Source organism: Lactuca virosa, chromosome 4 (assembly GCF_052849685.1).
Source record: "Lactuca virosa cultivar CGN04683 chromosome 4, Lactuca_virosa_CGN04683_v6, whole genome shotgun sequence".
In the NCBI taxonomy this organism is placed as follows: Eukaryota; Viridiplantae; Streptophyta; class Magnoliopsida; order Asterales; family Asteraceae; genus Lactuca; species Lactuca virosa.
Genome location: NC_136429.1, coordinates 318850057 through 319138414, shown reverse-complemented (window position 1 = coordinate 319138414; position 288358 = coordinate 318850057). Strand labels below are relative to the sequence as shown.

The 288358-nt window shown below is 36.8% G+C and overlaps 1 protein-coding gene across 1 annotated transcript; it reads right to left on the bottom strand.

Annotated features, from left to right (window-relative positions):
• Positions 1-205125: 205125 nt before the first annotated feature.
• Positions 205126-205890, bottom strand: LOC145106079 (uncharacterized). Its single transcript, XM_079043125.1, has one exon. The coding sequence runs from the start codon at positions 205888-205890 to the stop codon at positions 205126-205128; it is 765 nt and encodes a 254-aa protein (XP_078899251.1).
• Between the last annotated feature and the right edge of the window lie 82468 nt (positions 205891-288358).

Sequence of the window (288358 nt, the reverse complement as noted above, 5' to 3'; positions counted from 1 at the left end):
TGTATGTCTAAGAAGTGGAATCGGGAATTGCTGAAATGGTTAAATCAATTAAGGTGAGTCATACTTCGTTCCAAAATCAAGTCTTGGAGTGATACTCCAAGATTTTTCCTTGAGTGACATATCTTAAGTAGGTTTATAACACATTTGTAAATGGTAGTTGTGATGTCTTGGATAAGACAAAGACCAACTAGGACCAATTGTATGAAGTTTTGAATTAGGTATCTAAGACCATAACTATAATTGGTATGTACTTGACCTGAGAGTAGCATGGTCCATTCAGGTTGCATATCATCAGGACAATTTGATAGGATGGATACTTGAGTAAGAGGTTACTTATGATTTATTAATATATTATAATTTCTAATATATTAATATGAAATCATATTATTTAATTAGTATTGATCAAGAATTAATTTGGAATTAATTTTGTGATCAAAAGAGACTAATTAAATATATAGGGATTAATTTGGTAAATCAATGGTTCTTATAGTGTGGGCCAATGGTTATTTTGGATGGGCTAAACCAATATGGTAGTCCATGGATAGTCCATAGAGGTTTAACTCATGGAACCTAAGTAATATGTGTTGGATTAATGTCTAAGTCCATAACTATAATTGGTAAGACTTGACCCGACCCGGCATGGTCCATTTGGGTTGCATGGCATCATGCATTTGGATAGACTATAATGAGAGAAATAACACTTAAGGTTGGTTAATATATTATAAGTTCTAATATATTAATAAGGTTATTTAATTAGTATTGATCAAGAATTAATTTGGAATTAATTAAGTGATCAAAAGGAGACTAATTAAATATATGGGTTGATTGTGTAAATCATTCATTCTTATATATGTGGGCTTGTGATCCAAGATTTCTTATGTTGGACTAAGTCCATGGGGTGACCCATGGATACTCCATGGAGGTTAAAATCCATGGAGCATAAGGAATGGGTAAAGTTATGAGTTACATGGTGTAACCCTAATAGCCACCATATAAAAGAATCCCATGGCTCAAGAAATCGTGCACTAATGTGTGAGTGTGAGGGCTAGACGATTTCAAGGAGTGTTCAAGTTTCTCTCAAGTTATTCCAAGTGTATTTGGTGTTGTGTGAACCATTTGAGGTGTCACACTTCGGGCACTAGGCACTCAAGCTTCATGAAGACATTCTACATCAAAGAGGTATGTATTCTATCTTGTTATATTTATTATTTTGTATGCTAGATTAGGATAATACCTTGGATGTTCATAATTGTATGTATAATAGAGAAAACATAGATCCAAGGTATTTAGGGTTGCATGTACACTTAGGAGTGTTAGAATGCGCAAAACCCAACAATATGAAAGGTCATGGGCATTAGGGTTTGCATGAATGTAACCCTAGACATTGCCACACTATAATAGGAACCCATTAGTCACCAAAATCGGCCCCATGCATTCCAAGAAGAGTGGTAGCTATTTTTGTGTGCAAGTAGCCTCTCTCTCTCTCAAGTTCTCCTTTGTCCTAGGTGTGTTGTGAAACGTTTGAGATGAAACATTTGGGGCACTAAGTTCTTAAAGGCCAAAACTACAAGCTACAAGAAAGAGGTAACTCTATAACTCAATTCTATGTTATTTATATCAATTGTATGTTAGTTGTAGGCTTCAAGCTTTGGAAACAATATTGGATGTATAATTAGAGAAAACATAGATCCAAAACTTTTAGGGTTGTTTGTACACCATAGGATGTTGTAGTATACTAAAACCCAACAGTGGTATCAGAGCCTAGGGTAGTTTTATGTTATATTGTTGCATTGTGTTATTTTCAAAGCTGGAAAATATGCCAATTTCGTTTCTGCATGCCCACCACGACGTGACAATATTTACCACGAGGTGGTGATGCATGTACGTGCATAATTTCGAGTTTTTTGGCCAAATTGGATTCGGATCATTTCCCCAAACTGTTTTTTGAACCATGAAATCTATTTTTTGATATGGTAGTGATCATGCTTGTCCAATTAAAAGATCATTGTCATAATTTCAAGATTTGTATTAGTTTATATGATTAGGCTAATTTCTTGAAGATTGTTGATATAAATTATCTTGTTCTTATGAATTATCTTGTTCAATTAAAATTAGGCTAATTTCTTAAAGATTGTTGATATGGTAGTGATCATGCTTGTCCAATTAAAAGATCATTGTAATAATTTCAAGATTTGTATTAGTTTATATGATTAGGCTAATTTCTTGAAGATTGTTGATATGAATTATCTTGTTGTTATGAGTTAGTTAGATCATGTATGAATTATTTGATTATTTTGTTAATTAAAATAATGATCTAAATGCCCTTTATGAACTCCATAACTTGTCCTCAATTTATGGAAAATGAAAAGTTTTTCTTTTAAATGTTTTTAAAGTCTTCCATAACTTGTCCTCAAGTTATGGAACTTGAAAAGTTTTTCATAAAAACCATATTAAACTCATAAGTTATGGAAACCAAAAGTTTTGACAAGTTTCAAAACTTGCCTCAAGTTTTGGAATTTGCAAAGTTTCACTTATGAATACTTTAATTCCAAATTAAACCCTAAAGTTTTAAAAGTTAAATTTCAACCCCTTATACTATCATATTATGATAAGTTTAATATATATATATATATATATATATATATATATATATATATATATATATATATATATATATATATATATATATATATATATATATATATATATAAGATAAGTCAGTCTTACCGTTAGTAGGCCTCATTCACGAAGCCGGTTTATAAGGGGGTATAAGGTTACTGCCTATAAAATGGTAGTTTAATGGGTGTCCATTCTCACCCACCGATTCCTTGACTGGTGGAGGGTCGTTAGCCGAACGAGTAGGATAGGACATTAGTTCTCATTATAAGTATAATGATAATTATAAAGTAACTAAACTTTTATTAAATTCCCAATCTTAGTTACTTTAGGAAAAATGTGAATATGGTGCTATCCGATGAAATTGCACTTTGCACCTTGTTAAGTCGTTAGTGGAGCTTGTGTGGTTAACCGACACACTAATCTGGGACTGACAGTGTCACAACTAGCCTTTTTGGCTAGGAAATTTCGTCCTCAAATAAGCAAGTACTATTGTGAGACTTGTGCTAACACTTTTAAGTGTACAATATGAGTTCCTAAGGAGCCATATAGTGTTAGAATGCAAATCTCTCCAAGTATAATGAACCTCTCCCAAATCTCTCCAAGAATAGTGAATCTCTCCCAAATCTCTCCAAGTATGTGAAATCACTCCCAAATCTCTCTAAGTATGTGAAATCTCTCCAAGAATAGTGAATCTCTCTCAAATCTCTCTAAGTATGCGAAATCTCTCCAAGAATAGTGAATCTCTCCCAAATCTCTCTAAGTATGCGAAATCTCTCCAAGAATAGTGAATCTCTCCCAAATCTCTCCAAGTATGCTAAATCTCTCCAAGAATAATGAATCTCTCTCAAATCTCTCCAAGTATACGAAATCTCTCCAAGTATAGTGAACATCTCTCAAATCTCTCCAAGCATGTGAAATCTCTCCCAAATCTCTCCACGTATCTCAAATCTCTCTCAAATCTCCCTAAGTACCTTCCTCAGTCGAAAACAGCTCAAAACCGGAAGAGGAAACCCCAAAAGGACCCTCTTGGTCCGGACTCGTCTTGGTCCTGAACCTCTTGGTCCGGACTCCTCTTGGTCCTGAACCCTCCTAGTCCGGACTCCTCTTGGTCCGAAACCCTCTTAGTCCGGATACCTTCTAAGAAACCAAGAAGCTTCTTGCTTCGGAACCTTCTTTGCCTCGGAAGCCTCTCATCCGGACCATCTCGCAATATCCTCTCATCCGGATAAGTTCGCAGCTCCGGAAGCCCTTACCTCACTTCGGTTTGGAAGCATCTGGTCTGTCCGGACCGCTGACCCGCTCCGACTTCGGAATCCGAGAATGCACTCCAGAAGGTACTGTTTGCTCCGGAACTTCTTGCCAACCATTTCGGACCCTCGCAGCTCCAATCCTCCCCTCCAGAATTTGAGCTATAGCTTAGGAAATTACCCTAGAGCTCCGGAATTCACTATTTATCCCCGAATTTTGGACTATTCCGGACCTTTTCATTATTTTAGGACATTTTGACGCCGGAAATCACACCAAACTCGTATTTTTCCTATCCTAAACCCCTTAGACCCCTATTTTATGCTAAAATTAATTATTTTAAGCATATTCTTCATAAAAATAAATGGTTGGGATTTAGGAAAACCTTATCCTAAATGAAGAAAAGGACAAAGGGATTGACTTTGTGATTTGATGAAATTCCTCATTTCCCATGCAAATCACAGTATCCCATGCTTTACCCATCAAATATCTATGCATGGACCACCAGATCCCCATACACCAAAGATTCCTCGCTTTCCTTATACTCCAAAGCAACGACAGTGAAGGAGTTTAGACTCCACTTTCTCTCTCACTTTTCCCATATTTTCTCAAAACTCATCTTCAAGGCAAGAACAATGATCTTGCTGGAAGGGAAAATATTCTCAATTTCTCCCTGGAGTTGAAAGGTAAATTCCTCCACCCACCTAATATTTTATTATATTTCAAGATGAATCCATATTATGTTATTCATAATAATATGTGATAATCATCCTTAGGAAAGCATCCCTCCCAGGGAAGTTCCTCATCTCAGCAAGAGTTTAAGCTTGAGATCTTCACTCCATAACTCCAAACAACTCCTCAACCAACTCAAGGTGAGCTTCATACCCCACCTTTTTCAATTTTTTAATGTTTTTGGGGGAGAGTACAAGTCAAATCTTGCCTAAATACTTGCATACTTGCATGTATAGGTATGTTTGTATGTGTGTGGTAATATTATTAAATTATTATTTTAGTAATATCCTCATGAACGTAAGATTTCACAACTTCATAAGAAACAGATGATACTTTGTGTACAAAAGAGCCTCCCAACTATTGGATGTGTCCAACTTAAGCCCTTTATCTATGCTTTCATGTCTAGAAATAAAATTTATAAAAAGGAACCTTGATAAGTTGACACTTATTCTAGTGATTTTCAAAAATGGAAACTTTGTGACTATTTTGCAAACTGTCAGGGGGTATTTTATAAATATTCAATATAAAAGTTTGCGTCAAGAAAATACACAAATAGAGCCTTTATGACAGATATATTTGCATGTCATAAACTGCTGTCGTAAAACCTCCAACAACATAAGTAATGTTCTATATGTCATAAAACAGAAAATGCGTGTCATAACCGGCAGTTATAAATTTATACAAATTATAACTTGACAATTTTTCTCTTGACTAAAATGACTTATTTTTCAATAAACGAAAAGGAACAAACACGAGCACCTAGTTAACGAGCACAATCAACGATATGGAACGAGAACGATATTTTTATTCAACAAGTACGAATTTCATTATTTATCTAACAAATAATGGATCACTAACGATTGCTCAAAAGGTTGTTAATATTCTAGTCAGACAAATTGTAACATCCCAAGTTCGGAAGCAAGAAATTGGAGGGTGTTAAGTGTAAATTAAGGAAGCTACTCGACGAGTAGGTGTGCTACTCGTCGAGTCGGAGCGGGATTGATCGCGGGTTAAGTGGCCAACTCGCCGAGTCGGAAGACGTACTCGACGAGTTGGTGCTGGAATGAGAAAACCCTAATCCCGAGGGTTGCACCCTATTTAAAGGACTTTATGTCCTTCTCCCAGCCTCCTATTCCCCCAGAGAGTTCCAGGAAACCCTAGATTCGAGTGAGTCTCCATTAATAGAGAGAATAGAGCCTTGAAGGAGAAAATCTTGGAAAGGGGCTTGAAGATCAAGAGACTTGCTGCAAAGGAGTGGTGTAGATCCGTGATCTACTTCAGTTGGAGCATATATTCGACGTATTAATCTGTTGCTTGGGCTCTTTTGTATCTAGATCTATTATCATTTGAGATTTGGGGCATTTTTGGTATGATTGTGAGCTATTTCGAGTTAGAGGCTTAGATATGAGGTTGCTACTTCAGATCTAGACTTGTGATGGTCCATAATGTCATAAAGCTCCTGTCTAAGAGTTATTGGTGAAGCCCCTTTGTCATAAACCCTAGCCCTAGAGTGTTTTGGGCTTATATCTCCTTGGTTTCACGTAAAGTTTGCAACTTTATGTGAGGGTTAGGCTGTAGAAGAGTGGATATATGGATTGGAGCCCCTGCATGGCTCGAAAAGCCTCTGTATGGATTGAGAACTAGAGAGACTCGGCGAGTCACATGGGTGTACTCGACGAGTTGTATGAAGATTGCCTTGGACTCGACGAGGTGGAAGAACAACTCGGCGAGTCTGGTCGCAGAACCCAACCTCTTTTGGTTTAAAGCTTTGGATTAGTGAGTCGGTTGGCGACTCAGTGAGTTGGACAGGTTGGAATTCCGAGATCGATGAACTCGACGAGTCTTGGGGCGACTTGGCGAGTTGAGTCGTGTTATGGGAGTTTTCTGAGTATAAGAACTCGACGAGTCGACGGGTTGACTCGACGAGTAGAGTCAACCAGGAAGGTTGACTTTGACTGAGGACTTTGACTTTGACCAAGAGTTGACCAGTTTGACTTCCAAGGGTATTTTGGTAATTTTGGTATTGGTTCTTTGGTAGTGTTCTATGGTGGAGTTCATGTCGGTGGTCGGAGCAGCTTGGTCTTATCTCTTCATTCGGCAATTGCAGGTGAGTCATCCTCACTATATCGACAGGGTCTACGGCACCAAGGCCGGCCCTTTATCGGATGGAAATCCGGGCATTGTTTGTTATGTTATTGCTTTGCTAGATCTGTATCCTGGTATTTAGGATGGTGTTATGTTAGTGACCTGGTTAATGTTGGTACCCGGTATATAGGGTAATGTTATGCTAGTGACCGGTTAGGTCAGAATCCTGGTTAGGATGTTGATATGCTATGTGATCTGTTAGACTGTTTGTCTGGTTAAGGATTTGTTATGCGATTAATTGTTTATGTGCACATGGTTGTTTGACGGGGGTTAGGTTGAGGCGGGTCCTGCTTTGTGCTGTAGACCAACATACCCAGGGCGGACCGGATATTCTGAAGGCCCAACGAGCGGTCCGGATAGGCTGAAGGCCCCAAGAGGGCGGACCAGACGTGCCGAGGCTCAGAGAGTGGACCAGGCCGACTGAAGGCCCGGTGTGGGCGGACCAGTCATACTGTAGACTCAGAGAGTGGACCAGGTGGATTGAAGGCCCGGTGCGGGCGGACCAATCACACTATAGACTCGATGTACATGGCTAGATTCGGAGGGTGGACCAGGTGGACTGAAGGCCCGGTGCGGGCGGACCAGTCACACAATAGACCCGTTGTGCATGGCTGTTTTGTATTATGATATGATTTGATATGTGTATGGTTATGTGGTTGGTATTTTGGGGGTAACTCACTAAGCTTTCGGGCTTACAATTTCAGTGTATTGTTTCACGTACTTCAGGAGATGGTGGCAAGGCGAAGGCGTGATCGTACCGCTCCTCATGTTTTATGATTTATGTGATATGGTTCTGGGGGATGCTCTGATGTTTAAACAATTTTGAAAACGAGACGTATCAACTTAATGGTTTTTGAATGAATTAAAATGTTTTAATTTATCTCAATTTTTATGGGTGTTACACAAATCTCAAAAGTACCTAAATATAAAAATATTAGTGTACGTTTAAGTCCTGTAAGGAGTTATAGCCAGAGTCTCCTGGAGGGAGAGCGGGAATTTGTGTATAGATCTATACGGGGTTGACACCCCGCACCTTCGCTATTCGCTACAGCTAGACAGGTCAGTCTAGGGTGACAAATGTCTTTTCCAAACCGAGGGCGCCTCAGAAATGCCAAAACAGGCACTTCGTCAGATTAGTATGGTTATAACGACTCACTAGAATATGTTATGTCATCTACAAATTTATGTAAGGAAAAACCTCATAAATAAACCTTTGGCACGTTGTGTTGACCATCCTATACATGATAAGTGATGGTCCGCATGTGTTGCATTGATTTTCCTTTTTCATCGCGTAGAATGTCCACAATTGCCATGTTGATTCTTTCTCCTAACAAGTATAGAGTCGTAATACTGCTATTTTTACAAATTAAAAAGCGTAGGACTCTATGGAAAACGTTTGTAAACGATAAATTAACCCACACATATACATAGTTGGAACTAGAACTTACAAATATTTTATAGCAGAAAATATAGGATTTTCTGCAGAAAACGATTTTCTACGATTTCGATAACGATAAACTAGAACGCACACTCAATTTTACTCGATAAGAGGAACAAGATTTTCAACCATATTCTCTTTTTGAAAATAAGGGATTTTTCTGGAAACGGTTGACTATTACTATTCGAAAGAACTATTCTCGTACACAGCTCGCTTTTACAAATCACACTACTTTTCAAAATCACTCCTTATAAGGATGAATAAAAGTAATGGCATGCACACACATTTTCAAGGCAAGACTTCAAATGATTTCATAGAAAATATCGGATTTTCTGAAAGTACGATAAGAACGATTCTAAACAAGTGTAAACGATTTTGTACAAAAATGCTTATGAACTCACCAACTTTTTAGTTGACGCTTTTCAAAACGACTTGTATTCTCAGGGATCTAGTAAGCAGGTAACAAGGGACGCGGATGCAAGACTTTTAGCTGTAGCTTGGATTTTTTCTGCTTATGTCTCTTTTGTGTAATTCGAAGAACAAATACAATATGTAAACAATGTAAGTTTGTTATCTCAATGTATGATGCTTGGATTGCTCTGTTTCATTTATATTCAATTGTTATGATACTGCACAATGAAGTTACCCGCCACCGGACGTTTCCGCCGTCTGGTCCGGGGGTGTGACAGATTGGTATCAGAGCATTGTTTATAGTGAACTGGTATATCTAGCCATACAAGATATACAAGTATAAATACAATGGGACTAAAACAAAATCTGCCTGAAAGTATACTTTAAAAAGACAAGTATCCTATAAAAGTATACGTAACTACTAACACAGTATCATAACGAGAAGAAAACAAAAGTAACTAAAAGGTTGAACACTACAGTCAAACCTAGGCAGTTATGTAATCATATCTGGGATAAATATAGCCTGCTCAACTATATTTATTTGAGATATGACCAACATGTGCTTGGGAGTGATGGTGGTGTTGCAACAAACCTAAAACCTAACAACTATGCGCGCAAAAGAAGACTAGAATTTGAACATCAAGTTTAAAATACTATAGGAGTATTTTAGGATACAATAAACCCCTCCCACACCTAAACCTTCCCCGTATATCTCGTACCTCGATTCTCACACAAACGACTTAATTGGAATTCCTCACCAAGACTTCTACTACCCTATCACGGCGAATTGCGGATGGGGTAAGGAGAGACCGAAAGAAGTCCAAGAGGAAAATCTAGAGGTGGACCCTAAGGGATACCCAGAGATGAATTGTGAAAGGGAGAATTCCGACTAAGAAACCAGCAAGGATGAAAGCACCAAGGAAACCCTTGACGAGCTTTACACGATTGGGAGCAGACCAGAGACCCTTTCACCTTTCTCTTCCCAGATACATAACCACCCAATATAAGTGCCCCTGGGATGAACATACCTAGAAACAAAACGACACCCACGCAAAAAACAAGTTGAGCAATTGACTCCTATCCGGTTTAGGGCGCGTCTCCACAAAAGACAATCTATAATCGACGTCCATCGAACTCTGATAGCCAACACCCTCACGAATCAAGCATCACCTCTGTCTAGACCACAAGTAACCCGAATTGACTCCCGGTTTCCAACTCTCTGTCATGAAGTAATGGAGACCATAAGCAAAGCCCAGTGTGCAACGGTGTAAATCCGATCCCCCACAAGTAATAAGAACGCAATTCCAAATGCCTTACGAAACCCACCAGTAGGACCAGAAAACTATGCAGACCAGGTACACTCTTTAAAAGAGGAAATGGTCATTTGGAGACCACAACTCATAGCAATCAAGGCTAGGACAGCCTTAGCAGCATAAGGAACACAAAAAGGGTACCCCTAATATAAGTGAAATGGCCAAGCACTTTGTGCGCCAAAAGAGGATCACCACACTACTCGCCTTAGGTTCATAATGCCCTTAATCACAACTAGTAGTAGTAAATCAAGAGGAGTACATCCTCTAAGAATCCATACAATCGAATCCGTTAACTATAGTGCTAGCTACGTGCTATTTTGACGGACTTTACATCAAACAATACATGTTTCCACTCTCTACCATAACTGCATCATGGGGATATAGGTTGACCCGATTAAGAACAGTAAGTTAAGATTACACGAGTAAACTCACTTGAAACTAACTACGAGTACTCACAAGCTCACTTTTCGTGTGCAACATAGTTATGTCTTCTCATGAAGGTAACCAGTACCCCGACCATGCACCGGTCCTACGAATAGACCCTGCCACTCTCCAAGCCACTGTAACAGCGGCTGTGGCAGCCGTCATGGCATGCTTCAATGCTAACAACACGAACGAAAACGGAAGCAGTATCGATAAATTTAATCGTAACAACAACTAGGGAAACCAACGAAAAACAACTCACCCATGCACTAAAAAACCTAAACCTAAGAACAAGAAACGAAAGTTTGGGAACGAAAAAGGAGGTAGTTCGACTCAGAGTTTTACAAAAAGGCAACAAGCGGGACCAGTCCCTACCCCTACTAACCGTACTCCTCCCACATCAAGACAATCATACCTTGGGAGCAACCCACCCTGCAACAAGTGCAAATGCCATCATTGGGGAGCCTGTCAGACATTTCGTTGTAAAAGGTGCAACAAGATGGGACACACCTCCCACTACTGTAAGGCCCTGGCCCCATGTGTTACTCCGACCCTCAACCCATAAGTAAGTCTAGTTTGTCACAAGTGCGGTGCAACAGGACATTTCAAGAGAAATTGTCCAACGGAGATGACTGATGAGGGAGTTGACAACTAGACAGGAAGAGACGACAAGAAATCCTACCAAGATTCTTGGTACGTTTCGAACGATAAACTCTATGTAACGAATGTTCACAGAAAGGTCTTGCAAATTGAAAACATAATAAAAAACTATTTCCCCATTCGAGTAAATCCATAAATCACGGAGAAGCTAGAGAATCCTTATGAATGGACCATGATGGTTCCATATGAATGTTAGTATCATATATAGTTGGGATTCCATAAACTAAGAACGTGCGATCTCGCATCATTTTCCTGTCCCTGGTCTGAATGATAATTAGAACAGAGCCCCACAGTCAATTACCTTTTGAGATCCTAAGTATGTGCGGTTAGTTCACAACCATCTATAGTGGAAAAACCTGTCAGAAGTCAGATTACGAATTCCCTTGGCTTATAACAGCGCCTTTGTGTCACTAAAACACCTAACAAACAGAAACGATATAGACCTAATGGTAACAACGAAAACGAAACTAGCAACGATAAGAACACAAACACTAGAACTCCTAACAAGCAGAAACGAGATAGACCCAATGGTAGTAACGAAAACGAAACTAGCAACGATAAGAACACAAACACTAGAACACCTAACAAGCAGAAACGAGATAGACCCAATGGTAACAACGAAAACGAAACTAGCAACGATAAGAACACAAACACTAGAACACCTAACAAGCAGAAACGAGATAGACCCAATGGTAGCAACGAAAACGAAACTAGCAATGATAAGAACATGAACATAGAACACCATGTCATTACTAGCAACCAATACTCCTCAAATCGATGGAACAACAAGAAGTCCAATGCCATCAATTGGCACGAACAGGCTTGATCCTTACCCTATAAACCCCGAGCACTATAAATAGACTTTCGCCCTACTCCACCGGGTAACGAAACTCTTTCAGCCGGTAACGGCAAATCCCTAGCAACTAGACACCTAAGTCCTGGTGTAAGAATTGCCACACGCTTTTCCTTAGCCCCGATAAAGATTTAAAAATCAAGGAGCAAAAGGCATTAAGGGAATCCGAAAGGCTTCCAACCTTCCTCCAAAGGTTCCCAAAACCTCTTGGAAGCCTCAACCAAATGCTAAGCGGAAATAGAATCACCTCGACTCCTGGAAACACCTCAATGACCAAACACCCGACACCACTTAGCACGGTCACAAGAACAAATGGTGTCTGATCATAAGATCGGCATATTATGTAAAGGAAACACCAGAACCAGTCCCTAACCACAGGAAGCACCTGTCTAACTCATAAGGGGACAAAGACGAAATTGCCATAGGCAGCACCGGCTACGATTAAGCCAAACAAAATCCATCCTCGAGGATCGATACTCCCTACCCCGAATCGGAGACATGATCAACCAACAGCAAGGAACTGACAAAGGCCGACCTACCATTAGCTTGGAAAAACCCTAGGGAGAAAGCTCCCAAGGTAATCTAAGGCTCATAAGGTCAACTATATCACGAAAACTCAGCCTTGGTGACCATAGTACCAACTCCTAAGGCCCAGAAAACCCTACTTCTAGGACACCAGGATCCCGATCTCTAAGAAACCATCCAAAGGTCCTCGCCAAGAAAGGGTCTGATAACTCATAGTCTCCGATTAATCAAGGGACCCAGTGTCGGGCATTTCAATGTGTTTAGCACTCACAAGGGTTAGACCACCGAAACTCTAGAAATCCCGCCTGACGAGGTCAAGGTAAACAAGAACCCACATCCTGAAGAGAAGCATGTAATATGGACATTGACAGAGTTTGAGATACCCACTTGCTTCTAATCGAGTATTCATATAGCAACAACTACCACTCGAACATAGGAGTTGCACCCCTCGAGGCCCTGTGTGGCCAGAGGTGCAAATCATCCTCTAATAGGCTGAGATGGAAGATATCCAGCCGGCAAGCTGACAAACATCCAATAGCACACCCATTAGACCCGAGATTATTCGATAAACCACGGAAAGGATAGTCCAAACCCGAACACGACCCAAAACATCGTAACACCGACAAAGGAACTATGCAGATAACACCTTAAAACCTTAAAATCCCAAGTAGGAGATCGGGGTATTAATTTAAGAACTTCCCTCGGGGAAGAGTGACTCCAGTCAAAAAGGAAAAGTAAACTAAATTCCCGATGCACCAGACCCTTCGAGATCCTCGCACGGATCGGCCCGGTAGCCTACAAACTCCAATTACCCTCCGAGTTTAGTAGTGCACACCCTGTAATCCATGTATCGAACCTAGAAAGTGTCTATCGGATAACCCTCCCAGTCCCACTAGATAAGACTAAGGTGAACTAGAACCTCCTAATCATTGATCAGCCTATGAAGACAATGAACGGGAAAGTTAAGGACACAAAACAAAGCCGCATCCCTATTGTGAATGTTCGAGAGAACGCTAGGCGTGAACCGGTATTCACTTGGGAACGTAAGGACCAAATAACTCAAAAGTACCTTCACCTATTTTCGCATTCATAACCCTGCCCTTCGAAATAATTTCAGGACGAAATTCCCTCTAACGGGGGGATGATGTCACAACTAGCCTTTTTGGCTAGGAAATTCTGTCCTCAAATAAGCAAGTACTATTGTGAGACTTGTGCTAACACTTCTAAGTGTACAATATGAGTTCCTAAGGAGCCATATAGTGTTAGAATGCAAATCTCTCCAAGTATAGTGAACCTCTCCCAAATCTCTCCAAGAATAGTGAATCTCTCCCAAATCTCTCCAAGTATGTGAAATCACTCCCAAATCTCTCTAAGTTGCGAAATCTCTCCAAGAATAGTGAATCTCTCCCAAATCTTTCTAAGTATGCGAAATCTCTCCAAGAATAGTGAATCTCTCCCAAATCTCTCTAAGTATGCGAAATCTCTCCAAGAATAGTGAATCTCTCCCAAATCTCTCCAAGTATGCTAAATCTCTCCAAGAATAATGAATCTCTCCCAAATCTTTCCAAGTATGCGGAATCTCTCCAAGTATAGTGAATCTCTCTCACATCTCTCCAAGCATGTGAAATCTCTCCCAAATCTCTCCACGTATCTCAAATCTCTCTCAAATCTCCCTAAGTACCTTCCTCAATCGAAAACAGCTCAAAACCGGAAGAGGAAAGCCCAAAAGGACCCTCTTGGTCCGGACTCCTCTTGGTCCTGAACCTCTTGGTCCGGACTCCTCTTGGTCCTGAACCTCTTAGTCCGGATACCTTCTAAGAAACCAATAAGCTTTCTGCTTCGGAACCTTCTTTGCCTCGGAAGCCTCTCATCCGGACCATCTCGCAATATCCTCTCATCCAGATAAGTTCGCAGCTCCGGAAGCCCTTACCTCGCTTCGGTTCGGAAGCATCTGGTTTGTCCGGACAGCTGACCCGCTCCGACTTCGGAATCCGAGAATGCACTCCGGAAGGAACTGTTTGCTCCGGAACTTCTTGCCAACCATTTCAGACCCTCGCAGCTTCAATCCTCCCCTCTGGAATTTGAGCTACAGCTTCGGAAATTACCCTAGAGCTCCAGAATTCACTATTTAGCCCCAGATTTTGGACTATTCCGGACCTTTTCATTATTTTAGGACATTTTGACGCCGAAAATCACACCAAACTCGTATTTTTGCTATCCTAAACCCCTTAGACCCCTATTTTATGCTAAAATTAATTATTTTAAGCATATTCTTCATAAAAATAAATGGTTGGGATTTAGGAAAACCATATCCTAAATCAAGAAAAGGACAAAGGGATTGACTTTGTGATTTGATGAAATTCCTCATTTCCCATGCAAATCACAGTATCCCATGCTTTACCCACCAAATATCCATGCATGGACCACCAGATCCCCATACACCAAAGATTCCTCCCTTTCCTTATACTCCAAAGCAACAACAGTGAAGGAGTTTAGACTCCACTTTCTCTCTCACTTTTCCCATTTTCTCTCAAAACTCATCTTCAAGGCAAGAACAATGATCTTGCTGGAAGGGAAAATATTCTCAATTTCTCCCTGGAGTTGAAAGGTAAATTCCTCCACCCACCTAATATTTTATTATATTTCAAGATTAATCCATATTATTTTATTCATAATAATATGTGATGATCATCCTTAGGAAAGCATCCCTCCCAGGGAAGTTCCTCATCTCAGCAAGAGTTTAAGCTTGAGATCTTCACTCCATAACTTCAAACAACTCCTCAACCAACTCAAGGTGAGCTTCATACCCCATCTTTTTCAATATTTTAATGTTTTTGGGGGAGAGTACAACTCAAATCTTGCCTAAATACTTGCATACTTGCATGTATACGTATGTTTGTATGTGTGTGGTAATATTATTAAATTATTATTTTAGTAATATCCTCATGAACGTAAGATTTCACAACTTCATAAGAAACAGAAGATACTTTGTGTACAAAAGAGCCTACCAACGATTGGATGTGTCCAACTTAAGCCCTTTATCTGTGATTTCATGTCTAGAAATAAAACTTATAAAAAGGAACCTTGATAAGTTGACACTTATTCTAGTGATTTTCGAAATTGGGAACTTTGTGACTATTTTGCAAACTGTCAGGGGGTATTTTATAAATATTCAATATAAATGTTTGCGTCAAGAAAATACACAAATAGAGCCTTTATGACAGATTTATTTGCATGTCATAAACTGCTGTCGTAAAACCTCCAACATCATAAGTAATGTTCTATATGTCATAAAACAGAAAATGCGTGTCATAACCGGCAGTTATAAATTTATACAAATTATAACTTGACACTTTTTCTCTTGACTAAAATGACTTATTTTTCAATAAACGAAAAGGAACGAACACAAGCACCTAGTTAACGAGCACAATCAACGATATGGAACGAGAACGATATTTTTATTCAACAAGCATGAATTTCATTATTTATCTAACAAATAATGGATCACTAACGATTGCTCAAAAGGTTGTTAATATTCTAGTCAGACAAATCTCAAAAGTACCTAAATATAAAAATATTAGTGTACGTCTAAGTCCTGTAAGGAGTTATAGCCAGAGTCTCCTAGAGGGAGAGCGGGAATTTGTGTATAGATCTATACGGGGTTGACACCCCGCACCTTCGCTGTTCGCTACAGCTAGACAGGCCAGTCTAGGGTGACAAATGTCTTTTCCAAACCGAGGGCGCCTGAGAAACGCCAAAACAGGCACTTCGTCAGATTAGTATGGTTATAACGACTAACTAGAATATGTTATGTCATCTAGAAATTTATGTAAGGAAAAACCTCATAAATAAACCTTTGGCACTTACGAATATTTTACAGCAGAAAATATAGGATTTTCTGCAGAAAACGATTTTCTACGATTTCAATAACGATAAACTAGAACGCACACTCAATTTTACTCGATTAGAGGAACAAGATTTTCAACCATATTCTCTTTTTGAAAATAAGGGATTTTTCTGGAAACGGTTGACTATTACTATTCAAAAGAACTATTCTCGTACACAGCTCGCTTTTACAAATCACACTACTTTTCAAAATCACTCCTTATAAGGATGAATAAAAGTAATGGCATGCACACACATTTTCAAGGCAAGACTTCAAATGATTTCATAGAAAATATCGGATTTTCTGAAAGTACGATAAGAACGATTCTAAACAAGTGTAAACGATTTTGTACAAAAATGCTTATGAACTCACCAACTTTTTAGTTGACGCTTTTCAAAACGACTTGTATTCTCAAGGATCTAGTAAGCAGGTAACAAGGGACGGGGATGCAAGACTTTTAGCTGTAGCTTGGATTTTTTCTGCTTATGTCTCTTTTGTGTAATTCGAAGAACAAATACAATATGTAAACAATGTAAGTTTGTTATCTCAATGTATGATGTTTGGATTGCTCTGTTTCATTTATATTCATTTGTTATGATACTGCACATTGAAGTCACCCGCCTCCGGACGTTTCCGCCGTCTGGTCCGGGGGTGTGACAGACAGTGCGTGGCAAATGGTAGCTTGATGTTAATCATAGATCAATAGAGCGTGTATGTTTAATCGGCACATTGATTAGGTGATCTGTAAGATTAAGTGTACCAAGCTAATTTGCATGGTTATTCACACCTTGTTTGTGATCCTTGGCATCCCAGTCACAAACTTGAAGGGCACAATCGAGATTTAAACATGCCATTGAAAAGTTCAATGAATCTTAAAGAATCTAGGAATTTCGTTTTTCACACCTAATGTTAATTTTCGTTTTTCATGGTGGAAAATGGTAAATCGTCATTTACCTACGTTCAAATATTTTGCAATTGGATTACAACATCCTCTTCCGAATTGTAAAATATTGTGTTGGATCCTATCCTTAATATTTCATTTGGGTGTTATATTAAGGACTGAAATCAACTAACTTGAATTTCTCCCTTGTAGATGTCTAGTTCAAACAACTATGGTCTTCCCAAATCTTTTGGAATAAGCTTTCCTCTTGAAGATGATGTTCCACGGTTGGATCGTGGAAGTAGAAATCATACTTCACTTCCTTCACCTCCTCCAATAATTATCCCTAACCCACAAGTTCAAAGACTTGAAGAGTTCACGGTCACTCAAGCCCTATTGGCTAGCAAACACCAAGATGGAAGGTCTGTGTGTGCACTTGTCTTGGAGATGAAGTCACACACTGACAGGTTGGGAATGTTGGGTGTCGTTGTTTCAAGGAAGTTGGTTGTTGACTTGGTTCTTCAATCACTTCCTAAGTTATATAGCAGGTTCTTTATGGACTACTATATGGGAGATCACGACATGACCCTTATTAATCTAACATATTTTCTTGTTGTTGCTGAATCAGGAATGATTTGGCGCACCGATAATGCAAATTTGATTGGAAGATCTATTTCTCAAACTTCCATGGACATTGAAAATGGTAACATTAGAAGTCCAGAAAATATTTCTCTTCCCAATGGAAAGGGATTGGCCATAGTCAACCTGGTTGACCAAATAGTAAAGAGAAAGGCTAAGTCTAAAATTGTCTCATGTGCCAATGCCAAATAAACCATTTGTTTCTACTGCCATTTGAAGGGACATTGGAAGTGAAGCTGCCCTGACTACCTGAAAGATCTGAGAGAAGGTAGACTCAAAAAGTTTGGCTCTACTTCAGGTAAGTCCACTATCTAACTCTATTAAGTTCCTATTTGGAGATTCTTAATACATGATGTAATGTAATTACATTTTGATGTTTTGTAGGATCGAAGAAAAGAAAGGAAGCTTAAAGGAAGAGGAAGTTGAATCTGGTCGCGGATTGGATTTTTGAACTGCTACTTAGGAGTTATGATAGATTGCTTAGAAATATGTAATAACATAGTTTTCATTTGTAATTGCATTGTAAGGAAAAGTTTTTCCGCAAATTTATAAATAAAAGAAAATTTTTTATTTTATTTTATTTTAAGTTTCCTTGCAATGGCATTTGTGAAAATTGATGTTTGTTAGCAATATGGATATTATTCTTTTGTTTGTGGTCGTGTCAAAATTTGCCAAATAAGGAAAGATTCTCATCACCCAAGTTTCAGTTGGATAGAAATTTGGAATCATGCAACTTGCAATGGGTGATGAATGAGAACCTTCATCTTTGGGAAATTAAGACTAATTCCTTGTTCACATGTATAGGCGATTCAAGTGAAGGACTAGGAGATTGGGTACACTTGGTTGTGCGCTGGTCAGGTCCACCACAAAGATCGATAAGACTATTCGTCATGATTTACTAAAGTTTAGTAAATATGGTTATGCTTACAAGATTAAGTATAATTCTGAATCATTGAAAAAGTTTCAATGTATGGCAGAACGAATGAGAATAATCAAATTAGGCAGAAAGATAAAAGTTTCTCCAATCTGAAAAGATGGGAGAGTACTTTAGTATCATGTTTTATGATCATCTTAATGATTATGGAAAACCATATCACAATTGATCCTCTAAGGACATCTTATTGCATTTGTATGGCTAAGAAGAGGAATTGTGAATTGTGGAAATGGTTAAATCAAGAAGATGAGTCATACTTCGTTCCAAAACAAGTCTTAGAGTCATAATCCAAGATTGTGCCTTGAGTGACATGGTCTTAAGAAGGTTTATAACACTCATCAAATGTAGAGTAAAATGTTTTTGCTCTTGTACATTTGAAATTGGTAAGTTGTGATGTCTTGGTAAGGACAAAGACGAACTAAGACCAATTGTGTGAAGTTTTTATCTTGATAAGAATCTGTACTGACTCTTGAATATTTGTTTGTCAAGGAATGGTTCATGACAAGAGAATCTTATATTTCAAGAGGCCAGTGGGAGTTTTAAAGATCTTGACAAGTTTCAAGAACTAATCAAGAATAAACCTATTGTTAATCACTAGCACACGACTTGAGGTTGTAACCTATCGTGCTGATATATTCTTATTTCTATGCTCATTCCAGTTAAAAGTTGACTATGCATATGAGTTCTATGAGTTCTCAATTGTTTGCATAAAGCAAAGCACCTGGATCAATGAAAGTTTCATTGATCAGTATGGGTAAGCTGCTTAACAACTTGGAAGACATGGTTGGCCCTTGTGCTACCAAGCGGCAATAAATTAAGATTAAACAAGTTCAGTCCATATGAGTTTGGATTTGTCACTAACCTTGTCTTATGATTATGGTTTGACAAATTCACATGGATAGGAATACATACACCATAAAATCTAAGTGTCATAAGGTTTCTCTCCAATTCATGAAAATGATTGTGAGGAAACGCTTTCACTAAGTAGATTTTAATAGTTAGCAATTGTGGTATTTCATTCTCAAATTCGATTATGATTACGGAATCCCTCTTCATAGTTCGAATTGTGAGAAATGGCAAAAGGTCTAAACATTTGGGACTTATTGTTATAAGTTCTAAAAATTGTTTAGAGACACATGTGATGTATCTAAGGAAAGGTGTATGAGTTTGAGAAGCCTAGATAAAGTCTTATCGAAGCATCTTGTATCAGAAATCAGAACTTTGGAAAGGTAGTCAATAAGTATTGATTTCTAGAAGTCCAGATGATTTTTGAATACATGTCAAAGCTAGTGGGAGCATAAGTGTTATGCTAGTAAGATAATAATTATTATGCTAGTGGGAGGATAATTATTATGGAAAGTGTTGCAAGTTAGCAATGTTAATTATAGAAAACAAAAAGTTTCAAATCGCAAAGTTGCAGGGTTTGAAAAGTTGTTTTGCTATAATTAAGGGAGAGGAAATTATATACTTCATTTCAAAATCTAAAAGCATAGATTGAGTTTTTTAATCAATTTTAGTCAAATATATATGAATGTTATGTTGGAATGGTTCAACATAAGGAAATTCTATATATGGAAATGTTAATTGCGTTCTCAAAATTTTATTATGATTACGGCATCCCTCTTCATAATTTGAATTATGAGAACATGACAAATAGAAATATTGTAGCACAAGGCTGGTCAAGTATCATGTCTTTATGAATCGTGTCCATTATGCTTCGGGTATAGGATCGATTACATGTGCTATAATATTTATCCGTTCTAAATTTCCCAAATGCCTAGGGAATTAAGAGGTAAAAAGGGCTATAACCGGATATGACTAAAGTGGTTAACAACTGTTAAGGACAATCTAAGGTTCGCTAAGGATTGGTCGCTTGTAGTTGGAAGTATAAAAATGGATGGACCATCTTGACATATTCTGAAAAGAGGCAACTCTTGTACAGAAGTGATAGTCAAAATGGGAATATGGAAATGTTTCCATAAGTGGAAGCTATTCTTTAAATCTATGTAAGATTAGAAAACTTAATGCAAGAAGGATGTTCAAAGGAATATACTTTGAATTTTAGACTTCGTTTCCATGGAATTGCTCTCCATGGGAATACTTTGTAATGTATGTTGCCAAGTCTCTGTGACTTTTGTGCATAGTCATTACAAGAGGATCTTTGCATATAAGTTTAGAATCTAACAAATTATAGTAAATGGCAAGAATTTGATATTCTTACATTTACGGTAAGTATTTGGAATTGTGAAATGAGCATCATTGAAATGTTGTCAATTGATCTATTTCACAAATTAAGGATCATAGATAAACATAGTGTGCATACTTGGAGCATGGGACAACTATTTTTTTAATTCAAGTATTAAGTTGATTATACGAAACATTATACAATGAATAATGAGTAATCAATATGGCACTCAAAAGTTTTGGGGCAATATAGGATTAGTATTATTCTTGTATTTCACTTTGCATGTTTTGACTTCCTGAATAACTAGGTTATTCAAACTATCCACAGTCGATCATACTTTGGAAGTAGGTATTGCATCAAGAATGTCATGAATGGGTCTGTAGTTTGTCTAGGTGTTTTAGACATAACACAATTTTGCTGTAGTGTTCATGAGTACTTCTGGAATAAGATTCAGGTACTGGATTCAACCCACGCTCATCTAAATCACTTCATGGATTTTATCACGAGTGATTGTGAGACGATAATATCTTATATTCTTGAAACCAAGACATGTGAGTTGTAGTTTACAAGTTGGTTGCACATTGACGTATGTAAATGCACCAGTAACTTGGTGTTATAAAACATATTGTTGTGTGTGATTTGATGAGTAAGTACAAGCAAGCATATGAGTCGAATTTTATCCGTTCCTTTTACCCTTAGAGGGATAAAAGCGATATCTGTGGGCGACTCGATGATTTAGTGATGACAACCCTAAGCGCTTGGCCAAGCCTGGACTGATTTAATTTGTTCAATTAGTCGGTCGTCATAATGTTGGGTTTTAGTATAATACAACATCCTATGGTGCACATACAACCCTAAATACCTTGGATCTATGTTTTCACTAATTATACATGCAAAGGTGTTTCCAAGGTATTAAGCCTATAATTAGCATACAAAGATGTAAACTACACAAGCTACTAGTTAGTGTAACATACGTTTTCATATGGCTGGAAGTCTTGATGCATTTGGCCTTAAGAGCTTAGCCCTAATAGTGTGGAAGCCTCAAATGAAGTCAAAACACACCACGGACAAAGGTAGGACTTGAGAGAGAATCTCCATGCACTCTAAAACCTTCATGAACTCCAAGAACATGCACACACACTAGCGTTCACGGTTTTAGGTCATCATATATGTATTTATATGTGTTGAATTCTAAGAGTCATGGGTATAACTCAAACCCATACCCATGGGTTTTATGATCCATGGTTCATATGGCCCAACTCTTTATGTATCCATACATAAACTTGGTCCAACATGGATCATGAGCCCAACACATATAAATATAACTAATTACCATAATTAGTCCCCATAGATTTAATTAGTATCTTTTGATCACTAAATTAATTCCACATTAATTCTTGATCAACACTAATTAAAACATATGATTTCATATTAATATATTAGAACTTAAAATATATTAATACATCATATATAACCTCTTCTCTCAAAAGTCCATCCTAACAAATTGTCCTGATGATATGCAACCCAAATGGACCATGCTACTCTCGGGTCGAATACATACCGATAATAGTTATGGGCTTATACATCTAATCCAACAGTCTCCCACTTGGATAAGTCTAAAACTATAATTGCGTATGACTCCAAGATCCCGACTAGCAATCGTAGCTCTTAAAAGCTGATATCGAACTCTGACCAAGTCAATGACATGTCCATTAGATAAGGGATCATATATTCCTCCATTCTAGATATCATATGGACTGAGACATGGATTATAATCATTCTCTATGTCGATTTGTTGTTTCCCGATTTCCGATTTATGACGACTGACTAATTGAACAAATCAAATCAATCCAGGCCCGACCGGGCACTTACGTTTGTCATCACTAAATCATCGAGGGGCCCATAGATATCGCTTTTAGCCCTCCAAGGGTAAAAGGAATGGATAAACTTCGACTCATATGCTTGTACTAACTACTTGTTGAATAATACACAAAGGCACGTTTTATAACATCAAGTTACTGATGCGTCTTCGTACAATCAATGTACAACCAACTCATAGTCAACAACTCAAATCTCTAGGTTTGAAGAATATAAGATATTATCGTCTCATGATCACTCGTGATAAAATCCATGAAGTGAGTCAAATGAGCGTGGGTTTAATCCAATACTCAAAACTTATGAGCACTCATGAATGTTGTAGCAACTCTTTGCTATGTCCAACACCTTAGACATCTACAACCAACTTCATGACAGTCTTGATTCATACCTACTTCCAACATATGACCGACTGTGGAGAATTTGAATAACTTAGTCATTCGGAAAGAATAACCTAGCTATTCTGGAAGTCAAAACATGCAAAGTGAAACACAAGAATAATACTAATCACTCTATGGTCCCAAGCACCTTTGAGAGTAAATAAAACATCTTTTATTTAAACACCATATTGATTACTCATTATTCATTGTATAATGTTTCAAATAATCAACTTTATACTTGAATCAAAACAATAGTCATGCCATGCTCCAAGCATTCACACTATGTTTGTCTATGATCCTTGCTGTGTCAAATAGACCAATTGAACATGATTCCAATGATACTCATTTCACAATCCCAAATCCTTATTGTAAATGTAAGAATTCCAAATTCCTGCCACTTACCGAAATCTGTTAGATTCTAAACTTATATGCATTGATCCTCTTGTAATGACTATGCACAAAGTCACAAAGACTTGCCAACAGACGTTACAAAGTATTCCAATGGAGAGCAATTCCATGGAAACGAAGTCTCAAATTCAAAGTACATTGCTTTGAACATCCTTCTTGCATTAAGTTTTCTAATATTCCACAGATTTAATGGATAACTTCCACCTATGGAAACATTTGCATATTCCCATTTTGACCATCACTTCTGAACAAGAGTTGCCTCTTTTCAGAATATGTCAATATGATCATTTCCAAAAATTTAATACTATACTTCCAATTGTCCATGAGTAACCAATCTTTGGAAAACCTTAGATTGTCCTCGACAATTGCTTAATCATTTTAGTCATATCAAAATCTAGATCTTTTTCCCTCTTAATGCCTTAGGCATTCGGAAAATTTAGAAATGATAAATATTATAGCACATGTAATCGATCATATATCCGAAGCATATGGGACACGATTCATGATATCTCACACGTGATCATAGACCAGTCTTTTGCTACAATATTTTTGATTTGCCATGTTTTTCAAAATTTGACTATGAAGAGGGATGCCGTAATCATAATCGAATTTTGAGAATGCAATATATATAGAATTTCCTTATGTTGAACCATTCCAACATAAAATTCATATATATATATATATATATATATATATATATATATATATATATATATATATATATCCTTGACTAAAGATCATCAAAATCTCAATCTAAGCTTTTAGAATTGAAATGAAGTACAATTTCCTCTCCCTTAATTATAGCAAAACAACTTTTCCCAATTGAAACTTTTGTTTTCTATATATAACACTTAACATAATAATCATGCTCCCACTTACATGATAATTATTAGCATAACACTTATGCTCCCACTAGCTTTGACATGTATCCACAAATCAGCTGGACTTCTAGAAATCAATACTTTATTGACTTTCTTACCAAAGTTCATATTTTTAATACAAGATGCTGTGACATCCCCTAATTTCTCGGCCAGAAAAGACCGATTTAATTTATGCTTTTAAAATAAAATCAAAGTAATCATTTTAAAAGATGTTGTGGAATTTGTCCCCAAAACAAAACATGATAAAAATTTATCAAAACCTTTCTTTAAGAAATATATATTTTCATTTTATATCAAAACCTCGGGATGTCATGTTCCGATACAGATCAAAAGCATAAACAAGACATTATAAGCCTTACAACATTTATTTACAACTACTGGCCTATAAGCCAAAAATCTCTCATCATCATCCGACTATGCTCGGGGTCCACTACTTGTAATATAAAAAGCTGAGTGGTTCAGGCTTGGGAGCCTGGTGAGCATATAGGGTTTTCAACCCACAATAATAATACACTCATTAAATTCTTCAATCAACAATAACCCTGATTACCCATTCCCGTTGTCCTCACTTTACGTCCCTAAACACCTATCACAAGGGACCTAGTCTAAGGATTATCATCGGGATGGACACTACTGCTAAGGGGACTCCTCAGCCATACATGTCCTAATGGCAACCAGGAGGGGGATGGAGTACACCAATGAACATATAGTTCACCAACACCTACAAGTTGTGAACCTGCTAGTGTTCCACTGGACTGTCTAGAAAGGTACGTGGTCGTCATCTATACTCCGCTAGATGAGTACAACAACAACAACAACAACATCGAGGCCTCTCATCAATCTAACACACATCGACTATTTCGTCTACCCATGTTTTACCCAACATATTTGTAGATAAAAATACATATACAGTTTAAAACTTGTATAAAACATCTATTCAACAGTCACCCCATATAAACAATTAATATAATTTCACATAGCAAGTATTTTATAGAAAATATTTCATATCTATGTTTAAGATGAAAGTGATGACACACTCACATGATTTAACGATAATTGGGCAGCACTTCGTTTCCTAAAACAATCGTTTCTGATAAAACTGGGAGTTTTAATGAGAAACCGGGCTCTGCGAGGGTCGGGCTTCGAAACCGAAAAGATAAATTTTTCAGGGTCTTCGGGCACTTTGGAACAAGTTTTGGGTGTTAGGTATGATACCGGGGCTTTGGGGGAAGTTGAAATGAAAGAAATATTTAATTTAAGGTGAAAAAGGGCAATTTTCTAAAATATACCCGGGAGGTCTCGCACCCTTCTATTTATAGGGGCGAGCTTCGGATCCGAGGGCTGAGAAGTAAACACGCGGCAGCAGATGTGAGGGGGCAGGTGGCACGCATGCGAGGCTCGGACACCTGGTGCGACACGCGTCGGACGGAGGCAAGGCGCGGGCACGCGTCAGATTTTGGTTGGACCGCGCATCGGATGACTAAGCTGCTTTGGACAAGAGGCAGGTTCCGGACAAGGGTGACGTGGCCGAACACCAGCCATGCGAAATTCCTCGGTTTTAACATTTTTTTCTCGATTTTTGTGTCAGAAATTCTAAAATCCATAACTTTCGCATACGAGCTCCGTTTTTGACGTTCTTTATATACACGCGTATGTAAAATTATGCTCTACAACTTTCATTTAGACTCCGTCGGCTAATTTTAACTTAAATTTTTATATTATTATTTTTAACAGACCGGGACAGGTAAATCCGTTAAAAATTCATAACTTCTTCATCCGACGTCCGTTTTCGTCTGTCTTTTTACCGTTGTACTACTATTGACGAGACCTTCGATTCTCATTTAGGTTGTGTCGGCTAAAAATCACTCGATCTAAAATTCGAGTTTTTAGCTGTCTATTGCAAAGCTGAAACTTAGAAAAATCATAACTTCCTCATACGAAGTCAGATTTGGGCGTTCTTTTTATGCATACTCTCGGTTTAACGAACACTACAAATTTCATTTAGATCACCAAGGCTAAAAAGTAGTGTATCAAAAACTCACTTTTGACGTCATTCGGCGCCGTGCCGGATTTGTCGCGGAACTACGACAGGTCATAACTTCTTCGTTATAACTCGGATTTCGGTATTCTTTATATATCCGGAATCCTTGTCGCGACCACTACAACTTCCTTCATAGATATTGGGTTTATCTAATATTTATTTTCGACGCTTATTTTTATTCTTAATTAATTAAATCCTAATAATTAAGCATAAAACACATAATTCACATAATTCCTTTTCATTTCTTCAAAATGAGTTACAAATGTTGACCTAGACTATTACATCATCATTAATGCCTATCCTGGAAACATGGCGTTACAATTCTCTCCCGCTTAGGATGATTCCGTCCCCGGAATCACACATCAGCTAACAAATGCGGATAGTGACTCATCATATCAGTTTCCGTTTCCCAGGTGAGATTTGGCCCATTCGTATGTTTCCATCGCACAAGCACAAAATCGACCATCTTGCGTCGCAACTTCTTAGTCTTACGGTGAATGATTGCCTCTGGTTCTTCAATTAACCTCTTGTTTTCATCCAACCTTAATTCAGAAATTGGAATTATGTCGGGTACATCTCCCGTGAACTCCTCAAATAACACACATGGAAGGTGTTATGAATATCCTCTAGTTCTTGAAGAACTTTAAACGGTCCAATAAACCTTAGACTCAATTTTCCCCTCTTACCAAATATTATAAGTCCCTTCCACGGCGAGACTTTAAGTAAAACCGAATCTCCAACTTCGAATGTTATCGGTTGTCTTTTCTTGTCAGCATATCTTTCCCTAATCAATTTCAACTTTTCAGCAGTCTGATGGACTATTTCAGGTCCCATAAACTGCTTTTCCCCAACTTCCATCCAACATGACGGCGTTTGACACTTTTCTGCATACAAAGCTTGGTAAGGTGCAATCTTGATGCTTGAGTGGAAACTATTATTATAGGAAAACTCTACCAGAGGTAATTGTTCATCCCAGTTACCTTGGAATTCCAGGGTACATGCTCTTAGCATATCCTCCAACGTTTGAATCGTTCGTTCGCTCTGACCATCGGTTTGCGGATGGTAAGCTGTAGTTAAACATAATTTCGTACCCAATTCCTCTTGTAGACTTCTCCAAAACCTCGACGTGAAACGACTATCGCGATCTGACACAATCGTGAGGGGAACACCATGTGTTTTCACTATCTCTTTCATGTAAACCTTTGCAAGCTTTTCCATAGACCACTTCTCATTGGATGCTATGAAATGTGCACTTTTTGTGAATCGATCAACGACCACCCAAATCATGTCGTGACCGTTCTTTGTTCTGGGCAGTTTAGTCACAAAATCCATGGTGATGTCTTCTCATTTACCCATGGGTATAGGTAAAGGTTCTAAACTCCCATACGGTTTATGATGTTGTGCCTTAAACCTAGCACATGTCACACACTCGACCACATACTTAGCAACATCGAGCTTCATCGTCGGCCACCAGTAGTAGGGTTTTAGATCCCTATACATTTTTGTGTTGCCGGGATTAATCGAGTACATGGTCTTGTGAGCTTCTTCCATCAGAAGATCTCTTACTCCTCCCGTATTAGGTACCCAAATCCTATCTTGGAATACCTTCAGTCCTTGACTGTTTGTATCAAACACTAACATTTTTCCCAAACGTTCTTCCTTTCGGTCATTTTTCTCTAAAGCTTCCTCTTGAGCTTTCTTTATACTTTCCACAACTGTCGAGACAACTTCAATTCTCAACGCTCTTGGCCTTTTCTTTTCAAGGTTTACCTTCCGACTGAGAGCATCGGCAACAACATTTTCTTTACCAGGGTGGTAAAGTATCTCACAGTCGTAGTCCTTGAGTAACTCTAGCCAGCGTCGTTGCCTCATGTTCAATTCCTTCTGATTAAAGAGATATTGTAGACTCTTATGATCAGTGAAAAGTTTGCATTTAGTGCCATAAAGATAGTGCCTCCATATATTTAAGGTGAATACTACCACTGCCAACTCCAGATCATGAGTGGGGTAGTTCTTTTCATGCTCTTTCAATTGCCTCGATGCGTATACTATCACTTTATCCCTTTGGGTCATAACACAACCTAACCCAACTCCAGATGCATCGCTATAAACTACAAAGTCATCAACTCCTTCAGGCAAAGAAAGAATCGGTGCTTCACATAATTTCTTCTTTAACTTCTCAAAAGCTTCCTTATGCTTCTCATTCCAAGTATAAGTAGCTCCTTTGTGGGTCAAAGCTGTTAATGGAGTAGCGATCGAAGAAAAGCCTTGGATAAACCTTCGGTAATATCCAACTAATCCTAAAAAGCTTCGGATCTCCGTAGGACTTTTCGGTTGTTCCCACTTCATCACGGCTTCAATCTTTGCTGGGCCAACCATTATCCCTTCTTGCTTAACCACATGACCCAAAAATTGGACTTCTTGAATCCAAAATTCATATTTGGAGAACTTTGCATACAACTTCTCCTTTTTCAGAACTTCTAGCACTTCACGCAGATGCTTGTCATGCTCGTGCTTGCTTTTTGAATAAATCAAAATATCATCTCTGAACACTATCACAGATTTATCAAGGTATGGTTTACAAACCCTATTCATCAAATCCATGAAAGCCGCTAGAGCATTGGTTAGTCCAAACGACATAACCAAGAACTCATAGTGTCCATATCTTGTTGTGAACGTAGTCTTCTCAATATCCTGCTCTCTTAACTTTAGCTGATGATATCATGACCTAAGATCGATCTTCGAGAAATAGCTCGAACATTGCAACTGATCGAACATGTCATCAATGCTTGGCAACGGGTACTTGTTCTTTATTGTTGCCTTATTCAACTCTCTGTAATCGATGCACATTCTCATGCTCCCGTCTTTCTTCTTTACGAATAACACCGGAGCTCCCCAGGGTGATGAACTAGGTCGATTAAAACCTCTGTCCAATAATTCCTGAAGTTGTGTCATAAGCTCTTTCATCTCTGTTGGTGCTAATCGATACGGTGCTTTTGGTATTGGCGTCGTTCCTGGTAACAAGTCAATACGAAATTCTACTTGTAGATCAGGGGTTAATCTAGGAAGATCTTCGGGAAAGACATCCGGATAGTCACACACCACCGAAATGTTCTACACTTCCTTCTTTTCCTTCTTAGCATCGATCACGAATGCTAGATATGATGTACATCCTTTGGCCAAACACCTTCTGGCTTTCATTAGGGAAATGATTCCAGAGTTTACTTTGCGTTTGTCTCCATACACCATAAACGACTCTTTCCCTGGCGGTTTTAGTTTTACTATCTTCTTCCTGCACAATATTTCGGCATCATTGGTGCTAAGCCAATCCATTCCTAGAACGATGTCGAAACCATTTAACTCGATAGGTAATAATTCCTCATGGAACTTATTCCCATTTAAGTCAATGAATATGTTTTTCATATGATGGCTAACAGGTATAAACTTGCCACTAGCAACCTCGACTATTAAAGCATTAACTAGTGTATCAACTGGCAAAGCTAGTTTTCTACCAAATTCATGCGAAATAAAGGAGTAATTGGCTCCAGAATCAAATAAAATTTGGGCAGGCAATTCGTTTACGAGAAAGGTACCTGAAGCGACATCAACTTCTTCTTTTGCAGCTTCAAGTGTCATCTGAAAGGCTCTCGCCTTCGGCTTTGGTGGAAGATTGGGCTTTGCTGCACCCTTCTTCTTCGGGCAATCCTTCAAAATGTGCCCCTCTTCATTGCACCCAAAACAAACTTTCTTAACAAAGGTGCATTCATTGGAATAATGCCCAGGCTTTCCACATTTGTAACAAGTGACTTCCTCGCTACATTTCCCAGCATGTTTCTTCTTACACTTGTCACACCACTTGGCTTCGGCTCCTCCTCCGAATTTTCTCGAACCAGTCTTCGAGAATTTGTTCTTTTTATTGGAACTTGAAGTTCCTTCAAACTTTCTCTTTTCGCCAACTTTAACCTTGCTGGCGGCTCTCCCCTTAATCATATCTTCAACAGACTTGGCAGCCCAGATAGCTGCCTCCAAAGTAAGTGTCTGACGTACTGGCACTGCATACTCCCATGGAAGTCCCTTTGCGTACCTGTCAATTTTCGTCAGCTCATCTGGGACAATACGCAAAGCAAACTCCATTTTGTCTGTGAAGTTATTTGTGTATTCATCAACGGTCATACTTCCCTTTTTCAACGTTAGAAATTGGTTTTCTAGCTCAAACACATTTTGGGCCGAGAAGTACTTGCGCTTGAATTGCACCAAGAACTCTGCACAAGTCAGTTGCAGTTGCTCATTGGGGCTTAGGGTTTTCCCCAGAGTGTTCCACCAACGAACAGAGCTACCTCTGAACTGACGCACTTCAAATGTGGTTTGTAACTTGCCTTGGCAACCACATGTCATGAAAGCCAATTCCATTTCTGAGATCCAATCCAATACTCCGGTGGGATCTTCTTTTCCAGTGAAAGTTGATGGCTTGCAAGTCATAAAGACTTTATACTTGCATCCATTTCTCTCTACTCTATCCTCGTGGTTATTTCTCCCAACCACAAGCAGATCAGTTTGACCAACAGATCTACTGTTGTTTCCTTCTTCAGATTGATCGTCATTTAATTCAGGTTGTTCAACAGGAATTGAGGGTTCACTCCTATTGTTCAGCAATATTTGCCATATTTCCTCCCTTTGTTCAGCCATCATTGTCTGAATCATGGCTTGTACTCCAGCCATTGTGATGGGTTCTGGTGCAACTTCTACAATTGGCACCTGTTCCATCACTTGGGGTTGAGGTTGTTGGTTTCTGTTTGCATTTCCAGCTCCACTTCGAGTTCTTGCCATTTTGATCTATATGCCAAATAAGGCGAATTTAGATCTTTATTCATGATAGATATTTAAATTCTCCTTATCACTCCGAAACGTTTACATGTTAGTTCTAATATCGTAATCGTACGCTTAGAATCCTACACACATAACGTTTCTAGATCCGGTCGGCAACATACCATAGATCCGAACAAATAATGGCATATATGGAAAACATATAGCATTTAACACATAAAAACATTTTAGGCATCTTTCCTAAAATATACTAGTGCTCGTGTCTAAAATATACTAGACACTCATCTCACGATCATCACTTAGCATTCTAAGTTTAAGTCTAGAAATCCTACAAATTCTTAGTTCGCTTAAACTAATGCTCTGATACCAACTGTGACATCCCCTAATTTCTCGGCCAGAAAAGACCGATTTAATTTATGCTTTTAAAATAAAATCAGAGTAATCCTTTTAAAAGATGTTGCAGAATTTGTCCCCAAAACAAAACATGATAAAAATTTATCAAAACCTTTCTTTAAGAAATATATATTTTCATTTTATATCAAATCATCGGGATGTCATGTTCCGATACAGATCAAAAGCATAAACAAGACATTATAAGCCTTACAACAGTTATTTACAACTACTGGCCTATAATCCAAAAATCTCTCATCATCATCCACTCGGGGTCCACTACCTGTAATATAAAAAGCTGAGTGGGTCAGGCTTGGGATCCTGGTGAGCATATAGGGTTTTCAACTCACAATAATAATAAACTTATTAAATTCTTCAATCAACAATAACCCTGATTACCCATTCCCGTTATCCTCACTTTACGTCCCTAAACACCTATCACAAGGGACCTAGCCTAAGGATTATCATCGGATGGACACTACTGCTAAGGGGACTCCTCAGCCATACATGTCCTAAAGGCAACCATGAGGGGGATGGAGTACACCAATGAATATATAGTTCACCAACACCTACAAGTTGTGAACCTGCTAGTGTTCCACTGGACTGTCTAGAAAGGTCAGTGGTCGTCATCTATACTCCGCTAGATGACTACAACAACAACAACAAGAACATCGAGGCCTTTCATCATTTTAACACACACATCGATTATTTCGTCTACCCATGTTTTACCCAACATATTTGTAAATAAAAATACATATACAGTTTAAAACTTGTATAAAACATCTATTCAACAGTCACCTCAAATAAACAATTAATATAATTTCACATAGCACGTATTTTATAGAAAATACTTCATATCTATGTGTAAGATGAAAGTGACTACAAACTCACATGATTTAACGATAATTGGGCAGCACTTCGTTTCCTAAAACAATCGTTTCTGATAAAACTGGGAGTTTTAATGAGAAACCGGGCTCTACGAGGGTCGGGCTTCAAAACCAAAAAGATAAATTTTTCCGGGTCTTCGGGCACTTTGGAACGTGTTTTGGGTGTTTGGTATGATACCGGGGCTTTAGGGGAAGTTGAAATGAAAGAAATATTTAATTTAGGGTGAAAAAGGGCAATTTTCTAAAATATATCCGGGAGGTCTCGCACCCTTCTATTTATAGGGGCGAGCTTCGGATCTGAGGGATGAGAAGCGAACACGCGGCAACAGATGCGAGGGGGCAGGTGGCGCGCATGCGATGCTCGGACACCTGGTGCGACACGCGTCGGACGGAGGCGAGGCGGCTTCGGAAGTGAGGAGTCACCGGGCACGCATCAGATTTCGGTTGGACCGCGCATCGGATGACTAAGCTGCTTTGGACACGAGGCAGGTTCCGGACGAGGGTGACGTGGCCGAACACCAGCCATGCGAAATTCCTCGGTTTTAGCATTTTTTTTCTCGATTTTTGTGTCCGAACTTCTAAAATCCATAACTTTCGCATACAGGCTCCGTTTTTGACGTTCTTTATATGCACGCGTAGGTAAAATTATGCTCTACAACTTTCGTTTAGACCTCGTCGGCTAATTTTAAACTTAATTTTTATATTATTATTTTTAACAGACCGGGACAGGTAAATCCGTTAAAAATTCATAACTTCTTCATCCAACGTCCGTTTTCGTCTGTCTTTTTACCGTTGTACTACTATTGACGAGACCTTCGATTCTCGTTTAGGTTGTGTCGGCTAAAAATCACTCGATCTAAAATTCGAGTTTTTAGCTGTCTAGTGCTAAGCTGAAACTTAGAAAAATAATAACTTCCTCATATAAAGTCAGATTTGGGCGTTCTTTTTATGCATACTCACGGTTTAACGAACACTACGACTTTCATTTAGATCACCAAGGCTAAAAAGTAGTTTATTAAAAACTTACTTTTTACGTCATTCGGCGCCGTGTCGGTTTTGTCGCGGAACTTCGACAGGTCATAACTTCTTCGTTATAACTCGGATTTTGGTATTCTTTATATATTCGAAATCCTTGTCGCGACCACTACAACTTCCTTCATGGATATTGGGTTTATCTAATATTTATTTTCGACGCTTATTTTTATTCTTAATTAATTAAATCCTAATAATTAAGCATAAAACACATAATTCACATAATTCATTTTCATTTCTTCAAAATGAGTTACAAAGGTTTAATTAGACTATTACATCATCTTAAGATTTTGTCACTTAAATTACAATCTTGGAGTATTACTCTATGACTCAATTTTGGAACGAAGTATGATTCATCTTTTGATTTAACCATTTCAACACTTCACGATTCCTCTTCTTAGTCAAACAAATGCACTAAGATGTCCTTAGAGAATCAATGGTGATATGATTTCACAATCAATAAGATGATCATAAAACATGATACTAAAGTACTCTCCCATCATTTCAGATTTGAGAAACTTTTATCTTTCTGCCTAATTTGATCTTCTTTTCGTTCTGCCATACATTGAAACTTTTCCAATGTTTCAGAATTATACTTAAACTTGTAAGCATAACCATATTTATTAAACTTTTGTAAATCATGACGAATAGTCTTATCGTTCTCTGTGGTGGACCTGACCAGAGCACACTCAAGTGTTCCCGATCCCCTAATCCTTAACTTGACTCACATATACATGTGCTCAAGGAATTAGTCTTAATTTTCCAAAGATGAAAATTCTCATTCATCATACAATACAAGTTGCATGATTCCAAGTTTCTATCCAACTGAAACTTGGGTGATGAGAATCCTTCCTTATTTGGTAAATTATGACACTACCACAAACGAAAGAATCAAATACATTTTTCTAATATTGCTATCAGTGGAATCATATAAACAACAATTTTTTTTCACAAATGCCATTGTAAGGATATTTAAAATAAATAAAACTAAAACTTTTTTCTTTTATTTTAAAACAAGCGGAAAAACTTATCCTTACAATGCAAATGCATATGAAAAACATGTTATTTTGTTATAAGTAATCTATCACAACTCTTAAGCAACAACTCAAAATTCTGATCACCGAACCATGCGATCGAAATCCATCTTCGCGATCAGAATCAGCATATTCTTCCTTTAAGCTTCCTCTTTTCTTTGATTCTTAAAACATCAACATGTGTCTTAATCACATCATGTAATAAGAATCTCAGAATAGTAACTTAATAGAGTTACATAGCGGACTTTACCGAAGTAAAGTCAAACCTTTTTTGACTTTACCAACCTGTTGAGTTTAATTGTGTTGCGTCATGGGCTTTATGTTTTGTATCCGGATTGGGCCTGTCCATCCGTGATTATCTAGTAGGGTTATACTATAAATATGCATGCATGTATGCATTAGATGGAGTTGATTATTACGCTCATAGTTTTGTAACCCTAAAATACCTCTACAGTCGAAGTTCTTAATCAAGCTCTTCTGAGGTGTTGAAGTCTTAATCATACGACACATTCAAAGCCATTCTCGTGTTCATAATTACGTTCTTAATTGTTTGTCTGCATAGAATCTAACGATCCTAATTGAACTTTGTTCTAACAATTGGTATCAGAGCAGGAGACTGTGTGATCAATACACATTTCTTCTGTGTTCAGAATTATTTAGGGTTTCCGCTTTTATCATATAAATAGAAGCCGTCTTCTTCGTATCGACGACGACTCTATTTCAGATAAAACCCTAATCCCAAGTTTACAGGTTTGATTCTAGCAACTCACCATGTCTCACGAAGATTCGAAAACAAATCCCATCAACATCTCAAACAGCATTGGATCAACAACCAGGATACCCATACTCTACACTCAAGACTATGAAATATGGGCGCATCACTTTGAAGACTACGTGGTTGGATCTGAAGATAATGGCTATCTTATCTGGGAAGCTATCACACTTCGGCCGTTTGTTCATTCAGGAACGAACATGACAGTTAAGTCCCAAAAGGAATATAACAAGCTGGTGGCGGATGTAGAGAAGATGCCACAGGATGAGAAAGACAAGTTGCTGTGTAACGTGAAGGCCATGAGAATGATCAGATTCGCCTTGCAATCTGACACTTTTCGATTGGTTGGATCATGCACGACGGCCAAAGAAATCTGGGATAGGTTGAAAGAACTTTATTCAACTGATGAAGATCTGGAACACTCCATTCAAACCTTGCTGCTGTCAGAATTTGGAGTTTTCGAACAGAAACGAGAAGAAAAACTCATACAAACTTTCGATCGGTTCAATCATCTCCTAAGTAAGATGATCAAGCATGGAATAGAAAGAAAGTTGATCGAGCAGAAGGTGACCTTCATGAACGGTCTGAGACCAGAATGAATGGCTGGGGTTTCAACCGTGAAAGCACATGAACAATTTAAATCTTACTCGCTAGCGAAACTTGTGGGAATACTTAAGTCCCATGAGAGTGTAGTAACCAAAGAAGCGAAGGTAGTTTCAGGTGTGGGATCGTTAGCGCTTGTCTCAAAAGGAAAAAGCATTGCAGAAGAAGAAGAAGAGTCTGATATGTCTAAGTGTGATCTTACAAGCGAAGAGTATGCTATGATGGTCACCAATCCAAAGAAGTTTGCACGAAGAAAATTTCCTATCAACAAGAACCGAAACTGGCAGGGAAGTTAAAGTTCTGAGAAGATGAAGGATGAAGCAAAAGTCTCTTCTCAAAAGGATGAAGACAAGAAGGAGAGCAAGCTTGCGGGAGACTCTGGGTTCGACTACAATTACTGTCACGGCAAGAACCACTTTGCCAAAGATTTCATGCTAAGGAAAATGGCTGAGAAAAGAGATGGTGAAGATGATGAGGCGTACTATATGCACAAGTTGGAAGAGATCAAGAAAAAGAAGGCTACTAATAGTTCTATGAAAGCCTTAATTGTGCAGGAAAATGCAGATAAAGATGAGTTCGGTGGCGTTGAAGTTTGTTCAACTGACTCTGAACATGAAGAGGTGAGAAAGCCCACTCATGGAAAGGCTTATGCGGCAAAGGAAGTAGGTTCGGCTGGAAGGTGTTTAATTGTCACAGCTGGTTCATCAACCGAAAGTGCAAGTGAGGAACCGAACCTGACTGAGGACAAGTGTTTTGCGGCCAAGCCTGTGAGTGAAAAGATCAACGACTGCGATCGGTTGATCAAAAAGGTACAATTCATCCTTGAATCACTTAAAGTTCGAATAACAAATTACGAAGAAGAATTAAATGAATTAAAATTTAAATTTTCTAACTTAAGTGGTAGTCTCATGCAAACTCGCTTAGCGAATTCTAACCTAACTGACCAACTCAGCAGGGTGTCTTCAAAAAGTGAGGAGAGAAGGATGTGGATTGAGCTGAAGGAGGCGGAGTTAATTAGGGCTAGGGATGAAAGTATTTATTTGAAAAGAGACAATTTAAAGTTTTTAAAACAAAGGAATGTTTTTTGTTTAATTGCTAAGCGTTTATACTTTAATATTGCTCAATTGCATTTAAGTTGTGAGATAGGAAAGAAGATTCATAAGAAGATGTTACCCTTCCTTGAATTTAAGGAGGATGAGGTCATAGCAGAATGTTAATCAGTAGTATCATCGGAAGAGACATCCATGTCTTACCAAAATAGGACTGGACAAGATAGAAACCTTCATTGATTCTAAGGAACACAAATGTATGCTCAAAAATATTTTAGATGAAAATGATAGGTTAAAAATTAGGTCTGAAACTATTCAATCCTTTGACTCATCAAATGCCAAATTAACTTCAGAAAATAAAATGAACTTAGATAATACGTCTGAATTTGACGAGGAAAGTGAGATGAGCGAAATCTCAGTGGAAGACGTCGTTGATTGCTCTGAGTTTATGAAGAGCGAAACCGAAAATGAGAAACCACTCATTTCTGAAAATTCGGTTGAATTCGCTCGCTTGTCGAAAGAAAAGCCACAGAAACTCAAGGAAAAAGCTATGGTCTATCAAAAGGTTCAAACTGTGCCGAATCAGGTATATGCAGTTACAGGGGTCACTGCTAAACAAACGGCAGAATTAAAGATCTTGGTCGACAAAGACAATGCTGAAGGATGTGACGATTATTTCTGGTCTGCCCCAATTGACAACGCAGACGAAACCGTAGCCTTATCCGAGCAAACTTCATGGAGGGTTAAAGGAAGATTTTTTGCTGAACCCATCAACAAACCCTCAAGTTTCGACAAACCAAGCACAAGTGGAACTAAAGAAATCCCTGAAGAACCAATGACAGAACCAACTGTTCTAACAAATACAACCGAAAGTAAAAAGGAGAAGCCAAAGGCTAGCTTCAATATCCACAAATCACAGAAGGAGTTAGCTGAACAGAAACGCTTAAGAAATCAAAGATACGCAAGGAATCTGAATGAGCGAAAACGTCACTGGGAATCCCAAAATCCCAACTACGTACCTCCTAAGAAAGAATCAACGGATAAAGGAAAGGAAAAACTGAAAGGAAAAGAAAATTTCAGCCCAAATTCCTACTATTCCAAATGTAAGAACCGAACATCTACTTTCGGTTCCCAAACTAGCGTACCAAACCGAAAGTCAAGTTTCGGTCCCCACATTGGCTCTCAGAACCGAAAGTCAAGTTTCGGTCCCAAGTCTAGTTTCGGTCCTTCTAACTCCCATAGCAAAACAAATTCAATGAAGGACATCAAAGGAAAGGGAAAGCTCGAATCAAAATCTAAGTACCATAATAAGAAAAAGTCAGCTAATCCTAGGATTCAAAAGAAAAGTCCCAAACCATCTAACAACACACCAACTAATGCACCAAAAATTAAACAAGATAAAACTAAAATCAAGGTGTATACCATTAAAAGAAAAGATCAAACCACTCTAGTAAAAAGAACATATTTAGTTGATATTTCTTCTATACTTCCTTTTTCTGTGAAAGACTCACCAGGACCCAAGAAACTTTGGGTTCCTAAATCTACTTGAATTTGCAGGTAATCAGTGACGACCAGTTCGATGATGAATGGTATATAGACAGTGGCTGCTCGCGTCACATGACAGGAAGGAAGGAAGAGCTGAGGAAGTTTCGATCACTAAAAGATGGTGGGTGTGTAAAGTATGGAAACAACTCCTATGGAACAATCAAGGGATATGGTATGATTACCAATGGAGATTTCTCGATTCGAAAAGTGGCGTATGTGAAAGGATTGCAGCATAACCTCATCAGCGTGTCACAATTAGTTGTGGGAACAGGTCTAAAAGTATCATTTGATGATGAGGGCTCTGAAATAATAGAAAAGCAATTGAAAAAGGTTCTGCTAAAGTCTGAACGCAAAGGAGAAATGTATCCTTTAACTCTCAACCCAATACGAGGAAAACCAGCAATATGTCTGCTGTCAAAGGCGAACACTGATGAAAGCTGGTTGTGGCATCGACGTCTATCGCACCTGAACTTCAAAGACATTAATAAGTTGGTGCTTGGTGATCACGTTCGAGGGCTCCCTCTTCTCAAGTTTGACAAGGAACATCTGTGTGCAGCATGTGAGATGGGCAAACAAAGTAGAAAGAGCCACCCTACACGAATTAATACAAAGATTGTTGAAGCTCTTGAACTATTACACGTTGACTTATGTGGACCTTCGGCTATCGAGATCATCGGTGGTAGTAAGTACATTCTTGTTATTGTAGATGATTTTTCTCGCTTCACCTGGGTTTTCTTTCTTAAGCAGAAATCAGATGCAACTCCCAAGTTGAAGGCATTTATCAAGCAAGTGGAGGTGCAGCTGAGAAAGACGGTGAGGAATATCCGAAGTGACAACGGTCTGGAATTCAAGAATAACGATTTTCAGGACTTTCTGGCTGAGAAGGGGATAACTCACAATTTTTCGGCCCCTTCTACACCACAACAGAATGGGATTGTTGAAAGACGAAACCGTTCTTTATGAGAGGCAGCTAGAACCATGCTCAGTTTCGCTTCTCTTCCGTTATACTTCTAGGCTGATGCAGTTGCAACCGCGTGCTACACTCAGAACCGATCCTTGCTCAACAAAAGATTCTCAATCACTCCATATGAAATTATGAAAAATAGAAAGCCCAACGTCAAATTTTTCCACATATTCGGTTCAAGGTGCTTTATTTTCAATTCTAAAGAAAACCGAAATAAGTTTGACGTCAAAGCCGACGAGGGAATCTTTCTGGGTTATTCGCTAACATCAAAAGCCTACAGAATGTTGAACAAACGCTCCAAACGACTTGAAGAAACATATTATTTAACCTTTGACAATAATTACATGAAGAAAGTTCAAAGGAGCGAAAGTGACTTAGGGGAAATTTTTCCTGCATCAGGACAAGTCTTGGTTCCCATATCCCACTTGTTCGAAGAGTACATTCGGTTATTCGATGAACCAGAGAAAGCAGTACACTCAGAAGTGAAAGCGGCTGACAACAAAATAGATAGTCACAAGAAGATCATAGATGACGCTGCTAAAGAAATAGAAATTGAACCTCCTAAACAGACAAGTGGTCAACCCTCCACTGCCTCTCCAAACAGAGGCTCATTGTTCAAGGGAGAAAGTTCATCAGCACCAAAGACAACCGAAGTATCTTTCGTGGGGGAGAATCCAATACTGTCCCCAACTCATAAAGGTCCAGGCGAGGGGGAAAATACTGCTCCAAACCCACCCAATAGTAGTCCAATCGAGGGGGAGAAATCCAACTCCCACAGAGGATGCAAACTCTGATGCGGCCACAGGTTACACTTCGCCAGTCGAGGGGGAGAAAGAGAATGCAACTGACGAAGGCGATGGTGATCAATCAGAATTTGAAGAGGAAGTAAATGCTGAATTGGATCCAGCATATGACCCAAATTATCCTCCGTTAGTCAAATGGACCAAGGACCATCCCAAAGCTCAAATTATTGGTGAATCATCTGAGAAAGTTCTCACTCGTTCACAGTTGAAAGCGAAACAAACTGCATTATTCTCTAAAGTTGAATTCTATATGTTTAATTCGTTTATCTCCAAGGTCGAGCCGAAAACAGTAAATGTTGCACTTGATCATTCTGATTGGGTTCAAGCAATGCAAGATGAGCTCCATGAGTTTGAACGCAACCGATTTTGGAGGCTGATTCCCACACCAAAGGATGCTTCAGTGGTCGGCTTAAAATGGGTCTTCAGAAATAAGTTAGATAAAGAGGGGAATGTCATTCACAACAAGGCTCGGTTGGTGGTGAAAGGATATTGCCAAGAGGAAGGGATAGATTATGAGGAAACCTTCGCTCCAATAGCTAGGTTGGAATCAGTTAGAATCTTCCTGGCATATGCTGCTCATAAAAACTTCGAAGTTTTCCAAATGGATGTCAAATGCGCTTTCTTGAATGGAGAACTAGAAGAAACAGTGTATGTTGAACAACCTCCCGGGTTTGTGAACGAGAAATTCCCTGATCATTGCTATGTCCTGGATAAAGCTGTCTATGGTTTAAAGCAAGCACCGAGGGCCTGGTATGAAACTTTAACTCGCTTTCTGAAAATGTCGAAATTTAAGCAAGGTTCGGTTGACCCAAATTTCTTCCGAAAGAAAGAAGGCGAACATCTAATGATAGTTCAAATTTATGTCGATGACATCATCTTCGGCTCCACGAATCCTAGCCTAACGGTTGAATTCAGGAAGTTGATGGAGACTAAATTTGAAATGAGCGCAATGGGTCCGATTAATTTTTTCCTTGGTTTGAATATTAGACAGGGACCAGAAGGTATTTTTATCAACCAGGAGGCGTACACAAAGACCCTGCTAACAAAATTTGTCATGACAGGAGACTCAAAAGTGAAGGTTCCTATGGCGTTTGGCACTAAGATAACACCTTCTCTGGAAAAACCTGCTGTTGACATAACACTATATCGACAAATGATAGGGTCTCTAATGTATCTAACAACTAGTAGACCGGACATTATGTTTTCTGTTTGTTATTGTGCCAGGTTTCAAGCTAATCCAAGAGAACCTCACATGGTGGCTGTGAAAAATATTTTCCGTTACCTGAAGCAAACCTCATCTCTCGGTCTCTGGTATCCTGCTAGATCTGGATTCTTTATTCAAGCATTTTCTGATGCTGATCTTGGAGGATGTGGTCTGGACCGAAAGAGCACTACAGGCGGATGCCAATTTCTTGACGGAAAACTTGTTAGCTGGCAGTCCAAGAAGCAAACCTGTGTATCACTCTCAACAGCCGAAGCTGAGTATATAGCTGCAGCATCCTGTACTTCTCAAGTTATATGGATTCAAAGTCAACTAAGAGATTATGGGCTGAGTATGAAGAAGATTCCTCTCTACTGTGACTCAGAAAGTGCAATAAGGATTTGTCACAATCCTGTGGAACACTCTAAGACTAAACATATTGCACTTAGATATCATTTTATCAAGGACCACGTAGAAGATGGGAACGTGGAAGTACATTTCGTTCGGTCCTCTGATCAACTGGCTGACATATTCACTAAAGCCTTTCCTGAAGCGAGTTTCAATAAAATTTTACAAGGCCTGGGAATGATGGAAGCAGAGTCGATACCGAATCCTCAAATCTCTTACTAAAAATTAGACAAGCGAAATGGAGCGAACGCTCGGTCTATTTCGGCTCCATAATTTTCGGGAACCGAAATGAACCGACCGCTTGGTCTATTTCGGCTTTGGAATTTGAAAGAACCGAAATGAACCGACCGCTCGGTCTATTTCGGCTCTATAATTTTCGGGAACCGAAATGAACCGACCGCTCGGTCTATTTCGGCTATGGAATTTTAAGGAACCGAAATGAACCGATCGCTCGGTCTATTTCGCTTCATTCTTTTAAGATAAGGTTTCGGTTGTACACTTTAGAAAACTTCAAAAATCCAAAAATATTTTCTTTTTCTGTTTTTATTATTTTTCAGAAAACTTCAAAAATTCAAAAATATTTTCTTTTTCTGTTTTTATTATTTTTCAGAAAACTTCAAAAATCCAAAAATATTTTCTTTTTCTGTTTTTATTATTTTTCAGAAAATTTCAAAACTTCAAAAATATTTTTTTTGTGTGGTGTGTTTGTTTGTTTGTTCCTTTCATTAGGTCACAAGTGTATCAGTGCAACAGAATTTGGAGCTAATACAAGTATAATCATTTCCATAAGAACTAGTTAAGGGTCCCTAGAAGCATGCTGTTGCATGTTGACCAAAGCCTCTACGACTTAGAGCAAGGCCTTAATGATTCGATCTCTACCTATCGTTTCTTCTCAATCAGGCTGTTCAGATCAACTCAGTCTAGAGCTACCTTACTCTTCTCATATGAGTTAAGAGTTTTTCTGCTTAATCACGTCTTTATAGCAGAAGGTACTTTCGGTTCCTTAACCACCCTCCTTACTTTCTCCATCAACTTTCGGTTCATCATTGTAACCCTTGAGACTCTCAGTCTTTACCACTGAGGTTTATGGTTGCACAAAATCTGTGTTTGTGATCTTAGATACGTCTACTACGTACTGAATGAAACCCACAATCCAACACCAACAACGAATTGACGGTGAATTGTAATATTCAAGATCTTACTCGTTACCTAATGAAATCTCATTTTTTTTAGTGATATTTTATGAATTTGTCTATCACCAAGGCTTTTCTTCCCATAGAGATCCAGTTTATTTTTGTTTTTGAGATTTCTATATCTTCATTATCCACTTTAAAATACATCCTACCTACTTGTTCAATAGACCACATCGGTCTCACAAGTACTTCTTCCAATGGTCGGTCTTATGTTAAGAATCGACGTTCGGTTGAAGATAAGCCACCTTAAGCCAATGACTTAAAAAGAAGCATTTCAATGTTTCTCTACAAACATTTGATCGTTATTTCACGGGAATCCACTCAAGCACTTCAAGTCTCTCTTGACTCTGAAGGAAGCGATTTTTTCCCGGAATCACCTGCTTTCTGTCTTATAATAGACATCACTCACATCTAATACACATTTGCTTTATTACTTTATCTTTTGTCACTCTATTGCACGGAAATTTTAATTTTCCAACATTCTGGTTGCTGTTAGTTCGATTTTTGTTTATCTTTTGGCAAAACAGGGGTAATCCTATTTCTTGGAGCGCAACTGAATTTCAAACGTCGATTGAGGATAAGAATTTAGGCGCGTGAATTTGAACGGTCTCTATACACACGCGTGCTGACGTATACCTAGGTGTAACCAACCTGTCATATCGCGCTTTTTCAGGCGACGTTTTGGTGATCGCGTCATTATCATGATGATTTTTCTCTCCTAGCAACAGTATATAAAGGGTTTCTACTTTTATTTGTCCTTTACCAACAACAAATTCTCTCAAAATTACAAGGCAAGTTTCAAACTGTTCATCTTCTTTCTTCGATCAAGCCAACACCGAAACCAGGAGATGTGAATAAGATGAAGATGGGGCAAATAGATTCAACACATCTTACTGTGATGTTTACAAAAGGCGAAGCTCACAGATTTTTATTCGCTCTTGTTGATAAACATTTATTTTCCACTGACTGCTTGGAGCACATCATCAACATTATTCATCGGTGCAAGCAGAACTCAGAAGCAGCCAAAAAGAACTTCACGGACATGCTTCGGTGGTACATAACGTTCCGTCATCATTTGCTGGCTATCATTCCGAAGGTGTTCAAAACAATAAAGAAGTCTTCTGCAGCTCAACCGAAGTGAGCTTTCGGTTCCATTGACGCAAAGGGGGAGATTGTTGAGTTTAATTGTGTTGCGTCATGGGCTTTATGTTTTGTATCCGGATTGGGCCTGTCCATCCGTGATTATCTAGTAGGGTTATACTATAAATATGTATGCATGTATGCATTAGATGGAGTTGATTATTACGTTCATAGTTTTGTAACCCTAAAATACCTCTACAGTCGAAGTTCTTAATCGAGCTCTTCTGAGGTGTTGAAGGTTTAATCATACGACACATTCAAAGCCATTCTCGTGTTCATAATTACATTCTTAATTGTTTGTCTGCATAGAATCTAACGATCCTAATTGAACTTTGTTCTAACACAACTTTATGATCTTTCAGGTAAACAGGGCAGCTTCGCAACCAATGCCCCTTCCTTTGGCAACAGAAACATATTGACTCTTTGGGAATGGTACACGTGACTATCTCAGACTTAGCCTTTCTCTTTACCATTTGGTCAACCGAGTTGACTATGGCCGATCCCTTTCCATTGGGAAGAGAAAGCTTTTCTGGATTTCCAATTTTACCATTGTCAATGTCCATGAAAGTTTGGGAAGTCGATATTCCAATCAAATTTGCTTTACCGGTGCTCCAAATCATTGCTGCTTCAGTAGCATCAAGTAAATAGGTAAGATCATTAAGGGTCATGTCATGGTCCGTCACATAGTAGTCCTAAAGGAACTCACTATGTGACTTAGAAAGTGACTGAAGAACCCAGTCAACAACCAACTTCCTCAAGACCTTGACACCCAACTCTCTCGGCTTGTCAATAAGTGACTTCTTCTTCAAGATGTGAGCATTCATAGACTTTGTTTGCCAATAGGGATTGAGTGACCTTGAACTATTCAAGAAGTTGTGGGTTATGGAGAATAATTGGAGGAGATGGAGAAAGCTTGTTCCAAGAGATTTGTGAAGATCATAGTTGTCTGAACTAGACATCAACAACGGGAGATATTCAAGTTAGTTGATTTAGGTCCTTAATATAACACCCAATATGAAATATTAAGGCTAGGACCCAACACAATATTTTATAACTTGAAAGAGGGATGCCATAATCCAAGCTATAAAATATTTGAAGGTAGGCGAATGACGATTCACCAATTTCCACCATGAAAAACGAAATTGGTATTAGGTTTTAATTGGTTTGAAACTCCTAGATCTTTTAAGATTCATTGAGCTCTTCAATGGCATGTTTAAATCTCGATTGTGCCATTCAAGTTTTGTGACTGGGATGCCGAGGATCACAAAACAAGGTGTGAATAACCATACAAATTAACTTGGTACCGTTAATTTTATCACCTAATCGATGTGCCGGTTAACCACACGCGCTCCACCGATCTATGATAAAACATTAAGTTACCCTTCGCCACTCTTACTAGTCCATGTTAGTGTGCCGGTCAACCACACATGCTCCACTAACGACTTGGTAAGGTACAAAGTGTAATTTTCATGGGTTAGCACCAAATTCACATTTTCCTAAAGTAACTAAGATTGAATTTATAAAACATTTAGTTACTTTATAATAATCATTATACTTTTAATAAGAATTAAAGTCATTGTCCTACCCGTTCGACTAACGACCCTCCACCAGTCAAGGAAGCGGTGGGTGAGAGTTGTCACACCCCGCTAAAGCGGAAACACGAGGCGTGGCAGTATAAAGGGTTTCATAGCAAAAGTTAAAAGACAACACCAACCATAGTATTAAAAATCATTACAATTTTACAATGGGTTTGAACAACTTTTAAAAGAAATTACAATGTAAATTGAAATACAACACATGCGAATGCTCCTAAAAGTGAAGTGTCCCTAAGTGCCACTTACTCGATGATTCCTGAAAAAGCATGTAAAACGAGCGTCAACTATAAAAATAGTTGATGAGTACTCACAGATAAACAAAATAATATTGGTTCCATGAATTGAAATCAAAGTTTTGATAAAAGTTTCCAATAATAAAAGTATATTGTTAAAATGAGTAAATAAGTTTGTAAAAACAAAGTTCTTTGTCATCATGATAGATAAAGTATGTTGCCCAAATAAGATGCAACATTCATATTCTCATGGAAGATAAAGTTCGTTACTCAAACGAGTAAACAAGTTTCGTTGCTAAAATGAGCAATCAATTTCATTGCTACAAGGAGCAAACAATTTCATTGCTAAAACATGTATATAAGTTTTCAGTAATAAAAGTTTGTTGTTGTAATGAGAAACAAAGTTCATTGCTATAATTAATAACAAGTTTATTGCTATAACGAGAAACGAGTTTGTATGTGTATGAGCAAACAATGAGTCTCAACCAAACCTATGACTGAAGCCCTATCAAGATCGATGCTTATCGTTCCATAGATGAATATGGTATCATGCACTCCAGCAATAGGGCGAGTGAGGAGTTGTCAATTCCTAATAGCGCTATCCATAATGACCATTGGCTCAAAGAGTTAATGGTTAGAGATAAGGGAAGGGCCTTAGTACGATAAGTTCTCATGTTCCGTGTTGCATAGACATACATAGAGAGACATAGCAATAAAATAGCAATCATGTTTGATACAAATCAATTTAAATACAACATTCAAATAATAGTTTTTCGGGACATGCTTTTCCACCCCAAAACATAAAAACTGAAAATAGGGGAGTGCGTGAATACTCACAATATGCATTGAGATGATGCAAATGGTGCCTTTACTACGCTCCACTCGTACCACTATTGATTCCTACAATAATGGTATTCGCTAGTGAGTCTCTAATCGAAATCTAACACTAGTATACTTACTACTACAATAGAATTATGCCAATAGTGTGTCAAAATTTAATATTGACAAGTTACAAACATTTTTCTGTGAAAAATTAATTTCAATGAATCAATTGTTATATAACAATTTAAGTGGAAATTTCCCATTATTGAAATGCTAATATTTAACATTTTAAGAGGTGTTCCAATGATTAAATATTCAAAAACTAAATTAATTTAGTTCTAAAATTTCCCAAAGTTTTCATTTTAGTTTTAATTGAAGTCAAAGACCTCAAGATAAATTTTCTTGAATTTTTGATTTGTCTGACTATTTTTCACGATTTTAGTTTCTTGAATAACCATAAAATCATGAAATATACTAAACAGTTAATAAAAATTACCAAACTTCAGATTTTGGTTCTAAATGTACTAAAAGACTTCTAGATAATGTTTCATGGATTATGAATATGTATAACCATTTTTCATATATTTAATTCTCTAAATAGATACAAATTCATGAAAAATAGAAATCAGTTTCCAAAATTACCCAAACTTTTTGTATTACTGTTATTAAACATTATTAAGCTGGGAAAAATATAAAAATTGATTTCTAAACTGTTTAACCAAATTTTATGATTTTTGAGCATTTATTCTAATAAAAACTGAAATAAATAGGAAACAGTTTCCAAAATTGCCCAAAAATTTTGTAACACTTTTATTATACATGTAGAAGCTGTGAAAAATATAAAAGATATTTTTCAGTTAGTGTTGCTGTTTTTCCTTGTTTAATCCTCTTAAATAATCATTAATTGAATAATAATTATTAAACAGTTAAATTAAATTACCAAAAATTTTGTACACTTTATTTGCAGAGTAGATAATCTGGGAAAAATACAAAATGTGATTTTTATATACTGAAATTCGATTTTGTGTATTTAAGTGTATTTAATCTTAGAAAATAGGAGAAAAATAGTATACAGAAGAGAAAAATCACCAAAACTTTTATGTAGCATCCTAATGTACTACAAGGTGTTCTGGTAAATGTTTATGAATTTTGGATAAACAGAACTATTTTTCCTGTTTTTAGTCCATAATATACACAAAAATCGGGGAAAAATAGGAATACATTATGAAAAATTCTGAAAATATTTTTCAAAGTCTTCCACAGAGAGTATAAGTTGCGAAAATTATTATATACCCTTTTCAAATTATCTAAAGCGGTTTTATGATTTATTGGGGCTAAACAAAAAGAAAATTCAAAACCATATTAAACAGTAACAAAAATCGATGAAACTTAATGAGGGATCATTATTTAGAATAGGGGTCGTCCACGAATTTAACTAAGATTTATAGACCCCAGAAAGTATTTTATATGATTTATTGCCCTATTTTCTTGCATTAATTATAATAATTCTAGAAAAATGAATTATTTTCTGGAAATTTACAGCTCATCTTATTTTGTTGATGGGAATCTAGGAAAAATCGGATTTGGTCAGAAAAGGAGTTTTAGATATTTATTTGGAAATAAATTCTTCATGAACATATTTGAAAGCTTTTAACAACATACTTTGATGGTCTAGCATCTAAGCTTGAAGATCATCACATGCATGTTTGTTTGAAGACCATTCATGAGTTTGAAATGTTCAAAAATCGTTTTTGAAAGAAAACTTAGAGTGCATGTGGTGATTTTCCACCAAAACTTGTAGAAAAGTGCATCTTCATGATCTTGACTTAGGTTTAGGTCCTTGAATTTCACCATTTACAACATGCATGTTGTTTTTGGGTGAAATCCTACCACCATCATCATCAAAACTGAAGTGAATGAACATGCACATATATTTTCTAAGAGAAATGTGTAGAAGAAGAAGGAAATGCAAGAAAAACCTTGAAAACATGGAGGAAAATGAAAGGAAATCGTGTTCTACCTTAATGAACACCACTAGATGATGAAGATTTTGAGTTTGAGGTGTGTTCTTGCACTTATTCTATGGAAAATTTCGTGGGTATAGAGAAATGAAGAGAGAAATGGAGTGGTGGTGATGAAGAGTGTGAGAGAGAATGAGGGGTAGAGTGAGAGAGAAGATGGAGTGGTAGAGTGAATAAGTGAGTGAATTGATTGAGTTTTGGGGAAGAGTGGTCTTGGGAGGGATGAGGCCGACCTTGGAGTGGAGAGATGAGATTTTATCTTGTTTTGCTTATTTATTTTATATTAATTCCTAAATTTTTATAAATTTTCTTTCAATTTATATAAAATATGCATTTTATATAAAATTTGTTCATAACTCTTGGATGTTTAACTTATAAATGTAATGTCAATATTAATGAATCAAATTAATTTCCTTGATTATATTTCAACATTTTAAATATATTAATTTGATATTATAGTGTTTATAAAAAAAATTTAGAAGATTTTAATATAAAACTTCATAAATTTGAGTTTTTATGAGTTTTAGGGTTTTGGAGTTTAATAAACTTTGAATATAAAAATAAATTTAATCTTTGAGATTTCAAATTGTCTTATGGTATTATAACTCTTTTATAGTTACAAATAATGTTTGTAATTTATTTTTATCGGTTTATTGGCATTCTATGTAGTGATTCCGAGATTCAAGCGAAATTGAGGAATCAAGTATACTAGTCCTACTCTTCAACTTTGACTTAAGTTTCGATGAGACTTTGAACTAACTTCTACTTCTAGGTCAAGTGCATGATGTGTGTATATGATTCATGAAATGTAGTTCGAGTCAAAGAGTGACCCAAATATGGATAGTCACTACAGCTCAGTAGATGTAGAATTCACATATCAATGTGAAATCTAAGTACACTATCCATTGATTCTAATTGTTTCCAAGTTTCTAGTAGGTTATAACTTAGCTTCTAATTACTAAGTCTAATATGTGTTGTGCCTATATGTGAAACTAAGTCTAGTCAAATCTAGAACCGACTCGAATTTTGACGGTTGTCACAGTCTCCCCCGGTTGAAAGAATTTCGTCCCGAAATTCAATTCGTGACGAATTCTATTAGAACTCAACCGGATGCAATTGTATCGTTCGGGAGGTGGTGACTTGAAGTGTTCTTTGATTATTTTGGGTTTATTTCCTCAAAGGAAGAGCCCAATTCTTTAGCTATAGTCAAGTTAGTGTTTCCTTAATTCGAGTTCTTTCGTCTAGATTATGGAAAATTTGGGTCATGGAATCATGATCCAACCATAGCGACCTATTCGAAAAAGATCATCTAGTTAGATATTATCTGAATTAAGAGAGGGTAGAAGTTTTGCTGAAGCACCAACTGCACTGAGCGTAAATCCGCATTGATGCTTAAGTCGCATTCTAAATCGGCACTAAGTGTAAATTTATCGTCTGATAAAGAAAAGATTAGGAACAATTTGTTCACTTCCGGGTTGGCTACTAAATATGGAAAATATATATTTTGAAATAAGAAGGGGTAGCACGAATGAAAGAGAAGCGATTGAGGGTAAGTTCCTAAAAATACATACTAAGGGTAGGCAACAAAGTTTTGGTACATCTCAAATGTAAAGGATAATTAAGTGTCGTCGACAAAATAAATTACGAAATGATTGAGCATCTCCGAGGCTATAATTACCACTACGGTTACTCTTACAATAATAAAACTTTATTCGAAGAATAAATATATTTAGAGAGTCATTGGTGCAAATGGAGGCGAAGAAAATTTATGATAAATTAAATCACATTGTGTATATAGCATTGTAAGTGTATAGAAGTGATTAAAAATCTCACTGTTATCAAAATGTATGTTTAGAAATGATAATTAGTCTCACTATTATCAAAATGTGTAATAATTCCAAGATAATGAAGATACATGTGTGGCGATCAAATAAAGTAGTAAAATGATATAAAGATTAATTAAGGTTAAAGGTTTAAGTCGTAATTAAAGGAATTTGTATAGAAATATTTGTATTAAACTTTTGAGAAATTGTCCAATTGTCTAAGTCAGGACAAATTCAAGTTTACGAGGAGTCAGAATACTTATGAAAACAAGTTTGAGAGTTTAGGAACTCACTGAAAATTGCAAAGTAGAATACTATTTTAAGAAAGGTGTAAAAATGTTAATCTTTGAAAATAGTGCATTCATAGTTTAGTGTTTCTACAAAAACAATCATTTAGAGAATAGATAATCGTAAAATTCAAAAATTTTGATGTATTTAAAGAAAAGAAGAAACATAAGGAAATATATCCTTCACATATATTTTCCGGATATAGAAAAATTATAAGCATAAGAGTATTCATCTTGTGTATTACTTATAACGAAAAATAAAATGAAACTTGCATTTTAAATCAAGTTTCCAAATTTAGAACAAAAGAGCAAATGTAAATAAGGATTACTTGTTTATTGTAGATTTCAAAATAAAAAAAAAGATGTATATGATAAAAGGTGTAATTGAATATATCAGAGCTGACTAAATCAAAAGTATGCCTTACGACTATATACGTATTAATCGCTCAAAACGAAAGGGTAGACTTCTAGTCTTTATGTATACGAACATGATACCACGAGAAGCAAAATGGACAGAAATAAAGTTAGACAATGTATTATGTTAATATTATGGCGTGCGAGATCTAAAATCGGAAGGAGAGCGAGAAATCAAGTTCGGAGGAAAGAAAAAGGAAGGTAGCGGCGACAATGATTGTTATTGTTAAAATTTTAAGAACAATACATATAGGTAGATTTAAAACCAGGTTGAGATATATTTCAAACTTCAATATTTGATGTATGTTGATGGTTACATAGACATGTGGGAGTTTTAAAGTGTTTGCTAAGGATTGCTAAAAATTCATAAGTTACCTATTAAGTTAAACTCCATTTGTGGGAAAAAAAAGAAGTCCTACAAATGACAATTGAAAATCTGACAATTTTGACTTTTTAGACTGAAGTCCAACAATGATTAAAATGGATAAGGTAAAGACTCAATATATTTAGAAGAATAATTATTCATTGTTGAGAGTGTATCACTGAAAATTTAAAAGTGAACACTAAGTTTTCAAATGCTATAAATTTTAAAAACTTTATAGATTATAAAACCATATTGAAGCAAAGTACACAAATAAGGTATGTTTTGAAATACAAGCATTAGAGATTTCTTATAAACATGTTTGAAGTAGAAATTTGCATAAATATCATGTTGGGTTTCAAGAAAACACATTAGAGTAAATTACAATGTCTAAATGAGAAAGCGGTTAAATGTGTCAAAGCAAAAGTGGTTTGGAAAATCCGAGGATGCTTTTACATATAATAGGACTTCAATGTTATATGTTTAAGTTTTATAGCATTGAGTTTAAACACTTTTATAAAAGAAAATGTTTCTAAGTTTTTCGAAAACGTGTCAAAATGGTAAGCAAGGTTTAAAATGGTTTATATGCCCTTAAAAACACATCTATCCATTGAAATGGATTTGAAATAAAATTGAAATAGCAAGGTTAAAACCAATATTGGTTAAGTTGAGTTTTGAAGAAAAGCGTTAAGTTAAAGCAAGTTGTCAAAAGAGTTTTAGCGAGAATATGGCTTAAATTGTTAGGAAATGTCTACTAAGTTGAATGAAGTGGATATAAAATATTTTATCGATGGTAAATAAAACCGATGAAGCGAAATAATTTTTCGATGGAAGATTAAGAAGTAAGGAATAAGTATGTTAGTGTAGCTGATCGTACCTAAATACTAAGGCGAGTCTAAGGCGAGTGCCGGTGTCTTTTCCCCAAAATAAAGGACAAGAAAAATTGTTTGAAAAACATTTTATGGTGTCAATGCAGTTGACGACCTTTTATAGAGGTCAAAGGGATATCCTATGTTAAGTTTTAACCTCAAGGTGGAAACAACCTAGAGCTAAATTGTAGCGTAGAAATAAGATCTCACATATAGGTTAAACCTCCGTGTCTCCTTGTGAGTCAAATCCGGAATGCCCGCCAATGGTATCCAAGTGATTACTTAGTGGCGAATCATCTACCTCCTTACGCGATGCTCCAATTATCATTCGTGTCGGTATCGAAACGCTTTTTTCTAGTTGTAACTCTAGTACGAAGACGATGAAGAGGTATTGAGGAATAATTTGTATAAGTTTCGACTTATGATTATTACTAGTGTATATCTAGCTACTAACCTTACATCTAAAGTCAATAGCTACCAAGGAATACTCATTCTCAGTACTAAGTGCATTGCTCCTAGAGTGGCTAGTGATATAACTTAAGTGGTTAACCTAGCACTTGATAAGGGACAAGAATATTTCTAAATAAAGGCAGTGTTATAAAATTGCACTTAGTTTCTAAGTGTATCTAGATGAATGCCTATAATATGCAATGCCCGTACGCACACCGAAAAATTTTGTTTTTCAATAGTTTAAGTTGAAAATTGTTTTGAACATAATTCTACTATAACCGTTTCCAGCCTCACATTAACTTTCCTTAATTAAGCATAGTTGGCCAGGCTATACTTAATTAAAGTCCAATAATGCGTACTCGAATTAGTTATACCAGTAGTATGTTCTATATTTTAAAAACGTTTAGAAATTTTTTGGCTATAGTTGTGGTTTTCCAAAGGAAATCTGGTATTCTCTATAACCTTCGGCTCTGATACCATTTCCTGTCACACCCCGCTAAAGCGGAAACACGAGGCGTGGCAGTATAAAGGGTTTCATAGCAAAAGTTAAAAGACAACACCAACCATAGTATTAAAAATCATTACAATTTTACAATGGGTTCGAACAACTTTTAAAAGAAATTACAATGTAAATTGAAATACAACACATGCGAATGCTCCTAAAAGTGAAGTGTCCCTAAGTGCCACTTACTCGATGATTCCTGAAAAAGCATGTAAAACGAGCGTCAACTATAAAAATAGTTGGTGAGTACTCACAGATAAACAAAATAATATTGGTTCCATGAATTGAAATCAAAGTGTTGATAAAAGTTTCCAATAATAAAAGTATATTGTTAAAATAAGTAAATAAGTTTGTAAAAACAAAGTTCTTTGTCATCATGATAGATAAAGTATGTTGCCCAAATAAGATGCAACATTCATATTCTCATGGAAGATAAAGTTCGTTACTCAAACGAGTAAACAAGTTTCATTGCCAAAATGAGCAATCAATTTCATTGCTACAAGGAGCAAACAATTTCATTGCTAAAACATGTATATAAGTTTTCAGTAATAAAAGTTCGTTGTTGTAATGAGAAACAAAGTTCATTGCTATAATTAATAACAAGTTTATTGCTATAACGAGAAACGAGTTTGTATGTGTATGAGCAAACAATGAGTCTCAACCAAACCTATGACTGAAGCCCTATCAAGATCTATGCTTATCGTTCCATAGATGAATATGGTATCATGCACTCCAGCAATAGGGCGAGTGAGGAGTTGTCAATTCCTAATAGCGCTATCCATAATGACCATTGGCTCAAAGAGTTAATGGTTAGAGATAAGGGAAGGGCCTTAGTACGATAAGTTCTCATGTTCCGTGTTGCATAGACATACATAGAGAGACATAGCAATAAAATAGCAATCATGTTTGATACAAATCAATTTAAATACAACATTCAAATAATAGTTTTTCGGGACATGCTTTTCCACCCCAAAACATAAAAACTGAAAATAGGGGAGTGCGTGAATACTCACAATATGCATTGAGATGATGCAAATGGTGCCTTTACTACGCTCCACTCGTACCACTATTGATTCCTACAATAATGGTATTCGCTAGTGAGTCTCTAATCGAAATCTAACACTAGTATACTTACTACTACAATAGAATTATGCCAATAGTGTGTCAAAATTTAATATTGACAAGTTACAAACATTTTTCTGTGAAAAATTAATTTCAATGAATCAATTGTTACATAACAATTTAAGTGGAAATTTCCCATTATTGAAATGCTAATATTTAACATTTTAAGAGGTGTTCCAATGATTAAATATTCAAAAACTAAATTAATTTAGTTCTAAAATTTCCCAAAGTTTTCATTTTAGTTTTAATTGAAGTCAAAGACCTCAAGATAAATTTTCTTGAATTTTTGATTTGTCTGACTATTTTTCACGATTTTAGTTTCTTGAATAACCATAAAATCATGAAATATACTAAACAGTTAATAAAAATTACCAAACTTCAGATTTTGGTTCTAAATGTACTAAAAGACTTCTAGATAATGTTTCATGGATTATGAATATGTATAACCATTTTTCATATATTTAATTATCTAAATAGATACAAATTCATGAAAAATAGAAATCAGTTTCCAAAATTACCCAAACTTTTTGTATTACTGTTATTAAACATTATTAAGCTGGGAAAAATATAAAAATTGATTTCTAAACTGTTTAACCAAATTTTATGATTTTTGAGCATTTATTCTAATAAAAACTGAAATAAATAGGAAACAGTTTCCAAAATTGCCCAAAAATTTTGTAACACTTTTATTATACATGTAGAAGCTGTGAAAAATATAAAAGATATTTTTCAGTTAGTGTTGCTGTTTTTCCTTGTTTAATCCTCTTAAATAATCATTAATTGAATAATAATTATTAAACAGTTAAAGTAAATTACCAAAAATTTTGTACACTTCATTTGCAGAGTAGATAATCTGGGAAAAATACCAAATCTGATTTTTATATACTGAAATCCGATTTTGTGTATTTAAGTGTATTTAATCTTAGAAAATAGGAGAAAAATAGTATACAGAAGAGAAAAATCACCACAAATTTTATGTAGCATCCTAATGTACTACAAGGTGTTCTGGTAAATGTTTATGAATTTTGGATAAGCAGAACTATTTTTCCTGTTTTTAGTCCATAATATACACAAAAATCGGGGAAAAATAGGAATACATTATGAAAAATTCTGAAAATATTTTTCAAAGTCTTCCACAGAGAGTATAAGCTGCGAAAATTATTATATACCCTTTTCAAATTATCTAAAGCGGTTTTATGATTTATTGGGGCTAAACAAAAAGAAAATTCAAAACCATATTAAACAGTAACAAATATCGATGAAACTTAATGAGGGATCATTATTTAGCATAGGGGTCGTCCATGAATTTAACTAGGATTTATAGACCCCAGAAAGTATTTTATATGATTTATTGCCCTATTTTCTTGCATTAATTATAATAATTCTAGAAAAATGAATTTTTTTCTGGAAATTTACAGCTCATCTTATTTTGTTGATGGGAATCTAGGAAAAATCGGATTTGGTCAGAAAAGGAGTTTTAGGTATTTATTTGGAAATAAATCCTTCATGAACATATTTGAAAGCTTTTGACAACATACTTTGATGGTCTAGCATCTAAGCTTGAAGATCATCACATGCATGTTTGTTTGAAGACCATTCATGAGTTTGAAATGTTCAAAAATCGTTTTTGAAAGAAAACTTAGAGTGCATGTGGTGATTTTCCACCAAAACTTGTAGAAAAGTGCATCTTCATGATCTTGACTTAGGTTTAGGTCCTTGAATTTCACCATTTACAACATGCATGTTGTTTTTGGGTGAAATCCTACCACCATCATCATCAAAACTGAAGTGAATGAACATGCACACATATTTTCTAAGAGAAATGTGTAGAAGAAGAAGGAAATGCAAGAAAAACCTTGAAAACATGGAGGAAAATGAAAGGAAATCGTGTTCTACCTTAATGAACACCACTAGATGATGAAGATTTTGAGTTTGAGGTGTGTTCTTGCACTTATTCTCTGGAAAATTTCGTGGGTATAGAGAAATGAAGAGAAAAATGGAGTGGTGGTGATGAAGAGTGTGAGAGAGAATGAGGGGTAGAATGAGAGAGAAGATGGAGTGGTAGAGTGAATAAGTGAGTGAATTGATTGAGTTTTGGGGAAGAGTGGTCTTGGGAGGGATGAGGCCGACCTTGGAGTGGAGAGATGAGATTTTATCTTGTTTTGCTTATTTATTTTATATTAATTCCTAAATTTTTATAAATTTTCTTTCAATTTATATAAAATATGCATTTTATATAAAATTTGTTCATAACTCTTGGATGTTTAACTTATAAATGTAATGTCAATATTAATGAATTAAATTAATTTCCTTGATTATATTTCAACATTTTAAATATATTAATTTGATATTATAGTGTTTATAAAAAAAATTTATAAGATTTTAATATAAAACTTCATAAATTTGAGTTTTTATGACTTTTAGGGTTTTGGAGTTTAATAAACTTTGAATATAAAAATAAATTGAATCTTTGAGATTTCAAATTGTCTTATGGTATTATAACTCTTTTATAGTTATAAATAATGTTTGTAATTTATTTTTATCGGTTTATTGGCATTCTATGTAGTGATTCCGAGATTCAAGCGAAATTGAGGAATCAAGTATACTAGTCCTACTCTTCAACTTTGACTTAAGTTTCTATGAGACTTTGAACTAACTTCTACTTCTAGGTCAAGTGCATGATGTGTGTATATGATTCATGAAATGTTGTTCGAGTCAAAGAGTGACCCAAATATGGATAATCACTACAGCTCAGTAGATGTAGAATTCACATATCAATGTGAAATCTAAGTACACTATCCATTGATTCTAATTGTTTCCAAGTTTCTAGTAGGTTATAACTAGAGATGCACACAAAAACCGGTTTCACTATTCAAAACCGGATCCAATCCGAAACCGGATTGGGTCAAAACCGGTTTTGACCAAACCGGATCGGATCGGATTTAAAACCGGATTTTCAATCGGATCCTAATCCTATATTCCAAATCGGATTTGATACCGGATCGTAAACCGGATTCGCTAAAAACCGGATCCAAATCCGCCCCAAAATCCAATTAAAACCCACTAAAATCAGTTTAAACCGGTTTCAAATCAGATTAGAATCGGATTCGGATTTTGGTTGGAACCGGATCGGATTTTGACCGGATTCGGATCGGATTTTGACCGGATCGGATTTTTGATGATGTAAGCGAAACCGGATCGGATTCGGATCCGGATCGGATCGGATCGGATTCAGGTTTTGTACACCTCTAGTTATAACTTAGCTTCTAATTACTAAGTCTAATATGTGTTGTGCCTATACGTGAAACTAAGTCTAGTCAAATCTAGAACCGACTCGAATTTTGACGGTTGTCACAAGAGTGGACACCCATTAAACTGCCATTTTATAGGCAGTAACCTTATACCCCGCTTATAGACCGGCTTCGTGAATGAGGCCTACTAACGGTATGAGGACTTTGTTCTTATACATTGTTGGGTATGTTTTGTTGCGTCATGGGCTTAGTATTGTATATCCGGACTAGGCCTGTCCATCCATGATTATTATAGGGTTTAGCTATAAATAGTGCATGCATGTATGCCTTAGATACTAACGTGATTATAGTTATTATTGCTTTGTAACCCTAAACACCTCAACAGTCGAAGTTCTTAATCGAGCTCTTCTGAGGTGTTAAAGTTCAATCATTCGACTTCAGTTAAACCATTCCTGTGTTCATCATTACGTCTTTAATTGTTTTTCTGCTTAGAATCTATCGATCCTACTAGAACTTTGTTCTAACAATTGGTATCAGAGCAGGAGACTGTGTGATCAATATACATTCCTTCTATATTGAGAATTCTTTAGGGTTTCCGCTTTTATCGAATATAAAGAAGCCGTATTCTTCCTGTCGACGGTAACTCTTGTGTTTGATAAAACCCTAATCTCAAGTTTACAGGTCAGATTCTAGCGGTTCTAAGGAAAGGCTCACTATGTCTCACGAAGATTCTCAAACTAATCCCATCAACATCTCTAACAGCATTGGATCCACTACAAGGGTACCCATTCTTTACACTCAAGACAATGAAGTATGGGCACATCACTTTGAAGATTACATGGTTGGATCTGAAGATAATGGTTATCTCATCTGGGAAGCAATCACACTTGGGCCATTTGTTCACTCTGGAACGAACACGACAATGAAGACTCAAAAGGAATATAATAAGCTCATGGCGGACGTTGATAAGATGCCACAGGATGAAAAGGACATGTTGCTATGTAATGTGAAGGCCATGAGAATGATCAGATTCGCCCTGCAATTTGACACTTTTCGGTTAGTTGGTTCATGCACGACGGCTAAAGAAATATGGGATAGGTTGAAGGAACTTTATTCAACCGATGAAGATCTAGAACACTCTATTCAAACCTTGCTACTCTCTGAATTTGGAGTTTTCGAACAGAAACCTGAAGAGAAACTGATACAAACCTTCGATTGCTTCAATCATCTCCTTAACAAGATGATCAAGCATGGTATAGAAAGAAAATTGATCGAGCAAAAGGTAACCTTCATGAATGGTTTGAGACCAGAATGGATGGCAGTGGTTTCAACAGTGAAAGCTCACGAACAATTCAAATCTTACTCACTAGCGAAACTTGTGGGCATACTTAAATCCTATGAGAGTGTGGTAACCAAGGAGGCGAAGGTAGTTTCGGGTGTGGGATCATTAGCCCTTGTCTCAAAAGGCAAAAGTGTTGCAGAAGAAGAGGAGGAGTCAGATATGTCTTAATGTGACCTTACAAGCGAAGAGTATGCAATGATGGTCACCAATCCAAAAAGGTTTGCACGAAAGAAGTTCCCTGTCAATAAGAACCAAAACTGGCAGGGAAGTTACAACTCTATGAAGGTGAAAGATGAAGCGAAGAATACTTCTCAAAAGGATGACGAAAAGAAGGAGAGCAAGCTTGCAGGAGACTATGGTTTCGACTGCAATTACTGTCATGACAAGAACCACTTTGCCAAAGATTGAATGATGAGGAAGATGACTGAGAAAAGAGATGATGAAGATGATGAGGCGTATTACATGCGAAAGTTGGAAGAGATCAAGAAAAAGAAGGCAACTAACAGTTCAATGAATGCCTTGATTGTGCAGGAAAATGCAGATGAAGATGAGTTCGGTGGCGTTGAAGTCTGGTCAACCGATTCTGAGGATGAAGAAGTGAGAAAGCCCACACATGGAAGAGCTTATGTGGCGAAGGATACAGGTTCGGCTGGAAAATGTTTGATGGTTAGAGCTGGTAGACCAACTGAAAGTGCGAGTAAGGAGCCGAACCTAACTGAGGAAAAGTGCTTTGCAGCCAAACACGTGAGTGAGAAGATCAACGACTGTGATCGGCTCATCAAAAAGGTACAATCCATCCTTGAATCACTTAAAGTTCCAGTAACAAATTATGAAGAAGAATTAAATGAATTAAAATTTAAATTTTCTAACTTAAGTGGTAGTCTCATGCAAAATTGCTTAGCGAACTCTAACCTAACTGACCAACTCAGCAGGGTGTCTTCAAAGAGTGAGGAGAGAAGGATGTGGATTGAGCTGAAGGAGACGGAGTTAAATAGAGCTAGGGATGAAATTATTTATTTGCAACGAGACAATTTAAAGTTTTTGAAACAAAGGAATGTTTTTTGTTTAATTGCTAAACGCTTATATACAAATATTGCTCAGTTACACTTAAGTTGTGAAATAGGGAAAAAGATTCATAAGATGATCTTACCCTTCCTTGAATTTAAGGAGGATGAGGTCATAGATGAATGTGAATCAATAATGTCCTCAGAAGATACATCCATCGCTTATAAAATCGGTCTGGACAAGATAGAGACCTTCATTGACTCTAAGGAACATAAGTGTATGCTCAAAAATCTTTTAGATGAAAATGATAGGTTAAAAATTAAGTCCGAGACCATTCAGTCATTTGACTCGTCTAACGCCAAATTAATTTCAGAACATAAAATGAATATAGAAAATACGTCTGAATTTGATGAGGAAAGTGAGATGAGCGAAATCTCGGTAGAAGACGTGGTTGATTGTTCTGAGTTTATGAAAAGCGAGACCGAGAATGAGAAACCCCTCATACCTGAAAACTCGGTTGAATACGTTCGCCTGTCAAAGGACAAGACATAGAAACTCAAAGAGAAAGCAATGGTTTACCAAAAGGTTCAAACTATGCCAAATCAGGTATATGCTGTTACAGGGGTCACTGCAAAACAAACAGCAGAATTGAAAATCTTGGTCGACAAAGACAATGCTGAAGGGTGCGATGATTATTTCTGGTCAGCCCCTATGATAACGCAGACGAAACCATCGGCTTATCGGAGCAAACCTCATGGAGGGTAAAAGGAAGATACGTTGCAGAACCCATCAACAAAACCTCAAGTTTTGACAAACCAAGCACAAGTGGAACAAAAGAGATAGCTGAAGAACCAAAGAAAACACTGAATGTTCCTTCCAAGACTGCCGAAACTCAAAAGGAGAAGCCAAAATCAAGCTTCAATATTAACAAATCTCAGAAGGACTTAGCTGAACAGAAACGCCAAAGAAATCAAAGATACATGAAAAATCTGAATGAGCGAAAACGTTATTGGCAATCTTAAAACCCCAACTACGCTCCTTCCAAGAAAGAGTCCATTGCCAAAGAAAAGGAAAAGCTAAAAGGGAAAGAAAATTTTAGTCCAAACTCTTACTATTCCAAAGCTCAGAACCGAACGTCTAGTTTCGGTTCCAACACCAGCTCTTAGAACCGAACGTCAAGTTTCGGTCACAACGCCAAGGCTAACAACCGAAAGTCAAGTTTCGGTCCGTCTTACTCCCAAAGAAAATCAAATTCAGTGAAGGACATAAAAGGAAAGGGAAAGCTTGATTCAGATTCTGATATCAATAATAAGAAAAAGTCTGCTGACCTCAGGATTAAAAAGAATATCCCAAAACCATCTAACAACACACCATCTAATACACCACAATTTAAACAAGATAAAAACAAAATCAAGGTGTATACCATCAAAAGAAAAGATCAAACAACTCTAATAAAAAGAACTTATTTGGTTGATATTTCTACTACGATTCCTTTTTCTGTAAAAGACTCACCAGGGCCCAAGAAACATTGGGTTCCTAAATCTGCTTGAATTTGCAGGTTATAAGTGACGAGCAGTTCGATGACGAATGGTACATAGAAAGTGGCTGCTCGCGTCACATGACAGGAAGGAGGGAAGAGCTAAGGGAGTTTCGGTCCCTTAAGGATGGTGGATGTGTGAAGTATGGAAATAACTCTTATGACACAATCAAAGGATATGGAATGATAACCAACGGAGACTTCTCAATTCGAAAAGTAGCTTATGTTGAAGGGTTGCAGCATAACCTCATCAGTGTATCACAATTGGTTGTGGGAACTGGTTTGAAGGTTTCATTCGATGATGAGGGATCAGAAATAATTGAGAAGCAATCTAAAAGGGTGCTGTTGAAGTCTGAACGCAAGGGAGAGATGTATCCTTTAAATCTCAACCCAATTCGAGGAAAACCAGCAATATGCCTGCTGTCAAAGGCGAACACTGATGAAAGCTGGTTGTGGCATCGACGCCTATCACACCTGAACTTCAAAGACATTAATAAGTTGGTGCTTGGTGATCACGTTCGAGGCCTTCTTCTTGTCAAGTTTGATAAGGAACACCTATGTGCAGCGTGTGAGATGGGAAAACAAAGCAGAAAGAGCCATCTTACACGTATCAATACAAGGATTGTTGAAGCTCTTGAACTTCTGCATATTGAATTATGTGGACCTTCGGCTATCCAAAGCTTCGGTGGTAAAATCAGACGCAACTCCCAAGTTGAAGACGTTCATCAAGCAAGTGGAAGTGCAGCTGCGAATGTTGGTGAGGAATATCAGAAGTGACAGTGGGCTTGAATTCAAGAATAAAGATTTTGAGGACTTTCTGGCTGAAAAGGGGATATCTCACAACTTCTCGGCTCCCTATACACCACAACAGAATGGGATTGTTGAAAGACGAAACCGTTCTTTATGTGAGGCAGCCCGAACCATGCTAAGCTTCGCTTCTCTTCCGCTATACTTCTGGTCTGATGCAGTTGCAACCGCGTGCTATACTCAGAACCGTTCCTTACTCAACAAACGATTCTCTATCACTCCGTATGAGATTCTGAACAATCGAAAGCCCTACGTTAAATTTTTCCACGTGTTCGGTTCGAGATGCTTCATTTTTAATTCCAAAGAGAACCGAAACAAGTTTGACGTCAAAGCCGATGAGGGAATTTTTCTTGGTTATTCACTCACTTAAAAGGCCTATAGAGTTTTGAACAAACGGTCTAAACGAATTGAAGAAACATACTATGTAACCTTTGATGACAACTACATGAAGAAAGTTCAAAGAAGCGAAAGTGCCTTGGGGGAAATATTTCCTAAGTCAGGACAAGTCTCGGTTCCAATTTCCAACCTGTTTGAAGAGTACATAAGGCTATTTGATGAACCAAAAAAGGCTGCACACTCAGAGACGAAAGCAGCAGACAACAAAATCGACAATCTGAAAAAGATCATTCATGAAGCTGCAAAAGAAATGGAAAATGAATCTCCTAAACCGACTGAAGGTCAACCCTCAATTGATTCTCCAAACAACAGCTCACCGTTCAAGGGGGAGGGTTCATCTGCACCAAAGACAACCGATATGTCTTTCGAGGGGGAGAATCCAACTCCATCCGCAACCCATAAAAGTCCAGATGAGGGGGAGCATCCAACTCCGATCCCACCCAATAATAGTCCAATCGAGGGGGAGAATCCAGCTATAACAGAAGAAGAAAATTCTGAACCTAACAAGGGATACGCTTCGCCATTTGAGGGGGAGAAAGAGAATACAAATGACGAAGGTGATCGATCAGAACTTGAAGAAGAAGTAAATGCAGAGTTGGATCCAGCCTATGACCCAAATTACCCTCCTCTAATGAAATGGACTAAGGATCATCCCAAAGCGCAAATAATCGGTGAATCATATGAACGGGTTCTAACACGTTCTCAATTGAAAGCGAAACAAATTGCATTATTCTCTAATGTTGAATTATGTATGTTTAATTCGTTTGTATCCAAAGTCGAACCGAAGACAGTTAATGCTGCACTTGATCACGCTGATTGGGTACAAGCCATGCAAGATGAACTCCATGAGTTTGAACCTAATCGAGTTTGGAGGTTGATTCCCACTCCAAAGGATGCCTTAGTGGTCGGCTTAAAATGGGTCTTCAGGAATAAGTTGGATAAAGGGGGGAACGTTATACGCAATAAGGCTCGGTTAGTGGTAAAGGGATATTTCCAAGAAGAAGGGATAGATTATGAGGAGACCTTTGCTCCTGTAGCAAGGTTGGAATCAGTCAGATTCTTTCTGGCATATGCTGCTCATAAAAACTTCGAAGTTTTCCAAATGGATATGAAATGTACTTTCTTGAATGGAGAACTAGAACGAACGGTGTATGTTGAGCAACCACCTGGGTTCGTGAATGAGAAATACCCTGATCACTGCTATGTGTTAGATAAAGCTGTATATGGTCTGAAGCAAGCACCGAGGGCCTGGTATGAAACTTTAACTCGCTTTCCTAAAATGTCTAAATTCAAGCAAGGTTCGGTTGACCCAACCTTCTTCCTCAAGAAACAAGGCGAACATCTAATGATAGTTCAGATTTATGTCGATGACATCATCTTCGGCTCCACGAATCCTAGCTTAACGGCTGAATTCAGGAAGTTGATGGAGACTAAATTTGAAATGAGCGCAACGGGTCCGATTAACTTTTTCCTTGGTTTGAATATAAGACAGGGACCAGAAGGTATTTTTATCAACCAGGAGGCCTACACGAAGAACTTGCTGGGAAAGTTCAGTATGACGGGAGATTCAAAAGTGAAGGTTCCTATGGCGTTTGGCACAAAGTTAACACCGTCTTTGGAAATACCTGATGTTGACGTAAGACTCTATCGTCAAATGATAGGGTCTCTTATGTATCTAACGGCTAGTAGACCAGACATTATGTTTTCTGTTTGTTATTGTGCCAGGTTTCAAGCTAATCCAAGAGAACCTCACATGGTGGCAGTGAAAAATATTTTTCGTTATCTGAAGCGAACCTCCTCTCTCGGTCTTTGGTACCCGGCTAGATCTGGATTTTTTGTTCAAGCCTTTTCTGACTCCGATCTTGGAGGATGTGGTCTGGACCGAAACAGCACAACTGGTGGATGCCAATTCCTTGACGATAAACTTGTTAACTGGCAGTCCAAGAAGCAAACATGTGTATCTCTTTCAACAGCCGAAGCTGAGTATATAGCTGCAACATCCTGTACCTCTCAAGTGATATGGATACAAAGCCAACTGAGGGACTACAGACTAAGCATGAAGAAAATCCCTCTCTATTGTGACTCAAAAAGTGAAATAAGAATATGCCACAATCCAGTGCAACACTCAAAGACAAAGCATATTGCACTGAGATACCATTTCATCAAGGACCATGTAGAAGATGGGAACGTGGAAGTACATTTCGTTCGGTCCTCTGATCAACTGGCTGACATATTCACTAAAGCCTTACCAGAAGCAAGCCTCAATAAAATTTTACAAGGTTTGGGAATGATGGAAGCAGAGTCGGTACCGAACCCTCAAATCTCTCTCTAAAAATTAGACAAGCGAAATAGAGCGAACGCTCGGTCTATTTCGGTTCCGGAATTTTCGGGAACCGAAATGAACCGAACGCTCGGTCTATTTCGGCTCCATAATTTTTGGGAACCGAAATGAACCGAAAGCTCGGTCTATTTCGGCTCCGGAATTTTAAGGAACCGAAATGAACCGAACGCTCGACTTATTTCGCTTCATTCTTTTAAGGTTTGGTTTCGGCTGTAAATTTTGTTTATTTTTTTAAGTCTATTTCTTACTCTATTTTATCTTTCATTTTTTAATTATTAATTTTTTTTAAGAGTGTTTTGTGCTAACTTTGGTTTATTTTTCTTTTTGTATTGTTTTTCAGAAAACTTCAAAAATTAAAAAATATTTTTTTCTTTAATTTTTTATTATTTTACAGAAAATTTCAATACTCCAAAAATATTTTTCTAAAAGTTTTTTTTTGTTTAGTTTCGTTTGTTTTGTTTGTGTGGTTTGTTTGTTTGCTTGTTCTTTTTCATTAGGTCCCACGTATTTCAGTGCAACATAATTTGGAGCTAAGGCAGGTATGATTCTTTTCATATGAACTAGTTAAGTGTCCCTAGAAGCATGCTGCTGCATGTCGACCGAAGCCTCTAAGACTATGAGCTAGGCCTTAATGATTCGATCTATACCTATCGTTTCTTCCCAATCAGGCTGTTAAAATCCACTCAAGTCAAGAGCTACCTTACTCTTCTCAAATAAGTTAAGAGTTTTCTGCTTTGTCACGTTTATATAACAGAGGTACTTTCGGTTCCTTAACCACCATCCTTACATTCTCCATCAACTTTCGGTTCACCACTGTAACCCTTGAGACTCTCAGCTTTTACCACTGAGGTTTATGGTTGCATAAGATATGTGTTTATGATCTTAGATACGTAAACCACGTGCTGAGTGAAACCTACAATCCCACACCAACAATGAATTGACGGTGAATCTTTATATTCAAGATCTTACTTGTTACCTGACAAAATCTCATTTTATTTTTGAGTGGTCTTTTATGAAATTGTCTAACACCAAGGCATTTCTTCCCAAAAAGATCCAGTTTGGTTTTGTTTTTGAGATTTATATAACATCTTCAGTCACAGCAAATTATATCCAACCTACTTGTTCAACAGACCACATCGGTCTCACAAGTACTTCATCCAACGTTCGGTCTTATGTTATGAATCGACGTTCGGTTGAAGATAAGCCACCCTTAGCCTATTATTTAAAAGAAGCCTTTCGGTGTTTCTTTACAAGCACTCGATCGTATTGTTTCGGGAAACCACGCAAGCACTTCAAGTCTCTCTTGACTTTGAAGGAAGAGATTCTTGCCCGAAATCATCTGCTTTATGTCTTCTAACAGACATCACTCACATCCTATACACATTTCGCTTTATTTCTTTATTTTTGGCACACTCTTGCACGAAAATACTTTGTGATTTTCCAAAATTCTGGTTGTTTCTTATGGCCTGTGTGAAGTTTCTTTTAGGCACGACAATGGCTGTTATCATATCTGAAGCGAATATGAATTTGAAAAGACGATATGTGGATAAGATTTTGGGCGCGTGAATTTGAACGGTTCCTAAACCCACGCTTGATGACGTTTATCTGGGGAAACCAAGCTGTCACATCGCGCTTTTTCAGGCGACGTTTCAGTGATCGTATCATCATCACAAAGATTCTTTCTCTCTCATGGCAACGGTATATAAAGGGTTTCTCACACATATTGTACCTTCTTACCTTCTTCAAACTCTCTCAATACACAAGGCGATCTGCAACTGTTCATATTCTTCCTTATCTCAACAATGGCGGATTCCTCATCTGTTCAAGATCAAACTGCATCGTCTTCATTGCTCGTGATCAAACCCAATCAGAACATGATCATTCAACTGAACCCGTTTATGTATGATTCGTACATGCTCCACGTTGTTGAATGCCTCAAATACTCTCTTCTGGTTATCGCACTCACACAGGTGGAATCAGTACCGATGTCTCTATTATCGCAAGTCTATTCTACTGCAACCTATGACAAGAACAAGGAGAGGATCTACTTGCAAATCTTCTCGCACAAGGCATCAATTTCAAAAGGGCGATTCTATTCCCTGTTAAAGCTTTCCGTCGATGCCTCTGTTATCTCTCCCGATTTCGTAACCACAACTCAACTATTTACAATGCTCTATGAGATGGGATACACTGATGTTCTTACCACCGTGACGAAGGTTAAGAAATCATGTTTGCCGCTACAATGGATTGCTTACTCTTCTCAACAAAAGTTTAGCAGAGAGGGTTGCTGGCTCAGATGGTACCGGTAAGGGTTTTCTGACCATTCTCTATGATCTCTACAATGAGATTAATCTCGACTATGGGTCGATTATTTGGTCACAAGTGGTGCAAAGTCTCAACACTTCAACAAGACACTCTGAAATTTCTTGTGGTCGCTTCTGGACCATCATTATGAGAAGGGCTATTGATTCTTTGCAAATTCTAGTAATGAAGGATGCCCTGGTCTCGTCTGTGGCTACCTTTCATACGAAGAAGATCATCTTCTCTGATGACACAAAGTTCTCCCACAATGGTTCCATACCTGAGACGATGTACAGGTGTGTGTCAGCCGAAAGTAAGGTGATGGCTGAATACCGAAAGCTTCCTCCCAAAGGACCGATAGTACTGACTCCTGAACAACAAGCTTCTTTGGATGCTGTGGAGAAGCCAGCCAACCGAGGAAAAAGGGCAACTACCAAGAAAGTGACAACCGAAGGTCCTTCGTCTAAAGCTGCCAAGTCTAAAAAGCGAAAGGATGATAAAGGTGATTCTTCGGCTCCAAAGTAGATTAAGAAGATGGAGAAGAAATCAAAGACTCCTTCTCCTCCCAGTTCAGACAATGATGAGGAGGATGAGGAAGAGGAAATTCAGCATCATTAATCACCGAGAGGTAACACACCTCCTCGTTCTCTAACTCCCACCGAACCTCTTAATGACACGGTTCCAACACCTCCTCCATCTCCACCGAAAACCACTGTTCAAGTTTCGGTTGCTCCAATTCCACCACCTACCACATCTCAAACAACAACTTTTGTACCACCACCTCCACCAGTTAGTACCATACCAATTTCTACAACTCCTTTACCACCTCCTATCATTTCCCAAGCAACTACCACCACTACAACCGAACCGACAGTTAACGTCAACGTATCTGATACGGGGACGAATACTGAAACCGAACCTCCTATTACATCCAAACCTCTTTCACCTTCAACCGATTTTGGTGCCACTCTCGGTGGTGATAATGTTGAATTTGACTCGACTTATTACAGTCCCTATCGGCTTCCAATAGACGACGATGAAGAGGCTCCTGTCTCACGACAACAGTTGCAGAGTATTGATGAAAAGCTTGACCAATTGCTTGCCTCTAACAAGTCATACAACGATGTTGTGCTCAAAGCTTTTCTGGACACCGCTTTTGAGCAATATATTGGGGCTATTGACAAATCGACGAAGGTCGTTGAGGATTCCACTTCTTCTTGCCAGAAGGCCACTGCTGAAGTTGCAGAACTTGTTCATAGCTCTCAGATTTTTCTTGAATCACTCAAAGGACATGCTGATTCAAATGCAGCCAAAGTGAACTCTTCAATTGATTCCTTATCTAAGTCACTAAAAGAGGAGCAAGCTAAATTTGAGTCTGTCCGTTCTTCCATTCAAGCTGAGAACACTTCTCTACTTAGCTCAGTGACTTCTCATCTTCAAACAATCCAAGCTGATTTAGCTAAGGAGAGTGCATTAAAGGAAGATCTTACACGTCAAGCCTCTACTATTGAAGTTCAGAAAGTGCAATTAGCTCAAGCTGAAAAGGAGATTTCCTTGTTAAAGACAAAGCGAGCTGTTTTTCGGAGCTGTGCTGGGGATGTCAAGAATACGCTTACCAATCTTCTTAGTGCTCATGATCCAATACTTACTCTGACCATCAGGGATCATTTGACTTCCAAACTTCTTCCTGCCCTTGCTCTCTTACATGAAATGACGGGTGTTTCGGAGAGCTTCGTACCTCCAAAACAAGGGGGAGAAGGTGCTCAACCGAAGGTCACTATCAAAACCGAACCGAAGGGTAATGAAGCTTCGGGTTCTGGTAATCAAGATAAGAAAAAGGGATTGGATGATGATAGTGATGAAGAAGAAGAAACAATTGTTGAGGTCCTGAAGCGAAAGAAAAGGGATAAAGAATTGGATGAAACCCTTCGGGTTGCGAAGGAAGCTGAAGAAAGGGAGCGAAAGAACAAGGAAGAGCTAGATGCTATAAATTGTAAAAAGGCCTTGTTTCCTCTCTGGACAATAGAAACGCTCATCAAAGAGGCAATAGAGTTTCCAAGCGTATACTGGATGGAACCTGTCGCTTCTTTTGATTGTGAAAATCCAAGGGACTCACAGTTCGATATGCCTATGACACGAAAGGCATTTACATTTGATTGCTTTGATTCGACTGTTCAAGTTCCCTTCCCTCATCCTAAAGTTGATCGCGAACTTATCGACTTTTATCTGAAGTTCGGTCAGCCTCAGTACCTGACATGGAGTGCACAGAATATTATTACTGTCAAGGTGCTGAAACCTTCGCCTGCTGGGAAGTTTATCAATGTTAGTTTCAAAATAACCCGAGGTTCAGCAAACTCGGTTTCAGTTATATCCCTGGCAGATCTTCCAAACTTGAATCCTCATGATTGGATCTGGTTGTTTAACATACTGCTCACCAATCCGAAAGAATATGAGCCGATCCTGGATCATCTAAAGAGGATGTTGGCCTCCTATAACCATGAAGTAGCTGCAATAGATCAGGAGATAGCTAAAGTTATGAATAAGAAACCCACTGTAAAGCCAACAACAAAACCTGGAGATGTAAATAAAATGAAGATGGGCCAAATTGATTCTACACATCTCACAGTGATGTTCACAAGAGGCGAAGCCAATAAATTTCTTTTCGCTCTTGTTGACAAACATCTGTTCTCAACGGACTGCTTAAAGCACATACTTAGTATCATCCATCGGTGCAAGAAGAACTCTGAGGCAGACAAGAAGAACTGCAAGACTATCAAGAAGTCTTCTATAGCTCAACCGAACTGAGCTTTCGGCTCCATTAACGCAAAGGGGGAGATTGTTGGGTATGTTTTGTTGCGTCATGGGCTTAGTATTGTATATCCAGACTAGGCCTGTCCATCCGTGATTATTATAGGGTTTAGCTATAAATAGTGCATGCATGTATGCCTTAGATACTAACGTGATTATAGTTATTATTGCTTTGTAACCCTAAACACCTTTACAGTCGAAGTTCTTAATCGAGCTCTTCTGAGGTGTTAAAGTTCAATCATTCGACTTTAGTTAAACCATTCCTGTGTTCATCATTACGTCTTTAATTGTTTTTCTGCTTAGAATCTATCGATTCTACTAGAACTTTGTTCTAACATACATACATACATATATATATACATATTAACCATTAAAATTATAATAGTATAAGCGTTGAATTTTAAACTTTAAAATTCTAAGGGTCTAACTTGGAATTAATGTATACATGGTGGTAACTTTACAAATTCCAAAACTTGAGGACAAGTTTTGAACAATTCAAAAACTTTTCAATTCCATAACATATGAGTTTAATGAAGGACTTAATAAACTTTTAATGAAGAGACTCTTGAACATCCATAACTTGAGGACAAGTTATGGAGTTCATAAAACAATTTATGACAAAAGAACTCTTCCAATGTGTAACCTATGGCTTTTAATGAAAACTTAACACAAAACTTTTGGTTTTCCATAACTTGAGGACAAGTTATGGAATCCAATAAAAACACATTAAGATCATCAATTCAACTAACAAACATGTCAAGAAAACTATGATCTAGATTAAACTCATATGAACAAGATAATTCAAATCAACCAACTTTCATGTAATTAGCCTAACCATTAAACTAATACAAAACATGAATTTTATGAAAATTATCTTTTGAATTGGATTAGAATGATCATTACCACATCAAAAACAGGTTTATAAGTTCAAAAACAGCTTAGGGTGATGATTCTAGTCAAATTCCAGCCTTAAAAGTCGAAAATATGATGTCTGGGGCTCCAACTCGTCGAGTGCATGAACCAACTCGATGAGTTGGATGATTTTGTTCATGGACTCGGCGAGTCCATTAGTGGACTCGGCGAGTCCATCAGTGGACTCGGCGAGTCCAGGGCCCAGAAAGCCAGAATTTTTCATTTTTAAGCTATTTCAGCAAGTATAACATGAAAACAACCAATGTCTCTGATACCACTATTGGGTTTTCGTATAATACAACATCCTATGGTGCACATACAACCCTAAATACCTTCGATCTATGTTTTCACTAATTATACATGCCAAGGTTTTTCCAAGGTATTAAGCTTATAAGTAGCATACAAAGATGTAAACTACACAAAATACTAGTTAGTGTAACATACCATTTCATATGGCTGGAAGTCTTGATGCATTTGGCCTTAAGAGCTTAGCCCCAATAGTGTGGAAGCCTCAAATGAAGTCACAACACACCAAGGATAAAGGTAGGACTTGAGAGAGAATCTCCATGCACTCTAAAACCTTCATGAACTCCAAGCACATGCACACACACTAGCGTTCGCGGTTTTAGGTCATCATATATGTATTTATATGTGTTGAATTCTAAGAGTCATAGGTATAACCCAAACCCATACCCATGGGTTTTATGATCCATGGTTCATATGGCCCAACTCTTTATGTATCCATACATAAACTTGGTGCAACATGGATCATGAGCCCAACACATATAAATATAACTAATTACCATAATTAGTCCCCATAGATTTAATTAGTATCTTTTAATCACTAAATTGATTCCAAATTAATTATTGATCAACACTAATTAAAACATATGATTTCATATTAATATATTAGAACTTATAATATACTAATAAATCATATATAACCTCTTCTCTCAAAAGTCAATCCTAACAAATTGTCCTGATGATATGCAACCCAAATGGACCATGCTACTCTCGGGACGAATACATACCGATAATAGTTATGGGCTTAGACATCTAATCCAACACATAAATAGGAAATCGGGAAATTATAATCCATGTCTCATGTCCATATGATATATAGAATGGAGGAATATATGATCCCTTATCTAATGGACGCGTCATTGACTAGGTTAGAGTTCGACAACGGCTTTTAAGAGCTACGATTGTTAGTCGGGATTTTAGAGTCGTACTTGCAATAATAGTTATTAGACTTATCCAAGTGGGAGACTGTTGGATTATGTTGTTGGATTTTGAGCATTCTAACACTCCTATGGTGTACATGCAACCCTATAAACCTTGGATCTATGTTTTCTCTATTATACATGCAAATATTCAATATTCCAAGGTTTTATCCTAACTAGCATAATATGAAGCAACTATACTTCAAAAGCCTAATTAGATGACATACCTTTTAATGTAGCTTGAAGTCTTCAACTTTAAGAGCTTAGCCCTAATAGTGTGGAATCCTCAAGTGGAATCACAAATCACCAAAACACCTTGGAAAACTTGAGAGAATGGTAAGCACACTAGAAATTGGCCTACTCTTGTTTAGACACACACTAGTGTCATTTCATGTGCCCGGGACCTCTTTATATAGTATGGAGGATTAGGGTATCATCCATGTAAACCCTAATACCTATGACCTTTCATTTCCATACGATCCATGGGTTAAAAACTCCATGGACTATCCATGCAAGACTAGCCCAACCTAAATGAACTTGGCCCATACTATATATAAGAGTCCATATTTAATTAGTTTCTTTTGACCACTAAATTAATTATAAATTAATTCTTGATCAATACTAATTAAATAATATGATTCCATATTAATATATTAGAACTTATAATATATTAATATAAATCATAAACATACTATAACATCGAGTTACTGATGGGTAAAAGGAATGGACAAACTTCGACTCATATGCTTGTTCTACTACTTGTTGAATCATACACAAAGGCAGATTCTATAACATCGAGTTACCGATGCATTTTGGTACAATCAATGTATAACCAACTCATAGGCAACAACTCATATCTCTAGGTTTGAAGAATATAAGATATTATCGTCTCATGATCACTCGAGATCAAATCCATGAAGTGAGTCAAATGAGCATGGGTTTAATCCAATACTCAGAACTTATGAGCACTCATTAATGTTGCAACAACTCTTGCTATGTCCACTACCTTGGACATCTATAGATAAACTTCATGACAGTCTTGATTCATATCTACTTGCAACATATGACCGACTGTGGATGGTTTGAATAACTTAGTCATTCAGGAAGAACGACCTTGTTATTGTGGAAGTCAAAACATGCAAAGTAAAACACAAGAATAATCGAATCCAATATGGTCTCAGAACTTATGAATATAAATAGAGCACCTTTTATTTATCACAATATTGATTACACATTATTCATTGCATACTGTTTTAAACGATCAACTTTATACTTGCATTGAAACAATAGTTGTCCCATGCTCCGAGCATGTACACTATGTTTTCTAAAGACTAGTCATACCATACACCAAGTATACACAATATGTTTTTCCAAACATTAGTTATGCCATACACCAAGTATGCACACTAAGTTTGTCTATGATCTTAACTTTGTGAAATAGATCGATTGAACATAATCCCAAATCCTTACCGTAAATGCAAGAATTCCAAATTTCTGCCATTTACCTAAATCTGTTAGATTCTAAACTTATATGCACTAATACTCTGTAATGATTATGCACAAAGTCACAAAGACTTTTCAACAAACATTACAGAGTATTCCAATTGAGATCAAATCCATGGAAACGAAGTCTCAGATTCAAAGTACATTGCTTTGAACATCCTTCTTGCATTAAGTTTTCTAATCTTACACAGATTGAATAAATTCTACCTATGGAGACAACACCATATTCCCATTTTGACTATCACTTCTGAACAAGAGCTGCCTCTTTTCAGAATATGTCAATATGGTCCTTCCAAAATTAACACTACACTTCTAACTGTGCCTGAGCAACCAATCTTTGGCCAACCTTAGATTGTCCTCGACAATTGCTTAATCATTTTAGTCATATCCAATTCTAGACTTTTCCCCTGTTAATGCCATGAGCATTTGGAAAATTTAGAAAGGATGAATATTATAGCACATGCAATCGATCCTATATTCGAATTATATGGGACACGATTCATGATGTCTCACATAAAGACATGATATTAGACCAGTCTTTCTGCTATAATACTTCTATTTCTATTTGCCAAGTTCTCATAATTCAGATTATGAAAAGGGATGCTGTAATCATAATCGAATTTTAGAACGCAAATAATGGACCCATATATAGAATTTCCTTATGTTGAGCCATTCCAACATAAAATTCACATATATATATATATATATATATATATATATATATATATATATCCTTGACTAAAGATGATTAAGACCTCAATCTAAACTTTTAGAATTGAAATGATGTATAATTTCCTCTCCCTTAATTATAGCAAAACAACTTTTCCCAATTGAAACCTTTGTTTTCTGTTATGAATATTGCTAACTTGCAACACTTATCATAATTATCATGCTCCCACTAACATGATGATTATTAGAATAACACTTATGCTCCCACTAGCTTTGACATGTACTCAGAAATCAGTTGGACTTCTAGAAATCAATACTTTATTGACTTTCTTACCAAAGTTCAATTTTCTGATACGAGGTGCTTTGATAAAACTTTATCAAGATCATCCACCTTTCCCTAGATAGCATACATGTGTGTCTAAACAATTTCAGCACTATGAAAAGGGATGCCGTAATCATAGTCTCAATTGTTTAGACCTTTTCCATTCCTCACAAGTCCATGTTAGTGTGCCGGTTAACCACACATGCTCCACTAACGACTTTGAGAATGCAAATACCACACTTGCTATCTACCTAAAATCTACTTAGTGAAAGCGTTTTCTCACCATCATTTTCATGAATCGGAGAGAAACCTTATGACACTTAGATTTTATGGTGTATGTGTTCCTATCCATGTGAATTGTCAAAACCATAATCACAAGACAAGGTTAGTGACAAATCCAAACTCATATGGATTGAACTTGTGCAGTCTTAACTTCTTGCCACCTGGCAGCACAAGGGCCTGCCATTGCTTCCAAGTTGTTATGAAACCAATTGAGAACTCTCGAAACTCATATGCAAAGCCAACTTTAACTGGAATGGGCACAGGAATAGGAAAAAATGTCAACACGATAGGTTATAAACCTCAAGTCGTGAGCTAGTGAAAAACTATAGGTTTTATTCTTGATTAGATCTTAAAATCGTTTCAGTATCTTTTAGACTCCCAGTGTCCTCTTGACGTATAAGACTCTCTTGCCAAGACCTATTTTTTGACAAACAAATATTCAAGAGATAGTGCGGATTCTTATCAAGACAAACACTTCACACAATTGGCCTAAGTTGGTCTCTGTTTTATCCAAAACATCACAACTTACCAATTTCAAATGTATAAGAGTAGGACACATTTTACTCTTACATTTGACAAGTGTTAACAAACCTTCTTTAAGATATGTCACTCATGTTACAATCTTGGAGTATGACTCTAAGAATAGTTTTGGAACGAAGTATGACTCATCTTCTTGATTTAACCATTTCAACAATTCATGACTCCTCTTCTTAGCCATAACAATGCACTAAGATGTCCTTAGAGGAACAATTGTGATATGGTTTCTTAATCATTGAGATGATCACAAAACATGATACTAAAGTACTCTCCCATCTTTTCAGATTTGAGAAACTTTTTTCTTTTCTGCCTAATTTGATTCTTCCTATTACATCGAAACTTTTGCAATGTTTCAGAATTATACTTTTACTTGTAACTATAACCATATTTACTAAACTTTAGTAAATCATGACGAATAGTCTTATCGATCTTTTATGGTGGACTTGACCAGTGCACAAGAATGTGTACTCGATCCATTAGTCCTTCACTTGATTCACATATACATGTGAACGAGGAATTAGTCTTAATTTTCCAAAGCTGAAAGTTCTCATTCATCATACTATACAACTTGCATGATTCCAAGTTTCAGTCCAATTGAAAACTTGGGTGATGAGAATCTTTCCTTATTTGGTAAATTTAGACAGTACCACAAATGAAAGAATCAATTTCATATTTCCATTATTGCTAGAAACATATAAACATCAATTTTCCATAAATGCCATTGCAAGGAGATAAAATGAAATAAAACAAAAAAATTTATTTATTTATAAGATGCGGAAAAATCTTTTTCCTTACAATGCAGCTTTAAATGGAAACTATGCTATTACATATTTCCTAGCAATCTATCATAACTCTCTAAGTAGTAGCTCAAGAATCTGATCTTCGAACCATGCGATTGAAATCCATCTTCGCGATCAGATTCAACATACTCTTTCTTTAAGTTCCCTTCCCTTTGCTTGATCCTGCCATACATCAAAATGTATTAAGAATCTTCAAATAGGAACTTAATTGAGTTAGATAGCGGACTTACCAGAAGCAGAGCCAAACTTTTTGACTAGACCTTCTCTCAGATCTTTCAGGTAGTTAAGGAAGCTTCGCAACCAATGCCCCTTCCTTTGGCAACAGAAACATATGGACCCTTTGGGAATGACACATAGGACTATCTCAGACTTCTCCTTTCTCTTTACCATTTGGTCAACCGAGTTGACTATGGCCGATGCCTTTCCGTTGGAAAGAAAAAGCTTTTCTAGATATCTAATGTTACCAATTGTCAATGTCCATGGTAGTTTGGGAAGTTGATCTACTAATCAAATTTTCTTTACCAGAGCTCCAAATCATTGATGATTTGGTAGCACCAAGAAAATAGATAAGATCATTAGGGTCATGTCATAGTCTATTACATAGTAGTCCCAAAGGAACTCACCGTGTGACTTAGAAAGTGATTGAACAACCAACTTTCTCAAGACTTTGACACCCAACTCTCCCAACTTGTCAATATGTGAGCATACATACACCTTGCTTGCCAATAGGGCTTGAGTGACTTTGAACAATTCAAGAACTTGTGGGTTAGGGAGAATAACTGGAGGAGGTGGAGGAAGAGGAGTATGATTTCGATTATCCAACCACGGAACATCATCTTCATTAGGAAAGCTTGTTCCAAGAGATTTGGGAAGATCATAATTTTCTGAACCAGACACCTTTTTGGAGATATTAAAGATAGTTGAATTAAAGTCCTTAATATAACACCCAATATGAAATATTAAGGCTAGGACCCAACACAATATTTTAAAACTTAGAAGAGGGATGCCGTAATCCAAGCTATAGAATATTTGAAGGTAGGCGAATGACGATTCACCAATTTTCACCATGAAAAACGAAATAATTTATTAGGTTTTAATTGGATTTGAAACTCCTAGATCTTTTGAGATTCATTGAACTTTTCAATGGCATGTTTCAATCTTGATTGTGCCCTCTCAAATTTTGTGACTGGGATGCCGAGGATCACAAAACAAGGTGTGAATAACCATGCAAATATACTTGGTACCCTTAATATTTACCACTCAATCGATGTGCCGGTTAACCACACGCACTCCACCGATACTATGATAAACATTAAGTTACCCTTTTCCTACCTTGTTAAATCCAAGTTAGTGTGTCGGTTAACCACACACGCTCCACTAACTACTTAAGAGAAGTGCAAAGTGTAATTTCATGGGTTAGCACCAAATTCACATTTTCCTAAGTAACTAAGATTGGAAATTTATAAAAGATTTAGTTACTTAGTATTTATCATTAATACTTTTAATGAAGGGAGAATTATAGTCCTTGTCCTACCCATTCGGCTAACGACCCTCCAGCAGTCAAGGAAGCGGTTGGTGAGAGTGGACACCCATTAAACTGCCATTATATAGGCAGTAACCTTATACCCCCCTTATAGATCGGCTTCGTGAATGAGGCCTACTAACGGTAAAATGACTTGATCTTATACATATATATATATATATATATATATATATATATATATATATATTATTAACTTATAATACTATAAAGTATAAAGGTTGAATTTTAACTTTTAAAATTCTAGGGGTTTGGAATTAAAGTGTGTGTGAAACTTTACAAATTCCAAAACTTGAGGGCAAGTTTTGAACTATTCAAAAACTTTTGGATTTTCATAAATTATGAGTTTAATTAAGGTTTTAAAAACTTTAATGAAGAGACTCTTGAACATCCATAACTTGAGGATAAGTTATGGAGTTCATAAGACAAAAAGACTCTTAAATTGTGTAACCTATGAATTTTAATGGATCTATAAAAGAAATGACTTTTGGTAATTCATAACATGAGGACAAATTATGGACTTCATTAAAATACATTTAGATCAAGAATTAACTAACAAACAATTTTGCAAATAATTTCTATGATCTACCAAAACTCATAAGTGTATGAACAATCATATCAACAATTTCAAGAATTACATAAACACAGATAAAACTTGAAATTTTGATAATTATCATTTATTTGGATGAGAGAATAGTAAGCACACTAGAAATTGGCCCACTCTTGTTTAGACACACACTAGTTCCATTTCATGAGCCAAGGACCTCTTTATATAGAATTGAGGATTAGGGTTTCATCCATGTAAACCCTAATACCCATTACCTTTCGTTTCCATAGGATCCATGGGTTAAAAACTCCATGGACTATCTATGCAGGCCTAGCCCAACCTAAATGAACTTGGCCCATACTATATACAAGAGTCCATATTTAATTAGTTCCTTTTGATCACTAAATTAATTATAAATTAATTCTTGATCAATACTAATTAAACAATACGATTCCATATTAATATATTAGAACTTATAATATATTAATATAAATCATAAACATACTATTCTCAAAAGACTATCCATATAAATTGTTCGGGTGAAGTGCAACCCAAATGGACCATGCTACTCTCGGGTCGAGTACATACCAATAATAGTTATGGGCTTAGAAATCTAATCCAACATAGATGTCTATGCCTATAACTATAATTGGTATGTACTTGACCCGAGAGTAGCATGGTCCATTCGGATTGCATATCATCAGGACAATTTGATAGGATGATACTTGAGTAAGAGGTTACTTATGATTTATTAATATATTATAAGTTCTAATATATTAATATGAAATCATATTATTTAATTAGTATTGATCAAGAATTAATTTGGAATTAATTTTGTGATCAAAAGAGACGAATTAAATATTTAAGGATGGATTTGGTAAATCAATGATTCTTATAGTGTGGGCCAATGGTTACTTTGGATGGGCTAAACCAATATGGTAGTCCATGGATAGTCCATGGAGGTTTAACCCATGGAGCCTAAGTAATATGAAAGGTCATGGGCATTAGGGTTTGCATGAATGTAACCCTAGACCTTGCCACACTATAATAGGAACCCATTAGTCACCAAAATCGGCCCCATGCATTCCAAGAAGAGTGGTAGCTGTTTTTGTGTGCAAGTAGCCTCTCTCTCAAGTTCCCCTTTTTCCTAGGTGTGTTGTGAACCGTTTGAGCTACAACATTTGGGGAACAAAGTTCTTAAAGGCCAAAACTACAAGCTACAACAAAGAGGTAACTCTATAACTCAAATCTATGTTGTTTATATCAATTGTATGTTAGTTGTAGGCTTCAAGATTTGGAAACAATATTGCATGTATAATTAGAGAAAACATACATCCAAAGCTTTTAGGGTTGTATGTGCACCATAGGATGTTGTAGTATACTAAAACCCAACAGTGGTATCAGAGCCTAGGGCACTTTTCTGTTAAATTGTTTCATTGTGTTATTTTTAAAGCTGGAAAATCTGCCAATTACGTTTCTGCATGCCCACCACGACGTGGCAATATTTCCCACGACGTGGTGATGCATCTGTGTGCAGAATTTCGATTTTTTTCGCCAAATTGGATTAGGATCATTACCCCAACCTGTTTTTTGAACCATGAAATCTGTTTTTTGATATGGTAGTGATCATGGTTGTCCAATTAAAAGATAATTGTCATAATTTCAAGGTTTGTATTAGTTTATATGATTAGGCTAATTTCTTGAATATTTTTTTATATGAATTATCTTGTTCTGATGAGTTTAATTAGATCATGTATGAATTATTTGATTATTGTGTTAATTAAAATAATGATCCAAATGCCCTTTATGAACTCCATAACTTGTCCTCAAGTTATGGAAAATGAAAAGTTTTTCTTTTAAATGTTTTTAAAGTCTTCCATAACTTCTCCTCAAGTTATGGAACTTGAAACGTTTTTCATAAAAACTATATTAAACTCATAAGTTATGGAAACCAAAAGTTTTAACAAGTTTCAAAATTTGCCCTCATGTTTTGGAATTTGTAAAGTTTCACTTATGAAATCTTTAATTCCAAATTAAATCCTAGAGATTTAAAAGTTAAAATTCAAACCCTTATACTATTATATTATTATAAGTTTAATAATTATATATATATATATATATATATATATATATGTATAAGATAAGTCAGTCTTACCATTAGTAGGCCTCATTCATGAATCCGGTCTATAAGGGGGTATAAGGTTACTGCCTATAAAATGGCGGTTTAATGGGTGTCCACTCTCATCCACCGCTTCCTTGACTGGTGGAGGGTCGTTAGCCGAACGGGTAGGATAGGACATTAATTATCATTATAAGTATAATGATAATTATAAAGTAACTAAACTTTTATTAAATTCCCAATCTTAGTTACTTTAGGAAAAATGTGAATATGGTGTTATCCCATGAAATTGCACTTTCCACCTTGTTAAGTCATTAGTGGAGCGTGTGTGGTTAACCGGCACACTAATCTGGGACTGACAGTGCGTGGCAAAGGGTAGCTTGATGTTAATCATAGATCAATGGAGCGTGTGTGGTTAACCGACACATTGATTAGGTGATCTGTAACATTAAGTGTACCAAGCTAATTTGCATGGTTATTCACACCTTGTTTGTGATCCTCGGCATCCCAGTCACAAACTTGAAGGGCACAATCGAGATTTAAACATGCCATTGAATAGTTCAAAGAATCTTGGAATTTCAATCCATGTAAAACCTAATGTTCATTTTCGTTTTTCATGGTGGAAATTGGTAAATCGTCATTTACCTACCTTCAAATATTTTGCAATTGGATTACGGCATCCCTCTTCCGAATTATAGAATATTGTGTTGGATCCTAGCCTTAATATTTCATTTGGGTGTTATATTAAGGACTTAAATCAACTAACTTGAATTTCTCCCTTGTAGATGTCTAGTTCAGACAACTATGATCTTCCCAAATCTTTTGGAATAAGCTTTCCTCTTGAAGATGATGTTCCACGGTTGGATCGTGGAAGTGGAAATCATACTTCACTTCCTCCACCACCTCCAATAATTCTCCCTAACCCACAAGTTCAAAGAATTGAAAAGTTCAAGGTCACTCAAGCCCTATTGGCTAGCAAACACCAAGATGGAAGGTATGTGTGTGCATTTTTCTTGGAGATGAAGCCACACACTAACATGCTGTAAATGTTGGGTGTCGTTGTTTCAAGGAAGTTGGCTGTTTCAAGGAAGTGGGAGCATAAAAGTTATGCTAGTAACAAAATAATTGTTATGCTGGTAGGAACATGATTATTATGTGAAGTGTTACAAGTTAGCAATACTAGTTATAGGAAACAAATGTTACAAATTTACAAAGTTGCAAAAGTTAAAAAGTTGTTTCACTATAGTAAAGGAGAGGATACCTATACTTTATTTCGAATCTAAAAGTTTAGATTGAACTATTAATCAAACTTAGTCATTGATATATATGAATAGCATGTTGAAATATTTCAACATTGGAAATTCTATATATGGAAATATTATAGCAAAAGACTAGTCAAGTATCATGTCTTTATGTAAGACATTATGAATCGTGTCCCATATGCTTCGGATATAGGATCGATTGCATATGCTATAATATTCACGTGTTCTAATTTTCCAAATGCCTAGGACAGTAAGATGGAAAAAGGACTAGAACCGGATATGACTAAAGTTATTAAACAACTGTAAAGGACGATCTAAGGTTCACTAAGGATCGATCGCTTGTAGTTGGAAGTATAGTAATTGATGGACCATATTGACATTGTTATGAATAGACAAGATTCTATTTATAATGAGTTGTCATATGGCATATATGGAAACGTTTCCATAATGGGAGATGAATATTTAGAATCTATTTATGCAAGAAGGATGTTCAAAGGAATGTACTTTGAAATAGAGACTTCACTTCCTTGGAATTGCTTTGTTATCAATCTCCAAAGGAATACTTTGTAATATTGTTAGCAAAGTCTCTTTGACTTTTGTGCCTCGACATTACAAAAGGATCATTGCATGATAGTGGCAAGAATTAGGTGTTCTTACACTAAGGATTTGGAATTGTGAAATGAGCATCATTGAAGTGTTTTCAACTGATCTATTTCACAAAGTAAGGACCATAGGTAAACAGAGTGTGCATGCTTGGAGCATAGGATAACTATTGTTTTAATTCAAGTACTAAGTTGATTAATCGAAACATTATACAATGAATAATGTGTAATCAATATGGTGATTAAATAAAAGGTGTTTTATTTATATTCAAAAGTTTTGAGACCATATTGGATTCGATTATTCTAGTGTTTCACTTCACATGTTTTGACTTCCCGAATAATAAGATTATTCAAGCCATCCACAGTCGATCATACTTTGGAGGTAGGTATTGAGGCAAGACTGTCATGAATCCATATGTAGATTGTCTAAGTGTTAGACATAGCACAAGTTTGCTACAGTATTCATGAGTACTCCTGTAATAAGATTTGAGTATTGGATTAAACCCATGCTAATATGAGTCACTTCAAGGATTTTATCACGAGTGATTAGTGAGACGATAATAACTTATATTCTTGAAACAGAGACATATAGTTGCAGTTTACAAGTCGGTTGCACATTGATAATATGTAAACGCACCAGTAAGTTGGTGTTATAAAACATATTATTGTGTGTGATTTGATGAGTAAATAGAGCAAGCATATGAGTCGAAGTTTATCCATTCCTTTTACCCTTATAGGGATAAAAGCGATATCAGTGGGGCCCTCGATGATTTAGTGATGACAACCCTAAGCGCTTGGCCAAGCCTGGACTGATTTGATTTGTTCAATTATTCAGTCGTCATAAATCGGAAATCGGGAAACAAAAAATGGACATAGAGAATGATTATAATCCATGTCTCAGTCCATACGATATCTAGAATGGAGGAATATATGATCCCTTATCTAAATGGCGCGTCAGAGTTCGACAACGGCTTTTAAGAGCTACGATCGCTAGTCGGTTTTTAAGTCGTACTTTCAGTTATAATTATTAGACTTATCCAAGTGGGAGACTGTTGGATTAGGTGTCTAATCTTGTAACTTTAATTGGTATGTACTTGAGCCGAGAATAGCATGGTCTATTTTGAGTTGCATTCACCAGAACAATCTGATAGGATGGATATTTGAGAAAGAGGTTATTTGTGATTTATTAATATATTATAAGTATAATATATTAATTGTGAAATCATATTATTTAATTAGTATTGATCAACAAATTAATCTGGAATTAATTTAGTGATCAAAAGAGACTAATTAAATTAAGGGGGACTGATTATGTAAATCAGTGATACATATGGTTTGGGCTATTGACCCATGATGGGCTAAGTTTATGTAAGAGTCCATGAAGAGTTAGTCCATATGGATTATGGATCATAAGCCTAAGTGTAAGAGTTAGGGTTACATATGACTCTTGGATTCTACACTATATATATATATATATATATATATATATATATATATATATATATATGTGTGTGTGTGTGTGTGACCCCTTGGCCTAAAACTATGTACACTAGTGATCTTAGAGATACTATAGCCGATTTTGAGTGCCTCATAACCTCTCTCTCAAGTTCTCCAATTGTTGGTGGTGTTTTGTGAACCATTTGAGGCATCACACTTGAGGTGCTAAGTTCTTAAAGGCCAAATACAACAAGCTATAACAAGAGGTAATCTTCTAACTAGATTTTTATGATTAAAATGCCAAATTGTATGCTAGTTGTAGGCTTCATGCTTTGGATAATTTTGTTGCATATATAACTAGAGAAAACTTAGATCCAAAGCATTAGGGTTGTATGTGCACCATAGGGATGTTAGAGTATATAAAACCCATCACTTCCATCATGAAACTTCCCACACCTGCTACACTCGAAACTCCTCCCCTTAACTGATCCTGAACCGGGGTCGACGGAATTGACTCGCTTGGCTGCCGGCTGATACTGTCCTGAAGCTGTTCCCTCCTCCTTCTACTGAATATCCAACTTAATCTCCCTCATCCTGGCACTTGACTACATCACGATCAAGGTCTGGTACTGCTGAGTAGATATAAACTCTCAAATCTCTATCTTGAGCATACTCAAGTATCGCTACATCTGTGCCTGCTCTGAAGCGGCATACTATGGGAAGAAAAGAGCTCTCTCCGTAAACATCTTGGTGATGTCTGTCACCAACTCAGTCATCTGCTTGAGCGATAGGTACTCCTATTCCAAGTGTTCCCGCTCCACAAGAGGAACATACTCCGCTCGGAAGATATCTAGAAATGGCTCCCAAGTCACTACGGATCGCTCGACCTGCAAAGAGCTCTGGGTCACAAACTCCCACCAATCCTTCACACCCTAACGAAGAAGATTCAATGCAAATTTCACCTTCTTGCCCTCGGTTAATGAATGCATGAAGAAACATCCCTCTACGTCATAAATCAATCTCGAAGCGATGATTGGGTCCCTATCGCTTCTAAACTCCTGAGGCTTTGTATAATTGAACTCTCGGTACTGCATGACGGCGGCATAGCGTCGGTTAAACTCCTCAATCAATGTGGTCTTCATTGACCCAAACAACTTCGGAGTCGCCTCCCTGTATGCCTCGGCCACTCCGGTAGCAATGATCCTGCATATCTCCTCCTCACCCACGTCTGCTCTCCTAATGCCACTAGTGACTGGTCCTGAACCTTCAACAGCCTCCATACTGAAAATACACCACGGAAAGATCTGACATCAAAACATAGTGCTCAACACACCAGGCTACCCTACTATTAGTTCCTTAGGAACCTCAAGATTCCTCTGAAATCTCATATGGATCATGTGCTTTCTGTAGTACGGGCCCATACTACCTTCCACACCTATCCGTAGTTGATTCAGAGTTCATCCCAAGATTCTAAGTCACTGTACTAGACCACTCCTATGTGTGCTAACACCTAATCCTCCTACAATATACAACTAACTTCCTAGGCACTCCTTTTAGGACCATCCTCGCCCCCCGCACTACTAGTTGCTTTTGTGCATGCTTGTTGTACGCAATATGGGGCCAGATAGACTGTCGAATAATCGACTCTTCCCTAAGTCCACAACCAAACAAGGAACGAAGTAAGGCCAAGTCTATCATTCTAAGGCTATATAATCCTGACCATATGCAACTAATCAACATACACATAGCAATCACAAAATAAAGTAACATATAGCAAGCAATTCCCTATATCATAAGGCATTACTAAAGCAGACACTTTTATCCAACAGTTCCTAAAAGAACCTTAACTTATCCAATAGCATGTTTTTCTAACAGTTCACATATTAGAAAAAAATCAAAAGCTCAGCACATATAACAAGTATGGATATTGTGGGGGTCACTTTCCTGTTAGGGCTCTAACTGACTGTACACACTACATCTTCCTATAAAACCAAAGTTAAGTCAAGGTTCACGTTCCCAATCCCAAGCCAACAATCAAAAAAGAACATGACAAAAGACCGAGCCCATGTCCCAAACCGAACCCTTTTATTACAAATTCTTTTTCAAAAACGTTTTGTGAAAATTCTCAGATCCCAGTTTAAGTCAGGATTCACACAAGTGTTCCTCCAATTCGCTCAAACCAAGGCTCTGATACCAACTTGTAACGTCCCATTTTCAGAACCAAACATTTTCATTCTATTAAAGTAAAACATCCCAAGTATAAATCCATTTTTAAGAAACCGTTTATTCCAAAATAAATTTATTGAAAATCAGAATAATATTAAAGAGCAGAATCTTTATTGCTGCTGATGAGTGTTTACAATCACACCTTCTCCTTCCCATGATAACTGAAGATACATGGAACAATAAAAAACTGGGTAAGAACAAATCTTAGTGATTTTCACCCAAAATACCCCATACGATAAACATACAAGAATGCATAGTGGCCCACAATAATCAGATTGGAATGCCCAGGCCCCATCAGTCATTGGAGTGGAATGCCAACATGCAACCAGTCCAATCATTCATCAGATGCCTCAACCCCAACCAATGGCCCTAAGCCTCCGTGCCTACGGCTTACATCCGACCTGCACCGGGTATCTTGGCCTACAACACAAAGCAGGACCGGCTCAACCCACTACCACCATATGTCAAAATATAAACAATCAAATATCAAGTAGGAACATAATACAAGAGAACATGAATCATAAAATCCACTACCGCCTACTAGTCCTCTCATAGTACATTGTCCTGCTACCATCTATCCTCCATGAAGTGTGTAACCATAAGTAACCAGAGGTGAGATAGCCACCCGAACAGATGATCCTACTCCAGAGCCACAACCAAACAAGGAACATGCAAGAAAGCCTAGAACAAGAGTTCTCATGGTATCCTACATGACTACATACATCCCCTAGGTCACTCCACTAGATGATTACTAGCAAGTACAGGTAGACATAAAAAAATCTACAGATCACTAGCACATAACAACATCCTATATACCAGGATACAAATCTAACAAATCACTACAGCATAACAACATCATATATACTAGGATACAGATCTAACAGATCACTATAACACAAAAACATCCTATATACCAGGATACAAATCTAACAGATCACTACAACACAATAACATAATAAATACCAACAATCCAAGGAATGTATAACTGTATATACTAATAGGTGAGATAAACACCCGAACAGGTGATCCTACTCTAAAGCTACAACCAAACAAGGAACTGGCAAGAAATCCTAGATCAAGAGTCCTCAGGATATCCTACATGACTATATACAGTCCCTATGGCATCCGTCCACTAACAGATAACCAAAATTAGTGGGCTGACATTGGTGCCTTTGACCCACGGGTACAATGAAGCAAAACTCACCTTAATTAAAGGACCCGAAAACACTGCGAAGCACTCCCTTTCTGCACGACTTGCTCCTGTGAGCCCTTTAACACCAAAACATGGAGGAATCTTTGACCAAAAGTCAAAGTGGTCAAAAATTCAATAATCAATGAAGGTCAAAAGTCAACAACGATGTGACCATCTATGGCTCATGTCATGAGCTACTACATGGAAAAATAGTTCACGTCGTGAGATCAGTCTGAATTCCATATTGATCTATAAACTTCTTAATCAATTAAGCAAAAAATATATCTTTTCCAAGAGGCTTCCTAACACCCCAAAGATCATAAAAATCGATGCTTTAAGTTATTATATGCCTAATACAAGACTTAAGCTCAAACTAGGGCATTCATGATGAAAAATGAGATTAAGTCTCAAGCATGAACTCAAACTGATGGGTTTTGAGCATTCTAACACTCCTATGGTATACATGCAACCCTATAAACCTTGGATCTATGTTTTCTCTATTATACATGCAAATAATTGATATTCCAAGGTTTTATCCTAACTAGCATAATATAAAGCAACTATACTACAAGAATCTAGTAGAATGACATACCTTTAGATGTAGTAGCTTGATTCCATGGATCTTAAGAGCCTAGTGCCTCAAGTGTGACACCTCAAATGGTTCACACAACACCAAGAACCCTTGGAATAACTAGAGAATAAGGATACTTGCACCAAATCAATTTTGCCCTCTTGTGTATACATTCTAGTGCCCATTTCATGAACTAGGAACCTCTTTATATAGTGTGGAGGATTAGGGTTACATTCATGTAAACCCTAATACCCATGACCTTTCATTTCCATAGGATCCATGGGTTAAACACTCCATGGACTATCCACAAAAGCTTAGCCCAACCTAAATGAATTGGCCCACCACATATATAAGAGTCCATATTTAATTTGTCCTTTTGATCACTAGATTAATTCTAACTTAATTCTTGATTAATATTAATTAAATAATATGATTTCATATTAATATATTAGAACTTATAATATATTAATATAAATCACTAGCATCCTTTTTTCTCATTTTGTCTATCCAATTGTTCCGAGGCCATGCAACCCAAATGGACCATGCCAAGTCGGGTCGAATACATACCAATAATAGTTATGGGCTTAGACATCTAATCCAACAGTCTCCCACTTGGATAAGTCTAAATCTATTATTGCGTATGACTCCAAAACCCGACTAGCAATCGTAGCTCTTAAAAGCCGCTGTCGAACTCTGAACAGATCAATGACGCGTCTATTAGATAAGGGATCATATGTTCCTTCATTCTAGATATCATATGGACTGAGACATGGATTAATGTCATTCTCTCTATCCATTTGTTGTTTCCCGATTTCCGATTTATGATGACTGACTAATTGAACAAATCAAATTAGTCCAGGCTTGGCCAAGAACTTCGGGGTGTCATCACTAAATCATCGAGGGGCCCACATATATCGCTTTTATCCCTTCAAGGGTAAAAGGAATGGATAAACTTCGACTCATATGCTTGTTCTACTACTTGTTAAATCACACATAAAGGCACGTTTTATAACATCGAGTTATCAATGCGTTTTCATACAATCAATGTATAACTAACTCATAGGCAACAACTCATATCTCTAGGTTTGAAGAATATAAGATATTATCGTCTCATGATCACTCGTGATAAAATCCATGAAGTGAGTCAAATGAGCGTGGGTTTATTCCAATACTGAGAACTTATGAGCACTTATGAATGTTGTAGCAACTCTTGCTATGTCTAATACCTTGGACATCTACAAACCAGCTTCATGACAGTATTGCCTTAATAACTACTTCCAACGTATTATCGACTGTGGATGGTTTGAATAACTTAGTCATTCTCGAAGAACGACCTAGTTATTCTGGAAGTCAAAACATGCAAAGTGAAACACAAGAATAATCGAATCGAATATGGTCTCAGAACTTATGAATATAAATAGAACAACTTTTATTTATCACCATATTGATTACACATTATTTATTGCATACTGTTTCAAATTATCAACTTTATACTTGAATTAAAACAATAGTTTTCCCATGCTCCAAGCATGTACACTATGTTTTCTAAACACTAGTCATGCCATACACCAAGTATGCACACTATGTTTTTCCAAACATTAGTTATGCCATACACCAATTATGCACACTAAGTTTGTCTATGATCTTTACTTTGTGGAATAGATCGATTGAACATAATTCCAATGATTATCATTTCACAATCCCAAATCCTTACCGCAAATGCAAGAATTTCAAATTCCTGCCATTTACCGAAATCTTGTTAGATTTTAAAGTTATATGCACTGATCCTCTTGTAATGATTATGCACAAAGTCACAAATACTTGTCAACAGTCATTACAGAGTATTCCAATGGAGATCATTCCATGGAAACGAAGTCTCAAATTCAAAGTACATTGCTTTAAACATCCTTCTTGCATTAAGTTTCCAAATCTTACACATATTTAATGAATAACTTCCACCTATGGGAATATTTCCATATTCCTATTTTGACTATCACTTCTGAACAAGAGTTGCCTCTTTTCAGAATATGTCAATATGGTCCTTCCAAAATTAACACTATACTTCCAACTGTCCCTGAGCAACCAATCTTTGGTGAACCTTAGATTGTTCTTGACAATTGCTTAATCAAATTAGTCATATCCAGTTCTAGTACTTTTTCCTTCTTAATGCCATAGGCATTTAGAATAATTTAGAACAGATAAATATTATAGCACATGCAATCGATCCTATATCCGAAGCATATAGGACACGATTCATGATGTCTCACATAAAGACATGATACTAGACCAGTCTTTTGCTATAATATTTCTATTTCTATTTGCCATGTTCACATAATTCAGAATATGAAAAGGTGTGTCGTAATCATAATCGAATTTTAGAACGCAAATAATGTTCCCATATATAGAATTTCCTTATGTTGAACCAATCCAACATAACATTCATATATATATTCTTGACTAAATTTGATTAAAATCTCACGATCTAAGCATTTAGATTTGAAATGATGTATAATTTAATCTCCCTTAATTATAGCAAAACAACTTTTCCCAATTGAAACTTTTGTTTTCTATAATTAACATTGCTAATTTTCAACACTTATCATAATGATTGTTATTAGCATAACACTTATGATCCCGCTAGCTTTGACATGTACTCAGAAATCAGGTGGACTTCTAGACATCAATACTTTATTGACTTTCTTTACCAAAGTTCAAATTTCTGATACGAGATACTTTGATAAAACTTTATCAAAGTCATACACCTTTCCTTAGATAGCACACATGTGTGTCTAAACAATTTCAGAACTATGAAAAGGGATGCCGTAATCATAGTCTCAATTGTTTAGACCTTTTCCCTTTCTCACAAGTCCATGTTAGTGTGCCGGTTAACCACACACACTCCTCTAACGACTTTGGGAATGCAAATATCACAATTGCTATCTACGTAAAATCTACTTAGTGAAAGCGTTTCCTCACCATCATTTTCATGAATCGGAGAGAAACCTTATGACACTTTGATTTTATGGTGTATGTGTTCCTATCCATGTGAATTTGTCAAAACAATAATCACAAGACAAGTTTAGTGATAAATCCAAACTCATATGAACTGAACTTGTGTAGCCTTAACTTCTTGCCACCTGGCAACACAAGGGCCTGTCATTGCTTCCAAGTTGTTATGCAACCAATTGAGAACTCTCAGAACTCATATGCAAATCCAACTTTAACTAGAATGGGCACAAAAATAGGAATATGTCAACACGATAGGTTATAAACATCAAGTTGTGTGCTAGTGATAAACTACAGGTTTTTATTCTTGATTAGATCTTAAAGTTTTTTCAAGATCTTTAAAGCTCCCACTGTCCTCTTGACATATAAGACTCTCTTTCCAAATATTCAAGAGATAGTGCGGATTCTTTATCAAGATAAACACTTCACACAATTGGCCTTAGTTGGTCTTTGTTTTATCCAAAACATCACAACTTACCAATTTTAAATGAACAAGAGTAGAACACATTTTACTCTTACATTTGACAAGTGTTAATAAACCTTCTTTAAGATGTGTCACTCAAGTTACAATCTTGGAGTATGACTCTAAGACTTGTTTTGGAACGAAGTATGACTCATCTTCTTGATTTAACCACTTCAACAATTCATGACTCCTCTTCTTAAACATCAAGTCGTGTGCTAGTGATAAACTACATGTTTTTATTCTTGATTAGATCTTAAAGTTTTTTCAAGATCTTTAAGGCTCCCACTGTCCTCTTGACATATAAGACTCTCTTTCCAAATATTCAAGAGATAGTGCGGATTCTTTATCAAGATAAACACTTCACACAATTGGCCTTAGCTGGTCTTTGTTTTATCCAAAACATCACAACTTACCAATTTTAAATGTACAAGAGTAGAACACATTTTACTCTTACATTTGACAAGTGTTAATAAACCTTCTTTAGGATGTGTCACTCAAGTTACAATCTTGGAGTATGACTCTAAGACTTGTTTTGGAACGAAGTATGAATCATCTTCTTGATTTAACCACTTCAACAATTCATGACTCCTCTTCTTAGCCATAAGAATGCATTAAGATGTCCCTAGAGGATGAATTGTGATATGGTCTCACAATCATTAAGATGATCATAAAACATGGTACTAAAGTACTCTCCCAACTTTTCAGATTTGAGAAACTTTTATCTTTCTGCCAAATTTGATTCTTCTCATTCGTTCTGCCATACATTGAAACTTTTCCAATGTTTCAGAATTATACTTAAACTTGTAAGTGTAACCATATTTACTAAACTTTAGTAAATCAAGACGAATAGTCTTATCGATCTTTTGTGGTGGACTTGACCAGTGCACAAGAATGGGTACTCGATCCCTTAGTCCTTCACTTGACTCACATATACATGTGAACAAGGAATTAGTCTTATTTTTTTAAATGTGAAGATTTTCATTCATCATACAAAACAACTTGCATGATTCCAAGTTTCGGTCCAATTGAAACTTGGATGATGAGAATCTTTCCTTATTTGGTAAATTTAGACACTACCACTAATGAAAGAATTAAATTCATATTTCCATTATTTCTAGAAACTTACAAACATCAATTTTCCATAAATGCCATTGCAAGGAGATATAACATAAAGTAAAACAAAATTTTATTTATTTATAAATGCGGAATTTTTTTTCCTTACAATGAAACTTTAAATGAAAACTATGCTATTACATATTTTCTAGCAATCTATCATAAATACTAAGTAGTAGCTCAAGAATCCGATCTTCGAACCCTGAGATTGAAATCCATCTTCGCGATCAAATTCAGCATACTCTTCCTTTAAGTTTCCTTCCCTTTGCTTAATCCTGCCAAACATCAAAATGTAACCGAGTCACATTTTGTATTAAGAATCATCAATAAGGAACTTAACAGAGTTAGATAGTGGACTTACCTGAAGCAGAGTCAAACTTTTTGACTTGACCTTCTCTCAGATCTTTCAGGTAGTTAGGGCAGCTTCGCAACCAATGCCCCTTCTTTTGGCAATAGAACCATATGGACTCTTTGGTAATGGGACTATCTTAGATTTAGCCTTTCTCTTTACCATTTGGTCAACCGAGTTGACTATGGCCGATCCCTTTCCATTGGGTAGAGAAAGCTTTTCTGGATATTCAATGTTACCATTGTCAATGTCCATGGAAGTTTGGGAAGTTGATATTCTAATCAAGTTTGCTTTACCAGTGCTCCAAATCATTGCTGATTCAGCAGCACCAAGCAAATAGATAAGATCATTAAGGGTCATGTCATAGTTTGTTACATAGTAGTCCCAAAGGAAACTCACTATGTGACTTAGAAAGTGATTGAAGACCCTAGTCAACAACCAACTTCCTCAAGACTTTGACACCCAACTCTCCCGGCTTGGCAATATGTGACTTCATCTCCAAGATGTGAGCACAGATAGACCTTGCTTGCCAATAGGGCTTGAGTGACCTTGAAATATTCAAGAACTTCTGGGTTAGGGAGAATAATTGGAGGAGGTGGAGGAAGAGAAGTATGATTTCCATGTGAATTTGGGAAGATCATAGTTGTCTAAAACAGACATCTACAATGGGAGAAATTCAAGTTAGTTGACTTAAAGTCCTTAATATAACACCCAATATGAAATATTAAGGCTAGGACCCAACACAATATTTTATAACATGGAAGAGGGATGTCGTAATCCAAGCTATAAAATATTTGAAGGTAGGCGAATGACGATTCACCAATTTCCACCATGAAAAACGAAATAATTTATTAGGTTTTAATTTGATTTGAAACTCCTAGATCTTTTGAGATTCATTGAACTTTTCAATGCATGTATCAATCTCGATTGTGCCCTCTCAAGTTTTGTGACTGGGACGCCGAGGATCACAAAACAAGGTGTGAATAACCATGCAAATATACTTGGTACCCTTAATATTTATCACTTAATCGATGTGCCGGTTAACCACACGCGCTGCACCGATCCAATGATAAACATGAAGTTACCCTTTGCCTACCTTGTTTAATCCAAGTTAGTGTGTCGGTTACCCACACACGCTCCACTAGCGACTTAAGCAAAGTGCAAAGTGTAATTTCATGGGTTAGCACCAAATTCACATTTTCCTAAGTAATTAAGATTGGGAATTCATAAGTGTTTAGTTACTTAGTATTTATCATTAATACTTTTAATGAAGGGAGAATTATAGTCCTATCAAACCTATTCGGCTAACGACCCTCCACCAGTCAAGGAGGCGTTGGGTGAGAGTGGACACCCATTAAACTGTCATTTTATAGGCACTAACCTTATACCCCCCTTATAGACCGGCTTCGTGTTAGAGGCCTGCTAACGGTAAGACTGACTTTGTTCTTATATATATATATATATATATATATATATATATATATATATATATATATATATATATATATATATTATGAGCTTATAATACTATAAAGTATAAGGGTTGAATTTTAACTTTTAAAATTCTAAAGGTTTAACTTGGAATTAAAGTATTCATTAGGGAAAACTTTACAAATTCCAAAACTTGAGGGCAAGTTTTGAACTATTCAAAAACTTTTGGATTTTCATAACTTATGAGTTTAATTAAGGTTTTAAAACCATTAATGATGAGACTGTTGAACATCCATAACTTGAGGACATGTTATGGAGTTCTTAAAACAAAAAGACTCTTCTGTTTTGTAACCTATGCATTTTAATGAATCTTTAAAAGAAATGACTTTTGGTAATCCATAACTTGAGGAAAAATTATGGACTCCATTAAAATACATTTAGATCAAGAATTAACTAACAACCAATTTGCAAATAATTCCTATGATCTACCAAAACTCATAAGTGTATGAACAATCATATCAACAATTTCAAGAAATACATAAACACACATAAAACTTGAAATTTTGATAACAACCTTGAAATTGGTTTCCCACAATCATTACCACATCAAAAACAGGTTTTATAGGTCCAAAACAGTTTAAGGTAATGATTTTAGACCAATTCCAGCTTTAAAACACGAAGATATGCTGTCAGGGGGTCTAACTCGTCGAGTGCATGAACCAACTCGTCGAGTTGGATGAATTTAGGCATGGACCCGTCGAGTCCCTTAATGGACTCGGCGAGTCAGCTAACCAGACAACATATAGACTTTGATTTTCAGTAATTTGCATCAGGTATACAAGAAAACAAGCCTAGGCTCTGATACCACTGATGGGTTTTGAGTATTTTAACACTCCTATGGTGTACATGCAACCCTACAAACCTTGGATCTATGTTTTCTCTAGTATACATGCAAATAATTGATATTCCAAGGTTTCATCCTAACTAGCATAATATAAAGCAACTATACTACATGAATCTAGTAGAATGACATACCTTTTGATGTAGTAGCTTGATTTCATGGAGCTTAAGAGCCTAGTGCCTCAAGTGTGACACCTCAAGTGGTTCACACAACACCAAGAACCCTTGGAATAACTAGAGAATAAGGATACTTGCACCAAATCGGTTTTGCCCTATTGTGTATACACACTAGTGCCCATTTCATGAATTAGGAACTTGTTTATATAGTGTGGAGGATTAGGGTTACATTCATGTAAACCATAATACCCATGACCGTTCATTTCCATAGGATCCATGGGTTAAACACTCCATGGACTGTCCATGAAAGATTAGCCCAACCTAAATGAACTTGGCCCACCACATATATAAGAGTCCATATTTAATTAGTTCCTTTTGATCACTAGATTAATTCTAAATTAATTCTTGATCAATACTAATAAAATAATATGATTTCATATTAATATATTAGAACTTATAATATATTGATATAAATCACTAGTATCCTTTTTTCTCATTTTGTCTATCTAATTGTTCCGATGCCATGCAACCCAAATGGACCATGCCAAGTCGGGTCGAATACATACCAATAATAGTTATGGACTTAGACATCTAATCCAATACAAACATCATCCAAATTCAGATCCATGACATATATTGACCATGGGACGCTAAGGACCCATAAATTTTCTAAATTTATGGATTCCTAACACTCTAACTCTTGTAGCCGTGGATAAACATGCAAAAAACCTTAGATCTAGCAACAAGGAGACAAAAAGTTTGAACCTTGTTTACTCACAATGGTCCAGAGGTGTTGCTAAAGGTTGCAAATGGAACTTTCAAGCTCAATCTATGCGTCATTGGTGATGTATTCTTCTTTATACCACCAAAACTCCACTAAAAGCTCAAGAATCACAAGGAGAGGCTAGGTTTAGGGTTTTTTTGTGCTTAGGGAGGAATGGGGCTATTTTGCAACCCTAAAATGAAGTTTATGGGGTTTAAATATGAAGGAAACCCTAAATGATCGGGCTTAAGCTGCAATGCATCTCACATCATGAGCTCCTATTGCTCACGTCGTGAGCTCAATCTAAGTCATCATCTTCATTTAATTACTCCTCACGTTGTGACCCCTCTATGGTCACGTCGTGAGCCTTGGTTTTATCCAAAAACCATGCCTTTGAGTGTTTTAAAGCTTAGTACTTCAAGAGATAACTGGAGAGAGGATACTCTAGGGTTTATTGTGCATCAATAAATTCTCAAAACTCCAAGAGTTTGGAGTTTACAGCCCAAACATGGTGTTTACGGCCGTAAACTCTAAGGAGTATAAATATGACACTTAGTCATTTTACTCACTTTTTTTACCATTTCAAGACTAGAACTCGAAATCCTCTCAAGTATCATCCGATTTTCCTTCTTGATCTTCAACTTTATCTTCAAGCAATCTTCATTTCTCCAAGAACACCAAGAACACACACTAGTGTTCTTGGGCCGTGAACTCCCTTTCAAGCTCCTTTGTTGATCCTTGTGTGTGCTCAAGTCTTCACTCGGTACTTAGCATCCTATAACATCCGTTCATCCAAACCACTCACTATAGGTGAGTTCATACCCCTTAATCAACCTTTTAAATGATTTTAAATGCTTTTATGGTGGGGATACATGTTGAACTATTACAGTTATTATACCAATCACATGTGATTAATAACTACCAAACAAGTGGATTTCTTACTTTTCAAACTGTGTTATCAAACAAACTACTTCAAACTGTTTTACAAACTATTTTACATGTCAAATACTTTCATTAAACCCTTTTAAACTTATATTATGTTAAATGTGTATCTATATAGATATAGTTATATAAGTAGGGTTGAAAGTACTTAGGACTGATAGCTCGCCTTTCTTCCTGTTCCTTGTTTGGTTGTGGACTTAGGGTATCGGTTATTTGTCCGAAGGTCGTTTGAATCCTAATTATATATTATGTATATGTATATAGATATAAAAGTTACTTCTTTCATTTCAATACCTTTGGGTAGCAAAGGTATACAAACATGTTCATACATACAAACAACATTGCTAGTAAACTATAATAAGTATAGTTTAGGAAGTTACTAATACTATTACTAGAACAATGAAACATACAATGAGTCAGTTCATACATGAGTCAACACGTACTATTATGAGAAACAGAGAGAACATACATACATACTAGACAGAGAGAGAACATACAATACATCTAGTATATACTATACATTACAATACAACTAGTACATACTATACATTATACAAGAGAACATACTATTATGAGAAACAGAGAGAACATACATACATACTAGACAGAGAGAGAACATACAATACACCTAGTACACACAATACATATACAAGAACACTACTACAGTTATGTGAGCCACGTAACGGGGCATGGCATCACCTGTCATGGCTCGTTTTGTATCCAAAATCTCCTTAAGTGGAGAGAGTTGAGTTTGTGTATAGATCCATACTGGATTGACTATCCTACACCTTGCTGCTCGGTACAGTGGGACTTGCAAGTCTACAGGTGCCAAGCGTCATTTCTTCCAAAGTCTTACATCGTCGTGTTTCTAGTCGGTAGTATGGTACAGGCCGATCACGTGGTACTTTAAATAACAATTGGTTTAAGGTAGTTAGTACAGCAGTAGTTACTTAATACAACACTACAGTACTATTTTATTTCCCCATTGCATTCACTTTGTGATCTTCACACAATGAACAGTAATGTAAAAACTATTTTTTTGGTTAATGATACTCAGATTTGGGAAAATACATACTCTTACAAGAGACACACATACAAACACTTGATGCCTTGGTAGAAGGCTACTTTTAGTAGAAAAATAGGGTTTTCTAGGAGATTCAACCATTTTGCAAACATTCACAAACTTTTTCAAACTTACACATCGCATACTTACAAACACTTTCTTACAAACAATGACACTAAAATACTTATGATCTCACCAGCTTTAAAGCCGATCAACTCTTTCAAAATAACTTGTATTCTCAGGTCACCAGTAGACAGGTACCGATGCCAGGTTTTGAGAAGATGGAGCTCGTTCAAGACTCATCTTTTATTTTGACTTATATTTTTGGTGTCTATTAAACTTGTCAGAACACACTTGTATTAAATTATATTATTATTGCAATGGATGATGTTGTTTTATGCATTGTTGTGATACTGTACATGACGTCCTCCACCCCCGAACGATTCCGCCGTTCCGGTTTTGGGGTGTGACAGATTGGTATCCGAGCTTTGTTTATAGTGAATCGAGTATATCAACCCATAAAAGATATACAATATATAAACACAGTGGGATTAAAATACTCTAATAAAGTGTTATACTTTTAAATAATAAAATATTTAACCAAGTATACCTACCTGCATTCATACTAAAATCAGTGTCACTAGGACAAAACAAAAGTATTACGATTGTTGGGCAGCACAAGTAGACTTAGAGACATATAGTCGAATCTGGGAAGATATAGCCTGATCAACTATATTATCCGAGGAGTGACTAGCATGTGCCTAAGTGTGGTTGTGAGGTTGCCACAAGTCTAAAAACTTACCAACACTACTACAATGAAAACATTAGAACAGAACATAAACCTAAAATACTATAGGAGTATTTTGTGTTACTATAAATTACTTATGTGCTTATTTCTTATACCCCTTTTCTCGCGTAGATATCATGGCTGGATTCCATATCCCCGGAGACCCATACTACCCCAACAACGGCAATGTAGGATGGCTTGGAGAAGAGCCAGAAGATGATCACCCAATCCGTTTGGATGATCACCAAGCTGAAGGCTTTTCTGATGGTTCTGACTCAGTGCCGGAAGTCAACAACCTACCCCCAGTAGCTCAAAACCCAAACCCTCGCCCAACATTTCAAGGACCCACACCTCCGTGAGCCACAAACTTGAACAGATAGAGTCAGGAACAGGGTCAACCCATTCCCTACAATGGGGACAGAAGCTTTTACAACCTCACCGAGGGAGGTTCAGCTGATCGTCTCCTGCCCATCATGGTCCGTAGGATTTCTCGGAACACCGAGCAAGGTCGAGCAACTATCGACCGAGTGTTGGAGATTGACGCCAACTCTGGCGTTAACACGGTCCGCATTCGCCAACTCGAGGTAGCTATGGAAAGGGCTAGGATAACCAGTGGGACTCTGCAACAACAGCTAACTGCATCCCAAGCTGAAGTTAGGGAACTTCGGGCTAGGCAGTCAATGTATGAAAGGCGTATGCGAGACATATAACGCCTTCTGTCAGAGTCAAGAACTCACTCTAGTAGTTCTCGTCGCAGATAGAGTCTCCTCGACTTCTCTTTTGGATATAACCTAGTTTATGTAAAAACTCTAGTCTAATTTCCTATCTTTGTTAAAACTTGGACCTGTTAGGTCATGATTAGGTCGTAGTTCTGTCAAAATTTTCCTATCTTGGTTGATGTAAGACCTACTTCTAGGTCATTTTTCCCGAACTTGTTACATCTGTAATACCAGTATTATTGACAGATATCTAATCTCACGGAAATTATTATCCAAATGCTATCATCTTTTAGTACCAGATCTACATTCAATCGTGCTATTCAATTGTGTTGTTGGACTATGGAGAGTTAGTCCATGAGTCATTCTCATCAAATTCTCCCTATTAAATTCTTATCAATATCTTCATCTTTGTAAACTTATAGTTAAAAGATGCCTCCACGCCGATCAACGAGGCGCGATCCTCCGATAACTGCAACACAATCTGCTCCTCAAATCGATATGGCAGCTCTGAATGCTGCTGTAGCTGTGGCTGTGGCTACAACCATGGCTCAATATCATTCCACCAATGCTAGTGGTACGGAAACGCCTGTTCATTCGACCCATGGTGAAGCTCATGTTCTCTTGAGAGAGTGCTCCTATAAGGACTTCACCAACTGCAAGCCATTGTCCTTTAAAGGGACTGGCGGAGTCATTGTCCTCTCGCAATGGTTCTAAAAGACGGAGTCGATCTTCGAGATCTGCTCATGCCCGGAAGGATGCAAAGTCAAATTTGCTGCTTGCACCTTCGAGGCAAAAGCCCTGACATGGTGGAATAGCCATGTCAAGTCACTATCTCTAATAGTGGCAAATGCTATGGGCTGGGAAGCTCTGAAAGAGCTAATGATTGAAGAGTACTGCCCGAGGGGCGAAATCCAGAAACTGGAGCAGGAACTGTGGAGCCTAACCATGAAAGGCACCAACATAGTCTCCTACACCGCCAGGTTCTGCGAGCTGGTGGCCCTCTGTCCCAACATGGTTCATACAGACGGAAAGAAGATAGAGAGATACATATGGGGGCTGGTGCCTCCATTTCAGAGGAATGTGTTAGCTTCAAACCCCACTACATTCGATAGTGCCAAGCGGTTGGCACAACGGCTGATTGACCATGAGGTTCGTACCCCGGCCGCAACAACCCTGGCCATCTCAGAACCCGCCAAAACCGCTGTTTCCAAGCAGAAGTTCTGGGATGAACAAAAGAAGAAGAAGGCTGCCAAAAAGCAGCAGGTCGTGGCAGTTCATGCTGCGATAGCACCTGCCGCTGCTACTCCGGTAAAGCAGTATGCTGGAAGTTCGCCAAAGTGAAACAGATGCAACTTCCACCACACAGGAGCCTGCCGGGAAATGCAGTGCTCTAACTGCAACAGGAAGGGGCACACTGCCCGTTTCTGCAAAGCTATGGCAAGGCCAGTCAACCAAGTCCCCGGCGCTGTAGTGAGCCAAGCTTGCTACAATTATGGTGAAGTGGGTCACTACTAAAGGAACTGCCCAAAGGCAGGGATCACCGGTGGAGTAGGAAGAGTTATGGCTATAGGCTATGAGGAAGCGGTTGCCAACCCCATAGTGGTCACTGGTACGTTTCTCCTCGATAACTCTTATGCATGCATACTGTTTGATAGTGGAGCGGAGAGGAGTTTCGTGAACCAAAAATTTGCTCATTTACTTAAGCAAAAATCACGAGCACTTAAAGAACCGTTCACTGTAGAAATGGCTAATGGAAAGACGGAGAGCACTAGCAGTATATTCATAGGATGTACCCTAACACTAGATAGCCATTCATTTTCGATCGACCTCATGCCGGTCTCAATTAAAAGTTTCGACGTCATTATCGGCATGGATTGGTTGAGTCTTCATCGTGCCGACATCATGTGTTCTGAAAAGGCGGTTCGCCTTAATCTGCCGTCTGACGAAACTCTAGTAGTTTATGGCGACAAACCCGACACTAACCTTCGTATCATCTCGAGCATTCAAGCCCAGAAATTCTTGCGAAAGGAATGTCGCGCATTCCTTGCTCATGCGGTCGATGTGAGCCAAGAAAAGAAATCTATTAAGAACATTCCAGTAGTACGTGACTTTCCCGATATCTTTCCGGAAGAACTCCCAGGATTACCTCTGCAACGTCAAGTCGAGTTCAGAATCGACTTAGTTCCAGGGGCTACCCCCGTAGCCAAATCGCGTTATCGTTTAGCACCTGCAGAGATGCAAGAACTGTCCGGTCAACTTAACGAACTGCTCAGCAAGGGCTTTATAAGACCAAGCTTCTCACCCTGGGGAGCTCCAGTCTTGTTCGTCAAGAAGAAAGATGGATCGTTTTGTATGTGCATCGACTACAGGGAACTCAACAAACTAACCATCAAAAATCGTTATCCTCTACCTCGCATAGACGATTTATTTGATCAACTTCAACGGGCGAACTTCTTTTCAAAAATCGACTTAAGATCCGGATATCACCAGCTACGAGTGCTAGAGGAGGATGTCCCGAAGACAGCCTTCCGAACTCGTTATGGGCACTACGAATTCGTAGTGATGCCGTTCGGATTAACAAACGCACCCTTAGTATTCATGGATTTAATGAATAGGGTGTGTCGTCCTTTCTTGGATCAGTTCGTCATCGTCTTCATCGATGACATACTTATCTACTCTCATAGTAAGGAAGAGCATAGTGAACATCTGCGACTAGTCTTAGAAACGCTGCGTTCGGAGAAGCTCTATGCGAAGTTCTCGAAATGCGAATTTTGGATCCGAAGAGTCGAATTCTTAGGGCACGTGGTTAACGAAGAGGGAATACACGTGGACCCTTCCAAAATCAAAGCCATTGGGAGCTGGTCAGCACCGAAGACGCCTACGGAAATTCGTCAATTTCTAGGCCTCGCTGGCTACAATCGCAGGTTCATTCAGAACTTCTCCCGAATTGCAAAACCTCTTACAACACTGACCCAGAAGAGCGTGGCCTTTGACTAGGAAGAGAAGCAGGAGAGAGCGTTCCAAACGCTCAAGCGAGCCTTGTGCACCGCACCAATACTATCCCTCCCCGAAGGGATAGAAGACTTCGTTGTCTATTGCGATGCTTCCAATCAAGGGCCCGGCTGTGTTCTGATGCAACGAGGTAAGGTCATCGCCTATGCCTCGAGACAGCTGAAGACACACGAGGTCAACTACACTACACACGATCTTAAGCTAGGAGCAGTTGTGTTTGCTCTGAAGATCTGGAGACACTACCTGTATGGTACAAAAAGCACTATCTTTACAGACCACAAAAGCCTACAACACATATTCGACCAGAAGGAGCTCAACATGAGACAACGACGGTGGGTCGAGCTACTCAGTGACTACGAATGTGAAATTCGTTATCATCCGGGTAAAGCCAACGTAGTAGCTGACGCCCTAAGTTGGAAAGAATACTCTGGTCGTAGAGTCAAATCATTGACTATGACTATCCATTCACACTTGTCCACACAAATTAAGGAAACTCAGCTCGACGCTTTGAAACCTGAAAATGTGGCGAGTGAATCCCTGAAAGGGATGGATAAAAACTTGGAAGTCAAGGGTGGCAGAGCTTTTTATCTCATGGATCGGATCTGGACACCGAAACACGGTGGTTTTAGAGACTTGGTCATGGCCGAGGCGCACAACACTCGTTATTCCGTCCACCCGGGTTCAGATAAGATGTATCTGGATCTTAAAAAGCTATACGGGTGGCCTAATATGAAAGCAGAGATCGCTACCTTCGTGATTAAATGCCTTACTTGTGCAAAGGACAAGGTCGAATACCAGAAACCCTCAGGTCTACTACAGCAGCCAGAGATACCGGAATGGAAGTGGGAGCGGATCACTATGGACCTCATAACCAAGTTGCCCAAGACAACGGGTGGACTTGATACCATATGGGTCATTGTCGATAGATTGACCAAGTCCACACACTTCCTGCCTATCAAAGAAACAGACAAGATGGAGAAGCTTACAAGAGCCTACATTCGGGAGATTGTACGACTGCACGGTGTTCCCATATCCATTATCTCGGACAGAGATAGTAGATTCACTTCAAGGTTCTAGCATTCGCTATAAAGTTCCCTAGGAACTAGGCTGGACATGAGTACAGCCTACCATCCACAGACCGACGGACAAAGTGAGAGGACGATACAAACCTTGGAAGATATGTTGCGAGCCTGTATGATCGACTTTGGGAAAGCATGGAATACTCATTTACCCCTTATCGAATTTTCCTACAACAACAGTTATCACACGAGCATAAAGGCTGCTCCATTCGAGGCCTTCTATGGCCGAAAGTGCAGATCACCTATGTGATGGGCTGAGGTGGGTGATACCCAGTTAGCTAAAGGACGAGTTCCTGAAAGCACTCTCACGGGTCCGGAGATCATTCGGGAAACGACATAGAAGATCGTTCAGATTCGTGAACGATTGAAAGCCTCTAGAGACCGACAGAAAAGCTACGCAGATAAACGAAGGAAACCGTTGGAATTCTAGGTGGGAGACCGTGTTCTATTGAAGGTCTCACCCTGGAAGGGCTTAATACGCTTTGGAAAGCGTGGAAAGCTAAATCCAAGATACATAGGGCCTTTCGAGATTCTCGCTAGAATCGGACCTGTAGCTTACAAACTTAACTTACCCCGCGAACTCAGTAACGTACATTCCACTTTCCACGTCTCGAACTTGAAAAAGTGTCTATCCGACGAGACTCTTGTAATCCCACTCGACGAGATCGAGATCAACGAGAGCTTCAACTTCGTGGAAGAACCTGTGGAGATCATAGACCGGGAGGTCAAGCAAACGAAACAAAGCCGTATCCCGATAATGAAGGTTCGCTGGAACACCAAGCGAGGACCTGAATTCACTTGGGAGCGAGAGGATCAGATGAAACTGAAATATCCTCGTCTTTTTACTTAGTTATTTGTAACTACTTATTTGCTTAAACTCTAATTTCGCGACAAAATTCCTTCTAACGGGGGGCTGATGTGACAACCCGAAATTTCTATCTTGTACAACCATTCACTTCAATAAAAGTCAGAATTGTTTCTGCTAACTGTTAAGCTTTTTGAAGTCAGTTTGAGTGTTTTAAAGCTTAGTACTTCAAGAGATAACTGGAGAGAGGATACTCTAGGGTCTATTGTGCATCAAAAAAGTCTCAAAACTCCAAGAGTTTGGAGTTTACAGCCCAAACATGGTGTTTACGGCCGTAAACTCTAAGAAGTATAAATATGACACTTAGTCATTTTACTCACTTTTTTTTACCATTTCAAGACTAGAACTCGAAATTCTCTCAAGTATCATCAGATTTTCCTTCTTGATCTTCAACTTTATCTTCAAGCAATCTTCATTTCACCAAGAACACCAAGAACACACACTAGTGTTCTTGGGCCGTGAACTCCCTTTCAAGCTCCTTTGTTGATCCTTGTGTGTGCTCAAGTCTTCACTTGGCACCTAGCATCCTATAACATCCGTTCATCCAAACCACTCACTACAGGTGAGTTCATACCCCTTAATCAACCTTTTAAATGATTTTAAATGCTTTTATGGGGGGATACAAGTTGAACTATTATAGTTATTATATCAATCACATGTGATTAATAACTACCAAACAAGTGAATTTCTTACTTTTCAAACTGTGTTATCAAACAAACTACTTCAAACTGTTTTACAAACTCTTTTACATGTCAAATACTTTCATTAAACTCTTTTAAACTTATATTCTGTTAAATGTGTATCTATATAGATATAGTTATATAAGTAGGGTTGAAAGGACTTAGGACTGATAGCTCGCCTTGCTTCCTGTTCCTTGTTTGGTTGTGGACTTAGGGTATCAGTTATTTGTCTGAAGGTCGTTTGAATCCTAATTATATATTATGTATATGTATATAGATATAAAAGTTACTTCTTTCATTTCAATACCTTTGGGTAGCAAAGGTATACAAACATGTTCATACATACAAACAACATTGCTAGTAAACTATAATAAGTATAGTTTACGAAGTTACTAATACTATTACTAGAACAATGAAACATACAATGAGTCAGTTCATACATGAGTCAACACATACTATTATGAGAAACAGAGAGAACATACATACATACTAGACAGAGAGAGAACATACAATACAGCTAGTACATATTATACATTACAATACAACTAGTACATACTATACATTATACAAGAGAACATACTATTATGAGAAACAGAGAGAACATCCATACATACTAGACAGAGAGAGAACATACAATACAGCTAGTACACACAATACATATACAAGAACACTACTACAGTTATGTGAGCCACGTAACGGGGCATGACATCACCTGTCATGGCTCGTTTTGTATCCAGAATCTCCTTAAGTGGAGAGCGTTGAGTTTGTGTATAGATCTATACTGGATTGACTATCCTACACCTTGCTGCTCGCTACAGTGGGACTTGCAAGTCTACGGGTGCCAAACGTCATTTCTTCCGACGTCTTACATCGTCGTGTTTCTAGCGGTAGTATGGTACAGGTCGATCACATGGTACTTTAAATAACAATTGGTTTAAGGTAGTTAGTACAGCAGTAGTTACTTAATACAACACTACAGTACTATTTTATTTCCCCATTTCATTCACTTTGTGATCTTCACACAATGAACAGTAATGTAAAAACTATATTTTTGGTTAATGATAGTCAGATTTGGGAAAATACATACTCTTACAAGAGACACACATACAAACACTTGATGCCTTGGTAGAAGGCTACTTTTAGTAGAAAAACATAGGGTTTTCTAGGAGATTCAACCATTTTGCAAACATTCACAAACTTTTTCAAACTTACACATCGCATACTTACAAACACTTTCTTACAAACAATGACACTAAAATACTTATGATCTCACCAGCTTTAAAGCCGATCAACTCTTTCAAAATAACTTGTATTCTCAGGTCACCAGTAGACAGGTACCGATGCCAGGTTTTGAGAAGATGGAGCTCGTTCAAGACTCATCTTTTATTTTGACTTATATTTTTGGTGTCTATTAAACTTGTCAGAACACACTTGTATTAAATTATATTATTAATGCAATGGATGATGTTGTTGCTTGTTTACTACTATGCATTGTTGTGATAGTGTACATGACGTCCTCCACCCCCGAACGATTCCGGCATTCCGATTTTGGGGTGTGACAAAAATGTTTTCAATCATTATTCATCAGAGTGTCCCAATAACCATATCATAAGGATGAGGAGCGGTACGATCACACCTTCTCCTTGCCATGATCTCCTGAGGTACCTGAAATAATAAACTGAAAACTGTAAGCCCGAGGGCTTAGTGAGCTACCCCCAAAATACCACTACCACACCGATAATACCATATCAGTAACAGACAATCAACAACATGCATACTGGGCCATCGGCCTGACTGGACCGCCCTGCAGGGCCTATAGTCTGTCTGAATCTGTCCCGAGCCTTCGGCATAACTGGACCGCCACGTGGGCCTACAGTCTCCCCGGACCGCTCATAGGGTTTGTTGGCCTTCAGCACAAAGCAGGACCGCCTCAACCCAAGCAACAAGCAAATAACCATGTGCGCATAACTAACATATACTGGCATATACAAGCATCAAACATATCTATCTCAGTGATCACCAATCATAGCAATCTCTTGTAACTATAGCACCGACCTAGCAGGTCACTAACATATCAATCCCTACGGATCATAAGGGCATAACATACTGTCTATCTTGATTCCGATCTAACAGTTCATAACCACATGTAGCATAACATAACAATAACAACTAAAGGGTCGGCCTTGGTGCCTTAGACCTTATCAATATAGTTGTTGGATAAGGTGTCGAAGTCCATAACTATTTCTGGTATGTACTTGACCCGACCCGGCATGGTCCATTTGGGTTGCATGGCACCATGCAATTGGATAAACTAAAATGAGAGAAATAACACTTATGGTTTATTAATATATTATAAGTTCTAATATATTAATAATATTATTTAATTAGTTTGATCAAGAATTAATTTAGAATTAATTAAGTGATCAAAAGATAACTAATTAAATATATGGGTAGATTATGTAAATCTTCCATATCTTATATAGTGGGCTAAGAGGCTCCATGGATTATCAAGTTGGGTTCCACCCATAGGATGCTCCATGGGAGTTACAAACCCATGGGTCATGGAAATGAAGAGTCATGACACATTAGGGTATATATGGTGTAACCCTAGATGTGTCAACACTATATAAGAAACCCATTCTCCACCAAAATAGGCTACACTAAAAAAACAAGAGGGCTAGAGCCGATTTTGCAAGTGTAAGATTCTCTCAAAGTTTACTCCTTTGCATTTGGTGTTGTGTGAAGCATTTGAGGCATCACACTTGGGGTGCTAGGCTCACAAGGTTTCAAGGATCATAATCAACAACAAGGTAAGTTATTCTATCTTTCATTCAAGTTAAAAATGTTCCCCATGTATGCTAGATAGGAATATAACCTTGGAATTCAACTTTGCATGATTATTAGACAAACATAGATCCAAGGTTATTAGGGTTGCATGTACACTTAGGAAGTGTTAGAATGCTCAAAACCCATCAGTGGTATCAGAGCCTAGGTTTGTTTGTTGTTTTTTGTGTGCAAACAGCTTGAAAAAAAATCGTTTTTCTGTTTTCTGCTCGTATGGAAGTTTGCACATTTGTTGCTGGAAATGGACTAGAAGCATTACCCTAAACTGTTTTGATGTTTTAAAGCTTGTTTTAGATGGTGTAATGTTTATGCTAATCCATTTACAATGGCAATTATTAAAATTACAAGTTTTTTTAAGTGTAATTTTTTGATTCTTGAAAGTGTTCATATTCATGTTCTTGAACTTATGAAGATTAGATGATCATAGGAATTGTTTGTAACCTTCATGGTAGTTTAATTCATGATCATAATGTGTTTTAATGGAGTCCATAACTTGTCCTCAAGTTATGGAAAACCAAAAGTCTCACTTTTATTAAAGCCATTAAAAGAACACAAGAGTTATAAAAATGAAGAGTCTTCATTTTTATTACTCAATTAATTCATAAGTTATAAGAAATGAAAAGTTTTGGAAGTTTACAAAACTTGCCCTTAAGTTTTGGAACATGTAAAGTCTTGATTAAAACTTTAGTTCCAACCCTTAGAATTTTAAAAAATTAAAATTCAACCTTTATACTTTATAATATTATAACTTACTAATATATATATGTATAACAACAAGTCGTCTTACCGCTAGTACGCCTCATTCACGAAGCCGGTCTGTAAGGGGGGTATAAGGTTGTTGCCTATAAAATGGCAACTTAATGGGTGTCCACTCTCACCCACCGCTTCCTTGATCGGTGGAGGGTCGTTAGCCGAACGGGTAAGACAAGGACTTATAAATTCTCATTAAAAGTATGATGAATATTATAAAGTAACTAAATGCTTTTATTAAATTCCCAATCTTAGTTACTTTAGGAAAATGTGAATAAGGTGCTAATCCATGAAATTACACTTTACACTTTGTTTAAGTCGTTGGTGGAGCGTGTGTGGTTAACCGGCACACTAAGTTGGACATAACAAGGTAGGTAAAGGGTGACTTAAGGTTTACCATAGCATCGGTGGAGCGTGTGTGGTTTACCGGCACATCGATTGAGTGATAAACCTTGAGGGTACCAAGTGATTTGCATGGTTACTTCACACCTCATTTTGTGATCCTCGGTATCCCAGTCACAAAACTTGGAGGGCACACTCGAGATTGAAACATGCCTTTGAAAAGTTCATTGAATCTCAAAAGAATCTAGGAATTTCTAAGAACCAATTAAAAACCTAATATTTATATTTCGTTTTTCATGGTGGAAATTGGTGAATCGTCATTCACCTACCTTTCAAATATGTTATAGCTTGGATTACGGCATACCTCTTCTAAGTTATAATATATTGTGATTGGATCCTAGCCTTAATATTACATTTGGGTGTTTTATTAAGGACTCTCTTAATATCTAAACTAATCTTGTTCTCTTCTTTCAGATGTCTTCAAACAATGCTGCTTCTGGCTCTAATCCTAATGGCTCCTTTACGCTTATGAACTTGTGTGGGAAAGTCACTTTTGATGGATCCAACTTCAATGAATGGAACAGAAACATCAGGATGATTACCCACTACGAGGACAAAGAATATGTCCTTGACAAGGAGCTTAAGGAGATTGATGAGACCACTGCAACTCCCCAGGAGATCGCTGACTTCCGGGCACATGAAAGGGATGCTACAAAAGTGGCATGCATCATGTTGGCCACCATGACAGCGAAACTCCAAAAGTCCTATGAGGACTTCTACCCTTTTGAAATGCACCAAATCTGATGGAAAGATACCATCAAAGTGCACGACAAGAGAGGTATGAAATCATATGCTCTATCATAACAACCATGATGAAGGACGGGGAATCCGTCACGAGCCACATGCAGAAAATGCAAAGGTATGTGGATCGGTTGCTGAAGCTTAATGTGAACTTCCCTGAGGAGCTTGCAATAGATATCATTTTGCACTCCTTACCATCGTGCTAGGATCAATTCGGCATGACATATCACATGAATAAGGAAGAGGTCACACTCAGCAAACTTCAGGGACTCCTCAAGACCGCAGAAACAGGTCTTAAGGGTAAGTCGGTTGTTAACACTCCTACTCCAAACTCCGCCCCGGTTTTGGCAATCGGGAAAGGTAGAGGGAAGAAGAGGAAGAGCTCTTCGAAGGGTACCAAGGCTAGGACCCTTGATGGCTCTTCTTCAAGTGGAACCAATAAAGGTTTTGTCACTCCTTCTTCTGACCCTAAAGAGGCTGAATGCTTCTATTGCCATGAAAAGTCACATTAGAAGTGGAACTGCCCAAATTACCAGCAAGATGTGAAGGATGGGAAAGTTAAACCCAACCATGCAGGTATTTACACTATCTTATCTAATAACTCACCCCATTCTAACTCTTGGGTCCTTGATACCGGTTGTGGTATTCATATCTGTTCTGATTTGCAGGGACTAAGAAGAAGTGAGAATGTGGAGCATGGAAGAATAAACTTAATCATGGGGAATAGGAAAGCTTTACCTGTCACCAAGATTGGAGTTTATACTTTATCGCTAAGTAGTGGGTTTAGTTTAGATTTGAATAAATGTTGTTATTCGCCAGAAATGGCAAGAAATATTATTTCCTTTCATGCATTGTATAAACAAGGTTTCACCTTTTCATTTGATAATGAAGTTGGTTCGATTAATGCTTTCTTTAATAATGTTCTTTATTTTAAAGCATTACCTTGTGATGGTGTGTATGAAACTGTATCTGTGGTTGATAACTTAGGAAATAATGTATTGTGTATTGATTCTGTTAATGATAATAACTTGGATAAAGCATCATTATGGCATTGTCGTCTTGGACATATAAGCAAGAAACGCATAGGCCAACTCCAAAAGGATGGAGTATTGGAGTCATTTGACCTAAATCAGATGATAGTTGTGAATCATGCTTACTTGGAAAAATGACAAAGTCACCCTTCACAGGTTCTTGTGAGAGGGGTGAAGGTTTGTTGGATCTTACACACACGGATGTGTGTGGGCCCTTCAAACATGCCATAAGGGATGCTAATCGTTATTATTTGACTTTTACTGATGATTACAGTAGATATGGATATGTGTACTTAATCAAGCATAAGTCAGAGACTTTTGAGAGGTTTAAAGAGTTTAAACAGGAAGTCGAGAATCAATTGGGCAGGAACATTAAGATGCTTCGATTCGATCGAGGTGGTGAGTATCTTAGTTCAGAGTTCCTCGACTATCTTAGGGAATGTGGGATTGTCTCACAATTGACACCTCCCAGGACACCGCAGTTGAATGGTGTAGCTGAGAGGCGTAATCGAACCTTGTTGGATATGGTTTCCTTCCATGATGAGTCGAGCTTCGCTACCAATCTCATTTTGGGGGTATGCCTTAGAGACTGCCGCCCATATCCTTAATCTAGTTCCCACAAAGAAAGTTGCCAAAACTCCTCATGAGATGTGGACTGGTAAAGTACCCAAACTAGACCACATTAAGATTTGGGGTTGCGAGGCTTTCGTGAGACGCGAGACTCATGATAAGCTCGAACCTCGAAGTGAGAGGTGTATTTTGATCGGCTACCCACAGAAATCCTTTGGTTACCTCTTCTACAGACCTAGTGATAATGTGGTCTTTGTAGCTAGGAGGGCGTTCTTTCGAGAGAGAGATTTCATAAGCCAAGGAGACAGTGGGAGGCAAGTTGACCTTGAAGAAATTCAAGAGTCAAGTGGTGAAGGAACTTCAAACCCTAGCACTCAACTTGAGGAGGAAACTTCTGTTGAGCCAATTGACAAGTCTGTACCTCTGAGGCGTTCCACAAAGGTTAGGAATGCACCTGAGCATTACTATGGATTCCATATTACTGCGGAAGGTGATACACTTATCAGTGATAAGACGCTGATAGGTCTGGATGAACCTAACAGTTACGCGGAAGCCATGGCAGGCCCTGAGTCAGCCAAGTGGAAAGAGGCAATGGACAACGAGATACATTCCATGTATGACAATCAAGTTTGGAACTTGGTTGAGAATGTACCAGGTCGTAAGACTATAGGGTGCAAATGGATCTTCAAGAAGAAGACCGACATGGATGGTAATGTACACACTTATAAGGCACGACTGGTTGCAAAGGGTTTCTCACAAACTCCGGGAGTTGATTATGATGAGACCTTTTCTCCAGTGGCCAAGATTAAGTCTATTAGGGTTCTGTTAGCCATAGCCGCATTTCATGACTACGAAATATGGCAAATGGATGTCAAAACCGCTTTCCTTAATGGAAAGTTAGTTGAGGATGTTTACATGAGTCAGCCAGAGGGTTTTGTCAACACAGAGTACCCTAATAGAGTGTGTAAGCTTGAGAAATCCATTTATGGGTTAAAGCAAGCACCTCGCAGATGGAATCTTTGCTTTGATGAGAAAGTCAAGGAATTTGGCTTTTCTAGGAGTGAAGATGAATCTTGTGTATATGTCAAGGCTAGTGGGAGTATAGTTAGCTTTTTGGTATTGTATGTGGATGACATACTACTCATAGGAAATGACATCCCAACTCTGCAGGAAGTTAAGTCCTGGCTTGGGAAGTGTTTCTCTATGAAGGACCTACGAGAAGCTGCCTATATTCTAGGGATAAGGATCTTGAGAGACCAGAGTAAAAGACTAATTGGACTTAGTCAGAGTACATACTTAGATAAGGTGTTGAAGAGATTCGGCATGCAGGACTCCAAGAAAGGAGAGTTACCCATCCAGAGTAATGTCAGATTGAGTAAGACACAAAGCCCTAGTACTGAGGCTGAGATAGCAGAAATGAGTCGAATACCTTGTGCTTCGGCTGTAGGATCGAGCATGTATGCTATGACGTGTACTCGACCTGATGTAGCCTTTGCTTTGAGCATGGTTAGCAGGTATCAGGGGAACCCTGGCAAGGCACACTGGACTACGGTAAAGAATATCCTCAAGTACCTACGGAGGACTAAGGACTGGGTCCTTACCCTCGGTGGGAGTGAAGACTTGAGAGTTGTAGGGTATAGTGATGCTAGCTTTCAGACTGATAGGGATAATTTCCGCTCTCAGTCAGGCTGGGTCTTTACCTTAAATGGAGGAGCAATTTCTTGGAAGAGTTCCAAGCAAGAGACAGTGGCTGATTCAACTTGCGAATCAGAGTATATAGCAGCTAGCGAGGCAGCAAAGGTGGCGATATGGCTGAAGAACTTCATTGGAGACCTTGGAGTTGTACCAGCTATTAAAGAGCCAATGGAAATTTTCTGTGATAGTGAAAGTGCAGTTGCCTTAGCCAAGGAACCAAGGGATCACGGGAGATCCAGACACATCGACAAAAAATACCATTTCATCAGACATCGAATAGAAGAAGGACTCCTCGTGGCAAAGAGGGTATCATCGGATGAGAATCCAGCAGATCCCCTCACGAAGGGACTGACTCGGGTTAAGCATCTCCAGCATGCTCGGAGCATAGGGCTGAAGGATGATATTAGATTTAGTAGTTAGATAACCTTGAAATTTGTAAAGTGTAATTGACATTGGATGATGAATAAAAGGTGTTTTATTTATGAGTAAAGTGTTGCTATCTCTTGTCGATCGTTTACTATATTTCTTTTGCATGTTTTGACTTCCAGAATAATTATGTTTGGTATATCATATTATTCGAACCTCCACAGTCGGTCATATGTCGGAAGTAGGTATGAATCAGGACTGTCATGATTGTTTGCAGAGGTCTAAGTTGTTGGACATGGCTACAACACTCATGAGTGCTCATAAGTTCTGAGCATTGGACTCAACCCACGCTCACTGGAATCACTTCATGGAATTTATCTCGAGTGATCGTTAGACGGTAATATCATATAAGTCTTCAAACCTAGAGATATGATTTGTTACTTATGAGTTGGTTATGCATTGATTGTACGTTAACGCATTGGTAACTCGATGTTATAAAACGTGCTTTTGTGTATAATTCAATGAGTGGTAGAACAAACATATGAGTCGAAGTTTATCTGTTCCTTCTTGGATTAGAAGCTGATATCTGGGCCCCTCGATGATTTTGTTTTGACCTATGTACCAGGCCCGGTCAGAACTAAGTTGATGTGTTCAATTAAGTTCTTTGTCAAACAAATCGGAAATCGGGAAACAAACTGCTGGACAATAAGTAAGAGATTGTTCCATGTATTTATCCGGCTGATATCTAGAACAGAGGATTATATGACCACTTATCTTAAATGGCGTATCATCATCTTCTCAGTTCCGAGAGACCTTGAAAGAGCTACGATTGCCGATCGGTTCCTGAAGTATTGCAGTTATAGTTATTAGACTTATCCAAGTGGGAGACTGTTGGATAAGGTGTCTAAGTCCATAACTATTTCTGGTATGTACTTGACCCGACCCGGCATGGTTAATTTGGGTTGCATGGCACCATGCAATTGGATAAACTAAAATGAGAGAAATAACACTTATGGTTTATTAATATATTATAAGTTCTAATATATTAATAATATTATTTAATTAGTTTGATCAAGAATTAATTTAGAATTAATTAAGTGATCAAAAGATAACTAATTAAATATATGGGTAGATTATGTAAATCTTCCATATCTTATATAGTGGGCTAAGAGGCTCCATGGATTATCAAGTTGGGTTCCACCCATAGGATGCTCCATGGGAGTTACAAACCCATGGGTCATGGAAATGAAGAGTCATGACACATTAGGGTATACATGGTGTAACCCTAGATGTGTCAACACTATATAAGAAACCCATTCTCCACCAAAATAGGCTACACTAAAAAAACAAGAGGGCTAGAGCCGATTTTGCAAGTGGAAGATTCTCTCAAAGTTTACTCCTTTGCATTTGGTGTTGTGTGAAGCATTTGAGGCATCACACTTGGGGTGCTAGGCTCACAAGGTTTCAAGGATCATAATCAACAACAAGGTAAGTTATTCTATCTTTCATTCAAGTTAAAAATGTTCCCCATGTATGCTAGATAGGAATATAACCTTGGAATTCAACTTTGCATGATTATTAGACAAACATAGATCCAAGGTTATTAGGGTTGCATGTACACTTAGGAAGTGTTAGAATGCTCAAAACCCATCAATAGTGAGGATAACTCACCTTGCAGATGTCGACTCGGTCGATAAACTTCAACCCTCGGATCACTGCCACCAACTTCACCACCTATTACCATAGTATAACCATGCTGTAAGTTCTCAACCTCTCAAGGTACCCCATAAGTCAACTAGTCAACCTTTGGTCAAAGTCAAAGTCATCAGTCAAGGTCAACAGTCCACGTTGACCCTAACCCGCCGAGTACCCTTAGCTAGTCGCCGAGTTCCATGAAATCCCTGACCACTCGCCGAGTCACCGGAGTGACTCGTCGAGTTCTAAGGCTCGCGATTGGAACTCGAAGGCCACTCGTCGAGTTTTTCCTTCTTGTGACTCGACGGTTGCACACGCATACATAAATTGGGGAAACCTCAACCGACTCGCCGAGTTGTTCATCCACTCGTCGAGTCTACGGTAATCTTCATCGAACTCACCGAGTTGTTCATCCAACTCGTCGAGTTAAATGCATATCTTCATATGACTCGCCGAGTTTCTTCAGCCCTTTAACCATGAAGACACTTTCTAAGCCATGCCTAGGCCCCAAATTGCAGATCCAACTTCCTTAGGCATGCTTATCACGTAAAGTTGCAAACTTTACGTGCATGCAAGGCTTTAAGACCCTAAAATGGCACAACTAAGCTTGCAATGAAGTCACATCCTTGTGAGAAGGCTCATACCAGACAAGGCTAATGGCTTTATGAATCTAGAAGCCAAGGGGAGTCTAGATCTGAAGTTACAACTTAAGATCTTGGCTTAAACACAAGAATCCTTTCCTAAACTTATGCACAAAAGGGTTTAGGAGAAAATGAGCCAAGGGAAAAATGATTTAATACCTTCAAGAGAGCCCTTTCTGATGAAGAACTTGAAACCCACAAGCTCTTGCTTCAATTAGCTTGCTTCCCAAGAGATTCCCTCACCAAAAATCTTCCTCCAAGCTTAAATTTCCAAAGAATACATACACACTTGAGTTAGGGTTCTTCTGGACTCTCAATGGACTGCAAAGAGGCCAAAGGAGGCTTATGCTTCTTTAAATAGGGTGCAGAAGCTCGAGATTTAGGGTTTCATCTGCCAGCTCCTACTCGTCAAGACCCTTCTTGGACTCGGCGAGTACGCCACTAAATACGCGAACCAACCCGCTGCTACTCGACGACTAGGGCAACCAAATCGTCGAGTAGGCCTTGAAACCAATTAAATTCTTATTTAAACAAAACCTGAGAATCGGGGCGTTACAATTCTCCCCCACTTGAACTAGACTTCGCCCTCGAAGTCTGCCGGAATAAACAACGCCGGGTAATGCTCTCGCATTTCCGCCTCCGGCTCCCATGTCCACTTGGATCCCCTCCGATGCTACCACTGCACTTTCACCAAAGGTATTTCTTTGTTCCTCAAAATCTTCTTCTTCCTTTCCAAGATGGCCACAGGCCTCTCTACGTAATTCAGGCGCTCATCGACCTGAATATCATCCAGCGATACTACTGCCTCCTGATCCATAATACACTTTTGCAATTGCGAAACATGGAACGTGCTATGAATTCGGCTGAGCTCCTCCGGTAGCTCTAGCCTATAAGCCACTTTACCCACCCTGGCAATGATCCTGAATGGCCCAATATAAGGGGGACCCAATTTTTCCCTCTTCCTGAAGCGGACGTAACTCTTTTGTCGGCTCTAAGCGGTCTGCAGCCGCTGTCTGATCTGCTGTATCTTTTCGGTAGTCTGCAAGACTACCTCCGTCCGACCCATCAGTCTGTGTCCAACCTCTCCCCAACAGACTGGGGTTCTACATCTCCGATCATACAACAGCTCAAAAGTCGGGACGCCAATACTAGAATGATAGCTGTTATTGTAGGCGAACTCTGCAAGCGTAGGTGAGAATCCCAACTCCCACCGAAGTGAATGACGTACGCCCTCAACATATCTTCGAGGGTCTGAATGGTTCGCTCACTCTGTCCATCGGTCTGCGGATGGAACGTTGTACTAAAGTGCAGCCGCGTACCCAGTTCCTCATGGAACTTCTGCCAAAAACGAAAAGTAAACGTGACATCCCGATCGGAAACGATGGAGACTGGAAACCCATGGCGAGAGAAAATCTCGCTGACGTACATCTAGGCCAATTTCTTGGCCGACGAACTCTCCCGTATGGCCAAGAAATGGGCACTCTTGGTCAACCGATCCACGATGACCCATATAGCATCGAACCCCTTCACCGTCCTCGGCAACTTCGTAATGAAGTCCATCATGATTTGTTCCCATTTCCACATGGTAATCTCCAGAGGCTGCAGCTTACCATGCGGCCTCTGATGCTCGGCCTTGTCCATCCTACACGTTAGGCACCTCTCAACATACCAAGCGATTTCTTGCTTCACACCGGGCCACCAGTAACTCAAACTCAGATCACGGTACATCTTGGTGGCCCCCGGATGTATAGAAAAGTGAGACTTATGAGCCTCCTCCATCACTGTCTGTCGGACCCCACCGGATATCGGAACCTAAACCCGACCGTGTCGGGTCAATAATCCGCGACTATCTTGAACAAACCGGGCGCTCTCGCCCTTAATCCGCTCCAACTTCCAGTTCTCTGGTCTCATGCCCTCAACCTGAGCATTCGTATTCAAGCTCACAAGTGGGGAATCCACCGCTATCCTCATACACCTTGCTGGGGTAGAAGATCCAGCTGACTTGCGGCTCAAGGCGTCCGCAGCCACATTCGCTTTACCATGATGGTAAAGGATCTCACAATCATAGTCCTTGACTACATCCAGCCACCTGTGCTGCCTCATATTCAGGTTCGGCTGATCCATGATGTGCCTCAAACTCTTGTGATCCGTGTATATGTAGGGTTTCGAGCAATACATCATTCCTACGGTGTACATGCAAACCCTAATAGCTTTTGGATCTAGTTTGTCTAAGTAACATGCAATTGAATATCCAAAGCTATAAACCCTAGATCTAATAAACTATAACTGAAATTAGGGTTTAGATCTTACCTTTGATTGTTATATAGCAATAACAATCAATCCTTGGCTTCAGAAAGCTTAGTGCCTCAAGTGTTGCACCTCTAATGGAGTCACAAACACCACTAAGCAATTGGATGAAGGAGAGAAGAGAGGGGAGGCACCAAAAAACGGCTGGAAACCCTAATCCAATTGTTAGCCACGTTTTTGGTGCCCAAGGGTTCCTTATATACTTAGGCTATTAGGGTTATCCAACAAGGAAACCCTAATTTGAATGCTTAAGCCCTAAGCAGCCCATGGACCCCTTCTGGAACATGACTTGGACGATTTCTAATGGGCTTCCCCATAAAATTCGTCCAACCTATTATTCCAAGGTGATCCATAGCCCAATTGCAATTATCCTATAATTACAATTCCAGTCCCCTAAGTTTAATTAATCTCTTTTAGCCACAAAATTAATTCTTAATTAATTCTTGACTAATATTAATTAAACTATATGATTTCTCCTTTAATATATTATTCTTATAATATATTAATAAATCATAATTAAACCTTTCACTCCTTAATTCATCCTACATATTTCTATGGTGAAGGCAACCCAAAAGGACCATGCTCATAATCGAGTCAAGTACATACCAAAATAGTTATGGACTTAGACAGTAATCCAACAATCTCCCACTTGGATAAGTCTAATAACTATTTTTCATAACTTCAGAACCTGATCAGCAATCGTAGCTTTCAAAAGCCGCTGTCAACTCTGATCTTATCAGATACGCGTGCCTTTAGATAAGGGATTATATATTCCTCCATTCTCAAGATATCGTATAGACACGATACATGGATTTCGATCATTCTCTATATACTGTTTCCCGACTTCCGATTTATGACGACTGACAACAGACTACAATTGAACACATCAACTTAGTCCCGGCTTGGCCAAGCGCTTAGGGTGTCATCACTAAATCATCGAGGGGCCCACAAATATCGCTTTTATCCCACTTTGGGTAAAAGGAATGGATAAACTTTGACTCAAATGCTCGCTTGCACCTACTGATCGAATCACACACAACAATAAGTTTTATAACACCAAGTTACTGGTGCGTTTACTTATCATCAATGTGCAACCGCCCAGCAAATAACAACTCACACGTCTTGGTTTCAAGAATATACAATGTTATCGTCTCACTAATCACCCGTGATAAATCCATGAAGTGATTCAAGTGAGCGTGGGTTTAATCAAATACTTTAATCTTATCAAAGCACTCATGAACTCTGCAGCAAACTTGTGCTATGTCTAAACACTTTAGACAATCTACAGACAAATTCATGACAGTCTTCCTTCATACTTACTTCCAACGTATGACCGACTGTGGATGTTCGAATAACCCAGTTATTCTGGAAGTGAAAACATGCAAAGTGAAACACAATAATAATATTAATCCTATATGGCCCCCAAACTTTTGAGCGTAAATAAAAAAACTTTTATTTAAACACCATATTGATTACTCATTATTCATTGCTTACTGTTTCAGAAAATCAACTTATTACTCGAATTATAACCACAATTGTCCCATGCTCCAAGCATACACACTTTGGTTTCCTATGGTCCATACTTTGTGAAATAGATCAATTGAAAAACTTTTCCAATGAAACTCATTTCACAATCCCCAATCCTTATTATTAGTATTAGAATACCAAATTCTTGCCACTTTTAGAATATGTCAGATTCTAACATTTTATGCAATGATTATTTCGTAATGTCATAGCACAAAAGTTACCAAGACCCGGCTAATAAAATTACAAGGTATTCTATCGGAAATTATTACAAGACAATTCCATAGACGTGAAGTCTCACATTCAAAGTACATTCCTTTGAACATCCTTCTCGCATAAAAGTTTCTAATCTAGACATATTTCTTAACATCCAACTCCCATTAATGGAAACATTTCCATATTTGCCATATGACAACTCATTCTTAATAGAATCTTATCTATTCATAATAATGTCAATATACTCCATCCAGTACTATACTTCCAACTACTCACAAGCGACAAATCCTCAGTGAACCTCAGATCGACCTTTGATAGTTGTTTAATTATTTTAGTCAAAACCGATTCTTGTCTCTTTTTCCCTCTTAATGCCCTAGGCATTTGGAAAATTTTAGAATGGTCAAATATTATAGCATATGCAATCAATCGTATTCTCGAAGCGTATTGGACACGATGCATAATGTCTCACATAAAGACGTGATACTTTATCATCCTTCTGCCATAATATTTTATGAGCCATGTTCCCACAATTCAAACTATGAAGAGGGATGTCGTAATCATAATTGAATTTTGAGAATGCACTATGTATCATTGACTAAATTTATTAACATTTCTCGATCTAAGCTTTAGAATTTTGAAACGAGGTATAATATTCTCTCCCTTAATTATAGCAAAACAACTTTTCAACGCTTGCAACTTTGCAAAGTGAATCTTTCTTTTCTATAATTAATATTGCTAACTTACAATACTTACCATGATGATTATTTTCTTACCAGCATAACACTTATGCTCCCACTAGCTTTGACATGTATTCAGAAAACAATTGAACTTCCAGAAAACAATTCTTATTGAATTCCTTATGTTCATATTTCTAATACCTAATGCTTTGATAAGCCTTTATCTAAGCTTTTTAAGCTCATACACCTTTGCCTTAGATAGCTCACATGTGTGTCTAAACAATTCAGAATTTATGTTACTAAGTCCCAAATGTTCAGACCAATTGCCAAATCTCACAATTCGCGCTATTAAAAGGGATGCCGTAAACATAATCAAATTTGAGAATACAATTTTTTTCATAATTGCTATCTTCTTAAAATCTCTCTTAGTGAAAGCATTTCCTCACAATCATTTTCATGAAGGAGGGAAACCTTATGACACTTAGATTTTATGATGTATGTGTTCGTATCCATGTGAATTTGTCAAAACGAAGGTTTGCGACAAATCCAAAACCATATGGACTGAACTTGTTCAATCTTGATTTCTTGCCTCATGGTAACACGAGTGCCCACCATGTCTTCCAAGCAACTCACCCCTACATATCAATGTACTTTCCATTGATTAAGGTGTTTTGTCTTTATGCATTCAAATGAGAACTCATAGAACTCACATGCATAATTAGCTCAATTGGAATGGCAGAGAAAAAGAGTATGTCATCCACGATAGACTTTAAACCTCAAGTTGTGTGGTAGTGATAATCAATTAGGTTTATTCTTGATTTGTTCTTGAAACCTTTCAAGACCATTAAGACTCCCACTAACTCCTTGACATATAAGATTCTCTTGTCAAGAAACATTCCTTGACAAAACAAATATTCAAGAGTTAGTGTAGTTTTTATCAAGACTATCACTTCACATAATTGGTTCTAGTTGGTCTTTGTCTTATCCAAGACATCACAACTTACCAATCTGAAATGTGCAGGAATAAGTAGACTTTTTCTAATTCCACATTTGTTGAGTGTTATAAACCTACTAAAGACGTGTCACTCAATTCGCAATCTTGGAGTATGACTCTAAGATTCGATATTGGAACGAAGTATGATTGACTTCTTGATTTAACCATTTCCTCAATTCCCGATTCCTCTTCACTTGACTCTTTGTCAAGGAATTAGTCTAATTTCCAAAATATGAAGTTTCTCATTCATCACGCAACCAAGTTGTATGATTCCAAGTCTCTGTCCAATTGAAACTTGGGCGATGAGAGTCTTCCCTTATTTGGGAAATTCTCGACATTTCCACAAATAACATAATTAAGAATCAAATCCATTATTGCTAATAATAGAAACAATTAAACATCAATTTTTTCATACACACCATTGCAAGGATAAATAAATAAGACAAAATCAAAATTTATTTTATTGCGGAAAAATTTGTCCTTACAATGCAATTCAACTAAAAAACTACGCTATTTCATATTTCTTATCATTCTATCCTAACTCTAGATTAGCAGCTCAAAAATCTGATCTTTGAATCCATGCGATTGAAATCCATTTCTTCATGATCAGATTCAGCACGCTTCTTCCTTAAGCTTCCTCTCTTTTCTTCGATCCTGCAAAACATCAAAATGTAATCTTATCACATCATGTATTAAGAATCAAAAATAGGAACTTACAGAGTTAGTTAATGGATTTTACCTGAAGTAGAGCCATATTACTTGACTCTCCCATCTCTTAGATCTCTCAGGTAGTTTGGGCAGCTTCGTCTCCAATGCCCCTTCTATAGGAAATAAAAGCAAATGGACTCCTTTGGCACATCACATGGGACAATCTCATGCTTAGTCCTTTCTGGACTACCAATGTTGCCAGTGTCCATTGAAGTTTGGGAGTTTGATTCACCAGACAAATTTGATTGACCAGCACGCCAAATCATTGTTGATTTAGCAGCTATAAGCAAATAGGTGAGATCAATGAGGGTCACGTCGTGTTCCATCATATAGTACTCTCTTACGAACTCACTATATGATTCAGGAAGTGACTGAAGAACCCAGTCAACAGCCAACTCACCTGAAATCTCGACACCCAACATCCTTAACCTGTCAATATGTGACTTTATTTCCAAGATGTGTGCACACAGATTTCCCATCTTCGTGTTTACTTGCCAATAGGGCTTGAGTGAGGTTGAACTTTTCAAGCATTTGAACTTGTGGGTTAGGGAGAATTATTGGAGGAGGCGGAGGAAGTGAAGCATGACTCTCATTTGCTTGATCGTATCTTGGAACGTCATCTTCAATTGGAAAGCTTGTTCCAATGGATTTAGGAAGACCATTGTAAGATTTAGACATCTACAAAACGGGAGAAAATTCAAGTTAGTTGATAAGAATCCTTGATGTAACACCCAAATGAAACATCAAGGCTAGGATCCAACACAATACTCTACAACCTAGAAGAGGGATGCCGTAATCTGGTTGCAGAATATTTGAAGGTAGGTAAATGACGATTTACCAATTCCCACCATGAAAAACAAAAATAAACTTTAAGTTTTAAATGAATTGAAACTCCTAGATCTTTTGAGATTCATTGAACTTTTCAATGGCATGTTTAATCTAGATTATGCCCTTCAAATTTGCGACTGGGATGCCGAGGATCACAAACAAGGTGTGAATAACCATGCGAACCTACGAGGTGCACTCAATGCTACTACCACCTAATCAATGTGTCGGTTAACCACACACGCTCCATTGATCTATGATGAACATCGAGCTACCCTTCACTACCAATGTCAACCCCAAATTAGTGTGCTGGTTAACCACACACGCTCCACTAACGTTTGACAAGGGTACGAAGTGTAATTCCATGAATTAGCATACAATTTCACATTTTCCCTAAAGTAACTATGATTTGGGAATTTGTAAAAGCATTTAGTTACTATGTACTTCATTATACTTATAATTGAACGTTTCGTCCTATCCTACCCGTTCGGCTAACGACCCTCCACTAGTCAAGAGTGCGGTGGGTAAGAGTGGATACCCATTCAATCGCCATTTTATAGGCAATTTCCTTAAACACCCCTTTTAGACCAACTTCGTGAATGAGGCCTACTAACGGTAAGACTGACTGTTTACTCATACAAATATATAATATTAGACTTTTAATGTTATATAGTGTAAGGTGTATTTTACACTTTTAAAATACTAGGTGGTCTAATTTAATAAATTATACTTTTAATTTAATTAAATGTAAACCAAAACTTTATGGATTTATTAACTCTCTTTTTAATTATACACTGTAATTAATTAACAAAATCATAAGGGTGTAATTTGAACTTCTCAAAGTGCGAGGGTTTTAGAATTTAACATTTCAAAATCAAACTTTTAATCAACTTTTAAATTCCAAAACTTGAGGGCAAGTTTTGAAACTTTTCAAAACATTTGGGATTAGAATTTAAATATTTCAAAATTAACTTTTAATCAAAAATTTAAATTCCAAAACTTGAGGGAAAGTTTTGAAACTTTTCAAAACATTAGGGTTTAACTATTCAAATTTCAAAAAAAAACTTTTAAGTTCAAATTTAAACTATAAAACCTAAAGGGGAAAAATGAAACTTTTTCACAAGATAATTCAAATCTAAATTACAAATAATCAATCTTTATCTAATAAAACAAAAGATTATCTAAATTTTGACAATTATCTTCTATTTTGGCAAGGATAATCTCCAAATATTGATAAAAATCGGATTTTATTAATAAAGAACGTTTTAGGCAATTATCCACAGCCAAAACAGGTCAAAATCCCGAAATCTGCTCCATCTGCGACTCTGACTCGTCGAGTCTAGCTTGGACTCGTCGAGTTCACTATGGACTCGGCGAGTTCAACCATGGACTCGGCGAGTCCAGCCCCTAGAAACTAAAAATTTTCGATTTTAAGCATGAATAATCAACTATAGCATCAAATACATCAAACAAACAGCCCTAGGCTCTCATACCAATGTAGGGTTTCGAGCAATACATCATTCTTATGGTGTACATGCAAACCCTAATAGCTTTTGGATCTAGTTTGTCTAAAGAACATGCAATTGAATATCCAAAGCTATAAACCCTAGATCTAATAAACTATAACTGAAATTAGGGTTTAGATCTTACCTTTGATTGTTATATAGCAATAACAATCAATCCTTGGCTTCAGAAAGCTTAGTGCCTCAAGTGTTGCACCTCTAATGGAGTCACAAACATCACTATGCAATTAGATGAAGGATAGAAGAGAGCGGAGGCACCAAAAAACGGCTGGAAACCCTAATCCAAGTGTTAGCCACGTTTTTGGTGCCCAAGGGTTCCTTATATACTTAGGCTATTAGGGTTATCCAACAAGGAAACCCTAATTTGACTGCTTAAGCCCTAAGCAGCCCATGGACCCCTTCTGGAACATGACTTGGATGATTTCTAATGGGCTTCCCCATAAAATTCGTCCAACCTATTATTCCAAGGTGATCCATAGCCCAATTGCAATTATCCTATAATTACAATTCCAGTCCCCTACGTTTAATTAATCTCTTTTAGCCACAAAATTAATTCTTAATTAATTCTTGACTAATATTAATTAAACTATATGATTTCTCCTTTAATATATTATTCTTATAAAATATTAATAAATCATAATTAAACCTTTCTCTCCTTAATTCATCCTACATATTGCTATGGTGAAGGCAACCCAAAAGGACCATGCTCATAATCGGGTCAAGTACATACACAAATAGTTATGGACTTAGACACTAATCCAACAGTGTATAGTACAACGGACCCCGTACAGATAATGCCTCAAAATCTTGAGAGCGAATACCACCGCTCATAACTCAAGATCGTGCGTAGGATATCTCGTCTCATGCGGCTTCAGCTGCCGCGATGCATAAGCTATCACTCGTCCCCTTTGCATGAGCACTGCCCCAACCCTGTGATGGATGCATCATAAAATGCTACAAAATCTTCAACTCCCTCGGGGAGCGTCAACACTGGCGCCTCACATAAACACCGTCGGAGGGTCTCAAATTCCCTCTGCTGCTCAGGGCCCCACCGGAAATCCACCCCCTTCCTCGTTAGACGAGTGAGGGGTACTGCAATCTTGGAGAAATATCGAATGAATCTCCGGTAGTACCCTGCTAATCCCAAGAAACTCCTGATGTCTGAGGGAGATTTCGGAATCTCCCACTGCATAACTGTCTCGACTTTGGCCGGGTCTACCAAAATCCCCTCCTGGTTAACGAGATGTCCGAGGAACTGGACCTCTCGTAACCAAAACTCATACTTCGAGAACTTGGCATACAGTCGTTCTCGTCGCAGAACCTCCAGCAGCTCCCTGAGGTGCTCCTCGTGCTGCTCTCGGGTCTTGGAATACACCAATATATCATCTATGAACACAATGACCGAGCGATCGAGCATCGGTCTGCAGACCCGATTCATCAAATCCATAAACACTATCGGCGCGTTGGTGAGCCCAAACGGCATCACCACGAACTCGTAATGACCATAACGAGTTCGAAACGTGGTCTTCTCCACGTCTTCCTCCCTCACCCTGACCTGGTGATACCCGGATCTCAAATTGATCTTGGAAAACCAAGATGCACCCTGCAGCTGATAGAGAAGATCATCTATCCTTGGGAGTGGATAACGGTTCTACACCGTCAACTTGTTCAACTCCCTATAGTCAATGCACATCATGTGCGAACCGTCCTTCTTCCTGACGAAGATGATCGGTGCTCCCCAGGGTGAACTACTCGGACGAATAAACTGCTTACCCAGCAGCTCCTGCAACTGAGATGACAACTCTTGCATCTCTAGCGGTGCCAAACGGTACGGTGCCTTAGCGATAGGGGCCGCACCCGGCACTAGATCAATCCTGAACTCGACCTGCCTCTCCGGAGGTATCCCTGGCAACTCCTCCGGAAATACGTCGGCAAATTCCTTGACCACTGGAACCTCTGAAACAGAAGTCCGGTCTCCAACCCGTGTATCCACCACGTATGCCAAATAAATGGCACACCCATGCTGAATATACTGCCGAGCCCTGGCTGCCGAACAAAACCCTGATCCTACTCTGGTGCCCTTACCATATACCACCAGTTCTCCCCACTTGGGGTTCGAACTACTACTCGTTATCCCTCACAATCGATCATGGCGCCAAATCGACTGAGCCAATCCATCCCCACAATCACACATACTTCCCCCATGGGAATAGGAATCAAATCTATCGGGAATGATACCCCGAAAATCTCCAACTCACATGCCCGGTAGACCGAAGAAGCATAAATCCCGTGTTCGTTGGCGATCGAAACTCGCAATGGACACTCAAGCTCATCTACCGACACACTGAACTCTCTACTGAAAGTCTGAGATACAAACGACCGACTCGCCCCTGAGTCGAATAAAACCAAAGCAGGCAAGGACTTTACTAAAAACATACCTAAACACAGGTACCACTGATAAGCATAACAGAGATACAATAACTGAAACAGAAAATAGAAACATACCAGCAACCACATCCGGTGCTGCCTTGGCCTCCTCGGCCATGAGCTGGAAGGCACGCCCCTGAGCCTTCGGAGGCTCCACCTTGACTGGCCTCCCATCGCCCATCCTTAAAGTAGCCGGTGCAGATCCTTGCGCCGGCTTGGCGGCGAGCTGCGGGAAGTTGGTCTTCACGTGACCAACCTAATGACAATGGTAACAAATCCTCATATTTGCTGGAGGGGCGGACTGGCGACAGTCCCTAGCATAGTGCCCCTCCTTTCCACATTTTTGGCAACCACCTCCTGCTCGACAAACCCCAGAATGACCCCTGCCACACTTTCCACAAGTGCGGCTCTGTTGACCCCCGGTCCGAGTATCAGCGGTCTTGGACCGCTTAGGTGCCGGCTGAGACTATGCCAGAACTTGACACTGCTTCTTGAACTGCAGCTCTAATTCCAACTCGCGCCGCCTCGCGGCTTCCTTAAGATCCAAAAGAGTCTCACAATGTTGCGTAGCAACAAACTGTCGAATATCAGTCTTGAGCATACTCAAATATCGAGTCATCTGAGACTGCTCTGAAGCAAACTCTGGGCAAAACATAGCCCTCTCCGTGAACATACGAGTGATCTCCATCACTGACTCCCCATCTTGCGTCAATGTCAAAAAATCATGAGCAAGCCGCTCCCGCTCAACGCGTGGAACGTAACGGGTGCGAAACATATCCTGAAACTGCTCCCAAGTAACAGCAGCTCGCTGATCATCAGTGTACGACCCTATCGTCAATCTCCACCAGTCCTTTGCCCCAAGCCTCAGCAGGTTCAGGGCACACCTGACCTTCTGGTCAGCAGGACATGAACAGGTGAAGACAGCCCTCCATGTCAGATAACCACCTCATAGCCCTGATCGCATCCTGTGTACCATCAAACGTCGGGGGCTTCGTGTTATCGAAGTCCCGGTACTGGAACGCCCTGCCGGCTCCTCCTCCAACCCCTGCCGCGGTTACAGCCGATGTGGCTGCAGCGGCAGCTGTCTCTGCTAGAGCTGCATATCGCTCATCAAAGTACTCAACCATCGCAGTCTTAATCGACCCAAACATCTCTGGCAGCTGCGCTCGGAACGCTGCAACAATCTCGTCGTGCAGAATCTCCCGGATCCTGGCATCCAGCTGCTCTGTCCCTATCTGTACCACAGGCTCAGGCTCTACCGGCACCTCCGACCCTCCGTCTCTCGATCCTGATCCTAACCCGGATCCAGTAGCAAAACGTCTCGTCACCACCATACTGAAAATATAACCAAGACGTCAGATAAGCAACATATATCGGGAGGCCAATTCCCACCACCCTAGGGGTTGTGACTTCCTTGCTACGCGTATAGGTCCTGTGTTTTCAGTAGTACGGGCCCATACTACCTTCCACACCTACCCATATTTGTCTCAAGTATCACCATAACGCCCTAATACAATCATCAACTTAATATGCGATCAACCCTCACTCCTAGGGGAATATCGACTATCTCGCCACTGGTCTCACAGCTTCCACAACTGACACATCTATGAAACTTTCACCAACCCTGCAGCACTAGTGTATGCTAGCCACACATAACGCTGGACCCAATAGACTTTCGAATATCCAATCCTACACTAAGGTCGAATCAGACATTCTCAGGCTATAAGATCTTGGTTATATACAACCGTGATGTATACACTAAACACCTACAATTATGATGTCAATTCCATATACAAGAAACCCTAGGCTAGTAGGTATCATATAATCAGGCAAGTCTATCATGCGATTCCTGAAGATCCCTAGCCTAACACTAGCATGTTGTTCTATCATATCATAATATCAAATAACTGTATGGTATTTTGGGGTTTACTTACAGGCTCCAGCTGATCGTATCCTCTGCATCCTCCATCCTTTATTTTGAAAACCATTTTAGAATTTATTCCGAAAATTTCCTTGATTTGAGACTGGGTTCACACAAGTGTTTCCCCCTATTCACTCAAACCAAGGCTCTGATACCAACTTGTAACATCCAAAAATTTCACGCCGAATTTAAACTTTTTCAACCACAAATAAAACCAGATAGGAGCGGTACGGTCACGCCTTCGCCTTGCCATGATCTCCTGAAGTACCTGAAACAATAAACTGAAACTGTAAGCCCGAGGGCTTAGTGAGCTACCCCCAAAATACCACTACCACACCGATAATACCATATCAGTAACAGACAATCAACAACATGCATACTGGGCCATCGGCCTGACTGGACCGCCCTGCAGGGCCTACAGTCTGTCTGAATCTGTCCCGAGCCTTCGGCATAACTGGACCGCCACGTGGGCCTACAGTCTCCCCGGACCGCTCATAGGGTTTGTTGGCCTTCAGCACAAAGCAGGACTACCTCAACCCAAGCAACAAGCAAATAACCATGTGTGCATAACTAACATATACTGGCATATACAAGCATCAAACATATGTATCTCACTGATCACCAATCATAACAATATCTCGTAACTAGAGCACCGACCTAGCAGGTCACTAACATATCAATCCCTACGGATCATAAGAGCATAACATACTGTCTATCCTGATTCCGATCTAACAGGTCATAACTACATGTAGCATAACATAACAATAACAACTAAAGGGCCGGCCTTGGTGCCTTAGACCCTATCGATATAGTGAGGATAATTTACCTTGCAGATGTCGACTCGGTCGATAAACTTCAACCCTCGGATCACTGCCAACAACTTCACCACCTATTACCATAGTATAACCACATTGTATGTTCTCAACCTCTCAAGGTACCCCATCAGTCAACTAGTCAACCTTTGGCCAAACTCAAAGTCATCAGTCAAGGTCAACAGTCCATGTTGACCCTAACCCGCCGAGTACCCTTAGCTACTCGCCAAGTTCAATGAAATACCTGACCACTCGCTGAGTCACCGGAGTGACTCGTCGAGTTCTAAGCCTTGCGATTGGAACTCGAACGCCACTCGTAGAGTTTTTCCTTCTTGCGACTCGACGGTTGCACACGCATACATAAATTAGGGAAACCTCAACCGACTCGCCGAGTTGTTCATCCACTCGTCGAGTCTACGGCAATCTTCATCGAACTCGCCGAGTTGTTCATCCAACTCGTCGAGTTCAATGCCTATCTTCATATGACTCGCCGAGTCGACTATGCGACTCGCCGAGTTTCTTCAACCCTTTAACCATGCAGACACTTTCTAAGCCATGCCTAGGCCCTAAATTGCAGATCCAACTCCCTTAGGCATGCTTATCACGTAATGTTGCAAACTTTACGTGCATGCAAGGCTTTAAGACCCTAAAATGGCACAAATTAGCTTGCAGTGAAGTCACATTCTTGAGAGAAGGCTCATACCAGACAAGGCTGATGGCTTTATGAATCTAGAAACCAAGGGGAGTCCAAATCTGAAGTTACAACTTCAGATTTTGGCTTAAACACAAGAATCCTTTCCTAAACTTATGCACAAAAGGGTTTAGGAGAAAATGAGCCAAGGGAAAAACGATTTAATACCTTCAAGAGAGCCCTTTCTGATGCAGAACTTGAAACCCACAAGATCTTGCTTCAACTAGCTTGCTTCCCAAGAGATTCCCTCACCAAAAATCTTCCTCCAAGCTTAAATTTCCAAAGAATACACACACACTTGAGTTAGGGTTCTTCTGGACTCTCAATGGATTGCAAAGAGGTCAAAGGAGGCTTATGCTTCTTTAAATAGGGTGCAGAACCCCAGGATTTAGGGTTTCATCTGCCAGCTCCTACTCGTCGAGTCCCTTCTTGGACTCGGCGAGTAGGCCACTAAACACGCGAACCAACCCGCTGCTACTCGACGAGTAGGGCAACCAACTCGACGAGTAGGCCTTGAAACCAAGGGGAGTCCAAATCTGAAGTTACAACTTCAGATTTTGGCTTAAACACAAGAATCCTTTCCTAAACTTATGCACAAAAGGGTTTAGGAGAAAATGAGCCAAGGGAAAAACGATTTAATACCTTCAAGAGAGCCCTTTCTGATGCAGAACTTGAAACCCACAAGATCTTGCTTCAACTAGCTTGCTTCCCAAGAGATTCCCTCACCAAAAATCTTCCTCCAAGCTTAAATTTCCAAAGAATACACACACACTTGAGTTAGGGTTCTTCTGGACTCTCAATGGACTGCAAAGAGGTCAAAGGAGGCTTATGCTTCTTTAAATAGGGTGCAGAACCCCAGGATTTAGGGTTTCATCTGCCAGCTCCTACTCGTCGAGTCCCTTCTTGGACTCGGCGAGTAGGCCACTAAACACGCGAACCAACCCGCTGCTACTCGACGAGTAGGGCAACCAACTCGACGAGTAGGCCTTGAAACCAATTAAATTCTTATTTAAACAATACCTGAGAATCGGGGCGTTACACATTCATGTCATTTTGCCATAAAGGCTTTATCAACCAAGGTTGATATCTGTGACATCCCCATTTTCACGGCCAGAAAAGACAGATTTTGTTTATGCTTTATAAAAATTAGAGTACTTCTTTTGATAAAAATGTTGCGGAATTTGTTCCCAGTAAAACATGATAAATACGTTATAATAGCATTTCCGAAGAAATGTATTTTTATTCATTTTAAAACATTCGGGATGTCATCATTAATACAGAAACATAAGCATAAACCGAACTTACATTCATTATCACTAGTGATCTACACCTCTTTAATCTCTCAGTGTAATGTAACTTCATATCGACACCTGTGATAGAAATAAGCTGGAGTGGGTCAGGTTTGGAAACCTGGTGAGTACATAGGGTTTTCAACCCACAATAATACAATTATTATGTTTAAACATCAAACAATCAACCCAATTACCCATCCCCATTATCTTCTTTACTCTTAAGGATCTACCATAAGAATCAACTATTCCTCGTTCATTCATTCCTAAGGATCATCCTAAGGAATCGGCACCAAGTCCATCGTCACCAGGATTTAGGCACTAAGTCTGCATAGTCGCCATGATTTATACAATAGACACTAAATCCGCATAGTTGCCAGGGTTTAGGCACTAAGTCTGCATAGTCGCCAGGGTTTATACAACAGGTATTAAGTCCGCATAGTCACTAGGGTTTTGGCACTAAGTCTGCATAGTCGTCAGGGTTTATACAACAGGCACTAAGTCCGCATAGTCACCAGGGTTTTGGCACCAAGTCTGCATGATCGCCAAGGTTTAGGCACCAAGTCTGCATGATCGCCAGGATTTAGAGTACACCGGGTGAACACATCGTTCACAACACCTACAGGTTGCAAGCCTGCTAGTGTTCCACTGGACTGTCTAGAATAGTCCGTGGTTGTCATCCATACTTTGCTAGATGACGGGGCCATCATTAGGGAAAGGCTTCTCACATCGTCCACCTCTCACACTCACCTCCTGGTCTATAACACCTCTCAACTCATCATCCAACTCATATTCCATCTATTACATCTACCCATGTTTTACCCAACATATTATCGTAGATATATATATATAAAGTTTAAATCATTTAAAACATGTATAAAATCGTTCATCCAGCATAGACAGCAAGTACTCAGATAATATGCACACATAGCACGTAGATTATATAAAATACTTCATATCTATGTGTAAGATGAAAGTAACTATGCACTCCCTTGATAAGGTGGTGACTCGGTACTCGGACAGCCCTTCGTTTACTTTAAAATAATTTCCTTCGACGAAACCTACTATTATTACCACTAGATTTTAGTCTAATATTTACTGTTACTAATTATTAGTCTTATTATTATTATTATTATTATTATATAAGCGTTTAAACAATACTTTCCAACCACTATGTACAGACAGGGGCCAGACATAAAACACCGGAGGGCAGGACCATTTTGGCATATAGCACTTCTGAAATCCAACAACCCTATGCGGCCCTTTAAACCAGATTCCCCGTACCGCGAGTAGTTAAAAAGATATTATAACGACACTTATATAAGTCATAATAATAGCTCAAATATTTATTATAAGTTCATAATAACAATACTAATTTTTAATATAAGCTATATTAAAATAGGTAAGCATAACTTACTTACAAGGGGGTTTTAGCTAGGAGTCGGGCTCTGCAGGGGCAGAACTTCGTCGCTGAATCTTTCTAAGAAAGATTCGTGCAGCTCTTCAGCGCTCACCTTACTATACTAAAAATACAGAAAGAGAAGTCGAATCACGAGGGACCGAAATGCTCGGGGGATAAGAAGAGAAAGACTCTTGAATCAAGAGAATGGTGCAAGAAATATGAGAGCCCAAGCCTCTTATTTATAGTAATTGAATTTACAGAAACTACCCTCCATAATTACTTAATGACCTTATAGTTATATAAACGACTAAACACTCCTTCATAATACTATTTTAAATAGATTTAACGATATTTATGTTGGGTTTTGAGCAATACATCAATCCTATGGTGTACATGCAAATCCTAATAGCTTTGGATCTAGTTTGTCTAATGAACATGCAATTGATAATCCAAAGCCATAAACCCTAGATCTAATAAACTATAACTGAAATTAGGGTTTAGATCTTACCTTTGATTGTTATATAGCAATAACAATCAATCCTTGCTTTGATTGGCTTCAGAAAGCTTAGTGCCTCAAGTGTTGCACCTCTAATGGAGTCACAAATACCACTAAGCAATTGGATGAAGGAGAGAAGAGAGAGGAGGCACCAAAAACGGCTGGAAACCCTAATCCAAGTGTTAGCCACGTTTTTGGTGCCCAATGGTTCCTTATATACTTAGGCTATTAGGGTTATCCAACAAGGAAACCCTATTTTGACTGCTTAAGCGCTAAGCAGCCCATGGACCCCTTCTGGAACATGCCTTGGATGATTGCTAATGGGCTTCCCCACAGAATTCGTCCAACCTATTATTCCAAGGTGATCCATGGCCCAATTGCAATTATCCTATAATTACAATTCAAGTCCCCTAAGTTTAATTAATCTCTTTTAGCCAGAGAATTAGTTCTTTATTAATTCTTGACTAATATTAATTAAACAATATGATTTCTCCTTTAATATACTATTCTCATAATATATTAATAAACCATAATTAAACCTTTCTCTCCTTAATTCATCCTACATATTGTTATGGTGAAGGCAACCCAAAAGGACCATGCTCATAATCGGGTCAAGTACATACCAAAATAGTTATGTACTTAGACACTAATCCAACAGTCTCCCACTTGCATAAGTCTAATAACTATTTTGCATAACTTCAGAACCTGATCAGCAATCGTAGCTTTCAAAAACCGCTGTCAACTCTGATCTTATCCGATGTGCGTGTCCTTTAGATAAGGGATCATACATTCCTCCATTCTCAAGATATCGTATAGACACGAGACATGGATTTAAATCATTCTCTCTGCCTATGTATTGTTTCCCGACATCTGATTTATGACGACTAACAACAGACTACAATTGAACACATCAACTTAGTCCCGGCTTGGCCAAGCACTTAGGTGTCATCACTAAATCATCGAGGGGCCCACAGATATCGATTTTATCCCACTTTGGGTAAAAGGAATGGATAAACTTTGACTCAAATGCTCGCTTGCACCTACTTTGTGTTATAACACCAAGTTACTGGTGCGTTTACTTATCATCAATGTACAACCGCCCAACAAATAACAACTCACACGTCTCGGTTTCAAGAATATACAATATTATCGACTCACAATCACTCGCGATATAATCCATGAAGTGATTCACGTGAGCGTGGGTTTAATCCAATACTCTAATCTTATCAAAGCACTCATGAACTCTGCAGCAAACTTGTGCTATATCTAAACACTCTAGACAATCTACAAACATATTCATGACAGTCTTTCTTCACACCTACTCCCAACGTATGACCGACTGTGGATGTTTGAATAACCTAGTTATTCTGGAAGTCAAAACATGCATAGTGAAACACAATAATAATATTAATCCTATATGGCCCCAAAACTTTTGAGCGTAAATAAAAACACTTTTATTTAAACACCATATTGATTACTCATTATTCATTGCTTACTGTTTCAGAAAATCAACTTATTTCTCGAATTATAACCACAATTGTCCCATGCTCCAAGCATGCACACTTTGGTTTCCTATGGTCCATACTTTGCGAAATAGATCAATTGAAAAACTTTTCCAATGAAACTCATTTCACAATCCCCAACCCTTATTATTAGTATAAGAATACCAAATTCTTGCCACTTTTAGAATATGTCAGATTCTAACATTTTATGCAATGATTCTTTCGTAATGTCAAAGCACAAAAGTCATAAAGACTTGGCCAATGAACTCACAAGGTACTCTTTCAGAAATTCTTACAAAACAATTATATATATGTGATGTCTCTCATTCAAAGTACATTCCTTTGAACATCCTTTTTGCATAAAATTTTCTAATCTAGACATAAATTCTTAATTTCCAACTCCCAATTATGGAAACATTTCCATGTTTGCTATATGACAACTCATAATTAATAGAATCTTATATATTCATAATAATGTCAATATAGTCCATCCAGTACTATACTTCCAACTACTCACAAGCGATAAATCCTCAGTGAACCTCAGATCGACCTTTGATAGTTGTTTAATTATTTTAGTCAAAACCGATTCTAGTCCCTTTTTCCCTCTTAATGCCCTAGGCATTTGGAAAATTTTAGAACGGTCAAATATTATAGCATATGCAATCGATCCTATACCCGAAGCGTATTGGACACGATGCATAATGTCTCACATAAAGACGTGATACTTTATCAGCCTTCTGCCATAATATTTTATGTGCCCTGTTCCCACAATTCGAACTATGAAGAGGGATGCCGTAATCATAATTGAATTTTGAGAATGCACTATGTATCCTTGACTAAATTTTATTAAAATTTCTCGATCTAAGCTTTAGAATTTTGAAACGAAGTATAATATTCTCTCCCTTAATTATAGCAAAACAACTTTTCAACCCTTGCAACTTTGCAAAGTGAATCTTTGTTTTCTATAATTACTATTGCTAACTTACAATACTTACCATGATGATTATTTTCTTACCAGCATAACACTTATGCTCCCACTAGCTTTGACATGTATTCAGAAAACAATTGAACTTCCAGAAAACAATTCTTATTGAATTTCTTATGTTCATATTTCTAATACCTAATGCTTTGATAAGCCTTTATCTAAGCTTTTTAAGCTCATACACCTTTGCCTTAGATAGCTCACATGTGTGTCTAAACAATTCAGAATTTATGTTACTAAGTCCCAAATGTTCAGACCAATTGCCAAATCTCACAATTCGAGCTATTAAAAGGGATGCCGTAATCATAATCAAATTTGAGAATACAATTTTTTTCACAATTGGTATCTTCTTAAAATCTCTCTTGGTGAAAGCATTTCCTCACAATCATTTTCATGAAGGAGGGAAACCTTATGACACTTAGATTTTATGATGTATGTGTTCCTATCCATGTGAATTTGTCAAAACGAAGGTTTGCGACAAATCCAAAACCATATGGACTGAACTTGTTCAATCTTGATTTCTTGCCTCATGGTAACACGAGTGCCCACCATGTCTTCCAAGCAACTCACCCCTACATATCAATGTACTTTCCATTGATTAAGGTGCTTTGTCTTTATGCATTCAAATGAGAACTCATAGAACTCACATGCATAATTAGCTCAATTGGAATGGCACAGAAAAAGAGTATGTCATCCACGATAGGCTTTAAACCTCAAGTTGTGTGGTAGTGATAATCAATTAGGTTTATTCTTGATTTGTTCTTGAAACCTTTCAAGACCATTAAGACTCCCACTAACTCCTTGACATATAAGATTCTCTTGTCAAGAAACATTCCTTGACAAAACAAATATTCAAGAGTTAGTGTAGTTTTTATCAAGACTATCACTTCACATAATTGGTTCTAGTTGGTCTTTGTCTTATCCAAGACATCACAACTTACCAATCTCAAATGTGTAGGAATAAGAAGACTTTTTCCAATTCCATGTTTGTTGAGTGTTATAAACCTACTAAAGACGTGTCACTCAAGTCATAATCTTGGAGTATGACTCTTAAGACTTGATATTGGAACGAAGTATGATTGACTTATTGATTTAAATATTTCCATAATTCTCGATTCCTCTTCTTAGACATGCAAATGCACTAAGACTCACTTAGAGGACCAATTGAGAAATAGTTCTTAATCATTAAGACCTATCATAAAACACAATAAAAGGTACTCTCCCTTCTTCTTAGAATAGAGAAACTTTTATCTTTCTGCCTACTTGATTCTTCTTATTCGTTCTGCTATTGATTGAAACTCATTCAATCAACTCAGAATTATACTTAATCTTATAAGTATAACCACATTTACCAAACTTGAGTAAATCATGACGAATATCTTTATCACTCTTGTGGTGGACTTGATCAAAGCACAACCTAGTGTACTTGATCTCCCAGTCCTTCTCTTGACACTTTGTCAAAATAGTCTAATTTCCAAATATGAAGTTTCTCATTCATCACGCAACCTAGTTGTATGATTCCAAGTTTCTGTCCAATTGAAACTTGGGCGATGAGAATCTTCCCTTATTTGGCAAATTCTCGACATTTCCACAAATAACATAATTAAGAATCAAATCCATTATTGCTAATAATAGAAACAATTAAACATTAATTTTTCATACACACCATTGCAAGGATAAATAAATAAGACAAAATCAAAATTTATTTTATTGCGGAAAAATTTGTCCTTACAATGCAATTCAACTGAAAAACTACGCTATTTCATATTTCTTATCATTCTATCCTAACTCTAGATTAGCAGCTCAAAAATCTGATCTTTGAATCCATGCGATTGAAATCCATTTCTTCATGATCAGATCCAGCACGCTTCTTCCTTAAGCTTCCTCTCTTTTCTTCGATCCTGCAAAACATCAAAATGTAATCTTATCACATCATGTATTAAGAATCAAAAATAGGAACTTATAGAGTTAGATAATGGATTTTACCTGAAGTAGAGCCATATTCCTTGACTCTCCCATCTCTTAGATCTCTCAGGTAGTTTGGGCAGCTTCGTCTCCAATGCCCCGTCTCTAGGCAATAAAAGCAAATGGACTCCTTTGGCACATCACATGGGACAATCTCATGCTTAGTCCTTTCTGGACTTCCAATGTTTCCAGTGTCCATTGAAGTTTGGTAGTTTGATTCACCAGACAAATTTTCTGGACCAGCACGCCAAATCATTGCTGATTCAGCAGCTATAAGAAAATAGGTCAGATCAATGAGGGTCACGTCGTAGACCATCGTATAGTACTCTCTTACGAACTCACTATAGGAATCAGGAAGTGATTGAAGAACCCAATCAACAGCCAACATCTCTGAGATATCTACACCCAACATCCTTAACCTATCAATGTGTGACTTCATCTCTAAGACGTGTGCACACACAGGTTTCCCATCTTCGTGCTTACTTGCCAATAGGGATTGAGTGAGCTTGAACTTTTCAAGCCTTTGAACTTGTGGGTCAGGGAGAACAATTGGAGGAGGTGGAGGAAGTGAAGCATGACTCTGATTTCCTTGATCGTATCGTGGAACGTCATCTTCATTTGGAAAGCTTGTTCCAAGGGACTTGGGAAGACCATTGTAAGATTTAGACATCTACAAAACGGGAGAACATTCAAGTTAGTTGATAAGAATCCTTGATGTAACACCCAAAAGAAAAATCAAGGCTAGGATCCAACACAATACTCTACAACCTAGAAGAGGGATGTCGTAATCTAGTTGCAGAATATTTGAAGGTAGGTAAATGACGATTTACCAATTCCCACCATGAAAAACAAAAATGAAGTTTAAGTTTTAAATGAATTGAAACTCCTAGATCTTTTTAGATTCATTGAACTTTTCAATGGCATGTTTAATCTCGATTATGCCCTTCTATTTGTGACTGGGATGCCAAGGATCACAAACAAGGTGTGAATAACCATGTGAACCTACGCGGTGCACTCAATGCTACTACCACCTAATCAATGTGCCGGTTAACCATACACGCTCCATTGATCTATGATAAACATCGAGCCACTCTTCACAACCAATGTTAACCCCAAATTAGTGTGTCGGTTAACCACGCACGCTCCACTAACGTTTGGCAAGGGTGTGAAGTGTAATTCCATGGATTAGCATACAATTCCACATTTTTCCTAAAGTAACTATGATTTGGGGATTTGTAAAAGCATGTAGTTACTTTGTACTTCATTATACTTATAATGGAAGGTTTCGTCCTATCCTACCCGTTCGGCTAACAGTCATCCACTAGTCAAGAGTGTGGTGGGTAACAGTGGATACCCATTCAATCGCCATTTTATAGGCAATTTCCTTAAACACCCCTTATAGACCAGTTTCGTGAATTAGGCCTACTAACGGTAAGACTGACTGTTTACTCATACATATAAATAATATTAGACTTTTAATGTTATATATAGTATAGGGTATATTTTACACTTTTAAAATACTAGGTGGTCTAATTTAATAAATTATAGATTTAATTTTAATTAAATGTAAACCAAAACTTTATGGATTTATTAACTCTCTTTTAATTATACACTTTAATTAATTAACAAAACCATAAGGGTGTAATTTGAACTTTTCAAAATGCGAGGGTTTTAGAATTTAACATTTCAAAATTTTGACAATTATCTTCTATTTTGGCAAGGATAATCTCCAAATATTGATAAAAATCGGATTTTATTGATAAAAAACGTTTTAGGTAACTATCCACAGCCAAAATAGGTCAAAATCTCGAAAACAGCTCCATCTGACTCTCTGACTCGTCGAGTCAGGCTTGGACTCATCGAGTTCACTATGGACTCGGCGAGTTCAGCCATGGACTCGGCGAGTCCAGCCCCAGAAACCAAAATTTTCGATTTTAAGCATGAATAATCAACTATAGCATCAAATACATCAAACAAACAGCCCTGGGCTCTGATACCACTGTTCGGTTTTGAGCAATACATCAATCATGTGGTGTACATGCAAACCCTAATAGCTTTGGATCTAGTTTGTCTAATGAACATGCAATTGATAATCCAAAGCCATAAACCCTAGATCTAATAAACTATAACTGAAATTAGGGTTTAGATCTTACCTTTGATTGTTATATAGCAATAACAATCAATCCTTGCTTTGATTGGCTTCAGAAAGCTTAGTGCCTCAAGTGTTGCACCTCTAATGGAGTCACAAACACCACTAAGCAATTGGATGAAGGAGAGAAGAGAGAGGAGGCACCAAAAACGGCTGGAAACCCTAATCTAAGTGTTAGCCACGTTTTTGGTGCCCAATGATTCCTTATATACTTAGGCTATTAGGGTTATCCAACAAGGAAACCCTAATTTGACTGCTTAAGCCCTAAACAGCCCATGGACCCCTTCTGGAACATGCCTTGGACGATTTCTAATGGGCTTCCCCATAGAATTCGTCCAACCTATTATTCCAAGGTGATCCATAGCCCAATTGCAATTATCCTATAATTACAATTCCAGTCCCCTAAGTTTAATTAATCTCTTTTAGCCACATAATTAATTCTTTATTAATTCTTGACTAATATTAATTAAACAATATGATTTCTCCTTTAATATATTATTCTCATAATATATTAATAAATCATAATTAAACCTTTCTCTCCTTAATTCATCCTACATATTCCTATGGTGAAGGCAACCCAAAAGGACCATGCTCATAATCGAGTCAAGTACATACCAAAATAGTTATGTACTTAGACACTAATCCAACAATTTATACTAAACTAATGTCGAAAGTACTCAACACTAGTCTTATAATAACCGCATCGTCGATACCTTTCTGATGATATATACATTTGTATATATATGTGTACGTATATATGATTTATACTTTATTTTACTACGTAAATATGCTATTATAATTTGTAACTCGTTCATAGGAACCCCATTTTTGACGTTCTTTATATCCACGAGTACTACAACTTTCATTTAGACGCCGTCAGCTAATTCTCATTCTATCTCAGATTTACAAAACTGTATCGAATTTATCGCGCTCGAAGAGTAGGGACCAAGTTTCGTCCATATCTTTAACATACGATCTCTACTCTCCGCATTATTTATATCCACGCGTAGGTAAAAACTAGATCTAAAACTTTCATTTAGACTCCGTTGGCTAATTCTCGACCGATCTTAAATTTAACAGTAGGAGGAGATTAGACTGTTAAATGACCGCAAAGAATTCGTAACTCCTTCATATGGCCTCCGTTTTCGTCTATCTTTTTACCGTTGAGTTCCTATTAAGGAGATCTTCAACTCTCATTTAGGTCGTGTAAGCCAAAAACCGCTCAAACTAAAATCCGAGTTTCGGGCCGTGCACTGCTAAGCCGAATCTTAGAAAAATCTTAACTTCCTCATACGAAGTCAGATTTGGGCGTTCTTTTTATGGATGTTCTCGGTTTAACATATTCTATGACTTTTGTTTAGATTACAAAGGTTAAAAAGTCCTCTATCGCAAATTCGCTATTTACGCTTCCCGGTGTCTTGTCGGTTCCGTCGCGAAACTTCGACGGGTCATAACTTCTTCGTTATAACTCGGATTTATGCGTTATTTATATGTACGGAACCCTTGAGACATATTCTACAACTTGTTTAAGATTATTTATTCTAAATAATCTTTTGTCGAAAAGTCGTTTTCGACCCCCTATGATCTCTAAATTGACTAGCCCGGATCTACAAGCGTTACAATTATCTCCCCCTTAGGATGATTACGTCCCGGAATCATCAACGAAACAGGGTTGTATAATGACTCTGTACGTTATCTCTTCATCGTAAGTAATAACCGTCACTTTGATGTTTCTTCGAATGAGTATCTAACTCTAAGACTTCCTGACTGCAGGCGGTGCCCGATCTTGGACCCGCTCTCTATCTCATTTTAGACTTCCAATCATGATCCTCATGTCACGATCTCAATATTTATTGGAGACTCCTTCTTTAACAAACTTGAGATAAGTTTCTTCCTTTAATTATCATAATAGACCGATGGGTCATGTTCTAATGACCTCTCATCGTATGATGTATTGCTTGGACTCAGGTATTTTAGAGTCAAATTCCAGAACAGACTATACCTTCCTTCATGTTCTAATCATATCTTAAATGGTAGCATTTATAGCTATAAGCAACTATCGTGATACCCCTACCGATCCCTTTGATTATCTTTTATTTCAATCTTCCTGCTTAAGTCAGATGTTACATCAAACTTGGTTCTCCGAACCACGTAACATACTCCTCGTAGTCGGACTCAATTCGATATGACCACTACGGTCGAAATAACAACAATCTTCTTAGTCATTACCGAAACAATGGTAACGACATACTTAAATAAAATGGTATCAATTACTAGCTTCTTGGTAACCTTGTGACTTTCCCTGATCCAAGTGTGAGTCCTGTGCTTCCGGTAGTATAGGCCTCTACTACCATTCACACCTACTCATACTTGTCCCAAGTATTGTCTCGCAGTTTTCCAAGTCACCATACAAGAAGATCACATAACAATTTAACACACCAGATAACAACAGGAAGGTTTTATATTATTCCTTGAAACGATTACATAGGTGTTCAAGTTCACCCTAGACTATGCCACTAACAGGCTACATCATACGATACTATGACTACTGCATAACTCGATCTTCGGATATGAAGTCCTCATCCTTGATTCCTCGCGTTGTTGTCTGCTTCATCAAGCATTATGTGGAATGCCCTTGGCCTTGGTGGCGTTTCTGGCCTTGCTACCTCGTTTTTCTTCGGGCAGTCTTTAGAAACATGCGCTTCTTAGTTACATATGTAGCACACCCTTTTGTTGGATGTACACTTGCTAGCGTAATGCCCTGTCTTTCCACATTTGTAACAAGTCACCTCCTCGCTACATTTTCCGAAGTGTTTCTTTTTACACTTCTCGCACCACTTAGCTTCACCTCCTCCTCCTCCTTCAGATTTTGAGAATTTTCTTTCTTTGTTGGATTTTGAAGATCCTTCAAACTTCCTCTTTTCTCCTGCCTTATCCTTTTCTAGACCCTTTTCTCTTATCTAGGTCTCTACATTCTTAGCTGCTCTACCGGCTGTCTTTAAAGTAGTTGCCATTTTAACCGTTGGGCCAAAGTCTATTGGCAGTCCGTTAGCGAACCTATCTATCTTGGAGAGTTCAGTAGGCACCAAGTAGGGAAACAGCTTCATCCTCTCGGTGAATGCGGTGGCATACTCATCGACACTCATATTCCCTTTCTTCAGCTTCTGAAACTCGTTGTTTAGGTCTATCAGATCTGTCTCTGAGCAGTATTGCATTTTCAGCTGCTCCATGAAATCTTCCCAAGACATCTTGTTTGCTTCTCCTTTGGGCATCGTATCTGCCAATAACTTCCACCAGCTCAATACTCCGGTCTTCAGTTGTCTGACCGCAAAGACGGTTTTCTGCTTGTCGCTACAGTCACAGCTCTCGAACACCATCTCCATTTCGGAGATCCAGTCGTTTCCCCTCTCCGGGCCATTCCTTCGTTCTCCTTGAGTCCCAACTTGACTCATAGGGCGGCTATAATTCCCTTCCTCCGATTTCTCGGGAATCAGCTCAGGTTGCTCAATGGGCATGGTAGGTTCGTCCCTATTTTCATGCAACATCGTCCTCATTTCTTCCCTTTGTTCAGCTAACATAGCCCGAATCATGGCTTGTACTCCAGCCATGGTGATTGGTTTAGGTGCAGCTTCTACTACAACAGGTATTTGCTCAATCACTGGGGGTTGATTCCTGTTTGCGTTTGCATTCTCGACTCCGCTTCGGGTTCTTGCCATTTCGATCTATACACCAAATCAGACGTTCGGTGTGTAATGACGAGAATTAAGATAGGAAAGATTCGACTTCTCCCCATCACTCCGAAAAGTTATATGCCAGTTCTAATATCGTAATCAAACGTTTAGAAATCTGAACACATAAAATTTCCAGATCCGGTCGGCAACAGACCGTAGATCCGATCAGACATTTAGCATCATAAAGCATTATAAACCAATTAGCACATAAAAGCATGTTAGGCATTTTCCCTAAATTAGCTAGTGCTTGTGTCTATTCAGGTGTATTACCTAAATTTTATTAGACACACTCCTCACAATCATTGCTTAGCATTCTAAGTTTAAGTCTAGAAATAAATCCATATTCCTAGTTCGCTTAAACTAATGCTCTGATACCAACTGTGACATCCCCATTTTCACGGCCAGAAAAGACCGATTTTGTTTATGCTTTATAAAAATTAGAGTACTTCTTTTGATAAAAATGTTGCGGAATTTGTTCCCAGTAAAACATGATAAATACGTTATCCAAACATTTCCGAAGAAATGTATTTTTATTCATTTTAAAACATTCGGGATGTCATCGTCAATACATAAACATAAGCATAAACTGAACTTACATTCATTATCACTAGTGATCTACACCTCTTTAATCTCTCAGTGTAATGTAACTTCATATCGACACATGTGATAGAAATAACCTGGAGTGGGTCAGGTTGGGAAACCTGGTGAGTACATAGGGTTTTAGACCCACAATAATATAATTATTATGTTTAAACATCAAACAATCAACCCAATTACCCATCCCCATTATCTTCTTTACTCTTAATGATACCCTAAGAATCAACTATTCCTCGTTCATTCATTCCTAAGGATCATCCTAAGGAATCGGCACGAAGTCCATCGTCATCGGGATTTAGGCACTAAGTCTGCATAGTCGCCAGGATTTATACAACAGGCACTAAGTCCGCATAGTCGCCAGGGTTTAGGCACTAAGTCTGCATAGTCGCCAAGGTTTATACAACAGGCACTAAGTCCGCATAGTCGCTAGGGTTTTGGCACTAAGTCTGCATAGTCGTCAAGGTTTATACAACAGGCACTAAGTCCGCATAGTCGCCAGGGTTTTGGCACCAAGTCTGCATGATCGCCAAGGTTTAGGCACCAAGTCTGCATGATCGCCAGGGTTTAGATTACACCGGGTGAACACATCGTTCCCAACACCTACAGGTTGCGAGCCTGCTAGTGTTCCACTGGACTGTCTAGAATAGTCTGTGGTTGTCATCCGTACTCTGCTAGGTGACGGGGCCATCATTTGGGAAAGGCTTTTACATCGTCCACCTCTCACACTCACCTCCTGGTCTATAACACCTCTCAACTCATCATCCAACTCACACTCCATCTATTACATCTACCCATGTTTTACCCAACATATTATCGTAGATATATATATATATATATATATATATATATATATATATATATATATATATATATATATATATATATATATATATATAAAGTTTAAATCATTTAAAACATGTATAAAATCGTTCATCCAGCATAGACAGCAAGTACTCAGATAATATGCACACATAGCAGGTAGTTTATATAAAATACTTCATTTCTATGTGTAAGATGAAAGTAACTATGAACTCACTTGATAAGGTGGTGACTCGGTACTCGGACATCGCTTCGTTTACTTTAAAATAATTTCTTTCGATGAAACCTAGTATTATTACCACTAGATTTTAGTCTAATATTTACTGTGACTAATTATTAGTCTTATTATTATTATTATTATTATTATATAAGCGTTTAAACTACAGAAAGAGAAGTCAAATCACGAGGGACCGAAATGCTCGGGGGATAAGAAGAGAAAGACTCTTGAATCAAGAGAATGGTGCAAGAAATATGAGAGTCCAAGCCTCTTATTTATAGTAATTAAATTTACAGAAACTACCCTCCATAATTAGTTAATGACCTTATAGTTATATAAACGACTAAACACCCCTTCATAATACTATTTTAAATAGATTTAAAGATATTTATACTAAACTAATGTCGAAAGTACTCAACACTAGTCTTATAATAACCGCATCGTCGATACCTTTCTAATGATATATACATTTGTATATATATGTGTACGTATATATGATTTATACTTTATTTTAATACGTAAATATGCTATTATAATTTGTAACTCGTTCATACGAACTCCATTTTTTGACGTTTTTTATATCCACGCGTTGGTATTTACGAGTACTACAACTTTAATTTACACGCCGTCAACTAATTCTCATTCTATCTCAGATTTACAAAACTGTATCGAATTTATCGTGCTCGAAGAGTAGGGACCAAGTTTCGTCCATATCTTTAACGATCTCTGCTCTCGTCATTCTTTATATCCACGCGTAGGTAAAAACAAGATGTAAAACTTTCATTTAGACTCCGTCGGCTAATTCTCGACCGATCTTAAATTTAACAGTAGGAGGAGATTAGACTGTTAAATGACCGCGAAGAATTCGTAACTCCTTCATACGGACTTCGTTTTCGTCTGTCTTTTTACCGTTGAGTTCCTATTAATGAGATCTTCAACTCTAATTTAGGTCGCGTAAGCCAAAAACTGCTCAAACTAAAATTCGAGTTTCGGGCCGTGCACTGCTAAGCCGAATCTTAGAAAAATCATAACGTTCTCATACGAAGTCAGATTTGGGCGTTCTTTTTATGGATGTTCTCGGTTTAACATATTCTACGACTTTCGTTTAGATTACTAAGGTCAAAAAGTCCTCTATCGCAAATTCGCTATTTACGCTTCGCGGTGCCGTGCCGGTTCCGTCGCGAAACTTCGACGGGTCATAACTTCTTCGTTATAACTCGTATTTATGCGTTATTTATATTTACGGAACCCTTGAGACATATTCTACAACTTGTTTAAGATTATTTATTCTAAATAGCTTTTGTCGAAAAGTCGTTTTCGACCCCCTATTATCTCTAAATTAACTAGCCCGGATCTACGAGCGTTACAATATCTCTACTAGGAATTTTCCTCCAAGGTTGAGAACTTTTAAATTGATATGATCAACTTGAAGACTTAGTTCCTTCAGTGAGTAAGCCTAATTCCCAATAGACCTACCTACACCACAAATTGTCGAGTAGCTTAGTAGTATATTATCTTCCCTAGCTACAACTTCTACCCCACTATACACTAAGTTGACCCAGATTAATAAATCCATCCCCATTTTATACTCCTCATATATCCCTAATGATCTTACTTACATTCAATATACCTTTAGAGAAGTGTCTAACATAAATCATGCCTACTTTCCCTATGTATCTATAATGGACCAATTTCTAGACCTCACTCACCAAACCTAATACACTGTTAAAACCTATACAAAATCGAACCTTCACGACTCTTCCTAATGATAAAGTCTTTTCCATACCTAAACTTATAACCTACTATCCATTTCCAATATATTGGCTGCCATACAACCACTTTAATATCATCTTTGCATGTCGGCATTGTGCAACATATTTAAAATTTGATTTTGTAGTTGCAGCTTACCACCTTACATTCCATTTCTCCATCCTCCCTAGACCTTAAACCATTTAATGTATCTTCAACCACTTACACTAACCTATATTATGAGATCATATGTCTCTTATATGTTTGTAGTTCCAATTTACACTTTTTACCATATAAAAAGGAGAGACAGATTAAGGTGGGTGGTCTGATGATAAGGGTGATGTTCCATACACACAATGTACAAGAAACAATATGCAACAAATATAGATTGAACTAAGGTAGTTAGGCCAGACAAGTTTCCTATGACAACTCCTCTTTTAAAGAACTGAACATTAAGCAACAAACTAACACACTCAACTCTTATTGAAAAATTCATAAATTGGACACATTAGCATTTAAGAGAAGTAATTATGCAAGAGAAAGCAATAATATGTTGATTTACAACAGGATAGAGTAGGTGGATGATGCCTATGCTAAATAACTAAGCCACCAAAGGCGGTTCCACTCCCATTGAGCTGCCATCTCTATAAAACAACAAGTTATATCTCAACACAATAATGTAATAGAAATAAGAAAAGTCTTGAAAATACAATTAAAATGGTAAACGTGTAGAGATAGTTAGATATCTACATAAGAACGTGTGTTCTTAACCTTATCATTAAGGTCATGTGTACTAAGCCCAAGAGGCCAAGACCTATAAGATCATCTGAGTTCAGATTACCATGTAGTCCAGAAAAAGAACATCTCTTGACAAGAAGTTAGTGAATTATGAAATTTTGTTTCATAGTGTACCGTCCTAATGATGAAGTATTTCCATTTCTAACCCTAAGTATGAAAGTTATTGCATTTTAATCCTTATTGTGAGAAGTGTCACAAAATGGTCCCTAGTGGTATTTTTGTAATTTCGAGCTCCAGGTGCGTACGCTGGGCATACATTTGGTATGTTGGGCGTATGTGGCGAAGTTGCAAAGCCCAATTATTAGGGTTTGGACCCTATTTAAATATCCTTATGTCCTAAGCCTCTTTCCTTTCATCAGCTTCTAGCCCCATTTCGACCCTCTAGCAAACCCTAATCCCTTTTGAAGCTATTTTGAGATTTATGTGTGTGTGTTTTGGTGAACTTCAAGGAGGAAGGTGGATGAGAAGATCATCCTAGAAGTATGAAGAAACTTGGATCCATAATCACATCACCTTTAGATACTCTTTGAAGGTAAAAAGCTTTGAACTTGATGAAACTATGCTTAGATCTAGTTTGGCCATGAAGTTTGTGTCCTTTTGGTCCCATTAGTTTGGTATTTTGAGTATGAGCTACTCCAATCCATTTAAGACGACCTTTCAGGCGTTTTGGAGTGTTTAGAAGCATAAAAATGAGGTCTTGGTCATTATTTCCCTTCCATGCATGAGTTTGGATGACTTTATGCGTTAAGATGTTAGTATTTTTAGTTTTTAGCACTTAATAGCGATGCAGGACCATAAAGTTGGAAACTTTATTGACAGAGACGACATTTGGGGTCTAGATTTGTGATTTGGACGCAAGAGCTTAAGCATTAAGCTCGTAATGAGAAGGAAAAAGAGCTAGGTGCATACACTGGCCGTACCAAGTGGTAGGCTATGCGTACGCAGTTAAACCCCAGTTTTCTGGTCAATGCGCGAGTACGCCGCGCGTACAGGCTGTGTACGCCCAACGTACTCAGCTGAGTTGACTCGATTCATTTTGTTGACTTTTGAACTTAACCAAGGTTTGATGAATTTTGACGTAAGGGTATTTAGGGCATTTTAAATATATTTTAAGTTTGGTCATGATCCAATGAATAGGTGGTGGGTAGAGCTAATATTTGGAGCATAGATTTATTTAACTATTGTTCGAACTAAGATGTGAGTTTTCCTCACTATACTCGTGGGTTGAAGGCACCAAATCCGGCCCACTGAATCATGTATCTTGATTATAGGATATTGTTATGTTGTATTGAAATGCTAGATTTGAGTCCTGGTATATGAGATATTGCTATGTGGTAGTGATCTATAGATCTGTCTGTTTGTCTATTCACTAGTTATATGCTTTCTGTTATATATATATATATATATATATATATATATATATATATATATATATATATATATATATATGTCGATATTTATCGTTTGGGTTGAATCTTTACTGCTTTGTGCTTGAGCCAATATATTGGGGGTATTCCAGTCTGATGATTGAGTGGACCCGAGGATATTCCAGTCCAATCACTGAGTGGACCTGTGTATATAGGCATTCTAGTCCAATGACTGATTGGGCCAAGGGTATTCCAGTCCGATGACTGATTAGACCTAGTATGCAATGTTTTATATGTCATGCCGTATGGTGACACTTTGGGGAAAATTCACTAAGCTTTGGCTTACAGTTTCAGTTTAATGTTTCAGGTACTTCTGATGACCATGGAAAGGCGAATGCGTGATCATACACATCCTTTGAAGATATATTTTTAGAGATTTTATGTTGTTCAAATCTTGGGGATTATTTGTATCTTACACTTAAATTGATTTGGTTGGGATTAAAAACAATGGTTTCTCTTACTTTAAAAATGAAAAAATTTATTGTGTTTTTGGGATGTTACACATAGAATAGGTGGAGATGATAATTCATATTGAAGAACATGAAAAAGTATTTTATAATAAGCTCATAATTCATACATGGGTTTTTTCTAAATTGTTGGTTAAAGTAACCAAAATGAAGCTCATCCCTCAAGAAGCCATAAAAATACTATCATAATGAGACCAAGAACAAGAACTTATAGGAGAAAAAAGGATGTGCCCTTGACATATCAACATGATTGCATACTCAAGTAAGTAAGATAATTAACTTGAAGCTTCATGTTAGAATTGAGCCATTACAACATTTATTCATTGATGCATCTGAACATGGATTGTTTTTCAAATACTACAATGGTATAATGTGCTTCCACATAACATCAAGATTACCAAAGGCCAACATAGCTCACTTGTTTAAGCTAAGACTTGATTATCTAACAACTAAGTTGGAAAATAGATTTCATATACCTATTTTAAGGGAGTTGAAGAAAAAAAAAGACCTAAATGTTGTTTAATATTTTATTATCAAAGAATAGATCCTTGATGAATACATAGAGTTCAATCCATTTGGAGTGTAACATAATCATTTTTTACTTTTAAATATTTTTATATAATCAACATATCTTAGTGGTTATAAGAGGCACATATCATAGTTCCTTTGTATACATTAGAGTTAGGTTTTCACATAATGAAATATAGGGAGATTGTTAGGGCTGAACCCAATAATCTGATGAGTGATGAGTGTCAAGACATTGTTACTAAGTTGTCATTAATTGTCAATCTAAGTTTACGAAAGCCTGGCCAACTTAGCTCTGCAAAACATATTATTAAAGATAGTTCCAAAAACTTGTATATATGTGAAGTCAATGAAGATAAAGCTTGTTAGAATTTCGTATATGCCTTATTAAATTTCAAATTATAGTATTTGCCGAACTTAATTTCTAAATATCATATTTACCTTTTATAAGACTTACAAATATCAAATTTACCCAAATCCTTACTTTGATCATTTTTAAAAAATTTATAATCATTTTAAATTATTATTTTTATTAATAGACTATTACACCCTCTTGTATATCTAAGTTTTAAATATCATTTGTATCTCTTAAATAACATATTTTACCCAAATCAAAATTTATATCTTCTTTTCTAAATATTATCATTATTATTATATTTATTTTAGGTTTTTCTATTTATATTTTAGCATTTTGTAATTTAAAATCCAAAAAAAAAAACAAAAATATTCCTTAATGTTATTGGATTAGGTGTCTACGCCAATAACTAAATTAGTATAATCTTGAATTATTAGAAAAGTCCTTTTGGGTTGCCCTAAAACCTATTAATTGAATATGATAGCTTTTAGAGAGAAAGAGAGAGAGAGAGAGAGAGAGAGAGACTGATTTATTAATTTATTATATGATTAATAAATTAATTAGAAATCAAAATGAATTTATTAAAATGTTATGAAAATAATATATTATTTGACATTATATTATTTAATTTATAATTAATTAGAATTAATTTTAAGATTAACTGGATTAATTAAAAGTGCAGAGACTATTTGGTTATTTATTGAAAGTTGAAGAAGGAAGGCTTTAGAACCTGAAGGAATGAGGTAGATAAGGCAGCTTGATTATTATATTAATTAATCTAAGCCTTATCCTAAATGCCTAACTTTGGCCCCAAGTTTCCTTTAGCTATATAAAGACCTCCTTCGCCTTCATATTTCGTGCACTCCTTCTCATAAGCCAATGGCCAAAAATTTGAAGCTCCCCTCTCCTCTCTCCTTAAGCCTTTTGTTATTAGGGTTGGGTGTGAACCATTAGAGGCACGCGATTTCTCATGTTAGCTTGAAATCAATTTCAAGAAAGGTTTTGATTTAATTATCTACTAGCATAATCAAAAGGTATGTTTTCTATACCCTTTTATAATTTTAGAAAATCATAGGGTTTTGTAGGGTTCTTGATATTCAAAGTGATTATTGCATTCAATAGTGAAAACTTAGATCCTTAGGGTGTATGCAAACTTAGGGTTTTGTTTTTCTGCCCAAAAATATGTTTTTTTGTTTTCTATAAAACTCATCAGTGGTACAGGAGTATTTGTTTTCAATTAAATTGCAAAATAGTTGAATAGATCAAGATTAGGGTTTATAGAAATTAAAGCCTAAGCTATTAAAAAACTTTCGACTTGGGCTAGGGTCTAGAAACCCTAGCCTCCACCTAATTTTTGAAATTTCTAAGGCTTCCTTATTTGATAATTACTTCTTTTAAATTGTTTAAATTAGGATAATTAAATAAAACTGGATAACCCTTATCCCCTTGAATTTTCGAAAAACCTAGATGGGAAGGGATTAGGATTAAACTTAAATTATTTAATTAATTGTTAATAGTAAATAATTATTTAATCCTTATAAGATTTAAATTAATTTAATTAATTGTTAATTAAATGATAAAGATTAAATCCTATTGGTTTATTTTAAATTATATTAAATTTTTTAATTTCGAAAAAATTAAGTTAAATCTTAATTTCGAAAATTTAATTTAAACCTAGTATTTGGAAAAGGTTTTAAAATACATCGTATACTATATATATATATATATATATATATATATATATATATATATATATATATATATATATATATATATATATATATATATATATATATATATATATCATGGTTGTAGAAATCGAGATTAATCGGCGATTAATCTTGGATTAATCGTTTGACGTTCTCCAACTGTCGAGGATTACGGTATTAATCGGAAATTTAGGATTAATCGGGTTTGGCGGGATTAATCGGTCTTGACGGGATTAATCGGTCAACAAAAGTCAATAAAAGTCAAAAAGGTAAAAAAAAAAAAAGTAAAAAATTTAAAATTTTATATTTAAAAAAAAATTCAAAAACTCAACTTTTTTTATTCCAAAATTTACAAATTTTCAAAATTTCAAATATTATACCAAAATGTTCAAATTTTCATATTTTCAAATTTTCAAATTTTGAAATTACAAAATTTCTTATTTTCTAATTTTAAAGTATTTGTTTTTCTTAAGATATATTAATATTTGATTAATTTTAATATTTTATTAATAATCTATGGTCCCCGATTAATCCACGATTAATCCCCGCCAAGACTGATTAATTCCTTAACACCCGTTGACCGTCGAACTACCGTCGAGTAATTTTTATAACTTTGATATATATATATATATATATATATATATATATATATATATATATATATATATATATATATATATATATATATATGTAATTAAAGTTTTTATATATACTATATTTATTTGACAAAGTCAGTCAAATCGCTAGTACGCCTCATTCACGAAGATGAACTACAAGGGGGGGGGGGGGGTATAAGGAAATTGCCTATAAAATGGTAGTTGAATGGGTGTCCACTCTCACCCACCGCTTCCTTGTTTGATGGAGGGTCGTTAGCCGAACGGATTTGATAGGAAAAAATTATTAATAAGTATAATGCTTTAAAAGTAACTAAACCCTTTTATAAAATCCCACTCTTAGTTACTTTAGGAAAATATGAAAAATATGCTAATCCATAAAGTTGCACATTATACTTTATATTAGTTAGTGGAGCGCGTGTGGTTAACCGGCACACTAATAATGATTCTAAAGACTAATAATGGGCATCTTGAAAATTATCATTGATTAATGGAGCACATGTGGTTAACCGACACATTAATATGAGATGATAAATGTCCTCGAGAGTGTCAAGCATATTTGTATGGTTATTCACATCTAGTTTGTGATCCTCAGTTAGTCCAGTCACAAATAGAAGACCATAATCTAATATTAAGCATGGCATTGATAGATTCAATGAATCTCAAAAGATCTAGGAGTTTCATAGTTCGAAATTGGTAAAATGCTCTTACCTACCTTTCTAAATTCATAATAAGATTACGACATCCCTTTTCTTAGTTGTGAATGGTTTATTTTGTATCCTAGCCTTAATCATTCATTATGGGTTAAAATATTAAGGATAATTGTCGTCTAACTAAAACTATTATTTTTCTATATAGATGTCTACTCCTGTTGATGCTTTTGCTCCATCGTCGTCTACCCACCACTCGGGTTTCTCCCTACTCTCCATCGTGTCCAAAGTGACCTTTGATGGCACTAAAGAGTAAACTCCAATATTGGTGACAGGTGACGATCTTCTGTTCCCCATGATCAAGTTTATCTTCCCATGCTCCACATCCCTATTTCTTCTTAGGCCCTGCAAATCAGAACAAATGTGAAAACCACATCCTATATCAAGTACCCAAGAAATAGCATGTGATGAGTTATTAGATTGAATAGTATAAATACCTGCGAAGGACGAATTGATCTTCCCATCCTTGATATCTTGTAGATACTTCGGGTAGCTTCGTTTCCAATGCCCCTTCTCATGGCAGTAGTAGCACTCTGCATCCTTCGGGTTGGAGGTGGGTGCAGCGGGAGCAGCGTTTATTCCACTAGATGAGGTGCCATCATAGGACTTTCCCTTATGGTGGATCTTGGAAGGAGCCTTCCTCTTCTTACCCTTCCCCTACCCAATAGCCAAGACGGGGGAAGCAGTAGGAGTTGATGCAACAGATTTTTTCTTGAGGTTTCTCTCAGCATTCCTCAACAACCCTTGAAGCTTGCTCAACGTGACCTCTTCTTTGTTCATGTGGTAGGTCATCCAGAACTGGTTGTAGCAAGCAAGTAAGGAGTGAAGAATTATGTCAATCGCCAGTTCCTCATTGAAGTCCACATTTAACTTCTGCAAGCGGTCGACATATCTATGCATCTTCTGTAGATGAGCAGTGACAAACTCTCCGTCTCTCATCTTGGTCGTGATCATCTAAGTGATGATCGCGTACCTCTCATGCCTCGTGCTTTGATGGTACCTATCCATCAAATCTTGATGCATCTTGTAGGGGTAGAAGTCCTCGTAGGACTTTTGGCGTTCTGCTGTCATGGTGGCGAGCATGATTCAATTGACTTTCGTAGCATCTCGCTCGTGGGCCTCAAAAGCAGCAATCTCCTCGGGAGTAGCAGTGTTGATGTTCACCTCCTTCAACTCCTTGCCAAGGACATACTCCTTGTCCTCATAGCGGGTAACAATTCGGATGTTACGGATCCAATCATTAAAATTGGTCCCATCGAAGATCACCCTCCCACACAAATTCATGAGTGAGAATGAGCCGGAAGATTTCAAGCCTGAAGCGTTGTTTGAGTTCGACATCTGAAAAGGAAAAGAAACAAAGTTTGATTAGATAAGAATCCCCAATTAAACACCCAAACGACAAATTAGGGCTAGGATCCAACAACATTATTTACAACTTAAAAGAGGGATGCCGTAATTTAAATTGCAAATAATTTGAAGGTAAGTGAATGACGATTCACTAATTTCCACCACGAAAAACAAAAGTAATTAAGTTTTAAATGTATTAAAACTCCTAGATCTTTTGAGATTCATTGAACTTTTTAATGACATGTTTAAATCTCGATATTCCCTTCAAGTTTGTGACTGGGATAACAAGGATCACAAACAAGGTGTGAATAACCATGCAAATGTACTGGCTGCCCTCGATGTTACGGTCACCTAATCAATGTGCCGGTTAGCCCAACAAGTTCCATTGATCTATGACAAACAACGAGTCACTCTTTTCCACCTATGTTAGACCCAATTAGTGTGTCGGTTAACCACACATGCTCCACTAACGTCTTGGCAATGGTACAAAGTGTAATTCCATGGAATAACATCATATTCACATTTTTCCTAAAGTAACTAAGATTGGGAATTTTATAAAAAAAACATTTAGTTACTTTATTAATCATTATACTTTTAATGAGGAATTTAGTTGTCCTATCCTACCCGTTCGACTAACGACCCTCCACCAATCAAGGAAGCGGTGGGTGAGAGTGGACACCCATTAAAATGTCATTTTATAGGCAGCAACCTTATACCCCCCTTATAGATCGGCTTCGTGAATGAGGCCTACTAACGGTAAGACTAGCATTTATCTTATACATATATAATAATTATTCTTATAATATTATAATAGTATAGGGGTGAATTTTAAACTTGTAAAATTCTAGGGTTTGGAATTTAATTATTTCATAATTAAACTTTTAATCAAAAATTTAAATTCCAAAACTTGAGGGCAAGTTTTGAAACATTACAAAACTATCAAGATCAAAATTCAAATAATGCAATTAAACAATTTATTTGGTGATTATCTAATTTTTGACCTAATCCAATTTCATGCAAGACAATTGATCAAATAATTCAAATAATTAATGTTTATCAAATAAGGCAATAATTATCTAATTAAATGACAAATATCTTTTATTTTGACAAATATAATCATAAGGAATCAATAAAATTCGGATTTTATTAATTAAAATCAATTACGGTAATTATCCCAAGTCAAAATAAGCAAAAATCCCGAAATTCCCTATGTCTGACTCCCCGACTTGCCGAGTCCATTACTGGACTCGCTGAGTTCATCTGACTCGTCGAGTTCACTTTGGGACTCGACGAGTCCGTCAGGCAGAAGGCTAGAAAATCGATTTTGAGCAATGAATAAATAACCAATGCATCAAAGATAATAGAAACCAAGCAAGGCTCTGATACCACTGATGGGTTTTGAGCAAAAGAACATTCCTATGTGCACATGCAAAACCCTAAAACTTTGGATCTAGGTTTCTCTATTGTACATGAAAATTATCCAAAGCTTGTAAACCCTAATCTAGCATACTATAAAATTTGAAATCTACATCTAATACATTGTTGGATGATTACCTTTTGATAGTAGCAAGAATCTTCATCAGTCTTCAACTTCAAGAGCTTAGTATCACAAATGTAATACCTCTAATGGCTTACAAACACCAAGACAAGAAGATCATATAGAAGAGAGGGAATGGATGCACAATTTTGGCTCTTAGAACTCTAGCGTTACTTGTGGTAGCCGAAAACTGAAGCCCTAAGGGTCCTTATATATTTGAGCTGGTAGGGTTTCAGCGAAAACCCTAATTGGATAGCTTAGGCCTTAAGCAGTCCAAGGAACCTTCTGGAATAAGGCTTAGACTATTTCAAGGTGGGCTTCTACCCTAATTTCTTCCCCCCTTATGTCCATAAGGATTCACAACCCAAAACCAATTATCATATAATTGAAATACAAGTCCCCCTTTATTTAATTAATCTCTTTTAGCCACAAAATTAATTTCTTAATTAATTCTTGACCAATATTAATTAAACAATATGATTTCTCTTTTAATATATTATTCTTATAATATATTAATAAACCATAATATCCTCTCTCTCCATAAATCATCCTGTCTAGTTGCTTTGGTGAAGGCAACCCAGAAGGACCATGTTACAACCGAGTCAAGTACATACCGAATATAGTTATGGACTTAGACACTAATCCAACAGTTGTCATATCATTGGCATTAAAAACATGCTACAATCTCTTTAGTTGAGGGTACAATAACATAGAGCATGTTTATAAAGAAAGATTCTTTCGAATAAAAGACCCAAACCTACAATAGTTAGACTTAAACGAGAGCTGCGCAATAGGGCCAAATCAATTATTCTAGAATTATTAACCTTTTCATCATGTAACTTAAGATATTCATTTAATAGTTAACACATATCAATATGGGTCTTGCAAAGCACAAAGCAAGTAGCATTCAGGCAGTAACATTCTATAGGCCACAAAACATAATAATGCATCCTCCAACTAACTTACTTCTGCGATATTATGAACTTCTACCAACATTTCTTATATTTTGAGATTCTCCTTCTAGAATCTCTCTTTAAAAAATTATCACACAAGCACATTTTAACATTCTTCCTAGGCTTTCCTAGGGTTAATTTCACACCGCTCTCCGCCATCACCTACAGAAGAGACTTCCTTTAATACCTTCTAACTACCTCACGAATACAATTACATGCCACAGGCACTAGACAATTCTTCGACTGCAAGGTCTCACACTATAATGGCTGGACTCAAACAAGAGTTTCACAATAGAGTTAAACCTAACCTTCTCAAATTATCTAATCCTCGCAACATGTAACCTAATGTATTCACTTAATAGTTAGCCAACATTATTGGTGGACCCTAATCTATGATGCAAATTCTAGGCAAATCCTTATCCTTAATCTAGCATTGAATTCTCACATACTCATACCAAAACAATAAGCATATCACATGTATGGGTATTTTGGGAAAACTTATTTGAGCTCGGCTGATTGCACGCATTACACCCCTTTTTCTTAGAAAACCTTTATAGAAAATCATTTTCTTTAAAAAGATTTTAGAAATCCTTAGTTTGAGTTCAGACTCACCCGATAGTATGCCTAAATCCCTCAAACCAAGGCTCTGATTCCAACTTGTAACGTCCCAAAAATTCATAGTAAAATTTTCATTTTTTAAAAGAATAAACCATGTAAAAGAGTAGTTTCAAAACCGATCAAAATGAATATACTATTTAAACATTAGAGTAAATATTGAACATTTCCAATGCGTAAAACATTAGAGTTGGGCCACATGAACCATGGATCATAAAATCCATGGATATGGGTTTGGGTTATACCCATGACTCTTAGAATTCAACACATATAAATACATATGTTATGACCTAAAACCGCAACCCCTAGTCACCCCTTTAGTGTGTGTGCATGTTCTTGGAGTTCGTGAAGGTTTTAGAGTGCATGGAGATTCTTTCTCAAGTCCTACTTTTGTCCTTGATGTGTTGTGACTTCATTTGAGGATTCCACACTATTGGGGCTAAGTTCTTAAGGCCAAATACATCAAGACTTCCAGCCACACAAAAGGTATGTTACTCTATCTAGTATTTTATGTAGTTTGTATGACAATTGCATGCTAGCTATAGGTTCAATACCTTGGAAACCATTTGCATGTATAATTAGTGAAAACATAGGTCCAAGGTATTTAGGGTTGTATGTGCACCATAGGATGTTGTATTATACCAAAACCCAACAGTGATATCAGAGACAAGGCTTGTTTTCATGTTATACTTGCTGAAATGGCTGAAAAATCGAATATTTTGGCTGTCTGGGTGCTGGACTCGCCGAGTCCACTGATGGACTCGCCGAGTCCATGAAGAAATTCATCCAACTCGTCGAGTTGGTTCATGCACTCGACGAGTTGGACCCCCTGACAGCATATTTTCGACTTTTAAGGTTGGAATTGGACTAGAAACATTACCCTAAGCTGTTTTTGGTCTTGTAAACCTCTTTTTGATGTGGTAATGTTCATGCTAAATCAATTTTAAAGATAATTGTCAATAGATTCATGTTTTGTATTAGTTTAATGGTTAGTCTAATTTCATGAAAATTGTTCGACTTGAATTATCTTGTTCTTATCAGTTAGTTTAGATTAATAGAAAAGTTATGTGATAATTTGTTTTCAATCCATATTAATCTTAAAGTTTCTCATGAAATGTGTTTTTGTAACTTGTCCTCAAGTTATATGAAAAGTCACATTTATGATTCTTTAAAACTCATAAGATTTCCATAAGTTAGGAAAAATGAAGAGTCTTATTTTCTTGAATGATTTTAAAGTCTTCCATAACTTGTTCTCAAGTTATGGAACTTGAAGAGTTTATTCATTAAACTACTTTAAACTCATAGGTTATGAAAATGAAAAGTTTATTTTTCCTTAAATGTTTTTTAAAGTCTTCCATAACTTGTCCTCAAGTTATGGAACTTGAAGAGTTTTCATTAAAACTACTTTAAATTCATAAGTTATGGAATTGAAAAGGTTTTTGAATTGTTCAAAACTTGCCCTCAAGTTTTGGAATTTGTAAAGTTTCCCCCCATGAATACTTTAGCTCCAAGTTAAACCCTTAGAATTTTAATAGTTTAAAATTCAACCCTTATACTATTATAATATTATAGGTTTAATATTTATATATATGTATAAGTGTAAAAGTCAGTCTTACCGTTAGTAGGCCTCATTCACAAAGCCGGTCTATAAGGGGGGTATAAGGTTAGTGCCTATAAAATGGCAGTTTAATGGGTGTCCACTCTCACCCACCGCTTCCTTGACTGGTGGAGGGTCGTTAGCCGAACGGGTTTAACAGGACTATAATTCTCCCTTCATTAAAAGTATTAATAATAAATACTAAGTAACTAAACACTTATAAATTCCCAATCTTAGTTACTTAGGAAAAATGTGAATTTGGTGCTAACCCATGAAATTTACACTTTGTACCTTACCAAGTCGTTAGTGGAGCGTGTGTGGTTAACCGGCACACTAACATGGACTAGTAAGAGTGGCGAAGGGTAACTTAATGTTTATTATAGATCGGTGGAGCGTGTGTGGTTAACCAGCACATCGATTAGGTGATAATATTAAGGGTACCAAGTGAATTTGCATGGTTATTCACACCTTGTTTTGTGATCCTCGGCATCCCAGTCACAAAATTTAAGAGGGCACAATCGAGATTGAAACATGTCATTGAAAAGTTCAATGAATCTCAAAAGATCTAGGAGTTTCAAAACCAATTAAAACCTAATAAATTATTTCGTTGTTCATGGTGGAAATTGGTGAATCGTCATTCGCCTACCTTCAAATATTTTATAGCTTGGATTATGGCATCCCTCTTCTAAGTTGTAAAATATTGTGTTGGGTCCTAGCCTTAATATTTCATATTGGGTGTTATATTAAGGACTTAAAAATCAACTAACTTGAAGATCTCCCATTGTAGATGTCTAGTTTAGACATCTATGATCTTCCCAAATCTCTTGGAATTTCACTTCCTCCACCCCCTCCAATTATTCTCCCTAACCCACAAGTTCAAGGTCACTCAGGCCCTATTGGCAAGCAAAGTCTATGTGTGCTCACATCTTGGAGATGAAGTCACATATTGACAAGCTGGGAGAGTTGGGTGTCAAAGTCTTGAGAAAGTTGGATCTTCAATCACTTTCTAAGTCACATAGTGAGTTCCTTTGGGACTACTATGTGACAGACCATGACTTGACCCTTAATGATCTTACCTATTTGCTGGGAGCTGCTGAGTCAGTAATGATTTTGAGCACTGGTAAAAGCAAATTTGATTAGAAGATCGACTTCCCAAACCTTCTATTGCCAAAGGAAGGGGCATTGGTTGCGAAGATGGCCAAATTTACCTGATAGTCTGTAAGGACAGTAAAGTCAAAAGTTTTGACTCTACTTCAGGTAAAGTCCATTATCTAACTCTATTAAGTTCCTATTTGGAGATTCTTATTACATGATGTGACTAGATCACATTTTGATGTTTTAAGAATCAAAGTGAAGAGGAAGCTTAAAGGAAGAATTTTGAGTTGTTACTTAAAGAGTTGTGATAGATTGCTTAGGAATACATAACAACGTAGTTCTTCACATGCATTTGCATTGTAAGGATAAGTTTTTCCGCAAAGTTTTAAAGTAAAAGAAAAGTTTTGATTTTATTTATTTTAAAATATCCTTACAGTGGCATTTGTGAGAAATTGTTGTTTATATGTTTCCATTGATAGCAATATTGGAAAATGGATTTGATTCTTTCGACTGTGGTAGTGTCATAATTTACCAAATAAGGAAAGATTCTCATCACCCAAGTTTCAGGTGGATAGAAACTTGGAATCATGCAAGTTGTATGAAGAATGAGAATTTTCAACTTTGGAAAATTAAGACTAATTCCTTGTTTACATGTATATGTAAGTCAAGTGAAGGACTAAGGGATCGAGTACACATTCTTGTGCACTGGTAAAGTCCACCACAAAGATCGATAAGACTATTCGTCATGATTTACTAAGGTTTAGTAAATATGGTTATACTTACAAGTTTAAGTATACTTCTGAAACATTGCAAAAGTTTCAATGTATGGCAGAACGAATGAGAAGAATCAAATAAGGCAGGAAGATAAAAGTTTCTCAATCTGAAAAGATGGGAGAGTACTTGAGTATCTTGTTTTATGATTATCTTAGTGATTATGAAACCATATCACAATTGTTTCTCTAAGGACATCTTAGTGCATTTGTTTGGCTAAGATGAGAAATCGTGGATTGTTGAAATGGTTAAAATAAAAAAGATGAATCATACTTCGTTCCATAACAAGTCTTAGAGTGATACTCCAAGATTGTAACTCGAGTGACATATCTTAAGGAAGGTTTGTAACACTTGTCAAGTGTAAGAGTAAAATGTCTCTCTACTCTTGTACATTTGAAATTGGTAAGTTGTGATGTTTTGGGTTAAACAGAGACCAACTAAGGCGAATTATGTGAAGTGTTAGTCTTGGTAAGAATCTGCACTGACCCTTGATAAGAAATGGTTCTTGACAAGAGAGTCTTATATGTCAAGAGGACAGTGGGAGTCTTAAAGCTCTTGAAAGTTCCAAGAACAAATCAAGAATAAAAACCTGAAGTTCTTCACTAGCACACGACTTGAGGTTTATAACCTATCGTGTTGACATTTTTGTGCCTATTCCAGTTAAAGTTGGCTTTGCATAGGAGTTCTGAGAGTTCTCAATTGGTTGCATAACAACTTGGAAGCAATGGCAGGCCCTTGTGCTGCCAGTTGGCAAGAAGTTAAGATTGCACAAGTTCAATCCATATAAGGTTGGATTTGTCACTAACCTTGTCTTGTGATTATGGTTTTGACAAATTCACATGGATAGGAACTCATTCACCACAAAATCTAAGTGTCATAAGGTTTCCCTCCGATTGATGAAAATGATGGTGAGGAAACGCTTTCACTAAGTAGATTTTAAGTAGATAGCAATTGTGTTATTTGCATTCTCAAAGTCGTTAGTGGAGCGTGTGTGGTTAACCGACACACTAACATGGACTTGTGAGAAGTGGCAAAGGTCTAAACAATTGAGACTATGATTACGGTATCCCTTTTCATAGTTCTAAAATTGTTTAGACACACATATGAGCTATCTAAGGAAAGGTGTATGAATTTGATAAATTCTTATCAAAGCATCTCGTATCAGAAAACTGAACTTTGTTAAGGAAGTCAATAAAGTATTGATTTCTAGAAGTCCAGCTGATTTCTGAGTACATGTCAAAGCTAGTAGGAGCATAAGTGTTGTGCTAATAATTATCATGTAAGTAGGAGCATAACCATTATGTTAAGTGTTAATTATAGAAAACAAAAGGTTTCAATTGGGAAAAGTTGTTTTGCTATAATTAAGGGAGAGGAAATTATACTTCATTTCAATTCTAAAAGCTTAGATTCAGATTTTGATCATCTTTATTCAAGGATATATATATGAATTTTATGTTGGAATGGTTCAACACAAGGAAATTCTATATATATTGCGTTCTCAAAATTCGATTATGATTACGACATCCCTCTTCATAGTCAAATTCTGAAAACATGGCAAATAAAAAAATATTGTAGCAAAAGAGTGGTCTATGATCACATCTTTATGTGAGACATCATGAATCGTGTCCTATATGCTTCGGATATAGGATTGATTACGTGTGCTATAATATTTATCCTTTCTAAATTTTCCAAATGCTCAGGGCATTAAGAAGGGAAAAGTCTAGAATTGGATATGACTAAAATGATTAAGCAATTGTCGAGGACAATATGAGGATTACCAAAGATTGGTTGCTCATGGACAGTTGGAAGTATAAGTGTTAATTTTGGAAGGACCATATTGACATATTCGGAAAAGAGGTAACTCTTGTTCAGAAGTGATAGTCAAAATGGGAATCTGGAAAGGTTTCCATAGATGGAAGTTGTTCTTCAAATCTTTGTAAGATTAGAAAACTTAATGCAAGAAGGATGTTCAAAGGAATGTACTTTGAATGTGAGACTTCGTTTCCATGGAATTGATCTCTATTCGAATACCCTGTAATGATTGTTGACAAGTCTTTGTGACTTTGTGCATATTCATTACAAGAGGATCAATGCATGTAAGTTTAGAATCTATCAAATTTCGGTAAATGGCAGGAATTTGGAATTCTTACATTTACAATGAGGATTTGGGATTGTGAAATGGGTATCATTGGAATCATGTCCAGTTGATCTATTTCACAAAGTAAAGATCATAGTTAAACATAGTGTGCATACTTGGTGTATGGCATGACTAGTGTTTAGAAAACATAGTTTACATGCTTGGAGCATGGGACAACTATTGTTTTAATTCAAGTATAAAGTTGATTATTTGAAACATTATACAATGAATAATGAGTAATCAATATGGTGTTTGAATAAAAGGTCTTTTTTTTACTCTCAAAGGTGCTTGGGACCATAGAGTGATTAGTATTATTCATGTGTTTCACTTTGCATGTTTTGACTTCCAGAATTGCTAGCTTATTCTTTCCGAATGACTAAGTTATTCAAACCATCCACAGTCGATAATACATTGGAAGTAGGTATTAAGGCAAGACTGTCATGAATCGGGTTTGTAGATGTCCAAGGTGGTGGACATAGTAAGAGTTACTACAACATTCATGAGTACTCCTGGAATAAGGATTCGAGTATTGGATTAAACTCACGCTCATTTGACTCACTTCATGGATTTTATCACGAGTGATCATGAGACGATAATATCTTATATTCTTCAAACCTAGAGATATGACTTGTTGCCTATGAGTTGGTCATACATTGATTGCACCTAAACGCATTTGGTAACTCGATGTTATAAAACGTGCCTTGGTGTATGATTCAACAAGTAGTAGAACAAGCATATGAGTCAAAGTTTATCCATTCCTTTTACCCTTGGAGGGATAAAAACGATATATGTGGGCCCCTCGATGATTTGGTGATGACAAACGTAAGTGATCGGCCGGGCCTGGACTGATTTGATTTGTTCAATTAGTCAGTCATCATAAATCGGAAATCGGGAAACAACAAATGGACAGAGAGAATGATTATAATCCATGTCTCAGTCCATATGATATCTAGAATGGAGGAATATATGATCCCTTATCTAATGGACGCGTCATTGATTTGTTCAGAGTTCGACAGCGGCTTTAAGAGCTACGATTGCTAGTCGGCTTTTGGAGTCATATGCAATAATAGTTTTAGACTTATCCAAGTGGGAGACTGTTGGATTAGGTGTCTCAGCCCATAACTATTATTGGTATGTATTCGACCCGAGAGTAGCATGGTCCATTTGGGTTGCATATCATCATGACAATTTGTTAGGATGGACTTTTGAGAGAAGAGGTTATATATGATTTATTAATATATTATAAGTTCTAATATATTAATATGAAGTCATATGTTTTAATTAGTATTGATCAAGAATTAATTTGGAATTAATTTAGTGATCAAAAGAGAATAATTAAAACTATGGGGACTAATTATGGTAATTAGTTATATTTATATGTGTTGGGCTTATGATCCATGTTGGACCAAGTTTATGTATGGATACATAAAGAGTTGGGCGACATGAACCATGGATCATAAAATCCATGGATACGGGTTTGGGTTATACCCATGACTCTTAGAATTCAACACATATAAATACATATGTTATGACCTAAAACCGCAACCCCTAGTCACCCCTTTAGTGTGTGTGCATGTTCTTGGAGTTCATGAAGGTTTTAGAGTGCATGGAGATTCTCTCTCAATTCCTACCTTTGTCCTTGATGTGTTGTGACTTCATTTGAGGCTTCCACACTATTGGGGCTAAGTTCTTAAGGCCAAATACATCAAGACTTCCAGCCACACAAAAGGTATGTTACTCTATCTAGTATATTATGTAGTTTGTATGACAATTGCATGCTAGCTATAGGTTCAATACCTTGGAAACCATTTCCATGTATAATTAGTGAAAACATAGGTCCAAGGTATTTAGGGTTGTATGTGAACCATAGGATGTTGTATTATACCAAAACCCAACAAATACCACATACCATACATATCTGCCAGCTCAAGGCTGTACCGGGACTATTTCGCTCCTGGGTCTATTTCACCCCAGATTCATATATCAAATAGTCACAAAGGCATACAACACATATAGCAGGAGTCACAAAGGCTACAAGAACATACAATACATACAATGGGTCCCGACCTGCATCGGGCGTCACCCAAAACAGATATGTCAGTAACATGCAATGGGCCCTGCCTAACACACTCATCAGTCCATGCCTGGCATCAGGCCCCGCTCGGTATATATACAAACACATACAATACATACAAGAGTAACAAAGACAACTAGCATACTAAAACATAATCCAATGGGTTGGCATTAATGGCTTCGACCCGTAAGTACTATGAGAAGACTCACCTTAATCCACTGAAAAGATAGCTGAAGAGATCACAACTCCAACTGATGACCCTAAAAGTCACATATACATCAACCAAGGACCTAGTCTCAAAATACTACTCAAAATACCGAAAATACCCTTAGGTCACACTTGGTCAAAATCATGGTCAAAGTCAACGGTCCATGTCAGTTGGACAAGTCACCACGTCGTTTTCCATTTTGTAGGTGCTTCTTAATAAAATAGTCGGGTTTCCCCAGTCGCCATGTCGCGGCATCCAAACATCACGTCGTGGGAATTCGGTTCTAGCAGCTTAACGGATCTAGCCCTTAGTCTGTTAAGCTCTTTCCTTCCAACCTTCCAGAATCCTTACCAAGGTCTAAAATATTCCAAGGATCCTTTCTTTTTCAGACATGCATACCCAAAACAAGTCTAGATTCCAACTTAGGTCAAAATAAATACATATCACTAAGAATCTCATGCATGGAACTCAAAATAGCATTGAACTCCCGATCTTAAATATATGATAGCAAGGGGACCTTAATAATCCATAAAGTTACCCACTTTATGGACTCTATGCATTCTACTCAACCCAACATGAAGAAATGAGAACACAAACCTAGATCTAGCATGCTTGAAAGAGAAAGGTAGAAGCTTGAAAACATAGAAAGGTCTAGTAACAACACAAAATAATGAAAAAAAGCTTGCTTGCTCCAAACTATACACCAATGGAGTCTTCTTCTTCAAGAAAGAGCTAAAAACCACCCACAAAGGCCCAAATGAGCTCAAAAGCTTCAAAGGAGATTAGGGTTATGAACTTAGAGGTTTATGAGTGATGGAGGTTGAGGGTGGGCAAAACTAGCCTCCCTCTTTCCTTTAAGTACCCGTGAAATTAGGGTTTAACGTTTCTGCTGCTCGCCAAAGGATGGAAATGTGCACACTTTCAAGGCACGACTACTTATGAACGGCTTTACTCAAACCCAATGGGTTGACTATGATGAGACCTTCTCACCAGTGGCTAAGATAAAATCTATTAGGATAATGCTCGCCATAACTGCCTTTCAAGATTATTAAATTTGGCAGATGGATGTCAAAACTGCTTTCCTAAATGAGAAGTTGGTTGAAGATGTACACATATGTCAGCCAAAGGGTTTTGTTGATGAAATGTTTCCCAATAGACTGTGCAAGCTTGAGAAATCCATCAATAGATTGAAACAACCAGCTCGCAACTGAAATCTTTTCTTCCATGAAAAAGTCAAGGAATTTGGTTTTTCTAGGAGTGAGGATGAGTCCTGTGTATATGTCAAAGCTAGTGGGAGTATAGTAACTTTTCTAGTGTTGTATGTTGATGACATACTACTTATGGGAAACGACATTCTAACCTTGTAAGAAGTGAAATCTTGTATTGGAAAGTGTTTCGCTATGAAGGATATAGGAGAGGCAGCCTATATTCTTGGGATAAGAATTTTGAGAGATAAAAAGAACAGACTAATTAGACTTATTCAAAGTACGTACTTGGACAAGGTACTAAAACAGTTTAGTATGGAAAATTCCAAGAAAGCAGAGATACCTATATTAGAGCAATGCCAAATTGAGTAAGACTCAAAGCCTAAGTACGGATGAAGAGACAGATGATATGAGTCTAGTCCCTTATGTTTGTCGGATTTTAGTATACTACAACATCCTATGGTGCACATACAACCCTAAATACCTTGGATCTATGTTTTCTCTATTATACATGCAAATATGAAGTTTCCAAGATATTACCCTATACTAGCATACAAATATCATATACTTGGGCAATAAAATATATAGAATACATACCTTTTTTTTATGTAACTTGTCTTCATGAAGCTTGAGTGCCTAGTGCCCCAAGTGTGAGACCTCAAATGGTTCAAACAACACCATGAACACTTGGAATAACCTTGAGAATAAGGATACTTTGGTTCTCTCTAGTGAAATCGGCCTTGCCCTTTTGTGTACACACACTAGTGGCCATTTCACCAACCAAGGACATCTTTATATAGTGTGGAGATTAGGGTTAAACCCTAATACCCATGACCTTTCATTTCATATGATCCATGGGTTAAACACTCCATGGACTATCCATGAAAGCTTAGCCCAACCTAAATGAACTTGGCTCATCACACACATATATCTTAGAGTCCATATTTAATTAGTTCCTTTTGATCACTTAATTAATTATAAATTAATTCTTGATCAATACTAATTAAATAATATGATTATATATTAATATATTAGAACTTATAATATATTAATATAAATCACTAGTATCCTTTTTTTCCTCATCTTGTCTATCCAATTGTCCCGATGCCATGCAACCCAAATGGACCATGCCGGGTCGGGTCAAGTCTTACCAATTATAGTTATGGACTTAGACATTAATCCAACAGTCTCCCACTTGGATAAGTCTAAAACTATTATTGAGTATGACTTCAAACCCTGACTAGCAATCGTAGCTCTCAAAAGCTTCTGTCGAACTTTGACCTTGCCAATGAACTCTGACCTTTTTCAATGACTTGTCCATTAGATAAGGGATCATATATTCCTCCATTCTAGATATCATATGGACTGAGACATGGATTATAAATCATTCTCTCTGTTCATTTGTTGTTTCCCGATTTCCGATTCATGATGACTGACTGATTGAACAAATCAAATCAGTCCAGGCTTGGCCAAGCACTCACATGTCTCATCACTAAATCATCGAGGGGCCCACATATATCGTTTTTATCCCGAAGGTAAAAGGAATGGATAAACTTCGACTCATATGGCTTGTTCTACTACTTGTTGAATCATACACAAAGGCACGTTTTATAACATCGAGTTACCAATGCGTTTTCGTGCAATCAATGTATAACCAACTCATAGTAACAACTCATATCTCTAGGTTTTAAGAATATAAGATATTATCGTCTCATGATCACTCGTGATAAAATCCATGAAGTGATTCAAATGAGCGTGGGTTGAATCCAATACTCAGAACTTATGAGCACTCATGAGTGTTGTAGCACCACTTTGTCCAACATCTTAGACCTCTACAAGCCAACCCATAACAGTCTTGATTCATATCTACTTCCAACATATGACCGACTGTGGATAGTTTGAATAACTTAGTCATTCAGGAAGAATGACCTAGTTTATTCTGGAAGTCAAAACATGCAAAATGAAACACAAGAATAAATGAATCAAATATGGTATCAAACCCTATGAATATAAATAGACCACTTTTATTGATCACCATACTGATTACTCATTATTTCATTGTTTCGGTTTTATCAACTTTATACCTGAATTAAAAACACTAGTTGTCCCATGCTCCAAGCTTGTACACTATGTTTTTCATGTTTGTCTATGATCCTTACTTTGTGAAATAAACCAATTGAACATAATTTCAATGATTCTAATTTCACACTCCCAAATCCTTATCGAAAAATGTGAGAATTTCAAATTCCTATCATTTATCGAAATCTGTTTAGATTTTAAACTTATATGCACTGACCCTCCTGTAATGAATATGTACAAAGTCACAAAGACTTGTCAACAGTCATTATAAGGTATTCCAATGGATATCAACTTCATGGAAACTAAGTCTCATATTCAAAGTACATTGCTTTGGACATGCTTCTTGCATTAAGTTTTCTAATCTTACACAGATAACTTCCACCTATGGAGACAACTCCATATTCTGATTTTGACTATCATTTCTGAACAAGAGATGCCTCTTTTCAGAATATGTCAATATGGTCCTTCCACAATTAGCACTATACTTCCAACTGTCCCTGAGCAACCAATCTTTGGTAAACCTCAGATTGTCCTCGACAATTGCTTAATCATTTTAGTCATATCCAATTCTAGACCTTTTCCCTTCTTAATGCCTCTGCTCATTTGGAAAAATTTAGAAATGACAAATATTATAACACATGCAATCGATCCTGTACCCAAAGCAAATGGTACACGATTCATGATGTCTCACATAAAGACATGATTCTAGACCAGTCTTTTGCTACAATATTTTTATTTGCCATGTTTTCAAAATTTGACTATGAAGAGGGATGCCGTAATCATAATCGAATTTTGAGAATGCAATATATAGAATTTCCTTAAGTTAAACCAATCCAACATGAAATTCATATATATATTCTTGACTAAAGATGATTAAGGTCTCAATCTAAGCCTTTAGAACTGAAATGAAGTATATCCTCTCCCTTAATTATAGCAAAACAACTTTTTCAATCCCTGCAGCCTCACGAATTGAAACTTTTGTTTTCTATAATTAACATTGCTAACTTGCAACACTAACAATAATTATCATGCTCCCACTAACATGATGATTATTAGCATAACACTTATGCTCCCACTAGCTTTGACACGTAGTCAGAAATCAGCTGGACTTCTAGAAGTCAATACTTTACAGACTTTCTTACCAAAGTTCAGATTTCTGAGACGAGATTGCCTTGATAAGAATTTATCAAAATCATACACCTTTCCTTAGATAGCATGCATGTGTGTCTAAATAATTTCAGAACTATGAAAAGGGATGCCGTAATCATAGTCTTAATTGTTTAGAACTTTTGCCATCTGCTTCAAATCTACTTGGTGGAAGTGTTTCCTCACCATCATTTTCATGAATCGGAAAGAAGCCTTATGACCCTTAGATTTTGTGGTGTATGTGTTCATATCCATGTGAATCTGTCAAAACCATAATCACAAGACAAGGTTAGTGACAAATCCAAACTCATATGGACTGAACTAAATCTTAATTTCTTGCCACCTGGCAGCACAAGGGCCTGCCATTGCTTCCAAGTTGTTATGCAACCAATTGAGAACTCTAAGAACTCATATGCAAAACCAACTTTAACTGGAATGGGCACAGAAATAGAAGTATGTCAACACGATAGGTTATAAACCTCAAGTCGTGTGCTAGTGAAGAACCTCAGGTTTTACTCTTGATTAGTTCTTGAGACTTTCAATACATTTAAGACTCCCACTTTCCTCTTGACATATAAGACTCTCTTGTCAAATATTCAAGGGATAGTGCGGATTCTTTATCAAGACAAACACTTCACACAATTGGCCTTAGTTGGTCTTTGTTTAATCCAAAACATCACAACTTACCAACTTCAAATGTACAAGAGTAGGACACTTTTACTCTTACATTTGACAAGTGTTATAAACCTTTCTTTAAGATATGTCACTCAACTTATAGTCTTGGAGTATGACTCTAAGACTTGTTTTGAAACGAACTATGACTCATCTTCTTAATTTAACCATTTCAACAATTCATGACTCCTCTTCTTAGTCATAAGAATGCACTAAGATGTCCTTAGAAGACCAATTGTGATGTGGTTCTTAAATCATTAAGATGATCACAAAACATGATACTAAAGTACTCTCCCATCTTTTCAGATTTGAGAAACTTTTATCTTTCTGCCTAATTTGATTCTTCTCATTCGTTCTGCCATACATCGAGACTTTTCCAATGCTTCAGAATTACACTTAAGCCTGTAAGTATAACCATATTTACTAAAATTTAGTAAATCATGACGAATAGTCTTATCGATCTTTGTGGTGGACTTGACCAGTGCACAAGAATGTGTACTCAATCCCTTTAGTCATTTACTTGACTCACATATACATGTGAACAAGGAATTAGTCTTAATTTTCGAAAGCTGAAAGTTCTCATTCATCATTCTATACAACTTGCATGATTCCAAGTTTCGGTCCAACTGGAACTTGGGTGATGAGAAACTTTCCTTATTTGGTAAATTTAGACACTACCACAAATGAAAGAATCAAATCCATTTTCCAATATTGATATCAATGGAAACATGTAAACAACAATTTTTCACAAATGCCATTGTAAGGATACTTAAAATAAATAAATCAAAACAATTTTTTTTTATTTTAAAACTTCCGGAAAAACTTATCCTTACAATGCAAATGAATATGAAAAACTTGTTGTTATCTATTCCTAAGCAATATATCATAACTCCTAAGCAACAGCTTAAAATTCTGATCACCGAACCATGCGATCGAAAACCATCTTCGCGATCAGAATCAGCATATACTTCCTTTAAGTTTCTTCACTTTTCTTTGATTCTTAAAACATCAACATGTGACCAAGTCACATCATGTAATAAGAATCTCAGAATAGAAACTTAACAGAGTTAGATAGTGAACTTTACCTGAAGCAGAGTCAAACTTCTTGACTTGAGCAACCTTATGATCTTTCAGGTAAATAGGCAGCTTCGCAATCAATGACCCTTCCTTTGGCAAAAGAAACATATGGACTCACTGGGAATGGTACATGGGACTATCACAGACTTAGCCTTTCTCTTTACCATTTGGTCAACCTATTTGACAATGGTCAAACAATTTCTTTGGGATGAGAAGGCTTTTCTAGATATCCAATGTTACCATTGTCAATGTCCATTGGGAAGTTGATCTCCTAATCAATTTGCTTTACTAGTCCTCAAATCATTGCTGACCAAGCAAATAGATAAGATCATTAAGGGTCATGTCATAGTCTGTTTCATAGTAGTCCCAAAGGAACTCACTAAGTGACTTAGAAAGTGATTGAACATCCAACCTTCTTAAGACTTTGACACCCAACTCTCCCGGCTTGTTAATATGTGACTTCATCTCCAAGATGCGATCACACATAGACCTTGCTTGCCAATAGGGATTGAGTGACCTTTGAACTTGTCGGTTAGGGAGAATAATTGGAGGAGGTGGAGGAAGTAAAGTTCCAAGAGATTTGGGAAGATCATAGATGTCTGAGCTAGACATCTTTTGGGAGATATTCAAGATAGTTGATTTAAAGTCCTTAATATAACACCCGACATGAAATATTAAGGCTAGGATCCAACAACTTATTTCTAACTGGAAGAGGGATGTCGTAATCCGAGTTATAAAATAGTTGAAGGTAGGTAAATGACGATTTACCAATTTCCACCATGAAAAACGAAATATAATTAAGTTTTAATTGGATTTGAAACTCCTAGATCTTTTGAGATTCATTGAACTTTTCAATTGCATGTTTCAATCTCGAGTGTGCCCTTCAAGTTTTGTGACTGGGATGCCGAGGATCACAAAACAAGGTGTGAAGTAACCATGCAAATATACTTGGTACCCTTAATATTTTCCCCTCAATCGATGTGTCGGTTAACCACACGAGCTCCATCGATACTATGATAAATATTAAGTTACCCTTTGCCTACCTTGTTAAATCCATGTTAGTGTGCCGGTTAACCACACACGCTCCACTAACGGTTTAAGCAAAGTGCAAAGTGTAATTTCATGGATTAGCACCTTATTCACATTTTCCTAAGTAACTAAGATTGGGAATTTATAAGTGTTTAATTACTTAGTATTTATCATTAATACTTTTAATAAAGGGAGAATTATAGTCCTTGTCCTACCTGTTCGACTAACGACCCTCCACCAGTCAAGGAAGCGGTGGGTGAGAGTGGACACCCATTAAGCTGCCATTTTATAGGCAACAACCTTATACCCCCCTTATAGACCGGCTTCGTGAATGAGGCCTACTAATGGTAAGACTGACTTGCTCTTATATATATGTATATATATATATATATATATATATATATATATATATATATATATATATATTATTAACTTATAATATTATAAAGTATAAGGGTTGAATTTTAACTTTTAAAATTCTAAGGGCTTAACTTGGAATTAAAGTATTCATTAGACATAACTTTTCAAATTCCAAAACTTGAGGGCAAGTTTTGAAACTATTCAAAACTCTTGGATTTTCATAACTTATGAGTTTTAAGTAAAGCTTTAAAACCTTTAATGAAGAGACTCTTGGACATCCATAACTTGAGGACCAGTTATGGAGCCATAAAAACTATTTATAAGAAAAGACTCTTCATTTTTTTTGTAACTTAAGGCATATTTATGAGTTTTTAAGATTCATAAATGTGACTTTTCATACAACTTGAGGACAAGTTACAAAAAAACACATTTTATGAACAACTTTTAGATTAATTAGGATTGAAAACAACTAAAACACAATTTTTTTTTCCATTAATCTAAACTAACTCATAAATCAGGGAAATATAGAACTTTTGGTAATCCATAACTTATGGAGTTAAATGCTTGTTTTATGATGAAACTTTTCATGTTCCATAACTTAAGAATAAGTTATGGAATTCTTTAAAACATTAACACCAAATTTTGTAACTCCATAAAAACTTTGAATCAATTTTTTTTTAAAACCTTTTCATATCCATAACTTATGGAGGTTTCAATACTCTTAAGATCATAACTTTTAAAAAAAAAACTTTTGAGCTCCAAAATTTTATGACAAAATTTGTAACTCCATAAAAACATTTAGATCAAACTTTTAAAACAAATAAAATAATCACATCATTCTATCTTTTAATAAATTGACCTAATTCAACTCTTGTAGTAAAGTGACTCAAATTTTACAAATAATTAGTTTTTCATAAAATCAAGTAATTATCTTAAAATTTGACAAACTTCATGTTTTTTTCCTTTTTTTTCGACTTTGAAAAAAAATACATTTGCATCAAATATAATAGAAAACAACCCATGGCTCTGATACCACTGTTGGATTTTAGTATACTATAACATCCTATGGTGCACATACAACCCTAAATACCTTGGATCTATGTTTTCTCTATTATACATGCAAATATGAAGTTTCCAAGATATTACCCTATACTAGCATACAAATATCATATACTTGGGTAATAAAATAGATAGAATACATACCTTTTTTTGATGTAACTTGTCTTCATGAAGCTTGAGTGCCAGTGCCAAGTGTGACACCTCAAATGTTTCAAACAACACCATGAACACTTGGAATAACCTTGAGAATAAGGATACTTTGGTTCTCTCTAGTGAAATCGGCATTGCCCTTTTGTGTACACACACTAGTGGCCATTTCACCAACCAAGGACATCTTTATATAGTGTGGAGAATAGGGTTAAACCCTAATACCCATGACCTTTCATTTCATATGATCCATGGGTTAAACACTCCATGGACTATCCATGAAAGCTTAGCCCAACCTAAATGAACTTGGCCCATCACACACATATATCTTAGAGTCCATATTTAATTAGTTCCTTTTGATCACTTAATTAATTATAAATTAATTCTTGATCAATACTAATTAAATAATATGATTATATATTAATATATTAGAACTTATAATATATTAATATAAATCACTAGTATCCTTTTTTTCCTCATCTTGTCTATCCAATTGTCCCGATGTCATGCAACCCAAATGGACCATGCCGGGTCGGGTCAAGTCTTACCAATTATAGTTATGGACTTAGACGTTAATCCAACAATCTTTTGGTTGTAGGATCGATCATGTACGTTATGACATGTACTCGTCTTGATGTGTCCTTTTCTTCAAGCATGTCCAGTCGCTATCAGGGAAATCCTAGTAGAGCTCATTGGACATCAGTTAAGAACATTCTTAACTATTTGCGAAGGACAAAGGACATGGTTCTAGTCCTTGGTGGAATTGATACGTTGAGAGTGACACAGTGGAAAAGTTCCAAGCAAGACACAGTGGCTGATTCTACCTGTGAATCAGAGTACATAACAGCAAGTGAAGCATTGAAGGAAGCAAGATGGTTGGAGAAATTGATTGGAGATCTTGGAGTTGTCCCAACCATTTAGGAACCAATGAAACGTTTCTACGATAATGAAGGTGTGGTTGCGTTGACTAAAGAACCAAGAGACTATGGTAAATCGAGACATATCAACAGAAAATACTATTATATCAGACATAGAGTACAAGAAGGTCACCTTATTGTGAGCATGGTATCATCAGAAGATAATCTTGTATATCCTTTGGCGAAGGCTCTGAGTAGGATTAAGCATAGACAGCATGCTAGGAGCATGGGATTGAAAGATGACATTAGTTTTCGTAACTAGATGATTAGTTTGAAACTTATAACAAAACAAATGTAATTGATTTTTAGTGATTAAATAATAGAGATTATTTATGAGTTTGTTTACTGCCTTTGTCAATTATTTATTCTTGTGTTTCATTTTGCATGTTTTACTTCCCGAATAATTTAATTATTCAAATTCCACAGTCGCTCATGCATTGGGAAGTAAGTAGTGAATTAAGACTATCATGAATTGGATTGTAGATTGTCTAAGGGAGTTAGACATACTAATTGTATTGCAACAACATTCGTGAGTACTTAGAAATGGAGATTTAGGTATTGGATAAACCCACGCTCAGAGAATTACTTCATGGATTATATCACGAGTAATTTTGAGATGATAATATATTATATTCTTTAAACAGAGATATATGAGTTGTAATTTACATGTTGGTTGTGCATTGGTGTTGCGTAAACTCGTCAGTAAAATAATGTTATAAAACGCAGTATCATGTATGATTTGGTGAGTAAAGGATACAAACATATAATTCAAAGTTTATTCGTTCCTTTTCCCCTAATGGGAAAAGAGATATCTTTGGGCCCCTCAGTGATTTGGTGTTGACTTATAGTGCTGGACCTAGTTAGGACTCAATTGATGTGTTCAATTTGAAGTTTTATGTCGTCATCACAAATCAAGAAATCGGGAAACAAAATTTTGGACAATGAGATTGATTCTAATCCATGTCTCATGTCTGTAAGATATCAAGAAGAACATAGGAATACTGGATCACTTATCTTAGGACTAATGTCTGTTTATTTCAGAGTTCGACAATTGCTAAGGAAGCAATCTTTGCTGTTTAATTTAGAAGACATACAAGTAATTTAGTTTTAGACTTATCCGAGCGGGACACTATTGGATTAGGTGTCTAAGCCAATAACTAAATTAGTATAATCTTGAATTATTAGCAAAGTCCTTTTCGGTTGCCCTCAAACCTAATAATTAAATAGGATGACTTTTAGAGAGAGAGACTGATTTATTAATTTATTATATGATTAATAAATTAATTATATGATTAATCTTGAACTATTCGCTTCACGCTTCATGTCCTACCCACTACATTTTCAAAGATTGCATGAAACGAGATTAGTTTATTTTGGCCACCGAAGACTTCTCCTCCAGATATGTTGATTATTGTATCCCATGAACCATTCATACGTTGTGTGTGTGAATCCACAGTAATAATGCCTTTGATAATTCCATGTACATCCTTCATATTCAAACAAAATCCATCAAAAACAGATATAGTTGGAATAATTTAATTAAGTACCTAAAAAATCTCAGCACAACCATGATACAGTACAACCCGGGTCATTACATAAATAACAATGTATTTACCTGTAAGCATCCATCATCAGCAATAACTAGTTCATCTACAAAGTAGCATATGAGAGCTGGAAGAAAATGATGTATATAATAGTATGGAGATTGTGAGTTAAACACTTTAAATGAAGGGATTTCTTTCTTTCTTATGGCTCCTTTATGGGTTTGGGAAGGGTTTTTACAGTTGAGATATCATTTGCTAATGCTGCCATGAACTGATCTTCATTGTAGAGGTAGGCAAAACTCTTAAACTCGACACTGCAAAAAACATATAAAATTATAAAATTATAATGCTCGTGTTCAGTACACTATTTACACATATACCATTTCAACCTATTTAATCAGTTTAAAAAATAGAATGAAAACCTGATTCCCTTGCTGCTTGTAGTTAACTGTATCTCTGGAATCATAAGTGTTGCATTTAAAAGCCAAGCAATAACAATAGCATCACAAATCTACAAAAGGATAATCGTTTAAGGTAAATAAGAAATACAAAATTATTTGTGTTGAATGCGATGCTTTTGAATAAGAACAATCACCGAGCTCTTAATCTCATGTGGCTAAAGATCATAGGCGAAATTAAAAGTTCTTAGTTCACCGAAACCGATTGTACCTAAAATCCAACATAACTAAGCTATCAAATAGAACATAAAAAAGCGGATTGTGAAAAGAATTTGAACAATTGAAACTAGGAACCCTAAAAACGAAATTAAAGAGATGGAAAATAAGAATATGTTGAAGTCGCTAGTATCTTATGTGATGATGTGAGTGTGCGACAACAGGGGGGAAGAAGGATGTGTGCTACGATCAAAAGGAAGCTGGATACGGAAGGAAGTTGAAACCTGATGCGTGTATGTATGCGATAACAGGGGAAGAACCAACTAGAAGCAGCGATTGATTGGATGTAGGGATTGAATGCAACGATCGGAAGTATCACGGAACATAAGGCTCGATCGTGATTTAAGAAGGTATGGGGGAAAACGCTATTTTGGCAGAATATGATCGATAATGTTGTGAATTGTCTGTTGTATTGGAAATTAGGAGGAAGGGTATTATAGTCCATTCATAATGTATTTTAATTATAATGATTTAATTTTATGAAAAACATTTATAAATCAATAAAAAATACCAAAAATAGATTTGGGTATATACGATATTAAAAAACATTATTTGTTTAGGAAGGACGTATACCAAATTCTACCTATCTTAACCCTCATCCATAAAACATACACATAAGATGCACGAGCATACAATCATGGACATCAACTTTTACAACTAAACATTAGGAAGGGCAAATACGATATTTAGAGTTTAGGCCGGACAAATACGATATTTAGCTGTTTAGGAAGGACGTATACGAAATTCTACCTATCTTAACCATCATCCATAAAACATACACATAAGATTCACGAGCATACAATCATGGACATCAACTTTTACGTCCAAATAATATAGGGAAAATGTCATTGTAGCCCCACGAACTTTCACATTTTGGTTTAAAAGGTCCCTTATGTTATTTTTTGGCTTTATAAGGGCATGAATTAACATTTAACCAGCTAATTTGGGATTTTGACCCAATTCAACCGGTTTCCTTGCCTAATCATCATCCAACTAATTTAGCGACTCAACCCACCTGACTCGGATTACACGTCACCGACTCACGAACGAGTTGGCTTGCTTGGGCCCTAAGGGTTCAGTGGTCCCCTACCATATAATTGAAGGGTCTGCTGGACAAAACCCTAAACTTTTGTTACCACTTTCGGCCAAACACTAGCTTACAACCAATAATACAATACTCCCTTTGCCCTTCACTGTCTTCCATGGATCCTACCCCACCACCATCACCAGATACTATAAACTCCAATAACTCGATAAGCTCAACATACGGGCTTAACTTGAACGATTTGCACACGATCTTATGTGACTGTGGTGAAAAGATAGCTGAGCAAAAAGGTCAGGTGGAGCGTATGAAGGAGGAGATGGGTCGCGATTACTTTCATTCTAGGGTGGATGTCCTCAACATGCAGCAAAGGTTCGAACATGTTGAGAAGCAGATTAAAGCAATTGCACTGTTGGCTGTGGGTGTTGTCGTCGTGATGCTCCTGCTAATGATTTTCATCATTCACTTGATAATCAGCAAGTGAATCTCATGGAAGTGGTTTGTAGTGGTATGCTAATCTAGTTCTCGTAATCTACTGTTACGTTTAATGGCGTTTCTTGTTATATATGTTATTAGGATTATGTGTGTTCGTTTGTGTTAGTGGTAATCCAGTTTGTGTAGGTAGTGGTAGTCCAGCGGTGGTTGTAATGGTAATTTTTGGATTTATTTTGAAGTCTTGCTTACCTGTAACAGGCGTTTTAGTATGATCTTGATGAAATGTAAATTGAAATGAATGGGTTATAATTTGTTGCATTCATTGTTGTTGATTAAGGGTAACGATTTGGTTGCCTTAGTTAATGATAATTAATTATGTTTGGTGCACCAACTATGACAGATGTGCATGAGGTCAAACAAAGGGGTATTTTCGGCATTTCCTCTTTATAAGTACTTTACTTCCTTACTAGACAGTAGCTTTCTTTTTCGCTGTGATTTTTTGTATTCTGAAGTAAAGAGCTCTCGGAATTAACGAAGCAAAAATGGTGAAATGCTCGTGAGGATGTGTCGCCATAATAAGAATGTCTTCCACTCCTTCCAACCCTGGAAGACCCTTCTATGCTTGCCCCACTAAGGTGTGTGTTAGTTTGTTTATTAGGCGATTGTAGCCCTAATTTATTTGTTTGTTCCATTCTCATTTTCTCACTCGAAAATTGATTTTGGTAGCGACCTCGTAATGGTTTTATTTATGTGGGTAGAAGAAGCAGACACTAAGAATATGAGTGTTGAAGCAGTTATGCTTGCAGGTTTGGCTAGGTCAAAAAAGAAGTTTGAATCAAATATTTTGAAGCTGAAGATGTGTTTAGTTGTTAGTTGGATTGTTTTCTTTAGCATAATTGTTTACAAGTTGTAATAGTTTGCTGTTGTTAATATCCTTTTAATGGAAAGTACTCTATTATCCATGTACCTTTATTTTTATTTAATCATAAAACAATGGGTAAGTTAGATAGGATGCCATGTTAGATTCGTATTTTATTTGTTGATAATGACATTGGAAATAGCTTCAACAATAATAAATGGGACCATATTCAACTAGAATAAATGGGACCATAAGCAGTTTCTCTTAAACTAATGTCAAAAATGGACCCCAATACCATGCACGTCCATAACTATAACACACAATCATAACCACATTCAAACCATTAACATTACAAACATTTGTACATAACACCAAACATCCAAACTTATTTCGCAACATCACAAATACATAACACCAAACATTCACACTTAATCCGAAACATGACAATTGGATCCTAAATAACAAGTACATAACACCAAACATCTACACTTAATCTGAAACTGAAATTGAAATTTAATACCTATTCAAGTTCCATTGGCTTGTCAATAGTGTTGCCTTCCCCATTTTTACCCTCAACCCGTCTAGCAAGTTTTTTCTTGATTATTCTTTCAGACTTCTTTCTTTTCTTGATAATTACCTTCTTACCCCTACCTCCTTTCTCATCTTTACCATCCATTGCCTTCTTACCACTGCTTCCTTCCCCATCATTACTATTACTAACCTTATTACCCCTAGTTCCTTGCTCATCAGTAACATCCATTGCCTTCTTACCACTTCTTCCTTCCCCAACATTACCATCTGCTCTCTTCCTTTTATTTACCTTGAGTTTTATTGGTTTTTCAGCTTGAGAACATGTAACCTCGTTATGTCCTACTTGCTCGCATCCACTACACATAATTTTTTCCCAATCTTTGACAAAATATGTCTTGCACCCCTTTCACTTGCATCCTTTCTTCTATTAACTTTTGGTCTACCTGACATTTTTCTCTTCAATGGTGGGAAAGGTGCAATGAATTCAGTAGATGGCCACATGTTGCTACCATTCATCCCACGCATTGGATACTTGTAGGTGTTCTTATAAATTGCTCCATAGTACATTGGACCCACATAATTACCAACATCACTATTAAGTTATGAGATAGTTGCCACTGAATGCACACATCCATACCTATTTAGTTGCCACACTCTACATGAACAAGTCCTCTTATCTATATCCACAACATAAGACTCTGCCAAATTTCTTGTTTCAAACTGGTTTAAACCAGTTGGTAAAACCTGTCAATACATATTTCAATTGTATACAAATTAGTATATAGTGTAATTAATCATTTAAAATTCAAACATAAAGGTAATACATTTAAGCTCTTTTCAACTGATTCAGTAGTATTGTAATAGCTGGACATGGTTTATAATCAGGCCATGAACAACCTTTGATGGTCAGATTGAATTGCCTCTCCATAACATACAACCTAATTTCTTCTAACATTGTGATTATTGATTTTTTTTCTTGCATCTCTAATGACATTGTTAAAACTTTCAGATAATCCATTTTTAACTGCATCAAATATCTTCCCCTCTTGAAAGAAAGCACTACACCATGATTTTGGGTTCTTTTCCATAAGGTAATTAGATGTTGTATGATTAAGTAGTTGTATTTCCTTCATGGCCGCATTGAATAAAGGCTCACTTGATACCTTGCATGCCTTCTAAAACATCCTCTCATAATGTACACCACTGAATCTTTTCCTAAAGTTGGCAACAATATGCCTTGCACACTGTTTGTGTTCAGCAGTAGGCAATACCTCCTTCACAGCCTCCAATAGCCCCTACACAATTTAAATTCATCTGTTAAGAAAATATAAATTCATTAAGAAAAAACATTAAGTTGTTTAGTAAGTGATATACCTTATGTTGATCTGACATCAGGGTAATACCAAAACCCTTTTCCATTTCTAGATCATCTTTAAGATTCTCCAAAAACTATTCTAATTTTCTTTGTTTTCCTCACAAACAACTGCCCATACTATTGAGAAAATATGATTGTTAGCATCTCTTCCAACGCCACATATAAACTCTCGACTACATAATCCCTTTAAGAAACAACCATCCAGGTTTATTACTCTTCTACAAATTCCTTTCCAACCTTGTTTCAGCCCCTCAAAACATATATAAAACTTAGTAAAATATGTCTTCCCATCAAGCATACTGTTGACATCCATTTTGATAGTTGATCCTGGATTGGATCTTCTTATCTCTTCACCATATGACCAAAGCTTGGCATAATACTCAACTAGTGTGCCTTCAATTAGTTCAATTGCATATTTCTTTGCTCTTCTACACTGTCCCATACTCACATCAATTCCAAATTTTTGTTTCACTTCTTCCTTGAGTAGCCTAACACTCATTTTTTGTTTTTGTAAGAATTGTGTTGTGAAATGGCTACCAATCCATGCATAGTTCACAATTGACCCCATTTTAAAATTTCTTGCACAATTATGCTCATCTATAAGAGACTTAATCTGGAAAGATTTTTCTTCACTCATCCATGAAGCCTACAATCTAAACTTGCATTTCCCTTAACAACATTTAACTAAAAGCCTCCTACTATCATTTTCTTGTAGAATAATTGATACACGTTAGCAGCAGCATAATTACACAACATATGTTTTATCTATTTAGGACTTTCAAATCTCATTCTTAACACAAGTTTTGCTTTTTCCAATGAACATTTTCATTAAAAGTTGTTACCTCCTCATGAATTGGCTCGTTTTCATCCATTTGATCATATGGATCCTTGTTAAGACCGCTGTCGTACACGATTTAAACAAATAAATATAATAAATAAACTGCTTTATTGCACTAACAGGTAGTACAGGTAAGCAGGGTCGGATCCTCAGGGACACGTCCTAATGTTTACACCTCTTGCGTATGGTGTGGTCTAATTCTTGATGAATGCAATAAACATAAAAAGGGGGGGTTTATTTCTGAAAATTAAACTAATAGAAATCGAAAATGACAAAAGAAGAACTAAATTTAAAGTGGTGAAAATTCAAATAAGAGAAAGCAATTCCAGTTTCGCGGTGACTCCCATAATCATATAATTAACCTTTCAACACAATATTTGACTATGCACTTCTTTAAAATGATACTAATATTCATTTACAAGCTCTAAAGACCTTTATTACAAAAATTCATTTAATCAAAATAAGTTCTTTAAGTTAAATCTATCTTTTTACTAAATTAACCAAACAAACTCTTGATTAACAAAGATAAGTTGCATTAGACACAGTGTAATTCCCAGTAAAGTTCAATACCTCTCATAAGCTCGGAGGCGTTAAAACTTGTTTCATCATTTCATATTAGACTTAACCCTAATCTCAGAATTAATCCAATATATGTCACTTTTTACTAGTTAATCTATACAGTTACGGATCTAAACAATTAGATGACTAGAATGATTCACAAACAATTTAAGTGGCCAACAGAAACTGAAATCAAAATCAAACACTCAATTTAACACAGAATTGATCAAACTAAACAGTAATCATAGTCAAACATAGTACCTAATGATTAATCATACGAAAAGGTTACGTCTTGCGAAACTAAAATCTGAGTTTTTAGCCCGACATGGCTAAAAACAAATTACAAATAGTGGAAATAGAATCTAAACGACAAATCTTAGTAAACTACGAATAGAAATCGAATAGTCTCCTTTAGATCTGCGTTCTTCACTTGAAAACCTCTAAAAATCGCCTCTGAATCACTAGGAATCGCCAATTAGGGTTACTGGAAGAGTATCAGGCTGTATTTATATGTCTAGCTGTCAAAACGTCGTACCTGCGATCGCAAAGGGCATACATGTGATCGCATGTATCACCCAAAACGTGTTACGGGATGTTTTTAATGAGCTACGTTGCCATTTCGATGCAAATTGACCAACCTGCGATCGCCAACGCACAACCTGCGATCGCATGTTTCTTTTTTCCTCAGCTGATGAATTTTTTGGCTCGACAAAACCTCGAAAGCAACCTGCGATCGCAAGGAGACAAGATGCGATCGCATGTTACTTTCTTTGGCTCTTTTGATCGTCGTTCCTCCTTCCAAGCAATTCTTGATCATTTCCCGGCATCCCTCCTTGGTCTAGACTCCATTTAAGCTCCAAAGCATCCACAAACGCATCTCGAACTTGCGCAATCATCCATGTGCTCCAAATGGCCCTGAAAAGTCATAACAAACGTGAGCAGTACGGGCATTCTTCAAAATAATCATGAAACACGAAATACATAATAATAATCGGGAATTACTTAGCTTTTTATAATTAAATACGTAGGAAATTATGCTAAAAGATGCACATAAAATGCATCTAACAAACCTCCCCAAGCTTAGACCTTACTTTCCCTCCAGTAAGGAAACGATAACTTTGGAAACGGTTGAGACTAAGGGTAATAAAGGAATAACCTAAACACACGTCAACTTGAAAATGACAACCTAAATAACAAGAGCTACTAAAGCTAAACATAAAATATACATGCAAAGATAAAGAAAATAAACAATGAACCAAAATAATATGCAAATGAAAAAGGAACAACTAAAATGAAACATGCTTTTTTTTTTTTTTACTTTTACATTTTATCCTTATTCCCAAAGTAAGGAAGACCACAAAACGGTGTAACACAATAATCCAACTCTAGTTTTATTTAAACTTTGCACCTTAACTAACTTTATGAGCGAAAATAACATAGTCCGGATCTCATGTCCTTAAGACTAGATGGCCAAGAATCAGAATCGACGCATCCTTAAGAACCCGCACGACCAAATCAGCTTTCGCCGAAGCAGCAAGGGCCAACCCCCGTAGGAGCCCGAGCTCTATGCTTTCACTTTTTCGAGAGCCACAAGTATCATATCACACAGTTCTTTATTCGCCAGATGTAACTTTGGAACGGCTTCTAACTTGATTGAACTTTGATTTATACTTCGTTTTGAGCTTGATTTCTTCAATCTCTCTCTTTTTTTTTTTAATTTCTTGAAGTTTCTTCACTTGAGCGCTTGAAATTCTTTGATTTGGGTACTAGATATAACGTTGTACCCTTTCTTCATTTTGACTGTGTGGATCTAATACTTAAGCTCTCTATTACCGCGAGGGGTAACGCGTGTCAACAAATAGGGCCATGTTATGTGGGTTCAGAGTTGCCGATAAAGATTATTTTTAAACATTAATATGCAAATCATCCTAGAGCTGTTATTACCGCCCAAAAAACGTTTCAGTCAGCTATTTTTATTATTATCTAAGGTCGGGGTCTCGAATCACGGTGTCTTGGGTCCCCTGGTTATGACAGCTGATTCTACACTTCCAATAAGAATCAAGTCGCTTCGGATTTTTTTCATTTTCAATTCTCAATATCCCACTTCATGGAGCTATCGTATGTAAAGAATGTCATCATCTCGTACAATTTTTTTTATGCAAATGCATAATGCAACAAAATGAAAATATTTTACAAAAACTAGGAAGAAATAAAATGACAAATAAATGAAACATAAATGAAAAATCTTTTTGGATTTTTTTTTAACTTTTTAAATTTTTTTTCTTTTTTTTATATAAAAAGGACAAAATAAAAACTTTTTACAAAAAGATAGGAAATCCCCTCCCCAAGATTAAAATTAAGCATTGTCCTCAATACTTAGGGAGGAGTGGAAGACGACTACTCGGACGGGGGAGCATAGCGACGGAAGAATTCGTCGTGGAAATCGTCGAAATCGTCGCGCAGACCTAAGAGCTCGTCACGATAGTCGGTAACATGAGTGCTATATTGCTGATAGTCGAGGCGAAGACCATTCATCGTCTGCTGAAGGGAAGCAATATCCTGACGGAGGTCAAGATAATGCTGGTAAGTGAATGGGGAGTTGGGGTCAGGGTGAGATGGCTGGGTGGGTGGGGGCTGATCCTAAAAGTTAGTCTGCATAGGATCAGGCTGGCTAAAGGATATAGGTGTGTCGTCTGCATAGTCTGGGTGCTGAGTGGATGAAGATGGTCGATCAGACTGTGGACGTTGTGCCCTACATGGGCGAGGAGGTGGTGGGATGTTCGAAGGAAGCACCCACACAGTCTAGCTAATGGGGTCAGCGAAAGCTATGACATCAGGTCCAGTGACCTTGAAATAAAGGGAGCGACCCTGCATCCAAACATACCCACCTGGGGCAGTACGAAGCATGTGCATAGCCCGAAGGGTCTGCAGGGTCAAACAGAAAGAATCACCCATGAAAAAGGTGTACCCCGGAGGAGATGGCACCGCGAGGGCGTGGGCAATGACAGAAATCAAACCACCACAGCGAATTGCACCGCCGGTGCGAAGGGCTATAACTCTATGGAACCGTCTGATGATAATATCACCAAAATGCGGGCGGTGCGACCCGGTGATCATCCACCACAAAAGAAAAAGCTCGGCTTTGCCGGCTTTCGTAGTCTCAATATGTGCGTAAATGATATTGCATATAATTTTCAATGCAATTTTGAGAACAGGGTGCACAATACTGGTCTGGACGGACTGGGCGGAATCGTAAGACTCCGAACCGGTAATGGAGTACCAAAACTCACGTACGTCAAAAGCAGGGGCGGGCTGGGATAAACAGGTGATAGGGGTATGGAAGAAAGTACATAACTGGTCGACGTGAATAGTGTGAGGGGTGCTAAAAATACAAAAAGCTATGTTTCCCTCATAATTTACCTCACTAAGCATGGCTAAAAACTCTCGGGTCAATAGGGGACAAGTGGCAAAATCTGCAGATAATAGGCGCTCCCAGCCAATATTGGCAAAAAGAGCGTGAAAACCATCATAAATATGGAGTTCCTGCATTTATGTGCGGCTAGGGGCCCAGGCTTGTGGCATAATCTCGCGGTCAAGAAGCCGCTGGTAACAGTCAAGTGTGGCCTGTGAACCTAAATCTAGAGTGACATTGTCTACCTGGACCGTGTATGACGGGTCTGAGGCGTCAACCTGTCTGCGTGAACGGGGGCATTTTGCAAGGTGAATTGGGACAAGGTAGACACAATTTCCAGGTAAAAAAAAAAAATAATAATAATAAAGCAAAAATAAGTATTTCTAACTACTCCCAAACGACCGCACAAATATATAACAAAAACAGAAATTCAGTTTCAGAACGAAAATACCTGACTGTGCGTTGAGCAGCAGTATATTTTTCGTGCCGAAATTTTTTTTGATTTTTGAAATTCCGTTCGGATGAATCTCTTCTGAATTGCATCGTGAGCAAACGTTTCTACTTTTCGTGGCCTGCGGATGACTAACGGAACGTAGATCTGAAAAAGAAAGTCACAAAAATTCAAATTTCAAAATGAACAAAATGAGATTTTTGGAGAATTTCAACCGTGAAAACATGATTTCATTACCGTTTAGATGTTGTAGGAGTAAAATGGAAGAGATTGATACCTTATTTGCTTGATTTGGAAGAAAAATGAGCGATTTGGGTGTTTGTTGGTGAAAGAACTCGAAAATGTAGTGGATTTCAGAGAGAATTTTTGGAGTGTGGTGGTTACAAATGAGGCTGCGATCAGTATTTATAGCAAAAAAAACACAACCTGCGACCGCAAGGGGGGAACCTGCGATCGCAGGTTTTTAAAAAATGAACGTTTGGCGCTTTTCTCGTGGCAAGTAACGTCTAGATGATAAGAAACTGATACATGCGATCGCAAGGGGGGAGCCTGCGATCGCAGGTTTTGAAAAATGGCCTATAATCAATTATTCAATGTTCAAATGTGAGCCACGAACAAAAACGAGATACATGCGATTGCAAGGGGAAAACCTGCGATCGTAGGTTTGCTAAATTATACTCCAATCGATTTTAAAATTGTTCAAAAGTGTTCCAGACTCTAAAAACTGATACATGCGATCGCAAGGGTCGAACCTGCGATCGCAGGTTTGCTATTTTCTTGAAAACAGTTCCAAAAAAAAAACCTCGATGACTACCTGTGACCCCCAAATGTATAACCTGCGATCGCAAAGACTGAGCTTTCGGTCGCAGGTTCCACGAAAACTGTATTTTTCAAGTTTTTTTCAAATTCTCTCTGTTACTTCTTATTTAAAAAACCCGATTCAGTTAAAAAGGGACAACCTAAGTAGCTAAAAACACACAAAAATTAAAAAGAAGTTTCAAAATAAAACAAAACCAAAACAAACGCCCGGGTTGCCTCCCGGCAAGCTGCCCATTTTTACTGTCGTTGGCTCGACGTTGTTACTTGGTTTCCTCAATTGCGGTAAGTCGGCACCTCGACTACCTCCACTTCTTCATTTGTAACTTGAAACCCTTCGTAAAATGGTTTGAGACGGTGACCATTTACCTTAAAAATCTTTCATGTTTGTTCACTCTTAATTTCTATATCACCATGATCAAACACGTTAGTAACAACAAAAGGTCCCAACCAACGAGACCTCAATTTACCGGAAATAAGTTTGAAACGAGAATGGTATAAGAGTACCTTTTGACCGGTAGTAAATACCTTTCGCGAGATCATCTTTTCGTGAAACACTTTCGTCTTCTCCTTATAGATTGATTCGTTCTCGTACGCATCGTTCCAAATTTCTTCTAACTCTTGGATATCCAATCTTCTTTTCTTGCCAACTTCATCCATGCTCATATTCAAATTTTTGACAGCCCAATATGCTCGATGCTCCAATTCAACTGGCAATCGACAAGGTCTGCCAAAAACTATTCGATATGGGGACATACCAATAGAAGTCTTGTATGATGTCCGGTGAGCCCATAACGCATCATCGAATCGAATACTCCAATCTTTCTTGACCGGATTGATGGTTTTCTCTATAATACCCTTAATATGTCTGTTTGAAGCTTCAGCCTGCCCGTTGGTTTGCGGGTGATATGTTGTGGATACCCGATGTGTGACACCATATTTCTTGAGAACTACTTCGAGGGTGCGGTTGTAGAAATGCGTGCCCCGATCACTAATAATAGCCTTTGGTGTCCCAAACCTAGCAAATATATTTGTCTTGACAAAATCAACCACAACCTTGGCATCGTCTGTTCGTGTAGCTTTTTCCTCGACCCACTTGGACACGTAATCCACAACAAGTAAGATGTACACAAACCCGAAAGAAGGCGGAAACGGACCATGAAATCTATACCCCAAACGTCAAAAATTTCACATACCAAGATCGGAGTAAGTGGCATTTGATTACGAGATATCAAAGACCTAGTCATTTGGCACCTTTCATGTCACACCCCGCTAAAGCGGAAACACGAGGCATGGCAGTATAAAGGGTTTCATAGCAAAAGTTAGAAGACAACACCAACCATAGTATTAAAAATCTTTACAATTTACAATGGTTTGAACAAATTTTAAAAGAAATAACAATGTAAATTGAAATACAACACATGCGAATGCTCCTAACAATGATGTGTCCCTAAGTGCCACTTACTCGATGATTCCTGAAAAAGCATGTAAAACGAGGGTCAACTATAAAAATAGTTGGTGAGTACTCACAGATAAACAAAATAATACTGGTTCCATGAATTGAAATCAAAGTTTTGATAAAAGTTTCCAACAATAAAAGTATATTGTTAAAATAAGTAAATAAGTTTGTAAAAACAAAGTTCTTTGTCATCATGAGAGATAAGGTATGTTGCCCAAATAAGATGCAACATTCATATTCTCATGGAAGATAAAGTTCGTTACTCAAACGAGTAAACAAGTTTCATTGCTAAAATGAGCAATCAATTTCGTTGCTACAAGGAGCAAACAATTTCATTGCTAAAACATGTATATAAGTTTTCAGTAATAAAAGTTCGTTGTTGTAATGAGAAACAAAGTTCATTGCTATAATTAATAACAAGTTTATTGCTATAACGAGAAACGAGTTTGTATGTGTATGAGCAAACAATGAGTCTCAACCAAACCTATGACTGAAGCCCTATCAAGATCTATGCTTATCGTTCCATAGATGAATATGGTATCATGCACTCCAGCAATAGGGCGAATGAGGAGTTGTCAATTCCTAATAGCGCTATCCATAATGATCATTGGCTCAAAGAGTTAATGGTTAGAGATAAGGGAAGGGCCTTAGTACGATAAGTTCTCATGTTCCGTGTTGCATAGACATACATAGAGAGACATAGCAATAAAATAGCAATCATGTTTGATACAAATCAATTTAAATACAACATTCAAATAATAGTTTTTCGGGACATGCTTTTCCACCCCAAAACATAAAAACTGAAAATAGGGGAGTACGTGAATACTCACAATGCATTTAGATGATGCAAATGGTGCCTTGAACTATGTTCCACGTGTACCACTACCGATTCCTACAATAATGGTATTCGCTAGTGAGTCTCTAATCGAAATCTAACACTAGTATACTTACTACTACAATAGAATTATGCCAATAATGTGTCAAAATTTAATATTGATAAGTTACAAACATTTTTCTGTGGAAATTAAGTTTCAAAGAATCAATTGTTATATAACAATTTAAGTGGAAAATTTCCATTATTGAAATGTTAATAATTAACATTTTAGAGGTGTTCCAATGATTAAATATTCAAAACTAAATCAATTTAGTTCTAAACTTTCCCAAACTTTGCATTTAAGTTTTAATTGAATTCAAAGACCTTAAGATAAATTTTCTCGAATTTTTGATTTGTCTGACTATTTTTCACGATTTTAGTTTCTTCAATAACCATAAAATCTTGAAAAATAATAAACAGTTAATAAAAATTACCAAACTTCAGATTTTGGTTCTAAATGTACTAAAAGACTTCTAGATAAATTTTCATGGAGTATGAATATGTATAACCATTTTTCATATATTTAATTCTCTAAATAGATACAAATTCATGAAAAATAGAAATCAGTTTCCAAAATTACCCAAACTTTTTGTATTACTGTTATTAAACATTATTAAGCTGGGAAAAATATAAAAATTGATTTCTAAACTATTTAACCCAATTTTATGATTTTTGAGCATTTATTCTAATAAAAATTGAAATAAATAGAAAACAGTTTCCAAAATTGCCCAAAATTTTTGTAACACTTTTATTACACATGTAGAAGCTGTGAAAAATATAAAATATATTTTTCAATTAGTCTTTCTATTTTTCTTTGTTTTATCCTCTTAAATAATCATTAATTAGAGAATAATTATCAAACAGTTAAAGTAAATTACCAAAATTTTTGTACACTTCATTTACAGAGTAAATAATCTGGGAAAAATACCAAATGTGGTTTTTATATACTGAAATCCGATTTTGTGTATTTAAGTGAATTTAATCTTAGAAAATAGGAGAAAAATAGTATACAGAAGAGAAAAATCATCACAAATTTTATGTAGCCTCCTAATGTACTAAAAAGTGTTCTGGTAAATGTTCATGAATTTTGGGTGAGCAGAACTATTTTTTCTATTTTTAGGCCATTATAAATACAAAAATCGGGGAAAAATAGGAATGCATTATGAAAAATTCTGAAAATATTTTTCTAAGTCTTATACCTCTGGTAGAAGCTGCGAAAATTGTTATACAGCCTTTTCCAATTGTCTAAAGTGGTTTTATGATTTATTGGGTCTAAAAAAAAAGAAAATTCAAAACCATATTAAACAGTAACAAAAGTCATTGAAACTTCATGGGAGATGTTTATTAGCTTAAAGAACCATCCAAGAATTTTTCCAGAATTTATTTACTAGTGTAAGTATTTTATATGATTTAACACTCTATTTTCTTATTATTTTCATATAAAAATAAAGAAAATATATATTGAGCTGAAAATTTCCAGAATGCATCTTCATACAATTTAACAACAATGAAAAATTGTTTTCTTATTTTTGATGTTGAAAACCATGCCTAAAGACTCAATAAAATGTATAGAGAAAACTTGGTTCTTGTGATTTATGTAAAGATTATTGATGTTACTTTGACAATTTTTGCAACATGTTACAAAGACTTTTGAATCAAGATCTTTTTGTTCCTATTAATACATGATATTAAGAGTTTAAAATCATTTTTGAATGATTTGTAGTGATGAATAAGTCCTGTGAACATGCAACACAAAACAAATGTTCATAAGGAAAGTGCTGTTTGAGCAACAGTTTTATAAAAATTGGTAAAAATCGAAATATTGGAATTTTCCAGTGAGGTCAGATGGGTTTGAAAGCTAACTCAAAATATTATATTTCAGAAAAAGAATCACGAATTTTGGCTAAGAAATGAGTGAGATATGACAGTTTAAAGTCAGGTAAAGAAATCTGGCAGATTGCATGCATGATGATTGGTTAGAAAAGTGGGTTTTCATCATTTCGTTGAGTAAATCTTTTCAAGTATTTTAAATATATCATGATAAACTCATATTTTAGTCATGTTTCCAGAGATCAAAAGATTAAAACTTATCAAAATGTATACATGCATTTATGAACAAAATTTTGTTTCTCAAAAACTCTTAACTTGAGTTTGATGTTTAATCCTTAAAATCGATTTTTGCACTAAGATCATGAACATGCAACCTTGTTTATCATACATGCATGGTGTTAAAACACATCCATCATGTTGTAAAAACCATTTTAACAAAAAGAAAACAAGTTTGAAGAAGATGAAGAAGGAGAAAGTGTAAGAAAAAGAGCAAAACTTGAAGGAAAAGTGAAGTAGAAATCGATTTTACCTTCAAGAATACCACAAGATGATGAAGATTTCGAGTTTGAGGAGTGTTCTTGGGTTTGTTTTCTGGAAAATTTCTTGGTTCTTAGAGGGAGGAAGAGAGAATGGAGTGGTGTTTGGAGAGAAAAAGTAGAGAGAAGGTAGAGAGAGTTTTCTAGAGAGAGAAAGAAGAGAGATGTGTGTATGTTGGAGAATGAGAGTGTGAGAGAGATATGGGGAGAGAGGGATCCGATTTTAGGGGAGGAGAGGCTCTCTCTCTCTTTTTTCTTCTATAAAAATTCAAATCTTTTATAAAAATATCCAACTTTTTATAAAATGTGCACCTTAACCTAGTTTTTATGCATAAAACTCTTGATTTTTGACTTATAAATCAAGGGTAAATGTTAATAACTAAATCTTTATTTTTCATTGAATTTTATTTCATAATAATTATTATGATAAGATAATATTATAAGGTTCATAATTGTTTTTTATAGGATTTTTAAGGTTAAAGTTTATAAATATGAGTTTTTAGGGCTTTTAGGGTTTTGGAGTTTAATAAACTTTGAATATCAAAATAAATAGAATATTTGAGACTTTAAATTATCTTATGGTATTATAACTCTTTTATAGTTATAAATAATGTTTGTAATTTATTTTTATCGGTTTATTGGCATTCTATGTAGTGATTCCGAGATTCAAGCGAAATTGAGGAATCAAGTATACTAGTCCTAGTCTTCAAATTTGACTTAAGTTTCTATGAGACTTTGAACTAACTTCTACTTCTAGGTCAAGTGCATGATGTGTGTACATGATTCATGAAATATTGTTCGAGTCAAAGAGTGATCCAAATATGGATAGTCACTACAGTTTAGTAGATGTAGAATTCACATATCAAGGTGAAATTGAGGAATCAAGTATACTAGTCCTAGTCTTCAAATTTGACTTAAATTTCTATGAGACTTTGAACTAACTTCTACTTCTAGGTCAAGTGCATGATGTGTGTACATGATTCATGAAATATTGTTCGAGTCAAAGAGTGATCCAAATATGGATAGTCACTACAGTTTAGTAGATGTAGAATTCACATATCAAGGTGAAATCTAAGTACACCATCCATTGTTTCTATCTGTTTCCAAGTTTCTAGTAGGTTATAACTTAGCTTCTAATTACTAAGTCTAATATGTGTTGTGCCTATATGTGTAACTAAGTTTAGTCAAATCTAAAACCGACTCGAATTTTGACGACTGTCACAGTCTCCCCCGGTTGAAAGAATTTCGTCCCGAAATTAAATTCGTGACGTATTCTATTAGAACTCAGCCGAATACAATTGTATCGTTCGGGAGGTGGTGACTTGAAGTGTTCTTTGATTATTTTGGGTTTATTTCCTCAAAGGAAGAGCCCAATTCTTCAGCTATAGTCAAGTTAGTGTTTCCTTAATTCGAGTTCTTTCGTCTAGATTATGGAAAATTTGGGTCGTGGAATCATGATCCAACCATAGCGACCTATTCGAAAAAGATCATCTAGTTAGATATTATCTGAATTAAGAGAGCGGTAGAAGTTTTGCTGAAGCACCAACTGCACTGAGCGTTAAATCCGCATTGATGCTTAAGTCGCATTCTAAATTAGCACTAAGTGTAAATTCGCCGCTTAAAAAAAAAGAGATTAGGAACAATTTGTTCACTTCCGGGTTGACTACTACATCTGGAAAAGATATATTTTGAAATAAGAAGGGGTAGCACAAATGAAAATAAATGATCAAGGGTAAGTTCCTAAAGATACGTACTAAGGGTAGGCAACGAAGTTTTGGTACCTCTCGAATGTAAAGGCTTTTTAAGTGTCGTCTACAAAATAAATTACGAAATTATTGAGGATCTCCGAGACTATAATTACTACTACAGTTACTCTTACAATAATAAAACCTTATTCGAAGAATAAATATATTTAGAGAGTCATTTTTGCAAATGGAGGCGATGAAAGTTTATGAGAAATTAAATTATATTGTGTAGATAGCATTTTAAGTGCTTAGAAGTGATAAAAATCTCACTGTTATCAAAATGTGTGTTTAGAAATGATAATTAATCTCACTATTATGAAAATGTGTAATAATTCCAAGATAATGAAGATACATGTGTGGCGATCCAACGGAGTAGTAAAATAATATAAAGATTAATTAAGGTTAAAGGTTTAAGTCGTCATTAAAGGAATTTGTATAGAAATATTTGTATTAAATTTTTGAGAAATTGTCCAATTGTCTAAGTCAGAACAAATTCAAGTTTACGAGGAGTCAGAATATTTATGAAAACAAGTTTGAGAGTTTAGGAACTCACTGAAAATTGCAAAGTAGAATGTTATTTTTAAGAAATGAATAAAAATACCGATCATTGAAAATAGTGCATTCTTAGTTTAGTGTTTCTACAAAAACAATCATTTAGAGAATATATCATAGTAAAATTCAAGACTTTTGATGTATTTAAAGAAAACAAGAAGCATAAGAAAATGTATTCTTTCACATATATTTTACGGATTTAGAAAAATGATAAGAACAATGGTATTCATCTTGTGTATTAATTGTAAGAAAAATACAATGAAAATTACATTTTAAATCAAGTTTCCGAATTCAGAACGAAAGAGAAAATGTAAATAAGGATCACTTGTTTATAGTAGATTTCAAAATAAAAGCAAGATGTATATGATAAAATGCGTAATTGAATATAGCAAAGTTGACTAAATCAAAATTATGTCTCACGACTATACACGTATTAATCGCTCAAAACAAAAGTGTAGACTTCTAGTCTTTATGTGTACGAACATGATACAACGAGAAGCAAAATAGACAGAAACAAAGTTAGACAATGTATTATGTTACTATCATGGGCGTGCGAGATCTAAAATCAGAAGGAGAGCGAGAAATCAAGTTCGGAGGAAAGAAAAAGGAAGGTAGCGGCAACAATGATTGTTATTGTTAAAATTTTAAGAACAATACATATAGGTAGATTTAAAACCAGGTTGAGATATATTTCAAACTTCAATATTTGATGTATATTGATGATTAAATAGACATGTGGGAGTTCTAAAGTGTTTGCTAAGGATTGCTAAAAATTCATAAGTTACATATTAAGTTAAACTCCATTTATGAAAAAGAAGAAGCCCTACAAATGACAATTGAAAATCTGACAATTTTGACCTTTTAAACGGAAGTCCAACAATGATTAAAACGGATAAGGTAAAAACTCAATATATTTAGAAGAACAACTATTCATTGTTGAGAGTGTATCACTGGAAATTTAAAAGTGAACACTAAGTTTTCAAATGCTATAATTTTTAAAAACTTTATAGATTATAAAACTATATTGAAGCAAAGTACACAAATAATGTATGTTTTGAAATACAAGCATTAGAGATGTCTTATAAACATGTTTGAAGTAGAAATTTGCATAAATATCATGTTGGGTTTCGAGAAAACACATTAAAGTAAATTACAATGTCTAAATGAGAAAGCTGTTAAAAATGTCAAACAAAAGTGTTTTGAAGATTCAATGAAGCTTTTACACATAAAATGAACTTCAATGTCATAGGTCTATGTTTTGTAGCAAAGAGTTTAAACACGATTATAAAAGAAAATGTTTCTAGTTTTTCGAAGACGTGTCAAAATGGTAAGCAATGTTTAAAATGGTTTATGTGCCCTCAAAAGCACATCTATCCATTGAAATGGATTTGAAATGAGATTGTAATAGCAAGATTAAAAACAATATTGGTTAAATTGAGTTTGAAGAAAAGTGTTAAGTTAAAACAAGTTGTCAAATGATTTTTAGCGAGAATATGGCGTAAATTGTTAAGAAATGTCTACTAAGTTGATTGAAGTGGTTATAAAATATTTTCTTGATGATAAATAAAACCGATGAAGCGAAATAATTTTTCGATGGAAGATTAAGAAGTAAGGAATAAGTATATTAGTGTAGCTGATCGTACCTAAATACTAAGGCGAGTACAAGGCGAGTATAAGACGAGTACCGATGTCTTTTTCCCAAAGATAAAGGGCAAGAAAATTGTTTGAAAAACGTTTTATGGTGTCAATGCAGTTTACGACCTTTTATAGAGGTCCAAGGGACATCCTATGTTAAGTTTTAAGCTCAAGGTGGAAACAACGTAGAGCTAAATCGTAGCGTAGAAATAAGATCTCACATATAGGTTAAACCTCCGTGTCTCCTTGTGAGTCGAATCCGGAATGCCCGCCAATGGTATCCAAGTGATTATTTAGTGGAGACTCATCTACCTCCTTACGCGATGCTCCAATTATCATTCGTGTCGGTATCGAAACGCTTTTTCCTAGTTGTAACTCTAGTACGAAGAGGATGAAGAGGTATTGAGGGATAACTGGTATTGGTTTCGACTTAAGATTATTACTAGTGTATATCTAACTACTAACCTTATATCTAAAGTCAATAGCTACCGAGGAATACCCATTATCAGTACTATGTGCATTGCTCTTAGAGTGGCTAGTGATATAACCTAAGTGGTTAACCTAGCACTTGATAAGGGATAAGAATATTTCTAAATAAGGGCATTATTATAACAGTGAACTTGGTTTCTAAGTGTATCTAGATGAATGCCTATAATATGCAATGCCCGTACGCACACTAAAAATTTTGTTTTTCAAAAGTTTAAGTTGAAAATTGTTTTGAACATAATTCTACTATAACCGTTTCAAGCCTCGCATTAAGTTTCCTTAATTAAGCATAGTTGGCCAGGCTATACTTAATTAAAGTCCAATAATGCATACTCGAATTAGTTATACCAGTAGTATGTTCAGTATTTTAAAAACAATTTGAAAATTTTTGGCTATAGTTGTGGTTCTCCAAAGGAAAACCGGTATTCTCTATAACCTTCGGCTCTGATACCATTTTCTGTCACACCCCGCTAAAGCGGAAACACGAGGCATGGCAGTATAAAGGGTTTCATAGCAAAAGTTAGAAGACAACACCAACCATAGTATTAAAAATCTTTACAATTTACAATGGTTTGAACAAATTTTAAAAGAAATAACAATGTAAATTGAAATACAACACATGCGAATGCTCCTAACAATGATGTGTCCCTAAGTGCCACTTACTCGATGATTCCTGAAAAAGCATGTAAAACGAGCGTCAACTATAAAAATAGTTGGTGAGTACTCACAGATAAACAAAATAATACTGGTTCCATGAAATGAAATCAAAGTTTTGATAAAAGTTTCCAATAATAAAAGTATATTGTTAAAATGAGTAAATAAGTTTGTAAAAACAAAGTTCTTTGTCATCATGAGAGATAAGGTATGTTGCCCAAATAAGATGCAACATTCATATTCTCATGGAAGATAAAGTTCGTTACTCAAACGAGTAAACAAGTTTCATTGCTAAAATGAGCAATCAATTTCGTTGCTACAAGGAGCAAACAATTTCATTGCTAAAACATGTATATAAGTTTTCAGTAATAAAAGTTCGTTGTTGTAATGAGAAACAAAGTTCATTGCTATAATTAATAACAAGTTTATTGCTATAACGAGAAACGAGTTTGTATGTGTATGAGCAAACAATGAGTCTCAACCAAACCTATGACTGAAGCCCTATCAAGATCTATGCTTATCGTTCCATAGATGAATATGGTATCATGCACTCCAGCAATAGGGCGAGTGAGGAGTTGTCAATTCCTAATAGCGCTATCCATAATGATCATTGGCTCAAAGAGTTAATGGTTAGAGATAAGGGAAGGGCCTTAGTACGATAAGTTCTCATGTTCCGTGTTGCATAGACATACATAGAGAGACATAGCAATAAAATAGCAATCATGTTTGATACAAATCAATTTAAATACAACATTCAAATAATAGTTTTTCGGGACATGCTTTTCCACCCCAAAACATAAAAACTGAAAATAGGGGAGTACGTGAATACTCACAATGCATTTAGATGATGCAAATGGTGCCTTGAACTATGTTCCACGTGTACCACTACCGATTCCTACAATAATGGTATTCGCTAGTGAGTCTCTAATCGAAATCTAACATTAGTATACTTACTACTACAATAGAATTATGCCAATAATGTGTCAAAATTTAATATTGATAAGTTACAAACATTTTTCTGTGGAAATTAAGTTTCAAAGAATCAATTGTTATATAACAATTTAAGTGGAAAATTTTCATTATTGAAATGTTAATAATTAACATTTTAGAGGTGTTCCAATGATTAAATATTCAAAACTAAATCAATTTAGTTCTAAACTTTCCCAAACTTTGCATTTAAGTTTTAATTGAATTCAAAGACCTTAAGATAAATTTTCTCGAATTTTTGATTTGTCTGACTATTTTTCACGATTTTAGTTTCTTGAATAACCATAAAATCTTGAAAAATAGTAAACAGTTAATAAAAATTACCAAACTTCAGATTTTGGTTCTAAATGTACTAAAAGACTTCTAGATAAATTTTCATGGAGTATGAATATGTATAACCATTTTTCATATATTTAATTCTCTAAATAGATACAAATTCATGAAAAATAGAAATCAGTTTCCAAAATTACCCAACTTTTTGTATTACTGTTATTAAACATTATTAAGCTGGGAAAAATATAAAAATTGATTTCTAAACTGTTTAACCCAATTTTATGATTTTTGAGCATTTATTCTAATAAAAATTGAAATAAATAGAAAACAGTTTCCAAAATTGCCCAAAATTTTTGTAACACTTTTATTACACATGTAGAAGCTGTGAAAAATATAAAATATATTTTTCAATTAGTCTTTCTATTTTTCTTTGTTTTATCCTCTTAAATAATCATTAATTAGAGAATAATTATCAAACAGTTAAAGTAAATTACCAAAATTTTTGTACACTTCATTTACAGAGTAAATAATCTGGGAAAAATACCAAATGTGGTTTTTATATACTGAAATCCGATTTTGTGTATTTAAGTGAATTTAATCTTAGAAAATAGGAGAAAAATAGTATACAGAAGAGAAAAATCATCACAAATTTTATGTAGCCTCCTAATGTACTAAAAAGTGTTCTGGTAAATGTTCATGAATTTTGGGTGAGCAGAACTATTTTTTCTATTTTTAGGCCATTATAAATACAAAAATCGGGGAAAAATAGGAATGCATTATGAAAAATTCTGAAAATATTTTTCTAAGTCTTATACCTCTGGTAGAAGCTGCGAAAATTGTTATACAGCCTTTTCCAATTGTCTAAAGTGGTTTTATGATTTATTGGGGCTAAAAAAAAAGAAAATTCAAAACCATATTAAACAGTAACAAAAGTCATTGAAACTTCATGGGAGATGTTTATTAACTTAAAGAACCATCCAAGAATTTTTCCAGAATTTATTTACTAGCGTAAGTATTTTATATGATTTAACACTCTATTTTCTTATTATTTTCATATAAAAATAAAGAAAATATATATTGAGCTGAAAATTTCCAGAATGCATCTTCATACAATTTAACAACAATGAAAAATTGTTTTCTTATTTTTTATGTTGAAAACCATGCCTAAAGACTCAATAAATGTATAGAGAAAACTTGGTTCTTGTGATTTATGTAAAGATTATTGATGTTACTTTGACAATTTTTGCAACATGTTACAAAGACTTTTGAATCAAGATCTTTTTGTTCCTATTAATACATGATATTAAGGGTTTAAAATAATTTTTGAATGATTTGTAGTGATGAATAAGTCTTTTGAACATGCAACACAAAACAAATGTTCATAAGGAAAGTGCTGTTTGAGCAACAGTTTTATAAAAATTGGTAAAAATCGAAATATTGGAATTTTCGAGTGAGGTCAGATGGGTTTGAAAGCTAACTCAAAATATTATATTTCAGAAAAAGAATCACGAATTTTGGCTAAGAAATGAGTGAGATATGACAGTTTAAAGTCAGGTAAAGAAATCTGGCAGATTGCATGCATGATGATTGGTTAGAAAAGTGGGTTTTCATCATTTCTTTGAGTAAATCTTTTCAAGTATTTTAAATATATCATGATAAACTCATATTTTAGTCATGTTTCTAGAGATCAAAAGATTAAAACTTATCAAAATGTATACATGCATTTATGAACGAAATTTTGTTTCTCAAAAACTCTTAACTTGAGTTTGATGTTTTACTCCTTAAAATCGATTTTTGCACTAAGATCATGAACATGCAACCTTGTTTATCATACATGCATGGTGTTAAAACACATCCATCATGTTGTAAAAACCATTTTAACAAAAAGAAAACAAGTTTGAAGAAGATGAAGAAGGAGAAAGTGTAAGAAAAAGAGCAAAACTTGAAGGAAAAGTGAAGTAGAAATCGATTTTACCTTCAAGAATACCACAAGATGATGAAGATTTCGAGTTTGAGGAGTGTTCTTGGGTTTGTTTTCTGGAAAATTTCTTGGTTCTTAGAGGGAGGAAGAGAGAATGGAGTGGTGTTTGGAGAGAAAAAGTAGAGAGAAGGTAGAGAGAGTTTTCTAGAGAGAGAAAGAAGAGAGATGTGTGTATGTTGGAGAATGAGAGTGTGAGAGAGATATGGGGAGAGAGGGATCCGATTTTAAGGGAGGAGAGGCTCTCTCTCTCTTGTTTCTTTTATAAAAATTCAAATCTTTTATAAAAATATCCAACTTTTTATAAAATGTGCACCTTAACCTAGTTTTTATGCATAAAACTCTTGATTTTTGACTTATAAATCAAGGGTAAATGTTAATAACTAAATCTTTATTTTTCATTGAATTTTATTTCATAATAATTATTATGATAAGATAATATTATAAGGTTCATAATTGTTTTTTATAGGATTTTTAAGGTTAAAGTTTATAAATATGAGTTTTTAGGGCTTTTAGGGTTTTGGAGTTTAATAAACTTTGAATATCAAAATAAATAGAATATTTGAGACTTTAAATTATCTTATGGTATTATAACTCTTTTATAGTTATAAATAATGTTTGTAATTTATTTTTATCGGTTTATTGGCATTCTATGTAGTGATTCCGAGATTCAAGCGAAATTGAGGAATCAAGTATACTAGTCCTAGTCTTCAAATTTGACTTAAGTTTCTATGAGACTTTGAACTAACTTCTACTTCTAGGTCAAGTGCATGATGTGTGTACATGATTCATGAAATATTGTTCGAGTCAAAGAGTGATCCAAATATGGATAGTCACTACAGCTTAGTAGATGTAGAATTCACATATCAAGGTGAAATCTAAGTACACCATCCATTGTTTCTATCTGTTTCCAAGTTTCTAGTAGGTTATAACTTAGCTTCTAATTACTAAGTCTAATATGTGTTGTGCCTATATGTGTAACTAAGTTTAGTCAAATCTAAAACCGACTCGAATTTTGACGACTGTCACATTTCACAAGTTTTGCATAATAGAAAAGAGTCACGAAAAATATGAGGCCAATAAAGACCGCTGTCCAAGACCTTACGTGCGGTTCGTTGTGGACCATAATGCCCTCCACAAGCTTCTGAATAGCAGAAATTCAGGATTGACTTGACTTCATCTTGAGGTACACATCTTCTAATCACCAGATCAACACAATGTTTCCATAGATACAGCTCGTCCCAAACATATCTTTTCGCCTCCTTCTTTATTTTATCTTTTTGGGCTCGAGTAAGATTTGAAGGGAGTTCTCTGGAGACCAAGCAGTTCACTATATCAACAAACCAAGGAGGGTTCTGAACAGCGAATAAATGCTCGTCAGGAAACGTTTCACGGATCGGTGTCGGGTCTTCCGGTGGAGTGAGCCGACTCAAATGATCAGCTACCAAATTTTCTCTGCCACTTTTGTCCCTGATCTCTATATCAAACTCCTGTAGCAGCAGAATCCATCTAATCAACCTTGGCTTTGAGTCTTTTTTGGCAAGAAGGTATCGGATAGCTGCGTGATCAGAAAAAATTATAACTTTCGTGCCCAACAAATATTGTCTGAATTTTTCCAATGCAAAAACGATTGAAAGCAACTCTTGTTCTGTGGTGGAGTAAATTGCTTGGGCATTATCCAAGGTTTTTGATGCATAATATATAACGTGGGGAACCCGGTCTTTTCTCTGTCCTAGAACAGCTCCAACAGCAGTATTACTGGTGTCACAGATTATCTCGAATGGTAAACTCCAATCTGGGGGCTGAATGATGGGGGCAGAAGTGAGAAGATTTTTCAGCACATCAAAAGCTTTCTTGCAATCTTCATTGAAGTCGAATTCAACATCTTTTTGCAATAACTGGCACATGGGAACTAATATCTTTGAAAAATCTTTTATAAACCTCCTGTAAAACCCTGCATGGCCATGAAAGGAATGCACTTCCCGAACATTCTTCGGGTAGGGTAAGCTCTTTATAACATCTATTTTTTCTTTATCGACTTCCAACCCTCTTTTTGAAAAAATATGTCCAAGAATCAGACCTTGGTCAACCATAAAGTGACATTTTTCAAAATTTAAGACCAAGTTTGTTTCTATACATCTTTGTAAAATTTTTGTGACGTTTTTCAAACAAATATCAAAGGAGTCTCCATAGACGGTAAAATCATCCATGAAGACTTCTATGGTATTTTCGACATACTCAGAAAATATACTAACCATACACCTTTGAAAGGTAGCATGTGCGTTGCAGAGTCCAAAGGGCATACGACTATACGCGAATGTCCCGAAAGGGCAGGTGAAAGTCGTTTTCTCCTGGTCTTCTGGAGCTACTGGAATCTGATGGAAACCTGAAAATCCATCCAAGCAGCAGTAGTGGGATTTTCCAGCAAGTCTCTCTAGCATCTGATGTATAAATGGGAGAGGAAAATGATCTTTCCGGATAGCTGCGTTTAATTTTCTGTAGTCAATACAAAGCGCCATCCGTTCTGAACCCGATTTAGAACCAGCTCTCCTTCTTTGTTCTCTACCACTGTCACTCCAGCCTTCTTGGGAACAACTTGAACTGGGCTGACTCACTTGCTGTCAGAAATTGGGTATATCATCCCAACATCCAGTAACTTCATAACTTCTTTTTTAACCACCTCCATCATTGGTGGGTTTAATCTTCGTTGGGCTTCTCGTGATGGCTTATAATCTTCTTCCATCAAACTTTTGTGCATGCAAAGAGAAGGGCTGAGTCCTTTAATGTCTGCCATAGTACACCCAATTGCGCTTTTATACTCCTTCAGAATTCTGATCAGCTCAAACTCTTCTTTTTCTGACAGCTTGTTGGATATGATAACTGGTAATGTTTCTTTTTCTCTAAGATATGCATATTTCAAGTGTTCTGGAAGTGTCTTTAGCTCCAAGATGGGGGCTTGCACTACAGATGGAAAAAGCTTGGAGTTAGAAATTGGTAATTTAAGAGTTTGGGTACCATACCTCAACTTTCTCTGTTGGTCCATATGAGCTACCATCTATTGAACTTCTCTATCAACCATATAATTTTCTGATATAACCTGAGCTGCATTAATAGACAATTTTATGTGGAGCACTAATGCTAGTGACTCATGGTTAGCAATCTCAAAATATTCTGCAATTAGTGGTTCAATTACATCAATAAAATTAAGGGCTGAAACATCATCAGGATAACGCATGGCGTCATAAATATTGAAGTTGATAACTTCCCCATCAAATTCCATTGAAAGGGTACCATCATAAACATCTATTTTGGTTCTGGCAGTTTTTAAAGATGGTCTCCCCAAAAGAATGGAACCTGAGTTTGGTGAGTCGTCATCTCCCATATCCAAAACATAGAAATCAGCTGGGAATATGAGTTCATTCACTTGAACCAAAACGTCTTCCAGCACACCTTTTGGGTGCACCAGAGAACGATCAGCTAACTGAATGATGACTCCAGTTCTTTTTAACGGCCCTACCCCGATAGTTTTAAAAAGGGAGTATGGCAAAACATTTATAGAAGCTCCTAAGTCAAACATAGCTCGCGGAACTGAAAGGTTCCCCAACTTGCAAGGAACAGTAAATACTCCTGGATCCTTACACTTTGGGGGTAGCCTTTTTTGTAAAACAGCCGAAACATTCTCGCTTACTTTAACTGTTTCGTTTCCTTTTAATTTTCTTTTTGAAGTACACAAATCTTTTAAAAATTTAGCATATCGGGGTAGTTGTTTAATTGCATCAAGAAGGGGAATATTTACCTCAACCTTTCTGAAGAAATCCATAATCTATTTATCTTCCTTTTCTTTTTTCGTGTTTTTTCAGTCTTGAGGGAAAAGGAGGAGGGGTAATTTTTACTTCAGCTTCAGCAGGTCCATCTTTTTTCTTCACCTCTTCAGTTGCCTCAGATTCTTGCTCAACCATGATCTCTTCTTGCTGATCTGGTCCTTTGTAGTTTTTACCACTTCTGAGGGTGACAGCACAAGCATTGTGCTTCGGGTTTTTCTCAGTCTGAGATGGGAATTTTCCTTGGGTTTGTGCTTCTAGTTTGCTCATGGAGTTCGCGAGTTGTGATACCTGCTGCTCCAGATTTTTTATGTTGGACTTTGTTTCATTCTGGAAAGCTTGGGTACTGGTAGCAAGACTTTTAACTATGTCTTCCAAAGACATGCTGGAACTACTAGCTTGTGACTAAACAGGTGGTTGCTGAAAATTGATCTGGTGCTGATTTTGCTGAAAAGATTGCTGAAACGCGGGTGGAGCTTGATATTGGTTTCTTTGTTGAAAGTGCTGTTGATGTCTTGGCTAGAAATTGTTATTTTGAGGCCCTCCCCATGCTTGGTTGTTGCGATGTTGATCAAATGGCCTTTGCTGAAATCCTCCTATAGCTTGCACAGATTCATTATCTTCTTGAAGTATTGGGCACATATCAGTTGGGTGCCCGGTTTTGCAGCAGATCCCGCAAGGTTTGACCTTTGGCTATATACCTTTTTCTTTTGTCAACAAAAGGACAGATTTAGTCAATTCTGAAATCTGGGATTCCAGGTGGGCGTTGCTCATCTCCTTAACTCCTATTGGATGGTCTGGGTACCACTCTTCCTTAGTTACTGAATGTTTTGATTCATTGGCCAGCTTCTCTATTAATGCCCTGATCTCTGTTGGTGTCATGTCTGAAAGTGACCCTCCACTAGATGCATTTATTAGTCGCCTCTCCATAGGTATCAATCCTTCGCAGAAACACTGATATAGCTGATAATCACTAATGCCATGTTGTGGGCATCGGACTAACAGCTTCTTGAATCGCTCCCAATAAGTGTGGAGAGCTTCTCTTGTGCCTTGCTTTATACCCAAAATCTCTCTGCATAGATTTGATACTTTCGCCTCTGGAAAATATTTTTCTAAGAAGAGTTTGGCGAGTTCATTCCAGCTTGTTATTGAACCAGATGGAAGGTCATACAACCATTCCTTTGCTGCATCTTGAACTGAGAAGGGAAACGCCCTGAGTTTGATCCGGTCTTTAGTAACTCCATGGGGTTTCATTCCAGAGCAGACAATATGGAATTCCTTGAGAAATTTATGAGGATCTTCATTCTCAAGGCCTCGAAACGGGGGCAACAGATGGATTAGACCAGATTTGAGCTCAAAATTTCAAGCTTCTGGAAAGGTAATACACAAGGGTTGTTGGGTAACCTCTTGTGTTGCACATTCGCGGAGAGTCTTTTCAGCTTCATCTCCGTTATCGCTCATGATGGATTCTATTTCAGTTTCAGAAGAATCTGTGAGTTCCGGTTTGTCTAAAGATGATGATGAGTATGTTTTGAATGGGTTGTTAATGGGTGAAGTAGGAGGTGCTTTTGGAAAAGGTTGAAATGAGGCTTCGGGTTCGTTCCACAAGGGAGTGCCTTGTGGTGTGGGTGAGGTTGAGGTTCCTGTTTGTTGCTTTCGAAGTTTTGCCTCCTTCTTTAGCTTCCTAGCTGTATTCTCAATCTCTGGATCAAAAATCAGATTACATGTACGTGAAGATCTTGGCATAAAACTATTAGTGTTTTACTGTGTCCCCGGCAACGGCGCCAATTTGTTAAGACCGCTGTCGTACACGATTTAAACAAATAAATATAATAAATAAAATGCTTTATTTTACTAACAGGTAGTACAGGTAAGCAGGGTCGGATCCTCAGGGACACGTCCTAATTGTTAAACCTCTTGCGTATGGTGTGGTCTAATTCTTGATGAATGCAATAAACATACAAAGGGGGGGTTTATTTCTGAAAATTAGACTAATAGTAATCGAAAATGACATGTTGACTGACGTCATTTGAATCTTGAGTTTCAGGTGGGGAATTTTGTTTTGCTGAAGGTGTCACCTTGGAAAGGTGTCATCCGGTTTCGGAAGAGGGGCAAGTTGGGGCCCCGATTCATTGGTCCCTTCAATATTTCTGCCCGAGTTGGCAGGGTTGCTTATCAATTGGATCTTCCTGATGAGCTCAGTTAGATCCATAACACCTTCCATGTGTCTTAGCTCTGAAAGTGTGTAGCAGATGAGGCTGCAGTTATTTCTTTGGATGATATCCAGGTGGATAAGAGCCTGAACTATGTGGAGAAGCCCATTGTAGTCTTGGATAGAAAAACTAAAGATCTTCGTAACAAGGTGGTGAAGCTAGTAGAGGTGCAATGGTAGCACCGGAAGGGATCTAATTGGATCTGGGAGCCGAAGGACGAAATTCGAGAGCATTACCCAGATCTATTTGTGCCCGCAGACTTCAAGGGAAAAGCCTAGTCCAATTGGGGGAGATTTGTAACACTCAAATTCAGGTATCTCATTTTTACCCTCAAAGTATTTCAATTTTGGAAATTAAGAACCATTTGTACGTTGGGCGTACATATTAGTACACTTAGCGTATGTATGTGCATACAACGGGTGGTTAAGACTCGTATGCAGGGCGTACGAGGCCAATGACCAAACCCTAACTTCTTGGCTTAGACACTATTTAAACACACTTATATCTTTTGGACCAAACCCTAATCAGCCTCTATAGCTGTCACACCCCGCTAAAGCGGAAACACGAGGCGTGGCAGTATAAAGGGTTTCATAGCAAAAGTTAAAAGACAACACCAACCATAGTTTAAAAATCATTACAAATTTACAATGGGGTTGAACAAATTTTTAAAAGAAATTACAATGTAAACTTAAATACAACACATGCGAATGCTCCTAAAAGTAATGTATCCCTAAGTGCGACTTACTCGATGATTCCTGAAAAAGCATGTAAAACGAGCGCAACTATAAAAATAGTTGGTGAGTACTCACAGGTTAAAAGTAATATTGGTTTCATGAATCGTAATCAAAGTTTTAATAGAAGTTTCCATAAATAAGGTATATTGTTAAAATGAGTAAATAAGTTTGTATAAACAAAGTTGATTGTCATCATGAGAGATAAAGTATGTTGCCCAAATGAGATGCAACGTTCATATTCTCATGGGAAATAAAGTTTCCATAAATAGAAATATATTGCAAATGAGTAAATAAGTTTACATAAACAAAGTTCGTTGTCATCATGAGAGATAAAGTATGTTGCCCAAATAAGATGCAACGTTCATATTCTCATGGGAAATAAAGTTTCCATAAATAGAAATATATTGCAAATGAGTAAATAAGTTTACATAAACAAAGTCCGTTGTCATCATGAGAGATAAAGTATGTTGCCCAAATAAGATGCAACGTTCATATTCTCATGGGAAATAAAGTTTGTTGCTAAAACGAGATACAAGGTTCGTATGTGCATAATGATTATACCATGAGTTCACAACCCAAGCCTAATGACCGAGGGTGCCCTCTTCTATGTCTATCGCTAACATAGGGAAATATGATAAAATGCACTCAAGCGAATCGTGCGAGTGAGGAGTTGTCTACCTCCTAATAGCGCTATCCATAATAACCATAGGCTCAAATGAGTTAATGAGTTGTGTGAATTGATTCCAGGGACTTAAACGCGATAAGGCCTCATGAATTAACAATAGCATACACATACATATCAACATTTAGCAACCAAGTTTGATACAAGTCAAATTAAATACAACGAACATAAATAGTTTAAGACATGTTTTTCCACCCCAAAACATAAAAACCGAAAATAGGGGGAGTCGTGAATACTCACAATGCATTGAGATGATGAAAATGATGCCTTGAACTACGTTCCACGTGTACCACTACCGATTCCTACAATAATGGTATTCGCTAGTGAGTCTCTAATCGAAATCTAACACTAGTATACTTACTACTACAATAAAATTATGCCAATATTGTGTCAAAATTTAATATTGATAAGTTACAAACATTTTTCTGAAATGGTGAAATTTTATAGCTCATGTGATTAAGACAATTTTGGATATTAATTTCCAGATTTTTGTAATATTAATTGAGGGTATTTCAACACATTTAAATGTGTTTTAAGCTCTTAAAAAGCCAAAATATTATCAAACAAATTCCAAAAATTCTCAAACTTTGCATTTTCATTCTAAACACAGTAGAGGTCTTCCATAAATTTTCCCTTGAACTTTTGATGTGATTAACTATTTTTCCCAATTTTTAAGCCTTCATAACAATATAAATTCGTGAAAAATAGGATCCAGATGATAAAAATTCCCAACCTTTTTATAATACTGCCATTAGACATACTAAAGTTGGGAAAAATATAAAAATGAATTTCTAAACTGTTTAACCTAATTTTATGTTTTTTGTGCATTTATTCTAATAAAAATGGATTTAAGTGTATTTAATCTTGGGAAAATAGATGAAAAATAGCATACAGAAGAGAAAAATTATCAACATTTTTATGTAGCATTCTAATATATTATAAGGTGTCCTGCTAAATTTTCATGAATTTTGGATGAGTAAAACTATTTTTCCTGTTTTTAGTCCATTATAAACACAAACAAATCATGAAAAATAGATATACATTTTGAAAAATTCCCCAAAATATTTTTCTGAGTCTTAAATACAGGGTACAAGCTGCGAAAAATAAGAAATAATATTTTCACATTCCCTAAAGTGGTTTTATGATTTATTAGGGCTAAATAAAAAGAAAATTAAAAACCATACTAAACAGTAACAAAAGTCATTGAAACTTCATGGGGAATGTTTATTAACTTAAAGGATCATCCAAGAATTTTTCCAGAACTTATTTACTAGTGTAAGTATTTTATAAGATTTAACACTCTATTTTCTTATTATTTTCATATAAAAATAAAGAAAATATATATTAAGCTGAAAATTTCCAGAATGCATCTTCATACAATTTAATAACAATGAAAAATTGTTTTCTTATTTTTGATGTTGAAAACCATGCCTAAAGGCACAATAAATTATAGAGAAAACTTGGTTCTTGTGATTTATGTAAAGATTATTGATGTTAATATGACAATTTTTGCAACATGTTACAAAGACTTTTGAATCAAGATCTTTTTGTACCTATTAATACATGATATTAAGAGTTCAAAATAATTTTTGAATGACTTTTAGTGATGAATAAGTCCTTTGAACATGCAACACAAAACAAATGTTCATAAGGAAAGTGCTGTTTGAGCAACAGTTTTGTAAAAATTGGTAAAAATCGAAATATTGGAATTTTACAGTGAGGTCAGATGGGTTTGAAAGCTAACTCAAAATAATATATTTCAGAAAAAGAATCACAAATTTTGGTTAAGAAATGAGTGAGATATGGCAGTTTAAAATCAGGTAAAGAAATCTGGCAGATTGCATGCATGATGATTGGTTAGAAAAGTGAGTTTTCATCATTTCCTTGAGTAAATCTTTTGAAGTATTTTAAATATATCATGATAAACTCATATTTTAGTCATGTTTCCAGAGATCAAAAGATTAAAACTTATCAAAATGTATACATGCATTTATGAACAAAATTTTGTTTCTCAAAAACTCTTAACTTGAGTTTGATGTTTTAATCCTTAAAATCGATTTTTGCACTAAGATCATGAACATGCAACCTTGTTTATCATACATGCATGGTGTTAAAACACATCCATCATGTTCTAAAAACCATTTTAACACAAATAAAACAAGTTTGAAGAAGATGAAGAAGGAGAAAGTGTAAGAAAAAGAGCAAAACTTGAAGGAAAAGTGAAATAGAAATCGATTTTACCTTCAAGAATACCACAAGATGATGAAGATTTCGAGTTTGAGGAGTGTTCTTGGGTTTGTTTTCTGGAAAATTTCATGGTTCTTAGAGGGAGGAAGAGAGAATGGAGTGGTGTTTGGAGAGAAAAATTAGAGAGAAGGTAGACAGAGTTTTCTAGAGAGAGAAAGAAGAGAGATGTGTGTGTGTTTGAGAATGAGAGTGTGAGAGAGAGATATGGGGAGAGAGGGATCCGAATTTTTTTAGTATAATACCCTTTCTCATTCATTTTCTTTTATAAAATTTAAGTTCTTTTATAAAATATCTCAATTTTTATATAAAATGTGCACTAAAATCAAGTTTTTATTCATAAAACCTTGATTTTTGATTTATAAATTAAGGGTAAATGTTAATGAGTTAAATTTTATTTTCCTTGATTATATTTCCCTGAATTTAATTGTTTTAGGATAATATTATGAGTTTCATAACTATTTTTATAGAATTCTTGATGTCAAATTTTATAAAATTTAGGTTTTAGGGTGTTTAGGGTTTTGAGAATTAATAAATGTTTAGATATCAAAATCAATAGAATCTTTGAGACTTCAATTTATCTTATGGTATTATAACTCTTTTATAGTTATAAATAATATTTGTAACTTATTTTATCGGTTTATTGGCATTCTATGTAGTGGTTTCGAGATTCAAACGAAATTGAGGAAATCAAGTATACTAGTCCTAGTTTTCAACTCTGACTTAAGTTTCTATGAGGCTCCAACCTAATTTCTACTGCTAGGTCAAGTGCATAATGTGTGTATATGATTCATGAAAAGGTGTTTGAGTCAAAGAGTGACCCAAATATGGATAGTCACTACAGTTAAGTAGTAGTAGAATTCACATATCAATGTGAAATCTAAGTACACTATCATCCGATCCTACTTGTTTCAAGTTTCTAGTAGGTTATAACTTAGCTTCTAGTTACTAAGTCTATTATGTGTCGTGCCTATATGTGCAACTAAGTTTATTCAAATCTAGAACCGACTCAAATTTTGACGGTTGTCACAATAGCCTCTTTCGATCCTAAGACCCTATCTTTGCAATAGAGTGTGAGTTTTGTGCTTTAAAGTGTTCTTGCAGGCCATTCTAAGGAGGTGGTGTTCAAGATTTGAACGTGGGAAGAGCTTAAGGATCCTGCATCTAGAGTATCTTGGGGAGCTTTGGAAGGTAAAAAGCTTTCTCCTTGCTTATCGTTGTTGTTTGTTAAGTTAGGATTTTCTAGAAGTCCTCTTTTGAGTCCATAAATCATTTCTTGGGAGTTTGGGCAACTCTAGAGGTTACGAAGGATAGATCTGAGGTCCATTGGCTCGATTATAGCATAAAAATGCAAACTTGATGACTTTTATGGCTCCATGCGTGAGTTAAGTGAAGGGTTTTGAGAATTCTAACACTCCTATGGTGTACATGCAACCCTATAAACCTTGGATCTATGTTCTCTCTATTATACATGCAAATATTTGATATTCCAAGGTTTCATCCTAACTAGCATAATAAGAAGTAACTATACTACAAGAATCTAGAAGAATGACATACCTCTTGATGTTGTAGCTTGATTCCATGGAGCTTAAGAGCCTAGTGCCTCAAGTGTGACACCTCAACTGGTTCACACAACACCACCAACAACTTGGAATAACTTGAGAGAGAAGTTCTTATGCTCAAATCGGCTTGCCTTCATGTGTACACACCTTAGTGTCAATTTCTTGAGCCATGGGGTCCTTATATATTGTGGCTATTAGGGTTACATCATGTAACTCATGTCTTTCCATATTCTTCATGCTCCATGGGTTAAAACCTACATGGAGTATCCATGGGTTTAGCCCAACATGAAGAACTATGGATCATAAGCCCACATATATAAGAATGAATGATTTACATAATCAATCCCCATCTATTTAATTAGTCTCCTTTTGATCACAAAATTAATTCCAAATTAATTCTGGATCAATACTAATTAAATAATATGATTTCATAGTAATATATTAGAACTTATAATATATTAACAAATCATAAATATCTTTTTCTCACAAAAGTCTATCCAAATTGTTCCGATGCCATGCAACCCAAATGAACCATGCCAAATCGGGTCAAGTACATACCAATTATAGTTATGGGCTTAGACACTAATCCAGCAGTCTCCTACTTCGATAAGTCTAAAACTATTATTGCGTATGACTCCAAAACCCGACTAGCAATCGTAGCTCTTAAAATTCACTGTCGAACTCTGAACAAATCAATGACATGTCCATTAGATAAGGGATCATATATTCCTCCATTCTAGATATCATATGGACTGAGACATGGATTAAAATCATTCTTACTATCCATTTGTTGTTTCCCGGTTTCTGATTTATGACGACCGACTAATTGAACAAATCAAATCAGTCCAGGCTTGGCCAAGCACTTCGGGGTGTCATCACTAATTCATCAAGGGGCCGACAGATATTGCTTTTATCCCTTTAAGGGTAAAAGGAATGGATAAACTTCGACTCATATGCTTGTTCTACTACTTGTTGAATCATACACAAAGGCACGTTTTATAACATTGAGTTACCAATGCGTTTTCGTACAATCATTGTATAACCAACTCATAGGCAACAACTTATATCTCTAGGTTTGAAGAATATAAGATATTATCGTCTCATGATCACTCGTGATAAAATCCATGAAGTGAGTCAAATGAGCATGGGTTTAATCCAATACTCAGAACTTATGAGCACTCATGAATGTTGTAGCAACTCTTGCTATGTCCAACACTTTAGACATCTACAAGCTAGCTTCATGACAGTCTTGCCTTAATACATACTTCCAACGTATTATCGATTGTGGATGGTTTGAATAACTTAGTCATTCAGGAAGAATGACCTAGTTATTCTGGAAGTCCAAACATGCAAAGTGAAACACAAGAATAATTGAATCCAATATGGTCTCAGAACTTATGAATATAAATAGAACACCTTTTATTTATCACCATATTGATTACACATTATTCATTGCATACTGTTTCAAATTATCAACTTTATACTTGGATTAAAACAATAGTTGTCCCATGCTCCAAGCATGTACACTATGTTTTTCTAAACACTAGTCGTGCCATACACCGAGTATGCACACTATGTTTGTCCAAACATTAGTTATGCCATACACCAAGTATGCACACTAAGTTTGTCTATGATCTTTACTTTGTGAAATAGATCGATTGAACATAATTCCAATGATTCTCATTTCACAGTCCCAAATCCTTACCACAAATGCAAGAATTCCAAATTCCTGCCATTTACCGAAATCTGTTAGATTTTAAACTTACATGCACTGATCCTCTTGTAATGATTATGCACAAAGTCACAAAGACTTGTCAGCAGTCATTACAGAGTATTCCAATGGAGAACATTCCATGGAAACGAAGTCTCAAATTCAAAGTACATTGCTTTGAACATCCTTCTTGCATTAAGTTTCCTAATCTTACACAGATTTAATGAATAACTTCCACCTATGGGAACATTTCCATATTCCCATTTTGACTATTACTTCTGAACAAGAGTTGCCTCTTTTCATAATATTTCAATGTGGTCCTCTTCAAAGAGTAACATTATACTTCCAACTGTCCATGAACAACCAATCTTTGGTGAACCTTAGATTGTTCTCGACAATTGCTTAATCAAATTAGTCATATCCAGTTCTAGTACTTTTTCCCTCTTAATGCTCTAGGTATTTGGAGAAATATATAACAAATGAATATTATAGCACATGCAATTGATCCTATATTTGAAGCGTATGCGACACGATTCATGATGTCTCACATAAAGACATGATACTAGACCAGTCTTTTGCTATAATACTTTTATTTCTATTTGCCATGCTCTCATAATTCAGATTATGAAAAGGGATGCCGTAATCATAATCGAATTTTAGAACGCAAATAATGTTCCCATATATAGAATTTCCTTATGTTGAACCATTCCAACATAACATTCATATATATACTTGACTAAATTTGATTAAAGTCTCACGATCTAAGCTTTTAGATTTAAAACGAAGTACAATTTCCTCTCCCTTAATTATAGCAAAACAACTTTTCCCAATTGAAAATTTTGTTTTCTATAATTAACATTGCTAACTTTCAACACTTATAATAATTTCATGCTCCCACTAACATGATGATTATTATCATAACACTTATGCTCCCACTAGCTTTGACATGTACTCAGAAATTAGATGGACTTCTAGAAATCAATACTTTATTGACTTTCTTACCAAAGTTCAAATTTCTGATACGAGTTGCTTTGATAAAACTTTATCAAAATCATACACATGTCCTTATATAGCACACATGTGTGTCTAAACAATTTCAGAACTATGAAAAGGGATGCCGTAATCACAGTCTCAATTGTTTAGACCTTTGTCATTCCTCACAAGTCCATGTTAGTGTGCCGGTTAACCACACACGTTCCACTAATGTCACACCCCCAAACCGGAACGGCGGAAACGTTCGGGGGTGGTCGACGTCATGCGTAGTATCACAACAGTTGTATCATAGCAAGCATAGTAAACACAAGCAAACATTGAATACATATATGAAAAAGGTTTACATTGTTTGATACATAGTTTTGTTCATATCAAAAGGAAAATGAAAGACATGACTCTAACGCTCCGACTTCTCCGAACTCCTGGAAGTACCTGTCTACTAATTTCCTGAGAATAGAAGCAGTTTTGAAAGAATATCAGCGTAAAGCTGGTGAGTTCATAAGCATTTAGTTTTTGGTGGAAAGGTGTTCTTTGAATCCTTTTGAAAAATGTTCCTCAAGAAAATCCTATATTTTCTTTTAAAAAAAACATGTTTGAAAACCCATTCCTTCCATGACTTCCAGATTCATACAAAATATGTACAATCCAGGGAGTCGTGGAACGAATGTGAGTATCCTTTAGTTACTTGTTAAACAATTCGTTTAAGAAAAACCGAGTTATCCCGGGAAAATCCTATATTTTCCCTAAAAGTTGATGGTTGGTTATCCGTTCAAAGCTGAGGTGTACAAGTATCTACCATACTTATATCGATAAACGTAGTTTTCTTTCAAAAACCCTGGTTACTCCAAGTGGGGTAAATTATCCTTATTACATAAATAAAAACTAAATAAAAGAAAACGTGATGAACTAAATTCCGAAGGTATTATTAATACCCTACAGTAATCAAATCGGTTATTACTTTAAGATTAGTTTACTTGATTCATTATTACAAAAGTAAATCTCTGCTATCTAGGTTATGAGTGTCATGACCATAACTGACTGGATATGGACCGCAACGGCCGGTATCCTTTATGAATTTGTCACCCGTAGACCTTCCGGTCCGACTGTAGCTTGCAGCAAGATACAGTCCATGTATGACAATCAAGTTTGGAACATGGTTGACAATGTACCTGATCGTAAGATAGTTGGGTGCAAATGGATCTTCAAGAAGAAGACCGACATGGATGGTAATGTACACACTTATAAGGCATGACTGGTTGCAAAGTGTTATTCTCAAACTTCGTGAGTTGATTATGATGAGACCTTTTCACCAGTGGCCAAGATTAAGTCTATTAGGGTTCTGTTAGCCATTGCTGCATTTCATGATTATGAAATATGGCAAATGGATGTCAAAACCGCTTTCCTTAATGGAAAGTTGGCTGAAGATGTTTACATGGTTCGGCCAGAGGGTTTTGTCAGTACAGAGTACCCCAGTAGAGTGTGTAAGCTCGAGAAATCCATTTATGGATTAAAACAGGCACCTCGCAGATGGAATCTTTGTTTTGATGAGAAAGTCAAAGAATTTGGCCTTTCAATGAGTGAAGATGAATCTTGTGTCTATATCAAGGCTAGTGGGAGTATAGTCAGCTTTTTGGTACTGTATGTGGATGACATACTACTCATAGGAAATGACATCCCAACCCTGCAGGAAGTAAAGTCCTGGCTTGGGAAGTGTTTCGATATGAAGGACCTTGGAGAAGCTGCCTATATCCTAGGGATAAGGATTTTGAGAAACAGGAGTAAAAGACTAATTGGAATTAGTCAAAGCACCAATGTGGACAAAGTGTTGAAAAGGTTCAACATGCATAACTCCAAGAAAGGAGAGTTACCCATCCAGAGTAACGCCAGATTGAGTAAGACACAAAGCCCTAGTACTGAGGCTGAGATAGCAGAAATTAGTCGAATACCTTATGCTTCAGCTGTAGGATCGATCATGTATGCTATGACGTGTCCTCGACCTGATGTAGCCTTTGCTTTGAGCATGGTTAGCAGGTATCAGGGGAACCATGGCAAGGCACACTGGACTGCGGTAAAGAATATCCTCAAGTACCTACGGAGGACTAAGGACTGGGTCCTTACCCTCGGTGGTAGTGAGGACTTGAGAGTTGTAGGGTACAGTGATGCTAGCTTTCAGACTGACATGGATATTTTCCGCTCTCAGTCGGGCTGGGTCTTTATTCTAAACGGAGGGGCAATTACTTGGAAAAGTTCCAAGCAGGAGACAGTGGCTGATTCCACTTGTGAATCAGAGTATATAGCAGTAAGCGAGGCAGCAAAGGAGGCTATATGGCTAAAGAACTTCATCGGAGACCTTGGATTTATACCAGCTATAAAGGAGCCAATGGAGATTTTCTGTGACAGCAATAGTGCGGTTGCCTTAGCCAAGGAACCAAGAGATCATGGGAGATCCAGACCCATTGACAGAAAATATCACTTCATCAGACATCGAATAGAAGAAGGAATCCTCGTGGCAAAGAGGGTATCATCGGATGAGAACCCAGCAGATCCACTCACGAAGGGACTGACTCGGGCTAAGCATCTCCAGCATGCTCGGAGCATAGGGCTGAAGGATGATATTAGTTTTAGTAGTTAGATAATCTTGAAATTTGTAAAATGTAATTGACATTTGATGATAAATAAAAGCTGTTGTTTATGAGTAAAGTGTTGCTATCTCTTGTCAATCGTTTACTATTATTTCTTTTTGCATGTTTTGACTTCCAGAATAATTATGTTATGGTTTATATCATATTATTCAAACTCTCCACAGTCGGTCATATGTTGGAAGTAGATATGAATCAAGACTGTCATGGGTTGGCTTGTAGAGGTCTAAGATGTTAGACAAAGCGGGGCTACAGCACTCATGAGTGCTCATAAATTCTGAGTATTGGATTCAACCCACGCTCACTTGTATCACTTCATGGAATTTATCTCGAGTGATCGTGAGACGGTAATATCATATAAGTCTTCAAACCTAGAGATATGATTTGTTGCCTATGAATTGGTTATGCATTGATTGCACGAAAACGCATTGGTAACTCGATGTTATAAATCGTGCTTTTGTGTGTAATTCAACAAGTAGTAGAGCAAACATATGAGTCGAAGTTTATCTGTTCCTTCTAGGATTAGAAGCGATATTCGGGCCCCTCGATGATTTTGTTTTGACCTATGTACCGGGCCCGGTCAGAACTAAATTGATGTGTTCAGTTAAGTTCTATGTCAAACAAATCGGAAATCGGGAAACAAATGTTGGACAATAAGCAAGACCATGTTCCATGTATTTGTCCAGCTGATATCTAGAACAGAGGATTATATGATCACTTATCTAAAATGGCGCTTCATAGTTCAACAGAGTTTAAAGAGCTACGATTGCTGATCGGTTCCTCAAGTCATACTTGCAACTATAGTTATTAGACTTATCCAAGTGGGAGAATGTTGGATATAGTGTCTAAGTCCATAACTATATTTGGTATGTACTTGACCCGACCCGACATGGTCCATTTGGGTTGCACTTCACCCGAACAATTTATGGATAATCGTTTGAGAATAGTATAAGTTATGATTTATTAATATATTATAAGTCCTAATATATTAATATAAAATCATATTATTTAATTAGTATTGATCTATAATTAATTTAGAATTAATTTAGAGATCAAAAGTATGACTAATTAAATATGGGCTCTTGTATTTATATAGTGTGGGCTAATGATTATTTGGAATGGGCTAGGCTTGCATGGAAAGTCCATGGATACTCCATGGAGCTTTAACCCATGGATCTCATGGAAATGAAAAGACATGGGTATTAGGGTTTACATGGATGTAACCCTAATCCACCACACTATATAAAGGAGGCTTTGGTTCTTGAAATTGCACTAGTTGATGTGTGTAAACTAAGAGGGCCGATTTCAAGAAGTTTGTGACTATTCTCTCAAGTTTCCAAGTTTGTGGTGATTTGTGACTTCCATTTGAGGCATCCACATTATTGGTGCTAGGCTCTCAAACTCCAAGCAATCAACTACTACTACAAGGTAAGTAATTCTACTAGTTTTATTTTATTCAAGTACTCCATGCCATGCTAGTTAGGATAAGAACCTTGGAAAAATAATTATTTGCATGTATCTTAGTCAAACATAGATCCAAGGTTTCTAGGGTTGCATGTACACCATAGGAGTGTTAGAATGCAGAAAACCCATCAGATGTAACCTGTGGACTTGGAAATGATGGGGGTACTTCTGTTTCCTTGGATTCTCGTGCTCCCATGTGAATTCAAGTTCTCGTTTGGTATCCTAGTGAACCTTCACTATCCGGATACGACGTTCGTTTCGTGCGCTGGACTTCCTGGTCCATGAGTTCAAATGATTCCTACACGAAGTGTAGACTCTCGTCTAACCCGATATTGTGAAGGGAAAATCGTAAGTGTCTCATCGGACGGACACTTCCTTTGGTTCCAAATGAGGAAGACGAGATGAGCGTTGCTAAGCGCTCGAGGTAACTAGAGTTTGTACGCTACGGGACCGATCCTAGCAAGGATCTCGGATGGTCCAACGTATCTTGGATTTAGCTTTCTACGCTTTCCGAAGCATATCAGGCCTTTCCAGGTGAGACCTGTAAGAAGGACACGTTAACCAATTTGGAACTCCAATGGTTTTTGTCTCTTATCGGAGTACCCCTTTCGTACGATCTTTTCAGTCGCCTCTCGGATGATTTCAGGACTCGTGAGAGTACGGTCGGGGACTTGACTATGAACTAGTTGCATGTCGCCCACCTCAGCCTAGCACTGAGGGGATCTATACTTACGGCCATAGAGGGCTTAGAATGGCGCAGCCTTGATGCTGGAAAGGTCGCCGTTGTTGCAAGAAAGTTCCACTAAGGGTAGATGAGTGTCCCACGACGTATCCACAGTTGTCCGGATTGTTCTCTTACTTTGTCCATTCCTTTGTGGGTGATACTCTTCGCATGAATACGCTCGGGTTTCGAAGAGAGAGGAATTTTCGAAGTTCGCATCTAGTTTGCTGTTACGAGCGACGAGAGTTTTGCGATCGAACGATTTAAGATAAAAGGGTTTGGTATAACATAGACTCAGTCGGACTAAACAGGATGACGTCGTAGAATCGTGCGTTAAGTTCGTCCGGAAGGATCGTTTTGTTAGCACATTGGTGCCTCTGGGTGAATGTCTCTGGTGTTTGCTGTGTTTGATTCGAAATTAACAGGTACTACTAACACGAGGGTTCTGATGTCTTGAAACTATGAACTTTCATGAAATGATTCTTACTAGATCTCTCTATGATCGTTTGGTGTACACAACTCGTGTATAATTACAACTGACCTTAGCGTTTTCGCTAAACTATCATAATTTGCTCATTAGGGCCTTAAACCTTATAAAGATTTCGTGATTTAATCCGGACGAGAAAGTAATCACATTTATGAACAATTATCAGGGTTTTTGAAAACGTACCAAAACATGGCAGGGTCCTTTGATGCTTCCTCATTCTCTGAGGTCAGACTCCTCCTGTTTCCTCATTGTTCTTCTCTGTTGGGCAGTCTCTTTTGAAATGTCCTACACTTCCACAGAGGTAACAGGTCGGACTTGTCCCAACATTGGTAGTCGGAGTGATGAACTTGACTAGGGTCCTACAACTGCGAGCGGTGTGTCCCTTCCTGTTGCATCTAGTGCAATGCAGCACTCGGCAGACTACATGATGATGGTAGTTGCATTTGCTACAGCACGGGAGATTTCCATAGTAGGGTATGGTTGGTGTTGGAACAGAAGGGCTGATTGGGGTACTGACTGTCCCAATTCGTTGCCTCTCAGTAGGTCTTTGGGTTAAACAGCTCCCTTTGAACTTTCGTTTTAGGATGTTAGGTTGGAGATCAGGTGTGTCCTTGCTAGTAGGCACTTGTTATTGAGATTGTTTAACACCAAGATTCGGATTGTCATTCACACTTCCACCCACATTTGTGTTGTTAGCGTTAAGAACAGCTAGGGCGGCTGCTACGGCTGCTATAACAGTATCTTGGAACGTAGCTGAGTCCATCTGGAGGATTGGCGTCTTACCGGTGGGCTGGTTACGTTTCTTCGGAGGCATGATCTGCTACATGTCAAGAAAAGAAGCTTGTGAGCAACGATGGTTGCCTCTGGATGTATCCTAAATGTTTATCTATGCATTACGATTTCCCGTTTTGTTATCTGACTCTCATTGATTCGACCCACATCCCCATGATGTAGTCCTAGCAAGAATAGGAAAGATTCGAACACAGTAAAGATCACCTATAATAAACTTACGAACTCCTTGTTGTTCAGCTCATTGCGCTGGCTGGATAACTCTCACATTTTCGTCGGCTCTAGACGCTATGGAGATTTAACCATAAGGGTAGTTCCGGGGATCAAGTCGATACGCGATTCAATTTAACACTCGGAAGAAATCCCTGGAATGTCTTTGGGGAAGACATCAGGAAAGTTGCAGACTTCGGAGATGCTCTCGAGGTCTTTAACTTCTTGCGTCTCATCGACAAAATGAGCCAGGAATGCATGGCATCCCTTTCGCAGATACTTCTGGGCTTTGGCGCAGGAAATGATACGAAGTTTCGAACAAATTTTATCACTATAATCAGGGAGGACTTCGTCAGAGGGAAATATTGAGACGAGTCGCCCTTTTGAATGCAAAGGACATCAGCACGATTTGGGGCACAACCATCTCATGCCAATTATGACATCGTAGCTTTTTATGGGGACTGATATGAAATCGATGGGGAAAAGGAATGATGGTCTAAGTACTTCCTAGGATACATGTTTTTAAGACAAAGCAATGATAGGACTTTGATAAAATTGCTTAATTTGTATGCTACCGATCCAAGGTATGCTTTTGGCAATGATGATCTTTAACTGATATATGCTTGTTGCCACTATAACTGAAACTGAGATTACACATTTTTCAGGACTCTTGACCTAAAAGTAGGTCTAAGTCATACTAATAAAGAGAAAAATCTTGGCAACATGAAAGACAGAGATGTTTATGGAAAAGAACTACTCAGCACATAGATATGAAAGTTATTCCTTAGACTAAAAAGGAAGGATGAGTAGAGTATTCTCCTATCGACGACGGACACTCCTCGGACGGATCCTGAAGTTAGCCAGCTGGCGCTCCATGTCAAGCAAGCGGCTCTCGTATACTGTCTGGCGTGCTCGGAGCTCTATGACTTCAGCACGAGTGGTAGCTAGCTCTTGTTGCAGAGCTTCATTGTCCCTCATAGTTCTCCCGTGAGCAACTTCAAGATCGCGAATGCGGTTTGTGTTGGCATCCGAGTCTGCCTCAAGCTCCATAGTTTGCTGAATTGCCGCCACGTTCAGTTCAACGTTGCGGGCCACTCGACGGACTATGATTGGAAGGGCTCTGTCTACGGAGCCTCCTTCGTTCACATTGTAAAAGCGGCGATCCCCATCGTACGGGAGGGGTTGGCCTTGTTCGTGACTCCATCTATCCAGGCTTCCGACCCACATAGGCGTTGGGCCTTCGAACTCAAGTCGGGGTTAGGATTTGGTATTGGGGCTACTTGAGGTAGGTTCTCGACTTCGGATTCTGAGTCAGTCTCTTCAGGAAATGGATCGGCGAAGTCATCGTCCAAAGGAATCTCATGGTTCTCTTCTGGCGCTGGTTCGAGCCATCCAACATCTCCTTGGTTGGGAAAATACGGGTCGCCAGGGAGATGGAATCTGGCCATGCTATCTACGCGAGATAGGGGTAAAGGGATAGTTAATAGGCATCGAATCTAATAATACTTCCAATGTATTATAGTTACATGATACATTCTTGAGGGACGGATTCTTGGGTAAGTTTTCGGTTCTGTTGTTATAGCATCCTAAAATACTCCTATAGTATTTTAACCCTTATGTTTGATTCTAGAACTCTTCTGGTATCTAGGTAAGTTTTAGGCTTGCTGCAACACCACAGTCACTCCCAAACACATGTTGGTCATGTCTCGAATGAATATAGTTGATCAGGCTATATTGATCCTAGACATGATTACATAACTGCCCAGGTTTAACCGCGACGTCCAACATCCAAATACTTTTTTTTATCCAAAACATCACAACTTACCAATTTCAAATGTACAAGAGTAGAACACATTTTATTCTTACATTTGACAAGTGTTATAAACCTTCTTTAAGATATGTCGCTCAAGTTACAATCTTGGAGTATGACTCTAAGAATTGTTTTGGAAAGAAGTATGACTCATCTTCTTGATTTAACCATTTCAACAATTCACGATTCCTCTTCATAGCGATAGGAATGCACTAAGATGTCCTTAGAGGACCAATTGTGATATGGTTTCTTAATCATTACGATGATCATAAAACATGATACTAAAGTAGTCTCCCATCTTTTCAGATTTGAGAAACTTTTATATTTCCGCCAAATTTGATTCTTCTCATTCGTTCTGACATACATCGAAACTTTTCCAATGCTTCAGATTTATACTTAAACTTGTAAGTATAACCATATTCACTAAACTTTAGTAAATCATAACGAATAGTCTTATCGATCTTTTGTGGTGGACTTGACCAGTGCACAAGTATGTGTACTCGATCCCTTAGTCCTTCACTTGACTCACATATACATGTGAACAAGGAATTAGTCTTGATTTTCCAAAGATAAAAATTCTCATTCATCATACGACTTGCACGATTCCAAGTTTCTATCCAACTAAAACTTGGGTGATGAGAATCTTTCCTTATTTGGTAAATTTAGACACAACCACAATTGAAAGAATCAAATTCATATTTCCAATATTCCTAGAAACATACCAACATCAATTTTTCAAAAATGCCATTGCAAGGAGATATAATAAAATAAAACTAAATTTTATTTATTTATAAAATGTGGAAAAAAACCTTTTTCTTACAATGCAACTTTAAATGAAAACTATGCTATTACATATTTTCTAGCAATCTATCATAACTCCTAAGTCGTAGCTCAAGAATCCGATCTTCGAACCATGCGATTGAGATCCATCTTCACGATCAGATTTATCATACTCTTCTTTTAAGCTTCCTTCCCTTTGCTTGATCCTGCCATACATCAAAATGTATTAAGAACCTTCAAATAGGAACATAAGAAAGTTAGATAGTGGACTTACCTGAAGTAGAGTCAAACTTTTTGACTTGACCTTCTCTCAGATCTTTCAGGTAGTTAGGGCAGCTTCGCAACCAATGCCCCTCCCTTTGGCAATATAAACATATGGACCCTTTGGTAATCGTACATGTGACTATCTCAGACTTAGCCTTTCTCTTAGCACTTGGTCAACCGAGTTGACTATGGTCGATCCCTTTGCATTGGGAAGAGAAAGCTTTTCTAGATATCCAATGTTACCATTGTCAATGTCCATGGAAGTTTGGGAAGTTGATCTTCTAATCAAATTTGCTTTACTAGTGCTCCAAATCATTGTTGATTCAGCAGCACCAAGCAGATAGATAAGATCATTAAGGGTCATGTCATAGTCTGTTACATAGTAGTCCCAAAGGAAACTCACTATGTGACTTAGAAAGTGATTGAAGACCCTATTCAACAACCAACTTCCTCAAGACTTTGACACCCAACTCTCCCGGCTTGTCAATATTTGACTTTATCTCCAAGATGTGAGCACACATAGACCTTGCTTGCCAATAGGGCATGAGTAACCTTGAACTATTCAAGAACTTGTGGGTTAGGGAGAATAATTGGAGGAGGTGGAGGTAGAGAAGTATGATTTCCATGAGATTTTGGGAAGATCATAGTTGTCTAAACCAGACATCAACACTGGGAGAAATTCAAGTTAGTTGATTTAAAGTCATTAATATAACACCCAATATGAAATATTAAGGCTAGGAACCAACACAATATTTTATAACTTGGAAGAGGGATGCCGTAATCCAAGCTACAAAATATTTGAAGGTAGGTGAATGACGATTCACCAATTTCCACCATGAAAAACAAAATAATATATTAGGTTTTAATTGGATTTGAAACTCCTAGATCTTTTGAGATTCATTGAACTTTTCAATGGCATGTTTCAATCTCGATTGTGCCCTCTCAAGTTTTGCGACTGGGATGCCGAGGATCACAAAACAAGGTGTGAATAACCATGCAAATATACTTGGTACCCTTAATATTTATCACTTAATCGATGTGCCGGTTAACCAGACGCGCTCCACCTATCCTATGATAAACATTAAGTTACCATTTGCCTACCTTGTTAAATCCAGGTTAGTGTGCCGGTTAACCACACACACTCCACTAACGATTTAAGTAAAGTGCAAAGTGTAATTTCATAGGTTAGCACTAAATTCACATTTTCCTACAGTAACTAAGATTGGGAATTTATAAAAGGTTTAGTTACTTTATATTTATCATTATACTTATAATGAAGGGAGAATTATAGTCCTTGTTCTACCCGTTCGGCTAACGACCCTCCACCTGTCAAGGAAGCGGTGGGTGAGATTGGACACCCATTAAACTGCCATTTTATAGGCAGTAACCTTATACCCCCTTATAGACCGGCTTTGTGAATGAGGCCTACTAACGGTAAGACTGACTTTGTTCATATACATACACACACACACACACACACACACATATATATATATATATATATATATATATATATTATTAACTTATAATACTATAAAGTATAAGGATTGAATTTTAACTTTTAAAATTCTAAGGGTTTAACATGGAATTAAAGTATTCATGAGGGAAAACTTTACAAATTCCAAAACTTGAGGGCAAGTTTTGAACTATTCAAAAACTTTTTGATTTTCGTAACTTATGAGTTTAATTAAGTTTTTAAAAACTTTAATGAAGAGACTCTCGAACATCCATAACTTGAGGACAAGTTATGGAGTTCATAAAACAAAAAGACTCTTCATTTTTGTAACCTATGCATTTTAATGAATATTTAAAAGAAATGACTTTTGGTAATCCATAACTTGAGGAAAAATTATGGACTCCAATAAAATACATTTAGATCAAGAATTAACTAACAACCATTTTGCAAATAATTCCTATGATCTACCAAAACTGATAAGTGTATGAACAATCATATCAACAATTTCAAGAAATACATAAACACACATAAAACTTGAAATTTTGATAACAACCTTGAAATTGGTTTACCATAATCATTACCACATCAAAAACAGGTTTTATAGGTCCAAAACAGTTTAAGGTAATGATTCTAGACCAATTCCAGCTTTAAAACTCGAAGATATGCTGTCAGGGGGTCCAACTCGTCGAGTACATGAACCAACTCGACGAGTTGGATGAATTTAGGCATGGACTCGTTGAGTCCCTTAATGGACTCGGCGAGTCAGCTGTCCAGATAGCATATAAACTTCGATTTTTCAGCAATTTGCATCAAGTATAAAAGAAAACAAGCCTAGGCTCTGATACCACTGAAGGGTTTTGAGCATTCTAACACTCCTATGGTGTACATGCAACCCTATCAACCTTGGATCTATGTTTTCTCTATTATACATGCAAATATTTGATATTCCAAGGTTTCATCCTAACTAGCATAATAAGAAGTAAATATACTACAAGAATCTAGTAGAATGACATACCTCTTGATGTTGTAGCTTGATTCCATGGAGCTTAAGACCCTAGTGCCTCAAGTGTGACACCTCAAATAGTTCACACAACACCACCAACAACTTGGAATAACTTGAGAGAGAAGTTCTTATGCTCAAATCGGCTAGCCCTCATGTGTACACACCTTAGTGCCAATTTCTTGAGCCATGGGGTCCTTATATATTGTGGCTATTAGGGTTTCACCATGTAACTCATGTCTTTCCATATTCTTCATGCTCCATGGGTTAAAACCTCCATGGAGTATACATGGCTTACTCCATGGGTTTAGCCCAACATGAAGAACTATGGATCATAAGCCCACATATATAAGAATGAATGATTTACACAATCAATCCTCATATATTTAATTAGTCTCCTTTTGATCACAAAATTAATTCCAAATTAATTCTTGATCAATACTAATTAAATAATATGATTTCATATTAATATATTAGAACTTATAATATATTAACAAATCATAAATATCCTTTTCTCAAAAAAGTCTATCCAAATTGTTCCGATGCAATGCAACCCAGATGGACCATGCCGAATCGGGTCAAGTACATACCAATTATACTTATGGGCTTAGACACTAATCCAACATTAAGAACCTTAGAAAGGTCTTAATGAGATAGAATGGGTTGTTGGGAGCATATATGGCATGCGAAGGCATAAAGTTGCCAACTTTATACCTTAGGACCCTTAAAACGAATAAGATCTGAAGTTTGAGTGAAAAGTCTTCATGCATTAAGAACTTAATAGAGTTGGATTCAAGATAGCTTGTACGACGGGCATGTTACGGTTAACGCTACGCATACATCCCATGGACCCAGTACGCTAAGCGTACTGAAGGGGTACGCTGGGCGTACACTCTAAGAGAGCCTTGGGCTTCAGGCGGAGCTTCGAACCTTTGGTCCCTAATTGTTTGGGCCTGGACTTGCTGGATTTTGGGCATGAATTTATTTTTTGGGCCATTTTTGGCACATTGGGCCTTTTGGGCCTTGTGGCCGAATATAGAATTGGATTTTGATGTTAGGCCCATGAGTGAAGGAAAGACGTTTGGCCATTATGTATGGACTTGGACTTAGGATTTTGGGCCCATGTTTAGGTTGTGTCATAATCCTAATTAGGGTTATTTGTATCTTGTTCAGTGTGAGATTCTGGTCTGGTAGTCGAGCAGCTATTTTCTTCAACATACTAAGGTGAGTCTTCTCATTATTCCAATGGGTCGAAGGCACCAATGCCGACCCATTACATGATATAAGGTCTTAATAGTTAAATATGCAATGGTTTTGTTATTTGGCATGTTATGACTTAAGTGAAGACCATGCGGGGAGCCCATGGCCCTTGGTAAAGACCATGGGGGTGCCCATGGACCACGGGTGTAAGACCATGGGGATAGCCCATGGCATTCCGAGTGAAGACCATGGAGGGAGTCCATGGAAATCCTATATATATATATATATATATATATATATATATATATATATATATATATATATATATATATATATATATTGTTGTATTAGGTGTCTAAGCCCATAACTATTTTGGTATGTACTTGACCCGATTATGAGCATGGCCCTTTTGGGTTGCCTTCACCATAGCAACTGATAGGATGAATTAAGAAGAAAGAGGATTAATTATGATTTATTAATATATTATGTGAATAATATATTAATAGAGAAATCAAATTCTTTAATTAATATTGATCAAGAATTAATTTAGAATTAATTTTATGGTCAAAAGAGATTAATTAAATAAAGGGGGACTGATATTGTAATTATAATATTGTTACAAAGCTGAGCTTAAGGATGCAATGGACGAATTCTATGTGAGACTCCATATAGAAATCGTCCAAGGGGCCTTCTCGAAGGATCTTTGGGCTGCTTAAGGACTAAGCAACTGGATTAGGGTTTCCTAGTTGACAACCCTAGAAGCCTAACTATAAAAGGAACCCTAAAGGCACCCAAAATCGTCCCTAACCTTTCTTGAAGTACCTTGGACGATTTTTGTGCCTCCTCCTCCTGTCTCTTGTTCTTCTTTGTTGCTAGTGGTGTTTATGACTCCATTAGAGGTGCAACATTTGAGGCACTAAGCTTTCAAAGGTCAAGGAGTTCTTATTATTACTACATAACAAGTTGAGGTAATCATTCTAACTTTTTTATTATGTCTATTTTGAAATAAGCATGCTAGATTAAGGTTTATTGCTTTGGTATTCAATGTTGTTATGTTCATAGTAGAAAACCAAGATCAAAGTAATTAGGCTTGCATGAACACCATAGGATTGATGTTATGCTCATAACCCATCAGTGGTATCAGAACCTAGGTCGTTTTTCTAGTGAATAGATGCAAAAGTGAATTGCCAAAGTTCAAGAAAATCAAATTTTTTGCCTTATGACTGGCTGACTCGCCGAGTCCATGTATGCACTCGACGAGTAGGTCCTACTCGACGCGTTCCATAGTGGACTCGACCAGTCCAAGGGTCTGGTGCCGGGAATTTCGATTTTCTTACCAGATTTTGTTAAGGATAATTCCCAAAACTCGTTTTTATTGCCTAAAATCTATTTTTTATGTTTGGAATGATTATCCTTATCAAAATTAATGGATTTGGTTAAATATGGATAATATAGAATTATTATGATTCAAATATTTGACCTAGTTAGTTTGAAAAGTTTCAGTTTACATCCTTTTGGTTTTATAGTTTAATTTTGAACTTAAAAGTTTTAGTTTTTGAAATTTAAATAGTTAAACCCCAATGTTTTGAAAGGTTTCAAAACTTGTCCTCAAGTTTTGGAATTTAAAATTTAATTAAAAGGTAATAATTTTGAAATATTGAATTCTAAAACCCTAGTACTTTGAAAAGTTCAAATTACACCCTTATGTTTTTATTGAATTAATTAAGTGTTTAATTAAAATAGATAATTAATAAATCCATAATTATATGGTTTAAGTTAATCAAACTAAAAGTCTAACTTATAAATAGATTAAACCACATAGTATTTTAAAAGTGTAAAATACACCCTTATACTATATAGAATTAAAAGTTTAATATTATATATGTATAAGTAAAATGGCAGTCTTACCGTTAGTAGGCCTCACTCACGAAGCTGGTCTATAATGGGTGTTTAAGGAAATTGCCTATAAAAATGGCGATCGAATGGGTATCCACTCTTACCCACTGCACTCTTGACTAGTAGAGGGGGGTAGGATAGGACACAACCTTCCATTATAAGTATAATGAGGCACGAAGTAACTAAACACTCTTATAAATTCCCAAATCTTAGTTGCTTTAGGAAAACTGTGGAGTTGGTACTAATCCATGAAATTGCACCTTGCACGTTATTGTTCGTTAGTGGAGCGTGTGTGGCTAACCGGCACACTAATATGGGACCAATGAAGGATGGCAATGGGTAGCTCGTAGATTATCATAGATCAATGGAACGTGTGTGGTTACCCAGCACATTGATTAGGTGATAGATATATTTGAAAGTACCAAGCTAATTTGCACGGTTATCCACACCTTATTTGTGATCCTCGGCATCCCAGTCACAAACTTGAAGGGCACAATCAAGATTTAAACATGCCATTGAAAAGTTCAATGAATCTCAAAAGATCTAGGAGTTTCAATTCATTTAAAACCTAATTATCAATTTTCATTTTTCATGGTGGAAATTGGTAAATCGTCATTTACCTACCTCCAAATGTTCTGCAGCTGGATTACGGCATCCCTCTTCCGAGTTGTAGACTATTGTGGTGGATCCTAGCCTTGATATTTCATTTGGGTGTTATATCAAGGATTCTTATCAACTAACTTGAATTTCTCCCGTTTTGTAGATGTCAAATTCTAACTATGGTCTTCCCGAACCCTTTGGAAAAAGCTTTCCACATGAAGATGATGTTCAACGATTGGATTATGGAAATGGAAATCATGCTTCACTTCCACCACCTCCTGCAATAATTCTCCCTGACCCACGTGTTCGAAGACTTGAAAAGTTCAAGGTCACTCAAGCCCTGTTGGCAAACAAACACGAAGATGGAAAGTCTGTATGTGCTCAGGTCTTAGATATGAAGTTGCATGTTGATAGATAGGGAATGTTGGGTGTCGAAGTCACAAGGAAGTTGGCTATTGACTGGGTTCTTCAATCACTTCCTGACTTATATAGTGAGTTCATTAGAGAGTACTATATGATGGACCACGACATGACCCTCATTGATTTGACTTACTTGCTTATTGTTGCTGAATCAGAGATGATTTGGCGCATTGGTCAAGCAAATCTATCTGGTAAATCAATGTCCCAAACTTCCATGGACATTGACAATAGCAACATTGGAAGTCCAGAAAGGTTTCCTATAGGCAAGAGAAAGGCTAAGTCTGAGATTGTCCCGTGTACCATTCCAAAAGAGTCCATTTGTTTCTATTGCCAAGAGAAGGGGAATTGGATGCGAAGCTGCCAGATTTACCTGAGAGATCGCAAAGATGGGAGAGTCAAGATGTATGACTCTGCTTCAGGTAAAATCCACTATCTAACTCTATTAAGTTTTCTATTTTAGATTGTTAATACATGATGTGATAAGATTGCATTTTGATGTGTTGTAGGATCGAAGAAAAGAAATGAAGCTTAAAGGAAGAAGTGAGCTGAGTCTGATCGCGAATAAATGGATTTTGATCGCATGATTCGATGATCGGATTTTTGAGCTGCTACTTAGAGTTATGATAGATTGCTTAGGAATATGTAGCAGCATAGTTTTCATTTGAATTTGCGTTGTAAGGACAAGTTTTCCGCACCTTTTATAAATAAAATAAATTTTGAGTTTTGTCTTATTTACATATCCTTGAAATATCATTTGTGAAAATTGATGCTTGTGTTTCTATTATAAGCAATATTAAGTGGATGTGATTCTTAGTTATGTTATTTATGGTAGTGTCGTAATTTTCTAAGTAAGGAAAGATTCCCATCGCCCAAGTTTCAATTGGACAGAAGCTTGGAATCATATGATTTGAGTCATGTCATGTATGAAAATCTTGTTAGTTAGGAAATTAAGACTAATTCCTTGTTCACATAGGTATGTGAGTCAAGTGAAAGACTAGGAGATCTGGTACGCAATGTTGTGAACTGGTCAAGTCCACCAAAAATAACAATAAGATTATTCGTCATGGTTGGCTAAAAGTCTAGTAAATGTGGTTATGCTTACAAGATTAAGTGTAATTTTGAATCATTGAAAAGTTTCAATGAATGGCAGAGCGAATAAGAAGAATCAATTGGGCAGAAAGATAAAAGTTTTTCCAATCTGAAAAGATGGGAGAGTACTTTAGTATCATGTTTTATGATCGTCTCATTGATTATGAAACCATATCACAATTGATCCTCTAAGTAAATCTTAGTGCACTAGTATGGCTAAGAAGAGGAATCAGAAATTGTTGAAGTGGTTAAATCAAAAGGTGAATCATACTTCGTTCCAAAATCAAGTCTTAGAATCGTACTCCAAGATTGTGATATTGAGTGACACATCTCCAGTAAGTTTAAAACACTCATCAAGTGTGGAGTAGGAAAGGTTTTCTTATTCCTGCACATTTGAAATTAGTAAGTTGTGATGTCTTGGATAAGACAAAGACCGATTAAGACCAATTTTATGAAGTGTTGTCTTGATAAGAATCCACACTAACTCTTGAGTATTTTTTGTCAATAAATGTTTCTTCACAAGGGAATCTTATATGTCAAGAGGTCAGTGGGTGTCTTAATGATCTTGAAAAACTTCAAGAATTGATCGATCACTAGTTGACATATTCTTGTTTTCTGTGCCATTCCAGTTGAGTTAACTATACATGTGAGTTCTATGAGTTCTTATTTGAATGCATAGAGGAAAAGCACCTTGATTAATGAAAGTTCATTGATATGTATAGGTGAGTTGCTTAACAACTTGGAAGCAATGGTGGGCGCTCGTGTTGCCATGAGGCAAGAAATCAAGATTGAACAAGTTCAGTACATATGAGTTTGGATTTGTCACAAACCTTGTCTTGTGATTATGGTTATGGCAATTCACATGGATAGGAACACATACACCATAAAATCTAAGACTCAAAAGTTTTCTCTCCAATGAAAATGATTGTGAGGAAACGCTTTCACTAGGAAAATTTTAAGGAGTTACCTGTTGTGTAAATTTCATTCTCAAATTCGATTATGATTACGACATCCCTCTTCATAGTTCGAGTTGTGAGAAATGGAAATAAGTCTGAACATTCGGGACTTACTATTGTAGGTTCTGAAATAGTTTAGACACACATGTGAACTATCTAAGGAAAGGTGTATGAGTTCAGAAACTTAGATAAAGGCTTATCAAAGCATCTCATATCAGAAACATGAACTTTGTTTAAGAAAGTCATTAAGTATTGTTTTCGAGAAGTTTAGCTGATTTCTGAATACATGTCAAGGCTAGTGGGAGCATAAGTGTTATGCTGGTATGGATATAATTATCATATTTGTGGGAGCATGATTATTGCAAGTATTGCAAGTTAGAAATATTACTTTTAGAAAACAAAAGTTTCAATTCGCAAAGTTGTAGGGGTTGAAAAGTTGTTTTGCTATAATTAATGGAGAGAAATTTTAATTGAATTTAGTCAAAAAAATATATATATGGATGTTATGTTGAAAAGATTCAACATAAGGGAATTCTATATATGACAATATTATAGCAAGAAACTGGTGAAATATCGTGTTTTTCATTAATCATGTCCCATCTGCTTCTGGTATAGGATCGATTGCATATGCTGTAATATTCTATCGTTCTAAATTTTCCTAATGCCTAGGGCATTAAGAGGGAAAAGGACTAGAACTGGATATGACTAAAATAATTAAACAATTGTCAGGGACAATCTAAGGTTCGCCAAGGATCGGTCACTTGTGGGCAGTTAAAATTATACTAACAAATGGACCATAATGACAATATTGTGATTAGATATGAGTCTATTAATAATGAGTTTTCGTATGGAAAATACGGAAATGTTTCATATTGGGAGTTGGATATCAAGAATCTATGTCTAGATTAGAAACTTTTATGCAAGAAGGATGTTCAAAGGAATGTACTTTGAATGTGAAACTTCATATCTATGGAATTGCCTTGTAAAAATCTCCAATAGAGCACTTTGTAATATCATTGGCAAAGTCTTGGTGGCTTTGGTGCTGTAACATTACGAAAGGATCGTTGCATAAAATGTTAGAATCTAACATATATTGGAACTTGAAAGTGAACCTCTAGCAATCCTAAGTCCAAGTGATAATTCCGAAGTCAGCATCAGTTCCGAAGTGAAGAGTAGTCCGGAAGCTGTCCGGACTTGGAGAGAAGATGATAAGAAGTTCAGGAGTGTGAAGACATTTTGGAATGGACATTATGTCCGGAATGTATGTTGATCCGGAGAATCTGTTTTTTCTCTTTATGTATTAATTACTTTTGTCTCTTTACATGATTAGACATTTCATAGGACTTAGTATGTTTGTCAACTTGGACAATCAGAATGTAAGAATTATTCCTTTTATCTGGTCCTATGTATGTTTATTGGTTTGTACCATGTTTCTCTCACTCCTATTTAAAGGGGCTTTCAATGCAATGTTAAGAGACGGATCATTCACTCACTTTTGGTATTTACTAAGTTATTTCAACTCTCTTTCAAACATTCTTCTTGTTCTTCATTTATTAGCTTTACCTTGATCATTTATTCTCATTCCTCATTTATTACTTGATCATTTGTTGAATATATATTAACTTATACTTGACTGGTCTATCCAGGCTTGACTATAACATTTATTAGCAAGCAAACATTGATCTTAAGCATTCAGTCAAGGTTTGAGTTTTCAAACCTTGTCCCTGCGCATCAGATCTATTTTGTTCTCTCAATTGGTATCAGAGCTTGAGTGGTTGTCATTTGAATCCATAAGATCATATTATAGTTGGTTTGAAATTACCTTGGTATTTCAACCATTTATGTGTTAAGGATAAAAGTTCTTCTATATACCACTTTTTCTTGAAGATATCTTAACTTCAATGGTTGCTTCTAATCCTCAGCAAATGATTTCAATGCAAATCGAAAATAGTGTGGGTGGCCCTACACGTGCCCCATTACTAGTTGTGGAAGAATATGATCACTGGAAACCTAGAATAGAAAGATTTTTACTGGCCAAAGATAAAGGTGAAGAAATATGGATATCCGTCAAAGAAGGTCCTAATGTTCCTGTAAGAACAGTTGTGAGAGATGCTGCTGCTCAGCTTATGCGTCAAGATTTAGCTCGTCCAGCTCCTCTAACTGCAGATGATATTGAGAAGCTGCATGTTGATCAAGTTGCTTTCTCAGAAATGGTGTTTGGTGTACCTCCTGTTGGATAAGGTGTCTAAGTCCATAACTTATTTGGTTAAAGAGTTTAAACAGGAAGTAGAAAATCAATTGGGCAGGAACATTAAGATGCTTCGATCCGATCGAGGTGGTGAGTATCTTAGTACTGAGTTCCTCGACTATCTTAAGGAGTGTGGGATTGTCTCACAATTGACACCTCCCAGGACACCACAGCTGAATGGTGTGGCTGAGAGGCGTAATCGAACTTTGTTGGACATGGTTCGCTCTATGATGAGTCGAGCTTCGCTACCAATCTCTTTTTGGGGGTATGCCTTAGAGACTGTCGCCCATATCCTTAATCTAGTCCCTACAAAGAAGGTTGCCAAAACACCTCATGAAATGTGGACTGGGAAAGTTCCCAATTTGGACCATATCAAGATTTGGGGTTGCGAGGCTTTCGTGAGGCGCGAAACTCATGACAAGCTCGAACCTCGAACTGAAAGGTGTATTTTCATCGGCTACCCACAAAAATCCTTTGGTTACCTCTTCTACAGACCCAGTGAGAATGTGGTCTTTGTGGCTAGGAGAGGAGTCTTTCGAGAGAGAGAATTTATAAGCCAAGGAGACAGTGGGAGGCAAATTGACCTTGAAGAAATTCAAGACTCAATTGGTGAAGGAACCTCAAACACTAGCAATCAACTTGAGGAGGAAATTCCTGTTGATCCAGCTGACGAGTCTGTACTTCCGAGGCGTTCCACAAGGGTTAGGAACACACCTGAGTTTTATTATGGATTTCATATTACTACGGAAGGTGATACATTTATCAGTGACAGTACACTGGTAAATCTGGATGAACCTAACAGTGTTAAGGAAGCCATGGCAGGCCCAGAGTCTGCTAAATGGAAGGAGGCTATGGACAGCGAGATACAGTCCATGTATGACAATCAAGTTTGGAACTTGGTTGACAATGTACCAGGCCGTAAGACAGTCGGGTGCAAATGGATCTTCAAGAAGAAGACCGACATGGACGGGAAGGTGCACACTTATAAGGCTCGACTGGTTGCGAAGGGGTTTACTCAGACTCAGGGTATTGATTATGATGAAACCTTTTCACCAGTAGCAAAGATTAAGTCTATTAGGGTTATGCTAGCCATTGCTGCATTTCATGATTATGAAATATGGCAAATGGATGTCAAAACCGCTTTCCTTAACGGAAAGTTGGCTGAGCATGTTTACATGAATCAGCCAGAAGGTTTTGTCAGTGCAGAGTACCCCAATAGAGTGTGCAAGCTTGAGAAATCCATTTATGGATTGAAACAAGCATCTCGAAGTTGGAATCTTTGTTTCGATGAGAAGGTCAAAGAGTTTGGTTTCTCAAGAAGTGAAGATGAGTCCTGCGTGTATGTCAGAGCTAGTGGGAGTATAGTTAGCTTTTTGGTACTGTATGTGGATGACATACTACTCATAGGAAATGACATCCCAACCTTGCAGGAGGTTAAGTCCTGGCTTGGGAAGTGCTTTTCTATGAAGGACCTTGGAGAAGCTACCTATATCCTAGGGATAAGGATATTAAGAGAAAGGAGTAAAAGACTAATTGGACTTAGTCAGAGTATCTACTTGGATAAGGTGTTGAAAAGGTTCAACATGCAGAATTCCAAGAAAGGAGAATTACCGATCCAAAGCAATGCCAAACTGAGCAAGGCTCAGAGCCCGAGTACAGAAGATGAGATAGCTGAGATGAGTCGATTACCTTATGCTTCCGCTGTTGGTTCGATCATGTATGCTATGACTTGTACCCGTCCTGATGTGGCCTTCGCTTTGAGCATGGTCAGCAGATATCAGGGGAACCCTGGCAAGGCTCATTGGACTGCGGTAAAGAATATTCTCAAGTACCTGCGGAGGACAAAGGATTGGATCCTTACCCTTGGTGGGAGTGATGACTTGAGAGTAGTAGGGTATAGTGATGCTAGCTTTCAGACTGATAGGGATAACTTCCGCTCTCAGTCGGGCTGGGTCTTTACCTTAAATGGAGGGGCAATCACTTGGAAGAGTTCCAAAAAGGAGACTGTAGCTGATTCGACTTGTGAATCAGAGTACATAGCAGCGAGTGAAGCGGCAAAGGAGGCGATATGGCTGAGGAACTTCATCGGAGACCTTGGAGTTGTACCAGCTATTAAGGAGCCTATGGAGATTTTCTGTGACAGCAATAGTGCGGTTGCCTTAGCCAAGGAACCAAGAGATCAAGGCAGATCCCGACACATTGACAGAAAATATCACTTCATAAGACACAAGATAGAAGAAGGACTCCTCGTGGCAAAGAGGGTATCGTCAGATGAGAACCCTGCGGATCCCCTTACGAAGGGACTGACGAGGGTTAAGCATTTGCAGCATGCGAGGCGCATCGGGCTGAGGGACGATATTAGTTTTACAGATTAGATAGCCTTTTCTGAAACATGTAAAATGTAATCGACGTTTGATGATGAATAAAATGTGTGATTTATTTATGAGTAAAGTGTTACTATCATTGTCAATTATTTACTATTGTTTCAGTTTTGCATGTTTTGACTTCCAGAATAATTAACTTATTCAAACCTCCACAATCGGTCATACGTCGGAAGTAGGTATGAATCAAGATTGTCATGAATTGGGATTGTAGATGACTAAAGGTGTTTAGCCATAGCAATGGTTGCTACAACATTCATGAGTACTCATAAGTTATGAGTATTGGAATAAACCCACGCTCACTTGTATCACTTCATGGAATTTATCTCGAGTGATCGTGAGACGGTAATATCATATAAGTCTTCAAACCTAGAGATATGAGTTGTTACCTATGAGTTGGTTGTGCATTGATTGCACGTAAACGCATCAGTAACTTGATGTTATAAAACGTGCCTTTGTGTGCAATTCAATAAGTAGTAGAACAAGCATATGAGTCGAAGTTTATCTGTTCCTTCTAGAAATAGAAGCGATATCTGGGCCCCTCGATGATTTTGTGTTGACCCATGTATCGGGCCCGGTCAGAACTAAATTGATGTGTTCAGTTAAGTTCTTTGTCAAACAAATCGGAAATCGAGAAACAACTGCTAGACAATAAGTAAGACATTGTTCCATGTATTTGTCCAGCTGATATCATGAGAGCAGAGGATTATATGATCACTTATCTAAAATGGCGCTTCATAGTTCACAAGAGTTTTCGAGAGCTACGATTGCCGGTTGGTTCCTGAAGTAATATAGGCAAATACAATTATTAGACTTATCCAAGTGGGAGTCTGTTGGATATGGTGTCTAAGTCCATAACTTATTTGGTATATACTTGACCCGACCCGGCATGGTCCATTTGGGTTGCACTTCACCCGAACTAGTTATGGATAATTTTATGAGAGTTGTATACTTACGATTTATTAATATATTATAAGTTATAATATATTAATATATAGTCATGTTACTTAATTAGTTTTAATCTTGAATTAATTATGAATTAATTTAGTGATTAAAAGGAAGACTAATTAAATCATGGGCTATTATATTTATATGGTGTGGGCTAACACTCATTTGGAGTGGGCTAAGCTTATATGGAAGTCCATGGATGATCCATGGAGCTTTTACCCATGGATCCTTGGAAGAGGAAAAGACATGGGTTATTAGGGTTTCACCCTAACCATGTACACTATATAAACAAGCTTATGTTGCATGAAAAAGAGACTAATGTGTGTGTAAGTGTGGTGGCCAAAATCAAGAGTTAGTATACTCTCTCATATATTTTCCAAGTTTGTGGTGATTTGTGATTTCCATTTGAGGCATTCACATTATTGGTGCTTGGCTCTCAAACTCCAAGGAATCAACAATCAACAAAAGGTATGTAATTCATCTAGTTCTTTTATGGTTAAAAGTACCCCATGCCATGCTAGATAGGTTATAAACCTTGGAAAATAATATTTTGCATGTATCTTAGACAAACATAGATCCAAGGTTTAATAGGGTTGCATGTACACTTAGGAAGTGTTAGAATGCTCAAAACCCAACACCTCCTTCACTCTTTGAGCACATCAAGTTGTGCAAATCAACCAAAGAGATTTGGGACACTCTTCAGGACCTGATTGAAGGTTCGGAAAATATGAAAGACAAGCGCCTCACCTCAGTTGTCAACGACTTCGATACCTTCACAACCACTCCTGGTGAATCAGTGGCCTCAGCCTCCAGCCGTTACCGAATCGTGGTCAACAACATGACTGCTCATGGGATTGTCCGAACTCCTTTGGCGTACAATCTCAAATTCATAAACAGTCTAGACAAAGGATGGGAAATGTGAAATCTTGTCTCCAAAGTAATGGTTCTTTGGAAAAGTTAAAGCTAATCAAATTTTTGATGAACATCAAGGACACGAGTCTAATGTTGCTCAAACCATAAGGTAACTCTCTGGAGGCCCTCTTGCTCTTGTCAGTTCTTTTGAACCAACCATTCGGAACTTGTCTACTTCGGGCCCTTTCAAACCCATTGTTCCATCTGTTCAATCCTCCGCACCCATCTTACCCACACAAATCTATCCTGTTGATGATTCCGAAGCCATGGACTCTGAACTCCGTTTCCAACAGGAGTTTGCTCTACTCTCCATGAAATACAAATGTCCTTTCAATCCTTCTTACAAACCATACCAAAACTGATTCCATGCTCCTCACCAAAACAATCCTCATCCATACTCAGCTCCGGAACCTAAACGAACTTCGGAAAATCCTCCTGCATACAAACCAAATATCACTAAGCCAAACTCTACTCCATAACCTTCTCATAATTCTAAATCGGACAAACCAAAAATTGTGTGTCATAAATGTGGACATGCAAACCACTTTGCTAAAGATTGTCTGGTTGATGCTCCGCAGAAACCAAAGATCAAGGATTCTGCTTACTAAGTCCGAAAAGCTCAAGATATGGCTGAAAGCGAAAAAGCCTTTGTAACAACGGTATCAAGAGATGTTGAAGGATATTGGTTATCCGGAGATGATGATGACATGGTAACTGGAAGAAATATGTGTTTGATGGCAAGACAAACTGTTGAATGTGATGAAGGGTATTGGTCATCTGGTTCAGAAGATGAAGATGATGTTGTTGAACCTTACTATTGCTACATGGCCACCAACGATCCACCTGGTCGAAGCATCGTTCAGCAGGTAAAATCTATGATCTCTGATAATAATTTTGATTTGTCTCTCTGTGAACCTTATCTAACGCAAATTGAAACAGATATGAGCGCCATCTATAAAGCCTATGAGTCTGTTATAGAAGTGAGTGAGAAGAAGGAGTGTGAATTAAATCATCTTAGGTTACGTTTCGAGGATAAAAAACTGAAAATCGAGTCTTTAGAGCGTGAACTTGTAATGTCAAACGATGAATGTATCATTTTAAAAGACAAATGTGAAATCACCTATTTTGAACGAAATTTTTTGATTTCTGATAACAAACGTATCAATGCTAAGATAGATGATTTGCATAATTCTATAGATATGCTTGAAGCGAACGAACGGATGACTCATAATTTTCGTCATCCATGGTCTAAAGCACCTGGTCTCGGAAGCGAGTTTCCGAAACCAATTGCTCGTCCCTTGAAGGAATTGCAAAATTTGACCTTCATGGGAGAGGTTCTGAACATCAAACATTCTAACACCCATGTTTCTCCCTTGTCACCTCTTCATGAGACCACAGACCATTTTGAGTCCTTAATTCCTGAGTTCCAACCAATTCTTGTCAAGTGTCCCGATTCCACGCCTTTTCTGCCTCTGATATACCTGGACCTGAATCGGACCACGGAATTTCATCACAGTGTTTCAAATTGCGTAGATTACATTCCTAGGCATAATCATCCGAACAACTATGTTGTTGAAGAAATCATTCCGGTGAAAATTGAAACTGTTACCTCTGAGTTTGTATGGGCATCCTTAGATCATAAAGTTGAAAATTCAAGTTGTGTCTCCCCTGATTCTTGTGAATCAGATTCCTTAGTCGTCTCAAAAACAAAATTGGTTCCCATTAATCCTGAGTTTAGTAATCCATCTGTAGGACAAACTTCAAAATCCTCGTCTCACCCTAAGAGAAAACCAATACTGAATAGGAAGGATATTGTAGATCCCAAAGTAGAAGCTCGAAACGCACATAAAAAGGAAGTTAAGATTAGACAAAATTCCAGGTTCCTTGAAAACTTCAAAAAGAGTGTATCTCGGAATTCTCATTCATCAACCCATAGTCAAAACTGTTGGGTATTGAGCATTCTAACACTCCTATGGTGTACATGCAACCCTATAAACCTTGGATCTATGTTTTCTCTATTATACATGCAAATATTAACTATTCCAAGGTTTCATCCTAACTAGCATATTATGAAGCACCTATACTACAAAGTTCTAGTTAGATGACATACCTTTTCATGTAGCTTGATGTCTTCAAGCTTTAAGAGCTTAGCCCCAATAGTGTGGAAGCCTCAAATGGAATCACAAATCACCAAAACACCTTGGAAGAACTTGAGAGAATATGAATGCACACTAAAATCGGCCCACTCTTATTTTCACACACTTGTGCCAATTTTGTGAGCCAAGGACCCCTTTATATATTATGGAGGATTAGGGTTACATCCATGTAAACCCTAATACCCATGACCTTTCATTTACATAGGATCCATGGGGTAAAAGCTCCATGGACCATCCATGAAAGCTTAGACCAACCTAAATGAACTTGGCCCATTCCATATATATAAGAGTCCATATTTAATTAGTTCTTTTTGATCACTTAATTAATTCTAAATTAATTCTTGATCAATACTAATTAAATAATATGATTCCATATTAATATATTAGAACTTATAATATATTAATATAAATCATAAATATACTATTCTCAAAAGACTATCCATATAAATTGTGTCGGTGAAGTGCAACCCAAATGGACCATGCCGTGTCGGGTCAGGTACATACCAAATATAGTTATGGACTTAGACATTAATCCAACAGTCTCCCACTTGGATAAGTCTAAAACTATTATTGAGTATGACTTCAAAACCTAACTGGCAATCGTAGCTCTTAAAGCCGATGTCGAACTCTGACCTTGTCAATGACTTGTCCATTAGATAAGGGATCATATATGTCTCCATTCTAGATATCATATGGACTGAGACATGGATTATAACCATTCTCTCTGTCCATTTGTTGTTTCCCGATTTTCGATTTATGATGACTGACTGATTGAACAAATCAAATCAGTCCTGGCTTGGCCAAGCACTCACATGTCATCGCTAAATCATCGAGGGGCCCACATATATCGCTTTTATCCCGAAGGTAAAAGGAATGGATAAACTTCGACTCATATGGCTTGTTCTACTACTTGTTGAATCATACAAAAAGGCACGTTTTATAACATCGAGTTACCAAATGCGTTTTCGTGCAATAAATGTATAACCAACTCATAGTAACAACTCATATCTCTAGGTTTGAAGAATATAAGATATTATCGTCTCATGATCACTCGTGATAAAATCCATGAAGTGATTCAAATGAGCGTGGGTTGAATCCAATACTCAGAACTTATGAGCACTCATGAGTGTTGTAGCACCACTTTGTCCACCAACTTGGACCTCTACAAACCAACCCATGACAGTCTTGATTCATATCTACTTCCAACATATGACCGACTGTGGATGGTTTGAATAACTTAATCATTCAGGAAGAGCGACTTAGTTATTCTGGAAGTCAAAACATGCAAACTGAAACACAAGAATAAATGAATCAAATATGGTATCAAACCCCATGAATATAAATAAACACTTCTATTTATCACCATACTGATTACTCATTATTCATTGTTTCGGTTTTATCAACTTTATACTTGAATTAAAAACACTAGTTGTCCCATGCTCCAAGCATGTACACTATGTTTTTTCTTAAACAATAGCTTTGCCATACACCAAGTATGCACTCTATGTTTGTCTATGATCCTTACTTTGTGAAATAAACCAATTGAAGATAATTTCAATGATTCTAATTTCACACTCCCAAATCCTTATCGAAAAATGTGAGAATTTCAAATTCCTATCATTTATCGAAATTTGTTTAGATTTTAAACTTATATGCACTGACCCTCCTGTAATGAATATGTACAAAGTCACAAAGACTTGTCAACAATCATTATAAGGTATTCCAATGGAGATCAACTCCATGGAAACTAAGTCTCATATTCAAAGTACATTGCTTTGGACATGCTTCTTGCATTAAGTTTTCTAATCTTACACAGATAACTTCCACCTATGGAGACAACTCCATATTCTCATTTTGACTATCACTTCTGAATAAGAGATGCCTCTTTTCAGAATATGTCAATATGGTCCTTCCAAAATTAGCATTATACTTCCAACTGTCCCTGAGCAACCAATCTTTGGTAAACCTCAGATTGTCCTCGACAATTGCTTAATCATTTTAGTCATATCCAATTCTAGACCTTTTCCCTTCTTAATGCTTCTGGGCATTTGGAAAAATTTAGAAATGACAAATATTATAGCACATGCAATCAATCCTGTACCCAAAGCAAATGGTACACGATTCATGATGTCTCACATAAAGACATGATTCTAGACCAGTCTTTTGCTACAATATTTTTATTTGCCATGTTTTCAAAATTTGACTATGAAGAGGGATGCCGTAATCATAATCGAATTTTGAGAACGCAATATATAGAATTTCCTTAAGTTGAACCAATCCAACATGAAATTCATATATATATTCTTGACTAAAGATGATTAAGGTCTCAATCTAAGCCTTTAGAACTGAAATGAAGTATATCCTCTCCCTTAATTATAGCAAAATAACTTTTTCAATCCCTGCAACCTCACGAATTGAAACTTTTGTTTTCTATAATTAACATTGCTAACTTGCAACACTAACAATAATTATCATACTCCCACTAACATGATGATTATTAGCATAACACTTATGCTCCCACTAGCTTTGACATGTACTCAGAAATCAGCTGGACTTCTAGAAATCAATACTTTATTGACTTTTTTACCAAAGTTCAGATTTCTGATACAAGATGCTTTGATAAAACTCTATCAAAATCATACACCTTTCCTTAGATAGCATGCATGTGTGTCTAAACAATTTCAGAACTATGAAAAGGGATGCCGTAATCATAGTCTCAATTGTTTAGACCTTTTTCCATCTGCTTCAAATCTACTTGGTGGAAGTGTTTCCTCACCATCATTTTCATGAATCGGAGAGAAACCTTATGACCCTTAGATTTTATGGTGTATGTGTTCTTATCCATGTGAATCGTCAAACCCATAGTCACAAGACAAGGATAATGACAAATCCAAATTCATATGGACTGAACTTATGCAATCTTAACTTCTTGCCACCTGGCAGTATAGGGCCTGCCATTGCTTCCAAGTTGTTATGCAACCAATTGAGAACTTTCAGAACTCCTATGCAAAGCCAACTTTAACTGTAATGGGCACAGAATATGTCAACACGATAGGTTATAAACCTTAAGTCGTGTGCTAGTGAAGAACGTCAGGTTTTATTCTTGATTAGTTCTTGAAATTCTTTTTAGGATCTTTAAGACTCCCACTATCCTCTTGACATATAAGACTATCTTGCCAAATATTCAAGAGATAGTGCGGATTCTTTATCAAGACAAACACTTCACACAATTGGCCTTGGTCTTTGTTTTATCCAAAACATCACAACTTACCAATTTCAAATGTACAAGAGTAGGACACTTTTACTCTTACATTTGACAAGTGTTTTAAACCTTTCTTTAAGATATGTCACTCAAGTTACAATCTTGGAGTATGACTCTAAGAATTGTTTTCGAACGAAGTATGACTCATCTTCTTGATCTAACCATTTCAACAATTCATGAGTCCTCTTCTTAGTCATAAGAATGCACTAAGATGACCTTTAGAGGACTAATTGTGATATGATTTCTAAATCATTAAGATGATCACAAACATGATACTAATGTACTCTCCCATCTTTTCAGATTTGAGAAACTTTTATCTTTCTTCCTAATTTGATTCTTCCCATTCGTTCTGCCATACATTGAGACTTTTCCAATGTTTCAGAATTATACTTAAACTTGTAAGTATAACCATATTTACTAAACTTTAGTAAATCAAATAGTCTTAACGAGCTTTGTGGTGGACATGACCAGTGCACAAGAATGTGTACTCGATCCCTTTAGTCCTTCACTTGACTCACACATCCATGTGAGCAAGTAATTAGTCTTGATTTTCCAATGCTTGAAAGTTCTCATTCATCATACTATTCAACTTGCATGATTCCAAGTTTCAGTCCAATTGAAACTTGGGTGATGAGGAACTTTCCTGATTTGGTAAATTTAGACACTACCACAAATGAAAGAATCAAATCCATTTTCCAATATTGCTGTCAGTGGAATCATATAAGCAACAATTTTCCACAAATGTCATTGTAAGGATACTTCAAATAAACAAAATTAAACAATTTTCTTTTATTTTAAAACTTTGCGGAAAAACTTATCCTTACAATCCACATGGAAAATTGTTTTTATCTATTCCTTAGCAATATATCATAACTTCTTAAGCAACTGCTCAAAATTCTGATGCGATCGAAATCCACCTTCGCGATCAGAATCGACATATACTTCCTTTAATATTTCTCTCTATTCTTTGATTCTTAAAACATCAACATGTGACCCAGTCACATCATGTAATGAGGATCTCAGAATAGAACTTAACAGAGTTAGATAATGGGCTCTACCTGATGTAGAGTCAAACTTATTGGCTTTAACATCCTTAGATAAATTTGGCAGCTTTGCAATCAACGCCCCTTCCTTTGGCAAAATAAACATATGGACCCTTTGGTAATGGGACTATCTCAGACTTAGCCTTTCTCTTTACCATTTGGTCAACCGGGTTGACTATGGCCAATCCCTTTCCATTGGGAAGAGAATGCTTTTTCTGGATTTCCAGTGTCACCATTGTCACTGTCCATAAAGTTTTTGGGAAGTTGATCTTCTAATCAAATTTGCTTCACTATCGTTCCAAATCATTGCTGATTCAGCAGCACCAAGAAAATAGATATGATCATTAAGGTTCATGTCATAGTCTGTATTATAGTAGTCCCAAAGGAACTCACTATGTGACTTAGAAAGTGATTGAACATCCAACTTTCTCAAGACTTTGAAACCCAACTCTCCCGGCTTGTCAATATGTGACTTCATCTCTAAGATGTGATCACACATAGACCTTGCTTGCCATTAGTGCTTGAGTGACCTTGAACTTGTGGGTTAGGGAGAATAATTGGAGGAGGTGGAGGAAGTAAAGTTCCAAGAGATTTGGGAAGATCATAGATGTCTGAACTCAACATCTTTTGGGAGATATTCAAGATAGTTGATCTAAAGTCCTTAATATAAAACCCAATATGAAATACTAAGGCAAGGATCCAACAACCTATTTATAACAGCAAGAAGGATGCCGTAATCCGAGTTATAAAATAGTTGAAGGTAGGTAAATGACGATTTACCAATTTCCACCATGAAAAACGAAATAATTTAATTAGGTTTTTTACTTGGATTTGAAACTCCTAGATCTTTTGAGATTCATTGAACTTTTCAATGGCATGTTTCAATATCGAGTGTGCCCTTCAGGTTTTGTGACTGGGATGCCGAGGATCACAAAACAAGGTGTGAAGTAACCATGCAAATATACTTGGTACCCTTAATATTTAACCCTCAATCGATGTGCCGGTTAACCACACGAGCTCCACCGATACTATGATAAATATTAAGTTACCCTTTGCCTACTTTGTTAAATCCAGGTTAGTGTGTCGGTTAACCACACTCGCTCCACTAACGGTTTAAACAAAGTGCAAAGCGTAATTTCATGGATTAGCACCTTATTCACATTTTCCTAAGTAACTAAGATTGGGAAGCGGTGGGTGAGAGTGGACACCCATTAAGATGCCATTTTATAGGCAACAACCTTATACCCCCCTTATAGACCGGCTTCGTGAATGAGGCCTACTAATGGTAAGACGACTTGCTCTTATACATATAATATATTAAACTTTTAATATTATAATAGTATAAGGGTGTATTTTAGACATTTAAAATACTTGATGGTTTAATCTATTAATTAAAATAGACTTTTAATTTAATTAAACTCAAACCATATATTTATGGATTTAATAATACTCTTTTAATTAAACGCTTTAATTAACTATTAATAAAGTCCATAAGAGTTAATTTGAACTATTCAACAAAACATCATAATTCCAATTATTAAACTCAAAATTAAAACCATTTAATTAATTGTTTAAGTTATGAACCCAGGAGTTTTAGAATTCAATTCTTTTTTTCATAAAAAACTTTTCTCAAATTCCAAAACTTGAGGGCAAGTTTTGTAATTCTTGAAAACCTTTGGATTCCATAACTTATGGAATTAATGGTGTTTTATGATGCAACTTTCCATGTTCCATAACTTAAGAACAAGTTATGGGATTCTTTAAAACATTAACACCAAATTTTGTAACTCCATAAAAACTTTGAATCAAAATTTTTTATTTTTTAAAAAAACTTTCATATCCATAACTTATGGAAGTTTCAAAAACCCTTAAGATCACAACTTTAAAAAAAAACTTTTGAGCTCCAAAATTTTATGACAAAATTTATAACTCCTTAAATCATTTAGATCAAACTTTTAAAACTAATAAAATAATCATATCATTTTATCTTTTACCAAATTTGACCTAATTCAACTCATACAGCAAATGATTCAAATTTTACAAATAATTACTTTTTCACAAAAACAAGTAATTATCTTAAAATTTGACAAACATCATGTTTTTTTTCCTTTTTTTTTCAACTTGAAAATAAAACATTCGCATCAATATAACAGAAAACAACCCATGGCTCTGATACCACTGTTGGGTATTGAGCATTCTAACACTCCTATGGTGTACATGCAACCCTATAAACCTTGGATCTATGTTTTCTCTATTATACATGCAAATATTAACTATTCCAAGGTTTCATCCTAACTAGCATATTATGAAGCACCTATACTACAAAGTTCTAGTTAGATGACATACCTTTTGATGTAGCTTGATGTCTTCAAGCTTTAAGAGCTTAGCCCCAATAGTGTGGAAGCCTCAAATGGAATCACAACTCACCAAAACACCTTGGAAGAACTTGAGAGAATATGTATGCACACTAAAATCGGCCCACTCTTATTTTCACACACTTGTGCCAATTTTGTGAGCCAAGGACCCCTTTGTATATTATGGAGGATTAGGGTTACATCCATGTAAACCCTAATACCCATGACCTTTCATTTACATAGCATCCATGGGTTAAAAGCTCCATGGACCATCCATGAAAGCTTAGCCCAACCTAAATGAACTTGGCCCATTCCATATATATATAAGAGTCCATATTTAATTAGTTCTTTTTGATCACTTAATTAATTCTAAAGTAATTCTTGATCAATACTATTTAAATAATATGATTCCATATTAATATATTAGAACTTATAATATATTAATATAAATCATAAATATACTATTCTCAAAAGACTATCCATATAAATTGTGCCGGTGAAGTGCAACCCAAATGGACCATGCCGGGTCGGGTCAAGTACATACCAAATATAGTTATGGACTTAGACATTAATCCAACAAAAACTCCTTTACTCCCACTAAGATCCTCAAAAGAACTTCTGAATCTCTCAGACCTGTAGAACCTAAGAAAGCAGTCAGTTCTACTCAGCCTATATCTCGTATGAATGACATGACTGTCCAAAACACTTCTCCTCGGACTGTTTCATCTGTTTTTATTGCTACATCTGATGGCGCAATTTTTAAACCCAATCTTTCGAAAACCAATGTGTCTTCAAGCAAATCCACAAATGTAAAGAAAACAAAATTTTCAAAATCTTCAAAGAAAAATATTGTGTGGAAAGTCAAATCTCTCATTGATGAAACAACAATTCCGGAGGTTACAACTGTTTCCAACGCTCCGGAAGTCAAAGGTCCGAAGAAGACTGTTTGCAGCCCTCAAGTCAGTGAATATGACTAATAGATAGATGAAAAGACAATCACCTTCTGTCTGTTTCCAAAGAACTCAAAATGTACCACCAGGAAACACAAAGTTGTTCCTAATCACAATCAAAGTCCAAAGTCTGTGCCTATGTCGCAAATTCTAATTCGGAGCCAAAAAAACTCCATCACTTACTAATTTTGCAGGCACTTTGTGCTTCAGAGCAAGAAACAATATGGTATATTGATAGTGCTTGCTCCATGCACATGACGGGGTAGAAAGACTTTCTGCGAGATCTAAAGATTTCTCCAAACGCTGGTTATGTGACATATGGCAACAACTCCAACTCTCAAATTCGTGGTTACAGAATTCTTAGCAATGGAAACTTCTCGATCTCAAATGTGGCGTATGTAGCTGATCTGAAACATAATTTGATAAGTGTAGCTCAGCTCACTGATTCAAATCGACGTGTGGAATTTTACAAAAAATACAGCTATGTAATGACTGAAGACCAGAAAGAGTGTTTAATCAAGTCGCTTCGCAACAAGAACATGTACCCGCTCGACATCAACATGATTATTAGCAAACCGCAACTCTGCCTTCTCTCCAAAGTTGTTCCTGACGTCAGTTGGTTATGGAACCGAAGGCTCGCTCATCTGAACTTTCGGTACATGAATGATCTTGTATCCGGCAAAATGGAGAGAGGTTTACCTCTTCTCAAATTCGAAAATGATCATTTGTGTGCTGCTTGTGAGTGTGGTAAACAATCGAAGAATGGTCATCATGTTATCATCGAAAAATCCATTTCGGAACCATTGGAGCTTCTACACATTGATCTTTGTGGACCATCCACTGTAGAAAATCTTCATCATAAGAAATACATTCTTGTGATTGTTGATGACTTTACAAGGTTCACTTGGGTCTTCTTCCTAAGGCTGAAATCCGAAACAACCTCAGAGCTCATCAATTTTATCAAAGGAATAGAAGTTCTTATCAAACTCCCAGTTAGGAGAATCCGAAGTGACAATGGATCGGAATTCACTAATTCCACCATTGAGAAATTCTTCACCGAGAAAGGAATTGACCACAACTTCTCAGCTCCTTATACCCCACAATAGAACGGTGTATTCGAAAGACACAATAGAACTCTCATTGAAGCTGCTCGATCCATGCTAAACTTCGCAAATCTACCACTCTACCTCTAGGCTGATGCCGTATCAACTGCCTGTTTCACTCAAAATCGGAGTATCTTTAATCGACGCCTCAACATGACACCGTACGAAGCAATGAATGGTCGGAAGCCAACAATCTCGTTTCTTCATGTTTTCGGATGCAGATGCATCATCAAGAACAACCGTGATCAGCTTACCAAGTTGCAACATAAAGTTGATGAAGCCATCTTCCTTGGGTACTCTTAAAAATCAAAAGCTTACAGAGTTCTTAATCGGAGAACTCGTTTTCTAGAAGAAAGCTTTGATGTTACTTTCGATGACAACTTCGTTTGGAATTCTGGCCCAACCCATATTACAACTCACATTATGGAGTCCGATGCTCCACCGCCAGGATGTCCGAACCCGCAAACAATTCTTGAAGTTGATTTTGAAACTCTCTTTGGACCTTCCGAAACAGCCCTTGTTTCGGAATTTCGAACAAGGCCAATCCCCACTCCTATCTCTCCTTCAGAAGCCCCTGTCTCGTAAAACGTCTCCGGTCCGATACCAAGCCTCCCTCCATTTGACTCTGAACCGTTTCAACCTTATCAGGTTGAGGGGGAGAATGCTCATCCCTCTCTTGAATCAAATGTGGATGGCTTCCAAGATACAGCTGTTGATTTTGACGACTCCATTCCTATCAACATTGATGAAAATGAAAATTTCTTTGAGTTCCCTTCTGCTGATGATGTCAACCTCTCCGGTTCAGAAGTTCAGGGGGGAGCATCCTCCTCATATTCAAACCATTCAGGGGGGAGCAAATCAATCCCACTGTTGATATCGGATCGACTGCTGCACAAGAACTCCCAAGGTTACACGTCTGGACAAAGCATCATCCTCCGAACCAAGTAATCGGAAACCCTAATGCTGGTGTACATCCTCGTTCTGCTACAAGTATCCAAATTGAATGCCATTTATCAGCATTTATATCCATGGTTGAACACAAATCCATCAAGGAAGCATTAGAGCATGTTGACTGGATTACAGCCATGCAAGAAGAATTGGCAGAATTTGACCGAAATAAAGTATGGACTCTCGTTCCTCCTCCTCAGAATCATCCCATTGTCGGCACGAGATGGGTATTTTGCAACAAGCTAGATGACGTAGGAGTTATTATTCGAAATAAAGCAAGATTGGTAGCAAAAGGATTTACTCTGATTGAAGGGCTCGACTACGATGAGACCTTTGCTCCTGTTGAACGTCTTGAAGCCATCAGAATCTTTCTTGCTTATGCTGCTCACAAAGGCTTCAAAGTTTACCAAATGGATGTTAAGAGTCCTTTTCTTAATGGTGAACTCGACACTGAAGTATATCTTCAACAGCCCCCCGGTTTTGTTAATCTCTCCTTTCCAACCTACTGTTACAAACTCCGGAAGGCAGTCTACGGACTCAAGCAGGCTCCTCGGGCATGGTACGAAACTCTCACTGATTTTCTCAAGCTCTCCGATTTCCAAAGAGGAATTCTAGATCCTACCTGTCACACCCCGATAAAGCGGAAACACGAGGCGTGGCAGTATAAAGGGTTTCATAGCAAAAGTTAAAAGACAACACCAACAATAGTATGAAAAATCATTACAAATTTACAATGGGTTTGAACAACTTTTAAAAGAAATTACAATGTAAATTGAAATACAAAACATGCGAATGCTCCTAAAAGTGAAGTGTCCCTAAGTGCCAGTTACTCGATGATTCCTGAAAAAGCATGTAAAACGAGCGTCAACTATAAAAATAGTTGGTGACTACTCACAGATAAACAAAATAATATTGGTTCCATGAATTGAAATCAAAGTTTTGATAATAGTTTCCAATAATAAAAGTATATTGTTAAAATGAGTAAATAAGTTTGTAAAAAAAACAAAGTTCATTGTCATCATGAGAGATAAAGTATGTTGCCCAAATGAGATGCAACGTTCATATTCTCATGGAAGATAAAGTTCGTTACTCAAACAAGTAAACAAGTTTCATTGCTAAAATGAGCAATCAATTTCGTTGCTACAAGGAGCAAACAATTTCATTGCTAAAACATGTATATAAGTTTCCAGTAATAAAAGTTCGTTGTTATAATGAGATACAAAGTTTATTGCTATAATAAGTATACAAGTTTCATTTCTAAAATAAGTATACAAGTGTCGTTGCTAACATGAGAATACAAGTTTGGTATGTGCATAAAGATTCGTATGTGCATCAAGTTTCCATTCGTGAGTTCACAACCCACGCCTAATGACCGAATCGTGCCCTATTGACTACTATGTGTATCGTAAACATAGTGTGTAAAATGGTAAAATGTACTCAAGCAAATCGTGCGAGTGAGGAGTTGTCTACCTCCTGATAGTGTTATCCATAATAACCATAGGCTCAAAAGAGTTAATGAGTTGTGTCTAGAGATTCCAGGGACTTAACCGCGATACAGTCCTCGTGAATTAAAGTAACATACACATACATACGAAATATAGCAACCAAGTTTCATACGATTTAAAATAAATACAACGAACATAAAAAGTTTAGGACATGCTTTTCCACCCCAAAACATTTAAAAACCGAAAATAGGGGAGTGGTGAATACTCACAATACATCGTGATGATGCAAATTGTGCCTTGAACTACGCTCCACTCGTACCACTATCGTTTTCCTACAATAATGGTATTCGCTAGTGAGTCTCTAATCGAAATCTAGCGAAGTACCTCTTAGGAAAGCAGGTTATAACACAAATATAGTTACTACTACAATAGAATTATGTCAATATTGTGTCAAAATTTAATATTGATAGGTTACAAACATTTTTCTGTGAAAATTAAATTTCAATGAATCAATTATTATATAACAATTTAAGTGGAAAAATTCTCATTATTGAAAATGCTAATATTTAACATTTTTAGTGGTGTTCCAATGATTAAATATTGAAAAACTAAATTTGTTTAGTTCTAAAATTTCCTAAACTTTGTGTTTTAGTTTCAACTGAAGTCAAGGATGCTAAGATAATTTTTCTTGCATTTTTGATATGTCTAGCTATTTTTTCACCATTTTAATTTCTTGAATAACCATAAAGTTATGAAAAATACTAAACAGTTAATAAAAATTACCAAACTTCAGATTTTGGTTTTAACTGCATTAAAAGACTTTCGGATAAATTTTCATGGATTATAGATATGTATAACCATTTTTCTTATATTTAATTCTCTAAATCGGTAAAAATTCATGAAAAATAGAAATCAGTTAAGAAAATTCCCCAAACTTTTTATAATACTGCCATTACACACACTTAAGTTGGGAAAAATATAAAAATAGATTTCTAAACTGTTTAACCCAACTTTATGGTTTTTGTGCATTTATTTGAATAAAAATGGGGATAAATAAAAAAATTGTTTCCAAAATTACCCAAACGTTTTTTAGTACTGTTATTAAACATTATTAAGCTGGGAAAAATATAAAAATAGATTTTTAAACTGTTTAACCCAATTTTATTTTTTTCGTGCATTTATTTGAATAAAAATGGGGATAAATAGAAAACAGTTTCCAAAATTACCCAAACTTTTTGTAGTACTGTTATTAAACATTATTAAGCTGGTAAAAATATAAAAACGGATTTATAAACTGTTTAACCCAATTTTATGATTTTTGTGGATTTAAGTGTATTAAATCTAGGGAAATTAGAAGAAAAATAGCATACAGAAGAGAAAAATCATCAAAAATATTATGTAGCATCCTAATATATTATAAGAGTTTCTGGTAAATTTTCATGAATTTTAGATGAGTAAAACTATTTTTCCCATTATTAGTCCATTATAAATACAAATATGAGGGAAAAAGAGGAATGCATTATGAAAAATTCTGAAAATATTTTTCTGAGTCTTACACATAGGGTAGGAGCTGCGAAAATTATTAGATACCCTTTTCACATTTCTTAAAGTGGTTTTATGATTTATTTCAATTAAACAAAAAGAAAATTCAAAACCATACCAAATAATAACAAAAATCGATGAAACTCACTCAGCTGTCTTCGTTCGCTTTAGGGGTCATCCACGAATTTAACTAGGATTTATAGACCACTGAAAGTATTTTATATGAATTATTGCCCTATTTTCTTGCAATAATTATAATAATTCGAGAAAAATGAATTATTTTCTGAAAATTTGTGGAACATCTCATTTTGTTGATGGAATTCTGGGAAAAAAGCGGATTTGATCAGAAAATAAGTTTAAATATTTATTTGCGAATAAATCCTTTATGAGCCTATTTGAATGCTTTTTAACAACAAACTTTGATGATCAAGCCTCTAAGCTTGAAGATCGTCACATGCATGTTGGTTTTTGGGTGAAATAATATCACCATAATCATAAAAATCGTGGTTATGAACATGCATGTGAATAATCCATCCATAGAGTGGTGTAGAAGAAGAAGATATGCAAGAAAACTTGAGATATTGAAGGAAGATTGAACGGGGAATGAAGGATTTTCGTTTTTACCTCAAGAACAACTTCAAATGTTGATGTTTTTTTAGTAGAAATGGATGAACTTTGCTGCCAAAATTTGTGGTTTAGGGTGAGGGAGAGAGAAAATGGTGTGTGAGAGTTTGAGAGAGAAATGAGAGACATGAGAGAAGAGTGTGGGAGTGAATAACTTGATTGAGTGTTTTGGGAAGAGCTTTCTTGGGAGGTGGAGGCCGACTTTAAGAGGGATTAGAGAGGGTTTTAGGAGGCTTTTAAAGCTTTACTTTGAATAAATATGGCCTCCTAATCATTTTTATAAAACTCATCTTTAGTTTTTATAAAAATCATCTTTAGTTTTTATAAAAATCATCTTTAGTTTTTACAAGGTTCACTTGTATTTTGTCTTATAAATTAAGGGTAAATGTCAATGACTTAATTTTTATTTTCCTTGATTGTATTTTACTGAATTTAGTTATATTAAATTGATATTATGTGGTTCATAACAATTTTATGGAATTTTGGGTGTTAAAATTTATAAATTTGAGTTTTTAGGGCTTTTTAGGGTTTTGAGGAGTTTGTAAGTCTTTAGATATCAAAATTAATTAAATTTTGAGACTTCAAACTATTTTAGAGTTTCATAAATCTTATTCAAGTTAGAAATAATGTTTGTAATTTATTTTTACCGGTTTATTGGCATTCTATGTAGTGATTCCGAGATTCAAGCGAAATTGAGGAATCAAGTATACTAGTCCTAGTCTTCAACTTTGACTTAAGTTTCTATGAGACTTTGACCTAATTTCTACTTATAGGTCAAGTAAATGATTTGTGTATATGATTCATGAAAAGGTGTTCGAGTCAAGGAGCGACCCGAATATGGATAGTCACTACAGTTAAGTAGTTGTAGAATCCACATATAAATTTGAAATCTAAGTACACTATCCACTGTTTCTAATTGTTTCCAAGTTTATATTAAGCTATAAATTAGCTTATAGTTACTAAGTCTAGTATGTGTCGTGCCTATTGGTGCAAGTAAGTTTAGTCAAATCTAGAACCGACTCGAATTTTGAAGGTTGTCACACTACCATGTTCTGAATATCAAATGGAAAGCATCTCATGCTGGTTTAAATTTATGTGGATGACATCGTTTTTGGATCTACGGATTCATCTATGGTTGCTGACTTTGCTAAACTAATGATCATCCGATTCCAAATGAGCATGAATCGGGAGTTAAGCTTCTTTCTTGGCCTCCAAGTGAAACAGACTAACAGAGGAACCTTCATTCACCAAGAGAAGTACATTTCGGAACTCCTCAAGAAATACTCAATGGACACCTGTGCCTCAGCCAAGGTATCAATGGGCTTTGGACACAAGATCTTTGCCGACCCTTCAGGTGTTTCAGTTGATGAAAAGAAGTACCGAGGAATGATTGGATCTTTGCTCTATCTCACAGCAAGTCGTCCGGATATCATGTTTGTGTGCCAGATTTCAAGTCAACCCAAAGATGTCTCATCTCTTGGCTGTGAAACAAATTTTCCGATACCTCAAAGGTACAAAGAGTCTCGGAATCTGGTACCCAACAAACGAGAGCTTCCTACTTCAAGCCTATTCAGATTCAAACTATGGTGGTCTTCAACTTGATAAAAAAAAGCACTTCAGGTAGCTGTCAATTCTTAGGTGGTCGTTTGGTCAGTTGGTCATCCAAGAAACAGAACTGCATTGCACTGTCTACAGCCAAAGCCAAATACATTGATGCTGCCAGCTGTACATCTTAGGTTCTGTGGATGAAATCTCAACTCTTGGATTATGGTTACCGCTTTCAACGCATTCCTATCTATTGTGATTCTCAAAGTGCCATTGCGATTTCTCACAATCCAACTCAGCACTCAATGACTAAGCACATTGATATAAGGTACCATTTTATAAAAGATCATGTTCTAAATGGTAACATTGAACTCATTTTTTGTTCCATCTGACGATGAGATTGCTGATGTCTTTACTAAGAAATTAGACGAAACCAAATTCAATGGTTTTCTGAACAAGATGGGTATGATGATGCCAGATCCTCAGTTCTTTCAAGAGACTTGTTCTCTTTGATAGAAGTATTCGAAAGAAAATTAGTTCCGATCTTAAAAACCTTTTCTCATCTCGGAACTACTTTCTCTCGGAATACATAGGATCATTTTACTTGTCTTTATTTCTGACCATCACTTGAGTTTTAACCTGGACAGTTCATCCTGATTATTTGTTGTTCAAAGTCCACATAGTCATAGTGTTCAAATTCTTATCTCAGAATATACTTCATAATGGCATCCCGGAATTCCACTCTGGAAAGGTATTGCATTCTGCACTTCGGAATTTCAAAATTCACTCCGGAAGTTTTCTCAAATCTTACTCTAGAATGCTTTACAAATCATGTTCCGGAAACTTTTTCAAATCCCTTCCAGAAATTCTTGAAAATCATTATTTCAGAATTTTTGCTCCGGAATCATAAACTCTTTCCGGAATCACAATCAATTTTTGACTCCGGAATCGAATTTCCCTTAACTGAAACTCTCTCCGGATTATTTCCCATTCCGGACCACTTTTTAAAACAACCATGTTCCGAAGCACAACTCTTTATCCTCCGGATCTTACACTGTCCGGAACCGCTCATCCGGAATTCCAAAGGTTTATAAGGCGAAATGTTTTATGTTGCAACGGTTACTTTGTAAGGATCCTTATCCAATCATCCTTGATTTTCGTGCCATGACTGCACGTCTCCAAAAGTAACCATCCAATCGCAGTTTGGGTTTTCTATTTCTAGCTTAAAACAACCCTAACTTTTCCTTCCCAAGTCAAATCAACCCCCAAAAATCCGTTTTTCAATTAATGCAACTCGGTTCGAATTCGGATCCTCATCATTACCATTCCTAACCCGACCCATTTCCCTTACCTGTATATACCCATCGAAACCCCCTTTTACCTCTTTACGCTCACAACCCTTCAAAAACCTCGATTTCTCTTTGTGTTCATCTTGTTCTTCAAGCACTCATCCTTCTGCAACAATGGCTTTCCAATCTTCTCCACAGAAAAATGCACCAACTGCTTCAACTACCAAGAAGTCGATTGCAAAGAAGAAACCCTCGAAGGGATCATCGTCTTCAACATCGCCTGAACCCTTTCTCAGGGATACCACATAAATATTTTCACTAAATCCTATGGATTACGATGAATCCATTAGAGTTATGATCGAGTTCATAGCCAACCATCCCATCTCCATCCCTCTCACTAAAGTCCCTGAACCACCTCTTCCACTTCATCATCTCCACATGGCTTTCACAAGAATCAAAGAAGAAGATGGTGTACTGGAAACCAAAATCATTGGCGATAGAATTGTTCCCATCTACAATACCACTTTCTTAAAGGCGATCGGTGTTAAAGAAAACACCAAGGGCTTCACAGTTCAAGAACTAACTGTAGAAGAATTCCAATTGTTCTTGAATCACATTGGGTACAACCAAGACTATAAGGCAAAAGACTTCAAGAACTCAGCCGTTTCCGGACTCTGGACCGTGCCGATGCATATGATCATTCGAGGACTATTCGGAAAGCACGGAGGAACGAATACACTTAGCAAGGACTGGCTGTATGTGGTTTACAGCATCTATTCCGGACGTGATAATGTGGTTGATCTTCCGGAGGTACTATGGCAAGACTTCTGTAAGTTTGACATCAAAAGAAAGGAGAATGAGATCTCAAGCCCTAGGTTCTGGGCTCTGACTCTGCAGCAACTCTTCAAAGAGCTTTCCGAACCTCTTCCTTGGGTTGCGATGCCTCCGGAGGTATGCATTTCATTCAAGACTGTTAAATCCTATAGAATTCCGGACCATTCTTCTTTTGGTCCTGTCTGGAGGTTACCTCAACATATGTTGGACATTATTCCTTCTGATTCTCTTCACTTGAAAAAACATTTGGAGACTTCGATTGTGTTCGACCCAACACAGTCTGCCCAAGTCCCCATTGAGCCCATTTCGGAAGTGGCCAAGCCAACATCTTCCGGACCAAGGAAGACGAAGAAGTCCGCCAAGCGGAAAACTTCCCTAACTAAGTCAAAGCCACAAAAGAGAACCAAAGTCGGCTCTTCCTCTCCACAGGAAGATGCTCATGACATTCAGGATGACTCTGGCCATCCGAACACCCCTCCTGCCCACTCATCTGAGGTACCCCTCAATGCTTCAATATCACAAGCACACACACACACGGGGGAGTCTCCACATAATCCACCATCACCTTCTCAAAAAGGTGATGCCGGTGTTGACCATAGTTCCTTGCACCCCCTGGAACACACCCAACGTGTCACTTTTGATATCCCACTTGTTTCTACACGCACACACTCCGGAACCCATGTTCCGGACCCTAAGCATTCCGAAGCTGGAGTTGTGCCTCCGACTTTAGATGCCTCAACTGGTCTGATACCTGGAAAGGGTACAGGACGACCAGGAGTTAACGATCCTTTGTGGGAAGACTATGTGAACATGGCACACTCCAGGCATCCGGAACTAACCATATCACAAGTGGAATCAACTCTCATTTCCATGAAGAAGAGACCAATGGAAAGCAACCTGCCCTACGTCTCTCCTACTGATGAGCTGGTTGATCTCGAGTTCACATCCGGAGAAACTCCAAAGCCTCCTCCTCAAGCTTCCAATCCTCCAGCTTCGGACGATGAGATTTCAGAAGAAGTGCTGCTGACCACCGATGCTGCTAAAGTTGCTGATGCCCTTATGGTTTCTTTAGTTCAACTCCACTTGAAGCCATCCTCTTCAAAGTCAGCATTTGATTTCGGATCATCCTCCTCTACTCAGCATGAATCCAAATCAACTCACAAGCTTCATGATGATGCTGCCACTCATCCCGATCCTTCTACGAATCCCAAGCCTCACAAGGAAAAGCCTCAGCATTCAAATTCTGACACCGGATCCTCAGCCGGTGATTATATCGATCCATTTGCTCTCCTTGAGATTCAAACAAATGTGTCCGATACCATGAATAAAGTCTCCTCCATAGAATCTTCTGTAACAGAGCTCAACACTAAACTGGATCAAAATGTTTCTGGACTGGATTCCAAGCTCGATGCTATCCTTCAGTCCTTATCCAATCAGTCCGAACCTTCCATTGTGGAAAGAGAAGCTCAGTTAGATCAACTCATTTCTCTCTGGCTCAAGCACTCCATCGAAGAAGTTGAGGGCAAGTATGATGCCTCCGTTGAACACTACCTGGAAACAATCACCACCATGCTAAAGATCCATGATGACTTGGTGTCTGCTACCAACGATCTTATTAAGCTGACCCATGTTCATCATGAGAAGCAAATTCAAAGGCTGGAGAAGGAAATCAAGAAGAAGGATGAGATGAACCTCATAGTTCAACCAGTCCTCATCAGGCTACTTCGATCCACTTGGAACATCGTTGACATTCCGAATCGAAACTTTGATGAGATGTTATCCGTTCTTGGCCATCTGTTCGATCATCTCGCTGCTCAGGCTCCCACTTCCGAAGCATACGATGCCCTAACTCGTGAACTCAATACGGGCCTTCAGAAAGTATTCTCCAAGTTTGAAGATTTGGAGGATTTTTTATTAGTTGCACCGGTTCCGAAAACCACCGATGCAAGAGGGGGAGAATGTCCTAGCCAACCATGGAAACATGCCTCGGTTTTTCAACTCCGAGATGAAGATCTGGATTATGATGATGAAGTCCACGTTGTTTCCGGACTTCTAGGAAACAACTCTGATGATGAAGAAGACAGTGATGAAGAGAAGTATTTGACAAAAGGAGTTCTTGGTCTCGAGGCTCCGAATAAGCTTTTTCAAAAGGTGATGACAAAGGAAGAAAAGCGGATATTGTCCGCATTCTTTTGGCCATCCTCTTTACCTGATGTTCTACAAAGGGTTATTCAAATGGCCAAAGAAAAATCACTCCTCACAGCTCAAGCCTTCCGAGCCACTCCTTCAATGCTTTCACCTATTCCGGCTCCAAAACTTGATGCTATAGACCAGGGTTCTCCACTCCGGATCCATGATGACATTCACGAAGATCCTCTTCCGAAGCCTACTCCGGAATATGTTGTGGATGAGAATATGCAGTTCATCATGGCTACATTAAAAAGAGACAAAGGCAAAATGCCAATGACAGCCGAACAACAAGCCTTCCACTCCGGACATCCTCTAAAGAAAAAACAAGGATGGTCTCAGGAGGAAATCAACAAGGCACTAGAGGACAACATCCGGATCCAAGCTCTCAGGGATAATCCTGATCCGATGAGTGGAATATATCCTCTATGTCGTGAAGGCATTCTCCGTGATCATGAAATCGTTCCCTTCATGTATTACAATGTTCCTACTAATGACTCTGAACAGCTCGATCTTCCTCTCTTTCCATACAGCAAATAATACATCAAGTTTGCTCCTCTTCATCCCAATGACGATCTGGAAGTGATCCTCCGGACGGAACGTGAAAGGCTTGAAACATTCTACTCCAAGAATGCACAACCTCTGAAGGAAGTTTGGACGAGGAAAAGAATTACCGAAGTCCATGGATTTGCAAGGAAAATCCTAGTGAAGTTCGAACTTAGCTGCCCCTTATTTCGATTTCACGTCTTCCGGAACAAGCCAACTTATCGGACCATCACTGATGCAGATTTCCCTTCGATGAATCCGAACGACATTCTTACTTTGGCTGCTCACTTCCGAGGAATGCAAAACAATGATATCAGCATGAGTGCTTTCCATGCTACTCTAAGCTTCCTCAAAGACTATGTCGCGGAATTTTGCAGATGCGACTATGAGCTGGCCCACCTATACGGAACTGAAGACTTTGTTGCGAAAATCAACTTTGTTCTTCCGGAAGCTGAATTGCTTGAAGATGGTCCAATCGATGAACCGGTTCTAGGGTTTGTCTATACAACCAGGAAGACAAACAAGACGGTCTTTTTCCGTGTCCTTGACAAACACTTAGTTCCGACCAAAGCCCTTTGGAAGTTCATTTCTCGTGCATCCAAGTCTAAAGCTCTGGAACAGGTCAAAGCAAAGTTTGTAAGTCAACTAGCCTGGAACATTGAGCTCAGAGAATGGTTGTTTAGAGCCTACACCTTCATCAATGAAGAAGCTATATAAACTGAATGGATTGCTAAGTTCACTTAGGGGGAGACTGTTGGAACCTGGAAGTTGTCCGGACTTGGAGAGAAGATGATAAGAAGTTCGGGAGTGAAGACATTCCGGAATGGACATTATGTCCGGAATGTATGTTGATCCGGAGAAGCTGTTTTGTCTCTTTATGTATTAATTACTTTTGTGTCTTTGCATGATTACACATTTCATAGGACTTAGTATGTTTGTCAACTTGGACAATCAGAATGTAAAAATTATTCCTTTTATCCGGTCCTATGTATGTTTATTGGTTTGTACCATGTTTCTCTCACTCTTATTTAAAGGAGCTTTCAATGCAATGTTAAGAGACGGATCATTCACTCGCTTTTAGCATTTACTAAGTTATTTCAACTCTCTTTCAAACATTCTTCTTGTTCTTCATTTATTAGCTTTACCTTGATCATTTATTCTCATTCCTCATTTATTACTTGATCATTTGTTCAATATATATTAACTTAGACTTGACTGGTCTATCCAGGCTTGACTAGAACATTTATTAGCAAGCAGATATTGATCTTAAGCATTCACTCAAGGTTTGAGTTTTCAAACCTTGTCCCTGCGCATCAGATCTAATTTGTTCTCTCAACATATTCTAATAGTGGTAACAATTTGGTATTCTTACACTTATGACAAGGATTAGGAGTTGTGAAATGAGTATCATTAGAAATGTGTTCAATTGATCTATTTCACAAAGTATGGACCATTGGTAGACATAGTGTACATGCTTGGAGCATGGGACAACTGTTGTTATAATTCAAGTAATAAATTGATTATCCGAAACATTATACAATGAATAATGACTAATCAATATGGTGATTAAATAAAGGTTTTTTTATTTATACTCAAAAGTTTGGGGCCATATAGGATTAGTATTATTCTTGTGTTTCACTTTGCATGTTTTGACTTCCCGAATAATAAGATTATTCAAACCATCCACAGTCGATCATACTTTGGAAGTAGGTATTGAGGAAAGACTGTCATGAATCTGACTGTAGAGTGTCTAAAACGTTTTAGACATAGCAAAAGTCCGTTACAGTGTTCATGAGTGCTCTTGAAATAAGATTTGAGTATTGGATTAAAGCCACGCTCACTTAAATCACTTCATGGATTTTATCACGAGTGATTAGTGAGACGATAATATCTTATATTCTTGAAACGGAGACATGTGAGTTGTAGTTTGCAAGTCGGTTGCACATTGACATATGTAAACGCACTAGTAACTTGGTGTTATAATACATATTGTTGTGTGTGATTTAATGAGTAGGTACAAGCGAGCATTTGAGTCAAAGTTTATCCATTCCTTTTACCCTAAGAAGGATAAAAGCAATATATGTGGGCCCCTCGATGATTTAGTGATGACACGCTAAAGCGCTTGGCCAAGCCTGCATTAAGTTGATGTGTTCAATTGTAGTCTGTTGTCAGTCGTCTTAAATCGGAAATCGAAAACAAAACATGAACAGAGAGTATGATTAAAATCCATGTCTCAGTTCATACGATATCTACAATGGAGGAATATATGATCTCTTATCTAAAGGACACGTTACAGATAAGATCAGAGTTGACAGTGTCTTTTGAAAGCTACGATTGCTAATCGGGTTCTGAAGTCGTACTTGCAAAATAGTTATTAGACTTATCCAAGTGGGAGACAGTTGGATTAGGTGTTTAAGCTCATAACTATTTTGGTATGTAATTGACCCGATTATGAGCCTGGTCCTTTTGGGTTGCCTTCACAATAGCAACTGATAGGATGAATTAAGGAGAAAGAGGATTAATTATGATTTATTAATATATTATGTGAATAATATATTAAAAGAGAAATCATATTATTTAATTAATATTGATCAAGAATTAATTTAGAATTAATTTTATGGTCAAAAAAGATTAATTAAATAAAGGGGGACTAATATTGTAATTATAAGACAGTTACAAAGTTGGGCTTAAGGATGCAATGGACGAATTCTATATGAGAGTCCATATAGAAATCGTCCAAGGGGCCTTCTGGAAGGATCTTTGGGCCGCTTAAGGACTAAGCAACTGGATTAGGGTTTCCAAGTTGATAACCCTAGAAGCCTAATAAAAGAAACCTAAAGGCACCCAAAATCGTCCCTAACCTTTCTTCAAGTACCTTGGACGATTTTTGTGCCTCCTCCTCTCTCCCTTGCTCTTCCTTGTTGCTAGTGGTGTTTGTGACACCATTAGAGGTGCAACATTTGAGGCACTAAGCTTTCAAAGGTCAATGAGTTCTTGTTATTACTACATAATAAGTTGAGGTAATCATTTTAACTTTTTTATTCTGTCTATTTCGAATTAAGCATGCTAGATTAAGGTTTATTGTTTTGGTATTCAATGTTGTTATGTTCATAGTAGAAAACCTAGATCAAAGCAATTAGGGTTGCATGAACACCATAGGATTTATGTCATGCTCATAACCCATCATATATATATATATATATATATATATATATATATGTGTGTGTGTGTGTGTATGCGTGTGTTTCATGGCATTATGTGGTTATATGTTTGAGTCTTTTGGGGAACTCAATAAGCGCTTGCTTACAGTTTGTTGGGTGGTTCAGGTACTTTAGGGTCTAAGGGCAAGGGCCCGACTTGATGGTGCAGCAGGCACTCTCCAGTTTTCCGCATTTCTTGTTTCAGATACTCTGATCTTAAGGAGATAGGTTTATGAAATGTAATTTTTGGAAAACAAATATGGTTGTGATTTCTGAATATTAAATGAAAATTTTATCTACATTTTCGGGCTGTTACAACACTTTTTTTCCTTGAATCTGTCGTTTCGAAAACAAAGTTTCGAAACATAGTTTGTGCTACTACAAACCATAAACATATAAACCTGTCATTTTATATGATAATTAATCAAGTATTTTTCCTCTAGTCTGAGGAAAATGTCAATCAAACTTAAATTCCCAATCTTGGATGTCGCTGACAAAAAATATTTGGAATGGAATCAAGATATCCAGAACCATCTAGATGCCCAAGGCTTGTTGGATGCCCTTTATGATGAGGACAATCGTGAGGTTAAAGTTACGATGATATTATTTCTTCATCACATGTCAACACGATGAAGTCTGAATTCATAACAATCTCCTCACCTAAGACATTGTGGGACTCTTTGAAAGAACGTTTCGACCATCAAGAGACCATATGGCTTCTTGAAGCCTACAACGATTGGCTCAATTTACGGTTCCAAGACTTCTCTTCTTTTACTGAGTATAATATCGAAGTTTGTAGAATATGTTCACTTATATACTACTTCAGTCAACAATTGACTGATGTTGACCACCTTTCATAGTTCTGACAACTTGCATCAAAAGAATATCGTCAGTTCAAGTTCACAACGTTCCCTAAGCTCATTACCCAATTGTCATTGTATGAAAAAAAAATAGCATCGTTTTAATGAGAAATAACAATTCTCATCTAGTTAGGACAAAGAAAATTTGAATGCATGATGTTAATAATGTCTGTGGATCTTAACCATGAAATGGAACGGAGACAAGGGCTAGTCTTCCCGAAAGACAAGGAATCATGGTGAGCCTAAAGCTCGTAAAGCCAAACAAGGTTCGGATTCTATTCTGAACTGATGCCACGTGGCTCCAAGGCAATCTCGTACTATGAGCAACAACAATGGGGACAGTCGTCCCAAAGTAATAGATTACGTTAATAAGCAAACTTTATTTTACAAATGTGGTGCTTATGGTGATATGCAATAGAGTTGTAAGGCTACTCCTGAATAAGTTCAAAATTATCATAAGGGAAGAAAAGTTGAAGAAAATGCTATCAAAACAAACACATTCCTGGAGACCCCCAATTTTCTGGCTCAAATAGAAAAATAGAGCTATTGTTTAGCTCCTGGATTATGTTTTATTTCTCCTTTCAGATTATTCTTTCCCATTTTGATATTATCTATCTTTTGGATTATGGTTAGTTTTACCTCAATCATGTTTCTCGAAATAATTTAAAGTTTGTTCCTTATGAAATTACTTTCTACGTGTGACCAATTTTAATTAATTTTACTTTTAGTCATGCATATTGGATCAGTTGATTGTCCGGTTGATAGTGGTACCAGAAACACTATCCTAAAATGCATGGATTACTATATTAGCATTATACCTAAAGTAACTTCAGTGAGAAGGATTCCAGGCCCATCAGCCCTTGTTGAAGGCTTTGATAAATCCCAATTTATGTTGTCAAATGCTACTCCCTTAACCATAGATGAAGGCTTATATTGTCCAAGTTCCAGTCGAAACTCGTTGTGTATTGAATAGCCTTACACTACCTCCACTCAGTACGACCAAAAGCGTTTACTGGAGAAGTTGAGATGTTTATGAAATGGTTTGTATGTTACCACGATACAAATTATTGAAAGCAATCTAGTAATTCGTCGAGCACCATTTGACGAGGGCACTTATATGTTATGGTATGACCATCTGGGACACTTGGGTCAAAATATGATGCTTCGAACAATAAGTGCATCTCATTATGATCCTTTTGAGGAAATAACTTTATCACTACACTGAAAATCCTATGTCAGGTAGGCTCGATTAGAAAGACACATCTCAAACCACTTCACGTAAAACCTATAGAAGTGGTTTCCTATTTTCTTGAGAGAATTCAAGGGGATATTTGTGACTCAATCCAACCAACATGAAGACAATTTAAATAGTTCATGGTACCATTTGATATGTCGACAAGATGGTCACACGTAGCCTTGTTGTCCACAAGAAATGAAACATTTACTAAACTCCTCGTCCAGATCATTAAGTTGAGGGCTCATCATCCAGATTATCCAATAAAGTCAACTAGACTTGACAACGCCTCAAAGTTCACATCGTAAAAGTTCAATGACTATCACATGACATTGGGAATTGATCTTGAACACACTTTTTAAAATGGTCTTGTAGAAGCATTTATTAAACGAATACAAATAATTAGAAGAACTTTGGTTATGCGCACAAAAGTTCCCATTACTGCATGGGTTATACGATATTGGATGCATTGGTTTGTCTGAGGCCAATGGCTACCAACCACTTTCTGCGTACTAGTTGGTAACTAGATATGAGCTTGATGTCTCACATTTACGCATGTTCCTATGCATAGCCAATGTTCTAATTGAACCTCTAAAGCCTTTGAAATTTGGACCTCAGAAATGACAGAGAATATATGTCGGTTATGAATCCCCATCCATCATATGCTATTTAGAGCCCTTGATAGGCGATCTCTTTAATGCTTGACATGCAGATTGTGACTTTGATGAGAAAATATTCTCGTTGTTAAGGGGGGATTTGCACATTAACCTTGATAAGGAACAACTTGAAATAACATGGAATGTACCCAATTTGTCTCATATGGATCCCTTACCGCACATAGTGATAAGGAAGTGCAACAAATCCTAAGTCTAGAAAATGTTGCTAATCAACCACCAGACACATTCAATGACTTAACAAATGTCACAAGATCAAAAATACATGTTGCAAATATGCCTACAAGGACATACATCCCTGTGCGATGCCATGTTTTGGTAGAACATGTTGCACCATTATACTCACCGTGCAAATAACGTTGCCATCAATTGTCCAGTCCGCTACTCTTTCCCAGAAAAGAGGAAGGTCGGTCGGTTCAAGGCTGTTCTATCTTGGCATAGGTTAAATTATGTTACATCCGTTTTGCCAAATGAAATCATTAAGGATAACGATGATGTACTAATGGATCGTGTTCCCGAAAAAAGGCCATTTCTCATCATCCTGATAATCTTGACATGTCGGTTGAGTATGCTAGCTTAGACGATATTTTGAAGCGAAACAAGACTATCATCGAAGATGTGATTATATACACAGTGGCCATTGATATTATGAGTAATGATGACATGGAACCATATACTATTGTTGAGTGCCAACGTATAATGGACTAGCCTCAATGGAAACAAGCAATACACGATGAATTGGATTCCTTAGTGAAAATAAGGGTATTTGGATATGTTGCTCCAACAAGACCCAATGTTAAACAGTTGGTAATAAATGAGTTTTTGTAAGGAAGTGTATTGAGAATAAAAAGATTGTAAGATACAAATCTCGCCTCATGGAGAATGTTTTTTCGATGCCCTGGAATTGATTACGAGGATACATATTCTCCCATAATATAGCTCATGGATGTAGTCACAACCTATATTTATGGGGATCTTGACACAAAGATATACATGAGTTTTCCCGATGGACTTAAGTTGGTTGAATCAGGTTGTTCTAGACCATGGAACATGTTCTCGATAAGATTGAGGCGAACACTTTTTGGATTGAAACAATCCGGATGGATGTGGTAGTATAACCATCTAAGTGAGTACTTGATCAAAATAGGATATTTAAATAATGAGATATTCCCATCCATGATCATAAAGAAATCCACTTTAGGATACACAATTATCGCAGTCTATGTGGATGATATGAATCTCATAGGAGTCTCAAAATAATTGTTCAAAACTAATGAAATCCTGATGAAGGAATTCAAGATGAAAGATATTAGGAAGACACGGTATTGCCTTGGCCTAAATATCGAGCAATGTAAATATGAGATTACTCCATCAATAAAATTACAGCCAAAAGGTGTTCAGATGCTTTAGTCACCATGACGCAAAGTCGTCATCTACTCCCATGATCGTTCGTTCTCAAGACATTAAAAAGGATCCATTTCGTGTAACGCCAATGTTTTCATACCAGGTACAACCCAAAAATATACTTTTCGTTCATAATTTTTTAAAATATTATTAGCGTACACTGGCAGTCTGGTATACAAGAAGCTATCACCATAAATTGTATTGGCATTAAGTACAGGATCTGAGCCGAGCGCTACAATAATTCAACCAGCAAAATAACCACAAGAATCACCGTAAGCCATACGACTTAGTGAATAACATCTATAATAACATAATCATCACATAAAGACATGTAATAGTTGATTTTTCAATAATAAAGGAACACTTCAATAGTTATATCAAAATCAACGAATTATCATCTCGCGGCTTCCTTGTTGAGATTAATCTATATTATTTCTCCATAACAGTGATTACCTTGAACTTCATAAAGTCAATCTATTCACTTCAACAATATTATTTCTTCATAATAATGATTTCCTTGAACTTCGTAAGGTCAATCTTTACTTCCTTTGTCATAATTGTACACATCCTTGGATATACTATGTCTAAGGTAACTATGCCACGTTCGTCATGTATTTCATATATTAACTATTACTTGAACAAATTTCCTTTGGCTATATTATATCTTTATTTGTATGCAACACAACATAATAATATTACGATATATCTCAAGTACGTAGTATGCAACTTCACATCTATAACCATATGTGTTAGAGTGGAGTTACTTACCCCAAGATCAGTCTCAATGCTGGAAGTTGCAGTATCCATGACTTCTTCCCTGGTTTTAGTTTTGTAACTGTTAAAACAATTAACACATACCATTCAATAAATTCCAAATCACTCTATTGGTGTATCAAAACTCGTTTATAACCTATATTCGAAGTGTAAACATGGTTCTTCCGACTAATCAACACTTTAGGTTTAATCCTCAAGATTCTAGCATAATCTGACTTTATGATGTACAGGACTTCAAACCAACATATATAATCAATACACAAATTAAACATCGCATAAGCTTACCCTCAATACCGGTATCACGAATTCGAGTTGTGTATCATATTTGGGGCCTTTCGTTGGCTTAATTCTTCCAAACACTAGGTTTTTTTTCTTCTTGTGCCTACTGCCCGATTATCCTTTCTTTTCTATTTTCTTTCTGTGCTAAATGACGAAATAAACTTTAAATGTTTTTTTGTTAATGTATTGGGGCATTCCACACCTATTAAAAGGGCGCCCGACGTCTTCAATATTTGTTGCTGATATTCTCGAATAGCAATGTACTATTCGAACGACCATAACCTCTTCATACGAACTCTATTTTTAATGAACTTTATATCCACATAATCGTATTTGGGAGAACTCCAATTTTCTACATACATCTTTTGCAATTTATCTTTTTATTCATCTTTCTTATTATAGCACAAGTTATATTTCTTCAAACAATACACGTTACAAGAAACATGTGTCACATTCCATCCAAAACAGGACGATGAAGAGATATTAATCCATGAGTGTTCATATCTCGATGCAATAGGCACATTATTGTACTATGGATATGGGTTCATTCTATCCCTATGAAATGGGCGCATTATTGTGAATTGTCTTTCTCGGCACAGAGAGTCAAAACGTGACCATTGGAATGGTATTAAAGACATCTTTTGTTACCTTGAAGGTACTATGTATATGGCCCTATGCGTCATCGAGTGGATCTACCCTAAATGATACTCAAAATAACACGACCTTTTTAGCTATGCCGATGCATGTTACTTATCATATCTGAATAAGGGACGTTCCCAATTTGGTTATATCTTTACCATTGAGAACACAATGATATCCTGGATGGTTTCATAAACAAACTCTATTTTCTACTTCGACAAATCACTCTAAACTAGTCACACTCTATGAGACGACTAGAGTGTGAATGGCTTCGAATTGTAATTGGCCATATTCGAAGTACATGGGATTTAGCTTATCATCCTAATGAATCAGTTGTCATATATGAAGATAATCCCGATGGTATTGATCAAGTGAAACATGGTTACATCAAAGGGGACAACACTAAGTAGATCTTGCTAAAATTGTTCTTTACACATGAACAATAAGCAATTCAAAAGATTAATATGAAAAATATTGGATCAAAGAAGAATCGTGCATACTTGTTCACTAAGTCACTGCCAATATTCATTCCAAAAGCATGTCAAAATCATTGCACTTAGGACACTCTATGAATTACCTAAATGACATGTATCATGAAATTTATATGCAAGTAAAGATTGCATCCTGGTGTATGCTTAGCATCCTATTGAGTACATATGAGGGGGAGCATCTCGATGAATGATTGTGTACTCTTTTTATCTTTAGGTCAAGGGTTTTTTCCTATTGGGCTTACCTTGAAATTTTTGTTTTTAATGAGAGAGAAAATGTAACCTTTCCCACTAAGGATTAATGAAATCAGGGGGATTATCCAGTTGGATATTTCTTTAACCATTACATACTCTTTTGTCCTTCGTTTAGAGTTTTTTCCCACTTGGTATTCTTTTAACTAGGTTTTAATGAGGCACCTCATGTATGATTATTTCCTTCACTCAACACATACAGATCGTACTCTTTTATCCTTCGACTAGAGTTTTTGTCCCAAAGGGTTTTCTCCGACAAGGTTTTTAACGAGACGAGTTTTTGATGCATTATTTAATGATACAAGACGAAGAAGTACGAGTATGATTCACTTTAAATCTAATCACCTAATGGGGAGTGTTGTATATTATTGGATAATGATACGTTTCTTATATTTAACTCTTTCATAAGTAGGAGTTATATACATAACTCCAACAACCTTTAGTTTACCCACATTTGCCCTATATATATATATATATATATATATATATATATATATATATATATATATATACATATGCTTCTTTTGTACTACTAAATACACTTGAAACACTAGAGAAATGTAACAAACAAGAAAACTAGGTTATCTTTCACCAATCTCAGTCACTGTGAACACCCTTTGTAATAGACCTAATGTATTGCATTCCATCCTTATAATGCAAATGGAGCTTTATACTTAGATTTGCATACATAATACCCTTTTCTGCCTATGACGAACGTTGATCGTTAACGAACAAAACAATATTCATAATATATAGGTATTTAAAAAATGTATTGAAAATAAGATTTATGTGTTAGGTATACTTATGAAACACTCATACTCTAAAGAAATAGAGCCCAAGAATATGATTTCATGGATATAAAGAATGTCAAAAGTGGAGATCGTACACAAAAGTTACACCCTTTTTAAGAAAACAAATTAGTTATATAACTGAGTTTTCCGTAAACGAATGTTGAATCGATTCGTTAGGTTAGTTACGCATCTTGTTAAGTAGTTCAGAGCACGTTTTCGGACTCCGACTGTAATGCCCGAGTTGTCAAGTATTTTCTTTTGTTGCTTATTCAAAAAAAAAGATAATATATGTGTTTTATGGGTGAGGGTCGTATGTTCGGCATACATAGTGTACACACGGCGTACACAAGTGAGGCGCGAATTGGGGGAAGTCCCTACATATGTTGGGCGTAGTCTGGCCAGAAGCAAACCCTAACTTTTAGGGTTTGCACCTTATTTAAAGAACTTATGTCCCTCCTAACCCTCATTCTCTTAGTCTCCATCGCCCTTAGAGTGTTAGAACCGAACCCTAGACCTCTTGCATGCATTTTGAGCATACCTTGTGCATTTTTTGTGTTATTTGGTGGTGTTGAAGAAGAAGGTGTTTGGAGAAGAAGCAAGAACGTCAAGAGGGCTTGTAGATCCAGAAGTTTGGCATCAATTCTGACCTATTTGAGGTATAAAGCTTAAACCTTGACCATTTCATGCTTAGGTCTAGTTTTGGGGTGTTTTATGTTATATTTTGGTCCCATAGTTTAGGTTCTTTGAGTTAAAAGAGTCTAAGTCCATATGAGCTGTCCTTTTAGGCTCTTGGAAGTGTTAGGAGCCATACAAATCGGACCTTGATGGTTTAGCCTCAACCATGCAAGTACTAGATACCAACTAAGTTTGTTTATGGACTTAATCTATAGCTTAATCCCCATCCATGCATGAAAAATCATAGAGTTTATAACTTTATGGCTTAGGATGTTTTTAGGGACCTGGATCTATGTTTTAGACGTTAGGACTTAATGGATAAAGTCACAAGAGGGTTATTGGGTTGGCTGGCCAGTACACTGGGCGTACTCCCTGGTATACTGCGTGTACTGGGACAACCACCTGAATCAGGTCAAAACCAGTGTACGTCAGACATACATGTAGAGTACGCTGCACGTACGCATACAGTGATCAAAAATGATAGTTGGGCCTTGGCTTGTTGGGCCCCAAGCCCACCTATAGATGAAGACCTATGGGCCTAGGGTTATGATGGATAGTATTTGGGCCTTAGAATTTATTTGATTGGGCTTGGGCACTTTTGGGTTGTTCGAAATTGGGCCTTGGGAGGAAGAGGCCCAATAAGGTAAGGATTAGGGAATCTTTTGCATTAAGACATAAATTAGGGTTTGGAGTCATAATATGATAGATAATTAGAAATTTATGTTGTGTGATAGGGGGAGGAGTTCATGAGTCATTCGCCGAGTACGTTATTACACCCATAGTTTGAGGTGAATCTCCTTTCGTAGAATTTATGGGTCGAAGGCACCAAGGTCGCCCACTAGTTATGATATGGCATGATAATTGTCTTTGTGATAATTATCCGTTGTGCATGTATTATTTGGTGATTCTGTGAATTATGTGTGATATTATAAAGTAGTGGTAGGGGTGAAATAGACCCAGTACCCGGTTGAAATAGACCGAAGGGGCAGGTCGAGGACCCAGATACGCTCGGCATTATCCGGTTGAAATAGACCGAGTGGGCTGGTCGAGCACCCAGATATGCTCGGCAGTATCCTATTGAAATAGACCGAAGGGGGTAGACCAGCACCGGGATATGCTTGGTAGTATGTTTATTTTGTATGTGGTATGGTGGGGGAACTCATTAAGCTTTGTGCTTACAGTTTCATTTTGTGTTTCAGGTACTTCTAGCTCAAAGGGAAAAAGACCGGCATGATCGCATCGCATCACACTATGATATTCCACAGTAGTGATTTTGGAACTTATGCTATTATAATACTTTTCTATGTCTTGTTTTGTTAAAATACTATAATCACTGTATGTTCACATTTCTTTTGAAACTGATGATGTTTTGGGATATGGATTTAGTAACTTTAAAAAATGAAATTTTTTGGTCGTATTTTTGGGATGTTACAAGTTGGTATCAGTGCCTTGGTTTGAGGGATTCGGGCACACTTTCGGGTGTGTCTGAACTCAAGTCGAGGGTTTGATAAGTTTTTATAAGAAAACTATTTTTTTACTAAGGGTTTTAACAAAGGACAAGGAGTATGATGCATGCAATCGGCCGAGCTCAAGTAATTTTTCCCCAAGATACCCATACATGTTATTTGTTATGATTTGGTTTATGAATATGTGTATTGCATGCTAATTAGGGCTAGGGATCTGCTCAATTTCTAAATGATAGAATGCTAGGAGAGATGCCTTAAATGCATCCTATATGAGCTTGTAGAATTGCATGTTAGTGTTGATCCTTCAGTGATAGGATGACCAGATTAGGGTATATTTGTTTCCTGTTACCCAAAGCCCGAATGTTGCTTGCTTTCTGCTTCTAGGAGTTCTAACTAACTCTAGTTAACAAGTGAGCGAATACGCCAAGTTACATGTTATGCGAACCACATAATTTTAGAAGGTTAGGTTTTGCTCTACTGTGCAGCTCTTGTTTGAGTCCAACCGTTGTAGAGTAAGACCTCTCATTCGAAGAATTATCTGGTTAGAGGGAGTTCGTGGAAGTCCTTTCGGCAGCTGAGGGCAGTGAGTGGTGAGAGTTGTGTCCTAGAGAATGTATGGGAAGAGACTAGTGCCAGGAGCCTTATCTGATTTCAATTGTATGACTGGATAGAAAGTGACCTGGAAGATTCAAAGCAATCCTTGAAGAAAGTATGGATAGATGTGCGAGTTAGTATGGGCCCATATTAATGAAAGCAGAGGATCCGTACTCAATTCGGGGAGAGCAACGAGGAAACCAGGGGGGATTGTAGGATGTAAAATTTCACAATTTGTATGCATAATCCTAATAGTTGTATGGTTTGTTTCAGAATGGTGATGACGCGTCATGGAGCAGGAGGTTCAGGATTTGGGTCTGGTTCGGGTACGGGTTTTGAGCCGACTGATAATGGCCTACGAGAGTTAATTGCATCCGAGATTACTAGAGGCATCCTTGATGCGACCCTGGTGATTTTCGGGTCGATCAAGGAGGGAATTATCGAGCTGATGGAGGATCGACCTAGGGTTTTCAGGAGTGATATGGCACCTAGCCAGTCTGGGACTCGCACGCTCTCCTTCAAGGATTTCAGGGGATATGCAGCACCAGACTTCTTCGGGGTGAAGGACCCCATCGCAGCTAGACGGTGGATAGTAGACATCGAGTCTGCTCAGCTGACCAACTTCTGCCCTGAAGGGTCGAAGGTAAAGTTTGATGTGGGTATGTTTTTTTTCCCTTAACTCTTATTTTATGTCAATTTCGATACTCATATTTTATGTGTTTTGTTTTAGGATCGTTTCATGTGAACGATATTCCTATTTTGGTGTTGTTCAACTCGGGGGCCACCCGGTCTTTCGTATCTCTTATGCTCAACAAGATGTTTTGATGTGTGTGAAACGAACTAGTTTTAATCCTACTAACTTAAACAAAAAAAACAAACACACAAAAGGCAGTGTACCTATCGATTAGTAGTTTAGTTCAGGTAACTAGGGTATCGAACACAGGGAACGGTAAACAATTAAAATAAATGCTAATATTATCTAAATAAAACAATATAAAAGGGGGTTTCTCTAGTTTTGCAAGACTAGAAACTTAAACAATCAATTAACACTCAAACAAAATACAGTTAACAATTAAGAAGAACAAGAAAGGACAACTAGATTCAATGATAAAAGAGACTTCTATTCAGATTTGATTCACTTATTCCTATGGTTGATTTCGTGGCAAGTGCAATGGATCAATATGTCAATGGTTACCGATTCCTAATATGATTGGGTTAATGTTCACTATTACCAATCCTTTAGTAGACAAGTTAATTCAAACAGTGGCCAGTTGATTAAACTAACTAGTTTCTTAGTGTTCAGTTCGTATCAAGTAAGACTTGTAATAATAGTTAATAAAATTTGTTCAATTCAATCAACTCATATGTGGTTGTTCATCACACATGCTCACACATTGATTTACATATTTTCTAGTTAACCCTTGTTTCATGTTCACTATTCCTAGGCATACAATCTTGTATTCTCAAAATTATATGAATCAAGTAATAAAGAAGATGTTCATACAACTTAATAACTCACTTATTAACAGAAAATATTTATCATCAATACATAAGGATCTTTAACAAGCTTAACAAGATAAATAACCAAATTAATATTAATCCAACCACTCAATCAAACCATGTTCATAAGATTATCTCATCCAAACAGAAGTAAAAAGCTTTTAGCTCATATCTACAGCAAGTAATAACCTAAAATCAAAATCAAATGATTCAAACATGGTTCAAAAAAAAGATTAAGAAAAGAAGAATGATTATTTGCCTTTGATTCTCTTCTAAATTGTCTCTTAGGTTGCAATCTCGAAAACTGAAGCTTCAAGAACCCTTCTGGTCTTCAATAATCGCAGCTAGCCTCTAGGAAGTGTTAGTGTTCGAATGAGAAGCATTTCTATATATAAATTATGAAAACAGGGCCAACTCGACGAGTTTTCACCACCAACTCGTCGAGTTTTTCCGATAATCCGCGTATATAGCGTGTACGGCAAGGCATCTTCGAATCGGGAACATTCTGACCAACTCGTCGAGTTTTGGGTCAACTCGTCGAGTTCTCTTGGAATCAACATTTTCTCAAAACACGAAAGTCGTCCGAAATTGTGTCTAGTTTTCAGAACATTTTGAATCTTGTTAATCGGAGTTACGGTTCATGAGATATGGCCAAAACACTGATGAGGGGTCAAGCTGTCCAACAACATCCTTCTTTCTTCAGTCTTCAATCTCCAAGCTTCCAATCACTCAATCCTCTTCCTTTTTCACCCGAGCATGTCTTTTATTGCTGAAATTGAAATATTAAGCTAATTAAGTACCTTTTGTCCATAAAATGATATAAAATCAACAATAATTAATAAGATAATGAATGATTTCTATGACTAAATAAGCCCATATCAAAATACCCCACACTTGACTTTTGCTTGCCCCCAAGCAAAACTGAATTTTATCACACCAATATCATATAAGACAATCTAAATCGAACCCAGCCATTATGCCAAGACCGAAACGCATGCAATTGTGTCTAAAATTTTTCCTAAGGACCCCCCTCAATTCTAAATACTTACAATCCTCATAAACACTCGCCTACTTCTTTTGAACATTGCTCATTTTATGCATCCCTCCGAATCCATCCCCAAAAATCTTTCTTAACCTCAAGTCATTTTTGGTTAAATCCCCAAGCATACATATGATAAAATAACCTAGAAAAGAAAATTACAATAAAAATAAATACTACTTTTGATTGAATCTTTTATACTTTGTAGCTTTTCTTCATGATATTTTTCTTTGTCTTCATAGCTTTGTAGATTCTTTATTCAAACATTTCATCACTCTTTTTTTTTCAACTTTTTTTTCTTTTTTTTTTCTCTTTTTTTTCTTTTTTTTTTCAACGCACTTTTTCCACTCAAAACTAAAAACCTAGAAAAACATATGCTTAAGCAAGGGAATTTAACTTCATCCTTTATTGGTTAAAGGCATTAGTCTAGTGTGCAATGACTACTTAAGTTTTCCTGGATACATTTCAAGTACACGATGCTAAACATATTGCGATCCTCAAACTAAGCGAGGTTGTGTTTTTGTCCCATGATTTCACTAGAATAAAGGGGGCCACAAATGCACTATAACGTATGTTGGCTCAACTAAACATTTGGGTCTTCATAGAATCATCAAACACAATAATAGCATGGAACCCTAATTGCTCTACCAAATTTTGTCTGAATTAACCCTAGCAAAATTTTTATTCATTTTTTTTTCAAACCAAGGATTCAAAAGATTCTAATCTTTTCACTAAATGTAATCAACCCCTACCCCACACTTAAATTATGCAATGTCCCCATTGCATGTTATGCATGAAAAAGAACATAAAAGTAAAGAAAGAATTAGAACAAACTCCCTTGGGATAGTAGTTGCGAGCTTGATATTCTTCTTGTTAAGTTCCATCTTCAACTGAATTTAGACATGGGAACAGCTCATCCACGCATTGGGTGTCAAATCTCGTGTGGTTAGGCTCCAAAATATAGAGGAAAAAGGTCTTGGAAATTCTCGAAAATTTATCTTTAATAGTATAGCCAATTGCCCTTGTCAAATGTAATCCAATCACCAACTTGAAGGTAAGAGAAAGAGTAACTCGTCGAGTCTAGAGGGAACTCGCCGAGTTGAGTCGCTAACAGTCGGGTTTTTCCAAATGGACTCGTCGAGTATCTGAATGGAACTCGACGAGTTTTCTTCACTGAGTGAAAAAAATTAGCTCCTGCTTCAGGTTCGTTTCTGGGGTTTGAGGAGATTATTATAGCAATATTCCCCCTCATTTTTCTTCAGTAAAAGCACATCCCTTCAGCCGTTTAATTATCAGACTCGTAATTAGACTCAATTCTCCCATTCTTCTCGTTTTAGACTCGATCTCACGTTTTATTCCTCACGCTTTATTCGTTCATTCTATCCCTCACCCTATATTCTGAAAAGATCAAAAACAAATACCAAGTAATAAAAAAAACATCAAAATAAAAATCCTAAATTATCCCTAAATACTAGAAGTTTAGAAAGAAAATAAAAAAGCAAACTCTAATGACGGGTTGCCTCCCGCAAGCGCTTCTTTTTGTGCGAGTCTTTAGCTGGACTCTCAACTTAATAAACTTCCAATAAACTCAATGCCAATCCATCCGTTGCATTGAATATCTTCTTTGGTGGACCAATTTGTAAAATTTGGCTCTTTGCTTCTAAAATTGGCCAAACGAGCTTGAATATATAAAACCCAAGAATCTTGATAAGGGTTGGGACCGGTTGGATACTAATCAGAAATGGATCGCACTTCAGAACTTTCTCCAAAGTTGGAGTCGTCACCCCATGCTTAGAAACACAATCTGGGAAAATAGGGGGCCACGTCGTGGTAATGGTCAAACCACGGCTTGGTTCCTGCAACTCAGCTTGTTCTTGTTCTTCATTTGACCCTTCTGCTAGCAATCTTTCCAGCTCCTCCAAATCTCTGTCTGGATTAAATTCTTCATCTTTTAACTCTAGCTCTTGTAACTCAAATTGCTCTTGTTTATTAGGCAAGATGTTATCTAACCATCTTCCAAATTCCTTCAAATCATCATCTGATTCATATTCCTCATCTTCTTGCTCAATTTCCTGTACTACTTCCTCAAGAAAAGCATCAAAAGCATCGAGATTTGGAAAATACATAATAAATATTAAAACAAAAAAAACTCGTAACTTTATATGAGATAAATCTCACACAAAGGATCGATAATACTAGCAATTAAAATAAATTTTAGAACCGTTCCCCGGCAACGGCGCCAAAAACTTGATGTGTGTGAAACGAACTAGTTTTAATCCTACTAACTTAAACAAAAAAAATAAACACACAAAAGGCAGTGTACCTATCGATTAGTAGTTTAGTTCAGGTAAGTAGGGTATCGAACACAGGGAACGGTAAACAATTAAAATAAATGCTAATATTATCTAAATAAAACAATATAAAAGGGGTTTCTCTAGTTTTGCAAGACTAGAAACTTAAACAATCAATTAACACTCAAACAAAATACAGTTAACAATTAAGAAGAACAAGAAAGGACAACTAGATTCAATGATAAAAGAGACTTATGTTCAGATTTGATTCACTTATTCCTATGGTTGATTTCGTGGCAAGTGCAATGGATCAATATGTCAATGGTTACCGATTCCTAATATGATTGGGTTCATCTTCACTATTACCAATCCTTTAGTAGACAAGTTAATTCAAACAGTGGCCGGTTGATTAAACTAACAAGTTTCCTAGTGTTCAGTTCGTATCAAGTAAGACTTGTAATAATAGTTAATAAAATTTGTTCAATTCAATCAACTCATATGTGGTTGTTCATCACACATGCTCACACATTGATTTACATATTTTCTAGTTAACCCTAGTTTCATGTTCACTATTCCTAGGCATACAATCTTGTATTCTCAAAATTATATGAATCAAGTAATCAAGAAGATGTTCATACAACGTAATAACTCACTTATTAACAGAAAATATTTATCATCAATACATGAGGATCTTTAACAAGCTTAACAAGATAAATAACCAAATTAATATTAATCCAACCACTCAATCAAACCATGTTCATAAGATTATCTCATCCAAACAGAAGTAAAAAGCTTTTAGCTCATATCTACAGCAAGTAATAACCTAAAATCAAAATCAAATGATTCAAACATGGTTCAAAAAAAAGATTAAGAAAAGAAGAATGATTATTTGCCTTTGATTCTCTTCTAAATTGTCTCTTAGGTTGCAATCTCGAAAACTGAAGCTTCAAGAACCCTTCTGGTCTTCAATAATCGCAGCTAGCCTCTAGGAAGTGTTAGTGTTCGAATGAGAAGCATTTCTATATATAAATTATGAAAACAGGGCCAACTCGACGAGTTTTCACCACCAACTCGTCGAGTTTTTTCGATAATCCGCGTATACAGCGTGTACGGCAAGGCATCTTCGAATCGGGAACATTCTGACCAACTCGTCGAGTTTTGGGTCAACTCGTCGAGTTCTCTTGGAATCAACATTTTCTCAAAACAGGAAAGTCGTCCGAAATTGTGTCTAGTTTTCAGAACATTTTGAATCTTGTTAATCGGAGTTACGGTTCATGAGATATGGCCAAAACACTGATGAGGGGTCAAGCTGTCCAACAACATCCTTCTTTCTTCAGTCTTCAATCTCCAAGCTTCCAATCACTCAATCCTCTTCCTTTTTCACCCGAGCATGTCTTTTATTGCTGAAATTGAAATATTAAGCTAATTAAGTACCTTTTGTCCATAAAATGATATAAAATCAACAATAATTAATAAGATAATGAATGATTTCTATGACTAAATAAGCCCATATCAAAATACCCCACACTTGACTTTTGCTTGCCCCCAAGCAAAACTGAATTTTATCACACCAATATCATATAAGACAATCTAAATCGAACCCAGCCATTATGCCAAGACCGAAACGCATGCAATTGTGTCTAAAATTTTTCCTAAGGACCCCCCTCAATTCTAAATACTTACAATCCTCATAAACACTCGCCTACTTCTTTTGAACATTGCTCATTTTATGCATCCCTCCGAATCCATCCCCAAAAATCTTTCTTAACCTCAAGTCATTTTTGGTTAAATCCCCAAGCATACATATGATAAAATAACCTAGAAAAGAAAATTACAATAAAAATAAATACTACTTTTGATTGAATCTTTTATACTTTGTAGCTTTTCTTCATGATATTTTTCTTTGTCTTCATAGCTTTGTAGATTCTTTATTCAAACATTTCATCACTCTTTTTTTTTCAACTTTTTTTTCTTTTTTTTTTCTCTTTTTTTTCTTTTTTTTTTAACGCACTTTTTCCACTCAAAACTAAAAACCTAGAAAAACATATGCTTAAGCAAGGGAATTTAACTTCATCCTTTATTGGTTAAAGGCATTAGTCTAGTGTGCAATGACTACTTAAGTTTTCCTGGATACATTTCAAGTACACGATGCTAAACATATTGCGATCCTCAAACTAAGCGAGGTTGTGTTTTTGTCCCATGATTTCACTAGAATAAAGGGGGCCACAAATGCACTATAACGTATGTTGGCTCAACTAAACATTTGGGTCTTCATAGAATCATCAAACACAATAATAGCATGGAACCCTAATTGCTCTACCAAATTTTGTCTGAATTAACCCTAGCAAAATTTTTATTCATTTTTTTTTCAAACCAAGGATTCAAAAGATTCTAATCTTTTCACTAAATGTAATCAACCCCTACCCCACACTTAAATTATGCAATGTCCCCATTGCATGTTATGCATGAAAAAGAACATAAAAGTAAAGAAAGAATTAGAACAAACTCCCTTGGGATAGTAGTTGCGAGCTTGATATTCTTCTTGTTAAGTTCCATCTTCAACTGAATTTAGACATGGGAACAGCTCATCCACGCATTGGGTGTCAAATCTCGTGTGGTTAGGCTCCAAAATATAGAGGAAAAAGGTCTTGGAAATTCTCGAAAATTGATCTTTAATAGTATAGCCAATTGCCCTTGTCAAATGTAATCCAATCACCAACTTGAAGGTAAGAGAAAGAGTAACTCGTCGAGTCTAGAGGGAACTCGCCGAGTTGAGTCGCTAACAGTCGGGTTTTTCCAAATGGACTCGTCGAGTATCTGAATGGAACTCGACGAGTTTTCTTCACTGAGTGAAAAAAATTAGCTCCTGCTTCAGGTTCGTTTCTGGGGTTTGAGGAGATTATTATAGCAATATTCCCCCTCATTTTTCTTCAGTAAAAGCACATCCCTTCAGCCGTTTAATTATCAGACTCGTAATTAGACTCAATTCTCCCATTCTTCTCGTTTTAGACTCGATCTCACGTTTTATTCCTCACGCTTTATTCGTTCATTCTATCCCTCACCCTATATTCTGAAAAGATCAAAAACAAATACCAAGTAATAAAAAAAACATCAAAATAAAAATCCTAAATTATCCCTAAATACTAGAAGTTTAGAAAGAAAATAAAAAAGCAAACTCTAATGACGGGTTGCCTCCCGCAAGCGCTTCTTTTTGTGCGAGTCTTTAGCTGGACTCTCAACTTAATAAACTTCCAATAAACTCAATGCCAATCCATCCGTTGCATTGAATATCTTCTTTGGTGGACCAATTTGTAAAATTTGGCTCTTTGCTTCTAAAATTGGCCAAACGAGCTTGAATATATAAAACCCAAGAATCTTGATAAGGGTTGGGACCGGTTGGATACTAATCAGAAATGGATCGCGCTTCAGAACTTTCTCCAAAGTTGGAGTCGTCACCCCATGCTTAGAAACACAATCTGGGAAAATAGGGGGCCACGTCGTGGTAATGGTCAAACCACGGCTTGGTTCCTGCAACTCAGCTTGTTCTTGTTCTTCATTTGACCCTTCTGCTAGCAATCTTTCCAGCTCCTCCAAATCTCTGTCTGGATTAAATTCTTCATCTTTTAACTCTAGCTCTTGTAACTCAAATTGCTCTTGTTTATTAGGCAAGATGTTATCTAACCATCTTCCAAATTCCTTCAAATCATCATCTGATTCATATTCCTCATCTTCTTGCTCAATTTCCTGTACTACTTCCTCAAGAAAAGCATCAAAAGCATCGAGATTTGGAAAATACATAATAAATATTAAAACAAAAAAAACTCGTAACTTTATATGAGATAAATCTCACACAAAGGATCGATAATACTAGCAATTAAAATAAATTTTAGAACCGTTCCCCGGCAACGGCGCCAAAAACTTGATGTGTGTGAAACGAACTAGTTTTAATCCTACTAACTTAAACAAAAAAAATAAACACACAAAAGGCAGTGTACCTATCGATTAGTAGTTTAGTTCAGGTAAGTAGGGTATCGAACACAGGGAACGGTAAACAATTAAAATAAATGCTAATATTATCTAAATAAAACAATATAAAAGGGGTTTCTCTAGTTTTGCAAGACTAGAAACTTAAACAATCAATTAACACTCAAACAAAATACAGTTAACAATTAAGAAGAACAAGAAAGGACAACTAGATTCAATGATAAAAGAGACTTATGTTCAGATTTGATTCACTTATTCCTATGGTTGATTTCGTGGCAAGTGCAATGGATCAATATGTCAATGGTTACCGATTCCTAATATGATTGGGTTCATCTTCACTATTACCAATCCTTTAGTAGACAAGTTAATTCAAACAGTGGCCGGTTGATTAAACTAACAAGTTTCCTAGTGTTCAGTTCGTATCAAGTAAGACTTGTAATAATAGTTAATAAAATTTGTTCAATTCAATCAACTCATATGTGGTTGTTCATCACACATGCTCACACATTGATTTACATATTTTCTAGTTAACCCTAGTTTCATGTTCACTATTCCTAGGCATACAATCTTGTATTCTCAAAATTATATGAATCAAGTAATCAAGAAGATGTTCATACAACTTAATAACTCACTTATTAACAGAAAATATTTATCATCAATACATGAGGATCTTTAACAAGCTTAACAAGATAAATAACCAAATTAATATTAATCCAACCACTCAATCAAACCATGTTCATAAGATTATCTCATCCAAACAGAAGTAAAAAGCTTTTAGCTCATATCTACAGCAAGTAATAACCTAAAATCAAAATCAAATGATTCAAACATGGTTCAAAAAAAAGATTAAGAAAAGAAGAATGATTATTTGCCTTTGATTCTCTTCTAAATTGTCTCTTAGGTTGCAATCTCGAAAACTGAAGCTTCAAGAACCCTTCTGGTCTTCAATAATCGCAGCTAGCCTCTAGGAAGTGTTAGTGTTCGAATGAGAAGCATTTCTATATATAAATTATGAAAACAGGGCCAACTCGACGAGTTTTCACCACCAACTCGTCGAGTTTTTTCGATAATCCGCGTATACAGCGTGTACGGCAAGGCATCTTCGAATCGGGAACATTCTGACCAACTCGTCGAGTTTTGGGTCAACTCGTCGAGTTCTCTTGGAATCAACATTTTCTCAAAACACGAAAGTCGTCCGAAATTGTGTCTAGTTTTCAGAACATTTTGAATCTTGTTAATCGGAGTTACGGTTCATGAGATATGGCCAAAACACTGATGAGGGGTCAAGCTGTCCAACAACATCCTTCTTTCTTCAGTCTTCAATCTCCAAGCTTCCAATCACTCAATCCTCTTCCTTTTTCACCCGAGCATGTCTTTTATTGCTGAAATTGAAATATTAAGCTAATTAAGTACCTTTTGTCCATAAAATGATATAAAATCAACAATAATTAATAAGATAATGAATGATTTCTATGACTAAATAAGCCCATATCAAAATACCCCACACTTGACTTTTGCTTGCCCCCAAGCAAAACTGAATTTTATCACACCAATATCATATAAGACAATCTAAATCGAACCCAGCCATTATGCCAAGACCGAAACGCATGCAATTGTGTCTAAAATTTTTCCTAAGGACCCCCCTCAATTCTAAATACTTACAATCCTCATAAACACTCGCCTACTTCTTTTGAACATTGCTCATTTTATGCATCCCTCCGAATCCATCCCCAAAAATCTTTCTTAACCTCAAGTCATTTTTGGTTAAATCCCCAAGCATACATATGATAAAATAACCTAGAAAAGAAAATTACAATAAAAATAAATACTACTTTTGATTGAATCTTTTATACTTTGTAGCTTTTCTTCATGATATTTTTCTTTGTCTTCATAGCTTTGTAGATTCTTTATTCAAACATTTCATCACTCTTTTTTTTTCAACTTTTTTTTCTTTTTTTTTTCTCTTTTTTTTCTTTTTTTTTTTAACGCACTTTTTCCACTCAAAACTAAAAACCTAGAAAAACATATGCTTAAGCAAGGGAATTTAACTTCATCCTTTATTGGTTAAAGGCATTAGTCTAGTGTGCAATGACTACTTAAGTTTTCCTGGATACATTTCAAGTACACGATGCTAAACATATTGCGATCCTCAAACTAAGCGAGGTTGTGTTTTTGTCCCATGATTTCACTAGAATAAAGGGGGCCACAAATGCACTATAACGTATGTTGGCTCAACTAAACATTTGGGTCTTCATAGAATCATCAAACACAATAATAGCATGGAACCCTAATTGCTCTACCAAATTTTGTCTGAATTAACCCTAGCAAAATTTTTATTCATTTTTTTTTCAAACCAAGGATTCAAAAGATTCTAATCTTTTCACTAAATGTAATCAACCCCTACCCCACACTTAAATTATGCAATGTCCCCATTGCATGTTATGCATGAAAAAGAACATAAAAGTAAAGAAAGAATTAGAACAAACTCCCTTGGGATAGTAGTTGCGAGCTTGATATTCTTCTTGTTAAGTTCCATCTTCAACTGAATTTAGACATGGGAACAGCTCATCCACGCATTGGGTGTCAAATCTCGTGTGGTTAGGCTCCAAAATATAGAGGAAAAAGGTCTTGGAAATTCTCGAAAATTGATCTTTAATAGTATAGCCAATTGCCCTTGTCAAATGTAATCCAATCACCAACTTGAAGGTAAGAGAAAGAGTAACTCGTCGAGTCTAGAGGGAACTCGTCGAGTTGAGTCGCTAACAGTCGGGTTTTTCCAAATGGACTCGTCGAGTATCTGAATGGAACTCGACGAGTTTTCTTCACTGAGTGAAACAAATTAGCTCCTGCTTCAGGTTCGTTTCTGGGGTTTGAGGAGATTATTATAGCAATATTCCCCCTCATTTTTCTTCAGTAAAAGCACATCCCTTCAGCCGTTTAATTATCAGACTCGTAATTAGACTCAATTCTCCCATTCTTCTCGTTTTAGACTCGATCTCACGTTTTATTCCTCACGCTTTATTCGTTCATTCTATCCCTCACCCTATATTCTGAAAAGATCAAAAACAAATACCAAGTAATAAAAAAAACATCAAAATAAAAATCCTAAATTATCCCTAAATACTAGAAGTTTAGAAAGAAAATAAAAAAGCAAACTCTAATGACGGGTTGCCTCCCGCAAGCGCTTCTTTTTGTGCGAGTCTTTAGCTGGACTCTCAACTTAATAAACTTCCAATAAACTCAATGCCTAGAAACACAATCTGGGAAAATAGGGACCGGTTGGATACTAATCAGAAATGGATCGCGCTTCAGAACTTTCTCCAAAGTTGGAGTCGTCACCCCATGCTTAGAAACACAATCTGGGAAAATAGGGGGCCACGTCGTGGTAATGGTCAAACCACGGCTTGGTTCCTGCAACTCAGCTTGTTCTTGTTCTTCATTTGACCCTTCTGCTAGCAATCTTTCCAGCTCCTCCAAATCTCTGTCTGGATTAAATTCTTCATCTTTTAACTCTAGCTCTTGTAACTCAAATTGCTCTTGTTTATTAGGCAAGATGTTATCTAACCATCTTCCAAATTCCTTCAAATCATCATCTGATTCATATTCCTCATCTTCTTGCTCAATTTCCTGTACTACTTCCTCAAGAAAAGCATCAAAAGCATCGAGATTTGGAAAATACATAATAAATATTAAAACAAAAAAAACTCGTAACTTTATATGAGATAAATCTCACACAAAGGATCGATAATACTAGCAATTAAAATAAATTTTAGAACCGTTCCCCGGCAACGGCGCCAAAAACTTGATGTGTGTGAAACGAACTAGTTTTAATCCTACTAACTTAAACAAAAAAAATAAACACACAAAAGGCAGTGTACCTATCGATTAGTAGTTTAGTTCAGGTAAGTAGGGTATCGAACACAGGGAACGGTAAACAATTAAAATAAATGCTAATATTATCTAAATAAAACAATATAAAAGGGGTTTCTCTAGTTTTGCAAGACTAGAAACTTAAACAATCAATTAACACTCAAACAAAATACAGTTAACAATTAAGAAGAACAAGAAAGGACAACTAGATTCAAT

Bases quoted from the DNA above. Each gene is read 5' to 3' on its own strand.
- LOC145106079 (XM_079043125.1), bottom strand. From the start codon at position 205,890: ATGGATTTCTTCAGAAAGGTTGAGGTAAATATTCCCCTTCTTGATGCA.